The following is a 286,628-nucleotide window of genomic DNA, read 5'->3' on the forward strand; positions in this document are numbered from 1 at the left end:
GTGCAACAAATCAGACACACAATTATTAAGAATATGCTCTCTCAGGATTAAGTTATACAGGCTGTCATAATCAGTAACTTTACTGCCATGTAACCACCCCTCCAAGGCCTTCACTGAATGGTCAATGAAATCAACCCAGTCTTGTGAAGACTCCTTTTTGGTCTCTCTGAACTTTATCCTGTACTGTTCAGTGGTTAAGCCATAACCATCCAGGAGTGCATTCTTAAGAACTTGGAAATTATTGGCATCATTTTCTTTCACAGTAAGGAGCCTATCCCTACCTTTTCCACTAAATGATAGCCATAGGATAGCAGCCCACTGCCTTTGAGGGACATCCTGTACAACACAGGCCCTCTCAAGTGCAGCAAACCACTTGTTAATGTCATCCCCCTCCTTATAAGGGGGAACTATCTTGTGCAGATTCCTGGAATCATCCTCTTTTGCAGGATGACTATGGGGAATACTGCTGCTGCCACCATGGGTATCTAAACCCAACTTCTGTCTTTCCTTCTCTAATTCAAAAGACTGTCTATCCAAATCCAGCTGTTGCTTTTTAAGCTTCAGTCTGGTTTGTTCCACCCTCAACTTATTGAGTTCCCTCTCTAACATTCTGTCATCAGGGTTGGTGGGAGGGACATTTCTAGAAACAGAGCTATGATGGGAATGAACAGAAGGAGACCTGTCCCTTACAGAAGCCAACTTAACAGCTTGGTTTACAGAAACATTACTACCAGTATGGTGAGAATAAATGCTTTTGCTATGATGTGAGACAACACTATTTCTTTGGTGTGGCTGATCATCATTACCATCTATGCTAGATTGTCTAGTAATGGGCAGGCTAGGAAGTTTCTTTCCTGAATCTTTTCCTGGGGGAGTCCCTGAATCCGATTGGGAACTATTAGGTACTTTTTCAACAGATGGGCCACCTCTGGCCTTATCCTGTTCTCTAAGCATGTTAATTAACAGTTCCAAGGCAGGATTCTTCCCTACACTCAAACCTCTCTCTATACAGAGACTCCTTGCTCTTTTCCAGCTAAGGTTGTCATATGCAAGTTTGGACAGATCAACACTTTGGCCTGTGCCAGACATTTTTTAGAGAGAGTTAAAGTGATAGAGAATGAGACAAAAGTTTTCAGAACTTTTTGGAAAGACAGAAAAAAACTTTTTAACTTTTAAGAACTTTTTGAAAGTTTAGAAGTACTTTTCAGCACTTAGAAAAGAGTGAAAAGAGGAAATGCAAAACTTTTTGGCTATGTGTATATACACTGACCTTGTTTTGTATATTTTTCTCTTATGAAAAGTACAATGACAAGAGTGGTAAGTAGTCTCAAGCACTTATCCCACCACTGCACAACCAATGTAGGAGGCTGGACTGGCTTGTAGTGAGTACCAAGGGGTACTTGCACCTTTCACCAGGCCCAGTTATCCCTTATTAGTGTATAGGGTGTCTAGAAGCTTAGGCTGATAGATAATGGTAGCTTAGCAGAGCAGCTTAGGCTGAACTAGGAGACGTGTGAAGCTACTACAGTACCACTTAGTGTCATATGCACAATATCATAAGAAAACACAATACAGAGTTATACTAAAAATAAAGGTACTTTATTTTTATGACAATATGCCAAAGTATCTTAGAGTGTACCCTCAGTGAGAGGATAGGAAATATACACAAGATATATATACACAATAGCAAAAATATGCAGTATAGTCTTAGAAAACAGTGCAAACAATGTATAGTTACAATAGGATGCAATGGGGAAACATAGGGATAGGGGCAACACAAACCATATACTCCAGAAGTGGAATGCGAACCACGAATGGACCCCAAACCTATGTGACCTTGTAGAGGGTCGCTGGGACTATTAGAAAATAGTGAGAGTTAGAAAAATAACCCTCCCCAAGACCCGGAAAAGTGAGTGCAAAGTGCACTAAAGTTCCCCTAAGGACAAAATAGTCGTGTTAGAGGAATAATGCAGGAAAGACACAAACCAGCAATGCAACAACTATGGATTTCCAATCTAGGGTACCTGTGGAACAAGGGGACCAAGTCCAAAAGTCACAAGCAAGTCGGAGATGGGCAGATGTCCAGGAAATGCCAGCTGCGGGTGCAAAGAAGCTTCGACTGGACAGAAGAAGCTGAGGTTTCTGCAGGAACGAAAAGGGCTAGAGACTTCCCCTTTGGTGGAAGGATCTCTCTTGCCTTGGAGAGTCGTGCAGAAGTGTTTTTCCGCCAGAAGGACGCCAACAAGCCTTGCTACACACAAATCGTGCGTTTGGCGTTTTTGGACGCTGCTGGGGCCCAGGAGGGACCAGGAGGTCGCAAATTGGACCGGAAGATAGAGGGGACGTCGAGCAAGACAAAGAGCCCTCACTGAAGCAGGTAGCACCCGGAGAAGTGCCAGAAACAGGCACTACGAGGATGCGTGAAACGGTGCTCGCCGAAGTTGCACAAAGGAGTCCCACGTCGCCGGAGACCAACTTAGAAAGTCGTGCAATGCAGGTTAGAGTGCCGTGGACCCAGGCTTGGCTGTGCACAAAGGATTTCCGCCGGAAGTGCACAGGGGCCGGAGTAGCTTGCAAAGTCGCGGTTCCCAGCAATGCAGCCCAGCGAGGTGAGGCAAGGACTTACCTCCACCAAACTTGGGCTAAAGAGTCACTGGACTGTGGGGGTCACTTGGACAGCATCGCTGGATTCGAGGGACCTCGCTCGTCATGCTGAGAGGAGACCCAAGGGACCGGTAATGCAGCTTTTTGGTGCCTGCGGTTGCAGGGGGAAGATTCCGTCGACCCACGGGAGATTTCTTTGGAGCTTCTGGTGCAGAGAGGAGGCAGGCTACCCCCACAGCATGCACAAGCAGGAAAACAGTCAAGAAGGCGGCAGGATCAGCGTTACAGAGTTGCAGTAGTCGTCTTTGCTACTATGTTGCAGGTTTGCAGGCTTCCAGCGCGGTCAGCGGTCGTTTCCTTATCAGAAGGTGAAGAGAGAGATGCAGAGGAACTCGGCTGAGCTCATGCATTCGTTATCTAAAGTTTCCCCAGAGACAGAGACCCTAAATAGCCAGAAAAGAGGGTTTGGCTACCTAGGAGAGAGGAAAGGCTACTAACACCTGAAGGAGCCTATCAGCAGGAGTCTCTGACGTCACCTGGTGGCACTGGCCACTCAGAGCAGTCCAGTGTGCCAGCAGCACCTCTGTTTCCAAGATGGCAGAGGTCTGGAGCACACTGGAGGAGCTCTGGACACCTCCCAGGGGAGGTGCAGGTCAGGGGAGTGGTCACTCCCCTTTCCTTTGTCCAGTTTCGTGCCAGAGCAGGGGCTAAGGGGTCCCTGAACCGGTGTAGACTGGCTTATGCAGAATTGGGCACATCTGTGCCCAACAAAGCATTTCCAGAGGCTGGGGGAGGCTACTCCTCCCCTGCCTTCACACCATTTTCCAAAGGGAGAGGGTGTCACACCCTCTCTCAGAGGAAGTTCTTTGTTCTGCCATCCTGGGCCAGGCCTGGCTGGACCCCAGGAGGGCAGCTGCCTGTCTGAGGGGTTGGCAGCAGCAGCAGCTGCAGTGAAACCCCAGGAAGGGCAGTTTGGCAGTATCAGGGTCTGTGCTACAGACCACTGGGATCATGGGATTGTGCCAACTATGCCAGGATGGTATAGAGGGGGCAATTCCATGATCATAGACATGTTACATGGCCATATTCGGAGTTACCATGGTGAAGCTACATATAGGTAGTGACCTATATGTAGTGCACGCGTGTAATGGTGTCCCCGCACTCACAAAGTTCAGGGAATTGGCTCTGAACAATGTGGGGGCACCTTGGCTAGTGCCAGGGTGCCCTCACACTAAGTAACTTTGCACCTAACCTTTACCAGGTAAAGGTTAGACATATAGGTGACTTATAAGTTACTTAAGTGCAGTGTAAAATGGCTGTGAAATAACGTGGACGTTATTTCACTCAGGCTGCAGTGGCAGGCCTGTGTAAGAATTGTCAGAGCTCCCTATGGGTGGCAAAAGAAATGCTGCAGCCCATAGGGATCTCCTGGAACCCCAATACCCTGGGTACCTCAGTACCATATACTAGGGAATTATAAGGGTGTTCCAGTAAGCCAATGTAAATTGGTAAAAATGGTCACTAGCCTGTCAGTGACAATTTGGAAAGAAATGAGAGAGCATAACCACTGAGGTTCTGATTAGCAGAGCCTCAGTGAGACAGTTAGTCACTACACAGGTAACACATTCAGGCACACTTATGAGCACTGGGGCCCTGGGTTACCAGGGTCCCAGTGACACATACAACTAAAACAACATATATACAGTGGAAAATGGGGGTAACATGCCAGGCAAGATGGTACTTTCCTACAAGATCCCACTGTTTCCCTGAGCAGGAAGGTCTGGAATTGAAAATACAGAGGACATTAAACAACATTCACTCAGTACATGGCACTCATTTTGGTTTATACGCTCGAAATTGAGCCATGAGGGAAGTGTGAAGAGTGTCAGGATGGCTGAGTGGTCTAAGGGGCTGTGTTCCGGTCGCAGCCTTCGTTGGAGGTGTGGGTTCAAATCCCACTTCTGACAAGTGTATTTTGCGAGGTGGATACATTTTTGGACTTTTTTTTCCCAAGCACCGTATCAAAAACAATGTCAACAGTTTCTGTAAATTATCAATAAGATCTATTTTCCGTTGCTTGCACTAATTGCCTGAAGTTGGCTAAATCGCAGTAAATCGGTAAAGCAGGAAATCACAGCATCTTCAACAAATCGTGATAGAGGGGCCGAGATAAAGGTTTCGACCCTACATATCAAAAGCGCAGCTGTCAATAGTTCAGCAGGTTCACAGTGCAGAAGGTTCAGTGGCACCAGGGTCCCCTGCATCCCAATCACAGCTGGTTTTTAACTTCTGTATCTCCTGATCTGAATCTTGAACTGGCTCCAAATTCTGCATGCCCACACCCCCTGTAGTAGATGATTGAGAATTAGTAGCAGTCACCACCGGCCATGTGCACTGGCTCAAAATTCAGCATGTCCACACCCCATGTAGTAGATGATTGAGAATTAGTAGCAGTCACCACCGGATCCACTGTCAGGATGATCCATCCTCTCTCCTTCATCAGCTACAGATCCCACTGTTTCCCTGAGCAGGAAGGTCTGGAATTGAAAATACAGAGGACATTAAACAACATTCCCTCAGTACATGGCACTCATTTTGGTTTATAAGCTGGAAATTGAGCCATCAGTGCAGTGTCACGAGTGTCAGGATGGCCGAGTGGTCTAAGGCGATGTGTTCAGGTCGCAGTCTCCTTTGGAGGCATGGGTTCGAATCCCCCTTCTGACAAGTGTCTTTTGCGAGGTGGATACATTTTTTGACTTTTTTTTTCCAAGCACCCGTATCAAAAACAATGTCAACAGTTTCTGTAAATTATCGATAAGATCTATTGTCCGTTGCTTGCACTAATTTCCTGAAGTTGGCTAAATCGCAGTAAATCGGTAAAGCGGGAAATCACAGCATCTTCAACAAATCGTGATAGAGGGGCAGAAATAAAGGTTTCGACCCTACATATCAAGAGCGCAGCTGTCAATAGTTCAGCAGGTTCACAGTGCAGAAGGTTCAGTGGCACCAGGGTCCCCTGCGTCCCAATCACAGCTGGTTTTTAACTTCTGTATTCAGGGCATGGGAGGGGTGTGTTGCATCGTGCACACACGGTGCCTGTTTCGCAGATAAGTTTTAATAAATACACAGAGAATAATATAGAGTCATTGGCCACGAGGAACACCTTCCCTGACCATTTATTCTCTCCGGTTCCACGTCACCGCGCCTTCCATCCAACTCCAAAACTCAGGGGAGACTAACACTCCCTACCTCCCTTGGTGTGCATCATAGGCGTGCCCATGACGAACACAACATTTCTCCTTAACCAATACAAAACAAACATAGCTGCTCAAAAAAAAGATACAATACTAATTGTGAGAAAACAGGGCTGATTGCAGAGGCCACCTAACTTTTTGCCCCCATTTTCCACTTTATGCTGGTGTTTTCCTGACTCTGATGGTGCCCTGGGTACTGCTAACCAGTCCCAGGGCCTGTGCTCTGTGTAAAATGGATATGCAAATTAGGCTAATTATAATTGGCTAAGTTAACCTACCTATAAGTCCCTAGTATATGGTAGGGCATGTAGGTTAAGGGACCACAGCATAGGTGGTGCACACCTAGGTGCACTGCTGAGGTGCCCAGTGTCATTTTAAAAGCAAGCCTGCCTTGCTGGCTGCTTTTAAATTAAAGTTATATGCAAATTCGACTTTGGAATTAAAGGTACTTCCAAAGTCTTAAACTTCCTTATTTTTACATATAAGTCACCCCTAAGGTGTGCCCTATGTGCCCCTAGGGCTGGGTGCCATGTAACTATAAGCAGGGACTTTATAAAAATAGATTTATAAGCCCTGGTGAGGTAAAAACAGCCAAATTCGTTTTTTCCTCATTGAAGTAAATGGCCTTCATAGGCTAGAATGGGCAGACTTTATTTTAAATTGTAAAGTCTCCTTAAATGTTACATACCAATAATGTGGTTTCAAATTAATTGTTGTATTAAATCCCACAACTTCCAGTTGTTGGATTTAATATAACTTGTTCAGGTAAAAAGTTTAGACTTTACCTAAAAAGTTGCCAATTTCAGCTCTGCATTGTTTTTGCTGCTGTGCTCTGATTGGCCAGCCTGCAGCAGCTTCTGCCAGGCTACCTTGATGAGGTGTGAAGTGGCCTGACTTCACACAAAGGAATGTGCTTGGGGGAGAGAATCTCCCCTCAGCAGATGGTGAGGCAGGAAGGGGGAGGGCGGCCAAACTGGTCTTCAAAGGCAGAGAAGGACATTTGGAGCACCCAGCAACACCCCCACATCCTGCAACCCCAGACAACTAGGTGCCCCCTTGATTAGATTAGGAGAGGGCAGGAGAGGGGTGTGTTTATGATTTTTAGCCACACCAGTGGGTGGGCTCAGCCAGATGTAACCTCCAAAAATCAGATTCATCCATGTTGGATTTTTAGAGACTGTTGCCTTCTGGGATGGATTTGTGCCACACTTCCCAGGAAGTGGTCATCACAGGGGGACGACCCTGTCCCTGATTGGAGAACCAGGACCCCCCTGCTTTTCACCCAGGAGCAAGGATAAAACTGGCAGACCTGCACCCACACCTCAGATCCCCACCAAATTTCAAGAAGAAGGAACTACAAGGAGAAGAAGGACTGCCCTGCTGGACCCCTGGCCTGCACCTGGACCCTGCACTCAGAAGGACTGCACCAGCTGCACACTTGGGCTTCACCACAAGAAGGACTTTGCCTGGCTTCAACTGGTTCAAGGAGGGACTCCCTGTTTGCTACAGGTGAAAATTTGCTAACCAGAGTCCCCTGCACCAACTCCTGAAGAAAGCGACCAGCTGACCACTGTCCAGTGGCCAAAAAGGAGTTTGCGCCAGGTGCATTCTGGGAGTTGAAGTCCGCACCCCCCAAGGACCATCACAGAACTTCTGGACCCTTGGGGTGAGCTGTGGACCCCAAAAGAACCTTAAAAGAACATCTGGGTGAAGCCCCAGAAGTTTGGAAAAGATTTGAGAATTTTTGGAAAAAAGCTCCAGAGAGGGACCGACCCGCCGCGGAAATTCTAGCCGGCTTGCCTCAACCGCGACCCGGCCTGACTTCGTGGTTCGTCCCGGTAAAGAAAAACATCCAAAAAAGAGACTAAGTCCGAAGGTAAAAAGTTGACCGGGACCTCCCAGCCATCGTATCCGAGAAGGGCTCCATGGACGTCGGATCAAGATCCAGGTTTACCCCGGTCAAAGGATTTTCACCTCGAAAAAACGACTAAGTCCGAAGGTAAAAATCACCACAGAGGAAACCGACTTCGCGTATCCGGACAAGGGCTCCAGGAGGTCGGATTCAACTGGCAGGTTCGTCCCGGTGAAGAAAAACTTCAAAAAAGAGACTAAGTCAGAAGGTAACTTTTTAACCGAGGCCTCCCGCGACTTGTAGCCGAGCAGGGCTCCATCGCGGTCGGCCTGAAACTTTGACTTTGCCCCGGTCCTGGTGCAACCAGATGACCCGATTGGCGCTTTTTGTTTCTAAGCGCTAGAAAAATAATAATACTTTAAAAATTCATATCTCCGGTTCCCCTGAACCAATTTTATTCGTTTTTGTGTCATTTTAAAGATAAAAATATAAACTATTTTTATCAATTGGTTTTGGATTTTTAAACTGTTTCCTGTGTTTTATTTAATTACTGTTTTGTGATATTTGAATGCTTTACACTTTGTCTCCTAAGTTAAGCCTTGACGCTCGTTGCCAAGCTACCAAGGGTTGAGCTGGGATTAATTTACTGAGACCTAACTGTACCTAATTGGAGGTTAGTGGCTTGTTGCTAGGTGTAGGTACCTACCTGCCCTTACCAATAACCCATTTTCCAACACTAATCCAGTATACAAGAATAGTACACAACAAGAAATGCCACATTCAGTCAATCCACCCCGAATCCTTGCAGCCGCGTTGAGCATGGCGGTCAAGGACTCAAACTGTACAGTTCAAATCCTTGTCTCAGAGGCACTGAGTTGATTGGTATGGAGCCAGGCACCTCCTGATCTGAATCTTGAACTGGTTCCAAATTCTGCATGTCCACACCCCTTGTAGTAGATGATTGAGAATTAGTAGCAGTCACCACCGGCCATGTGCACTGGCTCAAACTTCTGCATGTCCACACCCCATGTAGTCGATGATTGAGAATTAGTAGCAGTCACCACCGGATTCACTGTCAGGATGATCCATCCTCTCTCCTTCATCAGCTTCAGATCCCACTGTTTCCCTGAGCAGGAAGTTCTGGAATTGAAAATACAGAGGACATTAAACAACATTCACTCAGTACATGGCACTCATTTTGGTTTATATGCTCGAAATTGAGCCATGAGGTAGGTGTGAAGAGTGTCAGGATGGCCGAGTGGTCTAAGGCGCTGCGTTCAGGTCGCAGCCTCCCTTGGAGGTATGGGTTCAAATCCCACTTCTGACAAGTGTATTTTGCGAGGTGGATACATTTTTGGACTTTTTTTTCCCAAGCACCGTATCAAAAACAATGTCAACAGTTTCTGTAAATTATCGATAAGATCTATTTTCCGTTGCTTGCACTAATTGCCTGAAGTTGGCTAAATCGCAGTAAATCGGTAAAGCAGGAAATCACAGCATCTTCAACAAATCGTGATAGAGGGGCCGAGATAAAGGTTTCGACCCTACATATCAAAAGCGCAGCTGTCAATAGTTCAGCAGGTTCACAGTGCAGAAGGTTCAGTGGCACCAGGGTCCCCTGCGTCCCAATCACAGCTGGTTTTTAACTTCTGTATTCAGGGGATGGGAGGGGTGGGGGTGTTGCGTCGTGCACACACAGTGCCTGTTTTGCAAAGAAGTTTGAATAAATACACAAAGAATAATATGGAGTCTTTAGCCACGAGGAACACCTTCCCCTACCTTTTATTCTCTCCGATTCCACATCACCGCACCTACCATCCAACTCCAAAACTCGGAGGAGACTAACACTCCCTACCTCCCTTGGTGTGCATCATGGGCGTGCCCATGACGAACACAACATTTCTCCTTAACCAATACAAAACAAACATAGCTGCTCAAAAAAAAGATACTATACTAATCCAGTATACAAGAATAGTACACAACAATAAATACCACATTCAGTCAATCCACCCCGAATCCTTGCAGCCGCGTTGAGCATGGCGGTCGAGGACTCAAACTGTACCGTTCAAGTCCTTGTCTCAGAGGCACTGAGTTGATTGGTATGGAGCCAGGCACCTCCTGATCTGAATCTTGAACTGGCTCCAAATTCTGCATGTCCACACCTCCTGTAGTAGATGATTGAGAATTAGTAGCAGTCACCACCGGCCATATGCACTGGCTCAAAATTCTGCAAGTCCACACCCCATGTAGTAGATGATTGAGAATTAGTAGCAGTCACCACAGGGTCCACTGTCAGGATGATCCATCCTCTCTCCTTCATCAGCTTCAGATCCCACTGTTTCCCTGAGCAGGAAGGTCTGGAATTGAAAATACAGAGGACATTAAATAACATTCACTCAGTACATGGCACTCATTTTGGTTTATAAGCTGGAAATTGAGCCATCAGTCTGGTGTCAAGAGTGTCAGGATGGCCGGGTGGTCTAAGGTGCTGCATTCAGATCACAGTCTCCCTTGGAGACGTGGGTTCAAACCCTCTTCTGACAAGTGTCTTTTGCGAGGTGGATACATTTTTGGACTTTTTTTTTCCAAGCACCCTTATCAAAAACAATGTCAACAGTTTCTGTAAATTATCGATAAGATCTATTGTCTGTTGCTTGCACTAATTGCCTGAAGTTGGCTAAATCGCAGTAAATCGGTAAAGCAGGAAATCACAGCATCTTCAACAAATCGTGATAGAGGGGCCGAGATAAAGTTTTCGACCCTACATATCAAAAGCACAGCTGTCAATAGTTCAGCAGGTTCACAGTGCAGAAGGTTCAGTGGCACCAGGGTCCCCTGCATCCCAATCACAGCTGGTTTTTAACTTCTGTATTCAGGGCATGGGAGGGGTGTGTTGCATCGTGCACACACAGTGCCTGTTTCACAGATAAGTTTTAATAAATACACAGAGAATAATATAGAGTCATTGGCCACGAGGAACACCTTCCCTGACCTTTTATTCTCTCCGGTTCCACGTCACCGCGCCTACCATCCAAATCCAAAACTCGGGGGAGACTAACACTCCCTACCTCCCTTGGTGTGCATCATAGGCGTGCCCATGACGAACACAACATTTCTCCTTAACCCCTTCGCTGCCAGGCCTTTTCCCCCTCCTGTGCCAGGCCTTTTTTTGCCTATTTGGGGCAGTTCGCGCTTAGGCCCTCATAACTTTTTGTCCACATAAGCTAACCAAGCCAAATTTGCGTCCTTTTTTTCCAACATCCTAGGGATTCTATAGGTACCCAGACTTTGTGGGTTCCCCTGAAGGAGGCCAAGAAATTGGCCAAAATACAGTGAAAATTTCGTTTTTTTCAAAAAAATTTGAAAAAGGGGCTGCAGAAGAAGGCTTGTGGTTTTTCCCCTGAAAATGGCATCAACAAAGGGTTTGCGGTGCTAAACTCAGCAGCTTCCCAGCTTTCAGGAACAGGCAGACTTGAATCCGAAAACCCAATTTTTCAACACAATTTTGGCATTTTACTGGGGCATACCCCATTTGTGCAATTTTTTGTGCTTTCAGCCTCCTTCCAGTCGGTGACAGGAATGGTCATGAAACCAATGCTGGATCCCAGAAACCTAAACATTTCTGAAAAGTAGACAAAATTCTGAATTCAGCAAGGGGTCATTTGTGTAGATCCTACAAGGGTTTCCTACAGAAAATAACAGCTGAAAAAGAAAAATATTGAAATTGAGGTGAAAAAAACATCAATTTTTCTCTACTTTTTACTCTGTAACTTTTCCCTGCAATGTCAGATTATCAAAAGCAAAATACCGTTACGTCTGCTGGACTCCTCTGGTTGCGGGGATATATAGGGTTTGTAGGTTCATCAAGAACCCGAGGAACCCAGAGCCAATAAATGAGCTGCACCCTGCAGTGCGTTTTCATTCTATACCGGGTATACAGTAATTCATTTGCTGAAATATAAGGAGTAAAAAATAGCTATCAAGAAAACCTTTGCATTTCCAAAAAGGGCACAAGATAAGGTGTTGAGGAGCAGTGGTTATTTGCACATCTCTGAATTCCGGGGTGACCATAGTAGCACGTGAATTACATGGAATTTCTCAAATAGATGTCTTTTTTACACACACCCCTATATTTGGAAGGAATAAATGTAGAGAAAGACAAGGGGCAATAACACTTGTTTTGCTATTCTATGTTCCCCCAAGTCTCCCGATAAAAATGATACCTCACTTGTTTGGGTAGGCCTAGCGCCCGCGACAGGATATGCCCCAAAACACAACGTGGACACATCACAGAAAACAGAGCTGTTTTTAGCAAAGTGACTACCTGTAGATTTTGGCCTCTAGCTCAGCCGCCACCTAGGGAAACCTACCAAACCTGTGCATTTCTGAAAACTAGAGACCTAGGGGAATCCAAGGAGGGGTGACTTGTGTGGCTCGGACCAGGTTCTGTTACCCAGAATCCTTTGCAAACCTCAAAATTTGGCTAAAAAAACACATGTTCCTCACATTTCTGTGGCAGAAAGTTCTGGAATCTGAGAGGAGCCACAAATTTCCTTCCACCCAGCGTTCCCCCACATCTCCCGATAAAAATGATACCTCACTTGTGTGGGTAGGCCTAGCGCCCGCGACAGGATATGCCCCAAAACACAACGTGGACATATCACAGAAAACAGAGCTGTTTTTAGCAAAGTGACTACCTGTAGATTTTGGCCTCTAGCTCAGCCGCCACCTAGGGAAACCTACCAAACCTGTGCATTTCTGTAAACTAGAGACCTAGGGGAATCCAAGGAGGGGTGACTTGTGTGGCTCGGACCAGGTTCTGTTACCCAGAATCCTTTGCAAACCTCAAAATTTGGCTAAAAAACACATGTTCCTCACATTTCTGTGGCAGAAAGTTCTGGAATCTGAGAGGAGACACAAATTTCCTTCCACCCAGCGTTCCCCCACGTCTCCCGATAAAAATGATACCTCACTTGTGTGGGTAGGCCTAGCGCCCGCGACAGGATATGCCCCAAAACACAACGTGGACATATCACAGAAAACAGAGATGTTTTTAGCAAAGTGACTACCTGTAGATTTTGGCCTCTAGCTCAGCCGCCACCTAGGGAAACCTACCAAACCTATGCATTTCTGAAAACTAGAGACCTAGGGGAATCCAAGGAGGGGTGACTTGTGTGGCTCGGACCAGGTTCTGTTACCCAGAATCCTTTGCAAACCTCAAAATTTGGCTAAAAAAACACATGTTCCTCACATTTCTGTGGCAGAAAGTTCTGGAATCTGAGAGGAGCCACAAATTTCCTTCCACCCAGCGTTCCCCCACGTCTCCCGATAAAAATGATACCTCACTTGTGTGGGTAGGCCTAGCGCCTGCGACAGGATATGCCCCAAAACACAACGTGGACATATCACAGAAAACAGAGCTGTTTTTAGCAAAGTGACTACCTGTAGATTTTGGCCTCTAGCTCAGCCGCCACCTAGGGAAACCTACCAAACCTGTGCATTTCTGAAAACTAGAGACCTAGGGGAATCCAAGGAGGGGTGAGTTGTGTGGCTCGGACCAGGTTCTGTTACCCAGAATCCTTTGCAAACCTCAAAATTTGGCTAAAAAACACATTTTCCTCACATTTCTGTGGCAGAAAGTTCTGGAATCTGAGAGGAGACACTAATTTCCTTCCACCCAGCGTTCCCCCACGTCTCCCGATAAAAATGATACCTCACTTGTGTGGGTAGGCCTAGCGCCCGCGACAGGATATGCCCCAAAACACAACGTGGACATATCACAGAAAACAGAGCTGTTTTTAGCAAAGTGACTACCTGTAGATTTTGGCCTCTAGCTCAGCCGCCACCTAGGGAAACCTACCAAACCTGTGCATTTCTGAAAACTAGAGACCTAGGGGAATCCAAGGAGGGGTGACTTGTGTGGCTCGGACCAGGTTCTGTTACCCAGAATCCTTTGCAAACCTCAAAATTTGGCTAAAAAAACACATGTTCCTCACATTTCTGTGGCAGAAAGTTCTGGAATCTGAGAGGAGCCACAAATTTCCTTCCACCCAGCGTTCCCCCACGTCTCCCGATAAAAATGATACCTCACTTGTGTGGGTAGGCCTAGCGCCCGCGACAGGATATGCCCCAAAACACAACGTGGACACATCACAGAAAACAGAGCTGTTTTTAGCAAAGTGACTACCTGTAGATTTTGGCCTCTAGCTCAGCCGCCACCTAGGGAAACCTACCAAACCTATGCATTTCTGAAAACTAGAGACCTAGGGGAATCCAAGGAGGGGTGACTTGTGTGGCTCGGACCAGGTTCTGTTACCCAGAATCCTTTGCAAACCTCAAAATTTGGCTAAAAAAACACATGTTCCTCACATTTCTGTGGCAGAAAGTTCTGGAATCTGAGAGGAGCCACAAATTTCCTTCCACCCAGCGTTCCCCCACGTCTCCCGATAAAAATGATACCTCACTTGTGTGGGTAGGCCTAGCGCCCGCGACAGGATATGCCCCAAAACACAACGTGGACATATCACAGAAAACAGAGCTGTTTTTAGCAAAGTGACTACCTGTAGATTTTGGCCTCTAGCTCAGCCGCCACCTAGGGAAACCTACCAAACCTATGCATTTCTGAAAACTAGAGACCTAGGGGAATCCAAGGAGGGGTGACTTGCGGGGCTCGGACCAGGTTCTGTTACCCAGAATCCTTTGCAAACCTCAACATTTGGCTAAAAAAACACATGTCCCTCACATTTCTGTGGCAGAAAGTTCTGGAATCTGAGAGGAGCTACAAATTTCCTTCCACCCAGCGTTCCCCCAAGTCTCCCAATAAAAATGATACCTCACTTGCGTGGGTAGGCCTAGCGCCGGCGACAGGAAACACCCCAAAGCGCAACGTGGACACATCCTAAATTTTGGAAAAAAACAGAGGTGTTTTTTGCGAAGTGCCTACCTGTAGATTTTGGCCTCTAGCTCAGCCGGCACCTAGGGAAACCTACCAAACCTGTGCATTTCTGAAAACTAGAGACCTAGGGGAATCCAAGGAGGGGTGACTTGCGGGGCTCGGACCAGGTTCTGTTACCCAGAATCCTTTGCAAACCTCAAAATTTGGCTAAAAATACACATGTTACTCACATTTCTGTGGCAGAAAGTTCTGGAATCTGAGAGGAGCCACAAATTTCCTTCTACCCAGCGTTCCCCCAAGTCTCCCGATAAAAATGATACCTCACTTGTGTGGGTAGGACTAGCGCCCACGAAAGGAAAGGGCCCAAAACACAACGTGGACACATCAAATTTTTTTATAAAAAGCAGTGCCTACCTGTGGATTTTGGCCTGTAGCTCAGCCGACACCTGAGGAAACCTAGCAAACCAGTGCATTTTTGAAAACTAGAAACCCAGGGGAATCCAAGATGGGGTGACTTGCGGGGCTCTGACCAGGTTATGTTACCCAGAATCCTTTGCAAACATCAAAATTTGGCCCAAAAAACACTTTTTCCTCTCATTTCGGTGACAGAAAGTTCTGGAATCTGAGAGGAGCCACAAATTTCCTTCCACCCAGCGTTCCCCTAAGTCTCTCGATAAAAATGGTACATCACTTCTGTGGGTAGGCCTAGCGCCCACAAAAGTAAATGGCCCAAAACACAACGTGGACACAACATATTTTTTCACAGAAAACAGAGGTGTTTTTTGCAAGGTGCCTACCTGTGGTGTTTGGCCTGTAGCTCAGCCGGCCCCGGGGGGGGGGGGGGGCAGAAATGCCCTAAAATAAATTTGCCCCCCCAACCCCCACCCTCCCCCGCCGGGAGCGACCCTTGCCTACGGGGTCGCTCCCCCTGCGTGACATTGGCACCAAAAAACAAATCCCCGGTGCCTAGTGGTTTCTGCCCCCCTGGGGGCAGGTTGACCTAAACTCAGCCAATCTGCCCCCAAGGGGGGCAGAAATGGCCTAAATACAATTTGTCCCCCAGGGGAGCGACTTTTGCCTGATGGGTCGCTCCCCATCTCTAAAAAAAAAAACAAAGAAAAATTCCCCTGGCGCCTAGAGGTTTCTGCCCCCCCCCCCGGGGGCAGATCGGCCTAATAATAGGCCGATCTGCCCCCCGGGGGGGCAGAAATGGCCTAAAATAAATTTGCCCCCCCAACACCCACCCCCCCCGGGAGCGACCCTTGCCTACGGGGTCGCTCCCCCTGCGTGACATTGGCGCCAAAAAACAAATCCCCGGTGCCTAGTGGTTTCTGCCCCCTTGGGGGCAGATTGACCTAAAATTGGCCAATCTGCCCCCAGGGGGGCAGAAATGGTCTAAATACAATTTGCCCCCCCAGGGGAGCGACCCTTGCCTGATGGGTCGCTCCCCATCTCTAAAAAAAGAAACAACAAAAAAAAAAAAACACAAAAAAAAAAATTGCCCTGGTGCCTAGAGTGTTCTGCCCCCCCCCCCCGGGGGCAGTTCGGCCTAATAATAGGACGATCTGCCCCCCGGGGGGGCAGAAATGGCCTAAAATAAATTTGCCCCCCCAACCCCCACCCCCCCCCCGGGAGCGACCCTTGCCTACGGGGTCACTCCCCCTGCGTGACATTGGCGCCAAAAAACAAATCCCCGGTGCCTAGTGATTTCTGCCCCCTTGGGGGCAGATTGACCTAAAATTGGCCAATCTGCCCCCAGGGGGGCAGAAATGGTCTAAATACAATTTGCCCCCCCAGGGGAGCGACCCTTGCCTGATGGGTCGCTCCCCATCTCTAAAAAAAGAAACAACAAAAAAAAAAAACACAAAAAAAAAATTGCCCTGGCGCCTAGAGTGTTCTGCCCCCCCCCCCCCCGGGGGCAGTTCGGCCTAATAATAGGCCGATCTGTCCCCCGGGGGGGCAGAAATGGCCTAAAATAAATTTGCCCCCCCCAACCACCCCCCCCCCCCCGGGAGCGACCCTTGCCTACGGGGTCGCTCCCCCTGCGTGACATTGGCGCCAAAAAACAAATCCCCGGTGCCTAGTGGTTTCTGCCCCCTTGGGGGCAGATTGACCTAAAATTGGCCAATCTGCCCCCAGGGGGGCAGAAATGGTCTACATACAATTTGCCCCCCCAGGGGAGCGACCCTTGCCTGATGGGTCGCTCCCCATCTCTAAAAAAAGAAACAACAAAAAAAAAAAAACACAAAAAAAAAATTGCCCTGGCGCCTAGAGTGTTCTGCCCCCCCCCCCGGGGGCAGTTCGGCATAATAATAGGCCGATCTGTCCCCCGGGGGGGCAGAAATGGCCTAAAATAAATTTGCCCCCCCAACCCCCACCCCCCCCCCCGGGAGCGACCCTTGCCTACGGGGTCGCTCCCCCTGCGTGACATTGGCGCCAAAAAACAAATCCCCGGTGCCTAGTGGTTTCTGCCCCCTTGGGGGCAGATTGACCTAAAATTGGCCAATCTGCTCCCAGGGGGGCAGAAATGGTCTAAATACAATTTGCCCCCCCAGGGGAGCGACCCTTGCCTGATGGGTCGCTCCCCATCTCTAAAAAAAGAAACAACAAAAAAAAAAACACCAAAAAAAAATTGCTCTGGCGCCTAGAGTGTTCTGCCCCCCCCCCGGGGGCAGTTCGGCCTAATAATAGGCCGATCTGTCCCCCTGGGGGGCAGAAATGGCCTAAAATAAATTTGCCCCCCCAACCCCCACCCCCCCCCCCGGGAGCGACCCTTGCCTACGGGGTCGCTCCCCCTGCGTGACATTGGCGCCAAAAAACAAATCCCCGGTGCCTAGTGGTTTCTGCCCCCTTGGGGGCAGATTGACCTAAAATCGGCCAATCTGCCCCCAGGGGGGCAGAAATGGTCTAAATACAATTTGCCCCCCAGGGGAGCGACCCTTGCCTGATGGGTCGCTCCCTATCTCTAAAAAAAAAAAAAAGAAACAAAAAAAAAAACACACAAAAAAAATTTGCCCTGGCGCCTAGAGGTTTCTTCCCCCCCTGGGGGCAGATCGGCCTAATAATAGGCCGATCTGCCCCCAGGGGGGGCAGAAATGGCCTAAAATAAATTCCCCTCCCCCCCAGGGAGCGACCCTTGCCTAAGTGGTCGCTCCCTTTGCGTGAAATTCACGCAAAGAAAAAACTCCCTGGTGTCTAGTGGTTTCTACCCCCCTTGGGGGCAATTGGCCTCATCAAAATAGGCCAATCTGCCCCCAAGGGGGGCAGAAATGGGCAAATTATAATTTTCCCCCAAGGGGAGCGACCCTTGCCTAAGGGGTCGCTCCCCACCAAAAAAAAAAACAAATGAAAAAAAAAAAAAAAAAATGGTCCCTGGTGCCTAGAGGTTTCTGCCCCCCCTGGGGGCAGAAAAGGCCTTTTCAAAAAAATGCCCCCCCTGGGAGCGACCCTTGCCCAAGGGGTCGCTCCCTTTTGTCAATTTCTAAGAAAAAAAAAAAAATCCTTGGTGTCTAGTGGGGTTTCAAAAGCCGGATTGCAAGCAATCCGGCTTTTGAAACCCTCGGAGGGACTTCAAAGGGAAGGAAATACTTTTCCTTCCCTTTGAAGCCCCTCCGGGCCTCCCAAGTGATTGAAAAAGAAATGCTTTTGCATTTCTTTTTCAATCGCGCTGGAAGCAGAGCTTCCAGCGCGACGAGGGAGGCCCCTGTGACACATCAGCGCGCGCGCGCGCGCGCTGACGTCACAGGGGGGGGTGGGGGGGGGGTCGGGGTGTAAGGGGAAGGTCTTCCCCTTCCATCCCCGACTTGGGGGGGGAAGGGGGGTGCAGAGGGTCCATCCTCTCTCCTTCATCAGCTTCAGATCCCACTGTTTCCCTGAGCAGGAAGGTCTGGAATTGAAAATACAGAAGACATTAAACAACATTCACTCAGTACATGGCACTCATTTTGGTTTATAAGCTGGAAATTGAGCCATCAGTGCAGTGTCAAGAGTGTCAGGATGGCCGAGTGGTCTAAGGCGCTGCGTTCATGTCGCAGTCTCCTTTGGAGGCGTGGGTTCGAATCCCACTTCTGACAAGTGTCTTTTGCGAGGTGGATACATTTTTTGACTTTTTTTTTCCAAGCTCCCGTATCAAAAACAATGTCAACAGTTTCTGTAAATTATCGATAAGATCTATTGTCCGTTGCTTGCACTAATTTCCTGAAGTTGGCTAAATGGCAGTAAATCGGTAAAGCGGATAATCACAGCATCTTCAACAAATCGTGATAGAGGGGCAGAGATAAAGGTTTCGACCCTACATATCAAGAGCGCAGCTGTCAATAGTTCAGCAGGTTCACAGTGCAGAAGGTTCAGTGGCACCAGGGTCCCCTGCGTCCCAATCACAGCTGGTTTTTAACTTCTGTATTCAGGGCATGGGAGGGGTGTGTTGCATCGTGCACACACAGTGCCTGTTTCACAGATAAGTTTTAATAAATACACAGAGAATAATATAGAGTCATTGGCCACGAGGAACACCTTCCCTGACCTTTTATCCTCTCCGGTTCCACGTCACCGCGCCTACCATCCAACTCCAAAACTCGGGGGAGACTAACACTCCCTACCTCCCTTGGTGTGCATCATAGGCGTGCCCATGACGAACACAACATTTCTCCTTAACCAATACAAAACAAACATAGCTGCTCAAAAAAAAGATACTATACTAATCCAGTATACAAGAATAGTACACAACAAGAAATGCCACATTCAGTCAATCCACCCCGAATCCTTGCAGCCGTGTTGAGCATGGCGGTCGAGGACTCAAACTGTACCGTTCAAGTCCTTGTCTCAGAGGCACTGAGTTGATTGGTATGGAGCCAGGCACCTCCTGATCTGAATCTTGAACTGGCTCCAAATTCTGCATGTCCACACCCCTTGTAGTAGATGATTGAGAATTAGTAGCAGTCACCACCGGCCATGTGCACTGGCTCAAACTTCTGCATGTTTACACCCCATGTAGTCGATGATTGAGAATTAGTAGCAGTCACCACCGGATTCACTGTCAGGATGATCCATCCTCTCTCCTTCATCAGCTTCAGATCCCACTGTTTCCCTGAGCAGGAAGGTCTGGAATTGAAAATACAGAGGACATTAAACAACTTTCACTCAGTACATGGCACTCATTTTGGTTTATACGCTCGAAATTGTGCCATGAGGGAGGTTTGAAGAGTGTCAGAATGGCCGAGTGGTCTAAGGCGCTGTGTTCAGGTCGCAGCCTCCCTTGGAGGTGTGGGTTCAAATCCCACTTCTGACAAGTGTATTTTGCGAGGTGGATACATTTTTGGACTTTTTTTTCCCAAGCACCGTATCAAAAACAATGTCAACAGTTTCTGTAAATTATCGATAAGATCTATTTTCCGTTGCTTGCACTAATTGCCTGAAGTTGGCTAAATCGCAGTAAATCGGTAAAGCAGGAAATCACAGCATCTTAAACAAATCGTGATAGAGGGGCCGAGATAAAGGATTCGACCCTACATATCAAAAGCACAGCTGTCAATAGTTCAGCAGGTTCACAGTGCAGAAGGTTCAGTGGCACCAGGGTCCCCTGCGTCCCAATCACAGCTGTTTTTTAACTTCTGTATTCAGGGCATGGGAGGGGTGTGTTGCATCGTGCACACACAGTGCCTGTTTCGCAAGTAAGTTTTAATAAATACACAGAGAATAATATAGAGTCATTGGCCACGAGGAACACCTTCCCTGACCTTTTATTCTCTCCGGTTCCACGTCACCGCGCCTACCATCCAACTCCAAAACTCGGGGGAGACTAACACTCCCTACCTCCCTTGGTGTGCATCATAGGCGTGCCAATGACGAACACAACATTTCTCCTTAACCAATACAAAACAAACATAGCTGCTCAAAAAAAAGATACTATACTAAACCAGTATACAAGAATAGTACACAACAAGAAATGCCACATTCAGTCAATCCACCCCGAATCCTTGCAGCCGCGTTGAGCATGGCGGTCGAGGACTCAAACTGTACCGTTCAAGTCCTTGTCTCAGAGGCACTGAGTTGATTGGTATGGAGCCAGGCACCTCCTGATCTGAATCTTGAACTGGCTCCAAATTCTGCATGTCCACACCCCCTGTAGTAGATGATTGAGAATTAGTAGCAGTCACCACCGGCCATGTGCACTGGCTCAAAATTCAGCATGTCCACACCCCATGTAGTAGATGATTGAGAATTAGTAGCAGTCACCATCGGATCCACTGTCAGGATGATCCATCCTCTCTCCTTCATCAGCTTCAGATCCCACTGTTTCCCTGAGCAGGAAGGTCTGGAATTGAAAATACAGAGGACATTAAACAACATTCACTCAGTACATGGCACTCATTTTGGTTTATAAGCTGGAAATTGAGCCATCAGTGCAGTGTCAAGAGTGTCAGGATGGCCGAGTGGTCTAAGGCGCTGCGTTCAGGTCGCAGTCTCCTTTGGAGGCGTGTGTTCGAATCCCACTTCTGACAAGTGTCTTTTGCGAGGTGGATACATTTTTGGACTTTTTTTTTCCAAGCACCTGTATCAAAAACAATGTCAACAGTTTCTGTAAATTATCGATAAGATCTATTGTCCGTTGCTTGCACTAATTTCCTGAAGTTGGCTAAATCGCAGTAAATCGGTATAGCGGGAAATCACAGCATCTTCAACAAATCGTGATAGAGGGGCAGAGATAAAGGTTTCAACCCTAGATATCAAGAGCGCAGCTGTCAATAGTTCAGCAGGTTCACAGTGCAGAAGGTTCAGTGGCACCAGGGTCCCCTGCGTCCCAATCACAGCTGGTTTTTAACTTCTGTATTCAGGGCATGGGAGGGGTGTGTTGCATCGTGCACACACGGTGCCTGTTTCGCAGATAAGTTTTAATAAATACACAGAGAATAATATAGAGTCATTGGCCACGAGGAACACCTTCCCTGACCTTTTATTCTCTCCGGTTCCACGTCACCGTGCCTACCATCCAACTCCAAAACTCGTGGGAGACTAACACTCCCTACCTCCCTTGGTGTGCATCATAGGCGTGCCCATGACGAACACAACATTTCTCCTTAACCAATACAAAACAAACATAGCTGCTCAAAAAAAAGACACTATACTAATCCAGTATACAAGAATAGTACACAACAAGAAATGCCACATTCAGTCAATCCACCCCGAATCCTTGCAGCCGCGTTGAGCATGGCGGTCGAGGACTCAAACTATACCGTTCTAGTCCTTGTCTCAGAGGCACTGAGTTGATTGGTATGGAGCCAGGCACCTCCTGATCTGAATCTTGAACTGGCTCCAAATTCTGGATGTCTACACCCCTTGTAGTAGATGATTGAGAATTAGTAGCAGTCACCACCGGCCATGTCCACTGGCTCAAACTTCTGCATGTCCACACCCCATGTAGTCGATGATTGAGAATTAGTAGCAGTCACCACCGGATTCACTGTCAGGATGATCCATCCTCTCTCCTTCATCAGCTTCAGATCCCACTGTTTCCCTGAGCAGGAAGGTCTGGAATTGAAAATACAGAGGACATTAAACAACATTCACTCAGTACATGGCACTCATTTTGGTTTATACGCTCGAAATTGAGCCATGAGGGAGGTGTGAAGAGTGTCAGGATGGCCGAGTGGTCTAAGGTGCTGTGTTCAGGTCGCAGCCTCCCTTGGAGGTGTGGGTTCAAATCCCACTTCTGACAAGTGAATTTTGCGAGGTGGATACATTTTTGGACTTTTTTTTCCCAAGCACCGTATCAAAAACAATGTCAACAGTTTCTGTAAATTATCGATAAGATCTATTTTCCGTTGCTTGCACTAATTGCCTGAAGTTGGCTAAATCGCAGTAAATCGGTAAAGCAGGAAATCACAGCATCTTCAACAAATCGTGATAGAGGGGCCGAGATAAAGGTTTCGACCCTACATATCAAAAGCGCAGCTGTCAATAGTTCAGCAGGTTCACAGTGCAGAAGGTTCAGTGGCACCAGGGTCCCCTGCGTCCCAATCACAGCTGGTTTTTAACTTCTGTATTCAGGGCATGGGAGGGGTGTGTTGCATCGTGCACACACAGTGCCTGTTTCGCAAGTAAGTTTTAATAAATACACAGAGAATAATATAGAGTCACTGACCACGAGGAACACCTTCCCTGACCTTTTATTCTCTCCGGTTCCACGTCACCGCGCCTACCATCCAACTCCAAAACTCGGGGGAGACTAACACTCCCTACCTCCCTTGGTGTGCATCATAGGCGTGCCCATGACGAACACAACATTTCTCCTTAACCAATACAAAACAAACATAGGTGCTCAAAAAAAAGATACTATACTAAACCAGTATACAAGAATAGTACACAACAAGAAATGCCACATTCAGTCAATCGACCCCGAATCCTTGCAGCCGCGTTGAGCATGGCGGTCGAGGACTCAAACTGTACCGTTCAAGTCCTTATCTCAGAGGCACTGAGTTGATTGGTATGGAGCCAGGCACCTCCTGATCTGAATCTTGAACTGGCTCCAAATTCTGCATGTCCACACCCCCTGTAGTAGATGATTGAGAATTAGTAGCAGTCACCACCGGCCATGTGCACTGGCTCAAAATTCAGCATGTCCACACCCCATGTAGTAGATGATTGAGAATTAGTAGCAGTCACCATCGGATCCACTGTCAGGATGATCCATTCTCTCTCCTTCATCAGCTTCAGATCCCACTGTTTCCCTGAGCAGGAAGGTCTGGAATTGAAAATACAGAGGACATTAAACAACATTCACTCAGTACATGGCACTCATTTTGGTTTATAAGCTGGAAATTGAGCCATCAGTGCAGTGTCAGGAGTGTCAGGATGGCCGAGTGGTCTAAGGCGCTGCGATCAGGTTGCAGTCTCCTTTGGAGGCGTGGGTTTGAATCCCACTTCTGACAAGTGTCTTTTGCGAGGTGGATACATTTTTGGACTTTTTTTTCCAAGCACCGGTATCAAAAACAATGTCAACAGTTTCTGTAAATTATCGATAAGATCTATTGTCCGTTGCTTGCACTAATTTCCTGAAGTTGGCTAAATCGCAGTAAATCGGTAAAGCGGGAAATCACAGCATCTTCAACAAATCGTGATAGAGGGGCAGAGATAAAGGTTTCGACCCTACATATCAAGAGCGCAGCTGTCAATAGTTCAGCAGGTTCACAGTGCAGAAGGTTCAGTGGCACCAGGGTCCCCTGCGTCCCAATCACAGCTGGTTTTTAACTTCTGTATTCAGGGCATGGGAGGGGTGTGTTGAATCGTGCACACACGGTGCCTGTTTCGCAGATAAGTTTTAATAAATACACAGAGAATAATATAGAGTCATTGGCCACGAGGAACACCTTCCCTGACCTTTTATTCTCTCCGGTTCCACGTCACTGTGCCTACCATCCAACTCCAAAACTCGGGGGAGACTAACACTCCCTACCTCCCTTGGTGTGCATCATAGGCGTGCCCATGACGAACACAACATTTCTCCTTAACCAATACAAAACAAACATAGCTGCTCAAAAAAAAGATACTATACTAATCCAGTATACAAGAATAGTACACAACAAGAAATGCCACATTCAGTCAATCCACCCCGAATCCTTGCAGCCGCGTTGAGCATGGCGGTCGAGGACTCAAACTGTACCGTTCAAGTCCTTGTCTCAGAGGCACTAAGTTGATTGGTATGGAGCCAGGCACCTCCTGATCTGAATCTTGAACTGGCTCCAAATTCTGCATGTCCACACCCCTTGTAGTAGATGATTGAGAATTAGTAGCAGTCACCACCGGCCATGTGCACTGGCTCAAACTTCTGCATGTCCACACCCCATGTAGTCGATGATTGAGAATTAGTAGCAGTCACCACCGGATTCACTGTCAGGATGATCTATCCTCTCTCCTTCATCAGCTTCAGATCCCACTGTTTCCCTGAGCAGGAAGGTCTGGAATTGAAAATACAGAGGACATTAAACAACATTCACTCATTACATGGCACTCATTTTGGTTTATACGCTCGAAATTGAGCCATGAGGGAGGTGTGAAGAGTGTCAGGATGGCCGAGTGGTCTAAGGTGCTGTGTTCAGGTCGCAGCCTCCCTTGGAGGTGTGGGTTCAAATCCCACTTCTGACAAGTGTATATTGCGAGGTGGATACATTTTTTGACTTTTTTTTCCCAAGCACCGTATCAAAAACAATGTCAACAGTTTCTGTAAATTATCGATAAGATCTATTTTCCGTTGCTTGCCCTAATTGCCTGAAGTTGGCTAAATCGCAGTAAATCGGTAAAGCAGGAAATCACAGCATCTTCAACAAATCGTGATAGAGGGGCCGAGATAAAGGTTTCGACCCTACATATCAAAAGCGCAGCTGTCAATAGTTCAGCAGGTTCACAGTGCAGAAGGTTCAGTAGCACCAGGGTCCCCTGCGTCCCAATCACAGCTGGTTTTTAACTTCTGTATTCAGGGCATGGGAGGGGTGTGTTGCATCGTGCACACACAGTGCCTGTTTCTCAAATAAGTTTTAATAAATATACAGAGAATAATATAGGGTCATTGGCCACGAGGAACACCTTCCCTGACCTTTTATTCTCTCCGGTTCCACGTCACCGCGCCTACCATCCAACTCCAAAACTCGGGGGAGACTAACACTCCCTACCTCCCTTGGTGTGCATCATAGGCGTGCCCATGACGAACACAACATTTCTCCTTAACCAATACAAAACAAACATAGCTGCTCAAAAAAAAGATACTATACTAAACCAGTATACAAGAATAGTACACAACAAGAAATGCCACATTCAGTCAATCTACCCCGAATCCTTGCAGCCGCGTTGAGCATGGCGGTCGAGGACTCAAACTGTACCGTTCAAGTCCTTGTCTCAGAGGCACTGAGTTGATTGGTATGGAGCCAGGAACCTCCTGATCTGAATCTTGAACTGGCTCCAAATTCTGCATGTCCACACCCCCTGTAGTAGATGATTGAGAATTAGTAGCAGTCACCACCGGCCATGTGCACTGGCTCAAAATTCAGCATGTCCACACCCCATGTAGTAGATGATTGAGAATTAGTAGCAGTCACCACCGGATCCACTGTCAGGATGATCCATCCTCTCTCCTTCATCAGCTTCAGATCCCACTGTTTCCCTGAGCAGGAAGGTCCGGAATTGAAAATACAGAGGACATTAAACAACATTCACTCAGTACATGGCACTCATTTTGGTTTATAAGCTGGAAATTGAGCCATCAGTGCAGTGTCAAGAGTGTCAGGATGGCCGAGTGGTCTAAGGCGCTGCGTTCAGGTTGCAGTCTCCTTTGGAGGCATGGATTCAAATCCCACTTCTGACAAGTGTCTTTTGCGAGGTGGATACATTTTTGGACTTTTTTTTTCCAAGCACCCGTATCAAAAACAATGTCAACAGTTTCTGCAAATTATCGATAAGATCTATTGTCCGTTGCTTGCACTAATTTCCTGAAGTTGGCTAAATCGCAGTAAATCGGTAAAGCGGGAAATCACAGCATCTTCAACAAATCGTGATAGAGGGGCAGAGATAAAGGTTTCGACCCTACATATCAAGAGCGCAGCTGTCAATAGTTCAGCAGGTTCACAGTGCAGAAGGTTCAGTGGCACCAGGGTCCCCTGCATCCCAATCACAGCTGGTTTTTAACTTCTGTATTCAGGGCATGGGAGGGGTGTGTTGCATCGTGCACACACGTTGCCTGTTTCGCAGATAAGTTTTAATAAATACACAGAGAATAATATAGAGTCATTGGCCACGAGGAACACCTTCCCTGACCTTTTATTCTCTCCAGTTCCACGTCACCGCGCCTACCATCCAACTCCAAAACTCGGGGGAGACTAACACTCCCTACCTCCCTTGGTGTGCATCATAGGCGTGCCCATGACGAACACAACATTTCTCCTTAACCAATACAAAACAAACATAGCTGCTCAAAAAAAAAGATACTATACTAATCCAGTATACAAGAATAGTACACAACAAGAAATGCCACATTCAGTCAATCCACCCCGAATCCTTGCAGCCGCGTTGAGCATGGCGGTCGAGGACTCAAACTGTACTGTTCAAGTCCTTGTCTCAGAGGCACTGAGTTGATTGGTATGGAGCCAGGCACCTCCTGATCTGAATCTTGAACTGGCTCCAAATTCTGCATGTCCACACCCCTTGTAGTAGATGATTGAGAATTAGTAGCAGTCACCACCGGCCATGTGCACTGGCTCAAACTTCTGCATGTCCACACCCCATGTAGTCGATGATTGAGAATTAGTAGCAGTCACCACCGGATTCACTGTCAGGATGATCCATCCTCTCTCCTTCATCAGCTTCAGATCCCACTGTTTCCCTGAGCAGGAAGGTCTGGAATTGAAAATACAGAGGACATTAAACAACATTCACTCAGTACATGGCACTCATTTTGGTTTATACGCTCGAAATTGAGCCATGAGGGAGATGTGAAGAGTGTCAGGATGGCCGAGTGGTCTAAGGCGCTGCGTTGAGGTCGCAGCCTCACTTGGAGGTGTGGGTTCAAATCCCACTTCTGACAAGTGTATTTTGCAAGGTGGATACATTTTTGGACTTTTTTTTCCCAAGCACCGTATCAAAAACAATGTCAACAGTTTCTGTAAATTATCGATAAGATCTATTTTCCGTTGCTTGCACTAATTGCCTGAAGTTGGCTAAATCGCAGTAAATCGGTAAAGCAGGAAATCACAGCATCTTCAACAAATCGTGATAGAGGGGCCGAGATAAAGGTTTCGACCCTACATATCAAAAGCGCAGCTGTCAATAGTTCAGCAGGTTCACAGTGCAGAAGGTTCAGTGGCACCAGGGTCCCCTGCGTCCCAATCACAGCTGGTTTTTAACTTCTGTATTCAGGGCATGGGAGGGGTGTGTTGCATCGTGCACACACAGTGCCTGTTTCGCAAATAAGTTTTAATAAATATACAGAGAATAATATAGAGTCATTGGCCACGAGGAACACCTTCCCTGACCTTTTATTCTCTCCGGTTCCACGTCACCACGCCTACCATCCAACTCCAAAACTCGGGGGAGACTAACACTCCCTACCTCCCTTGGTGTGCATCATAGGCGTGCCCATGACGAACACAACATTTCTCCTTAACCAATACAAAACAAACATAGCTGCTCAAAAAAAAGATACTATACTAAACCAGTATACAAGAATAGTACACAACAAGAAATGCCACATTCAGTCAATCCACCCCGAATCCTTGCAGCCGCGTTGAGCATGGCGGTCGAGGACTCAAACTGTACCGTTCAAGTCCTTGTCTCAGAGGCACTGAGTTGATTGGTATGGAGCCAGGCACCTCCTGATCTGAATCTTGAACTGGCTCCAAATTCTGCATGTCCACACCCCCTGTAGTAGATGATTGAGAATTAGTAGCAGTCACCACCGGCCATGTGCACTGGCTTAAAATTCAGCATGTCCACACCCCATGTAGTCGATGATTGAGAATTAGTAGCAGTCACCACCGGATCCACTGTCAGGATGATCCATCCTCTCTCCTTCATCAGCTTCAGATCCCACTTTTTCCCTGAGGAGGAAGGTCTGGAATTGAAAATACAGAGGACATTAAACAACATTCACTCAGTACATGGCACTCATTTTGGTTTATAAGCTGAAAATTGAGCCATCAATGCAATGTCAAGAGTGTCAGGATGGCCGAGTGGTCTAAGGCGCTGCGTTCAGGTCGCAGTCTCCTTTGGAGGCATGGGTTCGAATCCCACTTCTGACAAGTGTCTTTTGCGAGGTGGATACATTTTTGGACTTTTTTTTTCCAAGCACCCGTATCAAAAACAATGTCAACAGTTTCTGTAAATTATCGATAAGATCTATTGTCCGTTGCTTGCACTAATTTCCTGAAGTTGGCTACATCGCAGTAAATCGGTAAAGCGGGAAATCACAGCATCTTCAACAAATCATGATAGAGGGGCAGAGATAAAGGTTTCGACCCTACATATCAAGAGCGCAGCTGTCAATAGTTCAGCAGGTTCACAGTGCAGAAGGTTCAGTGGCACCAGGGTCCCCTGCGTCCCAATCACAGCCGGTTTTTAACTTCTGTATTCAGGGCATGGGAGGGGTGTGTTGCATCGTGCACACACGGTGCCTGTTTCGCAGATAAGTTTGAATAAATACCCAGAGAATAATATAGAGTCATTGGCCACGAGGAACACCTTCCCTGACCTTTTATTCTCTCCGGTTCCACATCACCGCACCTACCATCCAACTCCAAAACTCGGGGGAGACTAACACTCCCTACCTCCCTTGGTGTGCATCATAGGCGTGCCCATGACGAACACAACATTTCTCCTTAACCAATACAAAACAAACATAGCTGCTCAAAAAAAAGATACTATACTAATCCAGTATACAAGAATAGTACACAACAAGAAATGCCACATTCAGTCAATCCACCCCGAATCCTTGCAGCCGCGTTGAGCATGGCGGTCGAGGACTCAAACTGTACCGTTCAAGTCCTTGTCTCAGAGGCACTGAGTTGATTTGTATGGAGCCAGGCACCTCCTGATCTGAATCTTGAACTGGCTCCAAATTCTGCATGTCCACACCCCTTGTAGTAGATGATTGAGAATTAGTAGCAGTCACCACCGGCCATGTGCACTGGCTCAAACTTCTGCATGTCCACACCCCATGTAGTCGATGATTGAGAATTAGTAGCAGTCACCACTGGATTCACTGTCAGGATCATCCATCCTCTCTCCTTCATCAGCTTCAGATCCCACTGTTTCCCTGAGGAGGAAGGTCTGGAATTGAAAATACAGAGGACATTAAACAACATTCACTCAGTACATGGCACTCATTTTGGTTTATACGCTCGAAATTGAGCCATGAGGGAAGTGTGAAGAGTGTCAGGATGGCTGAGTGGTCTAAGGCGCTGCGTTCAGGTCGCAGCCTCCCTTGGAGGTGTGGGTTCAAATCCCACTTCTGACAAGTGTATTTTGCGAGGTGGATACATTTTTTGACTTTTTTTCCCCAAGCACCGTATCAAAAACAATGTCAACAGTTTCTGTAAATTATCGATAAGATCTATTTTCCGTTGCTTGCACTAATTGCCTTAAGTTGGCTAAATCGCAGTAAATCGGTAAAGCAGGAAATCACAGCATCTTCAACAAATCGTGATAGAGGGGCCGAGATAAAGGTTTCGACCCTACATATCAAAAGCGCAGCTGTCAATAGTTCAGCAGGTTCACAGTGCAGAAGGTTCAGTGGCACCAGGGTCCCCTGCGTCCCAATCACAGCTGATTTTTAACTTCTGTATTCAGGGGATGGTAGGGGTGGGGGTGTTGCGTCGTGCACACACAGTGCCTGTTTTGCAGAGAAGTTTTAATAAATACACAAAGAATAATATGGAGTCTTTAGCCACGAGGAACACCTTCCCCTACCTTTTATTCTCTCCGATTCCACATCACCGCACCTACCATCCAACTCCAAAACTCGGGGGAGACTAACACTCCCTACCTCCCTTGGTGTGCATCATGGGCGTGCCCATGACGAACACAACATTTCTCCTTAACCAATACAAAACAAACATAGCTGCTCAAAAAAAAGATACTATACTAAACCAGTATACAAGAATAGTACACAACAATAAATACCACATTCAGTCAATCCACCCCGAATCCTTGCAGCCGCGTTGAGCATGGCGGTCGAGGACTCAAATTGTACCCTTCAAGTCCTTGTCTCAGAGGCACTGAGTTGATTGGTATGGAGCCAGGCACCTCCTGATCTGAATCTTGAACTGGCTCCAAATTCTGCATGTCCACACCCCCTGTAGTAGATGATTGAGAATTAGTAGCAGTCACCACCAGCCATATGCACTAGTTCAAAATTCTGCAAGTCCACACCCCATGTAGTAGATGATTGAGAATTAGTAGCAGTCACCACAGGGTCCACTGTCAGGATGATCCATCCTCTCTCCTTCATCAGCTTCAGATCCCACTGTTTCCCTGAGCAGGAAGGTCTGGAATTGAAAATACAGAGGACATTAAATAACATTCACTCAGTACATGGCACTCATTTTGGTTTATAAGCTGGAAATTGAGCCATCAATATGGTGTCAAGAGTGTCAGGATGGCCGGGTGGTCTAAGGTGCTGCATTCAAGTCACAGTCTCCCTTGGAGACGTGGGTTCAAACCCCTCTTCTGACAAGTGTCTTTTGCGAGGTGGATACATTTTTGGACTTTTTTTTTCCAAGCACCCTTATCAAAAACAATGTCAAAAGTTTCTGTAAATTATCGATAAGATCTATTGTCCGTTGCTTGCACTAATTGCCTGAAGTTGGCTAAATCGCAGTAAATCGGTAAAGCAGGAAATCACAGCATCTTCAACAAATCGTGATAGAGGGGCCGAGATAAAGGTTTCGACCCTACATATCAAAAGCACAGCTGTCAATAGTTCAGCAGGTTCACAGTGCAGAAGGTTCAGTGGCACCAGGGTCCCCTGCGTCCCAATCACAGCTGGTTTTTAACTTCTGTATTCAGGGCATGGGAGGGGTGTGTTGCATCGTGCACACACAGTGCCTGTTTCGCAAATAAGTTTTAATAAATACACAGAGAATAATATAGAGTCATTGGCCACGAGGAACACCTTCCCTGACCTTTTATTCTCTCCGGTTCCACGTCACCGCGCCTACCATCCAACTCCAAAACTCGGGGGAGACTAACACTCCCTACCTCCCTTGGTTTGCCTCATAGGCGTGCCCATGACGAACACAACATTTCTCCTTAACCAATACAAAACAAACATAGCTGCTCAAAAAAAAGATACTATACTAAACCAGTATACAAGAATAGTACACAACAAGAAATGCCACATTCAGTCAATCCACCCCGAATCCTTGCAGCCGCGTTGAGCATGGCGGTCGAGGACTCAAACTGTACCGTTCAAGTCCTTGTCTCAGAGGCACTGAGTTGATTGGTATGGAGCCAGGCACCTCCTGATCTGAATCTTGAACTGGCTCCAAATTCTGCATGTCCACACCCCCTGTAGTAGATGATTGAGAATTAGTAGCAGTCACCACCGGCCATGTGCACTGGCTCAAAATTCAGCATGTCCACACCCCATGTAGTAGATGATTGAGAATTAGTAGCAGTCACCACCGGATCCACTGTCAGGATGATCCATCCTCTCTCCTTCATCAGCTTCAGATCCCACTGTTTCCCTGAGCAGGAAGGTCTGGAATTGAAAATACAGAGGACATTAAACAACATTCACTTAGTACATGGCACTCATTTTGGTTTATAAGCTGGAAATTGAGCCATCAGTGCAGTGTCAAGAGTGTCAGGATGGCCGAGTGGTCTAAGACACTGAGTTCAGGTCGCAGTCTCCTTTGGAGGCGTGGGTTTGAATCCCACTTCTGACAAGTGTCTTTTGCGAGGTGGATACATTTTTGGACTTTTTTTTTCCAAGCACCCGTATCAAAAACAATGTCAACAGTTTCTGTAAATTATCGATAAGATCTATTGTCCTTTGCTTGCACTAATTTCCTGAAGTTGGCTAAATCGCAGTAAATCGGTAAAGCGGGAAATCACAGCATCTTCAACAAATCGTGATAGAGTGGCAGAGATAAAGATTTCGACCCTACATATCAAGAGCGCAGCTGTCAATAGTTCAGCAGGTTCACAGTGCAGAAGGTTCAGTGGCACCAGGGTCCCCTGCGTCCCAATCACAGCTGGTTTTTAACTTCTGTATTCAGGGCATGGGAGGGGTGTGTTGCATCGTGCACACACGGTGCCTGTTTCGCAGATAAGTTTTAATAAATACACAGAGAATAATATAGAGTCATTGGCCACGAGGAACACCTTCCCTGACCATTTATTCTCTCCGGTTCCACGTTACCGCGCCTACCATCCAACTCCAAAACTCAGGGGAGACTAACACTCCCTACCTCCCTTGGTGTGCATCATAGGCGTGCCCATGACGAACACAACATTTCTCCTTAACCAATACAAAACAAACATAGCTGCTCAAAAAAAAGATACTATACTAATCCAGTATACAAGAATAGTACACACCAAGAAATGCCACATTCAGTCAATCCACCCCGAATCCTTGCAGCCGCGTTGAGCATGGCGTTCGAGGACTCAAACTGTACCGTTCAAGTCCTTGTCTCAGAGGCACTGAGTTGATTGGTATGGAGCCAGGCACCTCCTGATCTGAATCTTGAACTGGCTCCAAATTCTGCATGTCCACACCCCTTGTAGTAGATGATTGAGAATTAGTAGCAGTCACCACCGGCCATGTGCACTGGCTCAAACTTCTGCATGTCCACACCCCAAGTAGTCGATGATTGAGAATTAGTAGCAGTCACCACCGGATTTACTGTCAGGATGATCCATCCTCTCTCCTTCATCAGCTTCAGATCCCACTGTTTCCCTGAGCAGGAAGGTCTGGAATTGAAAATACAGAGGACATTAAACAACATTCACTCAATACATGGCACTCATTTTGGTTTATAAGCTGGAAATTGAGCCATCAGTGTAGTGTCAAGAGTGTCAGGATGGCTGAGTGGTCTAAGGCGCTGCGTTCAGGTTGCAGTCTCCTTTGGAGGCGTGGGTTCGAATCCCACTTCTGACAAGTGTCTTTTGCGAGGTGGATACATTTTTTGTCTTTTTTTTTCCAAGCACCCGTATCAAAAACAATGTCAACAGTTTCTGTAAATTATCGATAAGATCTATTGTCCGTTGCTTGCACTAATTTCCTGAAGTTGGCTAAATCGCAGTAAATCGGTAAAGCGGGAAATCACAGCATCTTCAACAAATCGTGATAGAGGGGCAGAGATAAAGGTTTTGACCCTACATATCAAGAGCGCAGCTGTCAATAGTTCAGCAGGTTCACAGTGCAGAAGGTTCAGTGGCACCAGGGTCCCCTGCGTCCCAATCACAGCTGATTTTTAACTTCTGTATTCAGGGGATGGGAGGGGTGGGGGTGTTGCGTCGTGCACACACAGTGCCTGTTTTGCAGAGAAGTTTTAATAAATACACAAAGAATAATATGGAGTCTTTAGCCACGAGGAACACCTTCCCCTACCTTTTATTCTCTCCGATTCCACATCACCGCACCTACCATCCAACTCCAAAACTCGGGGGAGACTAACACTCCCTACCTCCCTTGGTGTGCATCATGGGCGTGCCCATGACGAACACAACATTTCTCCTTAACCAATACAAAACAAACATAGCTGCTCAAAAAAAAGATACTATACTAAACCAGTATACAAGAATAGTACACAACAATAAATACCACATTCAGTCAATCCACCCCGAATCCTTGCAGCCGCGTTGAGCATGGCGGTCGAGGACTCAAATTGTACCCTTCAAGTCCTTGTCTCAGAGGCACTGAGTTGATTGGTATGGAGCCAGGCACCTCCTGATCTGAATCTTGAACTGGCTCCAAATTCTGCATGTCCACACCCCTTGTAGTAGATGATTGAGAATTAGTAGCAGTCACCACCGGCCATGTGCACTGGCTCAAACTTCTGCATGTCCAAACCCCATGTAGTCGATGATTGAGAATTAGTAGCAGTCACCACCGGATTCACTGTCAGGATGATCCATCCTCTCTCCTTCATCAGCTTCAGATCCCACTGTTTCCCTGAGCAGGAAGGTCTGGAATTGAAAATACAGAGGACATTAACCAACATTCACTCAGTACATGGCACTCATTTTGGTTTATACGCTCAAAATTGTGCCATGAGGGAGGTTTGAAGAGTGTCAGAATGGCCGAGTGGTCTAAGGCGCTGTGTTCAGGTCGCAGCCTCCCTTGGAGGTGTGGGTTCAAATCCCACTTCTGACAAGTGTATTTTGCGAGGTGGATACATTTTTGGACTTTTTTTTCCCAAGCACCGTATCAAAAACAATGTCAACAGTTTCTGTAAATTATCGATAAGATCTATTTTCCGTTGCTTGCACTAATTGCCTGAAGTTGGCTAAATCGCAGTAAATCGGTAAAGCAGGAAATCACAGCATCTTAAACAAATCGTGATAGAGGGGCCGAGATAAAGGATTCGACCCTACATATCAAAAGCACAGCTGTCAATAGTTCAGCAGGTTCACGGTGCAGAAGGTTCAGTGGCACCAGGGTCCCCTGCGTCCCAATCACAGCTGTTTTTTAACTTCTGTATTCAGGGCATGGGAGGGGTGTGTTGCATCGTGCACACACAGTGCCTGTTTCGCAAGTAAGTTTTAATAAATACACAGAGAATAATATAGAGTCATTGGCCACGAGGAACACCTTCCCTGACCTTTTATTCTCTCCGGTTCCACGTCACCGCGCCTACCATCCAACTCCAAAACTCGGGGGAGACTAACACTCCCTACCTCCCTTGGTGTGCATCATAGGCGTGCCCATGACGAACACAACATTTCTCCTTAACCAATACAAAACAAACATAGCTGCTCAAAAAAAAGATACTATACTAAACCAGTATACAAGAATAGTACACAACAAGAAATGCCACATTCAGTCAATCCACCCCGAATCCTTGCAGCCGCGTTGAGCATGGCGGTCGAGGACTCAAACTGTACCGTTCAAGTCCTTGTCTCAGAGGCACTGAGTTGATTGGTATGGAGCCAGGCACCTCCTGATCTGAATCTTGAACTGGCTCCAAATTCTGCATGTCCACACCCCCTGTAGTAGATGATTGAGAATTAGTAGCAGTCACCACCGGCCATGTGCACTGGCTCAAAATTCAGCATGTCCACACCCCATGTAGTAGATGATTGAGAATTAGTAGCAGTCACCATCGGATCCACTGTCAGGATGATCCATCCTCTCTCCTTCATCAGCTTCAGATCCCACTGTTTCCCTGAGCAGGAAGGTCTGGAATTGAAAATACAGAGGACATTAAACAACATTCACTCAGTACATGGCACTCATTTTGGTTTATAAGCTGGAAATTGAGCCATCAGTGCAGTGTCAAGAGTGTCAGGATGGCCGAGTGGTCTAAGGCGCTGCGTTCAGGTCGCAGTCTCCTTTGGAGGCGTGGGTTCGAATCCCACTTCTGACAAGTGTCTTTTGCGAGGTGGATACATTTTTGGACTTTTTTTTTCCAAGCACCCGTATCAAAAACAATGTCAACAGTTTCTGTAAATTATCGATAAGATCTATTGTCCGTTGCTTGCACTAATTTCCTGAAGTTGGCTAAATCGCAGTAAATCGGTATAGCGGGAAATCACAGCATCTTCAACAAATCGTGATAGAGGGGCAGAGATAAAGGTTTCAACCCTAGATATCAAGAGCGCAGCTGTCAATAGTTCAGCAGGTTCACAGTGCAGAAGGTTCAGTGGCACCAGGGTCCCCTGCGTCCCAATCACAGCTGGTTTTTAACTTCTGTATTCAGGGCATGGGAGGGGTGTGTTGCATCGTGCACACACGGTGCCTGTTTCGCAGATAAGTTTTAATAAATACACAGAGAATAATATAGAGTCATTGGCCACGAGGAACACCTTCCCTGACCTTTTATTCTCTCCGGTTCCACGTCACCGTGCCTACCATCCAACTCCAAAACTCGTGGGAGACTAACACTCCCTACCTCCCTTGGTGTGCATCATAGGCGTGCCCATGACGAACACAACATTTCTCCTTAACCAATACAAAACAAACATAGCTGCTCAAAAAAAAGATACTATACTAATCCAGTATACAAGAATAGTACACAACAAGAAATGCCACATTCAGTCAATCCACCCCGAATCCTTGCAGCCGCGTTGAGCATGGCGGTCGAGGACTCAAACTATACCGTTCTAGTCCTTGTCTCAGAGGCACTGAGTTGATTGGTATGGAGCCAGGCACCTCCTGATCTGAATCTTGAACTGGCTCCAAATTCTGGATGTCTACACCCCTTGTAGTAGATGATTGAGAATTAGTAGCAGTCACCACCGGCCATGTCCACTGGCTCAAACTTCTGCATGTCCACACCCCATGTAGTCGATGATTGAGAATTAGTAGCAGTCACCACCGGATTCACTATCAGGATGATCCATCCTCTCTCCTTCATCAGCTTCAGATCCCACTGTTTCCCTGAGCAGGAAGGTCTGGAATTGAAAATACAGAGGACATTAAACAACATTCACTCAGTACATGGCACTCATTTTGGTTTATATGCTCGAAATTGAGCCATGAGGGAGGTGTGAAGAGTGTCAGGATGGCCGAGTGGTCTAAGGCGCTGTGTTCAGGTCACAGCCTTCCTTGGAGGTGTGGGTTCAAATCCCACTTCTGACAAGTGAATTTTGCGAGGTGGATACATTTTTGGACTTTTTTTTCCCAAGCACCGTATCAAAAACAATGTCAACAGTTTCTGTAAATTATCGATAAGATCTATTTTCCGTTGCTTGCACTAATTGCCTGAAGTTGGCTAAATCGCAGTAAATCGGTAAAGCAGGAAATCACAGCATCTTCAACAAATCGTGATAGAGGGGCCGAGATAAAGGTTTCGACCCTACATATCAAAAGCGCAGCTGTCAATAGTTCAGCAGGTTCACAGTGCAGAAGGTTCAGTGGCACCAGGGTCCCCTGCGTCCCAATCACAGCTGGTTTTTAACTTCTGTATTCAGGGCATGGGAGGGGTGTGTTGCATCGTGCACACACAGTGCCTGTTTTGCAATTAAGTTTTAATAAATACACAGAGAATAATATAGAGTCACTGGCCACGAGGAACACCTTCCCTGACCTTTTATTCTCTCCGGTTCCACGTCACCGCGCCTACCATCCAACTCCAAAACTCGGGGGAGACTAACACTCCCTACCTCCCTTGGTGTGCATCATAGGCGTGCCCATGACGAACACAACATTTCTCCTTAACCAATACAAAACAAACATAGGTGCTCAAAAAAAAGATACTATACTAAACCAGTATACAAGAATAGTACACAACAAGAAATGCCACATTCAGTCAATCGACCCCGAATCCTTGCAGCCGCGTTGAGCATGGCGGTCGAGGACTCAAACTGTACCGTTCAAGTCCTTGTCTCAGAGGCACTGAGTTGATTGGTATGGAGCCAGGCACCTCCTGATCTGAATCTTGAACTGGCTCCAAATTCTGCATGTCCACACCCCCTGTAGTAGATGATTGAGAATTAGTAGCAGTCACCACCGGCCATGTGCACTGGCTCAAAATTCAGCATGTCCACACCCCATGTAGTAGATGATTGAGAATTAGTAGCAGTCACCATCGGATCCACTGTCAGGATGATCCATCCTCTCTCCTTCATCAGCTTCAGATCCCACTGTTTCCCTGAGCAGGAAGGTCTGGAATTGAAAATACAGAGGACATTAAACAACATTCACTCAGTACATGGCACTCATTTTGGTTTATAAGCTGGAAATTGAGCCATCAGTGCAGTGTCAAGAGTGTCAGGATGGCCGAGTGGTCTAAGGTGCTGCGTTCAGGTTGCAGTCTCCTTTGGAGGCGTGTGTTCGAATCCCACTTCTGACAAGTGTATTTTGCGAGGTGGATACATTTTTGGACTTTTTTTTCCAAGCACCGGTATCAAAAACAATGTCAACAGTTTCTGTAAATTATCGATAAGATCTATTGTCCGTTGCTTGCACTAATTTCCTCAAGTTGGCTAAATCGCAGTAAATCGGTAAAGCGGGAAATCACAGCATCTTCAACAAATCGTGATAGAGGGGCAGAGATAAAGGTTTCGACCCTACATATCAAGAGCGCAGCTGTCAATAGTTCAGCAGGTTCACAGTGCAGAAGGTTCAGTGGCACCAGGGTCCCCTGCGTCCCAATCACAGCTGGTTTTTAACTTCTGTATTCAGGGCATGGGAGGGGTGTGTTGAATCGTGCACACACGGTGCCTGTTTCGCAGATAAGTTTTAATAAATACACAGAGAATAATATAGAGTCATTGGCCACGAGGAACACCTTCCCTGACCTTTTATTCTCTCCGGTTCCACGTCACTGTGCCTACCATCCAACTCCAAAACTCGGGGGAGACTAACACTCCCTACCTCCCTTGGTGTGCATCATAGGCGTGCCCATGACGAACACAACATTTCTCCTTAACCAATACAAAACAAACATAGCTGCTCAAAAAAAAGATACTATACTAATCCAGTATACAAGAATAGTACACAACAAGAAATGCCACATTCAGTCAATCCACCCCGAATCCTTGCAGCCGCGTTGAGCATGGCGGTCGAGGACTCAAACTGTACCGTTCAAGTCCTTGTCTCAGAGGCACTAAGTTGATTGGTATGGAGCCAGGCACCTCCTGATCTGAATCTTGAACTGGCTCCAAATTCTGCATGTCCACACCCCTTGTAGTAGATGATTGAGAATTAGTAGCAGTCACCACCGGCCATGTGCACTGGCTCAAACTTCTGCATGTCCACACCCCATGTAGTCGATGATTGAGAATTAGTAGCAGTCACCACCGGATTCACTGTCAGGATGATCTATCCTCTCTCCTTCATCAGCTTCAGATCCCACTGTTTCCCTGAGCAGGAAGGTCTGGAATTGAAAATACAGAGGACATTAAACAACATTCACTCATTACATGGCACTCATTTTGGTTTATACGCTCGAAATTGAGCCATGAGGGAGGTGTGAAGAGTGTCAGGATGGCCGAGTGGTCTAAGGTGCTGTGTTCAGGTTGCAGCCTCCCTTGGAGGTGTGGGTTCAAATCCCACTTCTGACAAGTGTATTTTGCGAGGTGGATACATTTTTTGACTTTTTTTTCCCAAGCACCGTATCAAAAACAATGTCAACAGTTTCTGTAAATTATCGATAAGATCTATTTTCCGTTGCTTGCACTAATTGCCTGAAGTTGGCTAAATCGCAGTAAATCGGTAAAGCAGGAAATCACAGCATCTTCAACAAATCGTGATAGAGGGGCCGAGACAAAGGTTTCGACCCTACATATCAAAAGCGCAGCTGTCAATAGTTCAGCAGGTTCACAGTGCAGAAGGTTCAGTGGCACCAGGGTCCCCTGCGTCCCAATCACAGCTGGTTTTTAACTTCTGTATTCAGGGCATGGGAGGGGTGTGTTGCATCGTGCACACACAGTGCCTGTTTTGCAAATAAGTTTTAATAAATATACAGAGAATAATATAGAGTCATTGGCCACGAGGAACACCTTCCCTGACCTTTTATTCTCTCCGGTTCCACGTCACCGCGCCTACCATCCAACTCCAAAACTCGGGGGAGACTAACACTCCCTACCTCCCTTGGTGTGCATCATAGGCGTGCCCATGACGAACACAACATTTCTCCTTAACCAATACAAAACAAACATAGCTGCTCAAAAAAAAGATACTATACTAAACCAGTATACAAGAATAGTACACAACAAGAAATGCCACATTCAGTCAATCTACCCCGAATCCTTGCAGCCGCGTTGAGCATGGCGGTCGAGGACTCAAACTGTACCGTTCAAGTCCTTGTCTCAGAGGCACTGAGTTGATTGGTATGGAGCCAGGCACCTCCTGATCTGAATCTTGAACTGGCTCCAAATTCTGCATGTCCACACCCCCTGTAGTAGATGATTGAGAATTAGTAGCAGTCACCACCGGCCATGTGCACTGGCTCAAAATTCAGCATGTCCACACCCCATGTAGTAGATGATTGAGAATTAGTAGCAGTCACCACCGGATCCACTGTCAGGATGATCCATCCTCTCTCCTTCATCAGCTTCAGATCCCACTGTTTCCCTGAGCAGGAAGGTCCGGAATTGAAAATACAGAGGACATTAAACAACATTCACTCAGTACATGGCACTCATTTTGGTTTATAAGCTGGAAATTGAGCCATCAGTGCAGTGTCAAGAGTGTCAGGATGGCCGAGTGGTCTAAGGCGCTGCGTTCAGGTTGCAGTCTCCTTTGGAGGCATGGATTCAAATCCCACTTCTGACAAGTGTCTTTTGCGAGGTGGATACATTTTTGGACTTTTTTTTTCCAAGCACCTGTATCAAAAACAATGTCAACAGTTTCTGTAAATTATCGATAAGATCTATTGTCCGTTGCTTGCACTAATTTCCTGAAGTTGGCTAAATCGCAGTAAATAGGTAAAGCGGGAAATCACAGCATCTTCAACAAATCGTGATAGAGGGGCAGAGATAAAGGTTTCGACCCTACATATCAAGAGCGCAGCTGTCAATAGTTCAGCAGGTTCACAGTGCAGAAGGTTCAGTGGCACCAGGGTCCCCTGCGTCCCAATCACAGCTGGTTTTTAACTTCTGTATTCAGGGCATGGGAGGGGTGTGTTGCATCGTGCACACACGGTGCCTGTTTCGCAGATAAGTTTGAATAAATACCCAGAGAATAATATAGAGTCATTGGCCACGAGGAACACCTTCCCTGACCTTTTATTCTCTCCGGTTCCACATCACCGCACCTACCATCCAACTCCAAAACTCGGGGGAGACTAACACTCCCTACCTCCCTTGGTGTGCATCATAGGCGTGCCCATGACGAACACAACATTTCTCCTTAACCAATACAAAACAAACATAGCTGCTCAAAAAAAAGATACTATACTAATCCAGTATACAAGAATAGTACACAACAAGAAATGCCACATTCAGTCAATCCACCCAGAATCCTTGCAGCCGCGTTGAGCATGGCGGTCGAGGACTCAAACTGTACCGTTCAAGTCCTTGTCTCAGAGGCACTGAGTTGATTTGTATGGAGCCAGGCACCTCCTGATCTGAATCTTGAACTGGCTCCAAATTCTGCATGTCCACACCCCTTGTAGTAGATGATTGAGAATTAGTAGCAGTCACCACCGGCCATGTGCACTGGCTCAAACTTCTGCATGTCCACACCCCATGTAGTCGATGATTGAGAATTAGTAGCAGTCACCACCGGATTCACTGTCAGGATGATCCATCCTCTCTCCTTCATCAGCTTCAGATCCCACTGTTTCCCTGAGCAGGAAGGTCTGGAATTGAAAATACAGAGGACATTAAACAACATTCACTCAGTACATGGCACTCATTTTGGTTTATACGCTCGAAATTGAGCCATGAGGGAAGTGTGAAGAGTGTCAGGATGGCTGAGTGGTCTAAGGCGCTGCCTTCAGGTCGCAGCCTCCCTTGGAGGTGTGGGTTCAAATCCCACTTCTGACAAGTGTATTTTGCGAGGTGGATACATTTTTTGACTTTTTTTTCCCAAGCACCGTATCAAAAACAATGTCAACAGTTTCTGTAAATTATCGATAAGATCTATTTTCCGTTGCTTGCACTAATTGCCTGAAGTTGGCTAAATCGCAGTAAATCGGTAAAGCAGGAAATCACAGCATCTTCAACAAATCGTGATAGAGGGGCCGAGATAAAGGTTTCGACCCTACATATCAAAAGCGCAGCTGTCAATAGTTCAGCAGGTTCACAGTGCAGAAGGTTCAGTGGTACCAGGGTCCCCTGCGTCCCAATCACAGCTGATTTTTAACTTCTGTATTCAGGGGATGGGAGGGGTGGGGGTGTTGCGTCGTGCACACACAGTGCCTGTTTTGCAGAGAAGTTTTAATAAATACACAAAGAATAATATGGAGTCTTTAGCCACGAGGAACAACTTCCCCTACCTTTTATTCTCTCCGATTCCACATCACCGCACCTACCATCCAACTCCAAAACTCGGGGGAGACTAACACTCCCTACCTCCCTTGGTGTGCATCATGGGCGTGCCCATGACGAACACAACATTTCTCCTTAACCAATACAAAACAAACATAGCTGCTCAAAAAAAAGATACTATACTAAACCAGTATACAAGAATAGTACACAACAATAAATACCACATTCAGTCAATCCACCCCGAATCCTTGCAGCCGCGTTGAGCATGGCGGTCGAGGACTCAAATTGTACCCTTCAAGTCCTTGTCTCAGAGGCACTGAGTTGATTGGTATGGAGCCAGGCACCTCCTGATCTGAATCTTGAACTGGCTCCAAATTCTGCATGTCCACACCCCCTGTAGTAGATGATTGAGAATTAGTAGCAGTCACCACCAGCCATATGCACTGGCTCAAAATTCTGCAAGTCCACACCCCATGTAGTAGATGATTGAGAATTAGTAGCAGTCACCACAGGGTCCACTGTCAGGATGATCCATCCTCTCTCCTTCATCAGCTTCAGATCCCACTGTTTCCCTGAGCAGGAAGGTCTGGAATTGAAAATACAGAGGACATTAAATAACATTCACTCAGTACATGGCACTCATTTTGGTTTATAAGCTGGAAATTGAGCCATCAATATGGTGCCAAGAGTGTCAGGATGGCCGGGTGGTCTAAGGTGCTGCATTCAGGTCACAGTCTCCCTTGGAGACGTGGGTTCAAACCCCTCTTCTGACAAGTGTCTTTTGCGAGGTGGATAAATTTTTGGACTTTTGTTTTCCAAGCACCCTTATCAAAAACAATGTCAAAAGTTTCTGTAAATTATCGATAAGATCTATTGTCCGTTGCTTGCACTAATTGCCTGAAGTTGGCTAAATCGCAGTAAATCGGTAAAGCAGGAAATCACAGCATCTTCAACAAATCGTGATAGAGGGGCCGAGATAAAGGTTTCGACCCTACATATCAAAAGCACAGCTGTCAATAGTTCAGCAGGTTCACAGTGCAGAAGGTTCAGTGGCACCAGGGTCCCCTGCGTCCCAATCACAGCTGGTTTTTAACTTCTGTATTCAGGGCATGGGAGGGGTGTGTTGCATCGTGCACACACAGTGCCTGTTTCGCAAATAAGTTTTAATAAATACACAGAGAATAATATAGAGTCATTGGCCACGAGGAACACCTTCCCTGACCTTTTATTCTCTCCGGTTCCACGTCACCGCGCCTACCATCCAACTCCAAAACTCGGGGGAGACTAACACTCCCTACCTCCCTTGGTGTGCCTCATAGGCGTGCCCATGACGAACACAACATTTCTCCTTAACCAATACAAAACAAACATAGCTGCTCAAAAAAAAGATACTATACTAAACCAGTATACAAGAATAGTACACAACAAGAAATGCCACATTCAGTCAATCCACCCCGAATCCTTGCAGCCGCGTTGAGCATGGCGGTCGAGGACTCAAACTGTACCGTTCAAGTCCTTGTCTCAGAGGCACTGAGTTGATTGGTATGGAGCCAGGCACCTCCTGATCTGAATCTTGAACTGGCTCCAAATTCTGCATGTCCACACCCCTTGTAGTAGATGATTGAGAATTAGTAGCAGTCACCACCGGCCATGTGCACTGGCTCAAACTTCTGCATGTCCACACCCCAAGTAGTCGATGATTGAGAATTAGTAGCAGTCACCACCGGATTTACTGTCAGTATGATCCATCCTCTCTCCTTCATCAGCTTCAGATCCCACTGTTTCCCTGAGCAGGAAGGTCTGGAATTGAAAATACAGAGGACATTAAACAACATTCACTCAATACATGGCACTCATTTTGGTTTATAAGCTGGAAATTGAGCCATCAGTGCAGTGTCAAGAGTGTCAGGATGGCTGAGTGGTCTAAGGCGCTGCGTTCAGGTTGCAGTCTCCTTTGGAGGCGTGGGTTCAAATCCCACTTCTGACAAGTGTCTTTTGCGAGGTGGATACATTTTTTGTCTTTTTTTTTCCAAGCACCCGTATCAAAAACAATGTCAACAGTTTCTGTAAATTATCGATAAGATCTATTGTCCGTTGCTTGCACTAATTTCCTGAAGTTGGCTAAATCGCAGTAAATCGGTAAAGCGGGAAATCACAGCATCTTCAACAAATCGTGATAGAGGGGCAGAGATAAAGGTTTTGACCCTACATATCAAGAGCGCAGCTGTCAATAGTTCAGCAGGTTCACAGTGCAGAAGGTTCAGTGGCACCAGGGTCCCCTGCGTCCCAATCACAGCTGGTTTTTAACTTCTGTATTCAGGGCATGGGAGGGGTGTGTTGCATCGTGCACACATGGTGCCTGTTTCGCAGATAAGTTTTAATAAATACACAGAGAATAATATAGAGTCATTGGCCACGAGGAACACCTTCCCTGGCCTTTTATTCTCTCCAGTTCCACGTCACCGCGCCTACCATCCAAGTCCAAAACTCGGGGGAGACTAACACTCCCTACCTCCCTTGGTGTGCATCATAGGCGTGCCCATGACGAACACAAAATTTCTCCTTAACCAATACAAAACAAACATAGCTGCTCAAAAAAAAGATACTATACTAATCCAGTATACAAGAATAGTACACAACAAGAAATGCCACATTCAGTCAATCCACCCCGAATCCTTGCAGCCGCGTTGAGCATGGCGGTCGAGGACTCAAACTGTACCGTTCAAGTCCTTGTCTCAGAGGCACTGAGTTGATTGGTATGGAGCCAGGCACCTCCTGATCTGAATCTTGAACTGGCTCCAAATTCTGCATGTCCACACCCCTTGTAGTAGATGATTGAGAATTAGTAGCAGTCACCACCGGCCATGTGCACTGGCTCAAACTTCTGCATGTCCACACCCCAAGTAGTCGATGATTGAGAATTAGTAGCAGTCACCACCGGATTTACTGTCAGGATGATCCATCCTCTCTCCTTCATCAGCTTCAGATCCCACTGTTTCCCTGAGCAGGAAGGTCTGGAATTGAAAATACAGAGGACATTAAACAACATCCACTCAGTACATGGCACTCATTTTGGTTTATAAGCTGGAAATTGAGCCATCAGTGCAGTGTCAAGAGTGTCAGGATGGCCGAGTGGTCTAAGGCGCTGCGTTCAGGTCGCAGTCTCCTTTGGAGGCGTGGGTTCGAATCCCACTTCTGACAAGTGTATTTTGCGAGGTGGATACATTTTTTGACTTTTTTTCCCCAAGCACCGTATCAAAAACAATGTCAACAGTTTCTGTAAATTATCGATAAGATCTATTTTCCGTTGCTTGCACTAATTGCCTGAAGTTGGCTAAATCGCAGTAAATCGGTAAAGCAGGAAATCACAGCATCTTCAACAAATCGTGATAGAGGGGCCGAGATAAAGGTTTCGACCCTACATATCAAAAGCGCAGCTGTCAATAGTTCAGCAGGTTCACAGTGCAGAAGGTTCAGTGGCACCAGGGTCCCCTGCGTCCCAATCACAGCTGGTTTTTAACTTCTGTATTCAGGGGATGGGAGGGGTGGGGGTGTTGCGTCGTGCACACACAGTGCCTGTTTTGCAGAGAAGTTTTAATAAATACACAAAGAATAATATGGAGTCTTTAGCCACGAGGAACACCTTCCCCTACCTTTTATTCTCTCCGATTCCACATCACCGCACCTACCATCCAACTCCAAAACTCGGGGGAGACTAACACTCCCTACCTCCCTTGGTGTGCATCATTGGCGTGCCCATGACGAACACAACATTTCTCCTTAACCAATACAAAACAAACATAGCTGCTCAAAAAAAAGATACTATACTAAACCAGTATACAAGAATAGTACACAACAATAAATACCACATTCAGTCAATCCACCCCGAATCCTTGCAGCCGCGTTGAGCATGGCGGTCGAGGACTCAAATTGTACCCTTCAAGTCCTTGTCTCAGAGGCACTGAGTTGATTGGTATGGAGCCAGGCACCTCCTGATCTGAATCTTGAACTGGCTCCAAATTCTGCATGTCCACACCCCCTGTAGTAGATGATTGAGAATTAGTAGCAGTCACCACCGGCCATATGCACTGGCTCAAAATTCTGCATGTCCACACCCCATGTAGTAGATGATTGAGAATTAGTAGCAGTCACCACAGGGTCCACTGTCAGGATGATCCATCCTCTCTCCTTCATCAGCTTCAGATCCCACTGTTTCCCTGAGCAGGAAGGTCTGGAATTGAAAATACAGAGGACATTAAATAACATTCACTCAGTACATGGCACTCATTTTGGTTTATAAGCTGAAAATTGAGCCATCAGTCTGGTGTCAAGAGTGTCAGGATGGCCAGGTGGTCTAAGGTGCTGCATTCAGGTCACAGTCTCACTTGGAGACATGGGTTCAAACCCCGCTTCTGGCAAGTGTCTTTGCGTGGTGGATACATTTTTGGACTTTTTTTTCCAAGCACCCTTATCAAAAACAATGGCAATAGTTTCTGTAAATTATCTATAAGATCTATTGTCCGTTGCTTGCACTAATTGCCTGAAGTTGGCTAAATCGCAGTAAATCGGTAAAGCAGGAAATCACAGCATCTTCAACAAATGGTGATAGAGGGGCCGAGGTAAAGGTTTCGACCCTACATATCAAAAGCACAGCTGTCCATAGTTCAGCAGGTTCACAGTGCAGAAGGTTCAGTGGCACCAGGGTCCCCTGTGTCCCAATCACAGCTGGTTTTTAACTTCTGTATTCTGGGCATGGGAGGGGTGTGTTGCATCGTGCACACACAGTGCCTGTTTCGCAAATAAGTTTTAATAAATACACAGAGAATAATATAGAGTCATTGGCCACGAGGAACACCTTCCCTGACCTTTTATTCTCTCCGGTTCCACGTCACCGCGCCTACCATCCAACTCCAAAACTCGGGGGAGACTAACACTCCCTACCTCCCTTGGTATGCATCATAGGCGTGCCCATGACGAACACAACATTTCTCCTAAACCAATACAAAACAAACATAGCTGCTAAAAAAAAAGATACTATACTAAACCAGTATACAAGAATAGTACACAACAAGAAATGCCACATTCAGTCAATCCACCCCGAATCCTTGCAGCCGCGTTGAGCATGGCAGTCGAGGACTCAAACTGTACCGTTCAAGTCCTTGTCTCAGAGGCACTGAGTTGATTGGTATGGAGCCAGGCACCTCCTGATCTGAATCTTGAACTGGCTCCAAATTCTGCATGTCCACACCCCCTGTAGTAGATGATTGAGAATTAGTAGCAGTCACCACCGGCCATGTGCACTGGCTCAAAATTCAGCATGTCCACACCCCATGTAGTAGATGATTGAGAATTAGTAGCAGTCACCACCGGATCCACTGTCAGGATGATCCATCCTCTCTCCTTCATCAGCTTCAGATCCCACTGTTTCCCTGAGCAGGAAGGTCTGGAATTGAAAATACAGAGGACATTAAACAACATTCACTCAGTACATGGCACTCATTTTGGTTTATAAGCTGGAAATTGAGCCATCAGTCTAGTGTCGCGAGTGTCAGGATGGCCGAGTGGTCTAAGGCGCTGCGTTCAGGTTGCAGTCTTCTTTGAAGGCGTGGGTTTGAATCCCACTTCTGACAAGTGTCGTTTGCGAGGTGGATAAATTTTTTGTCTTTTTTTTTCCAAGCACCCGTATCAAAAACAATGTCAACAGTTTCTGTAAATTATCGATAAGATCTATTGTCCGTTGCTTGCACTAATTTCCTGAAGTTGGCTAAATCGCAGTAAATCGGTAAAGCGGGAAATCACAGCATCTTCAACAAATCGTGATAGAGGGGCAGAGATAAAGGTTTTGACCCTACATATCAAGAGCGCAGCTGTCAATAGTTCAGCAGGTTCACAGTGCAGAAGGTTCAGTGGCACCAGGGTCCCCTGCGTCCCAATCACAGCTGGTTTTTAACTTCTGTATTCAGGGCATGGGAGGGGTGTGTTGCATCGTGCACACACAGTGCCTGTTTCGCAGATAAGTTTTAATAAATACACAGAGAATAATATAGAGTCATTGGCCACGAGGAACACCTTCCCTGGCCTTTTATTATCTCCGGTTCCACGTCACCGCGCCTACCATCCAACTCCAAAACTCGGGGGAGACTAACACTCCCTACCTCCCTTGGTGTGCATCATAGGCGTGCCCATGACGAACACAACATTTCTCCTTAACCAATACAAAACAAACATAGCTGCTCAAAAAGAAAGATACTATACTAATCCAGTATACAAGAATAGTACACAACAAGAAATGCCACATTCAGTCAATCCACCCCGAATCCTTGCAGCCGCGTTGAGCATGGCGGTCGAGGACTCAAACTGTACAGTTCAAGTCCTTGTCTCAGAGGCACTGAGTTGATTGGTATGGAGCCAGGCACCTCCTGATCTGAATCTTGAACTGGCTCCAAATTCTGCATGTCCACACCCCTTGTAGTAGATGATTGAGAATTAGTAGCAGTCACCACCGGCCATGTGCACTGGCTCAAACTTCTGCATGTCCACACCCCATGTAGTCGATGATTGAGAATTAGTAGCAGTCACCACCGGATTCACTGTCAGGATGATCCATCCTCTCTCCTTCATCAGCTTCAGATCCCACTGTTTCCCTGAGCAGGAAGGTCTGGAATTGAAAATACAGAGGACATTAAACAACATTCACTCAGTACATGGCATTTATTTTGGTTTATACGCTCGAAATTGAGCCATGAGGGAGGTGTGAAGAGTGTCAGGATGGCCGAGTGGTCTAAGGTGCTACGTTCAGGTCGCAGCCTCCCTCGGAGGTGTGGGTTCAAATCCCACTTCTGACAAGTGTATTTTGCGAGGTGGATACATTTTTGGACTTTTTTTTCCCAAGCACTGTATCAAAAACATTGTCAACAGTTTCTGTAAATTATCGATAAGATCTATTTTCCGTTGCTTGCACTAATTGCCTGAAGTTGGCTAAATCGCAGTAAATCGGTAAAGCAGGAAATCACAGCATCTTCAACAAATCGTGATAGAGGGGCCGAGATAAAGGTTTCGACCCTACATATCAAAAGCACAGCTGTCAATAGTTCAGCAGGTTCACAGTGCAGAAGGTTCAGTGGCACCAGGGTCCCCTGCGTCCCAATCACAGCTGGTTTTTAACTTCTGTATTCAGGGCATGGGAGGGGTGTGTTGCATCGTGCACACACAGTGCCTGTTTCGCAAATAAGTTTTAATTTTAATAAATACACAGAGAATAATATAGAGTCATTGGCCACGAGGAACACCTTCCCTGACCTTTTATTCTCTCCGGTTCCACGTCATCGCGCCTACCATCCAACTCCAAAACTCGGGGGAGACTAACACTCCCTACCTCCCTTGGTGTGCATCATAGGCGTGCCCATGACGAACACAACATTTCTCCTTAACCAATACAAAACAAACATAGCTGCTCAAAAAAAAGATACTATACTAAACCAGTATACAAGAATAGTACACAACAAGAAATGCCACATTCAGTCAATCCACCCCGAATCCTTGCAGCCGCGTTGAGCATGGCGGTCGAGGACTCAAACTGTACCGTTCAAGTCCTTGTCTCAGAGGCACTGAGTTGATTGGTATGGAGCCAGGCACCTCCTGATCTGAATCTTGAACTGGCTCCAAATTCTGCATGTCCACACCCCCTGTAGTAGATGATTGAGAATTAGTAGCAGTCACCACCGGCCATGTGCACTGGCTCAAAATTCAGCATGTCCACACCCCATGTAGTAGATGATTGAGAATTAGTAGCAGTCACCACCGGATCCACTGTCAGGATGATCCATCCTCTCTCCTTCATCAGCTTCAGATCCCACTGTTTCCCTGAGCAGGAAGGTCTGGAATTGAAAATACAGAGGACATTAAACAACATTCACTCAGTACATGGCACTCATTTTGGTTTATAAGCTGGAAATTGAGCCATCAGTGCAGTGTTAAGAGTGTCAGGATGGCCGAGTGGTCTAAGGCGCTGCATTCAGGTCGCAGTCTCCTCTGGAGGCGTGGGATCGAATCCCACTTCTCACAAGTGTCTTTTGCGAGGTGGATACATTTTTTGTCTTTTTTTTTTCCAAGCACCCGTATCAAAAACAATGTCAACAGTTTCTGTAAATTATCGATAAGATCTATTGTCCGTTGCTTGCACTAATTTCCTGAAGTTGGCTAAATCGCAGTAAATCGGTAAAGCGGGAAATCACAGCATCTTCAACAAATCGTGATAGAGGGGCAGAGATAAAGGTTTTGACCCTACATATCAAGAGCGCAGCTGTCAATAGTTCAGCAGGTTCACAGTGCAGAAGGTTCAGTGGCACCAGGGTCCCCTGCGTCCCAATCACAGCTGGTTTTTAACTTCTGTATTCAGGGCATGGGAGGGGTGTGTTGCATCGTGCACACATGGTGCCTGTTTCGCAGATAAGTTTTAATAAATACACAGAGAATAATATAGAGTCATTGGCCACGAGGAACACCTTCCCTGGCCTTTTATTCTCTCCAGTTCCACGTCACCGCGCCTACCATCCAACTCCAAAACTGGGGGGAGACTAACACTCCCCTACCTCCCTTGGTGTGCATCATAGGCGTGCCCATGACGAACACAACATTTCTCCTTAACCAATACAAAACAAACATAGCTGCTCAAAAAAAAGATACTATACTAATCCAGTATACAAGAATAGTACACAACAAGAAATGCCACATTCAGTCAATCCACCCCGAATCCTTGCAGCCGCGTTGAGCATGGCGGTCAAGGACTCAAACTGTACCGTTCAAGTCCTTGTCTCAGAGGCACTGAGTTGATTGGTATGGAGCCAGGCACCTCCTGATCTGAATCTTGAACTGGCTCCAAATTCTGCATGTCCACACCCCTTGTAGTAGATGATTGAGAATTAGTAGCAGTCACCACCGGCCATGTGCACTGGCTCAAACTTCTGCATGTCCACACCCCAAGTAGTCGATGATTGAGAATTAGTAGCAGTCACCACCGGATTTACTGTCAGGATGATCCATCCTCTCTCCTTCATCAGCTTCAGATCCCACTGTTTCCCTGAGCAGGAAGGTCTGGAATTGAAAATACAGAGGACATTAAACAACATTCACTCAGTACATGGCACTCATTTTGGTTTATAAGCTGGAAATTGAGCCATCAGTGCAGTGTTAAGAGTGTCAGGGTGGCCGAGTGGTTTAAGGCTCTGCATTCAGGTCGCAGTCTCCTTTGGAGGCGTGGGTTCGAATCCCACTTCTGACAAGTGTCTTTTGCGAGGTGGATACATTTTTTGACTTTTTTTTTCCAAGCACCCGTATCAAAAACAATGTCAACAGTTTCTGTAAATTATCGATAAGATCTATTGTCCTTTGCTTGCACTAATTTCCTGAAGTTGGCTAAATCGCAGTAAATCGGTAAAGCGGGAAATCACAGCATCTTCAACAAATCGTGATAGAGGGGCAGAGATAAAGGTTTCGACCCTACATATCAAGAGCGCAGCTGTCAATAGTTCAGCAGGTTCACAGTGCAGAAGGTTCAGTGGCACCAGGGTCCCCTGCGTCCCAATCACAGCTGGTTTTTAACTTCTGTATTCAGGGCATGGGAGGGGTGTGTTGCATCGTGCACACACGGTGCCTGTTTCGCAGATAAGTTTTAATAAATACACAGAGAATAATATAGAGTCATTGGCCACGAGGAACACCTTCCCTGACCTTTTATTCTCTCCGGTTCCACGTCACCGCGCCTACCACCCAACTCCAAAACTCGGGGGAGACTAACACTCCCTACCTCCCTTGGTGTGCATCATAGGCGTGCCCATGACGAACACAACATTTCTCCTTAACCAATACAAAACAAACATAGCTGCTCAAAAAAAAGATACTATACTAATCCAGTATACAAGAATAGTACACAACAAGAAATGCCACATTCAGTCAATCCACCCCGAATCCTTGCAGCCGCGTTGAGAATGGCGGTCGAGGACTCAAACTGTACCGTTCAAGTCCTTGTCTCAGAGGCACTGAGTTGATTGGTATGGAGCCAGGCACCTCCTGATCTGAATCTTGAACTAGCTCCAAATTCTGCATGTCCACACCCCTTGTAGTAGATGATTGAGAATTAGTAGCAGTCACCACCGACCATGTGCACTGGCTCAAACTTCTGCATGTCCACACCCCAAGTAGTCGATGATTGAGAATTAGTAGCAGTCACCACCGGATTCACTGTCAGGATGATCCATCCTCTCTCCTTCATCAGCTTCAGATCCCACTGTTTCCCTGAGCAGGAAGGTCTGGAATTGAAAATACAGAGGACATTAAACAACATTCACTCAGTACATGGCACTCATTTTGATTTATACGTTCGAAATTGAGCCATGAGTGAAGTTTGAAGAGTGTCAGGATGGCTGAGTGGTCTAAGGCGCTGCGTTCCTGTCGCAGCCTCCCTTGCATGTGTGGGTTCAAATCCCACTTCTGACAAGTGTATTTTGCGAGGTGGATACATTTTTGGACTTTTTTTTCCCAAGCACCGTATCAAAAACAATGTCAACAGTTTCTGTAAATTATCGATAAGATCTATTTTCTGTTGCTTGCACTAATTGCCTGAAGTTGGCTAAATCGCAGTAAATCGGTAAAGCAGGAAATCACAGCATCTGCAACAAATCGTGATAGAGGGGCCGAGATAAAGGTTTCGACCCTACATATCAAAAGCGCAGCTGTCAATAGTTCAGCAGGTTCATAGTGCAGAAGGTTCAGTGGCACCAGGGTCCCCTGCGTCCCAATCAGAGCTGGTTTTTAACTTCTGTATTCAGGGGATGGGAGGGGTGGGGGTGTTGCGTCGTGCACACACAGTGCCTGTTTTGCAGAGAAGTTTTAATAAATACACAAAGAATAATATGGAGTCTTTGGCCACGAGGAACACCTTCCCCTACCTTTTATTCTCTCCGATTCCACATCACCGCACCTACCATCCAACTCCAAAACTCGGGGGAGACTAACACTCCCTACCTCCCTTGGTGTGCATCATGGGCGTGCCCATGACGAACACAACATTTCTCCTTAACCAATACAAAACAAACATAGGTGCTCAAAAAAAAGATACTATACTAATCCAGTATACAAGAATAGTACACAACAATAAATACCACATTCAGTCAATCCACCCCGAATCCTTGCAGCCGCGTTGAGAATGGCGGTCGAGGACTCAAACTGTACCGTTCAAGTCCTTGTCTCAGAGGCACTGAGTTGATTGGTATGGAGCCAGGCACCTCCTGATCTGAATCTTGAACTAGCTCTAAATTCTGCATGTCCACACCCCTTGTAGTAGATGATTGAGAATTAGTAGCAGTCACCACCGGCCATGTGCACTGGCTCAAACTTCTGCATGTCCACACCCCAAGTAGTCGATGATTGAGAATTAGTAGCAGTCACCACCGGATTCACTGTCAGGATGATCCATCCTCTCTCCTTCATCAGCTTCAGATCCCACTGTTTCCCTGAGCAGGAAGGTCTGGAATTGAAAATACAGAGGACATTAAACAACATTCACTCAGTACATGGCAGTCATTTTGGTTTATACGCTCGAAATTGAGCCATGAGCGTGGTGTGAAGAGTGTCAGGATGGCCGAGTGGTCTAAGGCGCTGCATTCAGGTTGCAGCCTCCCTTGGAGACGTGGGTTCAAACCCCTCTTTAGCGAGGTGGATACATTTTTGGACTTTTTTTTTTCAAGCACCCTTATCAAAAACAATGTCAACAGTTTCTGTAAATTATCGATAAGATCTATTTTCCGTGGCTTGCACTAATTGCCTGAAGTTGGCTAAATCGCAGTAAATCGGTAAAGCAGGAAATCACAGCATCTTCAACAAATCGTGATAGAGGGGCCGAGATAAAGGTTTCGACCCTACATATCAAAAGCGCAGCTGTCAATAGTTCAGCAGGTTCACAGTGCAGAAGGTTCAGTGGCACCAGGGTCCCCTGCGTCCCAATCACAGCTGGTTTTTAACTTCTGTATTCAGGGGATGGGAGGGGTGGGGGTGTTGTGTCGTGCACACACAGTGCCTGTTTTGCAGAGAAGTTTTAATAAATACACAAAGAATAATATGGAGTCTTTGGCCACGAGGAACACCTTCCCCTACCTTTTATTCTCTCCGATTCCACATCACCGCACCTACCATCCAACTCCAAAACTCGGGGGAGACTAACACTCCCTACCTCCCTTGGTGTGCATCATGGGCGTGCCCATGACGAACACAACATTTCTCCTTAACCAATACAAAACAAACATAGCTGCTCAAAAAAAAGATACTATACTAATCCAGTATACAAGAATAGTACACAACAATAAATACCACATTCAGTCAATCCACCCCGAATCCTTGCAGCCGCGTTGAGCATGGCGGTCGAGGACTCAAACTGTACCGTTCAAGTCCTTTTCTCAGAGGCACTGAGTTGATTGGTATGGAGCCAGGCACCTCCTGATCTGAATCTTGAACTGGCTCCAAATTCTGCATGTCCACACCCCCTGTAGTAGATGATTGAGAATTAGTAGCAGTCACCACCGGCCATATGCACTGGCTCAAAATTCTGCAAGTCCACACCCCATGTAGTAGATGATTGAGAATTAGTAGCAGTCACCACAGGGTCCAATGTCAGGATGGTCCATCCTCTCTCCTTCATCAGCTTCAGATCCCACTGTTTCCCTGAGCAGGAAGGTCTGGAATTGAAAATACAGAGGACATTAAATAACATTCACTCAGTACATGGCACTCATTTTGGTTTATAAGCTGGAAATTGAGCCATCAGTCTGGTGTCAAGAGTGTCAGGATGGCTGGGTGGTCTAAGGTGCTGCATTCAGGTCACAGTCTCCCTTGGAGACATGGGTTCAAACCCATCTTCTGACAAGTGTTTTTGCGTGGTGGATACATTTTTGGACTTTTTCTTCCAAGCACCCTTATCAAAAACAATGGCAACAGTTTCTGTAAATTATCGATAAGATCTATTGTCCGTTGCTTGCACTAATTGCCTGAAGTTGGCTAAATCGCAGTAAATCGGTAAAGCAGGAAATCACAGCATCTTCAACAAATGGTGATAGAGGGGCCGAGGTAAAGGTTTCGACCCTACATATCAAAAGCACAGCTGTCCATAGTTCAGCAGGTTCACAGTGCAGAAGGTTCAGTGGCACCAGGGTCCCCTGCGTCCCAATCACAGCTGCTGTTTAACTTCTGTATTCTGGGCATGGGAGGGGTGTGTTGCATCGTGCACACACAGTGCCTGTTTCGCAAATAAGTTTTAATAAATACACAGAGAATAATATAGAGTCATTGGCCATGAGGAACACCTTCCCTGACCTTTTATTCTCTCCGGTTCCACGTCACCGCGCCTACCATCCAACTCCAAAACTCGGGGGAGACTAACACTCCCTACCTCCCTTGGTGTGCATCATAGGCGTGCCCATGACGAACACAACATTTCTCCTAAACCAATACAAAACAAACATAGCTGCTAAAAAAAAAGATACTATACTAAACCAGTATACAAGAATAGTACACAACAAGAAATGCCACATTCAGTCAATCCACCCCGAATCCTTGCAGCCGCGTTGAGCATGGCGGTCGAGGACTCAAACTGTACCGTTCAAGTCCTTGTCTCAGAGGCACTGAGTTGATTGGTATGGAGCCAGGCACCTCCTGATCTGAATCTTGAACTGGCTCCAAATTCTGCATGTCCACACCCCCTGTAGTAGATGATTGAGAATTAGTAGCAGTCACCACCGGCCATGTGCACTGGCTCAAAATTCAGCATGTCCACACCCCATGTAGTAGATGATTGAGAATTAGTAGCAGTCACCACCGGATCCACTGTCAGGATGATCCATCCTCTCTCCTTCATCAGCTTCAGATCCCACTGTTTCCCTGAGCGGGAAGGTCTGGAATTGAAAATACAGAGGACCTTAAACAACATTCACTCAGTACATGGCACTCATTTTGGTTTATAAGCTGGAAATTGAGCCATCAGTGCAGTGTCAAGAGTGTCAGGATGGCCGAGTGTTCTAAGGCGCTGCGTTCAGGTTTCAGTCTCCTTTGGAGGCGTGGGTTCGAATCCCCCTTCTGACAAGTGTCGTTTGCGAGGTGGATACATTTTTTGTCTTTTTTTTTCCAAGCACCCGTATCAAAAACAATGTCAACAGTTTCTGTAAATTATCGATAAGATCTATTGTCCGTTGCTTGCACTAATTTCCTGAAGTTGGCTAAATCGCAGTAAATCGGTAAAGCTGGAAATCACAGCATCTTCAACAAATCGTGATAGAGGGGCAGAGATAAAGGTTTTGACCCTACATATCAAGAGCGCAGCTGTCAATAGTTCAGCAGGTTCACAGTGCAGAAGGTTCAGTGGCACCAGGGTCCCCTGCGTCCCAATCACAGCTGGTTTTTAACTTCTGTATTCAGGGCATGGGAGGGGTGTGTTGCATCGTGCACACACAGTGCCTGTTTCGCAGATAAGTTTTAATAAATACACAGAGAATAATATAGAGTCATTGGCCACGAGGAACACCTTCCCTGGCCTTTTATTCTCTCCGGTTCCACGTCACCGCGCCTACCATCCAACTCCAAAACTCGGGGGAGACTAACACTCCCTACCTCCCTTGGTGTGCATCATAGGCGTGCCCATGACGAACACAACATTTCTCCTTAACCAATACAAAACAAACATAGCTGCTCAAAAAGAAAGATACTATACTAATCCAGTATACAAGAATAGTACACAACAAGAAATGCCACATTCAGTCAATCCACCCCGAATCCTTGCAGCCGCGTTGAGCATGGCGGTCGAGGACTCAAACTGTACCGTTCAAGTCCTTGTCTCAGAGGCACTGAGTTGATTGGTATGGAGCCAGGCACCTCCTGATCTGAATATTGAACTGGCTCCAAATTCTGCATGTCCACACCCCTTGTAGTAGATGATTGAGAATTAGTAGCAGTCACCACCGGCCATGTGCACTGGCTCAAACTTCTGCATGTCCACACCCCATGTAGTCGATGATTGAGAATTAGTAGCAGTCACCACCGGATTCACTGTCAGGATGATCCATCCTCTCTCCTTCATCAGCTTCAGATCCCACTGTTTCCCTGAGCAGGAAGGTCTGGAATTGAAAAAACAGAGGACATTAAACAACATTCACTCAGTACATGGCATTCATTTTGGTTTATACGCTCGAAATTGAGCCATGAGGGAGGTGTGAAGAGTGTCAGGATGGCCGAGTGGTCTAAGGCGCTACGTTCAGGTTGCAGTCTCCCTTGGAGGTGTGGGTTCAAATCCCACGTCTGACAAGTGTATTTTGCGAGGTGGATACATTTTTGGACTTTTTTTTCCCAAGCACTGTATCAAAAACATTGTCAACAGTTTCTGTAAATTATCGATAAGATCTATTTTCCGTTGCTTGCACTAATTGCCTGAAGTTGGCTAAATCGCAGTAAATCGGTAAAGCAGGAAATCACAGCATCTTCAACAAATGGTGATAGAGGGGCCGAGGTAAAGGTTTCAACCCTACATATCAAAAGCACAGCTGTCCATAGTTCAGCAGGTTCACAGTGCAGAAGGTTCAGTGGCACCAGGGTCCCCTGCGTCCCAATCACAGCTGGTTTTTAACTTCTGTATTCTGGGCATGGGAGGGGTGTGTTGCATCGTGCACACACAGTGCCTGTTTCGCAAATAAGTTTTAATAAATACACAGAGAATAATATAGAGTCATTGGCCACGAGGAACACCTTCCCTGACCTTTTATTCTCTCCGGTTCCACGTCACCGCGCCTACCATCCAACTCCAAAACTCGGGGGAGACTAACACTCCCTACCTCCCTTGGTGTGCATCATAGGCGTGCCCATGACGAACACAACATTTCTCCTAAACCAATACAAAACAAACATAGCTGCTAAAAAAAAAGATACTATACTAAACCAGTATACAAGAATAGTACACAACAAGAAATGCCACATTCAGTCAATCAACCCCGAATCCTTGCAGCCGCGTTGAGCATGGCAGTCGAGGACTCAAACTGTACCGTTCAAGTCCTTGTCTCAGAGGCACTGAGTTGATTGGTATGGAGCCAGGCACCTCCTGATCTGAATCTTGAACTGGCTCCAAATTCTGCATGTCCACACCCCCTGTAGTAGATGATTGAGAATTAGTAGCAGTCACCACCGGCCATGTGCACTGGCTCAAAATTCAGCATGTCCACACCCCATGTAGTAGATGATTGAGAATTAGTAGCAGTCACCACCGGATCCACTGTCAGGATGATCCATCCTCTCTCCTTCATCAGCTTCAGATCCCACTGTTTCCCTGAGCAGGAAGGTCTGGAATTGAAAATACAGAGGACATTAAACAACATTCACTCAGTACATGGCACTCATTTTGGTTTATAAGCTGGAAATTGAGCCATCAGTCTAGTGTCGCGAGTGTCAGGATGGCCGAGTGGTCTAAGGCGCTGCGTTCAGGTTGCAGTCTTCTTTGGAGGCGTGGGTTTGAATCCCACTTCTGACAAGTGTTGTTTGCGAGGTGGATACATTGTTTGTCTTTTTTTTTCCAAGCACCCGTATCAAAAACAATGTCAACAGTTTCTGTAAATTATCGATAAGATCTATTGTCCGTTGCTTGCACTAATTTCCTGAAGTTGGCTAAATCGCAGTAAATCGGTAAAGCGGGAAATCACAGCATCTTCAACAAATCGTGATAGAGGGGCAGAGATAAAGGTTTTGACCCTACATATCAAGAGCGCAGCTGTCAATAGTTCAGCAGGTTCACAGTGCAGAAGGTTCAGTGGCACCAGGGTCCCCTGCGTTCCAATCACAGCTGGTTTTTAACTTCTGTATTCAGGGCATGGGAGGGGTGTGTTGCATCGTGCACACACAGTGCCTGCTTCGCAGATAAGTTTTAATAAATACACAGAGAATAATATAGAATCATTGGCCACGAGGAACACCTTCCCTGGCCTTTTATTATCTCCGGTTCCACGTCACCGCGCCTAGCATCCAACTCCAAAACTCGGGGGAGACTAACACTCCCTACCTCCCTTGGTGTGCATCATAGGCGTGCCCATGACGAACACAACATTTCTCCTTAACCAATACAAAACAAACATAGCTGCTCAAAAAGAAAGATACTATACTAATCCAGTATACAAGAATAGTACACAACAAGAAATGCCACATTCAGTCAATCTACCCCGAATCCTTACAGCCGCGTTGAGCATGGCGGTCGAGGACTCAAACTGTACCGTTCAAGTCCTTGTCTCAGAGGCACTGAGTTGATTGGTATGGAGCCAGGCACCTCCTGATCTGAATCTTGAACTGGCTCCAAATTCTGCATGTCCACACCCCTTGTAGTAGATGATTGAGAATTAGTAGCAGTCACCACCGGCCATGTGCACTGGCTCAAACTTCTGCATGTCCACACCCCATGTAGTCGATGATTGAGAATTAGTAGCAGTCACCACCGGATTCACTGTCAGGATGATCCATCCTCTCTCCTTCATCAGCTTCAGATCCCACTGTTTCCCTGAGCAGGAAGGTCTGGAATTGAAAATACAGAGGACATTAAACAACATTCACTCAGTACATGGCATTTATTTTGGTTTATACGCTCAAAATTGAGCCATGAGGGAGGTGTGAAGAGTGTCAGGATGGCCGAGTGGTCTAAGGTGCTACGTTCAGGTCGCAGCCTCCCTTGGAGGTGTGGGTTCAAATCCCACTTCTGACAAGTGTATTTTGCGAGGTGGATACATTTTTGGACTTTTTTTTTCCCAAGCACTGTATCAAAAACATTGTCAACAGTTTCTGTAAATTATCGATAAGATCTATTTTCCGTTGCTTGCACTAATTGCCTGAAGTTGGCTAAATCGCAGTAAATCGGTAAAGCAGGAAATCACAGCATCTTCAACAAATCGTGATAGAGGGGCCGAGATAAAGGTTTCGACCCTACATATCAAAAGCACAGCTGTCAATAGTTCAGCAGGTTCACAGTGCAGAAGGTTCAGTGGCACCAGGGTCCCCTGCGTCCCAATCACAGCTGGTTTTTAACTTCTGTATTCAGGGCATGGGAGGGGTGTGTTGCATCGTGCACACACAGTGCCTGTTTCGCAAATAAGTTTTAATAAATACACAGAGAATAATATAGAGTCATTGGCCACGAGGAACACCTTCCCTGACCTTTTATTCTCTCCGGTTCCACGTCATCGCGCCTACCATCCAACTCCAAAACTCGGGGGAGACTAACACTCCCTACCTCCCTTGGTGTATCATAGGCGTGCCCATGACGAACACAACATTTCTCCTTAACCAATACAAAACAAACATAGCTGCTCAAAAAAAGATACTATACTAAACCAGTATACAAGAATAGTACACAACAAGAAATGCCACATTCAGTCAATCCACCCCTAATCCTTGCAGCCGCGTTGAGCATGGCGGTCGAGGACTCAAACTGTACCGTTCAAGTCCTTGTCTCAGAGGCACTGAGTTGATTGGTATGGAGCCAGGCACCTCCTGATCTGAATCTTGAACTGGCTCCAAATTCTGCATGTCCACACCCCCTGTAGTAGATGATTGAGAATTAGTAGCAGTCACCACCGGCCATGTGCACTGGCTCAAAATTCAGCATGTCCACACCCCATGTAGTAGATGATTGAGAATTAGTAGCAGTCACCACCGGATCCACTGTCAGGATGATCCATCCTCTCTCCTTCATCAGCTTCAGATCCCACTGTTTCCCTGAGCAGGAAGGTCTGGAATTGAAAATACAGAGGACATTAAACAACATTCACTCAGTACATGGCACTCATTTTGGTTTATAAGCTGGAAATTGAGCCATCAGTGCAGTGTTAAGAGTGTCAGGATGGCCGAGTGGTCTAAGGCGCTGCATTCAGGTCGCAGTCTCCTCTGGAGGCGTGGGTTCGAATCCCACTTCTCACAAGTGTCTTTTGCGAGGTGGATACATTTTTTGTCTTTTTTTTTTCAAGCACCCGTATCAAAAACAATGTCAACAGTTTCTGTAAATTATCGATAAGATCTATTGTCCGTTGCTTGCACTAATTTCCTGAAGTTGGCTAAATCGCAGTAAATCGGTAAAGCGGGAAATCACAGCATCTTCAACAAATCGTGATAGAGGGGCAGAGATAAAGGTTTTGACCCTACATATCAAGAGCGCAGCTGTCAATAGTTCAGCAGGTTCACAGTGCAGAAGGTTCAGTGGCACCATGGTCCCCTGCGTCCCAATCACAGCTGGTTTTTAACTTCTGTATTCAGGGCATGGGAGGGGTGTGTTGCATCGTGCACACATGGTGCCTGTTTCGCAGATAAGTTTTAATAAATACACAGAGAATAATATAGAGTCATTGGCCACGAGGAACACCTTCCCTGGCCTTTTATTCTCTCCAGTTCCACGTCACCGCGCCTACCATCCAACTCCAAAACTCGGGTTAGACTAACACTCCCCTACCTCCCTTGGTGTGCATCATAGGCGTGCCCATGACGAACACAATATTTCTCCTTAACCAATACAAAACAAACATAGCTGCTCAAAAAAAAGATACTATACTAATCCAGTATACAAGAATAGTACACAACAAGAAATGCCACATTCAGTCAATCCACCCCGAATCCTTGCAGCCGCGTTGAGCATGGCGGTCGAGGACTCAAACTGTACCGTTCAAGTCCTTGTCTCAGAGGCACTGAGTTGATTGGTATGGAGCCAGGCACCTCCTGATCTGAATCTTGAACTGGCTCCAAATTCTGCATGTCCACACCCCTTGTAGTAGATGATTGAGAATTAGTAGCAGTCACCACCGGCCATGTGCACTGGCTCAAACTTCTGCATGTCCACACCCCAAGTAGTCGATGATTGAGAATTAGTAGCAGTCACCACCGGATTTACTGTCAGGATGATCCATCCTCTCTCCTTCATCAGCTTCAGATCCCACTGTTTCCCTGAGCAGGAAGGTCTGGAATTGAAAATACAGAGGACATTAAACAACATTCACTCAGTACATGGCACTCATTTTGGTTTATAAGCTGGAAATGGAGCCATCAGTGCAGTGTCAAGAGTGTCAGGGTGGCCGAGTGGTTTAAGGTGCTGCATTCAGGTCGCAGTCTCCTTTGGAGGCGTGGGTTCGAATCCCACTTCTGACAAGTGTCTTTTGCGAGGTGGATACATTTTTTGACTTTTTTTTTCCAAGCACCCGTATCAAAAACAATGTCAACAGTTTCTGTAAATTATCGATAAGATCTATTGTCCGTTGCTTGCACTAATTTCCTGAAGTTGGCTAAATCGCAGTAAATCGGTAAAGCGGGAAATCACAGCATCTTCAACAAATCGTGATAGAGGGGCAGAGATAAAGGTTTCGACCCTACATATCAAGAGCGCAGCTGTCAATAGTTCAGCAGGTTCACAGTGCAGAAGGTTCAGTGGCACCAGGGTCCCCTGCGTCCCAATCACAGCTGGTTTTTAACTTCTGTATTCAGGGCATGGGAGGGGTGTGTTGCATCGTGCACACACGGTGCCTGTTTCGCAGATAAGTTTTAATAAATACACAGAGAATAATATAGAGTCATTGGCCACGAGGAACACCTTCCCTGACCTTTTATTCTCTCCGGTTCCACGTCACCGCGCCTACCACCCAACTCCAAAACTCGGGGGAGACTAACACTCCCTACCTCCCTTGGTGTGCATCATAGGCGTGCCCATGACGAACAAAACATTTCTCCTTAACCAATACAAAACAAACATAGCTGCTCAAAAAAAAGATACTATACTAATCCAGTATACAAGAATAGTACACAACAAGAAATGCCACATTCAGTCAATCCACCCCGAATCCTTGCAGCCGCGTTGAGAATGGCGGTCGAGGACTCAAACTGTACCGTTCAAGTCCTTGTCTCAGAGGCACTGAGTTGATTGGTATGGAGCCAGGCACCTCCTGATCTGAATCTTGAACTAGCTCCAAATTCTGCATGTCCACACCCCTTGTAGTAGATGATTGAGAATTAGTAGCAGTCACCACCGGCCATGTGCACTGGCTCAAACTTCTGCATGTCCACACCCCAAGTAGTCGATGATTGAGAATTAGTAGCAGTCACCACCGGATTCACTGTCAGGATGATCCATCCTCTCTCCTTCATCAGCTTCAGATCCCACTGTTTCCCTGAGCAGGAAGGTCTGGAATTGAAAATACAGAGGACATTAAACAACATTCACTCAGTACATGGCACTCATTTTGATTTATACGTTCGAAATTGAGCCATGAGGGAAGTTTGAAGAGTGTCAGGATGGCTGAGTGGTCTAAGGCGCTGCGTTCCGGTTGCAGCCTCCCTTGCAGGTGTGGGTTCAAATCCCACTTCTGACAAGTGTATTTTGCGAGGTGGATACATTTTTGGACTTTTTTTTCCCAAGCACCGTATCAAAAACAATGTCAACAGTTTCTGTAAATTATCGATAAGATCTATTTTCCGTTGCTTGCACTAATTGCCTGAAGTTGGCTAAATCGCAGTAAATCGGTAAAGCAGGAAATCACAGCATCTGCAACAAATCGTGATAGAGGGCCGAGATAAAGGTTTCGACCCTACATATCAAAAGCGCAGCTGTCAATAGTTCAGCAGGTTCACAGTGCAGAAGGTTCAGTGGCACCAGGGTCCCCTGCGTCCCAATCAGAGCTGGTTTTTAACTTCTGTATTCAGGGGATGGGAGGGGTGGGGGTGTTGCGTCGTGCACACACAGTGCCTGTTTTGCAGAGAAGTTTTAATAAATACACAAAGAATAATATGGAGTCTTTGGCCACGAGGAACACCTTCCCCTACCTTTTATTCTCTCCGATTCCACATCACCGCACCTACCATCCAACTCCAAAACTCGGGGGAGACTAACACTCCCTACCTCCCTTGGTGTGCATCATGGGCGTGCCCATGACGAACACAACATTTCTCCTTAACCAATACAAAACAAACATAGCTGCTCAAAAAAAAGATACTATACTAATCCAGTATACAAGAATAGTACACAACAATAAATACCACATTCAGTCAATCCACCCCGAATCCTTGCAGCCGCGTTGAGCATGGCGGTCGAGGACTCAAACTGTACCATTCAAGTCCTTGTCTCAGAGGCACTGAGTTGATTGGTATGGAGCCAGGCACCTCCTGATCTGAATCTTGAACTGGCTCCAAATTCTGCATGTCCATACCCCATGTAGTCGATGATTGAGAATTAGCAGCAGTCACCACCGGATTCACTGTCAGGATGATCCATCCTCTCTCCTTCATCAGCTTCAGATCCCACTGTTTCCCTGAGCAGGAAGGTCTGGAATTGAAAATACAGAGGACATTAAACAACATTCACTCAGTACATGGCACTCATTTTGGTTTATACACTCGAAATTGAGCCATGAGGGAGGTGTGAAGAATGTCAGGATGGCCGAGTGGTCTAAGGCGCTGCGTTCAGGTCGCAACCTCCCTTGGAGGTGTGGGTTCAAATCCCACTTCTGACAAGTGTATTTTGCGAGGTGGATACATTTTTGGACTTTTTTTTCCCAAGCACTGTATCAAAAACGTTGTCAACAGTTTCTGTAAATTATCGATAAGATCTATTTTCCGTTGCTTGCACTAATTGCCTGAAGTTGGCTAAATCGCAGTAAATCGGTAAAGCAGGAAATCACAGCATCTTCAACAAATCGTGATAGAGGGGCCGAGATAAAGGTTTCGACCCTACATATCAAAAGCGCAGCTGTCAATATTTCAGCAGGTTCACAGTGCAGAAGGTTCAGTGGCACCAGGGTCCCCTGCGTCCCAATCACAGCTGGTTTTTAACTTCTGTATTCAGGGGATGGGAGGGGTGGGGGTGTTGTGTCGTGCACACACAGTGCCTGTTTTGCAGAGAAGTTTTAATAAATACACAAAGAATAATATGGAGTCTTTAGCCACGAGGAACACCTTCCCCTACCTTTTATTCTCTCAGATTCCACATCACCGCACCTACCATCCAACTCCAAAACTCGGGGGAGACTAACACTCCCTACCTCCCTTGGTGTGCATCATGGGCGTGCCCATGACGAACACAACATTTCTCCTTAACCAATACAAAACAAACATAGCTGCTCAAAAAAAAGATACTATACTAATCCAGTATACAAGAATAGTACACAACAAGAAATACCACATTCAGTCAATCCACCCCGAATCCTTGCAGCCGCGTTGAGCATGGCGGTCGAGGACTCAAACTGTACCGTTCAGGTCCTTGTCTCAGAGGCACTGAGTTGATTGGTATGGAGCCAGGAGCCTCCTGATCTGAATCTTGAACTGGCTCCAAATTCTGCATGTCCACACCCCCTGTAGTAGACGATTGAGAATTAGTAGCAGTCACCACCGGCCATATGCACTGGCTCAAAATTCTGCAAGTCCACACCCCATGTAGTAGATGATTGAGAATTAGTAGCAGTCACCACAGGGTCCACTGTCAGGATGATCCATCCTCTCTCCTTCATCAGCTTCAGATCCCACTGTTTCCCTGAGCAGGAAGGTCTGGAATTGAAAATACAGAGGACATTAAATAACATTCACTCAGTACATGGCACTCATTTTGGTTTATAAGCTGGATATTGAGCCATCAGTCTCGTGTCAAGAGTGTCAGGATGGCTGGGTGGTCTAAGGTGCTGCATTCAGGTCACAGTCTCCCTTGGAGACGTGGGTTCAAACCCCTCTTCTGACAAGAGTCTTTTGCGAGGTAGATACATTTTTGGACTTTTTTTTTCCAAGCACCCTTATCAAAAACAATGTCAACAGTTTCTGTAAATTATCGATAAGATCTATTGTCCGTTGCTTGCACTAATTGCCTGAAGTTGGCTAAATCGCAGTAAATCGGTAAAGCAGGAAATCACAGCATCTTCAACAAATCGTGATAGAGGGGCCGAGATAAAGGTTTCGACCCTACATTCAAAAGCACAGCTGTCAATAGTTCAGCAGGTTCACAGTGCAGAAGGTTCAGTGGCACCAGGGTCCCCTGCGTCCCAATCACAGCTGGTTTTTAACTTCTGTATTCAGGGCATGGGAGGGGTGTGTTGCATCGTGCACACACAGTGCCTGTTTCGCAAATAAGTTTTAATAAATACACAGAGAATAATATAGAGTCATTGGCCACGAGGAACACCTTCCCTGACCTTTTATTCTCTCCGGTTCCACGTCACCGCGCCTACCATCCAACTCCAAAACTCGGGGGAGACTAACACTCCCTACCTCCCTTAGTGTTCATCATAGGCGTGCCCATGACGAACACAACATTTCTCCTTAACCAATACAAAACAAACATAGCTTCTCAAAAAAAAGATACTATACTAAACCAGTATACAAAAATAGTACATAACAAGAAATGCCACATTCAGTCAATCCACCCCGAATCCTTGCAGCCGCGTTGAGCATGGCGGTCGAGGACTCAAACTGTACCGTTCAAGTCCTTGTCTCAGAGGCACTGAGTTGATTGGTATGGAGCCAGGCACCTCCTGATCTGAATCTTGAACTGGCTCCAAATTCTGCATGTCCACACCCCCTGTAGTAGATGATTGAGAATTAGTAGCAGTCACCACCGGCCATGTGCACTGGCTCAAAATTCAGCATGTCCACACCCCATGTAGTAGATGATTGAGAATTAGTAGCAGTCACCACCGAATCCACTGTCAGGATGATCCATCCTCTCTCCTTCATCAGCTTTAGATCCCACTGTTTCCCTGAGCAGGAAGGTCTGGAATTGAAAATACAGAGGACATTAAACAACATTCACTCAGTACATGGCACTCTTTTTGGTTTATAAGCTGGAAATTGAGCCATCAGTGCAGTGTCGCGAGTGTCAGGATGGCCGAGTGGTCTAAGGCGCTGCGTTCAGATCGTAGTCTTTTTTGGAGGCGTGGGCTCGAATCCCACTTATGACAAGTGTCTTTTGCGAGGTGGATACATTTTTTGTCTTTTTTTTATCAAGCACCCGTATCAAAAACAATGTCAGCAGTTTCTGTAAATTATCGATAAGATCTATTGTCCGTTGCTTGCACTAATTTCCTGAAGTTGGCTAAATCGCAGTAAATCGGTAAAGCGGGAAATCACAGCATCTTCAACAAATCGTGATAGAGGGGCAGAGATAAAGGATTTGACCCTACATATCAAGAGCGCAGCTGTCAATAGTTCAGCAGGTTCACAGTGCAGAAGGTTCAGTGGCACCAGGGTCCCCTGCGTCCCAATCACAGCTGGTTTTTAACTTCTGTATTCAGGGCATGGGAGGGGTGTGTTGCATCGTGCACACATGGTGCCTGTTTCGCAGATAAGTTTTAATAAATACACAGAGAATAATATAGAGTCATTGGCCACGAGGAACACCTTCCCTGGCCTTTTATTCTCTCCGGTTCCACGTCACCGCGCCTACCATCCAACTCCAAAACTCGGGGGAGACTAACACTCCCTACCTCCCTTGGTGTGCATCATAGGCGTGCCCATGACGAACACAACATTTCGCCTTAACCAATACAAAACAAACATAGCTGCTCAAAAAAAAGATACTATACTAATCCAGTATACAAGAATAGTACACAACAAGAAATGCCACATTCAGTCAATCCACCCCGAATCCTTGCAGTTGAGCACGGCGGTCGAGGACTCAAACTGTACCGTTCAAGTCCTTGTCTCAGAGGCACTGAGTTGATTGGTATGGAGCCAGGCACCTCCTGATCTGAATCTTGAACTGGCTCCAAATTCTGCATGTCCACACCCCTTGTAGTAGATGATTGAGAATTAGTAGCAGTCACCACCGGCCATGTGCACTGGCTCAAACTTCTGCATGTCCACACCCCAAGTAGTCGATGATTGAGAATTAGTAGCAGTCACCACCGGATTCACTGTCATGATGATCCATCCTCTCTCCTTCATCAGCTTCAGATCCCACTGTTTCCCTGAGCAGGAAGGTCTGGAATTGAAAATACAGAGGACATTAAACAACATTCACTCAGTACATGGCACTCATTTTGGTTTATAAGCTGGAAATTGAGCCATCAGTACAGTGTCAAGAGTGTCAGAATGGCCGAGTGGTCTAAGGCGCTGCGTTCAGGTCGCAGTCTCCTTTGGAGGCGTGGGTTCGAATCCCACTTCTGACAAGTGTCTTTTGCGAGGTGGATACATTTTTTGACTTTTTTTTTCCAAGCACCCGTATCAAAAACAATGTCAACAGTTTCTGTAAATTATCGATAAGATCTATTGTCCGTTGCTTGCACTAATTTCCTGAAGTTGGCTAAATCGCAGTAAATCGGTAAAGCAGGAAATCACAGCATCTTCAACAAATCGTGATAGAGGGGCAGAGATAAAGGTTTCGACCCTACATATCAAGAGCGCAGCTGTCAATAGTTCAGCAGGTTCACAGTGCAGAAGGTTCAGTGGCACCAGGGTCCCCTGCGTCCCAATCACAGCTGGTTTTTAACTTCTGTATTCAGGGCATGGGAGGGGTGTGTTGCATCGTGCACACACGGTGCCTGTTTCGCAGATAAGTTTTAATAAATACACAGAGAATAATATAGAGTCATTGGCCACGAGGAACACCTTCCCTGACCTTTTATTCTCTCCGGTTCCACGTCACTGCGCCTACCATCCAACTCCAAAACTCGGGGGAGACTAACACTCCCTACCTCCCTTGGTGTACATCATAGGCGTGCCCATGAAGAACACAACATTTCTCCTTAACCAATACAAAACAAACATAGCTGCTCAAAAAAAAGATACTATACTAATCCAGTATACAAGAATAGTACACAACAAGAAATGCCACATTCAGTTAATCCACCCCGAATCCTTGCAGCCGCGTTGAGCATGGCGGTCGAGGACTCAAACTGTACCGTTCAAGTCCTTGTCTCAGAGGCACTGAGTTGATTGGTATGGAGCCAGGCACCTCCTGATCTGAATCTTGAACTGGCTCCAAATTCTGCATGTCCACACCCCTTGTAGTAGATGATTGAGAATTAGTAGCAGTCACCACCGGCCATGTGCACTGGCTCAAACTTCTGCATGTCCACACCCCAAGTAGTCGATGATTGAGAATTAGTAGCAGTCACCACCGGATTCACTGTCAGGATGATCCATCCTCTCTCCTTCATCAGCTTCCGATCCCACTGTTTCCCTGAGCAGGAAGGTCTGGAATTGAAAATACAGAGGACATTAAACAACATTCACTCAGTACATGGCACTCATTTTGATTTATAAGCTGGAAATTGAGCCATCAGGGCAGTGTCAAGAGTGTCAGGATGGCCGAGTGGTCTAAGGCGCTGCGTTCAGGTCGCAGTCTACTTTGGAGGCGTGGGTTTGAATCCCACTTCTGACAAGTGTCTTTTGCGAGGTGGATACATTTTTGGACTTTTTTTTTCCAAGCACCTGTATCAAAAACAATGTCAACAGTTTCTGTAAATTATCGATAAGATCTATTGTCCGTTGCTTGCACTAATTTCCTGAAGTTGGCTAAATCGCAGTAAATCGGTAAAGCGGGAAATCACAGCATCTTCAACAAATCGTGATAGAGGGGCTGAGATAAAGGTTTCGACCCTACATATCAAGAGCGCAGCTGTCAATAGTTCAGCAGGTTCACAGTGCAGAAGGTTCAGTGGCACCAGGGTCCCCTGCGTCCCAATAACAGCTGGTTTTTAACTTCTGTATTCAGGGCATGGGAGGGGTGTGTTGCATCGTGCACACACGGTGCCTGTTTCGCAGATAAGTTTTAATAAATACACAGAGAATAATATAGAGTCATTGGCCACGAGGAACACCTTCCCTGACCTTTTATTCTCTCCGGTTCCACGTCACCGCGCCTACCATCCAACTCCAAAACTCAGGGGAGACTAACACTCCCTACCGCCCTTGGTGTGCATAATAGGCGTGCCCATGACGAACACAACATTTCTCCTTAACCAATACAAAACAAACATAGCTGCTCAAAAAAAAGATACTATACTAATCCAGTATACAAGAATAGTACACAACAAGAAATGCCACATTCAGTTAATCCACCCCGAATCCTTGCAGCCGCGTTGAGCATGGCGGTCGAGGACTCAAACTGTACCGTTCAAGTCCTTGTCTCAGAGGCACTGAGTTGATTGGTATGGAGACAGGCACCTCCTGATCTGAATCTTGAACTGGCTCCAAATTCTGCATGTCCACACCCCTTGTAGTAGATGATTGAGAATTAGTAGCAGTCACCACCGGCCATGTGCACTGGCTCAAACTTCTGCATGTCCACACCCCATGTAGTCGATGATTAAGAATTAGTAGCAGTCACCACCGGATTCACTGTCAGGATGATCCATCCTCTCTCCTTCATCAGCTTCAGATCCCACTGTTTCCCTGAGCAGGAAGGTCTGGAATTGAAAATACAGAGTACATTAAATAACATTCACTCAGTACATGGCACTCATTTTGGTTTATATGCTGGAAATTGAGCCATCAGTCTGGTGTCAAGAGTGTCAGGATGGCCGGGTGGTCTAAGGTGCTGCATTCAGGTCACAGTCTCCCTTGGAGACGTGGGTTCAAACCCCTTTTCTGACAAGTGTCTTTTGCGAGGTGGATACATTTTTGGACTTTTGTTTTCCAAGCACCCTTATCAAAAACAATGTCAACAGTTTCTGTAAATTATCGATAAGATCTATTGTCCGTTGCTTGCACTAATTGCCTGAAGTTGGCTAAATCGCAGTAAATCGGTAAAGCAGGAAATCACAGCATCTTCAACAAATCGTGATAGAGGGGCCGAGATAAAGGTTTCGACCCTACATATCAAAAGCACAGCTGTCAATAGTTCAGCAGGTTCACAGTGCAGAAGGTTCAGTGGCACCAGGGTCCCCTGCGTCCCAATCACAGCTGGTTTTTAACTTCTGTATTCAGGGCATGGGAGGGGTGTGTTGCATCGTGCACACACAGTGCCTGTTTCGCAAATAAGTTTTAATAAATACACAGAGAATAATATAGAGTCATTGGCCACGAGGAACACCTTCCCTGACCTTTTATTCTCTCCGGTTCCACGTCACCGCGCCTACCATCCAACTCCAAAACTCGGGGGAGACTAACACTCCCTACCTCCCTTGGTGTGCATCATAGGCGTGACCATGACGAACACAACATTTCTCCTTAACCAATACAAAACAAACATAGCTGCTCAAAAAAAAGATACTATACTAATCCAGTATACAAGAATAGTACACAACAAGAAATGCCACATTCAGTCAATCCACCCCGAATCCTTGCAGCCGCGTTGAGCATGGCGGTCGAGGACTCAAACTGTACCATTCAAGTCCTTGTCTCAGAGGCACTGAGTTGATTGGTATGGAGCCAGGCACCTCCTGATCTGAATCTTGAACTGGCTCCAAATTCTGCATGTCCACACCCCTTGTAGTAGATGATTGAGAATTAGTAGCAGTCACCACCGGCCATGTGCACTGGCTCAAACTTCTGCATGTCCACACCCCATGTAGTCGATGATTGAGAATTAGTAGCAGTCACCACCGGATTCACTGTCAGGATGATCCATCCTCTCTCCTTCATCAGCTTCAGATCCCACTGTTTCCCTGAGCAGGAAGGTCTGGAATTGAAAATACAGAGGACATTAAACAACATTCACTCAGTACATGGCACTCATTTTGGTTTATACGCTCGAAATTGAGCCATGAGGGAGGTGTGAAGAGTGTCAGGATGGCCGAGTGGTCTAAGGCGCTGCGTTCAGGTTACAGCCTCCCTTGGAGGTGTGGGTTCAAATCCCACTTCTGACAAGTGTATTTTGCGAGGTGGATACATTTTTTGACTTTTTTTTCCCAAGCACCGTATCAAAAACAATGTCAACAGTTTCTGTAAATTATCAATAAGATCTATTTTCCGTTGCTTGCACTAATTGCCTGAAGTTGGCTAAATCGCAGTAAATCGGTAAAGCAGGAAATCACAGCATCTTCAACAAATCGTGATAGAGGGGCCGAGATAAAGGTTTCGACCCTACATATCAAAAGCGCAGCTGTCAATAGTTCAGCAGGTTTACAGTGCAGAAGGTTCAGTGGCACCAGGGTCCCCTGCGTCCCAATCACAGCTGTTTTTTAACTTCTGTATTCAGGGGATGGGAGGGGTGGGGGTGTTGCGTCGTGCACACACAGTGCCTGTTTTGCAGAGAAGTTTTAATAAATACACAAAGAATAATATGGAGTCTTTAGCCACGAGGAACACCTTCCCCTACCTTTTATTCTCTCCGATTCCACATCACCGCACCTACCATCCAACTCCAAAACTCGGGGGAGACTAACACTCCCTACCTCCCTTGGTGTGCATCATGGGCGTGCCCATGACGAACACAACATTTCTCCTTAACCAATACAAAACAAACATAGCTGCTCAAAAAAAACATACTATACTAATCCAGTATACAAGAATAGTACACAACAATAAATACCACATTCAGTCAATCCACCCCGAATCCTTGCAGCCGCGTTGAGCATGGCGGTCGAGGACTCAAACTGTACCGTTCAAGTCCTTGTCTCAGAGGCACTGAGTTGATTGGTATGGAGCCAGGCACCTCCTGATCTGAATCTTGAACTGGCTCCAAATTCTGCATGTCCACACCCCCTGTAGTAGATGATTGAGAATTAGTAGCAGTCACCACAGGGTCCACTGTCAGGATGATCCATCATCTCTCCTTCATCAGCTTCAGATCCCACTGTTTCCCTGAGCAGGAAGGTCTGGAATTGAAAATACAGAGGACATTAAATAACATTCACTCAGTACATGGCACTCATTTTGGTTTATAAGCTGGAAATTGAGCCATCAGTCTGGTGTCAAGAGTGTCAGGATGGCCGGGTCGTCTAAGGTGCTGCATTCAGGTCACAGTCTCCCTTGGAGACGCGGGTTCAAACCCCTCTTCTGACAAGTGTCTTTTGCGAGGTGGATACATTTTTGGACTTTTTTTTTCCAAGCACCCTTATCAAAAACAATGTCAACAGTTTCTGTAAATTATCGATAAGATCTATTGTCCGTTGCTTGCACTAATTGCCTGAAGTTGGCTAAATCGCAGTAAATCGGTAAAGCAGGAAATCACAGCATCTTCAACAAATCGTGATAGAGGGGCCGAGATAAAGGATTCGACCCTACATATCAAAAGCACAGCTGTCAATAGTTCAGCAGGTTAACAGTGCAGAAGGCTCAGTGGCACCAGGGTCCCCTGCATCCCAATCACAGCTGGTTTTTAACTTCTGTATTCAGGGCATGGGAGGGGTGTGTTGCATCGTGCACACACAGTGCCTGTTTCACAGATAAGTTTTAATAAATACACAGAGAATAATATAGAGTCATTGGCCACGAGGAACACCTTCCCTGACCTTTTATTCTCTCCGGTTCCACGTCACCGCGCCTACCATCCAACTCCAAAACTCGGGGGAGACTAACACTCCCTACCTCCCTTGGTATGCATCATAGGCGTGCCCATGACGAACACAACATTTCTCCTTAACCAATACAAAACAAACATAGCTGTGCAAAAAAAAGATACTATACTAAACCAGTATACAAGAATAGTACACAACAAGAAATGCCACATTCAGTCAATCCACCCCGAATCCTTGCAGCCGCGTTGAGCATGGCGGTCGAGGACTCAAACTGTACCGTTCAAGTCCTTGTCTCAGAGGCACTGAGTTGATTGGTATGGAGCCAGGCACCTCCTGATCTGAATCTTGAACTGGCTGCAAATTCTGCATGTCCACACCCCCGGTAGTAGATGATTGAGAATTAGTAGCAGTCACCACCCACCATGTGCACTGGCTCAAAATTCAGCATGTCCACACCCCATGTAGTAGATGATTGAGAATTAGTAGCAGTCACCACCGGATCCACTGTCAGGATGATCCATCCTCTCTCCTTCATCAGCTTCAGATCCCACTGTTTCCCTGAGCAGGAAGGTCTGGAATTGAAAATACAGAGGACATTAAACAACATTCACTCAGTACATGGCACTCATTTTGGTTTATAAGCTGGAATTTGAGCCATCAGTGCAGTGTCAAGAGTGTCAGGATGGCAGAGTGGTCTAAGGCGCTGCGTTCAGGTCGCAGTCTCCTTTGGAGGCGTGGGTTCGAATCCAGCTTCTGACAAGTGTATTTTGCGAGGTGTTTACATTTTTGGACTTTTTTTTCCCAAGCACCGTATCAAAAACAATGTCAACAGTTTCTGTAAATTATCGATAAGATCTATTTTCCGTTGCTTGCACTAATTGCCTGAAGTTGGCTAAATCGCAGTAAATCGGTAAAGCAGGAAATCACAGCATCTTCAACAAATCGTGATAGAGGGGCCGAGATAAAGGTTTCGACCCTACATATCAAAAGCGCAGCTGTCAATAGTTCAGCAGGTTCACAGTGCAGAAGGTTCAGTGGCACCAGGGTCCCCTGCGTCCCAATCACAGCTGGTTTTTAACTTCTGTATTCAGGGGATGGGAGGGGTGGGGGTGTTGCGTCGTGCACACACAGTGCCTGTTTTGCAGAGAAGTTTTAATAAATACACAAAGAATAATATGGAGTCTTTAGCCACGAGGAACACCTTCCCCTACCTTTTATTCTCTCCGATTCCATATCACCGCACCTACCATCCAACTCCAAAACTCGGGGGAGACTAACACTCACTACCTCCCTTGGTGCATCATGGGCGTGCCCATGACAAACACAACATTTCTCCTTAACCAATACAAAACAAACATAGCTGCTCAAAAAAAAGATACTATACTAATCCAGTATACAAGAATAGTACACAACAATAAATACCACATTCAGTCAATCCACCCCGAATCCTTGCAGCCGCGTTGAGCATGGCGGTCGAGGACTCAAACTGTACCGTTCAAGTCCTTGTCTCAGAGGCACTGAGTTGATTGGTATGGAGCCAGGCACCTCCTGATCTGAATCTTGAACTGGCTCCAAATTCTGCATGTCCACACCCCCTGTAGTAGAGGATTGAGAATTAGTAGCAGTCACCACCGCCATATGCACTGGCTCAAAATTCTGCAAGTCCACACCCCATGTAGTAGATGATTGAGAATTAGTAGCAGTCACCACAGGGTCCACTGTCAGGATGATCCATCCTCTCTCCTTCATCAGCTTCAGATCCCACTGTTTCCCTGAGCAGGAAGGTCTGGAATTGAAAATACAGAGGACATTAAATAACATTCACTCAGTACATGGCACTCATTTTGGTTTATAAGCTGGAAATTGAGCCATCAGTGTGGTGTCAAGAGTGTCAGGATGGCCGGGTGGTCTAAGGTGCTGCATTCAGGTCACAGTCTCCCTTGGAGACGTGGGTTCAAACCCCTCTTCTGACAAGTGTCTTTTGCGAGGTGGATACATTTTTGGACTTTTTTTTTTCCCAAGCACCCTTATCAAAAACAATGTCAACAGTTTCTGTAAATTATCGATAAGATCTATTGTCCGTTGCTTGCACTAATTGCCTGAAGTTGGCTAAATCGCAGTAAATCGGTAAAGCGGGAAATCACAGCATCTTCAACAAATCGTGATAGAGGGGCAGAGATAAAGGTTTCGACCCTACATATCAAAAGCACAGCTGTCAATAGTTCAGCAGGTTCACAGTGCAAAAGGTTTAGTGGCACCAGGGTCCCCTGCATCCCAATCACAGCTGGTTTTTAACTTCTGTATTCAGGGCATGGGAGGGGTGTGTTGCATCGTGCACACACGATGCCTGTTTCGCAGATATGTTTTAATAAATACACAGAGAATAATATAGAGTCATTGGCCACGAGGAACACCTTCCCTGACCTTTTATTCTCTCCGGTTCCACGTCACCGCGCCTACCATCCAACTCCAAAACTCGGGGGAGACTAACACTCCCTACCTCCCTTGGTGTGCATCATAGGCGTGCCCATGACGAACACAACATTTCTCCTTAACCAATACAAAACAAACATAGCTGCTCAAAAAAAAGATACTATACTAATCCAGTATACAAGAATAGTACACAACAAGAAATGCCACATTCAGTCAATCCACCCCGAATCCTTGCAGCCGCGTTGAGCATGGCGGTCGAGGACTCAAACTGTACCGTTCAAGTCCTTGTCTCAGAGGCACTGAGTTGATTGGTATGGAGCCAGGCACCTCCTGATCTGAATCTTGAACTGGCTCCAAATTCTGCATGTCCACACCCCTTGTAGTAGATTATTGAGAATTAGTAGCAGTCACCACCGGCCATGTGCACTGGCTCAAACTTCTGCATGTCCACACCCCATGTAGTCGATGATTGAGAATTAGTAGCAGTCACCACCGGATTCACTGTCAGGATGATCCATCCTCTCTCCTTCATCAGCTTCAGATCCCACTGTTTCCCTGAGCAGGAAGGTCTGGAATTGAAAATACAGAGGACATTAAACAACATTCACTCAGTACATGGCACTCATTTTGGTTTATACGCTCGAAATTGAGCCATGAGGGAGGTGTGAAGAGTGTCAGGATGGCCGAGTGGTCTAAGGCGCTGCGTTCAGGTTGCAGCCTCCCTTGGAGGTGTGGGTTCAAATCCCACTTCTGACAAGTGTATTTTGCGAGGTGGATTCATTTTTGGATTTTTTTTCCCAAGCACCGTATCAAAAACAATGTCAACAGTTTCTGTAAATTATCAATAAGATCTATTTTCCGTTGCTTGCACTAATTGCCTGAAGTTGGCTAAATCGCAGTAAATCGGTAAAGCAGGAAATCACAGCATCTTCAACAAATCGTGATAGAGGGGCCGAGATAAAGGTTTCGACCCTACATATCAAAAGCGCAGCTGTCAATAGTTCAGCAGGTTCACAGTGCAGAAGGTTCAGTGGCACCAGGGTCCCCTGCGTCCCAATCACAGCTGGTTTTTAACTTCTGTATTCAGGGGATGGAGGGGTGGGGGTGTTGCGTCGTGCACACACAGTGCCTGTTTTGCAGAGAAGTTTTAATAAATACACAAAGAATAATATGGAGTCTTTAGCCACGAGGAACACCTTCCCCTACCTTTTATTCTCTCCGATTCCACATCACCGCACCTACCATCCAACTCCAAAACTCGGGGGAGACTAACACTCCCTACCTCCCTTGGTGTGCATCATGGGCGTGCCCATGACGAACACAACATTTCTCCTTAACCAATACAAAACAAACATAGCTGCTCAAAAAAAACATACTATACTAATCCAGTATACAAGAATAGTACACAACAATAAATATCACATTCAGTCAATCCACCCCGAATCCTTGCAGCCGCGTTGAGCATGGCGGTCGAGGACTCAAACTGTACCGTTCAAGTCCTTGTCTCAGAGGCACTGAGTTGATTGGTATGGAGCCAGGCACCTCCTGATCTGAATCTTGAACTGGCTCCAAATTCTGCATGTCCACACCCCCTGTAGTAGATGATTGAGAATTAGTAGCAGTCACCACCGGCCATATGCACTGGCTCAAAATTCTGCAAGTCCACACCCCATGTAGTAGATGATTGAGAATTAGTAGCAGTCACCACAGGGTCCACTGTCAGGATGATCCATCCTCTCTCCTTCATCAGCTTCAGATCCCACTGTTTCCCTGAGCAGGAAGGTCTGGAATTGAAAATACAGAGGACATTAAATAACATTCACTGAGTACATGGCACTCATTTTGGTTTATAAGCTGGAAATTGAGCCATCAGTCTCGTGTCAAGAGTGTCAGGATGGCCGGGTCGTCTTAGGTGCTGCATTCAGGTCACAGTCTCCCTTGGAGACGTGGGTTCAAACCCCTCTTCTGACAAGTGTCTTTTGCGAGGTGGATACATTTTTGGACTTTTTTTTTCCAAGCACCCTTATCAAAAACAATGTCAACAGTTTCTGTAAATTATCGATAAGATCTATTGTCCGTTGCTTGCACTAATTGCCTGAAGTTGGCTAAATCGCAGTAAATCGGTAAAGCAGGAAATCACAGCATCTTCAACAAATCGTGATAGAGGGGCCGAGATAAAGGTTTCGACCCTACATATCAAAAGCACAGCTGTCAATAGTTCAGCAGGTTCACAGTGCAGAAGGCTCAGTGGCACCAGGGTCCCCTGCATCCCAATCACAGCTGGTTTTTAACTTCTGTATTCAGGGCATGGGAGGGGTGTGTTGCATCGTGCACACACAGTGCCTGTTTCACAGATAAGTTTTAATAAATACACAGAGAATAATATAGAGTCATTGGCCACGAGGAACACCTTCCCTGACCTTTTATTCTCTCCGGTTCCACGTCACCGCGCCTACCATCCAACTCCAAAACTCGGGGGAGACTAACACTCCCTACCTCCCTTGGTATGCATCATAGGCGTGCCCATGACGAACACAACATTTCTCCTTAACCAATACAAAACAAACATATCTGTGCAAAAAAAAGATACTATACTAAACCAGTATACAAGAATAGTACACAACAAGAAATGCCACATTCAGTCAATCCACCCCGAATCCTTGCAGCCGCGTTGAGCATGGCGGTCGAGGACTCAAACTGTACCGTTCAAGTCCTTGTCTCAGAGGCACTGAGTTGATTGGTATGGAGCCAGGCACCTCCTGATCTGAATCTTGAACTGGCTGCAAATTCTGCATGTCCACACCCCCGGTAGTAGATGATTGAGGATTAGTAGCAGTCACCACCGGCCATGTGCACTGGCTCAAAATTCAGCATGTCCACACCCCATGTAGTAGATGATTGAGAATTAGTAGCAGTCACCACCGGATCCACTGTCAGGATGATCCATCCTCTCTCCTTCATCAGCTTCAGATCCCACTGTTTCCCTGAGCAGGAAGGTCTGGAATTGAAAATACAGAGGACATTAAACAACATTCACTCAGTACATGGCACTCATTTTGGTTTATAAGCTGGAATTTGAGCCATCAGTGCAGTGTCAAGAGTGTCAGGATGGCAGAGTGGTCTAAGGCGCTGTGTTCAGGTCGCAGTCTCCTTTGGAGGCGTGGGTTCGAATCCAGCTTCTGACAAGTGTATTTTGCGAGGTGGATACATTTTTTGACTTTTTTTTCCCAAGCACCGTATCAAAAACAATGTCAACAGTTTCTGTAAATTATCGATAAGATCTATTTTCCGTTGCTTGCACTAATTGCCTGAAGTTGGCTAAATCGCAGTAAATCGGTAAAGCAGGAAATCACAGCATCTTCAACAAATCGTGATAGAGGGGCCGAGATAAAGGTTTCGACCCTACATATCAAAAGCGCAGCTGTCAATAGTTCAGCAGGTTCACAGTGCAGAAGGTTCAGTGGCACCAGGGTCCCCTGCGTCCCAATCACAGCTGGTTTTTAACTTCTGTATTCAGGGGATGGGAGGGGTGGGGGTGTTGCGTCGTGCACACACAGTGCCTGTTTTGCAGAGAAGTTTTAATAAATACACAAAGAATAATATGGAGTCTTTAGCCACGAGGAACACCTTCCCCTACCTTTTATTCTCTCCGATTCCACATCACCGCACCTACCATCCAACTCCAAAACTCGGGGGAGACTAACACTCCCTACCTCCCTTGGTGTGCATCATGGGCGTGCCCATGACAAACACAACATTTCTCCTTAACCAATACAAAACAAACATAGCTGCTCAAAAAAAAGATACTATACTAATCCAGTATACAAGAATAGTACACAACAATAAATACCACATTCAGTCAATCCACCCCGAATCCTTGCAGCCGCGTTGAGCATGGCGGTCGAGGACTCAAACTGTACCGTTCAAGTCCTTGTCTCAGAGGCACTGAGTTGATTGGTATGGAGCCAGGCACCTCCTGATCTGAATCTTGAACTGGCTCCAAATTCTGCATGTCCACACCCCCTGTAGTAGAGGATTGAGAATTAGTAGCAGTCACCACCGGCCATATGCACTGGCTCAAAATTCTGCAAGTCCACACCCCATGTAGTAGATGATTGAGAATTAGTAGCAGTCACCACAGGGTCCACTGTCAGGATGATCCATCCTCTCTCCTTCATCAGCTTCAGATCCCACTGTTTCCCTGAGCAGGAAGGTCTGGAATTGAAAATACAGAGGACATTAAATAACATTCACTCAGTACATGGCACTCATTTTGGTTTATAAGCTGGAAATTGAGCCATCAGTCTGGTGTCAAGAGTGTCAGGATGGCCGGGTGGTCTAAGGTGCTGCGTTCAGGTCACAGTCTCCCTTGGAGATGTGGGTTCAAACCCCTCTTCTGACAAGTGTCTTTTGCGAGGTGGATACATTTTTGGACTTTTTTTTTTTCAAGCACACTTATCAAAAACAATGTCAACAGTTTCTGTAAATTATCGATAAGATCTATTGTCCGTTGCTTGCACTAATTGCCTGAAGTTGGCTAAATCGCAGTAAATCGGTAAAGCGGGAAATCACAGCATCTTCAACAAATCGTGATAGAGGGGCAGAGATAAAGGTTTCGACCCTACATATCAAAAGCACAGCTGTCAATAGTTCAGCAGGTTCACAGTGCAGAAGGTTTAGTGGCACCAGGGTCCCCTGCGTCCCAATCACAGCTGGTTTTTAACTTCTGTATTCAGGCCATGGGAGGGGTGTGTTGCATCGTGCACACACAATGCCTGTTTCGCAGATAAGTTTTAATAAATACACAGAGAATAATATAGAGTCATTGGCCACGAGGAACACCTTCCCTGACCTTTTATTCTCTCTGGTTCTACGTCACCGCGCCTACCATCCAACTCCAAAACTCGGGGGAGACTAACACTCCCTACCTCCCTTGGTGTGCATCATAGGCGTGCCCATGACGAACACAACATTTCTCCTTAACCAATACAAAACAAACATAGCTGCTCAAAAAAAAGATACTATACTAATCCAGTATACAAGAATAGTACACAACAAGAAATGCCACATTCAGTCAATCCACCTTGAATACTTGCAGCCGCGTTGAGCATGGCGGTCGAGGACTCAAACTGTACCGTTCAAGTCCTTGTCTCAGAGGCACTGAGTTGATTGGTATGGAGCCAGGCACCTCCTGATCTGAATCTTGAACTGGCTCCAAATTCTGCATGTCCACACCCCTTGTAGTAGATGATTGAGAATTAGTAGCAGTCACCACCGGCCATGTGCACTGGCTCAAACTTCTGCATGTCCACACCCCATGTAGTCGATGATTGAGAATTAGTAGCAGTCACCACCGGATTCACTGTCAGGATGATCCATCCTCTCTCCTTCATCAGCTTCAGATCCCACTGTTTCCCTGAGCAGGAAGGTCTGGAATTGAAAATACAGAGGTCATTAAACAACATTCACTCAGTACATGGCACTCATTTTGGTTTATACGCTCGAAATTGAGCCATGAGGAAGGTGTGAAGAGTGTCAGGATGGCCGAGTGGTCTAAGGTGCTGCGTTCAGGTTGCAGCCTCCCTTGGAGGTGTGGGTTCAAATCCCACTTCTGACAAGTGTATTTTGCGAGGTGGATACATTTTTGGACTTTTTTTTCCCAAGCACCGTATCAAAAACAATGTCAACAGTTTCTGTAAATTATCGATAAGATCTATTTTCCGTTGCTTGCACTAATTGCCTGAAGTTGGCTAAATCGCAGTAAATCGGTAAAGCAGGAAATCACAGCATCTTCAACAAATCGTGATAGAGGGGCCGAGATAAAGGTTTCGACCCTACATATCAAAAGCGCAGCTGTCAATAGTTCAGCAGGTTCACAGTGCAGAAGGTTCAGTGGCACCAGGGTCCCCTGCGTCCCAATCACAGCTGGTTTTTAACTTCTGTATTCAGGGGATGGGAGGGGTGGGGGTGTTGCGTCGTGCACACACAGTGCCTGTTTTGCAGAGAAGTTTTAATAAATACACAAAGAATAATATGGAGTCTTTAGCCACGAGGAACACCTTCCCCTACCTTTTATTCTCTCCGATTCCACATCACCGCACCTACCATCCAACTCCAAAACTCGGGGGAGACTAACACTCCCTACCTCCCTTGGTGTGCATCATGGGCGTGCCCATGACGAACACAACATTTCTCCTTAACCAATACAAAACAAACATAGCTGCTCAAAAAAAAGATACTATACTAATCCAGTATACAAGAATAGTACACAACAATAAATACCACATTCAGTCAATCCACCCCGAATCCTTGCAGCCGCGTTGAGCATGGCGGTCGAGGACTCAAACTGTACCGTTCAAGTCCTTGTCTCAGAGGCACTGAGTTGATTGGTATGGAGACAGGCACCTCCTGATCTGAATCTTGAACTGGCTCCAAATTCTGCATGTCCACACCCCCTGTAGTAGATGATTGAGAATTAGTAGCAGTCACCACCGGCCATATGCACTGGCTCAAAATTCTGCAAGTCCACACCCCATGTAGTAGATGATTGAGAATTAGTAGCAGTCACCTCAGGGTCCACTGTCAGGATGATCCATCCTCTCTCCTTCATCAGCTTCAGATCCCACTGTTTCCCTGAGCAGGAAGGTCTGGAATTGAAAATACAGAGGACATTAAATAACATTCACTCAGTACATGGCACTCATTTTGGTTTATAAGCTGGAAATTGAGCCATCAGTCTGGTGTCAAGAGTGTCAGGATGGCCGGGTGGTCTAAGGTGCTGCATTCAGGTCACAGTCTCCCTTGGAGACGTGGGTTCAAACCCATCTTCTGACAAGTGTCTTTTGCGAGGTGGATACATTTTTGGACTTTTTTTTTTCAAGCACCCTTATCAAAAACAATGTCAACAGTTTCTGTAAATTATCGATAAGATCTATTGTCCGTTGCTTGCACTAATTGCCTGAAGTTGGCTAAATCGCGGTAAATCGGTAAAGCAGGAAATCACAGCATCTTCAACAAATCGTGATAGAGGGGCCGAGATAAAGGTTTCGACCCTACATATCAAAAGCACAGCTGTCAATAGTTCAGCAGGTTCACAGTGCAGAAGGTTCAGTGGCACCAGGGTCCCCTGCGTCCCAATCACAGCTGGTTTTTAACTTCTGTATTCATGGCATGGGAGGGGTGTGTTGCATCGTGCACACACAGTGCCTGTTTCGCAAATAAGTTTTAATAAATACACAGAGAATAATATAGAGTCATTGGCCACGAGGAACACCTTCCCTGACCTTTTATTCTCTCCGGTTCCACGTCACTGCGCCTACCATCCAACTCCAAAACTCGGGGGAGACTAACACTCCCTACCTCCCTTGGTGTGCATCATAGGCGTGCCCATGACGAACACAACATTTCTCCTAAACCAATACAAAACAAACATAGCTGCTAAAAAAAAAGATACTATACTAAACCAGTATACAAGAATAGTACACAACAAGAAATGCCACATTCAGTCAATCCACCCCGAATCCTTGCAGCCACGTTGAGCATGGCGGTCGAGGACTCAAACTGTACCGTTCAAGTCCTTGTCTCAGGGGCACTGATTGGTTGGTATGGAGCCAGGCACCTCCTGATCTGAATCTTGAACTGGCTCCAAATTCTGCATGTCCACACCCCCTGTAGTAGATGATTGAGAATTAGTAGCAGTCACCACCGGCCATGTGCACTGGCTCAAAATTCAGCATGTCCACACCCCATGTAGTAGATGATTGAGAATTAGTAGCATTCACCACAGGATCCACTGTCAGGATGATCCATCCTCTCTCCTTCATCAGCTTCAGATCCCACTGTTTCCCTGAGCAGGAAGGTCTGGAATTGAAAATACAGAGGACATTAAACAACATTCACTCAGTACATGGCACTCATTTTGGTTTATAAGCTGGAAATTGAGCCATCAGTCTAGTGTCAAGAGTGTCAGGATGGCCGAGTGGTCTAAGGCGCTGCGTTCAGGTCGCGGTCTCCTTTGGAGGCGTGGGTTCGAATCCCACTTCTGACAAGTGTCTTCTGCGAGGTGGATACATTTTTGGACTTTTTTTTTCCAAGCACCCGTATCAAAAACGATGTCAACAGTTTCTGTAAATTATCGATAAGATCTATTGTCCGTTGCATGCTCTAATTTCCTAAAGTTGGCTAAATCGCAGTAAATCGGTAAAGCGGGAAATCACAGCATCTTCAACAAATCGTGATAGAGGGGCAGAGATAAAGGTTTCGACCCTACATATCAAGAGCGCAGCTGTCGATAGTTCAGCAGGTTCACAGTGCAGAAGGTTCAGTGGCACCAGGGTCCCCTGCGTCCCAATCACAGCTGGTTTTTAACTTCTGTATTCAGGGCATGGGAGGGGTGTGTTGCATCGTGCACACACGGTGCCTGTTTCGCAGATAAGTTTTAATAAATACACAGAGAATAATATTGAGTCATTGGCCACGAGGAACACCTTCCCTGACCTTTTATTCTCTCCGGTTCCACGTCACCGCGCCTACCATCCAACTCCAAAACTCGGGGGAGACTAACACTCCCTACCTCCCTTGGTGTGCATCATAGGCGTGCCCATGACGAACACAACATTTCTCCTTAACCAATACAAAACAAACATAGCTGCTCAAAAAAAAGATACTATACTAATCCAGTATACAAGAATAGTACACAACAAGAAATGCCACATTCAGTCAATCCACCCCGAATCCTTGCAGATGCGTTGAGCATGGCGGTCGAGGACTCAAACTGTACCGTTCAAGTCCTTGTCTCAGAGGCACTGAGTTGATTGGTATGGAGCCAGGCACCTCCTGATCTGAATCTTGAACTGGCTCCAAATTCTGCATGTCCACACCCCTTGTAGTAGATGATTGAGAATTAGTAGCAGTCACCACCGGCCATGTGCACTGGCTCAAACTTCTGCATGTCCACACCCCATGTAGTCGATGATTGAGAATTAGTAGCAGTCACCACCGGAATCACTGTCAGGATGATCCATCCTCTCTCCTTCATCAGCTTCAGATCCCACTGTTTCCCTGAGCAGGAAGGTCTGGAATTGAAAATACAGAGGACATTAAACAACATTCTCTCAGTACATGGCACTCATTTTGGTTTATACGCTCGAAATTGAGCCATGAGCGAGGTGTGAAGAGTGTCAGGATGGCCGAGTGGTCTAAGGCACTATGTTCAGGTTGCAGCCTCCCTTGGAGGTGTGGGTTCAAATCCCACTTCTGACAAGTGTATTTTGCGAGGTGGATACATTTTTGTACTTTTTTTCCCAAGCACCGTATCAAAAACAATGTCAACAGTTTCTGTAAATTATCGATAAGATCTATTTTCCGTTGCTTGCACTAATTGCCTGAAGTTGGCTAAATCGCAGTAAATCGGTAAAGCAGGAAATCACAGCATCTTCAACAAATCGTGATAGAGGGGCCGAGATAAAGGTTTCGACCCTACATATCAAAAGCGCAGCTGTCAATAGTTCAGCAGGTTCACAGTGCAGAAGGTTCAGTGGCACAAGGGTCCCCTGCGTCCCAATCACAGCTGGTTTTTAACTTCTATATTCAGGGGATGGGAGGGGTGGGGGTGTTGCGTCGTGCACACACAGTGCCTGTTTTGCAGAGAAGTTTTAATAAATACACAAAGAATAATATGGAGTCTTTAGCCACGAGGAACACCTTCCCCTACCTTTTATTCTCTCCGATTCCACATCACCGCACCTACCATCCAACTCCAAAACTCGGGGGAGACTAACACTCCCTACCTCCCTTGGTGTGCATCATGGGCGTGCCCATGACGAACACAACATTTCTCCTTAACCAATACAAAACAAACATAGCTGCTCAAAAAAAAGATACTATACTAATCCAGTATACAAGAATAGTACACAACAATAAATACCACATTCAGTCAATCCACCCCGAATCCTTGCAGCCGCGTTGAGCATGGCGGTCGAAGACTCAAACTGTACCGTTCAAGTCCTTGTCTCAGAGGCACTGAGTTGATTGGTATGGAGCCAGGCACCTCCTGATCTGAATCTTGAACTGGCTCCTAATTCTGCATGTCCACACCCCCTGTAGTAGATGATTGAGAATTAGTAGCAGTCACCACCGGCCATATGCACAGGCTCAAAATTCTGCAAGTCCACACCCCATGTAGTAGATGATTGAGAATTAGTAGCAGTCACCACAAGGTCCACTGTCAGGATGATCCATCGTCTCTCTTTCATCAGCTTCAGATCCCACTGTTTCCCTGAGCAGGAAGGTCTGGAATTGAAAATACAGAGGACATTAAACAACATTCACTCAGTACATGGCACTCATTTTGGTTTATAAGCTGGAAATTGAGCCATCAGTGCAGTGTTAAGAGTGTCAGGGTGGCCGAGTGGTTTAAGGCTCTGCATTCAGGTCGCAGTCTCCTTTGGAGGCGTGGGTTCGAATCCCACTTCTGACAAGTGTCTTTTGCGAGGTGGATACATTTTTTGACTTTTTTTTTCCAAGCACCCGTATCAAAAACAATGTCAACAGTTTCTGTAAATTATCGATAAGATCTATTGTCCGTTGCTTGCACTAATTTCCTGAAGTTGGCTAAATCGCAGTAAATCGGTAAAGCGGGAAATCACAGCATCTTCAACAAATCGTGATAGAGGGGCAGAGATAGAGGTTTCGACCCTACATATCAAGAGCGCAGCTGTCAATAGTTCAGCAGGTTCACAGTGCAGAAGGTTCAGTGGCACCAGGGTCCCCTGCGTCCCAATCACAGCTGGTTTTTAACTTCTGTATTCAGGGCATGGGAGGGGTGTGTTGCATCGTGCACACACGGTGCCTGTTTCGCAGATAAGTTTTAATAAATACACAGAGAATAATATAGAGTCATTGGCCACGAGGAACACCTTCCCTGACCTTTTATTCTCTCCGGTTCCACGTCACCGCGCCTACCACCCAACTCCAAAACTCGGGGGAGACTAACACTCCCTACCTCCCTTGGTGTGCATCATAGGCGTGCCCATGACGAACACAACATTTCTCCTTAACCAATACAAAACAAACATAGCTGCTCAAAAAAAAGATACTATACTAATCCAGTATACAAGAATAGTACACAACAAGAAATGCCACATTCAGTCAATCCACCCCGAATCCTTGCAGCCGCGTTGAGCATGGCGGTCGAGGACTCAAACTGTACCGTTCAAGTCCTTGTCTCAGAGGCACTGAGTTGATTGGTATGGAGCCAGGCACCTCCTGATCTGAATCTTGAACTGGCTCCAAATTCTGCATGTCCACACCCCTTGTAGTAGATGATTGAGAATTAGTAGCAGTCACCACCGGCCATGTGCACTGGCTCCAACATCTGCATGTCCACACCCCATGTAGTCGATGATTTAGAATTAGTAGCAGTCACCACCGGATTCACTGTCAGGATGATCCATCCTCTCTCCTTCATCAGCTTCAGATCCCACTGTTTCCCTGAGCAGGAAGGTCTGGAATTGAAAATACAGAGGACATTAAACAACATTCACTCAGTACATGGCACTCATTTTGGTTTATACGCTCGAAATTGAGCCATGAGCTAGGTGTGAAAAGTGTCAGGATGGCCGAGTGGTTTAAGGTGCTACGTTCAGATCGCAGCCTCCCTTGGAGGTGTGGGTTCAAATCCCACTTCTGACAAGTTTATTTTGCGAGGTGGATACATTTTTGTACTTTTTTTCCCAAGCACCGTATCAAAAACAATGTCAACAGTTTCTGTAAATTATCGATAAGATCTATTTTCCGTTGCTTGCACTAATTGCCTGAAGTTGGCTAAATCGCAGTAAATCGGTAAAGCAGGAAATCACAGCATCTTCAACAAATCGTGATAGAGGGGCCGAGATAAAGGTTTCGACCCTACATATCAAAAGCGCAGCTGTCAATAGTTCAGCAGGTTCACAGTGCAGTAGGTTCAGTGGCACAAGGGTCCCCTGCGTCCCAATCACAGCTGGTTTTTAACTTCTGTATACAGGGGATGGGAGGGGTGGGGGTGTTGCGTCGTGCACACACAGTGCCTGTTTTGCAGAGAAGTTTTAATAAATACACAAAGAATAATATGGAGTCTTTAGCCACGAGGAACACCTTCCCCTACCTTTTATTCTCTCCGATTCCACATCACCGCACCTACCATCCAACTCCAAAACTCGGGGGAGACTAACACTCCCTACCTCCCTTGGTGTGCATCCTGGGCGTGCCCATGACGAACACAACATTTCTCCTTAACCAATACAAAACAAACATAGCTGCTCAAAAAAAAGATACTATACTAATCCAGTATACAAGAATAGTACACAACAAGAAATACCACATTCAGTCAATCCACCCCGAATCCTTGCAGCCGCGTTGAGCATGGCGGTCGAGGACTCAAACTGTACCGTTCAAGTCCTTGTCTCAGGGGCACTGATTGGTTGGTATGGAGCCAGGCACCTCCTGATCTGAATCTTGAACTGGCTCCAAATTCTGCATGTCCACACCCCCTGTAGTAGATGATTGAGAATTAGTAGCAGTCACCACCGGCCATGTGCACTGGCTCAAAATTCAGCATGTCCACACCCCATGTAGTAGATGATTGAGAATTAGTAGCATTCACCACCGGATCCACTGTCAGGATGATCCATCCTCTCTCCTTCATCAGCTTCAGATCCCACTGTTTCCCTGAGCAGGAAGGTCTGGAATTGAAAATACAGAGGACATTAAACAACATTCACTCAGTACATGGCACTCATTTTGGTTTATAAGCTGGAAATTGAGCCATCAGTCTAGTGTCAAGAGTGTCAGGATGGCCGAGTGGTCTAAGGCGCTGCGTTCAGGTCGCGGTCTCCTTTGGAGGCGTGGGTTCGAATCCCACTTCTGACAAGTGTCTTTTGCGAGGTGGATACATTTTTGGACTTTTTTTTTCCAAGCACCCGTATCAAAAACAATGTCAACAGTTTCTGTAAATTATCGATAAGATCTATTGTCCGTTGCTTGCACTAATTTCCTAAAGTTGGCTAAATCGCAGTAAATCGGTAAAGCGGGAAATCACAGCATCTTCAACAAATCGTGATAGAGGGGCCGAGATAAAGGTTTCAACCCTACATATCAAGAGCGCAGCTGTCGATAGTTCAGCAGGTTCACAGTGCAGAAGGTTCAGTGGCACCAGGGTCCCCTGCGTCCCAATCACAGCTGGTTTTTAACTTCTGTATTCAGGGCATGGGAGGGGTGTGTTGCATCGTGCACACACGGTGCCTGTTTCGCAGAAAAGTTTTAATAAATACACAGAGAATAATATAGAGTCATTGGCCACGAGGAACACCTTCCCTGACCTTTTATTCTCTCCGGTTCCACGTCACCGCGCCTACCATCCAACTCCAAAACTCGGGGGAGACTAACACTCCCTACCTCCCTTGGTGTGCATCATGGGCGTGCCCATGACGAACACAACATTTCTCCTTAACCAATACAAAACAAACATAGCTGCTCAAAAAAAAGATACTATACTAATCCAGTATACAAGAATAGTACACAACAATAAATACCACATTCAGTCAATCCACCCCGAATCCTTGCAGCCGCGTTGAGCATGGCGGTCGAAGACTCAAACTGTACCGTTCAAGTCCTTGTCTCAGAGGCACTGAGTTGATTGGTATGGCGCCAGGCACCTCCTGATCTGAATCTTGAACTGGCTCCAAATTCTGCATGTCCACACCCCCTGTAGTAGATGATTGAGAATTAGTAGCAGTCACCACCGGCCATATGCACAGGCTAAAAATTCTGCAAGTCCACACCCCATGTAGTAGATGATTGAGAATTAGTAGCAGTCACCACAAGGTCCACTGTCAGGATGATCCATCCTCTCTCCTTCATCAGCTTCAGATCCCACTGTTTCCCTGAGCAGGATGGTCTGGAATTTAAAATACAGAGGACATTAAATAACATTCACTCAGTACATGGCACTCATTTTGGTTTATAAGCTGTAAATTGAGCCATCAGTCTGGTGTCAAGAGTATTAGGATGGCCGGGTGGTCTAAGGTACTGCATTCATGTCACAGTCTCCCTCGGAGACGTGGGTTCAAACCCCTCTTCTGACAAGTGTCTTTTGCGAGGTGGATACGTTTTTGGACTTTTTTTTTTCAAGCACCCTTATCAAAAACAATGTCAACAGTTTCTGTAAATTATCGATAAGATCTATTGTCCGTTGCTTGCACTAATTGCCTGAAGTTGGCTAAATCGCAGTAAATCGGTAAAGCGGGAAATCACAGCATCTTCAACAAATCGTGATAGAGGGGCAGAGATAAAGGTTTCGACCCTACATATCAAAAGCGCAGCTGTCAATAGTTCAGCAGGTTCACAGTGCAGAAGGTTCAGTGGCACCAGGGTCCCCTGCATCCCAATCACAGCTGGTTTTTAACTTCTGTATTCAGGGCATGGGAGGGGTGTGTTGCATCGTGCACACACAGTGCCTGTTTCACAGATAAGTTTTAATAAATACACAGAGAATAATATAGAGTCATTGGCCACGAGGAACACCTTCCCTGACCTTTTATTCTCTCCGGTTCCACGTCACCGCGCCTACCATCCAACTCCAAATCTCGGGGGAGACTAAAACTCCCTACCTCCCTTGGTGTGCATCATAGGCGTGCCCATGACGAACACAACATTTCTCCTTAACAAATACAAAACAAACATAGCTGCTCAAAAAAAGATACTATACTAAACCAGTATACAAGAATAGTACACAACAAGAAATGCCACATTCAGTCAATCCACCCCGAATCCTTGCAGCCGCGTTGATCATGGCGGTCGAGGACTCAAACTGTACCGTTCAAGTCCTTGTCTCAGAGGCACTGAGTTGATTGGTATGGAGCCAGGCACCTCCTGATCTGAATCTTGAACTGGCTCCAAATTCTGCATGTCCACACCCCCTGTAGTAGATGATTGAGAATTAGTAGCAGTCACCACCGGCCATGTGCACTGGCTCAAAATTCAGCATGTCCACACCCCATGTAGTAGATGATTGAGAATTAGTAGCAGTCACCACCGAATCCACTGTCAGGATGATCCATCCTCTCTCCTTCATCAGCTTCAGATCCCACTGTTTCCCTGAGCAGGAAGGTCTGGAATTGAAAATACAGAGGACATTAAACAACATTCACTCAATACATGGCACTCATTTTGGTTTATAAGCTGGAAATTGAGCCATCAGTACAGTGTCACGAGTGTCAGGATGGCCGAGTGGTCTAAGGTGCTGCGTTCAGGTCTCAGTTTCCTTTGAAGGCGTGGGTTCGAATCCCACTTCTGATAATTGTTTTTTGCGAGGTGGATACATTTTTTGTCTTTTTTTTTCCAAGCACCCGTATCAAAAACAATGTCAGCAGTTTCTGTAAATTATCGATAAGATCTATTGTCCGTTGCTTGCACTAATTTCCTGAAGTTGGCTAAATCGCAGTAAATCGGTAAAGCGGGAAATCACAGCATCTTCAACAAATCGTGATAGAGGGGCAGAGATAAAGATTTTGACCCTACATATCAAGAGCGCAGCTGTCAATAGTTCAGCAGGTTCACAGTGCAGAAGGTTCAGTGGCACCAGGGTCCCCTGCGTCCCAATCACAGCTGTTTTTTAACTTCTGTATTCAGGGCATGGGAGGGGTGTGTTGCATCGTGCACACATGGTGCCTGTTTCGCAGATAAGTTTTAATAAATACAGAGAGAATAATATAGAGTCATTGGCCACGAGGAACACCTTCCCTGGCCTTTTATTCTCTCCGGTTCCACGTCACCGCGCCTACCATCCAACTCCAAAACTCGGGGGAGACTAACACTCCCTACCTCCCTTGGTGTGCATCATAGGCGTGCTCATGACGAACACAACATTTCTCCTTAACCAATACAAAACAAACATAGCTGCTCAAAAAAAAGATACTATACTAATCCAGTATACGAGAATAGTACACAACAAGAAATCCCACATTCAGTCAATCCACCCCGAATCCTTGCAGCCGCGTTAAGCATGGCGGTCGAGGACTCAAACTGTACCATTCAAGTCCTTGTCTCAGAGGCACTGAGTTGATTGGTATGGAGCCAGGCACCTCCTGATCAGAATCTTGAACTGGCTCCAAATTCTGCATGTCCACACCCCCTGTAGTAGATGATTGAGAATTAGTAGCAGTCACCACCGGCCATGTGCACTGGCTCAAAATTCAGCATGTCCACACCCCATGTAGTAGATGATTGAGAATTAGTAGCAGTCACCACCGGATCCACTGTCAGGATGATCCATCCTCTCTCCTTCATCAGCTTCAGATCCCACTGTTTCCCTGAGCAGGAAGGTCTGGAATTGAAAATACAGAGGACATTAAACAACATTCACTCAGTACATGGCACTCATTTTGGTTTATAAGCTGGAAATTGGGCCATCAGTTCAGTGTCAAGAGTGTCAGGATGGACGGGTGGTCAAAGGTGCTGTATTCAGGTCACAGTCTCCCTTGGAGATGTGGGTTCAAACCCCTCTTCTCACAAGTGTCTTTTGCGAGGTGGATAAATTTTTGGACTTTTTTTTTCCAAGCACCCTTATCAAAAACAATGTCAACAGTTTCTGTAAATTATCGATAAGATCTATTGTCCGTTGCTTGCACTAATTGCCTGAAGTTGGCTAAATCGCAGTAAATCGGTAAAGCAGGAAATCACAGCATCTTCAACAAATCGTAATAGAGGGGCCGAGATAAAGGTTTCGACCCTACATATCAAAAGCACAGCTGTCAATAGTTCAGCAGGTTCACAGTGCAGAAGGTTCAGTGGCACCAGGGTCCCCTGCGTCCCAATCACAGCTGGTTTTTAACTTCTGTATTCATGGCATGGGAGGGGTGTGTTGCATCGTGCACACACAGTGCCTGTTTCGCAAATAAGTTTTAATAAATACACAGAGAATAATATAGAGTCATTGGCCACGAGGAACACCCTCCCTGACCTTTTATTCTCTCCGGTTCCACGTCACTGCGCCTACCATCCAACTCCAAAACTCGGGGGAGACTAACACTCCCTATCTCCCTTGGTGTGCATCATAGGCGTGCCCATGACGAACACAACATTTCTCCTTAACCAATACAAAACAAACATAGCTGCTCAAAAAAAAGATACTATACTAAACCAGTATACAAGAATAGTACACAATAAGAAATGCCACATTCAGTCAATCCTCCCAGAATCCTTGCAGCCACGTTGAGCATGGCGGTCGAAGACTCAAACTGTACCGTTCAAGTCCTTGTCTCAGAGGCACTGAGTTGATTGGTATGCAGCCAGGTACCTCCTGATCTGAATCTTGAACTGGCTCCGAATTCTGCATGTCCACACCCCCTGTAGTAGATGATTGAGAATTAGTAGCAGTCACCACCGGCCATGTGCACTGGCTCAAAATTCAGCATGTCCACACCCCATGTAGTAGATGATTGAGAATTAGTAGCAGTCACCACCGGATCCACTGTCAGGATGATCAATCCTCTCTCCTTCATCAGCTTCAGATCCCACTGTTTCCCTGAGCAGGAAGGTCTGGAATTGAAAATACAGAGGACATTAAACAACATTCACTCAGTACATGGCACTCATTTTGGTTTATAAGCTGGAAATTGAGCCATCAGTGCAGTGTCACAAGTGTCAGGATGGCCGAGTGGTCCAAGGCGCTGCGTTCAGGTCACAGTCTCTTTTGGAGGTGTGGGTTCGAATCCCACTTCTTACAAGTGTCTTTTGCGAGGTGGATACATTTGTTGTCTTTTTTTTTTTGAAACACCCGTATCAAAAACAATGTCAACAGTTTCTGTAAATTATCGATAAGATCTATTGTCCGTTGCTTGCACTAATTTCCTGAAGTTGGCTAAATCGCAGTAAATCGGTAAAGTGGGAAATCACAGCATCTTCAACAAATCGTGATAGAGGGGCAGAGATAAAGGTTTTGACCCTACATATCAAGAGCGCAGCTGTCAATAGTTCAGCAGGTTCACAGTGCAGAAGGTTCAGTGGCACCAGGGTCCCCTGCGTCCCAATCACAGCTGGTTTTTAACTTCTGTATTCAGGGCATGGGAGGGATGTGTTGCATCGTGCACACACAGTGCCTGTTTCGCCGATAAGTTTTAATAAATACACAGAGAATAATATAGAGTCATTGGCCACGAGGAACACCTTCCCTGGCCTTTTATTCTCTCCGGTTCCACGTCACTGCGCCTACCATCCAACTCCAAAACTCGGGGGAGACTAACACTCCCTACCTCCCTTGGTGTGCATCATAGGCGTGCCCATGACGAACACAACATTTCTCTTTAACCAATACAAAACAAACATAGCTGCTCAAAAAAAAAGATACTATACTAATCCAGTATACAAGAATAGTACACAACAAGAAATGCCACATTCAGTCAATCCACCCCGAATCCTTGCAGCCGCGTTGAGCATGGCGGTCGAGGACTCAAACTGTACCGTTCAAGTCCTTGTCTCAGAGGCACTGAGTTGATTGGTATGGAGCCAGGCACCTCCTGATCTGAATCTTGAACTGGCTCCAAATTCTGCATGTCCACACCCCTTGTGGTAGATGATTGAGAATTAGTAGCAGTCACCACCGGCCATGTGCACTGGCTCAAACTTCTGCATGTCCACACCCCATGTAGTCGATGATTGAGAATTAGTAGCAGTCACCACCGGATTCACTGTCAGGATGATCCATCCTCTCTCCTTCATCAGCTTCAGATCCCACTGTTTCCCTGAGCAGGAAGGTCTGGAATTGAAAATACAGAGGACATTAAACAACATTCACTCAGTACATGGCACTCATTTTGGTTTATTAGCTGGAAATTGAGCCATCAGTGCAGTGTCAAGAGTGTCAGGATGGCAGAGTGGTCTAAGGCGGTGCGTTCAGGTCGCAGTCTCCTTTGGAGGCGTGGGTTCGAATCCCATTTCGGACAAGTGTCTTTTGCGAGGTGGATACATTTTTGGACTTTTTTTTTCCAAGCACCCGTATCAAAAACAATGTCAACAGTTTCTGTAAATTATCGATAAGATCTATTGTCCGTTGCTTGCACTAATTTCCTGAAGTTGGCTAAATCGCAGTAAATCGGTAAAGCGGGAAATCACAGCATCTTCATCAAATCGTGATAGAGGGGCAGAGATAAAGGTTTCGACCCTACATATCAAGAGCGCAGCTGTCAATAGTTCAGCAGGTTCACAGTGCACAAGGTTCAGTGGCACCAGGGTCCCCTGCGTCCCAATCACAGCTGGTTTTTAACTTCTGTATTCATGGCATGGGAGGGGTGTGTTGCATCGTGCACACACAGTGCCTGTTTCGCAAATAAGTTTTAATAAATACACAGAGAATAATATAGAGTCATTGGCCACGAGGAACACCTTCCCTGACCTTTTATTCTCTCCGGTTCCACGTCACTGCGCCTACCATCCAACTCCAAAACTCGGGGGAGACTAACACTCCCTACCTCCCTTGGTGTGCATCATAGGCGTGCCCATGACGAACACAACATTTCTCCTAAACCAATACAAAACAAACATAGCTGCTAAAAAAAAAGATACTATACTAAACCAGTATACAAGAATAGTACACAACAAGAAATGCCACATTCAGTCAATCCACCCCGAATCCTTGCAGCCACGTTGAGCATGGCGGTCGAGGACTCAAACTGTACCGTTCAAGTCCTTGTCTCAGGGGCACTGATTGGTTGGTATGGAGCCAGGCACCTCCTGATCTGAATCTTGAACTGGCTCCAAATTCTGCATGTCCACACCCCTTGTAGTAGATGATTGAGAATTAGTAGCAGTCACCACCGGCCATGTGCACTGGCTCAAACTTCTGCATGTCCACACCCCATGTAGTCGATGATTGAGAATTAGTAGCAGTCACCACAGGGTCCACTGTCAGGATGATCCATCCTCTCTCCTTCATCAGCTTCAGATCTCACTGTTTCCCTGAGCAGGAAGGTCTGGAATTGAAAATACAGAGGACATTAAACAAAATTTACTCAGTACATGGCACTCATTTTGGTTTATAAGCTGGAAATTGAGCCATCAGTGCAGTGTCAAGAGTGTCAGGATGGCAGAGTGGTCTAAGGCGCTGCGTTCAGGTCGCAGTCTCCTTTGGAGGCGTGGGTTCGAATCCCACATCTGACAAGTGTCTTTTGCGAGGTGGATACATTTTTGGACTTTTTTTTTCCAAGCACCCGTATCAAAAACAATGTCAACAGTTTCTGTAAATTATCGATAAGATCTATTGTCCGTTGCTTGCACTAATTTCCTGAAGTTGGCTAAATCGCAGTAAATCGGTAAAGCGGGAAATCACAGCATCTTCAACAAATCGTGATAGAGGGGCAGAGATAAAGGTTTCGACCCTACATATCAAGAGCGCAGCTGTCAATAGTTCAGCAAGTTCACAGTGCAGAAGGTTCAGTGGCACCAGGGTCCCCTGCGTCCCAATCACAGCTGTTTTTTAACTTCTGTATTCAGGGCATGGGAGGGGTGTGTTGCATCGTGCACACATGGTGCCTGTTTCGCAGATAAGTTTTAATAAATACACAGAGAACAATATAGAGTCATTGGCCACGAGGAACACCTTCCCTGGCCTTTTATTCTCTCCGGTTCCACGTCACCGCGCCTACCATCCAACTCCAAAACTCGGGGAGACTAACACTCCCTACCTCCCTTGGTGTGCATCATAGGCGTGCCCATGACGAACACAACATTTCTCCTTAACCAATACAAAACAAACATAGCTGCTCAAAAAAAAGATACTATACTAATCCAGTATACAAGAATAGTACACAACAAGAAATGCCACATTCAGTCAATCCACCCCGAATCCTTGCAGCCGCGTTGAGCATGGCGGTCGAGGACACAAACTGTACTGTTCAAGTCCTTGTCTCAGAGGCACTGAGTTGATTGGTATGGAGCCAGGCACCTCCTGATCTGAATCTTGAACTGGCTCCAAATTCTGCATGTCCACACCCCTTGTAGTAGATGATTGAGAATTAGTAGCAGTCACCACCGGCCATGTGCACTGGCTCAAACTTCTGCATGTCCACACCCCATGTAGTCGATGATTGAGAATTAGTAGCAGTCACCACCGGATTCACTGTCAGGATGATCCATCCTCTCTCCTTCATCAGCTTCAGATCCCACTGTCTCCCTGAGCAGGAAGGTCTGGAATTGAAAATACAGAGGACATTAAACAACATTCACTCAGTACATGGCACTCATTTTGGTTTATACGCTCGAAATTGAGCCATGAGCAAGGTGTGAAGAGTGTCAGGATGGCCGAGTGGTCTAAGGCGCTGCATTCAGGTCGCGGCCTCCCTTGGAGGTGTGGGTTCAAATCCCACTTCTGACAAGTGTATTTTGCGAGGTGGATACATTTTTGGACTTTTTTTTCCCAAGCACCGTATCAAAAACAATGTGAACAGTTTCTGTAAATTATCGATAAGATCTATTTTCCGTTGCTTGCACTAATTGCCTGAAGTTGGCTAAATCGCAGTAAATCGATAAAGCAGGAAATCACAGCATCTTCAACAAATCGTGATAGAGGGGCCGAGATAAAGGTTTCGACCCTACATATCAAAAGCGCAGCTGTCAACAGTTCAGCAGGTTCACAGTGCAGAAGGTTCAGTGACACCAGGGTCCCCTGCGTCCCAATCACAGCTGGTTTTTAACTTCTGTATTCAGGGGATGGGAGGGGTGGGGGTGTTGCGTCGTGCACACACAGTGCCTGTTTTGCAGAGAAGTTTTAATAAATACACAAAGAATAATATGGAGTCTTTAGCCACGAGGAACACCTTCCCCTACCTTTTATTCTCTCCGATTCCACATCACCGCACCTACCATCCAACTCCAAAACTCTGGGGAGACTAACACTCCCTACCTCCCTTGGTGTGCATCATGGGCGTGCCCATGACGAACACAACATTTCTCCTTAACCAATTCAAAACAAACATAGCTGCTCAAAAAAAAGATACTATACTAATCCAGTATACAAGAATAGTACACAACAATAAATACCACATTCAGTCAATCCACCCCGAATCCTTGCAGCCGCGTTGAGCATGGCGGTCGAGGACTCAAACTGTACCGTTCAATTCCTTGTCTCAGAGGCACTGAGTTGATTGGTATGGAGCCAGGCACCTCCTGATCTGAATCTTGAACTGGCTCCAAATTCTGCATGTCCACACCCCCTGTAGTAGATGATTGAGAATTAGTAACAGTCACCACCGGCCATATGCACTGGCTCAAAATTCTGCAAGTCCACACCCCATGTAGTAGATGATTGAGAATTAGTGGCAGTCACCACAGGGTCCACTGTCAGGATGATCCATCCTCTCTCCTTCATCAGCTTCAGATCCCACTGTTTCCCTGAGCAGGAAGGTCTGGAATTGAAAATACAGAGGACATTAAATAACATTCACTCAGTACATGGCACTCATTTTGGTTTATAAGCTGGAAATTGAGCCATCAGTCTGGTGTCAAGAGTGTCAGGATGGCCGGGTGGTCTAAGGTGCTGCATTCAGGTCACAGTCTCCCTTGGAGACGTGGATTCAAACCTCTCTTCTGACAAGTGTCTTTGTGAGGTGGATACATTTTTGGACTTTTTTTTCCAAGCACCCTTATCAAAAACAATGTCAACAGTTTCTGTAAATTATTGATAAGATCTATTGTCCGTTGCTTGCACTATTTGCCTGAAGTTGGCTAAATCGCAGTAAATCGGTAAAGCAGGAAATCACAGCATCTTCAACAAATCGTGATAGAGGGGCCAAGATAAAGGTTTCGACCCTACATATCAAAAGCACAGCTGTCCATAGTTCAGCAGGTTCACAGTGCAGAAGGTTCAGTGGCACCAGGGTCCCCTGCGTCCCAATCACAGCTGGTTTTTAACTTCTGTATTCTGGGCATGGGAGGGGTGTGTTGCATCGTGCACACACAGTGCCTGTTTCGCAAATAAGTTTTAATAAATACACAGAGAATAATATAGAGTCATTGGCCACGAGGAACACCTTCCCTGACCTTTTATTCTCTCCGGTTCCACGTCACCGCCCCTACCATCCAACTCCAAAACTCGGGGGAGACTAACACTCCCATCCTCCCTTGGTGTGCATTATAGGCGTGCCCATGACGAACACAACATTTCTCCTTAACCAATACAAAACAAACATAGCTGCTCAAAAAAAAGATACTATACTAAACCAGTATACAAGAATAGTACACAACAAGAAATGCCACATTCAGTCAATCCACCCCGAATCCTTGCAGCCGCGTTGAGCATGGCGGTCGAGTACTCAAACTGTACCGTTCAAGTCCTTGTCTCAGAGGCACTGAGTTGATTGGTATGGAGCCAGGCACCTCCTGATCTGAATCTTGAACTGGCTCCAAATTCTGCATGTCCACACCCACTGTAGTAGATGATTGAGAATTAGTAGCAGTCACCACCGGCCATGTGCACTGGCTCAAAATTCAGCATGTCCACACCCCATGTAGTAGATGATTGAGAATTAGTAGCAGTCACCACCGGATCCACTGTCAGGATGATCCATCCTCTCTCCTTCATCAGCTTCAGATCCCACTGTTTCCCTGAGCAGGAAGGTCTGGAATTGAAAATACAGAGGACATTAAACAACATTCACTCAGTACATGGCACTCATTTTGGTTTATAAGCTGGAAATTGAGCCATCAGTGCAGTGTCACAAGTGTCAGGTTGGCCGAGTGGTCTAAGGTGCTGCGTTCAGGTCGCAGTCTCCTTTGGAGGCGTGGGTTTGAATCCCACTTCTGACAAGTGTCTTTTGTGAGGTGGATACATTTTTTGACTTTTTTTTTCCAAGCACCCGTATCAAAAACAATGTCAACAGTTTCTGTAAATTATCGATAAGATCTATTGTCTGTTGCTTGCACTAATTGCCTAAAGTTGGCTAAATCGCAGTAAATCGCTAAAGCAGGAAATCACAACATCTTCAACAAATCGTGATAGAGGGGCCGAGATAAAGGTTTCGACCCACCATATCAAAAGCACAGCTGTTAATAGTTCAGCAGGTTCACAGTGCAGAAGGTTCAGTGGCACCAGGGTCCCCTGCGTCCCAATCACAGCTGGTTTTTAACTTCTGTATTCAGGGCATGGGAGGGGTGTGTTGCATCGTGCACACACAGTGCCTGTTTCGCAGATAAGTTTTAATAAATACACAGAGAATAATATAGAGTCATTAGCCACGAGGAACACCTTCCCTGGCCTTTTATTCTCTCCGGTTCCACGCACCGCGCCTACCATCCAACTCCAAAACTCGGGGGAGACTAACACTCCCTACCTCCCTTGTTGTGCATCATAGGCGTGCCCATGACGAACACAAAATTTCTCCTTAGCTAATACAAAACAAACATAGCTGCCCCAAAAAAAGATACTATACTAATCCAGTATACAAGAATAGTACACAACAAGAAATGCCACATTCAGTCAATCCACCCCGAATCCTTGCAGCCGCGTTGAGCATGGCAGTCAAGGACTCAAACTGTACCGTTCAAGTCCTTGTCTCAGAGGCACTGAGTTGATTGGTATGGAGCCAGGCACCTCCTGATCTGAATCTTGAACTGGCTCCAAATTCTGCATGTCCACACCCCTTGTAGTAGATGATTGAGAATTAGTAGCAGTCACCACCGGCCATGTGCACTGGCTCAAACTTCTGCATGTCCACACCCCAAGTAGTCGATGATTGAGAATTAGTAGCAGTCACCACCGGATTCACTGTCAGGATGATCCATCCTCTCTCCTTCATCAGCTTCAGATCCCACTGTTTCCCTGAGCAGGAAGGTCTGGAATTGAAAATACAGAGGACATTAAACAACATTCACTCAGTACATGGCACTCATTTTGGTTTATAAGCTGGAAATTGAGCCATCAGTGCAGTGTCAAGAGTGTCAGGATGGCCGAGTGGTCTAAGGCGCTGCGTTCAGATCGCAGTCTGCTTTGGAGGCGTGGGTTCGAATCCCACTTCTGACAAGTGTCTTTTGCGAGGTGGATACGTTTTTGGACTTTTTTTTTCCAAGCACCCGTATCAAAAACAATGTCAACAGTTTCTGTAAATTATCGATAAGATCTATTGTCCGTTGCTTGCACTAATTTCCTGAAGTTGGCTAAATCGCAGTAAATCGGTAAAGCGGGAAATCACAGCATCTTCAACAAATCGTGATAGAGGGGCAGAGATAAAGGTTTCGACCCTACATATCAAGAGCGCAGCTGTCAATAGTTCAGCAGGTTCACAGTGCAGAAGGTTCAGTGGCACCAGGGTCCCCTGCGTCCCAATCACAGCTGGTTTTTAACTTCTGTATTCAGGGCATGGGAGGGGTGTGTTGCATCGTGCACACACGGTGCCTGTTTCGCAGATAAGTTTTAATAAATACACAGAGAATAATATAGAGTCATTGGCCACGAGGAACACCTTCCCTGACCTTTTATTGTCTCCGGTTCCACGTCACCGCGCCTACCATCCAACTCCAAAACTCGGGGGAGACTAACACTCCCTACCTCCCTTGGTGTGCATCATAGGCGTGCCCATGACGAACACAACATTTCTCCTTAACCAATACAAAACAAACATAGCTGCTCAAAAAAAAGATACTATACTAATCCAGTATACAAGAATAACACACAACAAGAAATGCCACATTCAGTCAATCCACCCCGAATCCTTGCAGCCGCGTTGAGCATGGAGGTCGAGGACTCAAACTGTACCGTTCAAGTCCTTGTCTCAGAGGCACTGAGTTGATTGGTATGGAGCCAGGCAACTCCTGATCTGAATCTTGAACTGGCTCCAAATTCTGCATGTCCACACCCCCTGTAGTAGATGATTGAGAATTAGTAGCAGTCACCACCGGCCATATGCACTGGCTCAAAATTCTGCAAGTCCACACCCCATGTAGTAGATGATTGAGAATTAGTAGCAGTCACCACAGGGTCCACTGTCAGGATGATCCATCCTCTCTCCTTCATCAGCTTCAGATCCCACTGTTTCCCTGAGCAGGAAGGTCTGGAATTGAAAATACAGAGGACATTAAATAACATTCACTCAGTACATGGCACTCATTTTGGTTTATAAGCTGGAAATTGAGCCATCAGTCTGGTGTCAAGAGTGTCAGGATGGCCGGGTGGTCTAAGGTGCTGCATTCAGGTCACAGTCTCCCTTAGAGACGTGGGTTCAAACCCCACTTCTGACAAGTGTCTTTTGCGAGGTGGATACATTTTTGGACTTTTTTTTTCCAAGCACCCTTATCAAAAACAATGTAAACAGTTTCTGTAAATTATCGATAGGATCTATTGTCCGTTGCTTGCACTAATTGCCTGAAGTTGGCTAAATCGCAGTAAATCGGTAAAGCAGGAAATCACAGCATCTTCAACAAATCGTGATAGAGGGGCCGACATAAAGGTTTCGACCCTACATATCAAAAGCACAGCTGTCAATAGTTCAGCAGGTTCACAGTGCAGAAGGTTCAGTGGCACCAGGGTCCCCTGCATCCCAATCACAGCTGGTTTTTAACTTCTGTATTCAGGGCATGGGAGGGGTGTGTTGCATTGTGCACACACAGTGCCTGTTTCACAGATAAGTTTTAATAAATACACAGAGAATAATATAGAGTCATTGGCCACGAGGAACACCTTCCCTGACCTTTTATTCTCTCCGGTTCCACGTCACCGCACCTACCATCCAACTCCAAAACTCGGGGGAGACTAACACTCCCTACCTCCCTTGGTGTGCATCATAGGCGTGCCCATGACGAACACAACATTTCTCCTTAACCAATACAAAACAAACATAGCTGCTCAAAAAAAAAGATACTATACTAAACCAGTATACAAGAATAGTACACAACAAGAAATGCCACATTCAGTCAATCCACCCCGAATCCTTGCAGCCGCGTTGAGCATGGCGGTCGAGGACTCAAACTGTACCGTTCAAGTCCTTGTCTCAGAGGCACTGAGTTGATTGGTATGGAGCCAGGCACCTCCTGATCTGAATCTTGAACTGGCTCCAAATTCTGCATGTCCACACCCCCTGTAGTAGATGATTGAGAATTAGTAGCAGTCACCACCGGCCATGTGCACTGGCTCAAAATTCAGCATGTCCACACCCCATGTAGTATATGATTGAGAATTAGTAGCAGTGACCACCGGATCCACTGTCAGGATGATCCATCCTCTCTCCTTCATCAGCTTCAGATCCCACTGTTTCCCTGAGCAGGAAGGTCTGGAATTGAAAATACAGAGGACATTAAACAACATTCACTCGGTACATGGCACTCATTTTGGTTTATAAGCTGGAAATTGAGCCATCAGTGCAGTGTCAAGCGTGTCAGGATGGCCGAGTGGTCTAAGGCGCTGCGTTCAGGTCGCAGTCTCCTTTGGAGGCGTGGGTTCGAATCCCACTTCTGACAAGTATCTTTCGCGAGGTGGATACATTTTTGGACTTTTTTTTTCCAAGCACCCGTATCAAAAACAATGTCAACAGTTTCTGTAAATTATCGATAAGATCTATTGTCCGTTGCTTGCACTAATTTCCTGAAGTTGGCTAAATCGCATAAATCGGTAAAGCGGGAAATCACAGCATCTTCAACAAATCGTGATAGAGGGGCAGAGATAAAGGTTTCGACCCTACATATCAAGAGCGCAGCTGACAATAGTTCAGCAGGTTCACAGTGCAGAAGGTTCAGTGGCACCAGGGTCCCCTGCGTCCCAATCACAGCTGGTTTTTAACTTCTGTATTCAGGGCATGGGAGGGGTGTGTTGCATCGTGCACACACAGTGCCTGTTTCGCAGATAAGTTTTAATAAATACACAGAGAATAATATAGAGTCATTGGCCACGAGGAACACCTTCCCTGACCTTTTATTCTCTCCGGTTCCAAGTCACGCGCCTACCATCCAACTCCAAAACTCGGGGGAGACTAACACTCCCTACCTCCCTTGGTGTGCATCATAGGCGTGCCCATGACGAACACAACATTTCTCCTTGACCAATACAAAACAAACATAGCTGCTCAAAAAAAAGATACTATACTAATCCAGTATACAAGAATAGTACACAACAAGAAATGCCACATTCAGTCAATCCACCCCGAATCCTTGCAGCCGCGTTGAGCATGGCGGTCGGGGACTCAAACTGTACCGTTCAAGTCCTTGTCTCAGAGGCACTGAGTTGATTGGTATGGAGCCAGGCACCTCCTGATCTGAATCTTGAACTGGCTCCAAATTCTGCATGTCCACACCCCTTGTAGTAGATGATTGAGAATTAGTAGCAGTCACCACCGGCCATGTGCACTGGCTCAAACTTCTGCATGTCCACACCCCATGTAGTCGATGATTGAGAATTAGTAGCAGTCACCACCGGATTCACTGTCAGGATGATCCATCCTCTCTCCTTCATCAGCTTCAGATCCCACTGTTTCCCTGAGCAGGAAGGTCTGGAATTGAAAATACAGAGGACATTAAACAACATTCACTCAGTACATGGCACTCATTTTGGTTTATACGCTCGAAATTGAGCCATGAGGGAGGTGTGAAGAGTGTCAGGATGGCCGAGTGGTCTAAGGCGCTGCGTTCAGGTAGCAGTCTCCCTGGGAGGTGTGGTTTCAAATCCCACTTCTGACAAGTGTATTTTGCGAGGTGGATACATTTTTGGACTTTTTTTTCCCAAGCACCGTATCAAAAACAATGTCAACAGTTTCTGTAAATTATCGATAAGATCTATTTTCCGTTGCTTGCACTAATTGCCTGAAGTTGGCTAAATCGCAGTAAATCGGTAAAGCAGGAAATCACAGCATCTTCAACAAATCGTGATAGAGGGGCTGAGATAAAGGTTTCGACCCTACATATCAAAAGCGCAGCTGTCAATAGTTCAGCAGGTTCACAGTGCAGAAGGTTCAGTGGCACCAGGGTCCCCTGCGTCCCAATCACAGCTGGTTTTTAACTTCTGTATTCAGGGGATGGCAGGGGTGGGGGTGTTGCGTCGTGCACACACAGTGCCTGTTTTGCAGAGAAGTTTTAATAAATACACAAAGAATAATATGGAGTCTTTAGCCACGAGGAACACCTTCCCCTACCTTTTATTCTCTCCGATTCCACATCACCGCACCTACCATCCAACTCCAAAACTCGGGGGAGACTAACACTCACTACCTCCCTTGGTGTGCATCATGGGCGTGCCCATGACGAACACAACATTTCTCCTTAACCAATACAAAACAAACATAGCTGCTCAAAAAAAAGATACTATACTAATCCAGTATACAAGAATAGTACACAACAACAAATACCACATTCAGTCAATCCACCCCGAATCCTTGCAGCCGCGTTGAGCATGGCGGTTGAGGACTCAAACTGTACCGTTCAAGTCCTTGTCTCAGAGGCACTGAGTTGATTGGTATGGAGCCAGGCACCTCCTGATCTGAATCTTGAACTGGCTCCAAATTCTGCATGTCCACACCCCCTGTAGTAGATGATTGAGAATTAGTAGCAGTCACCACCGGCCATATGCACTGGCTCAAAATTCTGCAAGTCCACACCCCATGTAGTAGATGATTGAGAATTAGTAGCAGTCACCACAGGGTCCACTGTCAGGATGTTCCATCCTCTCTCCTTCATCAGCTTCAGATCCCACTGTTTCCCTGAGCAGGAAGGTCTGGAATTGAAAATACAGAGAACATTAAATAACATTCACTCAGTACTTGGCACTCATTTTGGTTTATAAGCTGGAAATTGAGCCATCAGTCTGGTGTCAAGAGTGTCAGGATGGCCGGGTGGTCTAAGGTGCTGCATTCAGGTCACAGTCTCCCTTGGAGACATGGGTTCAAACCCCTCTTCTCACAAGTGTCTTTTGCGAGGTGGATACAATTTTGGACTTTTTTTTTTCCAAGCACCCGTATCAAAAACAATGTCAACAGTTTCTGTAAATTATCGATAAGATCTATTGTCCGTTGCTTGCACTAATTTCCTGAAGTTGGCTAAATCGCAGTAAATCAGTAAAGCGGGAAATCACAGCATCTTCAACAAATCGTGATAGAGGGGCAGAGATAAAGGTTTCGACCCTACATATCAAGAGCGCAGCTGTCAATAGTTCAGCAGGTTCACAGTGCAGAAGGTTCAGTGGCACCAGGGTCCCCTGCGTCCCAATCACAGCTGGTTTTTAACTTCTGTATTCAGGGCATGGGAGGGGTGTGTTGCATCGTGCACACACGGTGCCTGTTTCGCAGATAAGTTTTAATAAATACACAGAGAATAATATAGAGTCATTGGCCACGAGGAACACCTTCCCATACCTTTTATTCTCTCTGGTTCCACGTCACCGCGCCTACCATCCAACTCCAAAACTCAGGGGAGACTAACACTCCCTTCCTCCCTTGGTGTGCATCATAGGCGTGCCCATGACGAACACAACATTTCTCCTTAACCAATACAAAACAAACATAGCTGCTCAAAAAAAAGATACTATACTAATCCAGTATACAAGAATAGTACACAACAAGAAATGCCACATTCAGTCAATCCACCCCGAATCCTTGCAGCCGCGTTGAGCATGGCGGTCGGGGACTCAAACTGTACCGTTCAAGTCCTTGTCTCAGAGGCACTGAGTTGATTGGTATGGAGCCAGGCACCTCCTGATCTGAATCTTGAACTGGCTCCAAATTCTGCATGTCCACACCCCTTGTAGTAGATGATTGAGAACTAGTAGCAGTCACCACCGGATTCACTTTCAGGATGATCCATCATCTCTCCTTCATCAGCTTCAGATCCCACTGTTTCCCTGAGCAGGAAGGTCTGGAATTGAAAATACAGAGGACATTAAACAACATTCACTCAGTACATGGCACTCATTTTGGTTTATACGCTCGAAATTGAGCCATGAGCGAGGTGTGAAGAGTGTCAAGATGGCCGAGTGGTCTAAGGTGCTGCGTTCAGGTCGTAGCCTACCTTGGAGGTGTGGGTTCAAATCCCACTTCTGACAAGTGTGTTTTGCGAGGTGGATATATTTTTGGATTTTTTTTCCCAAGCACCGTATCAAAAACAATGTCAATAGTTTCTGTAAATTATCGATAAGATCTATTTTCCGTTGCTTGCACTAATTGCCTGAAGTTGGCTAAATCGCAGTAAATCGGTAAAGCAGGAAATCACAGCATCTTCAACAAATCGTGATAGAGGGGCCGAGATAAAGGTTTCGACCCTACATATCAAAAGCGCAGCTGTCAATAGTTCAGCAGGTTCACAGTGCAGAAGGTTCAGTGGCACCAGGGTCCCCTGCGTCCCAATCAGAGCTGGTTTTTATCTTCTGTATTCTGGGCATGGGAGGGGTGTGTTGCATCGTGCACACACAGTGCCTGTTTCGCAAATAAGTTTTAATAAATTCACAGAGAATAATATAGAGTCATTGGCCACGAGGAACACCTTCCCTGACCTTTTATTCTCTCCGGTTCCACGTCACCGCGCCTACCATCCAACTCCAAAACTCGAGGGAGACTAACACTCCCTACCTCCCTTGGTGTGCATCATAGGCGTGCCCATGACGAACACAACATTTCTCCTTAACCAATACAAAACAAACATAGCTGCTAAAAAAAAAGATACTATACTAATCCAGTATACAAGAATAGTACACAACAATAAATACCACATTCAGTCAATCCACCCCGAATCCTTGCAGCCGCGTTGAGCATGGCGGTCGAGGACTCAAACTGTACCGTTCAAGTCCTTGTCTCAGAGGCACTGAGTTGATTGGTATGGAGCCAGGCACCTCCTGATCTGAATCTTGAACTGGCTCCAAATTCTGCATGTCCACACCCCCTGTAGTAGATGATTGAGAATTAGTAGCAGTCACCACCGGCCATATGCACTGGCTCAAAATTCTGCAAGTCCACACCCCATGTAGTAGATGATTGAGAATTAGTAGCAGTCACCACAGGGTCCACTGTCAGGAAGATCCATCCTCTCTCCTTCATCAGCTTCAGATCCCACTGTTTCCCTCAGCAGGAAGGTCTGGAATTGAAAATACAGAGGACATTAAACAAAATTCACTCAGTACATGGCACTCATTTTGGTTTATAAGCTGGAAATTGAGCCATTAGTGCAGTGTCAAGAGTGTCAGGATGGCCGAGTGGTCTAAGGCGCTGCGTTCAGGTCGCAGTTTCCTTTGGAGGTGTGGGTTCGAATCCCACTTCTGACAAGTGTCTTTTGCGAGGTGGATACATTTTTGGACTTTTTTTTTCCAAGCACCCGTATCAAAAACAATGTCAACAGTTTCTGTAAATTATCGATAAGATCTATTGTCCATTGCTTGCACTAATTTCCTGAAGTTGGCTAAATCGCAGTAAATCAGTAAAGCGGGAAATCACAGCATCTTCAACAAATCGTGATAGAGGGGCAGAGATAAAGGTTTCGACCCTACATATCAAGAGTGCAGCTGTCAATAGTTCAGCAGGTTCACAGTGCAGAAGGTTCAGTGGCACCAGGGTCCCCTGCGTCCCAATCACAGCTGGTTTTTAACTTCTGTATTCAGGGCATGGGAGGGCTGTGTTGCATTGTGCACACACGGTGCCTGTTTCGCAGATAAGTTTTAATAAATACACATAGAATAATATAGAGTCATTGGCCACGAGAAACACCTTCCCTGCCCTTTTATTCTCTCCGGTTCCACGTCACCGCGCCTACCATCCAACTCCAAAACTCGGGGGAGACTAACACTCCCTACCTTCCTTGGTGTGCATCATAGGCGTGCCCATGACGAACACAACATTTCTCCTTAACCAATACAAAACAAACATAGCTGCTCAAAAAAAAGATACTATACTAATCCAGTATACAAGAATAGTACACAACAAGAAATGCCACATTCAGTCAATCCACCCCGAATCCTTGCAGCCACGTTGAGCATGGCGGTCGATGACTCAAACTGTACTGTTCAAGTCCTTGTCTCAGAGGCACTGAGTTGATTGGTATGGAGCCAGGCACCTCCTGATCTGAATCTTGAACTGGCTCCAAATTCTGCATGTCCACTCCCCTCGTAGTAGATGATTGAGAATTAGTAGCAGTCACCACCGGCCATGTGCACTGGCTCAAACTTCTGCATGTCCACACCCCATGTAGTCGATGATTGAGAATTAGTAGCAGTCACCACCGGATTCACTGTCAGGATGATCCATCCTCTCTCCTTCATCAGCTTCAGATCCCACTGTTTCCCTGAGCAGGAAGGTCTGGAATTGAAAATACAGAGGACATTAAACAACATTCACTCAGTACATGGCACTCATTTTGGTTTATACGCCCGAAATTGAGCCATGAGCGAGGTGTGAAGAGTGTCAGGATGGCCGAGTGGTCTAAGGCGCTGCGTTGAAGTCGCAGCCTCCCTTGGAGGTGTGGATTCAAATCCCACTTCTGACAAGTGTATTTTGCGAGGTGGATACATTTTTGGACTTTTTTTTCCCAAGCACCGTATCAAAAACAATGTCAACAGTTTCCGTAAATTATCGATAAGATCTATTTTCCGTTGCTTGCACTAATTGCCTGAAGTTGGCTAAATCGCAGTAAATCGGTAAAGCAGGAAATTACAGCATCTTCAACAAATCGCAATAGAGGGGCCGAGATAAAGGTTTCGACCCTACATATCAAAAGCGCAGCTGTCAATAGTTCAGCAGGTTCACAGTGCAGAAGGTTCAGTGGCACCAGGGTCCCCTGCGTCCCAATCAGAGCTGGTTTTTAACTTCTGTATTCAGGGGATGGTAGGGGTGGGGGTGTTGCGTCGTGCACACACAGTGCCTGTTTCGCAGAGAAGTTTTAATACATACACAAAGAATAATATGGAGTCTTTGGCCACGAGGAACACCTTCCCCTACCTTTTATCTCTCCGATTCCACATCACCGCACCTAACATCCAACTCCAAAACTCGGGGGAGACTAACACTCCCTACCTCCCTTGGTGTGCATCATGGGCGTGCCCATGACAAACACAACATTTCTCCTTAACCAATACAAAACAAACATAGCTGCTCAAAAAAAAGATACTATACTAATACAGTATACAAGAATAGTACACAACAATAAATACCACATTCAGTCAATCCACCCCGAATCCTTGCAGCCGCGTTGAGCATGGCGGTCGAGGACTCAAACTGTACTGTTCAAGTCCTTGTCTCAGAGGCAGAGTTGATTGGTATGGAGCCAGGCACCTCCTGATCTGAATCTTGAACTGGCTTCACATTCTGCATGTCCACACCCCCTGTAGTAGATGATTGAGAATTAGTAGCAGTCACCACCGGCCATATACACTGGCTCAAAATTCTGCAAATCCACACCCCATGTAGTAGATGATTGAGAATTAGTAGCAGTCACCACAGGGTCCACTGTCAGGATGATCCATCCTCTCTCCTTCATCAGCTTCAGATCCCACTGTTTCCCTGAGCAGGAAGGTCTGGAATTGAAAATACAGAGGACATTAAATAACATTCACTCAGTACATGGCACTCATTTTGGTTTATAAGCTGGAAATTGAGCCATCAGTCTGGTGTCAAGAGTGTCAGGATGGCCAGGTGGTCTAAGGTGCTAAATTCAGGTCACAGTCTCCCTTGGAGACATGGGTTCAAACCCCTCTTCTGATAAGTGTCTTTACGAGGTGGATACATTTTTGGACTTTTTTTTCCAAGCACCCTTATCAAAAACAATGTCAAAAGTTTCTGTAAATTATCGATAAGATCTATTGTCCGTTGCTTGCACTAATTGCCTGAAGTTGGCTAAATCGCAGTAAATCTGTAAAGCAGGAAATCACAGCATCTTCAACAAATCGTGATAGAGGGGCCGAGATAAAGGTTTCGACCCTACATATCAAAAGCACAGCAGTCAATAGTTCAGCAGGTTCACAGTGCAGAAGGTTCAGTGGCACCAGGGTCCCCTGCATCCCAATCACAGCTGGTTTTTAACTTCTGTATTCTGGGCATGGGAGGGGTGTGTTGCATCGTGCACACACAGTGCCTGTTTCGCAAATAAGTTTTAATAAATACACAGAGAATAATATAGAGTCATTGGCCACGAGGAACACCTTCCCTGACCTTTTATTCTCTCCAGTTCCACGTCACCGCGCCTACCATCCAACTCCAAAACTCGGGGGAGACTAACACTCCCTACCTCCCTTGGTGTGCATCATAGGCGTGCCCATGACGAACACAACATTTCTCCTTAACCAATACAAAACAAACATAACTGCTAAAAAAAAAGATACTATACTAAACCAGTATACAAGAATTGTACACAGCAAGAAATGCCACATTCAGTCAATCCACCCCGAATCCTTGCAGCCGCGTTGAGCATGGCGGTCGAGGACTCAAACTGTACCGTTCAAGTCCTTGTCTCAGAGGCACTGAGTTGATTGGTATGGAGCCAGGCACCTCCTGATCTGAATCTTGAACTGGCTCCAAATTCTGCATGTCCACACCCCCTGTAGTAGATGATTGAGAATTAGTAGCAGTCACCACCGGCCATATGCACTGGCTCAAAATTCTGCAAGTCCACACCCCATGTAGTAGATGATTGAGAATTAGTAGCAGTCACCACAGGGTCCACTGTCAGGATGATCCATCCTCTCTCCTTCATCAGCTTCAGATCCCACTGTTTCCCTGAGCAGGAAGGTCTGGAATTGAAAATACAGAGGACATTAAACAAAATTCACTCAGTACATGGCACTCATTTTGGTTTATAAGCTGGAAATTGAGCCATTAGTGCAGTGTCAAGAGTGTCAGGATGGCCGAGTGGTCTAAGGCGCTGCGTTCAGGTCGCAGTCTCCTTTGGAGGTGTGGGTTCGAATCCCACTTCTGACAAGTGTCTTTTGCGAGGTGGATACATTTTTTGACTTTTTTTTTCCAAGCACCTGTATCAAAAACATTGTCAACAGTTTCTGTAAATTATCGATAAGATCTATTGTCCGTTGCTTGCACTAATTTCCTGAAGTTGGCTAAATCCCAATAAATCGGTAAAGCGGGAAATCACAGCATCTTCAACAAATCGTGATAGAGGGGCAGAGATAAAGGTTTTGACCCTACATATCAAGAGCGCAGCTGTCAATAGTTCAGCAGGTTCACAGTGCAGAAGGTTCAGTGGCACCAGGGTCCCCTGCGTCCCAATCACAGCTGGTTTTTAACTTCTGTATTCAGGGCATGGGAGGGGTGTGTTGTATCGTGCACACATGGTGCCTGTTTCGCAGATAAGTTTTAATAAATACACAGAGAATAATATAGAGTCATTGACCCCGAGGAACACCTTCCCTGGCCTTTTATTCTCTCCGGTTCCACGTCACCGCGCCTACCATCCAACTCCAAAACTCGGGGGAGACTAACACTCCCTACCTCCCTTGGTGTGCATCATAGGCGTGCCCATGACGAACACAACATTTCTCCTTAACCAATACAAAACAAACATAGCTGCTAAAAAAAAAGATACTATACTAATCCAGTATACAAGAATAGTACACAACAAGAAATGCCAAATTCAGTCAATCCACCCCGAATCCTTGCAGCCGTGTTGAGCATGGCGGTCGAGGACTCAAACTGTACCGTTCAAGTCCTTGTCTCAGAGGCACTGAGTTGATTGGTATGGAGCCAGGCACCTCCTGATCTGAATCTTGAACTGGCTCCAAATTCTGCATGTCCACACCCCCTGTAGTAGATGATTGAGAATTAGTAGCAGTCACCACCGGCCATGTGCACTGGCTCAAAATTCAGCATGTCCACACCCCATGTAGTAGATGATTGAGAATTAGTAGCAGTCACCACCGGATCCACTGTCAGGATGATCCATCCTCTCTCCTTCATCAGCTTCAGATCCCACTGTTTCCCTGAGCAGGAAGGTCTGGAATTGAAAATACAGAGGACATTAAACAACATTCACTCAGTACATGGCACTCATTTTGGTTTATAAGCTGGAAATTGAGCCATCAGAGCACTGTCAAGAGTGTCAGGATGGCCGAGTGGTCTAAGGCGCTGCGTTCAGGTCAAAGTCTCCTTTGGAGGCGTGGGTTCGAATCCCACTTCTGACAAGTGTCTTTTGCGAGGTGGATACATTTTTTGACTTTTTTTTTCCAAGCACCCGTATCAAAAACAATGTCAACAGTTTCTGTAAATTATCGATAAGATCTATTGTCTGTTGCTTGCACTAATTGCCTGAAGTTGGCTAAATCGCAGTAAATCGGTAAAGCAGGAAATCACAGCATCTTCAATGTGAAAAAACAGGGCTGATTGCAGAGGCCCCATAACTTTTTGCCCCCATTTTCCTCTTTTTGCTGGTGTTTTCCTGACTTTGATGGTGCCCTGGGTACTGCTAACCAGTCCAAGGGCCTGTGCTCTGTGTAAAATGGATATGCAAATTAGGCTAATTATAATTGGCTAAGTTAACCTACCTATAAGTCCCTAGTATATGGTAGGGCATGTAGGTTTAGGGACCACAGCATAGGTGGTGCACACCTAGGTGCACTGCTGAGGTGCCCAGTGTCATTTTAAAGGCAGGCCTGCCTTGCTGGCTGCTTTTAAATTAAAGTTATATGCAAATTCGACTTTGGAATTAAAGGTACTTCCAAAGTCTTAAACTACCTTATTTTTAAATATAAGTCACCCCTAAGGTGTGCCCTATGTGCCCCTAGGGCTGGGTGCCATGTAACTATAAGCAGGGACTTTATAAAAATAGATTTATAAGCCCTGGTGAGGTAAAAACAGCCAAATTCGTTTTTCCCTCATTGAAGTAAATGGCCTTCATAGGCTAGAATGGGCAGACTTTATTTTAAATTTTAAAGTCTCCTTAAATGTTACATACCAAGAATTTGGTATCAAATTGATTGTTGTAATAAATCCCACAACTTCCAGTTGTTGGATTTAATATAACTTGTTCAGGTAAAAAGTTTAGACTTTACCTAAAAAGTTGCCAATTTCAGCTCTGCATTGTTTTTGCTGCTGTGCTCTGATTGGCCAGCCTGCAGCAGCTTCTGCCAGGCTGCCTTGATGAGGTGTGAAGTGGCCTGACTTCACACAAAGGAATGTGCTTGGGGGAGAGAATCTCCCCTCAGCAGATGGTGAGGCAGGAAGGGGGAGGGCGGCCAAACTGGTCTTCAAAGGCAGAGAAGGACATTTGGAGCATCCAGCAACACCCCCACATCCTGCAACCCCAGACAACTAGGTGCCCCCTTGATTAGATTAGGAGAGGGCAGGAGAGGGGTGTGTTTATGATTTTTAGCCACACCAGTGGGTGGGCTCAGCCAGATGTAACCTCCAAAAATCAGATTCAGCCATGTTGGATTTTTGGAGACTGTTGCCTTTTGGGATGGATTTTTGCCACACTTCCCAGGAAGTGGTCATCACAGGGGGACGACCCTGTACCTGATTGGAGGATCAGGACCCCCCTGCTTTTCACCCAGGAGCAAGGATAAAACTGGCAGACCTGACCCCACACCTCAGATCCCCTCCAGAATTCAACAAGAAAGGAACTAAAGAAGAAGAAGGACTGCCCTGCTGGACCCCTGGCCTGCACCTGGACCCTGCACTCAGAAGGACTGCACCAGCTGCACACTTGGGCTTCACCACAAGAAGGACTTTGCCTGGCTTCAACTGGTTCAAGGAGGGACTCCCTGTTTGCTACAGGTGAAAAATTGCTAAACCAGAGTCCCCTGCACCAACTCCTGAAGAAAGCGACCAGCTGACCACTGTCCAGTGGCCAAAAAGGAGTTTGCGCCAGGTGCATTCTGGGAGTTGAAGTCCGCACCCCCCAAGGACCATCACAGAACTTCTGGACCCTTGGGGTGAGCTGTGGACCCCAAAAGAACCTTAAAAGAACATCTGGGTGAAGCCCCAGAAGTTTGGAAAAGATTTGAGAATTTTTGGAAAAAAGCTCCAGAGAGGGACCGACCCACCGCGGAAATTCTAGCCGGCTTGCCTCAACCGCGACCCGGCCTGACTTCGTGGTTCGTCCCGGTAAAGAAAAACATCCAAAAAAGAGACTAAGTCCGAACGTAAAAAGTTGACCGGGACCTCCCAGCCATTGAATCCGAGAAGGGCTCCACGGACGTCGGATCAAGATCCAGGTTTACCCCGGTCGAAGGATTTTCATCTCGAAAAAACGACTAAGTCCGAAGGTAAAAATCACCACCGAGGAAACCGACTTCGCGTATCCGGACAAGGGCTCCAGGAGGTCGGATTCAACTGGCAGGTTCGTCCCGGGGAAGAAAAACATCAAAAAAAGAGACTAAGTCAGAAGGTAACTTTTTAACCGAGTCCTCCCGCGACTTGTAGCCGAGCAGGGCTCCATCGCGGTCGGCCTCAAAGTTTGACTTTGCCCCGGTCCTGGTGCAACCAGATGACCCGATTGGCGCTTTTTGTTTCTAAGCGCTAGAAAATAATAATACTTTAAAAATTCATATCTCCGGTTCCCCTGAACCGATTTTAATCGTTTTTGTGTCATTTTAAAGATAAAAATATAAGCTATTTTTATAAATTGGTTTTGGATTTTTAAACTGTTTCCTGTGTTTTATTTAATTACTGTTTTGTGATATTTGAATGCTTTACACTTTGTCTCCTAAGTTAAGCCTTGACGCTCGTTGCCAAGCTACCAAGGGTTGAACTGGGATTAATTTACTGAGACCTAACTGTACCTAGGTGGAGGTTAGTGGCTTGTTGCTAGGTGTAGGTACCTACCTGCCCTACCAATAACCCATTTTCCAACATAATTGGAAGCAGCGACGGGATCCTGTACTTGTGTTCAATATCACGTTACAGTTTTAGGTAAAACAAATTAAAAATCCTTTAAATTGTCCTAGTGCAAAAATTGTTTTTAATTTTTAATTTGGATTAATTTCAATTATTGAATTTTTGTAATTTTTCTAAATTCTTGTTTCCAATTTTTGCAAAAAGTTTTTGTTGACACAAAACTAGGGAACCATGGAGCTTGATCTGGCTAGCCTACCCACACTGACAGTAGTCCAGCTTAGGGGGTTGTGTATTGAAAGAGGGTTGCCTGCAACCACTGATCTCAGGAAGCAAATCCTGATCACATCCCTGACAGCATGGGCTGAGGCCCAAGAGGTAGAGTCAGAAGAAGCTCCAGAGGAGGGAGAAAGAAGGGAGGATGCAAGCTCTAACCACTCAGGGGAGGGAAGGCATCTGAGCCCAAATGAGGATGAGGAAGAACGGTCCTCAGTAAACACAGTCACTAGGGGCAGATCCAAAGCTAGTGGTGGGAAGGGGGTCCTTTCAGGAGGAGAGAACCCATCCATCAGAGAAAGAGAGCTGGAGGCCCAGCTAGCATACATAGCTTTGGAAGCAGAGAAGCTGGCCCTAGAAAAGAAAAAGTTGGCATACAAAGAGAAAAGAGATGGAAGCAGCGATAAAGAAGCTGAGGTGTCCATGGGTGGGGGAGTTTGCCCCAGATTACCCAAGGGGGTAGTTCCTGCTTATGTAGAGGGGGATGACATAGATAAGTGGCTGGGGGCCTTTGAGAGGGCACTCCAAATGAGAAGGGTTAGGCCTCAATACTGGGGTTCCCTTTTGTGGGAGTTGGTCCCCAACTCAGGGAGGGATAGGCTTCTGACCTTAAGGGGGGAGGAGGCAGATTCATACCCTAGTATGAAGAGGTGCTTAGCCAAGAAGTTTGGTCTGACCCCAGAGCAATATAGAATGAAGTTCAGGGACACCCAGAAGGTCAGTACCCAGTCTTGGGTTGACTTTGTGGACATTTCACTAAGGGCACTAGAGGGCTGGATTATTGGTAACAAAGTAGATACTTATGAGGGGTTATACAATCTGATCATGAGAGAGCACATCTTGACCAATTGTACCCAAGAAAGGTTACGCCAGCATCTAGTGGACTCTAAGCAGACCAACCCTAGAGAGCTAGGGGAGGCAGCTGATGAGTGGTTGAGAACCAGGGTGGTTGTCAAGTCCCAGGGGGGAGACTCCAAGAAGGGGGGGACAGGTCCCCAAAAACCTAAGGAGGGAGGTGGTAAGCCCACCACAGAGACTCCCTCTGTACCCCAGAACCCTAAGAAGGAGGAGAGTAAATCCCACTCCCACTCTGACAAGCAGAGACAGGGAGACCCAGGGTTAAAAAAACTCTTGGACAGTAGGGCTTGCTTTGACTGTCAGCAGACAGGTCACTTCAGAGGAGATGCAGCCTGTCCAAAGAAGGTGGTTAGCACTGGGCTGTCCAGTGTAGCCATAGAGGAGGATTCCTCAGATGATGAAGTCCTCCTAGCATTGTGCTGGGAGACAGGACCAGATGGTAAGCTGTTGATCCCTGAGGGTGGGAGTAGGCACTTCCACCACATTCAAGTGAATGGGATCCCTACCACTGGCCTGAGAGACACCTGTGCCAGTCACACTATAGTGAGTGACCGGTTAGTGACCCCAGACATGTATGTCCCAGGAAAGACAAAGAAAGTCAGGATAGCCACAGGGGAGGTCACCTCCAAACCTGTAGCCATAGTGCCCCTAGAGAGGGAGGGTATCCTTGACTGGATTAGGGTGGTAGTCAGTGCTGACCTTCCCCTAGATTGTATCCTGGGCAATGACCTCCCAGAGGTGAGTCTGGTCACAGATGGGGTGGTCGCCCAGGGCGCCCCCCCAACCCAAAGTCCTGGGGAGTCAGTCCCTACAGTTAGGAGACAGGGGTCCCCAAGAAAAGGAAAGAAGAAAAGGAAGGGTAGGCCACTATTAAAGAGAGTTCCAGGGAGCCAAAGGCCTTCTGCCCCAGTAGGGGGGGAGCCCAGAGTTGGCACTGGTGAGGCCTCACCTGACCCCAAGGAAGTCCTGAGTAGTCAGGCAGCTGTCCAGATGCAGGGTGTTGCCCCTGCACTGACAGAAGGGAGAGTGGAAGGAGGGTGCCTGCCACAGGAGGTGGTAGCCCCCCACTCTAGACAGCAAGAGGGGTGCCAGGACCCCAAAGTTGCCCCTAAAGCAGCTCAGCCACCTGTCAGTGGAGAGCTCAGGGTGTGGTTCTGGGTACTGACAGCTGTCAGTAGCCTCTGCTGGGTGCTAGCCTTCCTGGCAGCACTGTACTTGGCCTGGGAGGCAGACCCCAGGGCCAATAGCAAAGTAGGCCCCCTGACCCTATTGGTCATGGTGGGGTTGCTCAAGTGTTGGGTGACCTCTTTGGGTAAGCTAGGTGTTGCCCTAGCAAAGTTTGGAGTAGGGGAGGTGGGCACCTCACTACCCAAGTTGGCAGAGAGAAAGGAGGAAGACCCCCCTAGAGGAAAGTTTCAGATTGAGTTGGGTCCTTTTACTGTTGGGATGGCTTCACTACCCATAGGGAGTGACCCTGACAGGAGGATATAAGGCAGAGTAGGCCCTGCAAAGGGACAGACAGTTTTCTTTACTGTCTTCCTCGCCTAACAAGCCAGGAAGACTCTCCCAGGGTTGGGCTGAGTCTCCTGGGCGTGTGGGCTGGGGGGGGGGGGGTTGTGTGAGAAAACAGGGCTGATTGCAGAGGCCCCATAACTTTTTGCCCCCATTTTCCTCTTTTTGCTGGTGTTTTCCTGACTTTGATAGTGCCCTGGGTACTGCTAACCAGTCCCAGGGCATGTGCTCTGTGTAAAATGGATATGCAAATTAGGCTAATTATAATTGGCTAAGTTAACCTACCTATAAGTCCCTAGTATATGGTAGGGCATGTAGGTTTAGGGACCACAGCATAGGTGGTGCACACCTAGGTGCACTGCTGAGGTGCCCAGTGTCATTTTAAAGGCAGGCCTGCCTTGCTGGCTGCTTTTAAATTAAAGTTATATGCAAATTCGAATTTGGAATTAAAGGTACTTCCAAAGTCTTAAACTACCTTATTTTTACATATAAGTCACCCCTAAGGTGTGCCCTATGTGCCCCTAGGGCTGGGTGCCATGTAACTATAAGCAGGGACTTTATAAAAATAGATTTATAAGCCCTGGTGAGGTAAAAACAGCCAAATTCGTTTTTCCCTCATTGAAGTAAATGGCCTTCATAGGCTAGAATGGGCAGACTTTATTTTAAATTTTAAAGTCTCCTTAAATGTTACATACCAAGAATTTGGTATCAAATTGATTGTTGTAATAAATCCCACAACTTCCAGTTGTTGGATTTAATATAACTTGTTCAGGTAAAAAGTTTAGACTTTACCTAAAAAGTTGCCAATTTCAGCTCTGCATTGTTTTTGCTGCTGTGCTCTGATTGGCCAGCCTGCAGCAGCTTCTGCCAGGCTGCCTTGATGAGGTGTGAAGTGGCCTGACTTCACACAAAGGAATGTGCTTGGGGGAGAGAATCTCCCCTCAGCAGATGGTGAGGCAGGAAGGGGGAGGGCGGCCAAACTGGTCTTCAAAGGCAGAGAAGGACATTTGGAGCATCCAGCAACACCCCCACATCCTGCAACCCCAGACAACTAGGTGCCCCCTTGATTAGATTAGGAGAGGGCAGGAGAGGGGTGTGTTTATGATTTTTAGCCACACCAGTGGGTGGGCTCAGCCAGATGTAACCTCCAAAAATCAGATTCAGCCATGTTGGATTTTTGGAGACTGTTGCCTTTTGGGATGGATTTTTGCCACACTTCCCAGGAAGTGGTCATCACAGGGGGACGACCCTGTACCTGATTGGAGGATCAGGACCCCCCTGCTTTTCACCCAGGAGCAAGGATAAAACTGGCAGACCTGACCCCACACCTCAGATTCCCTCCAGAATTCAACAAGAAAGGAACTAAGGAAGAAGAAGGACTGCCCTGCTGGACCCCTGGCCTGCACCTGGACCCTGCACTCAGAAGGACTGCACCAGCTGCACACTTGGGCTTCACCACAAGAAGGACTTTGCCTGGCTTCAACTGGTTCAAGGAGGGACTCCCTGTTTGCTACAGGTGAAAAATTGCTAAACCAGAGTCCCCTGCACGAACTCCTGAAGAAAGCGAACAGCTGACCACTGTCCAGTGGCCAAAAAGGAGTTTGCGCCAGATGCATTCTGGGAGTTGAAGTCCGCACCCCCCAAGGACCATCACAGAACTTCTGGACCCTTGGGGTGAGCTGTGGACCCCAAAAGAACCTTAAAAGAACATCTGGGTGAAGCCCCAGAAGTTTGGAAAAGATTTGAGAATTTTTGGAAAAAAGCTCCAGAGAGGGACCGACCCGCCGCGGAAATTCTAGCCGGCTTGCCTCAACCGCGACGCGGCCTGACTTCGTGGTTCGTCCCGGTAAAGAAAAACATCCAAAAAAGAGACTAAGTCCGAACGTAAAAAGTTGACCGGGACCTCCCAGCCATCGAATCCGAGAAGGGCTCCACGGACGTCGGATCAAGATCCAGGTTTACCCCGGTCGAAGGATTTTCATCTCGAAAAAACGACTAAGTCCGAAGGTAAAAATCACCACCCAGGAAACCGACTTCGCGTATCCGGATAAGGGCTCCAGGAGGTCGGATTCAACTGGCAGGTTCGTCCCGGGGAAGAAAAACATCAAAAAAGAGACTAAGTCAGAAGGTAACTTTTTAACCGAGGCCTCCCGCGACTTGTAGCCGAGCAGGGCTCCATCGCGGTCGGCCTGAAAGTTTGACTTTGCCCCGGTCCTGGTGCAACCAGATGACCCGATTGGCGCTTTTTGTTTCTAAGCGCTAGAAAATAATAATACTTTAAAAATTCATATCTCCGGTTCCCCTGAACCGATTTTAATCGTTTTTGTGTCATTTTAAAGATAAAAATATAAGCTATTTTTATAAATTGGTTTTGGATTTTTAAACTGTTTCCTGTGTTTTATTTAATTACTGTTTTGTGATATTTGAATGCTTTACACTTTGTCTCCTAAGTTAAGCCTTGACGCTCGTTGCCAAGCTACCAAGGGTTGAGCTGGGATTAATTTACTGAGACCTAACTGTACCTAGGTAGAGGTTAGTGGCTTGTTGCTAGGTGTAGGTACCTACCTGCCCTACCAATAACCCATTTTCCAACATTCAACAAATCGTGATAGAGGGGCAGAGATAAAGGTTTCGACCCTACATATCAAAAGCGCAGCTGTCAATAGTTCAGCAGGTTCACAGTGCAGAAGGTTCAGTGGCACCAGGGTCCCCTGCGTCCCAATCAGAGCTGGTTTTTAACTTCTGTATTCTGGGCATGGGAGGGGTGTGTTGCATCGTGCACACACAGTGCCTGTTTCGCAAATACGTTTTAATAAATACATAGAGAATAATATAGAGTCATTGGCCACGAGGAACACCTTCCCTGACCTTTTATTCTCTCCGGTTCCACGTCACCGCGCCTACCATCCAACTCCAAAACTCGGGGGAGACTAACACTCCCTACCTCCCTTGGTGTGCATCATAGGCATGCCCATGACGAACACAACATTTCTCCTTAACCAATACAAAACAAACATAGCTGCTCAAAAAAAAGATACTATACTAATCCAGTATACAAGAATAGTACACAACAAGAAATGCCACATTCAGTCAATCCACCCCGAATCCTTGCAGCCGCGTTGAGCATGGCGGTCGAGGACTCAAACTGTACCGTTCAAGTCCTTGTCTCAGAGGCACTGAGTTGATTGGTATGGAGCCAGGCACCTCCTGATCTGAATCTTGAACTGGCTCCAAATTCTGCATGTCCACACCGCCTGTAGTAGATGATTGAGAATTAGTAGCAGTCACCACCGGCCATGTGCACTGGCTCAAAATTCTGCATGTCCACACCCCATGTAGTCGATGATTGAGAATTAGTAGCAGTCACCACCGGATTCACTGTCAGGATGATCCATCCTCTCTCCTTCATCAGCTTCAAATCCCACTGTTTCCCTGAGCAGGAAGGTCTGGAATTGAAAATACAGAGGACATTAAACAACATTCACTCAGTACATGGCACTCATTTTGGTTTATACGCTCGAAATTGAGCCATGAGCGAGGTGTGAAGAGTGTCAGGATGGCCGAGTGGTCTAAGGTGCTGCGTTCAGGTCGCAGCCTCCCTTGGAGGTGTGGATTCAAATCCCACTTCTGACAAGTGTATTTTGCGAGGTGGATACATTTTTGGACTTTTTTTTCCCAAGCACCGTATCAAAAACAATGTCAACAGTTTCTGTAAATTATCGATAAGATCTATTTTCCGTTGCTTGCACTAATTGCCTGAAGTTGGCTAAATCGCAGTAAATCAGTAAAGCAGGAAATCACAGCATCTTCAACAAATCGTGATAGTTGGGCCGAGATAAAGGTTTCGACCCTACATATCAAAAGCGCAGCTGTCAATAGTTCAGCAGGTTCACAGTGCAGAAGGTTCAGTGGCACCAGGGTCCCCTGCGTCCCAATCAGAGCTGGTTTTTAACTTCTGTATTCAGGGGATGGGAGGGGTGGGGGTGTTGCGTCGTGCACACACAGTGCCTGTTTTGCAGAGAAGTTTTAATAAATACACAAAGAATAATATGGAGTCTTTGGCCACGAGGAACACCTTCCCCAACCTTTTATTCTCTCCGATTCCACATCACCGCACCTGACATCTAACTCCAAAACTCAAGGGAGATTAACACTCCCTACCTCGCCTGGTGTGCATCATGGGCGTGCCCATGACGAACACAACATTTCTCCTTAACCAATACAAAACAAACATAGCTGCTCAAAAAAAAGATACTATACTAATCCAGTATACAAGAATAGTACACAACAATAAATACCACATTCAGTCAATCCACCCCGAATCCTTGCAGCCGCGTTGAGCATGGCGGTCGAGGACTCAAACTGTACCGTTCAAGTCCTTGTCTCAGAGGCACTGAGTTGATTGGTATGGAGCCAGGCACCTCCTAATCTGAATCTTGAACTGGCTTCAAATTCTGCATGTCCACACCCCCTGTAGTAGATGATTGAGAATTAGAAGCAGTCACCACCGGCCATATGCACTGGCTCAAAATTCTGCAAGTCCACACCCCATGTAGTAGATGATTGAGAATTAGTAGCAGTCACCACAGGGTCCTCTGTCAGGATGATCCATCCTCTCTCCTTCATCAGCTTCAGATCCCACTGTTTCCCTGAGCAGGAAGGTCTGGAATTGAAAATACAGAGGACATTAAATAACATTCACTCAGTACATGGCACTCATTTTGGTTTATAAGCTGGAAATTGAGCCATCACTACACTGTCAAGAGTGTCAGGATGGCCGAGTGGTCTAAGGTGCTGCGTTCAGGTCGCAGTCTCCTTTGGAGGCGTGGGTTCGAATCCCACTTCTGACAAGTGTATTTTGCGAGGTGGATACATTTTTGGACTTTTTTTTCCCAAGCTCCGTATCAAAAACAATGTCAACAGTTTCTGTAAATTATCGATAAGATCTATTTTCCGTTGCTTGCACTAATTGCCTGAAGTTGGCTAAATCGCAGTAAATCGGTAAAGCAGGAAATCACAGCATCTTCAACAAATCGTGATAGAGGGGCCGAGATAAAGGTTTCGACCCTACATATCAAAAGCGCAGCTGTCAATAGTTCAGCAGGTTCACAGTGCAGAAGGTTCAGTGGCACCAGGGTCCCCTGCGTCCCAATCAGAGCTGGTTTTTAACTTCTGTATTCAGGGGATGGGAGGGGTGGGGGAGTTGCGTCGTGCACACACAGTGCCTGTTTTGCAGAGAAGTTTTAATAAATACACAAAGAATAATATGGAGTCTTTGCCCACGAGGAACACCTTCCCCTACCTTTTATTCTCTCCGATTCCACATCACCGCACCTGACATCTAACTCCAAAACTCGGGGGAGACTAACACTCCCTACCTCGCCTGGTGTGCATCATGGGCGTGCCCATGACGAACACAACATTTCTCCTTAACCAATACAAAACAAACATAGCTGCTAAAAAAAAAGATACTATACTAATCCAGTATACAAGAATAGTACACAACAATAAACACCACATTCAGTCAATCCACCCCGAATCCTTGCAGCCGCGTTGAGCATGGCGGTCGAGGACTCAAACTGTACCGTTCAAGTCCTTGTCTCAGAGGCACTGAGTTGATTGGTATGGAGCCAGGCACCTCCTGATCTGAATCTTGAACTGGCTTCAAATCCTGCATGTCCACACCCCCTGTAGTAGATGATTGAGAATTAGTAGCAGTCACCACCGGCCATGTGCACTGGCTCAAAATTCAGCATGTCCACACCCCATGTAGTAGATGATTGAGAATTAGTAGCAGTCACCACCGGATCCACTGTCAGGATGATCCATCCTCTCTCCTTCATCAGCTTCAGATCCCACTGTTTCCCTGAGCAGGAAGGTCTGGAATTGAAAATACAGAGGACATTAAACAACATTCACTCAGTACATGGCACTCATTTTGGTTTAAAAGCTGGAAATTGAGCCATCAGTGCACTATCAAGAGTGTCAGGATGGCCGAGTGGTCTAAGGTGCTGCGTTCAGGTCGCAGTCTCCTTTGGAGGCGTGGGTTCGAATCCCACTTCTGACAAGTGTCTTCTGCGAGGTGGATACATTTTTTGACTATTTTTTTCCAAGCACCCGTATCAAAAACAATGTCAACAGTTTCTGTAAATTATCGATAAGATCTATTGTCCGTTGCTTGCACTAATTTCCTGAAGTTGGCTAAATCGCAGTAAATCCGTAAAGCAGGAAATCACAGCATCTTCAACAAATCGTGATAGAGGGGCAGAGATAAAGGTTTCGACCCTACATATCAAGAGCGCAGCTGTCAATAGTTCAGCAGGTTCACAGTGCAGAATGTTCAGTGGCACCAGGGTCCCCTGCGTCCCAATCACAGCTGGTTTTTAACTTCTGTATTCAGGGCATGAGAGGGGTGTGTTGCATCGTGCACACACGGTGCCTGTTTCGCAGATAAGTTTTAATAAATACACAGAGAATAATATAGAGTCATTGGCCACGAGGAACACCTTCCCTGACCTTTTATTCTCTCCGGTTCCACTTCACCACGCCTACCATCCAACTCCAAAACTCAGGGGAGACTAACACTCCCTACCTCCCTTGGTGTGCATCATAGGCGTGCCCATGACGAACACAACATTTCTCCTTAACCAATACAAAACAAACATAGCTGCTCAAAAAAAAGATACTATACTAATCCAGTATACAAGAATAGTACACAACAAGAATTGCCACATTCAGTCAATCCACCCCGAATCCTTGCAGCCGCGTTGAGCATGGCGGTCGAGGACTCAAACTGTACCGTTCAAGTCCTTGTCTCAGAGGCAGTGAGTTGATTGGTATGGAGCCAGGCACCTCCTGATCTGAATCTTGAACTGGCTCCAAATTCTGCATGTCCACACCCCTTGTAGTAGATGATTGAGAATTAGTAGCAGTCACCACCGGCCATGTGCACTGGCTCAAACTTCTGCATGTCCACACCCCATGTAGTCGATGATTGAGAACTAGTAGCAGTCACCACCGGATTCACTGTCAGGATGATCCATCCTCTCTCCTTCATCAGCTTCAGATCCCACTGTTTCCCTGAGCAGGAAGGTCTGGAATTCAAAATACAGAGGACATTAAACAACATTCACTCAGTACATCTCACTCATTTTGGTTTATACGCTCAAAATTGAGCCATGAGCGAGGGGTGAAGAGTGTCAGGATGGCCGAGTGGTCTAAGGTGCTGCGTTCAGGTGGCAGCCTCCCTTGGAGGTGTGGGTTCAAATCCCACTTCTGACAAGTGTATTTTGCGAGGTGGATACATTTTTGGACTTTTTTTTCCCAAGCACCGTATCAAAAACAATGTCAACATTTTCTGTAAATTATCGATAAGATCTATTTTCCGTTGCTTGCACTAATTGCCTGAAGTTGGCTAAATCGCAGTAAATCGTTAAAGCAGGAAATCACAGCATCTTCAACAAATCGTGATAGAGGGGCCGAGATAAAGGTTTCGACCCTACATATCAAAAGCGCAGCTGTCAATAGTTCAGCAGGTTCACAGTGCAGAAGGTTCAGTGGCACCAGGGTCCCCTGCGTCCCAATCAGAGCTGGTTTTTAACTTCTGTATTCAGGGGATGGGAGGGGTGGGGGTGTTGCGTCGTGCACACACAGTGCCTGTTTTGCAGAGAAGTTTTAATAAATACACAAAGAATAATATGGAGTCTTTGGCCACGAGGAACACCTTCCCCTACCTTTTATTCTCTCCGATTCCACATCACCGCACCTACCATCCAACTCCAAAACTCGGGGGAGACTAACACTCCCTACCTCCCTTGGTGTGCATCATGGGCGTGCCCATGACCAACAGAACATTTCTCCTTAACCAATACAAAACAAACATAGCTGCTCAAAAAAAAGATACTATACTAATCCAGTATACAAGAATAGTACACAACAATAAATACCACATTCAGTCAATCCACCCCGAATCCTTGCAGCCGCGTTGAGCATGGCGGTCGAGGACTCAAACTGTACCGTTCAAGTCCTTGTCTCAGAGGCACTGAGTTGATTGGTATGGAGCCAGGCACCTCCTGATCTGAATCTTGAACTGGCTCCAAATTCTGCATGTCCACACCCCCTGTAGTAGATGATTGAGAATTAGTAGCAGTCACCACCGGCCATGTGCACTGGCTCAAAATTCAGCATGTCCACACCCCATGTATTAGATGATTGAGAATTATTAGCAGTCACCACCGGATCCACTGTCAGGATGATCCATCCTCTCTCCTTCATCAGCTTCAGATCCCACTGTTTCCCTGAGCAGGAAGGTCTGGAATTGAAAATACAGAGGACATTAAACAACATTCACTCAGTACATGGCACCCATTTTGGTTTATAAGCTGGAAATTGAGCCATCAGTCTGGTGTCAAGAGTGTCAGGATGGCCGGGTGGTCTAAAGTGCTGCGTTCAGGTCACAGTCTCCCTTGGAGACGAGGGTTCAAACCCCTCTTCTGACAAGTGTCTTTGCGAGGTGGATACATTTTTGGCCTTTTTTTTCCAAGCACCCTTATCAAAAACAATGTCAACAGTTTCTGTAAATTATCGATAAGATCTATTGTCCGTTGCTTGCACTAATTGCCTGAAGTTGGCTAAATCGCAGTAAATCGGTAAAGCAGGAAATCACAGCATCTTCAACAAATCCTGATAGAGGGGCCGAGATAAAGGTTTCGACCCTACATATCAAAAGCACAGCTGTCCATAGTTCAGCAGGTTCACAGTGCAGAAGGTTCAGTGGCACCAGGGTCCCCTGCGTCCCAATCACAGCTAGTTTTTAACTTCTGTATTCTGGGCATGGGAGGGGTATGTTGCATCGTGCACACACAGTGCCTGTTTTGCAAATAAGTTTTAATAAATACACAGAGAATAATATAGAGTCATTGGCCACGAGGAACACCTTCCCTGACCTTTTATTCTCTCCGGTTCCACGTCACCGCGCCTACCATCCAACTCCAAAACTCGGGGGAGACTAACACTCCCTACCTCCCTTGGTGTGCATCATAGGCGTGCCCATGACGAACACAACATTTCTCCTTAACCAATACAAAACAAACATAGCTGCTAAAAAAAAATATACTATACTAAACCAGTATACAAGAATAGTACACAACAAGAAATGCCACATTCAGTCAATCCACCCCGAATTCTTGCACCCCGCCTTGAGCATGGCGGTCGAGGACTCAAACTGTACCGTTCAAGTCCTTGTCTCAGAGGCACTGAGTTGATTGGTATGGAGCCAGGCACCTCCTGATCTGAATCTTGAACTGGCTCCAAATTCTGCATGTCCACACCCCCTGTAGTAGATGATTGAGAATTAGTAGCAGTCACCACCGGCCATGTGCACTGGCTCAAAATTCAGCATGTCCACACCCCATGTAGTAGATGATTGAGAATTAGTAGCAGTTACCACCGGATCCACTGTCAGGATGATCCATCCTCTCTCCTTCATCAGCTTCAGATCCCACTGTTTCCCTGAGCAGGAAGGTCTGGAATTGAAAATACAGAGGACATTAAACAACATTCACTCAGTACATGGCACTCATTTTGATTTATAAGCTGGAAATTGAGCCATCAGTGCAGTGTCAAGAGTGTCAGGATGGCCGAGTGGTCTAAGGCGCTGCGTTCAGGTCGCAGTCTCCTTTGGAGGCGTGGGTTCGAATCCCACTTCTGTCAAGTGTCTTTTGCGAGGTGGATACATTTTTTGACTTTTTTTTTCCAAGCACCCGTATCAAAAACAATGTCAACAGTTTCTGTAAATTATCGATAAGATCTATTGTCCGTTGCTTGCACTAATTTCCTGAAGTTGGCTAAATCGCAGTAAATCGGTAAAGTGGGAAATCACAGCATCTTCAACAAATCGTGATAGAGGGGCAGAGATAAAGGTTTTGACCCTACATATCAAGAGCGCAGCTGTCAATAGTTCAGCAGGTTCACAGTGCAGAAGGTTCAGTGGCACCAGGGTCCCCTGCGTCCCAATCACAGCTGGTTTTTAACTTCTGTATTCAGGGCATGGGAGGGGTGTGTTGCATCGTGCACATGGTGCCTGTTTCGCAGATAAGTTTTAATAAATACACAGAGAATAATATAGAGTCATTGGCCCCGAGGAACACCTTCCCTGGCCTTTTATTCTCTCCGGTTCCACGTCACCGCGCCTACCATCCAACTCCAAACCTCGGGGGAGACTAACACTCCCTACCTCCCTTGGTGTGCATCATAGGCGTGCCCATGACGAACACAACATTTCTCCTTAACCAATACAAAACAAACATAGCTGCTAAAAAAAAAGATACTATACTAATCCAGTATACAAGAATAGTACACAACAAGAAATGCCACATTCAGTCAATCCACCCCGAATCCTTGCAGCCGTGTTGAGCATGGCGGTCGAGGACTCAAACTGTACCGTTCAAGTCCTTGTCTCAGAGGCACTGAGTTGATTGGTATGGAGCCAGGCACCTCCTGATCTGAATCTTGAACTGGCTCCAAATTCTGCATGTCCACACCCCCTGTAGTAGATGATTGAGAATTAGTAGCAGTCACCACCGGCCATGTGCACTGGCTCAAAATTCAGCATGTCCACACCCCATGTAGTAGATGATTGAGAATTAGTAGCAGTCACCACCGGATCCACTGTCAGGATGATCCATCCTCTCTCCTTCATCAGCTTCAGATCCCACTGTTTCCCTGAGCAGGAAGGTCTGGAATTGAAAATACAGAGGACATTAAACAACATTCACTCAGTACATGGCACTCATTTTGGTTTATAAGCTGGAAATTGAGCCATCAGTGCAGAGTCAAGAGTGTCAGGATGGCCGAGTGGTCTAAGGCGCTGCGTTCAGGTCACAGTCTCCTTTGGAGGCTTGGGTTCGAATCCCACTTCTGACAAGTGTCTTTTGCGAGGTGGAAAATTTTTTTTACTTTTTTTTTCCAAGCACCCGTATCAAAAACAATGTCAACAGTTTTTGTAAATTATCGATAAGATCTATTGTCCGTTGCTTGCACTAATTTCCTGAAGTTGGCTAAATCGCAGTAAATCGGTAAAGCGGGAAATCACAGCATCTTCAACAAATTGTGATAGAGGGGCAGAGATAAAGGTTTTGACCCTACATATCAAGAGCGCAGCTGTCAATAGTTCAGCAGGTTCACAGTGCAGAAGGTTCAGTGGCACCAGGGTCCCCTGCGTCCCAATCACAGCTGGTTTTTAACTTCTGTATTCAGAGCATGGGAGGGGTGTGTTGCATCGTGCACACATGGTGCCTGTTTCGCAGATAAGTTTTAATAAATACACAGAGAATAATATAGAGTCATTGGCCACGAGGAACACCTTCCCTGGCCTTTTATTCTCTCCGGTTCCACGTCACTGCGCCTACCATCCAACTCCAAAACTCGGGGGAGACTAACACTCCCTACCTCCCTTGGTGTGCATCATAGGCGTGCCCATGACAAACACAACATTTCTCCTTAACCAATACAAAACAAACATAGCTGCTAAAAAAAAAAGATACTATACTAATCCAGTATAAAAGAATAGTACACAACAAGAAATGCCACATTCAGTCAATCCACCCCGAATCCTTGCAGCCGTGTTGAGCATGGCGGTCGAGGACTCAAACTGTACCGTTCAAGTCCTTGTCTCAGAGGCACTGAGTTGATTGGTATGGAGCCAGGCACCTCCTGATCTGAATCTTGAACTGGCTCCAAATTCTGCATGTCCACACCCCCTGTAGTAGATGATTGAGAATTAGTAGCAGTCACCACCGGCCATGTGCACTGGCTCAAAATTCAGCATGTCCACACCCCATGTAGTAGATGATTGAGAATTAGTAGCAGTCACCACCGGATCCACTGTCAGGATGATCCATCCTCTCTCCTTCATCAGCTTCAGATCCCACTGTTTCCCTGAGCAGGAAGGTCAGGAATTGAAAATACAGAGGACATTAAACAACATTCACTCAGTACATGGCACTCATTTTGGTTTATAAGCTGGAAATTGAGCCATCAGTGCACTGTCAAGAGTGTTATGATGGCCGAGTGGTCTAAGGCGCTGCGTTCAGGTCGCAGTCTCCTTTGGAGATGTGGGTTCGAATCCTACTTCTGACAAGTGTCTTTTGCGAGGTGGATACATTTTTTGACTTTTTTTTTCCAAGCACCCTTATCAAAAACAATGTCAACAGTTTCTGTAAATTATTGATAAGATCTATTGTCCGTTGCTTGCACTAATTTCCTGAAGTTGGCTAAATCGCAGTAAATCGGTAAAGCGGGAAATCACAGCATCTTCAACAAATCGTGATAGAGGGGCAGAGATTAAGGTTTCGACCCTACATATCAAGAGCGCAGCTGTCAATAGTTCAGCAGGTTCACAGTGCAGAAGGTTCAGTGGCACCAGGGTCCCCTGCATCCCAATCACAGCTGGTTTTTAACTTCTGTATTCAGGGCATGGGAGGGGTGTGTTGCATCGTGCACACACAGTGCCTGTTTTGCAGATAAGTTTTAATAAATACACAGAGAATAATATAGAGTCTTTGGCCACGAGGAACACCTTCCCCTACCTTTTATTCTCTCCGATTCCACATCACCGCACCTACCATCCAACTCCAAAACTCGGGGGAGACTAACACTCCCTACCTCCCTTGGTGTGCATCATGGGCGTGCCCATGACGAACACAACATTTCTCCTTAACCAATACAAAACAAACATAGCTGCTCAAAAAAAAGATACTATACTAATCCAGTATACAAGAATAGTACACAACAATAAATACCACATTCAGTCATTCCACCCCGAATCCTTGCAGCCGTGTTGAGCATGGCGGTCGAGGACTCAAACTGTACCGTTCAAGTCCTTGTCTCAGAGGCACTGAGTTGATTGGTATGGAGCCAGGCACCTCCTGATCTGAATCTTGAACTGGCTCCAAATTCTGCATGTCCACACCCCTTGTAGTAGATGATTGAGAATTAGTAGCAGTCCCCACCGGCCATATGCACTGGCTCAAAATTCTGCAAGTCCACACCCCATGTAGTAGATGATTGAGAATTAGTAGCAGTCACCACAGGGTCCACTGTCAGGATGATCCATCCTCTCTCCTTCATCAGCTTCAGATCCCACTGTTTCCCTGAGCAGGAAGGTCTGGAATTGAAAATACAGAGGACATTAAATAACATTCACTCAGTGCATGGCACTCATTTTGGTTTATAAGCTGGAAATTGAGCCATCAGTCTGGTGTCAAGAGTGTCAGGATGGCCGGGTGGTCTAAGGTGCTGTATTCAGGTCACAGTCTCCCTTGGAGACATGGGTTCAAACCCCTCATCTGACAAGTGTCTTTGCAAGGTGGATACATTTTTGGACTTTTTTTTCCAAGCACCCTTACCAAAAACAATGTCAACAGTTTCTGTAAATTATCGATAAGATCTATTGTCCGTTGCTTGCACTAATTGCCTGAAGTTGGCTAAATCGCAGTAAATCGGTAAAGCAGGAAATCACAGCATCTTCAACAAATCATGATAGAGGGGCCGAGATAAAGGTTTCGACCCTACATATCAAAAGCACAGCTGTCCATAGTTCAGCAGCTTCACAGTGCAGAAGGTTCAGTGGCACCAGGGTCCCCTGCGTCCCAATCACAGCTGGTTTTTAACTTCTGTATTCTGGGCATGGGAGGGGTATGTTGCATCATGCACACACAGTGCCTGTTTCGCATATAAGTTTTAATAAATACACAGAGAATAATATAGAGTCATTGGCCACGAGGAACACCTTCCCTGACCTTTTATTCTCTCCGGTTCCACGTCACTGCGCCTACCATCCAACTCCAAAACTCGGGGGAGACTAACACTCCCTACCTCCCTTGGTGTGCATCATAGGCGTGCCCATGACGAACACAACATTTCTCCTTAACCAATACAAAACAAACATAGGTGCTAAAAAAAAAGATACTATACTAAACCAGTATACAAGAATAGTACACAACAAGAAATGCCACATTCAGTCAATCCACCCCGAATCCTTGCAGCCGCGTTGAGCATGGCGGTCGAGGACTCAAACTGTACCGTTCAAGTCCTTGTCTCAGAGGCACTGAGTTGATTGGTATAGAGCCAGGCACCTCCTGATCTGAATCTTGAACTGGCTCCAAATTCTGCATGTCCACACCCCCTGTAGTAGATGATTGAGAATTAGTAGCAGTCACCACCGGCCATGTCCACTGGCTCAAAATTCAGCATGTCCACACCCCATGTAGTAGATGATTGAGAATTAGTAGCAGTCACCACCGGATCCACTGTCAGGATGATCCATCCTCTCTCCTTCATCAGCTTCAGATCCCACTGTTTCCCTGAGCAGGAAGGTCTGGAATTGAAAATACAGAGGACATTAAACAACATTCACTCAGTACATGGCACTCATTTTGGTTTATAAGCTGGAAATTGAGCCATCAGTCCAGAGTCAAGAGTGTCAGGATGGCCGAGTGTTCTAAGGCACTGCGTTCAGGTCGCAGTCTCCTTTGAAGGCGTGGGTTTGAATCCCACTTCTGACAAGTGTCTTTTGCGAGGTGGATACATTTTTTGACTTTTTTTTTCCAAGCACCCGTATCAAAAACAATGTCAACAGTTTTTGTAAATTATCAATAAGATCTATTTTCCGTTGCTTGCACTAATTTCCTGAAGTTGGCTAAATCGCAGTAAATCGGTAAAGCGGGAAATCACAGCATCTTCAACAAATCGTGATAGAGGGGCAGAGATAAAGGTTTTGACCCTACATATCAAGAGCGCAGCTGTCAATAGTTCAGCAGGTTCACAGTGCAGAAGGTTCAGTGGCACCAGGGTCCCCTGCGTCTCAATCACAGCTGGTTTTTAACTTCTGTATTCAGAGCATGGGAGGGGTGTGTTGCATCGTGCACACATGGTGCCTGTTTCGCAGATAAGTTTTAATAAATACACAGAGAATAATATAGAGTCATTGGCCACGAGGAACACCTTCCCTGGCCTTTTATTCTCTCCGGTTCCACGTCACCGCGCCTACCATCCAACTCCAAAACTCGGGGGAGACTAACACTCCCTACCTCCCTTGGTGTGCATCATAGGCGTGCCCATGACGAACACAACATTTCTCCTTAACCAATACAAAACAAACATAGCTGCTAAAAAAAAAGATACTATACTAATCCAGTATACAAGAATAGTACACAACAAGAAATGCCACATTCAGTCAATCCACCCCGAATCCTTGCAACCGTGTTGAGCATGGCGGTCGAGGACTCAAACTGTACCGTTCAAGTCCTTGTCTCAGAGGCACTGAGTTGATTGGTATGGAGCCAGGCACCTCCTGATCTGAATCTTGAACTGGCTCCAAATTCTGCATGTCTACACCCCCTGTAGTAGATGATTGAGAATTAGTAGCAGTCACCACCGGCCATATGCACTGGCTCAAAATTCTGCATGTCCACACCCCATGTAGTAGATGATTGAGAATTAGAAGCAGTCACCACAGGGTCCACAGTCAGGATGATCCATCCTCTCTCCTTCATCAGCTTCAGATCCCACTGTTTCCCTGAGCAGGAAGGTCTGGAATTGAAAATACAGAGGACATTAAATAACATTCACTCAGTACATGGCACTCATTTTGGTTTATAAGCTGGAAATTGAGCCATCAGTCTGGTGTCAAGAGTGTCAGGATGGCCAGGTGGTCTAAGGTGCTGCGTTCAAGTCACATTCTCCCTTGGAGACGTGGGTTCGAATCCCACTTCTGACAAGTGTCTTTTGCGAGGTGGATACATTTTTGGACTTTTTTTTCCCATGCACCCGTATCAAAAACAATGTCAACAGTTTCTGTAAATTATCGATAAGATCTATTGTCCGTTGCTTGCACTAATTTCCTGAAGTTGGCTAAATCGCAGTAAATCGGTAAAGCGGGAAATCACAGCATCTTCATCAAATCGTGATAGAGGGGCAGAGATGAAGGTTTCGACCCTACATATCAAGAGCGCAGCTGTCAATAGTTCAGCAGGTTCACAGTGCAGAAGGTTCAGTGGCACCAGGGTCCCCTGCGTCCCAATCACAGCTGGTTTTTAACTTCTGTATTCAGGGGATGGGAGGGGTGGGGGTGTTGCATCGTGCACACACAGTGCCTGTTTTGCAGATAAGTTTTAATAAATACACAAAGAATAATATGGAGTCTTTGGCCACGAGTAACACCTTCCCCTACCTTTTATTTTCTCTGATTCCACATCACCGCACCTACCATCCAACTCCAAAACTCGGGGGAGACTAACACTCCCTACCTCCCTTGGTGTGCATCATGGGCTTCCCCATGACGAACACAACATTTCTCCTTAACCAATACAAAACAAACATAGCTGCTCCAAAAAAAGATACTATACTAATCCAGTATACAAGAATAGTACACAACAATAAATACCACATTCAGTCAATCCACCCCGAATCCTTGCAGCCGCGTTGAGCATGGCGGTCGAGGACTCAAACTGTACCGTTCAAGTCCTTGTCTCAGAGGCACTGAGTTGATTGGTATGGAGCCAGGCACCTCCTGATCTGAATCTTGAACTGGCTCCAAATTCTGCATGTCTACACCCCCTGTAGTAGATGATTGAGAATTAGTAGCAGTCACCACCGGCCATATGCACTGGCTCAAAATTCTGCATGTCCACACCCCATGTAGTAGATGATTGAGAATTAGAAGCAGTCACCACAGGGTCCACAGTCAGGATGATCCATCCTCTCTCCTTCATCAGCTTCAGATCCCACTGTTTCCCTCAGCAGGAAGGTCTGGAATTGAAAATACAGAGGACATTAAATAACATTCACTCAGTACATGGCACTCATTTTGGTTTATAAGCTGGAAATTGAGCCATCAGTCTGGTGTCAAGAGTGTCAGGATGGCCAGGTGGTCTAAGGTGCTGCGTTCAGGTCACAGTCTCCCTTGGAGACGTGGGTTCGAATCCCACTTCTGACAAGTGTCTTTTGCGAGGTGGATACATTTTTGGACTTTTTTTTTCTAAGCACCCGTATAAAAAACAATGTCAACAGTTTCTGTAAATTATCGATAAGATCTATTGTCCGTTGCTTGCACTAATTTCCTGAATTTGGCTAAATCGCAGTAAATCGGTAAAGCGGGAAATCACAGCATCTTCAACAAATCGTGATAGAGGGGCAGAGATGAAGGTTTGGACCCTACATATCAAGAGCGCAGCTGTCAATAGTTCAGCAGGTTCACAGTGCAGAAGGTTCAGTGGCACCAGGGTCCCCTGCGTCCCAATCACAGCTGGATTTTAACTTCTATATTCAGGGCATGGGAGGGGTGTGTTGCATCGTGCACACACGGTGCCTGTTTCGCAGATACATTTTAATAAATACACAGAGAATAATATAGAGTCATTGGCCACGAGGAACACCTTCCCTGACCTTTCATTCTCTCCGGTTCCACTTCACCGCGCCTACCATCCAACTCCAAAACTCGGGGGAGACTAACACTCCCTACCTCCCTTGGTGTGCATCAGAGGCGTGCCCATGACGAACACAACATTTCTCCTTAACCAATACAAAACAAACATAGCTGCTCAAAAAAAAGATACTATACTAATCCAGTATACAAGAATAGTAGACAACAAGAAATGCCACATTCAGTCAATCCACCCCGAATCCTTGCAGCCGCGTTGAGCATGGCGGTCGAGGACTCAAACTGTACCGTTCAAGTCCTTGTCTCAGAGGCACTGAGTTGATTGGTATGGAGCCAGGCACCTCCTGATCTGAATCTTGAACTGGCTCCAAATTCTGCATGTCCACACCCCCTGTAGTAGATGATTGAGAATTTGTAGCAGTCACCACCGGCCATGTGCACTGGCTCAAAATTCAGCATGTCCACACCCCATGTAGTAGATGATTGAGAATTAGTAGCAGTCACCACCGGATCCACTGTCAGGATGATCCATCCTCTCTCCTTCATCAGCTTCAGATCCCACTGTTTCCCTGAGCAGGAAGGTCTGGAATTGAAAATACAGAGGACATTAAACAACATTCACTCAGTACATGGCACTCATTTTGGTTTATAAGCTGGAAATTGAGCTATCAGTGCAGTGTCAAGAGTGTTAGGATGGCCGAGTGGTCTAAGGCGCTGCGTTCAGCTAGCAGTCTCCTTTGGAGGCGTGGGTTCGAATCCCACTTCTGACAAGTGTCTTTTGCGAGGTGGATACATTTTTGGACTTTTTTTTTCCAAGCACCCGTATCAAAAACAGTGTCAACAGTTTCTGTAAATTATCGATAAGATCTATTGTCCGTTGCTTGCACTAATTGCCTGAAGTTGGCTAAATCGCAGTAAATCAGTAAAGCAGGAAATCACAGCATCTTCAACAAATCTTGATAGAGGGGCCGAGATAAAGGTTTCGACCCTACATATCAAAAGCACAGCTGTCAATAGTTCAGCAGGTTCACAGTGCAGAAGGTTCAATGGCACCAGGGTCCCCTGCGTCCCAATCACAGCTGGTTTTTAACTTCTGTATTCAGGGCATGGGAGGGGTGTGTTGCATCGTGCACACACAGTGCCTGTTTCGCAAATACGTTTTAATAAATACACAGAGAATAATATAGAGTCATTGGCCACGAGGAACACCTTCCCTGACCTTTTATTCTCTCCGGTTCCACGTCACCGCGCCTACCATCCAACTCCAAAACTCGGGGGAGACTAACACTCCCTACCTCCCTTGGTGTGCATCATAGGCGTGCCCATGACGAACACAACATTTCTCCTTAACCAATACAAAACAAACATAGCTGCTCAAAAAAAAGATACTATACTAAACCAGTATACAAGAATAGTACACAACAAGAAATGCCACATTAAGTCAATCCACCCCGAATCCTTGCAGCCGCGTTGAGCATGGCGGTCAAGGACTCAAACTGTACCGTTCAAGTCCTTGTCTCAGAGGCACTGAGTTGATTGGTATGGAGCCAGGCACCTCCTGATCTGAATCTTGAACTGGCTCCAAATTCTGCATGTCCACACCCCCTGTAGTAGATGACTGAGAATTAGTAGCAGTCACCACCGGACATGTGCACTGGCTCAAAATTTAGCATGTCCACACCCCATGTAGTAGATGATTGAGAATTAGTAGCAGTCACCACCGGATCCACTGTCAGGATGATCCATCCTCTCTCCTTCATCAGCTTCAGATCCCACTGTTTCCCTGAGCAGGAAGGTCTGGAATTGAAAATACAGAGGACATTAAACAAGATTCACTCAGTACATGGCACTCATTTTGGTTTATAAGCTGGAAATTGAGCCATCAGTGCATTGTCAGGATGGCAGAGTGGTCTAAGGCGCTGCGTTCAGGTCGCAGTCTCCCTTGGAGGCGTGGGTTCGAATCCCACTTCTGACAAGTGTCTTTTGCGAGGTGGATTCATTTTTTGACTTTTTTTTTCCAAGCATCCGTATCAAAAACAATGTCAACAGTTGCTGTAAATTATCGATAAGATCTATTGTCCGTTGCTTGCACTAATTTCCTAAAGTTGGCTAAATCGCAGTAAATCGGTAAAGCGGGAAATCACAGCATCTTCAACAAATCGTGATAGAGGGGCAGAGATAAAGGTTTCGACCCTACATATCAAGAGCGCAGCTGTCAATAGTTCAGCAGGTTCACAGTGCAGAAGGTTCAGTGGCACCAGGGTCCCCTGCGTCCCAATCACAGCTGGTTTTTAACTTCTGTATTCAGGACATGGGAGGGGTGTGTTGCATCGTGCACACACAGTGCCTGTTTCGCAGATAAGTTTTAATAAATACACAGAGAATAATATAGAGTCATTGGCCACGAGGAACACCTTCCCTGACCTTTTATTCTCTCCGGTTCCACATCACCGCGCCTACCATCCAACTCCAAAACTCGGGGGAGACTAACACTCCCTACCTCCCTTGGTGTGCATCATAGGCGTGCCCATGACGAACACAACATTTCTCCTTAACCAATACAAAACAAACATAGCTGCTCAAAAAAAAGATACTATACTAATCCAGTATACAAGAATAGTACACAACAAGAAATGCCACATTCAGTCAATCCACCCCGAATCCTTGCAGCCGCGTTGAGCATGGCGGTCGAGGACTCAAACTGTACCGTTCAAGTCCTTGTCTCAGAGGCACTGAGTTGATTGGTATGGAGCCAGGCACCTCCTGATCTGAATCTTGAACTGGCTCCAAATTCTGCATGTCCACACCCCTTGTAGTAGATGATTGAGAATTAGTAGCAGTCACCACCGGCCATGTGCACTGGCTCAAACTTCTGCATGTCCACACCCCATGTAGTCGATGATTGAGAATTAGTAGCAGTCACCACCGGATTCACTGTCAGGATGATCCATCCTCTCTCCTTCATCAGCTTCAGATCCCACTGTTTCCCTGAGCAGGAAGGTCTGGACTTGAAAATACAGAGGACATTAAACAACATTCACTCAGTACATGGCACTCATTTTGGTTTATACGCTCGAAATTGAGCCATGAGCGAGGTGCGAAGAGTGTCAGGATGGCCTAGTGGTCTAAGGTGCTGCGTTCAGGTCGCATCCTCCCTTGGAAGTGTGGGTTCAAATCCCACTTCTGACAAGTGTATTTTGCGAGGTGGATACATTTTTGGACTTTTTTTCCCAAGCACCGTATCAAAAACAATGTCAACAGTTTCTGTAAATTATCGATAAGATCTACTTTCCGTTGCTTGCACTAATTGCCTGAAGTTGGCTAAATCGCAGTAAATCGGTAAAGCAGGAAATCACAGCATCTTCAACAAATCGTGATAGAGGGGCCGAGATAAAGGTTTCGACCCTACATATCAAAAGGGCAGCTGTCAATAGTTCAGCAGGTTAACAGTGCAGAAGGTTCAGTGGCACCAGGGTCTCCTGCGTTCCAATCATAGCTGGTTTTTTACTTCTGTATTCAGGGGATGGGAGGGTTGGGGGTGTTGCGTCGTGCACACACAGTGCCTGTTTTGCAGAGAAGTTTTAATAAATACACAAAGAATAATATGGAGTCTTTGGCCACGAGGAACACCTTCCCCTACCTTTTATTCTCTCCGATTCCACATCACCGCACCTACCATCCAACTCCAAATCTCGGGGGAGACTAACACTCCCTACCTCCCTTGGTGTGCATCATGGGCGTGCCCAGGACGAACACAACATTTCTCCTTAACCAATACAAAACAAACATAGCTGCTCAAAAAAAAGATACTATACTAATCCAGTTTACAAGAATAGTACACAACAATAAATACCACATTCAGTCAATCCACCCCGAATCCTTGCAGCCGCGTTGAGCATGGCGGTCGAGGACTCAAACTGTACCGTTCAAGTTCTTGTCTCAGAGGCACTGAGTTGATTGGTATGGAGCCAGGCACCTCCTGGTCTGAATCATGAACTGGCTCCAAATTCTGCATGTCCACACCCCCTGTAGTAGATGATTGAGAATTAGTAGCAGTCACCACCGGCCATATGCACTGGCTCAAAATTCTGCAAGTCCACACCCCATGTAGTAGATGATTGAGAATTAGTAGCAGTCACCACAGGGTCCACTGTCAGGATGATCCATCCTCTCTCCTTCATCAGCTTCAGATCCCACTGTTTCCCTGAGCAGGAAGGTCTGGAATTCAAAATACAGAGGACATTACATAACATTCACTCAGTACATGTCACTCATTTTGGTTTATAAGCTGGAAATTGAGCCATCAGTGTGGTGCTAAGAGTGTCAGGATGGCTGGGTGGTCTAAGGCGCTGCTTTCAGGTCGCAGTCTCCTTTGGAGGCGTGGGTTCGAATCCCACTTCTGACAAGTGTCTTTTGCGAGGTGGATACATTTTTTGACTTTTTTTTTCCAAGCACCCGTATCAAAAACAATGGCAACAGTTTCTGTAAATTATCGATAAGATCTATTGTCCGTTGCTTGCACTAATTTCCTGAAGTTGGCTAAATCGCAGTAAATCGGTAAAGCGGGAAATCACAGCATCTTCAACAAATCGTGATAGAGGGGCAGAGATAAAGGTTTTGACCCTACATATCAAGAGCGCAGCTGTCAATAGTTCAGTAGGTTCACAGTGCAGAAGGTTCAGTGGCACCAGGGTCCCCTGCGTCCCAATCACAGCTGGTTTTAACTTCTGTATTCAGGGCATGGGAGGGGTGTGTTGCATCGTGCACACATGGTGCCTGTTTCGCAGATAAGTTTTAATAAATACACAGAGAATAATATAGAGTCATTGGCCACGAGGAACACCTTCCCTGGCCTTTTATTCTCTCCGGTTCCACGTCACCGCGCCTACCATCCAACTCCAAAACTCGGGGGAGACTAACACTCCCTACCTCCCTTGGTGTGCATCATAGGCGTGCCCATGACGAACACAACATTTCTCCTTAACCAATACAAAACAAACATAGCTGCTCAAAAAAAAGATACTATACTAATCCAGTATACAAGAATAGTACACAACAAGAAATGCCACATTCAGTCAATCCACCCCGAATCCTTGCAGCCGCGTTGAGCATGGCGGTCGAGGACTCAAACTGTACCGTTCAAGTCCTTGTCTCAGAGGCACTGAGTTGATTGGTATGGAGCCAGGCACCTCCTGATCTGAATCTTGAACTGGCTCCAAATTCTGCATGTCCACACCCCTTGTAGTAGATGATTGAGAATTAGTAGCAGTCACCACCGGCCATATGCACTGGCTCAAACTTCTGCATGTCCACACCCCAAGTAGTGGATGATTGAGAATTAGTAGCAGTCACCACCGGATTCACTGTCAGGATGATCCATCCTCTCTCCTTCATCAGCTTCAGATCCCACTGTTTCCCTGAGCAGGAAGGTCTGGAATTGAAAATACAGGAGGACATTAAAACACATTCACTCAGTACATGGCACTCATTTTGGTTTATACGCTCGAAATTGAGCCATGTGCAAGGTGTGAAGAGTGTCAGTATGGCCGAGTGGTCTAAGGCGCTGTGTTCAGGTCGCATTCTCCCTTGGAGGCGTGGGTTCAAATCCCACTTCTGACAAGTGCATTTTGCGAGGTGGATACATTTTTGGACTTTTTTTTCCCAAGCACCGTATCAAAAACAATGTCAACAGTTTCTGTAAATTATCGATAAGATCTATTTTCCGTTGCTTGCACTAATTGCCTGAAGTTGGCTAAATCGCAGTAAATCGGTAAAGCAGGAAATCACAGCATCTTCAACAAATCGTGATAGAGGGGCAGAGATAAAGGTTTTGACCCTACATATCAAGAGCGCAGCTGTCAATAGTTCAGCAGGTTCACAGTGCAGAAGGTTCAGTGGCACCAGGGTCCCCTGCGTCACAATCACAGCTGGTTTTTAACTTCTGTATTCAGGGCATGGGAGGGGTGTGTTGCATCGTGCACACATGGTGTCTGTTTCGCAGATAAGTTTGAATAAATACACAGAGAATAATATAGAGTCATTGGCCACGAGGAACACCTTCCCTGGCCTTTTATTCTCTCCGGTTGCACGTCACCGCACCTACCATCCAACTCCAAAACTCGGGGAGACTAACACTCCCTACCTCCCTTGGTGTGCATCATAGGCGTGCCCATGACGAACACAACATTTCTCCTTAACCAATACAAAACAAACATAGATGCTCAAAAAAAAGATACTATACTAATCCAGTATACAAGAATAGTACACAACAAGAAATGCCACATTCAGTCAATCCACCCCGAATCCTTGCAGCCGCGTTGAGCATGGCGGTCGAGGACTCAAACTGTACCGTTCAAGTCCTTGTCTCAGAGGCACTGAGTTGATTGGTATGGAGCCAGGCAACTCCTGATCTGAATCTTGAACTGGCTCCAAATTCTGCATGTCCACACCCCCTGTAGTAGATGATTGAGAATTAGTAGCAGTCACCACCGGCCATGTGCACTGGCTCAAAATTCAGCATGTCCACACCCCATGTAGTAGATGATTGAGAATTAGTAGCAGTCACCACCGGATCCACTGTCAGGATGATCCATCCTCTCTCCTTCATCAGCTTCAGATTCCACTGTTTCCCTGAGCAGAAAGGTCTGGAATTGAAAATGCAGAGGACATTTAACAACATTCACTCAGTACATGGCACTCATTTTGGTTTATAAGCTGGAAATTGAGCCATCAGTGCAGTGTCAGGATGGCCGAGTGGTCTAAGGCGCTGTGTTTAGGTCGCAGTCTCCTTTGGAGGCGTGGGTTCGAATCCCACTTCTGACAAGTGTCTTTTGCGAGGTGGATACATTTTTGGACTTTTTTTTTCCAAGCATCCGTATCAAAAACAATGTCAACAGTTTCTGTAAATTATCAATAAGATCTATTGTCCGTTGCTTGCACTAATTTCCTAAAGTTGGCTAAATCGCAGTAAATCGGTAAAGCGGGAAATCACAGCATCTTCAACAAATCGTGAAAGAGGGGCAGAGATAAAGGTTTCGACCCTATATATCAAGAGCGCAACTGTCAATAGTTCAGCAGGTTCACAGTGCAGAAGGTTCAGTGGCACCAGGGTCCCCTGCGTCCCAATCACAGCTGGTTTTTAACTTCTGTATTCAGGGCATGGGAGGGGTGTGTTGCATCGTGCACACACGGTGCCTGTTTCGCAGATAAGTTTTAATAAATACACAGAGAATAATATAGAGTCATTGGCCACGAGGAACACCTTCCCTGACCTTTTATTCTCTCCGGTTCCACATCACCGCGCCTACCATCCAACTCCAAAACTGGGGGGAGACTAACACTCCCTACCTCCCTTGGTGTGCATCATAGGCGTGCCCATGACGAACACAACATTTCTCCTTAACCAATACAAAACAAACATAGCTTCTCAAAAAAAAGATACTATACTAATCCAGTATACAAGAATAGTACACAACAAGAAATGCCACATTCAGTCAATCCACCCCGAATCCTTGCAGCCGCGTTGAGCATGGCGGTCGAGGACTCAAACTGTACCGTTCAAGTCCTTGTCTCAGAGGCTCTGAGTTGATTGGTATGGAGCCAGGCACCTCCTGATCTGAATCTTGAACTGGCTCCAAATTCTGCATGTCCACACCCCTTGTAGTAGATGATTGAGAATTAGTAGCAGTCACCACCGGCCATGTGCACTGGCTCAAACTTCTGCATGTCCACACTCCATGTAGTCGATGATTGAGAATTAGTAGCAGTCACCACCGGATTCACTGTCAGGATGATCCATCCTCTCTCCTTCATCAGCTTCAGATCCCACTGTTTCCCTGAGCAGGAAGGTCTGGACTTGAAAATACAGAGGACATTAAACAACATTCACTCAGTACATGGCACTCATTTTGGTTTATACGATCAAAATTGAGCCATGAGCGAGGTGTGAATAGTGTCAGGATGGCCTAGTGGTCTAAGGCGCTGCGTTCAGGTCGCAGCCTCCCTTGGAGGTGTGGGTTCAAATCCCACTTCTGACAAGTGTATTTTGCGAGGTGGATACATTTTTGGACTTTTTTTCCCAAGCACCGTATCAAAAACAATGTCAACAGTTTCTGTAAATTATCGATAAGATCTATTTTCCGTTGCGTGCACTAATTGCCTGAAGTTGGCTAAATCGCAGTAAATCGGTAAAGCAGGAAATCACAGCATCTTCAACAAATCGTGATAGAGGGGCCGAGATAAAGGTTTCGACCCTACATATCAAAAGCGCAGCTGTCAATAGTTCAGCAGGTTAACAGTGCAGAAGGTTCAGTGGCACCAGGGTCCCCTGCGTCCCAATCACAGCTGGTTTTTAACTTCTGTATTAAGGGGATGGGAGGGGTGGGGGTTTTGCGTCGTGCACACACAGTGCCTGTTTTGCAGAGAAGTTTGAATAAATACACAAAGAATAATATGGAGTCTTTGGCCACGAGGAACACATTCCCCTACCTTTTAATCTCTCCGATTCCACATCACCGCACCTACCATCCAACTCCAAATCTCGGGGGAGACTAACACTCCCTACCTCCCTTGGTGTGCATCATGGGCGTGCCCATGACGAACACAACATTTCTCCTTAACCAATACAAAACAAACATAGCTGCTCAAAAAAAAGATACTATACTAATCCAGTATACAAGAATAGTACACAACAATAAATACCACATTCAGTCAATCTACCCCGAATCCTTGCAGCCGCGTTGAGCATGGTGGTCGAGGACTCAAACTGTACCGTTCAAGTTCTTGTCTCAAAGGCACTGAGTTGATTGGTATGGAGCCAGGCACCTCCTGATCTGAATCTTGAACTGGCTCCAAATTCTGCATGTCCACACCCCCTGTAGTAGATGATTGAGAATTAGTAGCAGTCACCACCGGCCATATGCACTGGCTCAAAATTCTGCAAGTCCACACCCCATGTAGTAGATGATTGAGAATTAGTAGCAGTCACCACAGGGTCCACTGTCAGGATGATCCATCCTCTCTCCTTCATCAGCTTCAGATCCCACTGTTTCCCTGAGCAGGAAGGTATGGAATTGAAAATACAGAGGACATTAAATAACATTCACTCAGTACATGGCACTCATTTTGGTTTATAAGCTGGAAATTGAGCCATCAGTCTGGTGTCAAGAGTGTCAGGATGGCCGGGTGGTCTAAGGCGCCGCGTTCAGGTCGCAGTCTCCTTTGGAGGCATGGGTTCAAATCCCACTTCTGAGAAGTGTCTTTTGCTAGGTGGATACATTTTTTGACTTTTTTATTCCAAGCACCCGTATCAAAAACAATGTCCACAGTTTCTGTAAATTATCGATAAGATCTATTGTCCGTTGCTTGCACTAATTTCCTGAAGTTGGCTAAATCGCAGTAAATCGGTAAAGCGGGAAATCACAGCATCTTCAACAAATCGTGATAGAGGGGCAGAGATAAAGGTTTTGACCCTACATACCAAGAGCGCAGCTGTCAATAGTTCAGTAGGTTCACAGTGCAGAAGGTTCAGTGGCACCAGGGTCCCCTGCGTCCCAATCACAGCTGGTTTTTAACTTCTGTATTCAGGGCATGGGAGGGGTGTGTTGCATCGTGCACACATGGTGCCTGTTTCGCAGATAAGTTTTAATAAATACACAGAGAATAATATAGAGTCATTGGCCACGAGGAACACCTTCCCTGGCCTTTTATTCTCTCCGGTTCCACGTCACCGCGCCTACCATCCAACTCCAAAACTCGGGGGAGACTAACACTCCCTACCTCCCTTGGTGTGCATCATAGGCGTGCCCATGACGAACACAACATTTCTCCTTAACCAATACAAAACAAACATAGCTGCTCAAAAAAAAGATACTATACTAATCCAGTATACAAGAATAGTACACAACAATAAATAGCACATTCAGTCAATCCACCCCGAATCCTTGCAGCCGCGTTGAGCATGGCGGTCGATGACTCAAACTGTACCGTTCAAGTCCTTGTCTCAGAGGCACTGAGTTGATTGGTATGGAGCCAGGCACCTCCTGATCTGAATCTTGAACTTTCTCCAAATTCTGCATGTCCACACCCCCTGTAGTAGATGATTGAGAATTAGTAGCAGTCACCACCGGCCATATGCACTGGCTCAAAATTCTGCAAGTCCACACCCCATGTAGTAGATGATTGAGAATTAGTAGCAGTCACCACAGGGTCCCCTGTCAGGATGATCCATCCTCTCTCCTTCATCAGCTTCAGATCCCACTGTTTCCCTGAGCAGGAAGGTCTGGAATTGAAAATACAGAGGACATTAAATAACATTCACTCAGTACATGGCACTCATTTTGGTTTATAAGCTGGAAATTGAGCCATCAGTCTGGTGTCAAGAGTGTCAGGATGGCCGGGTGGTCTAAGGTGCTGCATTCAGGTCACAGTCTTCCTTGGAGACGTGGGTTCAAACCCCTCTTCTGACTAGTGTCTTTGTGAGGTGCATACATTTTTGGACTTTTTGTTTCCAAGCACCCTTATCAAAAACAATGTCAACAGTTTCTGTAAATTATCGATAAGATCTATTGTCCGTTGCTTGCACTAATTGCCTGAAGTTGGCTAAATCGCAGTAAATCGGTAAAGCAGGAAATCACAGCATCTTCAACAAACCTTGATAGAAGGGCCGAGATAAAGGTTTCGACTCTACATATCAAGAGCGCAGCTGTCAATAGTTCAGCAGGTTCACAGTGCAGAAGGTTCAGTGGCACCAGGGTCCCCTGCGTCCCAATCACAGCTGGTTTTTAACTTCTGTATTCAGGGCATGGGAGGGGTGTGTTGCATCGTGCACACACGGTGCCTGTTTCGCAGATAAGTTTTAATAAATACACAGAGAATAATATAGAGTCATTGGCCACGAGGAACACCTTCCCTGACCTTTTATTCTCTCCGGTTCCACATCACCGCGCCTACCATCCAACTCCAAAACTGGGGGGAGACTAACACTCCCTACCTCCCTTGGTGTGCATCATAGGCGTGCCCATGACGAACACAACATTTCTCCTTAACCAATACAAAACAAACATAGCTTCTCAAAAAAAAGATACTATACTAATCCAGTATACAAGAATACTACACAACAAGAAATGCCACATTCAGTCAATCCACCCCGAATCCTTGCAGCCGCGTTGAGCATGGCGGTCGAGGACTCAAACTGTACCGTTCAAGTCCTTGTCTCAGAGGCTCTGAGTTGATTGGTATGGAGCCAGGCACCTCCTGATCTGAATCTTGAACTGGCTCCAAATTCTGCATGTCCACACCCCTTGTAGTAGATGATTGAGAATTAGTAGCAGTCACCACCGGCCATGTGCACTGGCTCAAACTTCTGCATGTCCACACTCCATGTAGTCGATGATTGAGAATTAGTAGCAGTCACCACCGGATTCACTGTCAGGATGATCCATCCTCTCTCCTTCATCAGCTTCAGATCCCACTGTTTCCCTGAGCAGGAAGGTCTGGACTTGAAAATACAGAGGACATTAAACAACATTCACTCAGTACATGGCACTCATTTTGGTTTATACGCTCGAAATTGAGAAATGAGGAAGGTGTGAATAGTGTCAGGATGGCCGAGTGGTCTAAGGCGCTGCGTTCAGGTCGCAGCCTCCCTTGGAGGTGTGGGTTCAAATCCCACTTCTGACAGGTGTATTTTGTGAGGTGGATACATTTTTGGACTTTTTTTCCCAAGCACCGTATCAAAAACAATGTCAACAGTTTCTGTAAATTATCGATAAGATCTATTTTCCGTTGCGTGCACTAATTGTCTGAAGTTGGCTAAATCGCAGTAAATCGGTAAAGCAGGAAATCACAGCATCTTCAACAAATCGTGATAGAGGGGCCGAGATAAAGGTTTCGACCCTACATATCAAAAGCGCAGCTGTCAATAGTTCAGCAGGTTAACAGTGCAGAAGGTTCAGTGGCACCAGGGTCCCCTGCGTCCCAATCACAGCTGGTTTTTAACTTCTGTATTAAGGGGATGGGAGGGGTGGGGGTTTTTCGTTGTGCACACACAGTGCCTGTTTTGCAGAGAAGTTTGAATAAATACACAAAGAATAATATGGAGTCTTTGGCCACGAGGAACACCTTCCCCTACCTTTTAATCTCTCCGATTCCACATCATCGCACCTACCATCCAACTCCAAATCTCGGGGGAGACTAACACTCCCTACCTCCCTTGGTGTGCATCATGGGCGTGCCCATGACGAACACAACATTTCTCCTTAACCAATACAAAACAAACATAGCTGCTCAAAAAAAAGATACTATACTAATCCAGTATACAAGAATAGTACACAACAATAAATACCACATTCAGTCAATCTACCCCGAATCCTTGCAGCCGCGTTGAGCATGGCGGTCGAGGACTCAAACTGTACCATTCAAGTTCTTGTCTCAAAGGCACTGAGTTGATTGGTATGGAGCCAGGCACCTCCTGATCTGAATCTTGAACTGGCTCCAAATTCTGCATGTCCACACCCCCTGTAGTAGATGATTGAGAATTAGTAGCAGTCACCACCGGCCATGTGCACTGGCTCAAAATTCAGCATGTCCACACCCCATGTAGTAGATGATTGAGAATTAGTAGCAATCACCACCGGATCCACTGTCAGGATGATCCATCCTCTCTCCTTCATCAGCTTCAGATCCCACTGTTTCCCTGAGCAGGAAGGTCTGGAATTGAAAATACAGAGGATATTAAACAACATTCACTCAGTACATGGCACTCATTTTGGTTTATAAGTTGGAAATTGAGCCATCAGTTCACTGTCAAGAGTGTCAGGATGGCCGAGTGGTCTTAGGCGCTGTGCTCAAGTCACAGTCTCCTTTGGAGACGTGGGTTTGAATCCCGCTTCTGATAAGTGTCTTTTGCGAGGTGGATACATTGTTGGACTTTTTTTTTCCAAGCACCTGTATCAAAAACAATGTCAACAGTTTCTGTAAATTATCGATAAGATCTATTGTCCGTTGCTTGCACTAATTTCCTGAAGTTGGCTAAATCGCAGTAAATCGGTAAATCGGGATATCACAGCATCTTCAACAAATCGTGATAGAGGGGCAGAGATAAAGGTTTCGACCCTACATATCAAGAGCGCAGCTGTCAATAGTTCAGCAGGTTCACAGTGCAGAAGGTTCAGTGGCACCAGGGTCCCCTGCGTCCCAATCACAGCTGGTTTTTAACTTCTGTATTCAGGGCATGGGAGGGGTGTGTTGCATCGTGCACACACGGTGCCTGTTTCGCAGATAAGTTTTAATAAATACACAGAGAATAATATAGAGTCATTGGCCACGAGGAACACCTTCCCTGACCTTTTATTCTCCCCGGTTCCACGTCACCGCGCCTACCATCCAACTCCAAAACTCGGGGGAGACTAACACTCCCTACCTCCCTTGGTGTGCATCATAGGCGTGCCCATGACAAACACAACATTTCTCCTTAACCAATAGAAAACAAACATAGCTGCTCAAAAAAAAGATACTATACTAATCCAGTATACAAGAATAGTACACAACAAGAAATGCCACATTCAGTTAATCCACCCCGTATCCTTGCAGCCGCGTTGAGCATGGCGATCGAGGACTCAAACTGTACCGTTCAAGTCCTTGTCTCAGAGGCACTGAGTTGATTGGTTTGGAGCCAGGCACCTCCTGATCTGAATCTTGGACTGGCTCCAAATTCTGCATGTCCACACCCCTTGTAGTAGATGATTGAGAATTAGTAGCAGTCACCACCGGCCATGTGCACTGGCTCAAACTTCTGCATGTCCACACCCCATGTAGTCGATGATTGAGAATTAGTAGCAGTCACCACCGGATCCACTGTCATGATGATCCATCCTCTCTCCTTCATCAGCTTCAGATCCCACTGTTTCCCGGAGCAGGAAGGTCTGGAATTGAAAATACAGAGGACATTAAATAACATTCACTCAGTACATGGCACTCATTTTGGTTTATAAGCTGAAATTTGAGCCATCTGTCTGGTGTCAAGAGTGTCAGGATGGCCAGGTGGTCTAAGGTGCTGGGTTCAGGTTGCAGTCTCCTTTGGAGACGTGGGTTTGAATCCCACTTCTGACAAGTGTCTTTTGCGAGGTGGATACATTTTTTGACTTTTTTTTTCCAAGCACCCGTATCAAAAACAATGTCAACAGTTTCTGTAAATTATCGATAAGATCTATTGTCCGTTGCTTGCACTAATTTCCTGAAGTTGGCTAAATCGCAGTAAATCGGTAAAGCGGGAAATCACAGCATCTTCAACAAATCGTGATAGAGGGGCAGAGATAAAGGTTTTGACCCTACATATCAAGAGCGCAGCTGTCAATAGTTCAGTAGGTTCACAGTGCAGAAGGTTCAGTGGCACCAGGGTCCCCTGCGTCCCAATCACAGCTGGTTTTTAACTTCTGTATTCAGGGCATGGGAGGGGTGTGTTGCATCGTGCACACATGGTGCCTGTTTCGCAGATAAGTTTTAATAAATACACAGAGAATAATATAGAGTCATTGGCCACTAGGAACACCTTCCCTGGCCTTTTATTCTCTCCGGTTCCACGTCACCGCGCCTACCATCCAACTCCAAAACTCGGGGGAGACTAACACTCCCTACCTCCCTTGGTGTGCATCATAGGCGTGCCCATGACGAACACAACATTTCTCCTTAACCAATACAAAACAAACATAGCTGCTCAAAAAAAAGATACTATACTAATCCAGTATACAAGAATAGTACACAACAAGAAATGCCACATTCAGTCAATCCACCCCGAATCCTTGCAGCCGCGTTGAGCATGGCGGTCGAGGACTCAAACTGTACCGTTCAAGTCCTTGTCTCAGAGGCACTGAGTTGATTGGTATGGAACCAGGCACCTCCTGATCTGAATATTGAACTGGCTCCAAATTCTGCATGTCCACACCCCTTGTAGTAGATGATTGAGAATTAGTAGCAGTCACCACCGGCCATGTGCACCGGCTCAAACTTCTGCATGTCCACACCCCAAGTAGTCGATGATTGAGAATTAGTAGCAGTCACCACCGGATTCACTGTCAGGATGATCCATCCTCTCTCCTTCATCAGCTTCAGATCTCACTGTTTCCCTGAGCAGGAAGGTCTGGAATTGAAAATACAGAGGACATTAAACAACATTCACTCAGTACATGGCACTCATTTTGGTTTATAAGCTGGAAATTGAGCCATCAGTGCAGTGTCAAGAGTGTCAGGATGGCCGAGTGGTCTAAGGCGCTGCGTTCAGGTCGCAGTCTCCCTTGGAGGCGTGGGTTCGAATCCCACTTCTAACAAGTGTCTTTTGCGAGGTGGATACATTTTTGGACTTTTTTTTTCCAAGCACCCTTATCAAAAACAATGTCAACAGTTTCTGTGAATTATCGATAAGATCTATTGTCCGTTGCTTGCACTAATTTCCTGAAGTTGGCTAAATCGCAGTAAATCGGTAAAGCGGGAAATCACAGCATCTTCAACAAATCGTGATAGAGGGGCCGAGATAAAGGTTTCGACCCTACATATCAAAAGCGCAGCTGTCAATAGTTCAGCAGGTTCACAGTGCAGAAGGTTCAGTGGCACCAGGGTCCCCTGCGTCCCAATCACAGCTGGTTTTTAACTTCTGTATTCAGGGGATGGGAGGGGTGGGGGTGTTGCGTTGTGCACACACAGTGCCTGTTTTGCAGAGAAGTTTTAATAAATACACAAAGAATAATATGGAGTCTTTAGCCACGAGGAACACCTTCCCCTACCTTTTATTCTCTCCGATTCCACATCACCGCACCTACCATCCAACTCCAAAACTCGGGGGAGACTAACACTCCCTACCTCCCTTGGTGTGCATCATGGGCGTGCCCATGACGAACACAACATTTCTCCTTAACCAATACAAAACAAACATAGCTGCTCAAAAAAAATATACTATACTAATCCAGTATACAAGAATAGTACACAACAATAAATACCACATTCAGTCAATCCACCCCGAATCCTTGCAGCCGCGTTGAGCATGGCGGTCGAGGACTCAAACTGTACCGTTCAAGTCCTTGTCTCAGAGGCACTGAGTTGATTGGTATGGAGCCAGGCACCTCCTGATCTGAATCTTGAACTGGCTCCAAATTCTGCATGTCCACACCCCCTGTAGTAGATGATTGAGAATTAGTAGCAGTCACCACCGGCCATATGCACTGGCTCAAAATTCTGCAAGTCCACACCCCATGTAGTAGATGATTGAGAATTAGTAGCAGTCACCACAGGGTCCACTGTCAGGATGATCCATCCTCTCTCCTTCATCAGCTTCAGATCCCACTGTTTCCCTGAGCAGGAAGTTCTGGAATTGAAAATACAGAGGACATTAAACAACATTCACTCAGTACATGGCACTCATTTAGGTTTATAAGCTGTAATTTGAGCCATCAGTGCAGTGTCAAGAGTGTCAGGATGGCCAAGTGGTCTAAGGTGCTGCGTTCAGGTCGCAGTCTCCTTTCGAGGCGTGGGTTCGAATCCCACTTCTGACAAGTGTCTTTTGCGAGGTGGATACATTTTTGGACTCTTTTTTTTCCAAGCACCCGTATCAAAAACAATGTCAACAGTTTCTGTAAATTATCGATAAGATCTATTGTCCGTTGCTTGCACTAATTTCCTGAAGTTGGCTAAATCGCAGTAAATCGGTAAAGCGGGAAATCACAGCATCTTCAACAAATCGTGATAGAGGGGCAGAGATAAAGGTTTCGACCCTACATATCAAGAGCGCAGCTGTCAATAGTTCAGCAGGATCACAGTGCAGAAGGTTCAGTGGCACCAGGGTCCCCTGCGTCCCAATCACAGCTGGTTTTTAACTTCTGTATTCAGGGCATGGGAGGGGTGTGTTGCATCGTGCACACACGGTGCCTGTTTCGCAGATAAGTTTTAATAAATACACAGAGAATAATATAGAGTCATTGGCCACGAGGAACACCTTCCCTGACCTTTTATTCTCTCCGGTTCCACGTCACCGTACCTACCATCCAACTCCAAAACTCGGGGGAGACTAGCACTCCCTACCTCCCTGGGTGTGCATCATAGGCGTGCCCATGACGAACACAACATTTCTCCTTAACCAATACAAAACAAACATAGCTGCTCAAAAAAAAGATACTATACTAATCCAGTATACAAGAATAGTACACAACAAGAAATGCCACATTCAGTCAATCCACCCCGAATCCTTGCAGCCGCGTTGAGCATGGCGGTCGAGGACTCAAACTGTACCGTTCAAGTCCTTGTCTCAGAGGCACTGAGTTGATTGGTATGGAGCCAGGCACCTCCTGATCTGAATCTTGAACTGGCTCCAAATTCTGCATGTCCACACCCCTTGTAGTAGATGATTGAGAATTAGTAGCAGTCACCACCGGCCATGTGCACTGGCTCAAACTTCTGCATGTCCACACCCCAAGTAGTCGATGACTGCGAATTAGTAGCAGTCACCACCGGATTCACTGTCAGGATGATCCATCCTCTCTCCTTCATCAGCTTCAGATCCCACTGTTTCCCTGAGCAGGAAGGTCTGGAATTGAAAATACAGAGGACATTAAACAACATTCACTCAGTACATGGCACTCATTTTGGTTTATAACCTGGAAATTGAGCCATCAGTGCAGTGTCAAGAGTGTCAGGATGGCCGAGTGGTCTAAGGCGCTGCGTTCAGGTTGCAGTCTCCTTTGGAGGCGTGGGTTCGAATCCCTCTTCTGACAAGTGTCTTTTGCGAGGTGGATACATTTTTGGACTTTTTTTTTTCCAAGCACCCGTATCAAAAACAATGTCAACAGTTTCTGTAAATTATCGATAAGATCTATTGTCCGTTGCTTGCACTAATTTCCTGAAGTTGGCTAAATCGCAGTAAATCGGTAAAGCGGGAAATCACAGCATCTTTAACAAATCGTGATAGAGGGGCAGAGATAAAGATTTCGACCCTACATATCAAGAGCGCAGCTGTCAATAGTTCAGCAGGTTCACAGTGCAGAAGGTTCAGTGGCACCTGGGTTCTCTGCGTCCCAATCACAGTTGGTTTTTAACTACTGTATTCAGGGCATGGGAGGGGTGTGTTGCATCGTGCACACACGGTGCCTGTTTCGCAGATAAGTTTTAATAAATACACAGAGAATAATATAGAGTCATTGGCCACGAGGAACACCTTCCCTGACCTTTTATTCTCTCCGGTTCCACGTCACCACGCCTACCATCCAACTCCAAAACTCAGGGGAGACTAACACTCCCTACCTCCCTTGGTGTGCATCATAGGCGTGCCCATGACGAACACAACATTTCTCCTTAACCAATACAAAACAAACATAGCTGCTCAAAAAAAAGATACTATACTAATCCAGTATACAAGAATAGTACACAACAAGAAATGCCACATTCAGTCAATCCACCCCGAATCCTTGCAGCCGCGTTGAGCATGGCGGTCGAGGACTCAAACTGTACCGTTCAAGTCCTTGTCTCAGAGGCACTGAGTTGATTGGTATGGAGCCAGGCACCTCCTGATCTGAATCTTGAACTGGCTCCAAATTCTGCATGTCCACACCCCTTGTAGTAGATGATTGAGAATTAGTAGCAGTCACCACCGGCCATGTGCACTGGCTCAAACTTCTGCATGTCCACACCCCAAGTAGTCGATGACTGCGAATTAGTAGCAGTCACCACCGGATTCACTGTCAGGATGATCCATCCTCTCTCCTTCATCAGCTTCAGATCCCACTGTTTCCCTGAGCAGGAAGGTCTGGAATTGAAAATACAGAGGACATTAAACAACATTCACTCAGTACATGGCACTCATTTTGGTTAATAAGCTGGAAATTGAGCCATCAATGCAGTGTCAAGAGTGTCAGGATGGCCGAGTGGTCTAAGGCGCTGCGTTCAGATAGCAGTCTCCTTTGGAGGTGTGGGTTCGAATCCCACTTCTGACAAGTGTCTTTTGCGAGGTGGATACATTTTTGGACTTTTTTTTTTCCAAGCACCCGTATCAAAAACAATGTCAACAGTTTCTGTAAATTATCGATAAGATCTATTGTCCGTTGCTTGCACTAATTTCCTGAAGTTGGCTAAATCGCAGTAAATCGGTAAAGCGGGAAATCACAGCATCTTCAACAAATCGTGATAGAGGGGCAGAGATAAAGGTTTCGACCCTACATATCAAGAGCGCAGCTGTCAATAGTTCAGCAGGTTCACAGTGCAGAAGTTTCAGTGGCACCAGGGTCCCCTGCGTCCCAATCACAGTTGGTTTTTAACTTCTGTATTCAGGGCATGGGAGGGGTGTGTTGCATCGTGCACACACGGTGCCTGTTTCGCAGATAAGTTTTAATAAATACACAGAGAATAATATAGAGTCATTGGCCACGAGGAACACCTTCCCTGACCTTTTATTCTCTCCGGTTCCACGTCACCGCGCCTACCATCCAACTCCAAAACTCAGGGGAGACTAACACTCCCTACCTCCCTTGGTGTGCATCATAGGCGTGCCCATGACGAACACAACATTTCTCCTTAACCAATACAAAACAAACATAGCTGCTCAAAAAAAAGATACTATACTAATCCAGTATACAAGAATAGTACACAACAATAAATACCACATTCAGTCAATCCACCCCGAATCCTTGCAGCCGCGTTGAGCATGGCGGTCGAGGACTCAAACTGTACCGTTCAAGTCCTTGTCTCAGAGGCACTGAGTTGATTGGTATGGAGCCAGGCACCTCCTGATCTGAATCTTGAACTGGCTGCAAATTCTGCATGTCCACACCCCCTGTAGTAGATGATTGAGAATTAGTAGCAGTCACCACCGGCCATATGCACTGGCTCAAAATTCTGCAAGTCCACACCCCATGTAGTAGATGATTGAGAATTAGTAGCAGTCACCACAGGGTCCACTGTCAGGATGATCCATCCTCTCTCCTTCATCAGCTTCAGATCCCACTGTTTCCCTGAGCAGGAAGTTCTGGAATTGAAAATACAGAGGACATTAAACAACATTCACTCAGTACATGGCACTCATTTTGGTTTATAAGCTGTAATTTGAGCCATCAGTGCAGTGTCAAGAGTGTCAGGATGGCCAAGTGGTCTAAGGTGCTGCTTTCAGGTCGCAGTCTCCTTTCGAGGCGTGGGTTCGAATCCCACTTCTGACAAGTGTCTTTTGCGAGGTGGATACATTTTTGGACTCTTTTTTTTCCAAGCACCCGTATCAAAAACAATGTCAACAGTTTCTGTAAATTATCGATAAGATCTATTGTCCGTTGCTTGCACTAATTTCCTGAAGTTGGCTAAATCGCAGTAAATCGGTAAAGCGGGAAATCACAGCATCTTCAACAAATCGTGATAGAGGGGCAGAGATAAAGGTTTCGACCCTACATATCAAGAGCGCAGCTGTCAATAGTTCAGCAGGATCACAGTGCAGAAGGTTCAGTGGCACCAGGGTCCCCTGCGTCCCAATCACAGCTGGTTTTTAACTTCTGTATTCAGGGCATGGGAGGGGTGTGTTGCATCGTGCACACACGGTGCCTGTTTCGCAGATAAGTTTTAATAAATACACAGAGAATAATATAGAGTCATTGGCCACGAGGAACACCTTCCCTGACCTTTTATTCTCTCCGGTTCCACGTCACCGTACCTACCATCCAACTCCAAAACTCGGGGGAGACTAGCACTCCCTACCTCCCTGGGTGTGCATCATAGGCGTGCCCATGACGAACACAACATTTCTCCTTAACCAATACAAAACAAACATAGCTGCTCAAAAAAAAGATACTATACTAATCCAGTATACAAGAATAGTACACAACAAGAAATGCCACATTCAGTCAATCCACCCCGAATCCTTGCAGCCGCGTTGAGCATGGCGGTCGAGGACTCAAACTGTACCGTTCAAGTCCTTGTCTCAGAGGCACTGAGTTGATTGGTATGGAGCCAGGCACCTCCTGATCTGAATCTTGAACTGGCTCCAAATTCTGCATGTCCACACCCCTTGTAGTAGATGATTGAGAATTAGTAGCAGTCACCACCGGCCATGTGCACTGGCTCAAACTTCTGCATGTCCACACCCCAAGTAGTCGATGACTGCGAATTAGTAGCAGTCACCACCGGATTCACTGTCAGGATGATCCATCCTCTCTCCTTCATCAGCTTCAGATCCCACTGTTTCCCTGAGCAGGAAGGTCTGGAATTGAAAATACAGAGGACATTAAACAACATTCACTCAGTACATGGCACTCATTTTGGTTTATAACCTGGAAATTGAGCCATCAGTGCAGTGTCAAGAGTGTCAGGATGGCCGAGTGGTCTAAGGCGCTGCGTTCAGGTAGCAGTCTCCTTTGGAGGCGTGGGTTCGAATCCCACTTCTGACAAGTGTCTTTTGCGAGGTGGATACATTTTTGGACTTTTTTTTTTCCAAGCACCCGTATCAAAAACAATGTCAACAGTTTCTGTAAATTATCGATAAGATCTATTGTCCGTTGCTTGCACTAATTTCCTGAAGTTGGCTAAATCGCAGTAAATCGGTAAAGCGGGAAATCACAGCATCTTCAACAAATCGTGATAGAGGGGCAGAGATAAAGGTTTCGACCCTACATATCAAGAGCGCAGCTGTCAATAGTTCAGCAGGTTCACAGTGCAGAAGTTTCAGTGGCACCAGGGTCCCCTGCGTCCCAATCACAGTTGGTTTTTAACTTCTGTATTCAGGGCATGGGAGGGGTGTGTTGCATCGTGCACACACGGTGCCTGTTTCGCAGATAAGTTTTAATAAATACACAGAGAATAATATAGAGTCATTGGCCACGAGGAACACCTTCCCTGACCTTTTATTCTCTCCGGTTCCACGTCACCGCGCCTACCATCCAACTCCAAAACTCAGGGGAGACTAACACTCCCTACCTCCCTTGGTGTGCATCATAGGCGTGCCCATGACGAACACAACATTTCTCCTTAACCAATACAAAACAAACATAGCTGCTCAAAAAAAAGATACTATACTAATCCAGTATACAAGAATAGTACACAACAATAAATACCACAATCAGTCAATCCACCCCGAATCCTTGCAGCCGCGTTGAGCATGGCGGTCGAGGACTCAAACTGTACCGTTCAAGTCCTTGTCTCAGAGGCACTGAGTTGATTGGTATGGAGCCAGGCACCTCCTGATCTGAATCTTGAACTGGCTCCAAATTCTGCATGTCCACACCCCCTGTAGTAGATGATTGAGAATTAGTAGCAGTCACCACCGGCCATATGCACTGGCTCAAAATTCTGCAAGTCCACACCCCATGTAGTAGATGATTGAGAATTAGTAGCAGTCACCACAGGGTCCACTGTCAGGATGATCCATCCTCTCTCCTTCATCAGCTTCAGATCCCACTGTTTCCCTGAGCAGGAAGGTCTGGAATTGAAAATACAGAGTACATTAAATAACATTCACTCAGTACATGGCACTCATTTTGGTTTATAAGCTGGAAATTGAGCCATCAGTCTGGTGTCAAGAGTGTCAGGATGGCCGGGTGGTCCAAGGTGCTCCATTCAGGTCACAGTCTCCCTTGGAGATGTGGGTTCAAACCCCTCTTCTGACAAGTGTCTTTTGCGAGCTGGATACATTTTTGGACTTTTTTTTTCCAAGCACCCTTATCAAAAACAATGTCAACAGTTTCTGTAAATTATCGATAAGATCTATTGTCCGTTGCTTGCACTAATTGCCTGAAGTTGGCTAAATCGCAGTAAATCGGTAAAGCAGGAAATCACAGCATCTTCAACAAATCGTGATAGAGGGGCCGAGATAAAGGTTTCGACCCTACATATCAAAAGCACAGCTGTCAATAGTTCAGCAGGTTCACAGTGCAGAAGGTTCAGTGGCACCAGGGTCCCCTGCGTCCCAATCACAGCTGGTTTTTAACTTCTGTATTCAGGGCACGGCAGGGGTGTGTTGCATCGTGCACACACAGTGCCTGTTTCGCAAATAAGTTTTAATAAATACACAGAGAATAATATAGAGTCATTGGCCACGAGGAACACCTTCCATGACCTTTTATTCTCTCCGGTTCCACGTCACCGCGCCTACCATCCAACTCCAAAACTTGGGGGAGACTAACACTCCCTACCTCCCTTGGTGTGCATCATAGGCGTGCCCATGACAAACACAACATTTCTCCTTAACCAATACAAAACAAACATAGCTGCTCAAAAAAAAGATACTATACTAAACCAGTATACAAGAATAGTACACAACAAGAAATGCCACATTCAGTCAATCCACCCTGAATCCTTGCAGCCGCGTTGAGCATGGCAGTCGAGGACTCAATCTGTACCGTTCAAGTCCTTGTCTCAGAGGCACTGAGTTGATTGGTATGGAGCCAGGCACCTCCTGATCTGAATCTTGAACTGGCTCCAAATTCTGCATGTCCACACCCCCTGTAGTAGATGATTGAGAATTAGTAGCAGTCACCACCGGCCATGTGCACTGGCTCAAAATTCAGCATGTCCCACCCCATGTAGTAGATGATTGAGAATTAGTAGCAGTCACCACCGGATCCACTGTCAGGATGATCCATCCTCTCTCCTTCATCAGCTTCAGATCCCACTGTTTCCCTGAGCAGGAAGGTCTGGAATTGAAAATACAGAGGACATTAAACAACATTCACTCAGTGCATGGCACTCATTTTGGTTTATAAGCTGGAAATTGAGCCATCAGTGCAGTGTCACAAGTGTCAGGATGGCCGAGTGGTCTAAGGCACTGCGTTCAGGTTGCAGTCTCATTTGGAGGCGTGGGTTCGAATCCCGCTTCTGACAAGTGTCTTTTGCGAGGTGGATACATTTTTTGACTTTTTTTTTCCAAGCACCCGTATCAAAAACAATGTCAATAGTTTCTGTAAATTATCGATAAGATCTATTGTCCGTTGCTTGCACTAATTTCCTGAAGTTGGCTAAATCGCAGTAAATCGGTAAAGCGGGAAATCACAGCATCTTCAACAAATCGTGATAGAGGAGGAGAGATAAAGGTTTTGACCCTACATATCAAGAGCGCAGCTGTCAATAGTTCAGCAGGTTCACAGTGCAGAAGGTTCAGTGGCACCAGGGTCCCCTGCGTCCCAATCACAGCTGGTTTTTAACTTCTGTATTCAGGGGATGGGAGGGGTGGGGGTGTTGCGTTGAACACACACAGTGCCTGTTTTACAGAAGGGTTTTAATAAATACACAAAGAATAATATGGAGTCGTTAGCCATGAGGAACACCTTCCCCTACCTTTTATTCTCTCCGATTCCACATCACCGCACCTACCATCCAACTCCAAAACTCGTGGGAGACTAACACTCCCTACCTCCCTTGGTGTGCATCATGGGCGTGCCCATGACGAACACAACATTTCTCCTTAACCAATACAAAACAAACATAGCTGCTCAAAAAAAAGATAATATACTAATCCAGTATACAAGAATAGTACACAACAATAAATACCACATTCAGTCAATCCACCCCGAATCCTTGCAGCCGCGTTGAGCATGGCGGTCGAGGACTCAAACTGTACCGTTCAAGTCCTTGTCTCAGAGGCACTGAGTTGATTGGTATGGAGCCAGGCACCTCCTGATCTGAATCTTGAACTGGCTCCAAATTCTGCATGTCCACACCCCCTGTAGTAGATGATTGAGAATTAGTAGCAGTCACCACCGGCCATATGCACTGGCTCAAAATTCTGCAAGTCCACACCCCATGTAGTAGATGATTGAGAATTAGTAGCAGTCACCACAGGGTCCACTGTCAGGATGATCCATCCTCTCTCCTTCATCAGCTTCAGATCCCACTGTTTCCCTGAGCAGGAAGGTCTGGAAATGAAAATACAGAGGACATTAAATAACATTCACTCAGTACATGGCACTCAGTTTGGTTTATAAGCTGGAAATTGAGCCGTCAGTCTAGTGTCAGGATGGCCGGGTGGTCTAAGGTGCTGCATTCAGGTCACAGTCTCCCTTGGAGACGTGGGTTCAAACCCCTCTTCTGACAAGTGTCTTTGCGAGGTGGATACATTTTTTGACTTTTTTTTCCAAGCACCCTTATCAAAAACAATGTCAACAGTTTCTGTAAATTATCGATAAGATCTATTGTCCGTTGGTTGCACTAATTGCCTGAAGTTGGCTAAATCGCAGTAAATCGGTAAAGCAGGAAATCACAGCATCTTCAACACATCGTGATAGAGGGGCCGAGATAAAGGTTTCGACCCTACATATCAAAAGCACAGCTGTCCATAGTTCAGCAGGTTCACAGTGCAGAAGGTTCAGTGGCACCAGGGTCGCCTGCGTCCCAATCACAGCTGGTTTTTAACTTCTGTATTCTGGGCTTGGGAGGGGTGTGTTGCATCGTGCACACACAGTGCCTGTTTCGCAAATAAGTTTTAATAAATACACAGAGAATAATATAGAGTCATTGGCCACGAGGAACACCTTCCCTGACCTTTTATTCTCTCCAGTTCCACGTCACCGCGCCTACCATCCAACTCCAAAACTCGGGGGAGACTAACACTCCCTACCTCCCTTGGTGTGCATCATAGGCGTGCCCATGACGAACACAACATTTCTCCTTAACCAATACAAAACAAACATAGCTGCTAAAAAAAAAGATACTATACTAAACCAGTATACAAGAATAGTACACAACAAGAAATGCCACATTCAGTCAATACACCCCGAATCCTTGCAGCCGCGTTGAGCATGGCGGTCGAGGACTCAAACTGTACCGTTCAAGTCCTTGTCTCAGAGGCACTGAGTTGATTGGTATGGAGCCAGGCACCTCCTGATCTGAATCTTGAACTGGCTCCAAATTCTGCATGTCCACACCCCCTGTAGTAGATGATTGAGAATTAGTAGCAGTCACCACCGGCCATGTGCACTGGCTCAAAATTCAGCATGTCCACACCCCATGTAGTAGATGATTGAGAATTAGTAGCAGTCACCACCGGATCCACTGTCAGGATGATCCATCCTCTCCTTCATCAGCTTCAGATCCCACTGTTTCCCTGAGCAGGAAGGTCTGGAATTGAAAATACAGAGGACATTAAATAACATTCACTCAGTACATGGCACTCATTTTGGTTTATACGCTCGAAATTGAGCCATGAGCAAAGTGTGAAGAGTGTCAGGATGGCCGAGTGGTCTAAGGTGCTGCGTTCAGGTCGCGGCCTCCCTTGGAGGTGTGGGTTCAAATCCCACTTCTGACAAGTGTATTTTGCGAGGTGGATACATTTTTGGACTTTTTTTTCCCAAGCACCGTATCAAAAACAATGTCAACAGTTTCTGGAAATTATCGATAAGATCTATTTTCCGTTGCTTGCACTAATTGCCTGAAGTTGGCTAAATCGCAGTAAATCGGTAAAGCAGGAAATCACAGCATCTTCAACAAATCGTGATAGAGGGGCCGAGATAAAGGTTTCGACCCTACATATCAAAAGCACAGCTGTCCATAGTTCAGCAGGTTCACAGTGCAGAAGGTTCAGTGGCACCAGGGTCCCCTGCGTCCCAATCACAGCTGGTTTTTAACTTCTGTATTCTGGGCATGGGAGGGGTGTGTTGCATCGTGCACACACAGTGCCTGTTTCGCAAATAAGTTTTAATAAATACACAGAGAATAATATAGAGTCATTGGCCACGAGGAACACCTTCCCTGACCTTTTATTCTCTCCGGTTCCACGTCACCGCGCCTACCATCCAACTCCAAAACTCGGGGGAGACTAACACTCCCTACCTCCCTTGGTGTGCATCATAGGCGTGCCCATGACGAACACAACATTTCTCCTTAACCAATACAAAACAAACATAGCTGCTAAAAAAAAAGATACTATACTAAACCAGTATACAAGAATAGTACACAACAAGAAATGCCACATTCAGTCAATACACCCCGAATCCTTGCAGCCGCGTTGAGCATGGCGGTCGAGGACTCAAACTGTACCGTTCAAGTCCTTGTCTCAGAGGCACTGAGTTGATTGGTATGGAGCCAGGCACCTCCTGATCTGAATCTTGAACTGGCTCCAAATTCTGCATGTCCACACCCCTTTTAGTAGATGATTGAGAATTAGTAGCAGTCACCACCGGCCATGTGCACTGGCTCAAAATTCAGCATGTCCACACCCCATGTAGTAGATGATTGAGAATTAGTAGCAGTCACCACCGGATCCACTGTCAGGATGATCCATCCTCTCTCCTTCATCAGCTTCAGATCCCACTGTTTCCCTGAGCAGGAAGGTCTGGAATTGAAAATACAGAGGACATTAAACAACATTCACTCAGTACATGGCACTCATTTTGGTTTATAAGCTGGAAATTGAGCCATCAGTGCAGTGTCACAAGTGTCAGGATGGCCGAGTGGTCTAAGGCGCTGCGTTCAGGTCGCAGTCTCCCTTGGAGGCGTGGGTTCGAATCCCACTTCTAACAAGTGTCTTTTGCGAGGTGGATACATTTTTGGACTTTTTTTTTCCAAGCACCCTTATCAAAAACAATGTCAACAGTTTCTGTGAATTATCGATAAGATCTATTGTCCGTTGCTTGCACTAATTTCCTGAAGTTGGCTAAATCGCAGTAAATCGGTAAAGCGGGAAATCACAGCATCTTCAACAAATCGTGATAGAGGGGCCGAGATAAAGGTTTCGACCCTACATATCAAAAGCGCAGCTGTCAATAGTTCAGCAGGTTCACAGTGCAGAAGGTTCAGTGGCACCAGGGTCCCCTGCGTCCCAATCACAGCTGGTTTTTAACTTCTGTATTCAGGGGATGGGAGGGGTGGGGGTGTTGCGTTGTGCACACACAGTGCCTGTTTTGCAGAGAAGTTTTAATAAATACACAAAGAATAATATGGAGTCTTTAGCCACGAGGAACACCTTCCCCTACCTTTTATTCTCTCCGATTCCACATCACCGCACCTACCATCCAACTCCAAAACTCGGGGGAGACTAACACTCCCTACCTCCCTTGGTGTGCATCATGGGCGTGCCCATGACGAACACAACATTTCTCCTTAACCAATACAAAACAAACATAGCTGCTCAAAAAAAATATACTATACTAATCCAGTATACAAGAATAGTACACAACAATAAATACCACATTCAGTCAATCCACCCCGAATCCTTGCAGCCGCGTTTAGCATGGCGGTCGAGGACTCAAACTGTACCGTTCAAGTCCTTGTCTCAGAGGCACTGAGTTGATTGGTATGGAGCCAGGCACCTCCTGATCTGAATCTTGAACTGGCTCCAAATTCTGCATGTCCACACCCCCTGTAGTAGATGATTGAGAATTAGTAGCAGTCACCACCGGCCATATGCACTGGCTCAAAATTCTGCAAGTCCACACCCCATGTAGTAGATGATTGAGAATTAGTAGCAGTCACCACAGGGTCCACTGTCAGGATGATCCATCCTCTCTCCTTCATCAGCTTCAGATCCCACTGTTTCCCTGAGCAGGAAGTTCTGGAATTGAAAATACAGAGGACATTAAACAACATTCACTCAGTACATGGCACTCATTTTGGTTTATAAGCTGTAATTTGAGCCATCAGTGCAGTGTCAAGAGTGTCAGGATGGCCAAGTGGTCTAAGGTGCTGCGTTCAGGTCGCAGTCTCCTTTCGAGGCGTGGGTTCGAATCCCACTTCTGACAAGTGTCTTTTGCGAGGTGGATACATTTTTGGACTCTTTTTTTTCCAAGCACCCGTATCAAAAACAATGTCAACAGTTTCTGTAAATTATCGATAAGATCTATTCTCCGTTGCTTGCACTAATTTCCTGAAGTTGGCTAAATCGCAGTAAATCGGTAAAGCGGGAAATCACAGCATCTTCAACAAATCGTGATAGAGGGGCAGAGATAAAGGTTTCGACCCTACATATCAAGAGCGCAGCTGTCAATAGTTCAGCAGGATCACAGTGCAGAAGGTTCAGTGGCACCAGGGTCCCCTGCGTCCCAATCACAGCTGGTTTTTAACTTCTGTATTCAGGGCATGGGAGGGGTGTGTTGCATCGTGCACACACGGTGCCTGTTTCGCAGATAAGTTTTAATAAATACACAGAGAATAATATAGAGTCATTGGCCACGAGGAACACCTTCCCTGACCTTTTATTCTCTCCGGTTCCACGTCACCGTACCTACCATCCAACTCCAAAACTCGGGGGAGACTAGCACTCCCTACCTCCCTGGGTGTGCATCATAGGCGTGCCCATGACGAACACAACATTTCTCCTTAACCAATACAAAACAAACATAGCTGCTCAAAAAAAAGATACTATACTAATCCAGTATACAAGAATAGTACACAACAAGAAATGCCACATTCAGTCAATCCACCCCGAATCCTTGCAGCCGCGTTGAGCATGGCGGTCGAGGACTCAAACTGTACCGTTCAAGTCCTTGTCTCAGAGGCACTGAGTTGATTGGTATGGAGCCAGGCACCTCCTGATCTGAATCTTGAACTGGCTCCAAATTCTGCATGTCCACACCCCTTGTAGTAGATGATTGAGAATTAGTAGCAGTCACCACCGGCCATGTGCACTGGCTCAAACTTCTGCATGTCCACACCCCAAGTAGTCGATGACTGCGAATTAGTAGCAGTCACCACCGGATTCACTGTCAGGATGATCCATCCTCTCTCCTTCATCAGCTTCAGATCCCACTGTTTCCCTGAGCAGGAAGGTCTGGAATTGAAAATACAGAGGACATTAAACAACATTCACTCAGTACATGGCACTCATTTTGGTTTATAACCTGGAAATTGAGCCATCAGTGCAGTGTCAAGAGTGTCAGGATGGCCGAGTGGTCTAAGGCGCTGCGTTCAGGTTGCAGTCTCCTTTGGAGGTGTGGGTTCGAATCCCTCTTCTGACAAGTGTCTTTTGCGAGGTGGATACATTTTTGGACTTTTTTTTTTCCAAGCACCCGTATCAAAAACAATGTCAACAGTTTCTGTAAATTATCGATAAGATCTATTGTCCGTTGCTTGCACTAATTTCCTGAAGTTGGCTAAATCGCAGTAAATCGGTAAAGCGGGAAATCACAGCATCTTTAACAAATCATGATAGAGGGGCAGAGATAAAGATTTCGACCCTACATATCAAGAGCGCAGCTGTCAATAGTTCAGCAGGTTCACAGTGCAGAAGGTTCAGTGGCACCTGGGTTCTCTGCGTCCCAATCACAGTTGGTTTTTAACTACTGTATTCAGGGCATGGGAGGGGTTTGTTGCATCGTGCACACACGGTGCCTGTTTCGCAGATAAGTTTTAATAAATACACAGAGAATAATATAGAGTCATTGGCCACGAGGAACACCTTCCCTGACCTTTTATTCTCTCCGGTTCCACGTCACCACGCCTACCATCCAACTCCAAAACTCAGGGGAGACTAACACTCCCTACCTCCCTTGGTGTGCATCATAGGCGTGCCCATGACGAACACAACATTTCTCCTTAACCAATACAAAACAAACATAGCTGCTCAAAAAAAAGATACTATACTAATCCAGTATACAAGAATAGTACACAACAAGAAATGCCACATTCAGTCAATCCACCCCGAATCCTTGCAGCCGCGTTGAGCATGGCGGTCGAGGACTCAAACTGTACCGTTCAAGTCCTTCTCTCAGAGGCACTGAGTTGATTGGTATGGAGCCAGGCACCTCCTGATCTGAATCTTGAACTGGCTCCAAATTCTGCATGTCCACACCCCTTGTAGTAGATGATTGAGAATTAGTAGCAGTCACCACCGGCCATGTGCACTGGCTCAAACTTCTGCATGTCCACACCCCAAGTAGTCGATGACTGCGAATTAGTAGCAGTCACCACCGGATTCACTGTCAGGATGATCCATCCTCTCTCCTTCATCAGCTTCAGATCCCACTGTTTCCCTGAGCAGGAAGGTCTGGAATTGAAAATACAGAGGACATTAAACAACATTCACTCAGTACATGGCACTCATTTTGGTTAATAAGCTGGAAATTGAGCCATCAGTGCAGTGTCAAGAGTGTCAGGATGGCCGAGTGGTCTAAGGCGCTGCGTTCAGATAGCAGTCTCCTTTGGAGGCGTGGGTTCGAATCCCTCTTCTGACAAGTGTCTTTTGCGAGGTGGATACATTTTTGGACTTTTTTTTTTCCAAGCACCCGTATCAAAAACAATGTCAACAGTTTCTGTAAATTATCGATAAGATCTATTGTCCGTTGCTTGCACTAATTTCCTGAAGTTGGCTAAATCGCAGTAAATCGGTAAAGCGGGAAATCACAGCATCTTCAACAAATCGTGATAGAGGGGCAGAGATAAAGGTTTCGACCCTACATATCAAGAGCGCAGCTGTCAATAGTTCAGCAGGTTCACAGTGCAGAAGTTTCAGTGGCACCAGGGTCCCCTGCGTCCCAATCACAGTTGGTTTTTAACTTCTGTATTCAGGGCATGGGAGGGGTGTGTTGCATCGTGCACACACGGTGCCTGTTTCGCAGATACGTTTTAATAAATACACAGAGAATAATATAGAGTCATTGGCCACGAGGAACACCTTCCCTGACCTTTTATTCTCTCCGGTTCCACGTCACCGCGCCTACCATCCAACTCCAAAACTCAGGGGAGACTAACACTCCCTACCTCCCTTGGTGTGCATCATAGGCGTGCCCATGACGAACACAACATTTCTCCTTAACCAATACAAAACAAACATAGCTGCTCAAAAAAAAGATACTATACTAATCCAGTATACAAGAATAGTACACAACAATAAATACCACATTCAGTCAATCCACCCCGAATCCTTGCAGCCGCGTTGAGCATGGCGGTCGAGGACTCAAACTGTACCGTTCAAGTCCTTGTCTCAGAGGCACTGAGTTGATTGGTATGGAGCCAGGCACCTCCTGATCTGAATCTTGAACTGGCTCCAAATTCTGCATGTCCACACCCCCTGTAGTAGATGATTGAGAATTAGTAGCAGTCACCACCGGCCATATGCACTGGCTCAAAATTCTGCAAGTCCACACCCCATGTAGTGGATGATTGAGAATTAGTAGCAGTCACCACAGGGTCCACTGTCAGGATGATCCATCCTCTCTCCTTCATCAGCTTCAGATCCCACTGTTTCCCTGAGCAGGAAGGTCTGGAATTGAAATACAGAGGACATTAAACAACATTCACTCAGTACATGGCACTCATTTTGGTTTATACGCTCGAAATTGAGCCATGAGGGAGGTGTGAAGAGTGTCAGGATGGCCGAGTGGTCTAAGGCGCAGCGTTCAATTCGCAGCCTCCCTTGGAGGTGTGGGTTCAAATCCCTCTTCTGACAAGTGTCTTTTGCGAGCTGGATACATTTTTGGACTTTTTTTTCCCAAACACTGTATCAAAAACATTGTCAACAGTTTCTGTAAATTATCGATAAGATCTATTGTCCGTTGCTTGCACTAATTGCCTGAAGTTGGCTAAATCGCAGTAAATCGGTAAAGCAGGAAATCACAGCATCTTCAACAAATCGTGATAGAGGGGCCGAGATAAAGGTTTCGACCCTACATATTAAAAGCACAGCTGTCAATAGTTCAGCAGGTTCACAGTGCAGAAGGTTCAGTGGCACCAGGGTCCCCTGCGTCCCAATCACAGCTGGTTTTTAACTTCTGTATTCAGGGCACGGCAGGGGTGTGTTGCATCGTGCACACACAGTGCCTGTTTCGCAAATAAGTTTTAATAAATACACAGAGAATAATATAGAGTCATTGGCCACGAGGAACACCTTCCATGACCTTTTATTCTCTCCGGTTCCACGTCACCGCGCCTACCATCCAACTCCAAAACTTGGGGGAGACTAACACTCCCTACCTCCCTTGGTGTGCATCATAGGCGTGCCCATGACGAACACAACATTTCTCCTTAACCAATACAAAACAAACATAGCTGCTCAAAAAAAAGATACTATACTAAACCAGTATACAAGAATAGTACACAACAAGAAATGCCACATTCAGTCAATCCACCCTGAATCCTTGCAGCCGCGTAGAGCATGGCAGTCGAGGACTCAATCTGTACCGTTCAAGTCCTTGTCTCAGAGGCACTGAGTTGATTGGTATGGAGCCAGGCACCTCCTGATCTGAATCTTGAACTGGCTCCAAATTCTGCATGTCCACACCCCCTGTAGTAGATGATTGAGAATTAGTAGCAGTCACCACCGGCCATGTGCACTGGCTCAAAATTCAGCATGTCCCACCCCATGTAGTAGATGATTGAGAATTAGTAGCAGTCACCACCGGATCCACTGTCAGGATGATCCATCCTCTCTCCTTCATCAGCTTCAGATCTCACTGTTTCCCTGAGCAGGAAGGTCTGGAATTGAAAATACAGAGGACATTAAACAACATTCACTCAGTGCATGGCACTCATTTTGGTTTATAAGCTGGAAATTGAGCCATCAGTGCAGTGTCACAAGTGTCAGGATGGCCGAGTGGTCTAAGGCACTGCGTTCAGGTTGCAGTCTCATTTGGAGGCGTGGGTTAGAATCCCGCTTCTGACAAGTGTCTTTTGCGAGGTGGATACATTTTTGGACTTTTTTTTTCCAAGCACCCGTATCAAAAACAATGTCAATAGTTTCTGTAAATTATCGATAAGATCTATTGTCCGTTGCTTGCACTAATTTCCTGAAGTTGGCTAAATCGCAGTAAATCGGTAAAGCGGGAAATCACAGCATCTTCAACAAATCGTGATAGAGGAGCAGAGATAAAGGTTTTGACCCTACATATCAAGAGCGCAGCTGTCAATAGTTCAGCAGGTTCACAGTGCAGAAGGTTCAGTGGCACCAGGGTCCCCTGCGTCCCAATCACAGCTGGTTTTTAACTTCTGTATTCAGGGGATGGGAGGGGTGGGGGTGTTGCGTTGTGCACACACAGTGCCTGTTTTGCAGAAGGGTTTTAATAAATACACAAAGAATAATATGGAGTCTTTAGCCATGAGGAACACCTTCCCCTACCTTTTATTCTCTCCGATTCCACATCACCGCACCTACCATCCAACTCCAAAACTCGTGGGAGACTAACACTCCCTACCTCCCTTGGTGTGCATCATGGGCGTGCCCATGACGAACACAACATTTCTCCTTAACCAATACAAAACAAACATAGCTGCTCAAAAAAAAGATACTATACTAATCCAGTATACAAGAATAGTACACAACAATAAATACCACATTCAGTCAATCCACCCCGAATCCTTGCAGCCGCGTTGAGCATGGCGGTCGAGGACTCAAACTGTACCGTTCAAGTCCTTGTCTCAGAGGCACTGAGTTGATTGGTATGGAGCCAGGCACCTCCTGATCTGAATCTTGAACTGGCTCCAAATTCTGCATGTCCACACCCCCTGTAGTAGATGATTGAGAATTAGTAGCAGTCACCACCGGCCATATGCACTGGCTCAAAATTCTGCAAGTCCACACCCCATGTAGTAGATGATTGAGAATTAGTAGCAGTCACCACAGGGTCCACTGTCAGGATGATCCATCCTCTCTCCTTCATCAGCTTCAGATCCCACTGTTTCCCTGAGCAGGAAGGTCTGGAAATGAAAATACAGAGGACATTAAATAACATTCACTCAGTACATGGCACTCAGTTTGGTTTATAAGCTGGAAATTGAGCCGTCAGTCTAGTGTCAGGATGGCCGGGTGGTCTAAGGTGCTGCATTCAGGTCACAGTCTCCCTTGGAGACGTGGGTTCAAACCCCTCTTCTGACAAGTGTCTTTGCGAGGTGGATACATTTTTTGACTTTTTTTTCCAAGCACCCTTATCAAAAACAATGTCAACAGTTTCTGTAAATTATCGATAAGATCTATTGTCCGTTGGTTGCACTAATTGCCTGAAGTTGGCTAAATCGCAGTAAATCGGTAAAGCAGGAAATCACAGCATCTTCAACACATCGTGATAGAGGGGCCGAGATAAAGGTTTCGACCCTACATATCAAAAGCACAGCTGTCCATAGTTCAGCAGGTTCACAGTGCAGAAGGTTCAGTGGCACCAGGGTCGCCTGCGTCCCAATCACAGCTGGTTTTTAACTTCTGTATTCTGGGCTTGGGAGGGGTGTGTTGCATCGTGCACACACAGTGCCTGTTTCGCAAATAAGTTTTAATAAATACACAGAGAATAATATAGAGTCATTGGCCACGAGGAACACCTTCCCTGACCTTTTATTCTCTCCGGTTCCACGTCACAGCGCCTACCATCCAACTCCAAAACTCGGGGGAGACTAACACTCCCTACCTCCCTTGGTGTGCATCATAGGCGTGCCCATGACGAACACAACATTTCTCCTTAACCAATACAAAACAAACATAGCTGCTAAAAAAAAAGATACTATACTAAACCAGTATACAAGAATAGTACACAACAAGAAATGCCACATTCAGTCAATACACCCCGAATCCTTGCAGCCGCGTTGAGCATGGCGGTCGAGGACTCAAACTGTACCGTTCAAGTCCTTGTCTCAGAGGCACTGAGTTGATTGGTATGGAGCCAGGCACCTCCTGATCTGAATCTTGAACTGGCTCCAAATTCTGCATGTCCACACCCCCTGTAGTAGATGATTGAGAATTAGTAGCAGTCACCACCGGCCATGTGCACTGGCTCAAAATTCAGCATGTCCACACCCCATGTAGTAGATGATTGAGAATTAGTATCAGTCACCACCGGATCCACTGTCAGGATGATCCATCCTCTCCTTCATCAGCTTCAGATCCCACTGTTTCCCTGAGCAGGAAGGTCTGGAATTGAAAATACAGAGGACATTAAATAACATTCACTCAGTACATGGCACTCATTTTGGTTTATACGCTCGAAATTGAGCCATGAGCAAAGTGTGAAGAGTGTCAGGATGGCCGAGTGGTCTAAGGTGCTGCGTTCAGGTCGCGGCCTCCCTTGGAGGTGTGGGTTCAAATCCCACTTCTGACAAGTGTATTTTGCGAGGTGGATACATTTTTGGACTTTTTTTTCCCAAGCACCGTATCAAAAACAATGTCAACAGTTTCTGGAAATTATCGATAAGATCTATTTTCCGTTGCTTGCACTAATTGCCTGAAGTTGGCTAAATCGCAGTAAATCGGTAAAGCAGGAAATCACAGCATCTTCAACAAATCGTGATAGAGGGGCCGAGATAAAGGTTTCGACCCTACATATCAAAAGCGCAGCTGTCAATAGTTCAGCAGGTTCACAGTGCAGAAGGTTCAGTGGCACCAGGGTCCCCTGCGTCCCAATCAGACCTGGTTTTTAACTTCTGTATTCAGGGGATGGGAGGGGTGGGGGTGTTGCGTCGTGCACACACAGTGCCTGTTTTGCAGAGAAGTTTTAATAAATACACAAAGAATAATATGGAGTCTTTGGCCACGAGGAACACCTTCCCCTACCTTTTATTCTCTCCGATTCCACATCACCGCACCTACCATCCAACTCCAAAACTCGGGGGAGACTAACACTCCCTACCTCCCTTGGTGTGCATCATGGGCGTGCCCATGACGAACACAACATTTCTCCTTAACCAATACAAAACAAACATAGCTGCTAAAAAAAAAGATACTATACTAAACCAGTATACAAGAATAGTACACAACAAGAAATGCCACATTCAGTCAATCCACCCCGAATCCTTGCAGCCGCGTTGAGCATGGCGGTCGAGGACTCAAACTGTACCATTCAAGTCATTGTCTCAGAGGCACTGAGTTGATTGGTATGGAGCCAGGCACCTCCTGATCTGAATCTTGAACTGGCTCCAAATTCTGCATGTCCACACCCCCTGTAGTAGATGATTGAGAATTAGTAGCAGTCACCACCGGCCATGTGCACTGGCTCAAAATTCAGCATGTCCACACCCCATGTAATAGATGATTGAGAATTAGTAGCAGTCACCACCGGATCCACTGTCAGGATGATCCATCCTCTCTCCTTCATCAGCTTCAGATCCCACTGTTTCCCTGAGCAGGAAGGTCTGGAATTGAAAATACAGAGGACATTAAACAACATTCACTCAGTACATGGCACTCATTTTGGTTTATAAGCTGGAAATTGAGCCATCAGTGCAGTGTCAAGAGTGTCAGGATGTCCAAGTGGTCTAAGGTGCTGCGTTCAGGTCACAGTCTCCTTTCGAGGCGTGGGTTCGAATCCCACTTCTGACAAGTGTCTTTTGCGAGGTGGATACATTTTTGGACTTTTTTTTTCCAAGCACCCGTATCAAAAACAATGTCAACAGTGTCTGTAAATTATCGATAAGATCTATTGTCCGTTGCTTGCACTAATTTCCTGAAGTTGGCTAAATCGCAGTAAATCGGTAAAGCGGGAAATCACAGCATCTTCAACAAATCGTGATAGAGGGGCAGAGATAAAGGTTTCGACCCTACATATCAAGAGCGCAGCTGTCAATAGTTCAGCAGGATCACAGTGCAGAAGGTTCAGTGGCACCAGGGTCCCCTGCGTCCCAATCACAGCTGGTTTTTAACTTCTGTATTCAGGGCATGGGAGGGGTGTGTTGCATCGTGCACACACGGTGCCTGTTTCGCAGATAAGTTTTAATAAATACACAGAGAATAATATAGAGTCATTGGCCACGAGGAACACCTTCCCTGACCTTTTATTCTCTCCGGTTCCACGTCACCGCGCCTACCATCCAACTCCAAAACTCGGGGGAGACTAACACTCCCTACCTCCCTTGGTGTGCATCATAGGCGTGCCCATGACGAACACAACATTTCTCCTTAACCAATACAAAACAAACATAGCTGCTAAAAAAAAAGATACTATACTAATCCAGTATACAAGAATAGTACACAACAAGAAATGCCACATTCAGTCAATCCACCCCGAATCCTTGCAGCCGCGTTGAGCATGGCGGTCGAGGACTCAAACTGTACCGTTCAAGTCCTTGTCTCAGAGGCACTGAGTTGATTGGTATGGAGCCAGGCACCTCCTGATCTGAATCTTGAACTGGCTCCAAATTCTTCATGTCCACACCCCTTGTAGTAGATGATTGAGAATTAGTAGCAGTCACCACCGGCCATGTGCACTGGCTCAAAATTCAGCATGTCCACACCCCATGTAGTCGATGATTGCGAATTAGTAGCAGTCACCACCGGATTCACTGTCAGGAAGATCCATCCTCTCTCCTTCATCAGCTTCAGATCCCACTGTTTCCCTGAGCAGGAAGGTCTGGAATTGAAAATACAGAGGACATTAAACAACATTCACTCAGTACATGGCACTCCTTTTGGTTTATAAGCTGGTAATTGAGCCATCAGTGCAGTGTCAAGAGTGTCAGGATGGCCGAGTGTTCTAAGGTGCTGCGTTCAGGTCGCAGCCTGCCTTGGAGGTGTGGGTTCAAATCCCACTTCTGACAAGTGTATTTTGCGAGGTGGATACATTTTTGGAATTTTTTTTTCCAAGCACCCGTATCAAAAACAATGTCAACAGTTTCTGTAAATTATCGATAAGATCTATTGTCCGTTGCTTGCACTAATTTCCTGAAGTTGGCTAAATCGCAGTAAATCGGTAAAGCGGGAAATCACAGCATATTCAACAAATCGTGATAGAGGGGCAGAGATAAAGGTTTCGACCCTACATATCAATAGTTCAGCAGGTTCACAGTGCAGAAGGTTCAGTGGCACCAGGGTCCCCTGCGTCCCAATCACAGTTGGTTTTTAACTTCTGTATTCAGGGCATGGGAGGGGTGTGTTGCATCGTGCACACACGTTGCCTGTTTCGCAGATAAGTTTCAATAAATACACAGAGAATAATATAGAGTCATTGGCCACGAGGAACACCTTCCCTGACCTTTTATTCTCTCCGGTTCCACGTCACCGCGCCTACCATCCAACTCCAAAACTCAGGGGAGACTAACACTCCCTACCTCCCTTGGTGTGCATCATAGGCGTGCCCATTACGAACACAACATTTCTCCTTAACCAATACAAAACAAACATAGCTGCTCAAAAAAAAGATACTATACTAATCCAGTATACAAGAACAGTACACAACAAGAAATGCCACATTCAGTCAATCCACCCTGAATCCTTGCAGCCGCGTTGAGCATGGCGGTCGAGGACTCAAACTCTACCGTTCAAGTCCTTGTCTCAGAGGCACTGAGTTGATTGGTATGGAGCCAGGCACCTCTTGATCTGAATCTTGAACTGGCTCCAAATTCTTCATGTCCACACCCCTTGTAGTAGATGATTGAGAATTAGTAGCAGTCACCACCGGCCATGTGCACTGGCTCAAAATTCAGCATGTCCACACCCCATGTAGTCGATGATTGAGAATTAGTAGCAGTCACCACCGGATCCACTGTCAGGATGATCCATCCTCTCTCCTTCATCAGCTTCAGATCCCACTGTTTCCCTGAGCAGGAAGGTCTGGAATTGAAAATACAGAGGACATTAAACAACATTCACTCAGTACATGGCACTCCTTTTGGTTTATAAGCTGGAAATTGAGCCATCAGTGCAGTGTCAAGAGTGTCAGGATGGCCGTGTGGTCTAAGGCGCTGCGTTCAGGTCGCAGTCTCCTTTGGAGGCGTGGGTTCGAATCCCACTTCTGACAAGTGTCTTTTGCGAGGTGGATACATTTTTGGTCTTTTTTTTCCCAAGCACCGTATCAAAAACAATGTCAACAGTTTCTGTAAATTATCGATAAGATCTATTTTCCGTTGCTTGCACTAATTGCCTGAAGTTGGCTAAATCGCAGTAAATCGGTAAAGCAGGAAATCACAGCATCTTCAACAAATCGTGATAGAGGGGCCGAGATAAAAGTTTCGACCCTACATATCAAAAGCGCAGCTGTCAATAGTTCAGCAGGTTCACAGTGCAGAAGGTTCAGTGGCACCAGGGTCCCCTGCGTCCCAATCACAGCTGGTTTTTAACTTCTGTATTCAGGGGATGGGAGGGGTGGGGGTGTTGCGTCGTGCACACACAGTGCCTGTTTTGCAGAGAAGTTTTAATAAATACACAAAGAATAATATGGAGTCTTTAGCCACGAGGAACACCTTCCCCTACCTTTTATTCTCTCCGATTCCACATCACCGCACCTACCATCCAACTCCAAAACTCGGGGGAGACTAACACTCCCTACCTCCCTTGGTGTGCATCATGGGCGTGCCCATGACGAACACAACATTTCTCCTTAACCAATACAAAACAAACATAGCTGCTCAAAAAAAAGATACTATACTAATCCAGTATACAAGAATAGTACACAACAATAAATACCACATTCAGTCAATCCACCCCGAATCCTTGCAGCCGCGTTGAGCATGGCGGTCGAGGACTCAAACTGTACCGTTCAAGTCCTTGTCTCAGAGGCACTGAGTTGCTTGGTATGGAGCCAGGCACCTCCTGATCTGAATCTTGAACTGGCTCCAAATTCTGCATGTCCACACCCCCTGTAGTAGATGATTGAGAATTAGTAGCAGTCACCACCGGCCATATGCACTGGCTCAAAATTCTGCAAGTCCACACCCCATGTAGTAGATGATTGAGAATTAGTAGCAGTCACCACAGGGTCCACTGTCAGGATGATCCATCCTCTCTCCTTCATCAGCTTCAGATCCCACTGTTTCCCTGAGCAGGAAGGTCTGGAATTGAAAATACAGAGGACATTAAATAACATTCACTCAGTACATGGCACTCATTTTGGTTTATAAGCTGAAAATTGAGCCATCAGTCTGGTGTCAAGAGTGTCAGGATGGCCGGGTGGTCCAAGGTGCTCCATTCAGGTCACAGTCTCCCTTGGAGATGTGGGTTCAAACCCCTCTTCTGACAAGTGTCTTTTGCGAGCTGGATACATTTTTGGACTTTTTTTTTCCAAGCACCCTTATCAAAAACAATGTCAACAGTTTCTGTAAATTATCGATAAGATCTATTGTCCGTTGCTTGCACTAATTGCCTGAAGTTGGCTACATCGCAGTAAATCGGTAAAGCAGGAAATCACAGCATCTTCAACAAATCGTGATAGAGGGGCCGAGATAAAGGTTTCGACCCTACATATCAAAAGCACAGCTGTCAATAGTTCAGCAGGTTCACAGTGCAGAAGGTTCAGTGGCACCAGGGTCCCCTGCGTCCCAATCACAGCTGGTTTTTAACTTCTGTATTCAGGGCACGGGAGGGGTGTGTTGCATCGTGCACACACAGTGCCTGTTTCGCAAATAAGTTTTAATAAATACACAGAGAATAATATAGAGTCATTGGCCACGAGGAACACCTTCCATGACCTTTTATTCTCTCCGGTTCCACGTCACCGCGCCTACCATCCAACTCCAAAACTTGGGGGAGACTAACACTCCCTACCTCCCTTGGTGTGCATCATAGGCGTGCCCATGACGAACACAACATTTCTCCTTAACCAATACAAAACAAACATAGCTGCTCAAAAAAAAGATACTATACTAAACCAGTATACAAGAATAGTACACAACAAGAAATGCCACATTCAGTCAATCCACCCTGAATCCTTGCAGCCGCGTTGAGAATGGCAGTCGAGGACTCAATCTGTACCGTTCAAGTCCTTGTCTCAGAGACACTGAGTTGATTGGTATGGAGCCAGGCACCTCCTGATCTGAATCTTGAACTGGCTCCAAATTCTGCATGTCCACACCCCCTGTAGTAGATGATTGAGAATTAGTAGCAGTCACCACCGGCCATGTGCACTGGCTCAAAATTCAGCATGTCCACACCCCATGTAGTAGATGATTGAGAATTAGTAGCAGTCACCACCGGATCCACTGTCAGGATGATCCATCCTCTCTCCTTCATCAGCTTCAGATCCCACTGTTTCCCTGAGCAGGAAGGTCTGGAATTGAAAATACAGAGGACATTAAACAACATTCACTCAGTACATGGCACTCATTTTGGTTTATAAGCTGGAAATTGAGCCATCAGTGCAGTGTCACGAGTGTCAGGATGGCCGAGAGGTCTAAGGCACTGCGTTCAGGTTGCAGTCTCATTTGGAGGCGTGGGTTCGAATCCCACTTCTGACAAGTGTCTTTTGCGAGGTGGATACATTTTTTGACTTTTTTTTCCAAGCACCCGTATCAAAAACAATGTCAACAGTTTCTGTAAATTATCGATAAGATCTATTGTCCGTTGCTTGCACTAATTTCCTGAAGTTGGCTAAATCGCAGTAAATCGGTAAAGCGGGAAATCACAGCATCTTCAACAAATCGTGATAGAGGAGCAGAGATAAAGGTTTTGACCCTACATATCAAGAGCGCAGCTGTCAATAGTTCAGCAGGTTCACAGTGCAGAAGGTTCAGTTTCACCAGGGTCCCCTGCGTCCCAATCACAGCTGGTTTTTAACTTCTGTATTCAGGGCATGGGAGGGGTGTGTTGCATCGTGCACACATGGTGCCTTTTTCGCAGATAAGTATTAATAAATACACAGAGAATAATATAGAGTCATTGGCCACGAGGAACACCTTCCCTGGCCTTTTATTCTCTCCGGTTCCACGTCACCGCGCCTACCATCCAACTCCAAAACTCGGGGGAGACTAACACTCCCTACCTCCCTTGGTGTGCATCATAGGCGTGCCCATGACGAACACAACATTTCTCCTTAACCAATACAAAACAAACATAGCTGCTCCAAAAAAAGATACTATACTAATCCAGTATACAAGAATAGTACACAACAAGAAATGCCACATTCAGTCAATCCACCCCGAATCCTTGCAGCCGCGTTGAGCATGGCGGTCGAGGACTCAAACTGTACCGTTCAAGTCCTTGTCTCAGAGGCACTGAGTTGATTGGTATGGAGCCAGGCACCTCCTGATCTGAATCTTGAACTGGCTCCAAATTCTGCATGTCCACACCCCCTGTAGTAGATGATTGAGAATTAGTAGCAGTCACCACCGGCCATGTGCACTGGCTCAAAATTCAGCATGTCCACACCCCATGTAGTAGATGATTGAGAATTAGTAGCAATCACCACCGGATCCACTGTCAGGATGATCCATCCTCTCTCCTTCATCAGCTTCAGATCCCACTGTTTCCCTGAGCAGGAAGGTCTGGAATTGAAAATACAGAGGACATTAAACAACATTCACTCAGTACATGGCACTCATTTTGGTTTATAAGCTGGAAATTGAGCCATCAGTGCAGTGTCAAGAGTGTCAGGATGGCCAAGTGGTCTAAGGCGCTGCGTTCAGGTTGCAGTTTCCTTTCGAGGTGTGGGTTCGAATCCCACTTCTGACGAGTGTCTTTTGCGAGGTGGATACATTTTTGGACTTTTTTTTTCCAAGCACCCGTATCAAAAACAATGTCAACAGTTTCTGTAAATTATCGATAAGATCTATTGTCCGTTGCTTGCACTAATTTCCTGAAGTTGGCTAAATCGCAGTAAATCGGTAAAGCGGGAAATCACAGCATCTTCAACAAATCGTGATAGAGGGGCAGAGATAAAGGTTTCGACCCTATATATCAAGAGCTCAGCTGTCAATAGTTCAGCAGGATCACAGTGCAGAAGGTTCAGTGGCACCAGGGTCCCCTGCGTCCCAATCACAGCTGGTTTTTAACTTCTGTATTCAGGGCATGGGAGGGGTGTGTTGCATCGTGCACACACGGTGCCTGTTTCGCAGATAAGGTTTAATAAATGCACAGAGAATAATATAGAGTCATTGGCCACGAGGAACACCTTCCGTGACCTTTTATTCTCTCCGGTTCCACGTCACCGCGCCTACCATCCAACTCCAAAACTCGGGGGAGACTAGCACTCCCTACCTCCCTTGGTGTGCATCATAGGCGTGCCCATGACAAACACAACATTTCTCCTTAACCAATACAAAACAAACATAGCTGCTCAAAAAAAAGATACTATACTAATCCAGTATACAAGAATAGTACACAACAAGAAATGCCACATTCAGTCAATCCACCCCGAATCCTTGCAGCCGCGTTGAGCATGGCGGTCGAGGACTCAAACTGTACCGTTCAAGTCCTTGTCTCAGAGGCACTGAGTTGATTGGTATGGAGCCAGGCACCTCCTGATCTGAATCTTGAACTGGCTCCAAATTCTGCATGTCCACACCCCCTGTAGTAGATGATTGAGAATTAGTAGCAGTCACCACCGGCCATGTGCACTGGCTCAAAATTCAGCATGTCCACACCCCATGTAGTAGATGATTGAGAATTAGTAGCAATCACCACCGGATCCACTGTCAGGATGATCCATCTTCTCTCCTTCATCAGCTTCAGATCCCACTGTTTCCCTGAGCAGGAAGGTCTGGAATTGAAAATACAGAGGACATTAAACAACATTCACTCAGTACATGGCACTCATTTTGGTTTATAAGCTGGAAATTGAGCCATCAGTGCAGTGCCAAGAGTGTCAGGATGGCCAAGTGGTCTAAGGCTCTGCGTTCAGGTCACAGTCTTCTTTTGAAGTGTGGGTTCGAATCCCACTTCTGACGAGTGTCTTTTGCGAGGTGGATACATTTTTGGACTTTTTTTTTCCAAGCACCCGTATCAAAAACAATGTCAACAGTTTCTGTAAATTATCGATAAGATCTATTGTCCGTTGCTTGCACTAATTTCCTGAAGTTGGCTAAATCGCAGTAAATCGGTAAAGCGGGAAATCACAGCATATTCAACAAATCGTGATAGAGGGGCAGAGATAAAGGTTTCGACCCTACATATCAAGAGCGCAGCTGTCAATAGTTCAGCAGGTTCACAGTGCAGAAGGTTCAGTGGCACCAGGGTCCCCTGCGTCCCAATCACAGTTGGTTTTTAACTTCTGTATTCAGGGCATGGGAGGGGTGTGTTGCATCGTGCACACACGTTGCCTGTTTCGCAGATAAGTTTCAATAAATACACAGAGAATAATATAGAGTCATTGGCCACGAGGAACACCTTCCCTGACCTTTTATTCTCTCCGGTTCCACGTCACCGCGCCTACCATCCAACTCCAAAACTCAGGGGAGACTAACACTCCCTACCTCCCTTGGTGTGCATCATAGGCGTGCCCATTACGAACACAACATTTCTCCTTAACCAATACAAAACAAACATAGCTGCTCAAAAAAAAGATACTATACTAATCCAGTATACAAGAACAGTACACAACAAGAAATGCCACATTCAGTCAATCCACCCTGAATCCTTGCAGCCGCGTTGAGCATGGCGGTCGAGGACTCAAACTCTACCGTTCAAGTCCTTCTCTCAGAGGCACTGAGTTGATTGGTATGGAGCCAGGCACCTCTTGATCTGAATCTTGAACTGGCTCCAAATTCTTCATGTCCACACCCCTTGTAGTAGATGATTGAGAATTAGTAGCAGTCACCACCGGCCATGTGCACTGGCTCAAAATTCAGCATGTCCACACCCCATGTAGTCGATGATTGAGAATTAGTAGCAGTCACCACCGGATCCACTGTCAGGATGATCCATCCTCTCTCCTTCATCAGCTTCAGATCCCACTGTTTCCCTGAGCAGGAAGGTCTGGAATTGAAAATACAGAGGACATTAAACAACATTCACTCAGTACATGGCACTCCTTTTGGTTTATAAGCTGGAAATTGAGCCATCAGTGCAGTGTCAAGAGTGTCAGGATGGCCGAGTGGTCTAAGGCGCTGCGTTCAGGTCGCAGTCTCCTTTGGAGGCGTGGGTTCGAATCCCACTTCTGACAAGTGTCTTTTGCGAGGTGGATACATTTTTGGTCTTTTTTTTCCCAAGCACCGTATCAAAAACAATGTCAACAGTTTCTGTAAATTATCGATAAGATCTATTTTCCGTTGCTTGCACTAATTGCCTGAAGTTGGCTAAATCGCAGTAAATCGGTAAAGCAGGAAATCACAGCATCTTCAACAAATCGTGATAGAGGGGCCGAGATAAAAGTTTCGACCCTACATATCAAAAGCGCAGCTGTCAATAGTTCAGCAGGTTCACAGTGCAGAAGGTTCAGTGGCACCAGGGTTCCCTGCGTCCCAATCACAGCTGGTTTTTAACTTCTGTATTCAGGGGATGGGAGGGGTGGGGGTGTTGCGTCGTGCACACACAGTGCCTGTTTTGCAGAGAAGTTTTAATAAATACACAAAGAATAATATGGAGTCTTTAGCCACGAGGAACACCTTCCCCTACCTTTTATTCTCTCCGATTCCACATCACCGCACCTACCATCCAACTCCAAAACTCGGGGGAGACTAACACTCCCTACCTCCCTTGGTGTGCATCATGGGCGTGCCCATGACGAACACAACATTTCTCCTTAACCAATACAAAACAAACATAGCTGCTCAAAAAAAAGATACTATACTAATCCAGTATACAAGAATAGTACACAACAATAAATACCACATTCAGTCAATCCACCCCGAATCCTTGCAGCCGCGTTGAGCATGGCGGTCGAGGACTCAAACTGTACCGTTCAAGTCCTTGTCTCAGAGGCACTGAGTTGCTTGGTATGGAGCCAGGCACCTCCTGATCTGAATCTTGAACTGGCTCCAAATTCTGCATGTCCACACCCCCTGTAGTAGATGATTGAGAATTAGTAGCAGTCACCACCGGCCATATGCACTGGCTCAAAATTCTGCAAGTCCACACCCCATGTAGTAGATGATTGAGAATTAGTAGCAGTCACCACAGGGTCCACTGTCAGGATGATCCATCCTCTCTCCTTCATCAGCTTCAGATCCCACTGTTTCCCTGAGCAGGAAGGTCTGGAATTGAAAAAACAGAGGACATTAAATAACATTCACTCAGTACATGGCACTCATTTTGGTTTATAAGCTGAAAATTGAGCCATCAGTCTGGTGTCAAGAGTGTCAGGATGGCCGGGTGGTCCAAGGTGCTCCATTCAGGTCACAGTCTCCCTTGGAGATGTGGGTTCAAACCCCTCTTCTGACAAGTGTCTTTTGCGAGCTGGATACATTTTTGGACTTTTTTTTTCCAAGCACCCTTATCAAAAACAATGTCAACAGTTTCTGTAAATTATCGATAAGATCTATTGTCCGTTGCTTGCACTAATTGCCTGAAGTTGGCTACATCGCAGTAAATCGGTAAAGCAGGAAATCACAGCATCTTCAACAAATCGTGATAGAGGGGCCGAGATAAAGGTTTCGACCCTACATATCAAAAGCACAGCTGTCAATAGTTCAGCAGGTTCACAGTGCAGAAGGTTCAGTGGCACCAGGGTCCCCTGCGTCCCAATCACAGCTGGTTTTTAACTTCTGTATTCAGGGCACGGGAGGGGTGTGTTGCATCGTGCACACACAGTGCCTGTTTCGCAAATAAGTTTTAATAAATACACAGAGAATAATATAGAGTCATTGGCCACGAGGAACACCTTCCATGACCTTTTATTCTCTCCGGTTCCACGTCACCGCGCCTACCATCCAACTCCAAAACTTGGGGGAGACTAACACTCCCTACCTCCCTTGGTGTGCATCATAGGCGTGCCCATGACGAACACAACATTTCTCCTTAACCAATACAAAACAAACATAGCTGCTCAAAAAAAAGATACTATACTAAACCAGTATACAAGAATAGTACACAACAAGAAATGCCACATTCAGTCAATCCACCCTGAATCCTTGCAGCCGCGTTGAGAATGGCAGTCGAGGACTCAATCTGTACCGTTCAAGTCCTTGTCTCAGAGACACTGAGTTGATTGGTATGGAGCCAGGCACCTCCTGATCTGAATCTTGAACTGGCTCCAAATTCTGCATGTCCACACCCCCTGTAGTAGATGATTGAGAATTAGTAGCAGTCACCACCGGCCATGTGCACTGGCTCAAAATTCAGCATGTCCACACCCCATGTAGTAGATGATTGAGAATTAGTAGCAGTCACCACCGGATCCACTGTCAGGATGATCCATCCTCTCTCCTTCATCAGCTTCAGATCCCACTGTTTCCCTGAGCAGGAAGGTCTGGAATTGAAAATACAGAGGACATTAAACAACATTCACTCAGTACATGGCACTCATTTTGGTTTATAAGCTGGAAATTGAGCCATCAGTGCAGTGTCACGAGTGTCAGGATGGCCGAGTGGTCTAAGGCACTGCGTTCAGGTTGCAGTCTCATTTGGAGGCGTGGGTTCGAATCCCACTTCTGACGAGTGTCTTTTGCGAGGTGGATACATTTTTGGACTTTTTTTTTCCAAGCACCCGTATCAAAAACAATGTCAACAGTTTCTGTAAATTATCGATAAGATCTATTGTCCGTTGCTTGCACTAATTTCCTGAAGTTGGCTAAATCGCAGTAAATCGGTAAAGCGGGAAATCACAGCATCTTCAACAAATCGTGATAGAGGGGCAGAGATAAAGGTTTCGACCCTACATATCAAGAGCTCACCTGTCAATAGTTCAGCAGGATCACAGTGCAGAAGGTTCAGTGGCACCAGGGTCCCCTGCGTCCCAATCACAGCTGGTTTTTAACTTCTGTATTCAGGGCATGGGAGGGGTGTGTTGCATCGTGCACACACGGTGCCTGTTTCGCAGATAAGGTTTAATAAATGCACAGAGAATAATATAGAGTCATTGGCCACGAGGAACACCTTCCCTGACCTTTTATTCTCTCCGGTTCCACGTCACCGCGCCTACCATCCAACTCCAAAACTCGGGGGAGACTAGCACTCCCTACCTCCCTTGGTGTGCATCATAGGCGTGCCCATGACAAACACAACATTTCTCCTTAACCAATACAAAACAAACATAGCTGCTCAAAAAAAAGATACTATACTAATCCAGTATACAAGAATAGTACACAACAAGAAATGCCACATTCAGTCAATCCACCCCGAATCCTTGCAGCCGCGTTGAGCATGGCGGTCGAGGACTCAAACTGTACCGTTCAAGTCCTTGTCTCAGAGGCACTGAGTTGATTGGTATGGAGCCAGGCACCTCCTGATCTGAATCTTGAACTGGCTCCAAATTCTGCATGTCCACACCCCCTGTAGTAGATGATTGAGAATTAGTAGCAGTCACCACCGGCCATGTGCACTGGCTCAAAATTCAGCATGTCCACACCCCATGTAGTAGATGATTGAGAATTAGTAGCAATCACCACCGGATCCACTGTCAGGATGATCCATCTTCTCTCCTTCATCAGCTTCAGATCCCACTGTTTCCCTGAGCAGGAAGGTCTGGAATTGAAAATACAGAGGACATTAAACAACATTCACTCAGTACATGGCACTCATTTTGGTTTATAAGCTGGAAATTGAGCCATCAGTGCAGTGCCAAGAGTGTCAGGATGGCCAAGTGGTCTAAGGCTCTGCGTTCAGGTCACAGTCTTCTTTTGAGGTGTGGGTTCGAATCCCACTTCTGACGAGTGTCTTTTGCGAGGTGGATACATTTTTGGACTTTTTTTTTCCAAGCACCCGTATCAAAAACAATGTCAACAGTTTCTGTAAATTATCGATAAGATCTATTGTCCGTTGCTTGCACTAATTTCCTGAAGTTGGCTAAATCGCAGTAAATCGGTAAAGCGGGAAATCACAGCATCTTCAACAAATCGTGATAGAGGGGCAGAGATAAAGGTTTCGACCCTACATATCAAGAGCGCAGCTGTCAATAGTTCAGCAGGATCACAGTGCAGAAGGTTCAGTGGCACCAGGGTCCCCTGCGTCCCAATCACAGCTGGTTTTTAACTTCTGTATTCAGGGCATGGGAGGGGTGTGTTGCATCGTGCACACACGGTGCCTGTTTCGCAGATAAGTTTTAATAAATACACAGAGAATAATATAGAGTCATTGGCCACGAGGAACACCTTCCCTGACCTTTTATTCTCTACGGTTCCACGTCACCGCGCCTACCATCCAACTCCAAAACTCGGGGGAGAATAACACTCCCTACCTCCCTTGGTGTGCATCATAGGCGTGCCCATGACGAATACAACATTTCTCCTTAACCAATACAAAACAAACATAGCTGCTCAAAAAAAAGATACTATACTAATCCAGTATACAAGAATAATACACAACAAGAAATGCCACATTCAGTCAATCCACCCCGAATCCTTGCAGCCGCGTTGAGCATGGCGGTCGAGGACTCAAACTGTACCGTTCAAGTCCTTGTCTCAGAGGCATTGAGTTGATTGGTATGGAGCCAGGCACCTCCTGATCTGAATCTTGAACTGGCTCCAAATTCTGCATGTCCACACCCCCTGTAGTAGATGATTGAGAATTAGTAGCAGTCACCACCGGCCATGTGCACTGGCTCAAAATTCAGCATGTCCACACCCCATGTAGTCGATGATTGAGAATTAGTAGCAGTCACCACCGGATTCACTGTCAGGATGATCCATCCTCTCTCCTTCATCAGCTTCAGATCCCACTGTTTCCCTGAGCAGGAAGTGCTGGAATTGAAAATACAGAGGACATTAAACAACATTCACTCAGTACATGGCTCTCATTTTGGTTTATACGCTCGAAATTGAGCCATGAGGGAGCTGTGAAGAGTGTGAGGATGGCCGAGTGGTCTAAGTCGCTGCGTTCAGGTTGCAGCTTCCCTTGGAGGTGTGGGTTCAAATCCCACTTCTGACAAGTGTATTTTGCGAGGTGGATACATTTTTGGACTTTTTTTTCCCAAGCACCGTATCAAAAACAATGTCAACAGTTTCTGTAAATTATCGATAAGATCTATTTTCCGTTGCTTGCACTAATTGCCTGAAGTTGGCTAAATCGCAGTAAATCGGTAAAGCAGGAAATCACAGCATCTTCAACAAATCGTGATAGAGGGGCCGAGATAAAGGTTTCGACCCCACATATCAAAAGCGCAGCTGTCAATAGTTCAGCAGGTTCACAGTGCAGAAGGTTCAGTGGCACCAGGGTCCCCTGCGTCCCAATCACAGCTGGTTTTTAACTTCTGTATTCAGGGGATGCGAGGGGTGGGGGTGTTGCGTCGTGCACACACAGTGCCTGTTTTGCAGAGAAGTTTTAATAAATACACAGAGAATAATATGGAGTCATTTTCCACGAGGAACACCTTCCCTGGCCTTTTATTCTCTCCGGTTCCACGTCACCGCGCCTACCATCCAACTCCAAAACTCGGGGGAGACTAACACTCCCTACCTCCCTTGGTGTGCATCATAGGCGTGCCCATGACGAACACAACATTTCTCCTTAACCAATACAAAACAAACATAGCTGCTCAAAAAAAAGATACTATACTAATCCAGTATACAAGAATAGTACACAACAAGAAATGCCACGTTCAGTCAATCCACCCCGAATCCTTGCAGCCGCGTTGAACATGGCGGTCGAGGACTCAAACTGTACCGTTCAAGTCCTTGCTCAGAGGCACTGAGTTGATTGGTATGGAGCCAGGCACCTCCTGATCTGAATCTTGAACTGGCTCCAAATTCTGCATGTCCACACCCCCTGTAGTAGATGATTGAGAATTAGTAGCAGTCACCACCGGCCATGTGCACTGGTTCAAACTTCTGCATGTCCACACCCCAAGTAGTCGATGATTGAGAATTAGTAGCAGTCACCACCGGATTCACTGTCAGGATGATCCATCCTCTCTCCTTCATCAGCTTCAGATCCCACTGTTTCCCTGAGCAGGAAGGTCTGGAATTGAAAATACAGAGGACATTAAACAACATTCACTCAGTACATGGCACTCATTTTGGTTTATAAGCTGGAAATTGAGCCATCAGTGCAGTGTCAAGAGTGTCAGGATGGCCGAGTGGTCTAAGGTGCCGCGTTCAGGTCGCAGTCTCCTTTGGAGGCGTGGGTTCGAATCCCACTTCTGACAAGTGTCTTTTGCGAGGTGGATACATTTTTGGACTTTTTTTTTCCAAGCACCCGTATCAAAAACAATGTCAACAGTTTCTGTAAATTATCGATAAGATCTATTGTCCGTTGCTTGCACTAATTTCCTGAAGTTGGCTAAATCGCAGTAAATCGGTAAAGCGGTAAATCACAGCATCTTCAACAAATCGTGATAGTGTGGCAGAGATAAAAGTTTCGACCCTACATATCAAGAGCGCAGCTGTCAATAGTTCAGCAGGTTCACAGTGCCGAAGGTTCAGTGGCACCAGGGTCCCCTGCGTCCCAATCACAGCTGGTTTTTAACTTCTGTATTCAGGGCATGGGAGGGGTGTTTTGCATCGTGCACACACGGTGCCTGTTTCGCAGATAAGTTTTAATAAATACACAAAGAATAATATAGAGTCATTGGCCACGAGGAACACCTTCCCTGACCTTTTATTCTCTCCGGTTCCACGTCACCGCGCCTACCATCCAACTCCAAAACTCGGGGAGACTAACACTCCCTACCTCCCTTGGTGTGCATCATAGGCGTGCCCATGACGAACACAACATTTCTCCTTAACCAATACAAAACAAACATAGCTGCTCAAAAAAAAGATACTATACTAAACCAGTATACAACAATAGTACACAACAATAAATACCACATTCAGTCAATCCACCCCGAATCCTTGCAGCCGCGTTGAGCATGGCGGTCGAGGACTCAAACTGTACCGTTCAAGTCCTTGTCTCAGAGGCACTGAGTTGATTGGTATGGAGCCAGGCACCTCCTGATCTGAATCTTGAACTGGCTCCAAATTCTGCATGTCCACACCCCCTGTAGTAGATGATTGAGAATTAGTAGCAGTCACCACCGGATCCACTGTCAGGATGATCCATCCTCTCTCCTTCATCAGCTTCAGATCCCACTGTTTCCCTGAGCAGGAAGGTCTGGAATTGAAAATACAGAGGACATTAAATAACATTCACTCAGTACATGGCACTCATTTTGGTTTATAAGCTGGAAATTGAGCATCAGTGCAGTGTTACAAGTGTCAGGATGGCCGAGTGGTCTAAGGTGCTGTGTTCAGGTTGCAGTCTCCTTTGAAGGCGTGGGTTCGAATCCCACTTCTGACAAGTGTCTTTTGCGAGGTGGATACATTTTTTGACTTTTTTTTTCCAAGCACCCGTATCAAAAACAATGTCAACAGTTTCTGTAAATTATCGATAAGATCTATTGTCCGTTGCTTGCACTAATTTCCTGAAGTTGGCTAAATCGCAGTAAATCGGTAAAGCGGGAAATCACAGCATCTTCAACAAATAGTGATAGAGGGGCAGAGATAAAGAATTTGACCCTACATATCAAGAGCGCAGCTGTCAATAGTTCAGCAGGTTCACAGTGCAGAAGGTTCAGTGGCACCAGGGTCCCCTGCGTCCCAATCACAGCTGGTTTTTAACTTCTGTATTCAGGGCATGGGAGGGGTGTGTTGCATCGTGCACACATGGTGCCTGTTTCGCAGATAAGTTTTAATAAATACACAGAGAATAATATGGAGTCATTTTCCACGAGGAACACCTTCCCTGGCCTTTTATTCTCTCCGGTTCCACGTCACCGCGCCTACCATCCAACTCCAAAACTCAGGGGAGACTAACACTCCCTACCTCCCTTGGTGTGCATCATAGGCGTGCCCATGACGAACACAACATTTCTCCTTAACCAATACAAAACAAACATAGCTGCTCAAAAAAAAGATACTATACTAATCCAGTATACAAGAATAGTACACAACAAGAAATGCCACATTCAGTCAATCCACCCCGAATCCTTGCAGCCGCGTTGAACATGGCGGTAGAGGACTCAAACTGTACCGTTCAAGTCCTTGCTCAGAGGCACTGAGTTGATTGGTATGGAGCCAGGCACCTCCTGATCTGAATCTTGAACTGGCTCCAAATTCTGCATGTCCACACCCCTTGTAGTAGATGATTGAGAATTAGTAGCAGTCACCACCGGCCATGTGCACTGGTTCAAACTTCTGCATGTCCACACCCCAAGTAGTCGATGATTGAGAATTAGTAGCAGTCACCACCGGATTCACTGTCAGGATGGTCCATCCTCTCTCCTTCATCAGCTTCAGATCCCACTGTTTCCCTGAGCAGGAGGGTCTGGAATTGAAAATACAGAGGACATTAAACAACATTCACTCAGTACATGGCACTCATTTTGGTTTATAAGCTGGAAATTGAGCCATCAGTGCAGTGTCAATAGTGTCAGGATGGCCGAGTGGTCTAAGGTGCTGCATTCAGATCACAGTCTCCCTCGGAGACGTGGGTTCAAACCCCTCTTCTCACAAGTGTCTTTTGCGAGGTGGATACATTTTTGGACTTTTTTTTTCTCCAAGCACCCTTATCAAAAACAATGTCAACAGTTTCTGTAAATTATCGATAAGATCTATTGTCCGTTGCTTGCACTAATTGCCTGAAGTTTGCTAAATCGCAGTAAATCGGTAAAGCAGGAAATCACAGCATCTTCAACAAATCGTGATAGAGGGGCCGAGATAAAGGTTTCGACCCTACATATCAAAAGCACAGCTGTCACTAGTTCAGCAGGTTCACAGTGCAGAAGGTTCAGTGGCACCAGGGTCCCCTGCGTCCCAATAACAGCTGGTTTTTAACTTCTGTATTCAGGGCATGGGAGGGGTGTGTTGCATTGTGCACACAAAGAGCCTGTTTCGCAAATAAGTTTGAATAAATACACAGAGAATAATATAGAGTCATTGGCCACGAGGAACACCTTCCCTGACCTTTTATTCTCTCCGGTTCCACGTCACCGCGCCTACCATCCAACTCCAAAACTCGGGGGAGACTAACACTCCCTACCTCCCTTGGTGTGCATCATAGGCGTGCCCATGACGAACACAACATTTCTCCTTAACCAATACAAAACAAACATAGCTGCTCAAAAAAAAGATACTATACTAATCCAGTATACAAGAATAGTACACAACAAGAAATGCCACATTCAGTCAATCCACCCCGAATCCTTGCAGCCGCGTTGAGCATGGCGGTCGAGGACTCAAACTGTACCGTTCAAGTCCTTGTCTCAGAGGCACTGAGTTGATTGGTATGGAGCCAGGCACCTCCTGATCTGAATCTTGAACTGGCTCCAAATTCTGCATGTCCACACCCCTTGTAGTAGATGATTGAGAATTAGTAGCAGTCACCACCGGCAATGTGCACTGGCTCAAACTTCTGCATGTCCACACCCCAAGTAGTCGATGATTGCGAATTAGTAGCAGTCACCACCGGATTCACTGTCAGGATGATCCATCCTCTCTCCTTCATCAGCTTCAGATCCCACTGTTTCCCTGAGCAGGAAGGTCTGGAATTGAAAATACAGAGGACATTAAACAACATTCACTCAGTACATGGCACTCATTTTGGTTTATAAGCTGGAAATTGAGCCATCAGTGCAGTGTCAAAAGTGTCAGGATGGCCGAGTGGTCTAAGGCGCTGCGTTCAGGTTGCAGTCTCCTTTGGAGACGTGGGTTTGAATCCTGCTTCTGACAAGTGTCTTTTGCGAGGTGGATACATTTTTGGACTTTTTTTTTCCAAGCACCCGTATCAAAAACAATGTCAACAGTTTCTGTAAATTATCGATAAGATCTATTGTCCGTTGCTTGCACTAATTTCCTGAAGTTGGCTAAATCGCAGTAAATCGGTAAAGCGGGAAATCACAGCATCTTCAACAAATCGTGATAGAGGGGCAGAGATAAAGGTTTCGACCCTACATATCAAGAGCGCAGCTGTCAATAGTTCAGCAGGTTCACAGTGCAGAAGGTTCAGTGGCACCAGGGTCCCCTGCGTCCCAATCACAGCTGGTTTTTAACTTCTGTATTCAGGGCATGGGAGGGGTGTGTTGCATCGTGCACACACGGTGCCTCTTTCGCAGATAAGTTTTAATAAATACACAGAGAATAATATAGAGTCATTGGCCACGAGGAACACCTTCCCTGACCTTTTATTCTCTCCGGTTCCACGTCACCGCGCCTACCATCCAACTCCAAAACTCGGGGGAGACTAACACTCCCTACCACCCTTGGTGTGCATCATAGGCGTGCCCATGACGAACACAACATTTCTCCTTAACCAATACAAAACAAACATAGCTGCTCAAAAAAAAGATACTATACTAATCCAGTATACAAGAATAGTACACAACAAGAAATGCCACATTCAGTCAATCCACCCCGAATCCTTGCAGCCGCGTTGAGCATGGCGGTCGAGGACTCAAACTGTACCGTTCAAGTCCTTGTCTCAGAGGCACTGAGTTGATTGGTATGGAGCCAGGCACCTCCTGATCTGAATCTTGAACTGGCTCCAAATTCTGCATGTCCACACCCCTTGTAGTAGATGATTGAGAATTAGTAGCAGTCACCACCGGCCATGTGCACTGGCTCAAACTTCTGCATGTCCACATCCCAAGTAGTTGATGATTGAGAATTAGTAGCAGTCACCACCGGATTCACTGTCAGAATGATCCATCCTCTCTCCTTCATCAGCTTCAGATCCCACTGTTTCCCTGAGCAGGAAGGTCTGGAATTGAAAATACAGAGGACATTAAACAACATTCACTCAGTACATGGCACTCATTTTGGTTTATAAGCTGGAAATTGAGCCATCAGTGGAGTGTCTAGAGTGTCAGGGTGGCCGAGTGGTCTAAGGTGCTGCGTTCAGGTCGCAGTCTCCTTTGGAGGCGTGGGTTTGAATCCCCCTTCTGACGAGTGTCTTTGGCGAGGTGGATACATTTTTGGACTTTTTTTTTCCAAGCACCCATATCAAAAACAATGTCAACAGTTTCTGTAAATTATCGATAAGATCTATTGTCCGTTGCTTGCACTAATTTCCTGAAGTTGGCTAAATCGCAGTAAATCGGTAAAGCGGGAAATCACAGCATCTTCAACAAATCGAGATAGAGGGGCAGAGATAAAGGTTTCGACCCTACATATCAAGAGCGCAGCTGTCAATAGTTCAGCAGGTTCACAGTGCAGAAGGTTCAGTGGCACCAGGGTCCCCTGCGTCCCAATCACAGCTGGTTTTTAACTTCTGTATTCAGGGCATGGGAGGGGTGTGTTGCATCGTGCACACACGGTGCCTGTTTCGCAGATAAGTTTTAATAAATACACAGAGAATAATATAGAGTCATTGGCCACGAGGAACACCTTCCCTGACCTTTTATTCTCTCCGGTTCCACGTCACCGCGCCTACCATCCAACTCCAAAACTCGGGGGAGACTAACACTCCCTACCTCCCTTGGTGTGCATCATAGGCGTGCCCATGACGAACACAACATTTCTCCTTAACCAATACAACACAAACATAGCTGCTCAAAAAAAAGATACTATACTAAACCAGTATACAAGAATAGTACACAACAAGAAATGCCACATTCAGTCAATCCACCCCGAATCCTTGCAGCCGCGTTGAGCATGGCGGTCGAGGACTCAAACTGTACCGTTCAAGTCCTTGTCTCAGAGGCACTGAGTTGATTGGTATGGAGCCAGGCACCTCCTGATCTGAATCTTGAACTGGCTCCAAATTCTGCATGTCCACACCCCCTGTAGTAGATGATTGAGAATTAGTAGCAGTCACCACCGGCCATGTGCACTGGCTCAAAATTCAGCATGTCCACACCCCATGTAGTAGATGATTGAGAATTAGTAGCAGTCACCACCGGATCCACTGTCAGGATTATCCATCCTCTCTCCTTCATCAGCTTCAGATCCCACTGTTTTCCTGAGCAGGAAGGTCTGGAATTGAAAATACAGAGGACATTAAACAACATTCACTCAGTACATGGCACTCATTTTGGTTTATAAGCTGGAAATTGAGCTATCAGAGCAATGTCAAGAGTGTCAGGATGGCCGAGTGGTCTAAGGCGCTGCGTTCAGGTCGCAGTCTCCTTTGGAGGCGTGGGTTCGAGTCCTCCTTCTGACAAGTGTCTTTTGCGAGGTGGATACATTTTTGGACTTTTTTTTTCCAAGCACCCGTATCAAAAACAATGTCAACAGTTTCTGTAAATTATCGATAAGATCTATTGTCCGTTGCTTGCACTAATTTCCTGAAGTTGGCTAAATCGCAGTAAATCGGTAAAGCGGGAAATCACAGCATCTTCAACAAATCGTGATAGAGGGGCAGAGATAAAGGTTTCGACCCTACATATCAAGAGCGCAGCTGTCAATAGTTCAGCAGGTTCACAGTGCAGAAGGTTCAGTGGCACCAGGCTCCCCTGCGTCCCAATCACAGCTGGTTTTTAACTTCTGTATTCAGGGCATGGGAGGGGTGTGTTGCATCGTGCACACACAGTGCCTGTTTCGCAAATACGTTTTAATAAATACACAGAGAATAATATAGAGTCATTGGCCACGAGGAACACCTTCCCTGACCTTTTATTCTCTCCGGTTCCACGTCACCGCGCCTACCATCCAACTCCAAAACTCGGGGGAGACTAACACTCCCTACCTCCCTTGGTGTGCATCATAGGCGTGCCCATGACGAACACAACATTTCTCCTTAACCAATACAAAACAAACATAGCTGCTCAAAAAAAAGATACTATACTAAACCAGTATACAAGAATAGTACACAACTAGAAATGCCACATTCAGTCAATCCACCCCGAATCCTTGCAGCCGCGTTGAGCATGGCGGTCGAGGACTCAAACTGTACCGTTCAAGTCCTTGTCTCAGAGGCACTGAGTTGATTGGTATGGAGCCAGGCACCTCCTGATCTGAATCTTGAACTGGCTCCAAATTCTGCATGTCCACACCCCCTGTAGTAGATGATTGAGAATTAGTAGCAGTCACCACCGGCCATGTGCACTGGCTCAAAATTCAGCATGTCCACACCCCATGTAGTAGATGATTGAGAATTAGTAGCAGTCACCACCGGATCCACTGTCAGGATGATCCATCCTCTCTCCTTCATCAGCTTCAGATCCCACTGTTTTCCTGAGCAGGAAGGTCTGGAATTGAAAATACAGAGGACATTAAACAACATTCACTCAGTACATGGCACTCATTTTGGTTTATAAGCTGGAAATTGACCCATCAGTGCAATGTCAAGAGTGTCCGGATGGCCGAGTGGTCTAAGGCGCTGTGTTCAGGTCGCAGCCTCCCTTGGAGGTGTGGATTCATATCCCACTTCTGACAAGTGTATTTTGCGAGGTGGATGCATTTTTGGACTTTTTTTTCCCAAGCACCGTATCAAAAACAATGTCAACAGTTTCTGTAAATTATCGATAAGATCTATTTTCCGTTGCTTGCACTAGTTGCCTGAAGTTGGCTAAATCGCAGTAAATCGGTAAAGCAGGAAATCACAGCATCTTCAACAAATCGTGATAGAGGGGCCGAGATAAAGGTTTCGACCCTACATATCAAAAGCGCAGCTGTCAATAGTTCAGCAGGTTCACAGTGCAGAAGGTTCAGTGGAACGAGGGTCCCCTGCGTCCCAATCAGAGCTGGTTTTTAACTTCTGTATTCAGGGGATGGGAGGGGTGGGGGTGTTGCGTCGTGCACACACAGTGCCTGTTTTGCAGAGAAGTTTTAATAAATACACAAAGAATAATATGGAGTCTTTGGCCACTAGGAACACCTTCCTCTACCTTTTATTCTCTCCGATTCCACATCACCGCACCTAACATCCAACTCCAAAACTCAGGGGAGACTAACACTCCCTACCTCCCTTGGTGTGCATCATGGGCGTGCCCATGACGAATACAACATTTCTCCTTAACCAATACAAAACAAACATAGCTGCTCAAAAAAAAGATACTATACTAATCCAGTATACAAGAATAGTACACAACAATAAATACCACATTCAGTCAATCCACCCCGAATCCTTGCAGCCGCGTTGAGCATGGCGGTCGAGGACTCAAACTGTACCGTTCAAGTCCTTGTCTTAGAGGCACTGAGTTGATTGGTATGGAGCCAGCCACCTCCTGATCTGAATCTTGAACTGGCTTCAAATTCTGCATGTCCACACCCCCTGTAGTAGATGATTGAGAATTAGTAGCAGTCACCACCGGCCATATGCACTGGCTCAAAATTCTGCAAGTCCACACCCCATGTAGTAGATGATTGAGAATTAGTAGCAGTCACCACAGGGTCCACTGTCAGGATGATCCATCCTCTCTCCTTCATCAGCTTCAGATCCCACTGTTTCCCTGAGCAGGAAGGTCTGGAATTGAAAATACAGAGGACATTAAATAACATTCACTCAGTACATGGCACTCATTTTGGTTTATAAGCTGGAAATTGAGCCATCAGTGCAGTGTTAAGAGTGTCAGGATGGCCGAGTGGTCTATGGCACTGCGTTCAGGTCGCAGTCTCCTTTGGAGGCGTTGGTTCGAATCCCACTTCTGACAAGTGTCTTTTGCGAGGTGGATACATTTTTTGACTTTTTTTTTCCAAGCACCCGTATCAAAAACAATGTCAACAGTTTCTGTAAATTATCGATAAGATCTATTGTCCGTTGCTTGCACTAATTTCCTGAAGTTGGCTAAATCGCAGTAAATCGGTAAAGCGGGAAATCACAGCATCTTCAACAAATCGTGATAGAGGGGCAGAGATAAAGGTTTCGACCCTACATATCAAGAGCGCAGCTGTCAATAGTTCAGCAGGTTCACAGTGCAGAAGGTTCAGTGGCACCAGGGTCCCCTGCGTCCCAATCACAGCTGGTTTTTAACTTCTGTATTCAGGGCATGGGAGGGGTGTGTTGCATCGTGCACACACGGTGCCTGTTTCGCAGATAAGTTTTAATAAATACACAGAGAATAATATAGAGTCATTGGCCTCGAGGAACACCTTCCCTGACCTTTTATTCTCTCCCGTTCCACGTCACCACGCCTACCATCCAACTCCAAAAGTTGGGGGAGACTAACACTCCCTACCTCCCTTGGTGTGCATCATAGGCGTGCCCATGACGACACAACATTTCTCCTTAACCAATACAAAACAAACATAGCTGCTCAAAAAAAAGATACTATACTAATCCAGTATACAAGAATAGTACACAACAAGAAATGCCACATTCAGTCAATCCACCCCGAATCCTTGCAGCCGCGTTGAGCATGGCGGTCGAGGACTCAAACTGTACCGTTCAAGTCCTTGTCTCAGAGGCACTGAGTTGATTGGTATGGAGCCAGGCACCTCCTGATCTGAATCTTGAACTGGCTCCAAATTCTGCATGTCCACACCCCTTGTAGTAGATGATTGAGAATTAGTAGCAGTCACCACCGGCCATGTGCACTGGCTCAAACTTCTGCATGTCCACACCGCAAGTAGTCGATGATTGCGAATTAGTAGCAGTCACCACCGGATTCACTGTCATGATGATCCATCCTCTCTCCTTCATCAGCTTCAGATCCCACTGTTTCCCTGAGCAGGAAGGTCTGGAATTGAAAATACAGAGGACATTAAACAACATTCACTCAGTACATGGCACTCATTTTGGTTTATAAGCTGGAAATTGAGCCATCAGTGCAGTGTTAAGAGTGTCAGGATGGCCGAGTGGTCTAAGGCACTGTGTTCAGGTTGCAGTCTCCTTTGGAGGCGTGGGTTCGAATCCCACTTCTGACAAGTGTCTTTTGCGAGGTGGATACATTTTTTGACTTTTTTTTTCCAAGCACCCGTATCAAAAACAATGTCAACAGTTTCTGTAAATTATCGATAAGATCTATTGTCCGTTGCTTGCACTAATTTCCTGAAGTTGGCTAAATCGCAGTAAATCGGTAAAGCGGGAAATCACAGCATCTTCAACAAATCGTGATAGAGGGGCAGAGATAAAGGTTTCGACCCTACATATCAAGAGCGCAGCTGTCAATAGTTCAGCAGGTTCACAGTGCAGAAGGTTCAGTGGCACCAGGGTCCCCTGCGTCCCAATCACAGCTGGTTTTTAACTTCTGTATTCAGGGCATGGGAGGGGTGTGTTGCATCGTGCACACACGGTGCCTGTTTCGCAGATAAGTTTTAATAAATACACAGTGAATAATATAGAGTCATTGGCCTCGAGGAACACCTTCCCTGACCTTTTATTCTCTCCGGTTCCACGTCACCGCGCCTACCATCCAACTCCAAAAGTTGGGGGAGACTAACACTCCCTACCTCCCTTGGTGTGCATCATAGGCGTGCCCATGACGAACACAACATTTCTCCTTAACCAATACAAAACAAACATAGCTGCTCAAAAAAAAGATACTATACTAATCCAGTATACAAGAATAGTACACAACAAGAAATGCCACATTCAGTCAATCCACCCCGAATCCTTGCAGCCGCGTTGAGGATGGCGGTCGAGGACTCAAACTGTACCGTTCAAGTCCTTGTCTCAGAGGCACTGAGTTGATTGGTATGGAGCCAGGCACCTCCTGATCTGAATCTTGAACTGGCTCCAAATTCTGCATGTCCACACCCCTTGTAGTAGATGATTGAGAATTAGTAGCAGTCACCACCGGCCATGTGCACTGGCTCAAACTTCTGCATGTCCACACCCCAAGTAGTCGATGATTGCGAATTAGTAGCAGTCACCACCGGATTCACTGTCATGATGATCCATCCTCTCTCCTTCATCAGCTTCAGATCCCACTGTTTCCCTGAGCAGGAAGGTCTGGAATTGAAAATACAGAGGACATTAAACAAAATTCACTCAGTACATGGCACTCATTTTGGTTTATAAGCTGGAAATTGAGCCATCAGTGCAGTGTTAAGAGTGTCAGGATGGCCGAGTGGTCTAAGGCGCTGCGTTCACGTCGCAGTCTCCTTTGGAGGCGTGGGTTCGAATACCACTTCTGACAAGTGTCTTTTGCGAGGTGGATACATTTTTGGACTTTTTTTTTCCAAGCACCCGTATCAAAAACAATGTCAACAGTTTCTGTAAATTATTGATAAGATCTATTGTCCGTTGCTTGCACTAATTTCCTGAAGTTGGCTAAATCGCAGTAAATCGGTAAAGCGGGAAATCACAGCATCTTCAACAAATCGTGATAGAGGGGCAGAGATAAAGGTTTCGACACTACATATCAAGAGCGCAGCTGTCAATAGTTCAGCAGGTTCACAGTGCAGAAGGTTCAGTGGCACCAGGGTCCCCTGCGTCCCAATCACAGCTGGTTTTTAACTTCTGTATTCAGGGCATGGGAGGGGTGTGTTGCATCGTGCACACAAGGTGCCTCTTTCGCAGATAAGTTTTAATAACTACACAGAGAATAATATAGAGTCATTGGCCACGAGGAACACCTTCCCTGACCTTTTATTCTCTCCGGTTCCACGTCACCGCGCCTACCATCCAACTCCAAAAGTTGGGGGAGACTAACACTCCCTACCTCCCTTGGTGTGCATCATAGGCGTGCCCATGACGAACACAACATTTCTCCTTAACCAATACAAAACAAACATAGCTGCTCAAAAAAAAGATACTATACTAATCCAGTATACAAGAATAGTACACAACAAGAAATGCCACATTCAGTCAATCCACCCCGAATCCTTGCAGCCGCGTTGAGCATGGCGGTCGAGGACTCAAACTGTACCGTTCAAGTCCTTGTCTCAGAGGCACTGAGTTGATTGGTATGGAGCCAGGCACCTCCTGATCTGAATCTTGAACTGGCTCCAAATTCTGCATGTCCACACCCTTTGTAGTAGATGATTGAGAATTAGTAGCAGTCACCACCGGCCATGTGCACTGGCTCAAACTTCTGCATGTCCACACCCCAAGTAGTCGATGATTGCGAATTAGTAGCAGTCACCACCGGATTCACTGTCATGATGATCCATCCTCTCTCCTTCATCAGCTTCAGATCCCACTGTTTCCCTGAGCAGGAAGGTCTGGAATTGAAAATATGGAGGACATTAAACAAAATTCACTCAGTACATGGCACTCATTTTGGTTTATAAGCTGGAAATTGAGCCATCAGTGCAGTGTTAAGAGTGTCAGGATGGCCGAGTGGTCTAAGGTGCTGCGTTCACGTCACAGTCTCCTTTGGAGGCGTGGGTTCGAATACCACTTCTGACAAGTGTCTTTTGCGAGGTGGATACATTTTTGGACTTTTTTTTTCCAAGCACCCGTATCAAAAACAATGTCAACAGTTTCTGTAAATTATCGATAAGATCTATTGTCCGTTGCTTGCACTAATTTCCTGAAGTTGGCTAAATCGCAGTAAATCGGTAAAGCGGGAAATCACAGCATCTTCAACAAATCGTGATAGAGGGGCAGAGATAAAGGTTTCGACCCTACATATCAAGAGCGCAGCTGTCAATAGTTCAGCAGGTTCACAGTGCAGAAGGTTCAGTGGCACCAGGGTCCCCTGCGTCCCAATCACAGCTGGTTTTTAACTTCTGTATTCAGGGCATGGGAGGGGTGTGTTGCATCGTGCACACACGGTGCCTCTTTCGCAGATAAGTTTTAATAAATACACAGAGAATAATATAGAGTCATTGGCCACGAGGAACACCTTCCCTGACCTTTTATTCTCTCCGGTTCCACGTCACCGCGCCTACCATCCAACTCCAAAACTCGGGGAGACTAACAGTCCCTACCTCCCTTGGTGTACATCATAGGCGTGCCCATGACGAACACAACATTTCTCCTTAACCAATACAAAACAAACATAGCTGCTCAAAAAAAAGATACTATACTAATCCAGTATACAAGAATAGTACACAACAAGAAATGCCACATTCAGTCAATCCACCCCGAATCCTTGCAGCCGCGTTGAGCATGGCGGTCGAGGACTCAAACTGTACCGTTCAAGTCCTTGTCTCAGAGGCACTGAGTTGATTGGTATGGAGCCAGGCACCTCCTGATCTGAATCTTGAACTGGCTCCAAATTCTGCATGTCCACACCCCTTGTAGTAGATGATTGAGAATTAGTAGCAGTCACCACCGGCCATGTGCACTGGCTCAAACTTCTGCATGTCCACACCCCAAGTAGTCGATGATTGCGAATTAGTAGCAGTCACCACCGGATTCACTGTCATGATGATCCATCCTCTCTCCTTCATCAGCTTCAGATCCCACTGTTTCCCTGAGCAGGAAGGTCTGGAATTGAAAATACAGAGGACATTAAACAAAATTCACTCAGTACATGGCACTCATTTTGGTTTATAAGCTGGAAATTGAGCCATCAGTGCAGTGTTAAGAGTGTCAGGATGGCCGAGTGGTCTAAGGCGCTGCGTTCACGTCGCAGTCTCCTTTGGAGGCGTGGGTTCGAATACCACTTCTGACAAGTGTCTTTTGCGAGGTGGATACATTTTTGGACTTTTTTTTTCCAAGCACCCGTATCAAAAACAATGTCAACAGTTTCTGTAAATTATTGATAAGATCTATTGTCCGTTGCTTGCACTAATTTCCTGAAGTTGGCTAAATCGCAGTAAATCGGTAAAGCGGGAAATCACAGCATCTTCAACAAATCGTGATAGAGGGGCAGAGATAAAGGTTTCGACACTACATATCAAGAGCGCAGCTGTCAATAGTTCAGCAGGTTCACAGTGCAGAAGGTTCAGTGGCACCAGGGTCCCCTGCGTCCCAATCACAGCTGGTTTTTAACTTCTGTATTCAGGGCATGGGAGGGGTGTGTTGCATCGTGCACACACGGTGCCTCTTTCGCAGATAAGTTTTAATAACTACACAGAGAATAATATAGAGTCATTGGCCACGAGGAACACCTTCCCTGACCTTTTATTCTCTCCGGTTCCACGTCACCGCGCCTACCATCCAACTCCAAAAGTTGGGGGAGACTAACACTCCCTACCTCCCTTGGTGTGCATCATAGGCGTGCCCATGACGAACACAACATTTCTCCTTAACCAATACAAAACAAACATAGCTGCTCAAAAAAAAGATACTATACTAATCCAGTATACAAGAATAGTACACAACAAGAAATGCCACATTCAGTCAATCCACCCCGAATCCTTGCAGCCGCGTTGAGCATGGCGGTCGAGGACTCAAACTGTACCGTTCAAGTCCTTGTCTCAGAGGCACTGAGTTGATTGGTATGGAGCCAGGCACCTCCTGATCTGAATCTTGAACTGGCTCCAAATTCTGCATGTCCACACCCCTTGTAGTAGATGATTGAGAATTAGTAGCAGTCACCACCGGCCATGTGCACTGGCTCAAACTTCTGCATGTCCACACCCCAAGTAGTCGATGATTGCGAATTAGTAGCAGTCACCACCGGATTCACTGTCATGATGATCCATCCTCTCTCCTTCATCAGCTTCAGATCCCACTGTTTCCCTGAGCAGGAAGGTCTGGAATTGAAAATATGGAGGACATTAAACAAAATTCACTCAGTACATGGCACTCATTTTGGTTTATAAGCTGGAAATTGAGCCATCAGTGCAGTGTTAAGAGTGTCAGGATGGCCGAGTGGTCTAAGGCACTGTGTTCAGGTTGCAGTCTCCTTTGGAGGCGTGGGTTCGAATCCCACTTCTGACAAGTGTCTTTTGCGAGGTGGATACATTTTTTGACTTTTTTTTTCCAAGCACCCGTATCAAAAACAATGTCAACAGTTTCTGTAAATTATCGATAAGATCTATTGTCCGTTGCTTGCACTAATTTCCTGAAGTTGGCTAAATCGCAGTAAATCGGTAAAGCGGGAAATCACAGCATCTTCAACAAATCGTGATAGAGGGGCAGAGATAAAGGTTTCGACCCTACATATCAAGAGCGCAGCTGTCAATAGTTCAGCAGGTTCACAGTGCAGAAGGTTCAGTGGCACAAGGGTCCCCTGCGTCCCAATCACAGCTGGTTTTTAACTTCTGTATTCAGGGCATGGGAGGGGTGTGTTGCATCGTGCACACACGGTGCCTGTTTCGCAGATAAGTTTTAATAAATACACAGTGAATAATATAGAGTCATTGGCCTCGAGGAACACCTTCCCTGACCTTTTATTCTCTCCGGTTCCACGTCACCGCGCCTACCATCCAACTCCAAAAGTTGGGGGAGACTAACACTCCCTACCTCCCTTGGTGTGCATCATAGGCGTGCCCATGACGAACACAACATTTCTCCTTAACCAATACAAAACAAACATAGCTGCTCAAAAAAAAGATACTATACTAATCCAGTATACAAGAATAGTACACAACAAGAAATGCCACATTCAGTCAATCCACCCCGAATCCTTGCAGCCGCGTTGAGGATGGCGGTCGAGGACTCAAACTGTACCGTTCAAGTCCTTGTCTCAGAGGCACTGAGTTGATTGGTATGGAGCCAGGCACCTCCTGATCTGAATCTTGAACTGGCTCCAAATTCTGCATGTCCACACCCCTTGTAGTAGATGATTGAGAATTAGTAGCAGTCACCACCGGCCATGTGCACTGGCTCAAACTTCTGCATGTCCACACCCCAAGTAGTCGATGATTGCGAATTAGTAGCAGTCACCACCGGATTCACTGTCATGATGATCCATCCTCTCTCCTTCATCAGCTTCAGATCCCACTGTTTCCCTGAGCAGGAAGGTCTGGAATTGAAAATACAGAGGACATTAAACAAAATTCACTCAGTACATGGCACTCATTTTGGTTTATAAGCTGGAAATTGAGCCATCAGTGCAGTGTTAAGAGTGTCAGGATGGCCGAGTGGTCTAAGGCGCTGCGTTCACGTCGCAGTCTCCTTTGGAGGCGTGGGTTCGAATACCACTTCTGACAAGTGTCTTTTGCGAGGTGGATACATTTTTGGACTTTTTTTTTCCAAGCACCCGTATCAAAAACAATGTCAACAGTTTCTGTAAATTATTGATAAGATCTATTGTCCGTTGCTTGCACTAATTTCCTGAAGTTGGCTAAATCGCAGTAAATCGGTAAAGCGGGAAATCACAGCATCTTCAACAAATCGTGATAGAGGGGCAGAGATAAAGGTTTCGACACTACATATCAAGAGCGCAGCTGTCAATAGTTCAGCAGGTTCACAGTGCAGAAGGTTCAGTGGCACCAGGGTCCCCTGCGTCCCAATCACAGCTGGTTTTTAACTTCTGTATTCAGGGCATGGGAGGGGTGTGTTGCATCGTGCACACACTGTGCCTCTTTCGCAGATAAGTTTTAATAACTACACAGAGAATAATATAGAGTCATTGGCCACGAGGAACACCTTCCCTGACCTTTTATTCTCTCCGGTTCCACGTCACCGCGCCTACCATCCAACTCCAAAAGTTGGGGGAGACTAACACTCCCTACCTCCCTTGGTGTGCATCATAGGCGTGCCCATGACGAACACAACATTTCTCCTTAACCAATACAAAACAAACATAGCTGCTCAAAAAAAAGATACTATACTAATCCAGTATACAAGAATAGTACACAACAAGAAATGCCACATTCAGTCAATCCACCCCGAATCCTTGCAGCCGCGTTGAGCATGGCGGTCGAGGACTCAAACTGTACCGTTCAAGTCCTTGTCTCAGAGGCACTGAGTTGATTGGTATGGAGCCAGGCACCTCCTGATCTGAATCTTGAACTGGCTCCAAATTCTGCATGTCCACACCCCTTGTAGTAGATGATTGAGAATTAGTAGCAGTCACCACCGGCCATGTGCACTGGCTCAAACTTCTGCATGTCCACACCCCAAGTAGTCGATGATTGCGAATTAGTAGCAGTCACCACCGGATTCACTGTCATGATGATCCATCCTCTCTCCTTCATCAGCTTCAGATCCCACTGTTTCCCTGAGCAGGAAGGTCTGGAATTGAAAATATGGAGGACATTAAACAAAATTCACTCAGTACATGGCACTCATTTTGGTTTATAAGCTGGAAATTGAGCCATCAGTGCAGTGTTAAGAGTGTCAGGATGGCCGAGTGGTCTAAGGTGCTGCGTTCACGTCACAGTCTCCTTTGGAGGCGTGGGTTCGAATACCACTTCTGACAAGTGTCTTTTGCGAGGTGGATACATTTTTGGACTTTTTTTTTCCAAGCACCCGTATCAAAAACAATGTCAACAGTTTCTGTAAATTATCGATAAGATCTATTGTCCGTTGCTTGCACTAATTTCCTGAAGTTGGCTAAATCGCAGTAAATCGGTAAAGCGGGAAATCACAGCATCTTCAACAAATCGTGATAGAGGGGCAGAGATAAAGGTTTCGACCCTACATATCAAGAGCGCAGCTGTCAATAGTTCAGCAGGTTCACAGTGCAGAAGGTTCAGTGGCACCAGGGTCCCCTGCGTCCCAATCACAGCTGGTTTTTAACTTCTGTATTCAGGGCATGGGAGGGGTGTGTTGCATCGTGCACACACGGTGCCTCTTTCGCAGATAAGTTTTAATAAATACACAGAGAATAATATAGAGTCATTGGCCACGAGGAACACCTTCCCTGACCTTTTATTCTCTCCGGTTCCACGTCACCGCGCCTACCATCCAACTCCAAAACTCGGGGAGACTAACAGTCCCTACCTCCCTTGGTGTGCATCATAGGCGTGCCCATGACGAACACAACATTTCTCCTTAACCAATACAAAACAAACATAGCTGCTCAAAAAAAAGATACTATACTAATCCAGTATACAAGAATAGTACACAACAAGAAATGCCACATTCAGTCAATCCACCCCGAATCCTTGCAGCCGCGTTGAGCATGGCGGTCGAGGACTCAAACTGTACCGTTCAAGTCCTTGTCTCAGAGGCACTGAGTTGATTGGTATGGAGCCAGGCACCTCCTGATCTGAATCTTGAACTGGCTCCAAATTCTGCATGTCCACACCCCTTGTAGTAGATGATTGAGAATTAGTAGCAGTCACCACCGGCCATGTGCACTGGCTCAAACTTCTGCATGTCCGCACCCCAAGTAGTCGATGATTGCGAATTAGTAGCAGTCACCACCGGATTCACTGTCAGGATGATCCATCCTCTCTCCTTCATCAGCTTCAGATCCCACTGTTTCCCTGAGCAGGAAGGTCTGGAATTGAAAATACAGAGGACATTAAACAAAATTCACTCAGTACATGGCACTCATTTTGGTTTATAAGCTGAAAATTGAGGCATCAGTGCAGTGTTAAGAGTGTCAGGATGGCGAGTGGTCTAAGGCGCTGTGTTCAGGTCGCAGTCTCCTTTGGAGGCATGGGTTCAAATCCCACTTCTGACAAGTGTCTTTTGCGAGGTGGATACATTTTTGGACTTTTTTTTTCCAAGCACCCGTATCAAAAACAATATCAACAGTTTCTGTAAATTATCGATAAGATCTATTGTCCGTTGCTTGCACTAATTTCCTGAAGTTGGCTAAATCGCAGTAAATCGGTAAAGCGGGAAATCACAGCATCTTCAACAAATCGTGATAGAGGGGCAGAGATAAAGGTTTCGACCCTACATATCAAGAGCGCAGCTGTCAATAGTTCAGCAGGTTCACAGTGCAGAAGGTTCAGTGGCACCAGGGTCCCCTGCGTCCCAATCACAGCTGGTTTTTAACTTCTGTATTCAGGGCATGGGAGGGATGTTTTGCATTGTGCACACACGGTGCCTGTTTCGCAGATAAGTTTTAATAAATACACAGAGAATAATATAGAGTCATTGGCCTCGAGGAACACCTTCCCTGACCTTTTATTCTCTCCGGTTCCACGTCACCACGCCTACCATCCAACTCCAAAAGTTGGGGGAGACTAACACTCCCTACCTCCCTTGGTGTGCATCAGAGGCGTGCCCATGACGACACAACATTTCTCCTTAACCAATACAAAACAAACATAGCTGCTCAAAAAAAAGATACTATACTAATCCAGTATACAAGAATAGTACACAACAAGAAATGCCACATTCAGTCAATCCACCCCGAATCCTTGCAGCCGCGTTGAGCATGGCGGTCGAGGACTCAAACTGTACCGTTCAAGTCCTTGTCTCAGAGGCACTGAGTTGATTGGTATGGAGCCAGGCACCTCCTGATCTGAATCTTGAACTGGCTCCAAATTCTGCATGTCCACACCCCTTGTAGTAGATGATTGAGAATTAGTAGCAGTCACCACCGGCCATGTGCACTGGCTCAAACTTCTGCATGTCCACACCGCAAGTAGTCGATGATTGCGAATTAGTAGCAGTCACCACCGGATTCACTGTCATGATGATCCATCCTCTCTCCTTCATCAACTTCAGATCCCACTGTTTCCCTGAGCAGGAAGGTCTGGAATTGAAAATACAGAGGACATTAAACAAAATTCACTCAGTACATGGCACTCATTTTGGTTTATAAGCTGGAAATTGAGCCATCAGTGCAGTGTTAAGAGTGTCAGGATGGCCGAGTGGTCTAAGGCGCTGCGTTCAGATCGCAGTCTCCTTTGGAGGCGTGGGTTCGAATACCACTTCTGACAAGTGTCTTTTGCGAGGTGGATACATTTTTGGACTTTTTTTTTCCAAGCACCCGTATCAAAAACAATGTCAACAGTTTCTGTAAATTATCGATAAGATCTATTGTCCGTTGCTTGCACTAATTTCCTGAAGTTGGCTAAATCGCAGTAAATCGGTAAAGCGGGAAATCACAGCATCTTCAACAAATCGTGATAGAGGGGCAGAGATAAAGGTTTCGACCCTACATATCAAGAGCGCAGCTGTCAATAGTTCAGCAGGTTCACAGTGCAGAAGGTTCAGTGGCACCAGGGTCCCCTGCGTCCCAATCACAGCTGGTTTTTAACTTCTGTATTCAGGGCATGGGAGGGGTGTGTTGCATCGTGCACACACGGTGCAACAACATTTCTCCTTAACCAATACAAAACAAACATAGCTGCTCAAAAAAAAGATACTATACTAATCCAGTATACAAGAATAGTACACAACAAGAAATGCCACATTCAGTCAATCCACCCCGAATCCTTGCAGCCGCGTTGAGCATGGCGGTCGAGGACTCAAACTGTACCGTTCAAGTCCTTGTCTCAGAGGCACTGAGTTGATTGGTATGGAGCCAGGCACCTCCAGATCTGAATCTTGAACTGGCTCCAAATTCTGCATGTCCACACCCCTTGTAGTAGATGATTGAGAATTAGTAGAAGTCACCACCGGCCATGTGCACTGGCTCAAACTTCTGCATGTCCACACCCCAAGTAGTCGATGATTGCGAATTAGTAGCAGTCACCACCGGATTCACTGTCAGGATGATCCATCCTCTCTCCTTCATCAGCTTCAGATCCCACTGTTTCCCTGAGCAGGAAGGTCTGGAATTGAAAATACAGAGGACATTAAACAAAATTCACTCAGTACATGGCACTTTTGGTTTATAAGCTGGAAATTGAGCCATCAGTGCAGTGTTAAGAGTGTCAGGATGGCAAGTGGTCTAAGGCGCTGCGTTCAGATCGCAGTTTCCTTTGGAGGCGTGGGTTCGAATCCCACTTCTGACAAGTGTCTTTTGCGAGGTGGATACATTTTTGGACTTTTTTTTTCCAAGCACCCGTATCAAAAACAATGTCAACAGTTTCTGTAAATTATCGATAAGATCTATTGTCCGTTGCTTGCACTAATTTCCTGAAGTTGGCTAAATCGCAGTAAATCGGTAAAGCGGGAAATCACAGCATCTTCAACAAATCGTGATAGAGGGTCAGAGATAAAGGTTTCGACCCTACATATCAAGAGCGCAGCTGTCAATAGTTCAGCAGGTTCACAGTGCAGAAGGTTCAGTGGCACCAGGGTCCCCTGCGTCCCAATCACAGCTGGTTTTTAACTTCTGTATTCAGGGCATGGGATCGGTGTGTTGCATCGTGCACACACGGTGCCTGTTTCGCAGATAAGTTTTAATAAATACACAGAGAATAATATAGAGTCATTGGCCACGAGGAACACCTTCCCTGACCTTTTATTCTCTCCGGTTCCACGTCACCGCGCCTACCATCCAACTCCAAAACTCGGGGGAGACTAACACTCCCTACCTACCTTGGTGTGCATCATAGGCGTGCCCATGACGAACACAAGATTTCTCCTTAACCAATACACAACAAACATAGCTGCTCAAAAAAAAGATACTATACTAATCCAGTATACAAGAATAGTACACAACAAGAAATGCCACATTCAGTCAATCCACCCCGAATCCTTGCAGCCGCGTTGAGCATGGCCGTCGAGGACTCAAACTGTACTGTTCAAGTCCTTGTCTCAGAGGCACTGAGTTGATTGGTATGGAGCCAGGCACCTCCTGATCTGAATCTTGAACTGGCTCCAAATTCTGCATGTCCACACCCCTTGTAGTAGATGATTGAGAATTAGTAGCAGTTTCCACCGGCCATGTGCACTGGCTCAAACTTCTGCATGTCCACACCCCAAGTAGTCGATGATTGAGAATTAGTAGCAGTCACCACCGGATTCACTGTCAGAATGATCCATCCTCTCTCCTTCATCAGCTTCAGATCCCACTGTTTCCCTGAGCAGGAAGGTCTGGAATTGAAAATACAGAGGACATTAAACAACATTCGCTCAGTACATGGCACTCATTTTGGTTTATAAGCTGGAAATTGAGCCATCAGTGCAGTGACAAGAGTGTCAGGATGGCCGAGTGGTCTAAGGTGCTGCGTTCAGGTCGCAGTCTCCGTTGGAGGCGTGGGTTTGAATCCCCCATCTGACAAGTGTCTTTTGCGAGGTGGATACATTTTTGGACTTTTTTTTTCCAAGCACCCGTATCAAAAACAATGTCAACAGTTTCTGTAAATTATCGATAAGATCTATTGTCCGTTGCTTGCACTAATTTCCTGAAGTTGGCTAAATCGCAGTAATTCGGTAAAGCGGGAAATCACAGCATCTTCAACAAATCGTGATAGAGGGGCAGAGATAAAGGTTTCGACCCTACATATCAAGAGCGCAGCTGTCAATAGTTCAGCAGGTTCACAGTGCAGAAGGTTCAGTGGCACCAGGGTCCCCTGCGTCCCAATCACAGCTGGTTTTTAACTTCTGTATTCAGGGCATGGGAGGGGTGTGTTGCATCGTGCACACACGGTGCCTCTTTCGCAGATAAGTTTTAATAACTACACAGAGAATAATATAGAGTCATTGGCCACGAGGAACACCTTCCCTGACCTTTTATTCTCTCTTGTTCCACGTCACCGCGCCTACCATCCAACTCCAAAAGTTGGGGGAGACTAACACTCCCTACCTCCCTTGGTGTGCATCATAGGCGTGCCCATGACGAACACAACATTTCTCCTTAACCAATACAAAACAAACATAGCTGCTCAAAAAAAAGATACTATACTAATCCAGTATACAAGAATAGTACACAACAAGAAATGCCACATTCAGTCAATCCACCCCGAATCCTTGCAGCCGCGTTGAGCATGGCGGTCGAGGACTCAAACTGTACCGTTCAAGTCCTTGTCTCAGAGGCACTGAGTTGATTGGTATGGAGCCAGGCACCTCCTGATCTGAATCTTGAACTGGCTCCAAATTCTGCATGTCCACACCCCTTGTAGTAGATGATTGAGAATTAGTAGCAGTCACCACCGGCCATGTGCACTGGCTCAAACTTCTGCATGTCCACACCGCAAGTAGTCGATGATTGCGAATTAGTAGCAGTCACCACCGGATTCACTGTCAGGATGATCCATCCTCTCTCCTTCATCAGCTTCAGATTCCACTGTTTCCCTGAGCAGGAAGGTCTGGAATTGAAAAGACAGAGGACATTAAACAAAATTCACTCAGTACATGGCACTCATTTTGGTTTATAAGCTGGAAATTGAGCCATCAGTGCAGTGTTAAGAGTGTCAGGATGGCGAGTGGTCTAAGGCGCTGCGTTCAGGTCGCAGTCTCCTTTGGAGGCATGGGTTCGAATCCCACTTCTGACAAGTGTCTTTTGCGAGGTGGATACATTTTTGGACTTTTTTTTTCCAAGCACCCGTATCAAAAACAATGTCAACAGTTTCTGTAAATTATCGATAAGATCTATTGTCCGTTGCTTGCACTAATTTCCTGAAGTTGGCTAAATCGCAGTAAATCGGTAAAGCGGGAAATCACAGCATCTTCAACAAATCGTGATAGAGGGGCAGAGATAAAGGTTTCGACCCTACATATCAAGAGCGCAGCTGTCAATAGTTCAGCAGGTTCACAGTGCAGAAGGTTCAGTGGCACCAGGGTCCCCTGCGTCCCAATCACAGCTGGTTTTTAACTTCTGTATTCAGGGCATGGGAGGGGTATTTTGCATTGTGCACACACGGTGCCTGTTTCGCAGATAAGTTTTAATAAATACACAGAGAATAATATAGAGTCATTGGCCTCGAGGAACACCTTCCCTGACCTTTTATTCTCTCCGGTTCCACGTCACCACGCCTACCATCCAACTCCAAAAGTTGGGGGAGACTAACACTCCCTACCTCCCTTGGTGTGCATCATAGGCGTGCCCATGACGACACAACATTTCTCCTTAACCAATACAAAACAAACATAGCTGCTCAAAAAAAATATACTATACTAATCCAGTATACAAGAATAGTACACAACAAGAAATGCCACATTCAGTCAATCCACCCCGAATCCTTGCAGCCGCGTTGAGCATGGCGGTCGAGGTCTCAAACTGTACCGTTCAAGTCCTTGTCTCAGAGGCACTGAGTTGATTGGTATGGAGCCAGGCACCTCCTGATCTGAATCTTGAACTGGCTCCAAATTCTGCATGTCCACACCCCTTGTAGTAGATGATTGAGAATTAGTAGCAGTTTCCACCGGCCATGTGCACTGGCTCAAACTTCTGCATGTCCACACCCCAAGTAGTCGATGATTGAGAATTAGTAGCAGTCACCACCGGATTCACTGTCAGAATGATCCATCCTCTCTCCTTCATCAGCTTCAGATCCCACTGTTTCCCTGAGCAGGAAGGTATGGAATTGAAAATACAGAGGACATTAAACAACATTCGCTCAGTACATGGCACTCATTTTGGTTTATAAGCTGGAAATTGAGCCATCAGTGCAGTGACAAGAGTGTCAGGATGGCTGAGTGGTCTAAGGCGCTGCGTTCAGGTCGCAGTCTCCGTTGGAGACGTGGGTTTGAATCCCCCATCTGACAAGTGTCTTTTGCGAGGTGGATACATTTTTGGACTTTTTTTTTCCAAGCACCCGTATCAAAAACAATGTCAACAGTTTCTGTAAATTATCGATAAGATCTATTGTCCGTTGCTTGCACTAATTTCCTGAAGTTGGCTAAATCGCAGTAATTCGGTAAAGCGGGAAATCACAGCATCTTCAACAAATCGTGATAGAGGGGCAGAGATAAAGGTTTCGACCCTACATATCAAGAGCGCAGCTGTCAATAGTTCAGCAGGTTCACAGTGCAGAAGGTTCAGTGGCACCAGGGTCCCCTGCGTCCCAATCACAGCTGGTTTTTAACTTCTGTATTCAGGGCATGGGAGGGGTGTGTTGCATCGTGCACACACGGTGCCTCTTTCGCAGATAAGTTTTAATAACTACACAGAGAATAATATAGAGTCATTGGCCACGAGGAACACCTTCCCTGACCTTTTATTCTCTCTGGTTCCACGTCACCGCGCCTACCATCCAACTCCAAAAGTTGGGGGAGACTAACACTCCCTACCTCCCTTGGTGTGCATCATAGGCGTGCCCATGACGAACACAACATTTCTCCTTAACCAATACAAAACAAACATAGCTGCTCAAAAAAAAGATACTATACTAATCCAGTATACAAGAATAGTACACAACAAGAAATGCCACATTCAGTCAATCCACCCCGAATCCTTGCAGCCGCGTTGAGCATGGCGGTCGAGGACTCAAACTGTACCGTTCAAGTCCTTGTCTCAGAGGCACTGAGTTGATTGGTATGGAGCCAGGCACCTCCTGATCTGAATCTTGAACTGGCTCCAAATTCTGCATGTCCACACCCCTTGTAGTAGATGATTGAGAATTAGTAGCAGTCACCACCGGCCATGTGCACTGGCTCAAACTTCTGCATGTCCACACCCCAAGTAGTCGATGATTGCGAATTAGTAGCAGTCACCACCGGATTCACTGTCAGGATGATCCATCCTCTCTCCTTCATCAGCTTCAGATCCCACTGTTTCCCTGAGCAGGAAGGTCTGGAATTGAAAAGACAGAGGACATTAAACAAAATTCACTCAGTACATGGCACTCATTTTGGTTTATAAGCTGGAAATTGAGCCATCAGTGCAGTGTTAAGAGTGTCAGGATGGCGAGTGGTCTAAGGCGCTGCGTTCAGGTCGCAGTCTCCTTTGGAGGCATGGGTTCGAATCCCACTTCTGACAAGTGTCTTTTGCGAGGTGGATACATTTTTGGACTTTTTTTTTCCAAGCACCCGTATCAAAAACAATGTCAACAGTTTCTGTAAATTATCGATAAGATCTATTGTCCGTTGCTTGCACTAATTTCCTGAAGTTGGCTAAATCGCAGTAAATCGGTAAAGCGGGAAATCACAGCATCTTCAACAAATCGTGATAGAGGGGCAGAGATAAAGGTTTCGACCCTACATATCAAGAGCGCAGCTGTCAATAGTTCAGCAGGTTCACAGTGCAGAAGGTTCAGTGGCACCAGGGTCCCCTGCGTCCCAATCACAGCTGGTTTTTAACTTCTGTATTCAGGGCATGGGAGGGGTGTTTTGCATTGTGCACACACGGTGCCTGTTTCGCAGATAAGTTTTAATAAATACACAGAGAATAATATAGAGTCATTGGCCTCGAGGAACACCTTCCCTGACCTTTTATTCTCTCCGGTTCCACGTCACCATGCCTACCATCCAACTCCAAAAGTTGGGGGAGACTAACACTCCCTACCTCCCTTGGTGTGCATCATAGGCGTGCCCATGACGACACAACATTTCTCCTTAACCAATACAAAACAAACATAGCTGCTCAAAAAAAATATACTATACTAATCCAGTATACAAGAATAGTACACAACAAGAAATGCCACATTCAGTCAATCCACCCCGAATCCTTGCAGCCGCGTTGAGCATGGCGGTCGAGGACTCAAACTGTACCGTTCAAGCCCTTGTCTCAGAGGCACTGAGTTGATTGGTATGGAGCCAGGCACCTCCTGATCTGAATCTTGAACTGGCTCCAAATTCTGCATGTCCACACCCCTTGTAGTAGATGATTGAGAATTAGTAGCAGTCACCACCGGCCATGTGCACTGGCTCAAACTTCTGCATGTCCACACCCCAAGTAGTCGATGATTGCGAATTAGTAGCAGTCACCACCGGATTCACTGTCAGGATGATCCATCCTCTCTCCTTCATCAGCTTCAGATCCCACTGTTTCCCTGAGCAGGAAGGTCTGGAATTGAAAATACAGAGGACATTAAACAAAATTCACTCAGTACATGGCACTCATTTTGGTTTATAAGCTGGAAATTGAGCCATCAGTGCAGTGTTAAGAGTGTCAGGATGGCCGAGTGGTCTAAGGCGCTGCGTTCAGATCGCAGTTTCCTTTGGAGGCGTGGGTTTGAATCCCACTTCTGACAAGTGTCTTTTGCGAGGTGGATACATTTTGGGACTTTTTTTTTCCAAGCACCCGTATCAAAAACAATGTCAACAGTTTCTGTAAATTATCGATAAGATCTATTGTCCGTTGCTTGCACTAATTTCCTGAAGTTGGCTAAATCGCAGTAAATCGGTAAAGCGGGAAATCACAGCATCTTCAACAAATCGTGATAGAGGGGCAGAGATAAAGGTTTCGACCCTACATATCAAGAGCGCAGCTGTCAATAGTTCAGCAGGTTCACAGTGCAGAAGGTTCAGTGGCACCAGGGTCCCCTGCGTCCCAATCACAGCTGGTTTTTAACTTCTGTATTCAGGGCATGGGAGGGGTGTGTTGCATCGTGCACACACGGTGCCTCTTTCGCAGATAAGTTTTAATAAATACACAGAGAATAATATAGAGTCATTGGCCACAAGGAACACCTTCCCTGACCTTTTATTCTCTCCGGTTCCACGTCACCGCGCCTACCATCCAACTCCAAAAGTTGGGGGAGACTAACACTCCCTACCTCCCTTGGTGTGCATCATAGGCGTGCCCATGACGAACACAACATTTCTCCTTAACCAATACAAAACAAACATAGCTGCTCAAAAAAAAGATACTATACTAATCCAGTATACAAGAATAGTACACAACAAGAAATACCACATTCAGTCAATCCACCCCGAATCCTTGCAGCCGCGTTGAGCATGGCGGTCGAGGACTCAAACTGTACCGTTCAAGTCCTTGTCTCAGAGGCACTGAGTTGATTGGTATGGAGCCAGGCACCTCCTGATCTGAATCTTGAACTGGCTCCAAATTCTGCATGTCCACACCCCTTGTGGTAGATGATTGAGAATTAGTAGCAGTCACCACCGGCCATGTGCACTGGCTCAAACTTCTGCATGTCCACACCGCAAGTAGTCGATGATTGCGAATTAGTAGCAGTCACCACCGGATTCACTGTCATGATGATCCATCCTCTCTCCTTCATCAACTTCAGATCCCACTGTTTCCCTGAGCAGGAAGGTCTGGAATTGAAAATACAGAGGACATTAAACAAAATTCACTCAGTACATGGCACTCATTTTGGTTTATAAGCTGGAAATTGAGCCATCAGTGCAGTGTTAAGAGTGTCAGGATGGCCGAGTGGTCTAAGGCGCTGCGTTCAGGTCGCAGTCTCCCTTGGAGGCGTGGGTTCGAATCCCACTTCGGACAAGTGTCTTTTGCGAGGTGGATACATTTGTGGACTTTTTTTTCCCAAGCACCCGTATCAAAAACAATGTCAACAGTTTCTGTAAATTATCGATAAGATCTATTGTCCGTTGCTTGCACTAATTTCCTGAAGTTGGCTAAATCGCAGTAAATCGGTAAACCGGGAAATCACAGCATCTTCAACAAATCGTGATAGAGGGGCAGAGATAAAGGTTTCGACCCTACATATCAAGAGCGCATCTGTCAATAGTTCAGCAGGTTCACAGTGCAGAAGGTTCAGTGGCACCAGGGTCCCCTGCGTCCCAATCACAGCTGGTTTTTAACTTCTGTATTCAGGGCATGGGAGGGGTGTGTTGCATCGTGCACACACGGTGCCTGTTTCGCAGATACGTTTTAATAAATACACAGAGAATAATATAGAGTCATTGGCCACGAGGAACACCTTCCCTGACCTTTTATTCTCTCCGGTTCCACGTCACCGCGCCTACCATCCAACTCCAAAACTCGGGGGAGACTAACACTCCCTACCTCCCTTGGTGTGCATCATAGGCGTGCCCATGACGAACACAACATTTCTCCTTAACCAATACAAAACAAACATAGCTGCTCAAAAAAAACATACTATACTAATCCAGTATACAAGAATAGTACACAACAAGAAATGCCACATTCAGTCAATCCACCCCGAATCCTTGCAGCCGCGTTGAGCATGGCGGTCGAGGACTCAAACTGTACCATTCAAGTCCTTGTCTCAGAGGCACTGAGTTGATTGGTATGGAGCCAGGCACCTCCTGATCTGAATCTTGAACTGGCTCCAAATTCTGCATGTCCACACCCCTTGTAGTAGATGATTGAGAATTAGTAGCAGTCACCACCGGCCATGTGCACTGGCTCAAACTTCTGCATGTCCACAACCCAAGTAGTCGATGATTGAGAATTAGTAGCAGTCACCACCGGATTCACTGTCAGAATGATCCATCCTCTCTCCTTCATCAGCTTCAGATCCCACTGTTTCCCTGAGCAGGAAGGTCTGGAATTGAAAATACAGAGGACATTAAACAACATTCACTCAGTACATGGCACTCATTTTGGTTTATAAGCTGGAAATTGAGCCATCAGTGCAGTGTCAAAAGTGTCAGGATGGCCGAGTGGTCTAAGGCACTGCGTTCAGGTCGCAGTCTCCTTTGGAGGCGTGGGTTCGAATCCCACTTCTGACAAGTGTCTTTTGCGAGGTGGATAAATTTTTGGACTTTTTTTTTCCAAACACCCGTATCAAAAACAATGTCAACAGTTTCTGTAAATTATCGATAAGATCTATTGTCCGTTGCTTGCACTAATTTCCTGAAGTTGGCTAAATCGCAGTAAATCGGTAAAGCAGGAAATCACAGCATCTTCAACAAATCTTGATAGAGGGGCCGAGATAAAGGTTTCGACCCTACATATCAAAAGCACAGCTGTCAATAGTTCAGCAGGTTCACAGTGCAGAAGGTTCAGTGGCACCAGGGTCCCCTGCATCCCAATCACAGCTGGTTTTTAACTTCTGTATTCAGGGCATGGGAGGGGTGTGTTGCATCGTGCACACACGGTGCCTGTTTCGCAGATAAGTTTTAATAAATACACAGAGAATAATATAGAGTCATTGGCCACGAGGAACACCTTCCCTGACCTTTTATTCTCTCCGGTTCCACGTCACCGCGCCTACCATCCATCTCCAAAACTCGGGGGAGACTAACACTCCCTACCTCCCTTGGTGTGCATCATAGGAGTGCCCATGACGAACACAACATTTCTCCTTAACCAATACAAAACAAACATAGCTGCTCAAAAAAAAGATACCATACTAAACCAGTATACAAGAATAGTACACAACAAGAAATGCCACATTCAGTCAATCCACCCCAAATCCTTGCAGCCGCGTTGAGCATGGCGGTCGAGGACTCAAACTGTACCGTTCAAGTCCTTGTCTCAGAGGCACTGAGTTGATTGGTATGGAGCCAGGCTCCTCCTGATCTGAATCTTGAACTGGCTGCAAATTCTGCATGTCCACACCCCCTGTAGTAGATGATTGAGAATTAGTAGCAGTCACCACCGGCCATGTGCACTGCCTCAAAAAACAGCATGTCCACACCCCATGTAGTAGATGATTGAGAATTAGTAGCAGTCACCACCGGATCCACTGTCAGGATGATCCATCCTCTCTCCTTCATCAGCTTCAGATCCCACTGTTTCCCTGAGCAGGAAGGTCTGGAATTGAAAATACAGAGGACATTTAACAACATTCACTCAGTACATGGCACTCATTTTGGTTTATAAGCTGGAAATTGAGCCATCAGTGCAGTGTCAAGAGTGTCAGGATGGCCGAGTGGTCTAGGTGCTGCGTTCAGGTCGCAGTCTCCTTTGGAGGCGTTGGTTCGAATACCACTTCTGACAAGTGTCTTTTGCGAGGTGGATACATTTTTGGACTTTTTTTTTCCAAGCACCCGTATCAAAAACAATGTCAACAGTTTCTGTAAATTATCGATAAGATCTATTGTCCGTTGCTTGCACTAATTTCCTGAAGTTGGCTAAATCGCAGTAAATCGGTAAAGCGGGAAATCACAGCATCTTCAACAAATCGTGATAGAGGGGCAGAGATAAAGGTTTCGACCCTACATATCAAGAGCGCAGCTGTCAATAGTTCAGCAGGTTCACAGTGCAGAAGGTTCAGTGGCACCAGGGTCCCCTGCGTCGCAATCACAGCTGGTTTTTAACTTCTGTATTCAGGGCATGGGAGGGGTGTGTTGCATCGTGCACACACGGTGCCTCTTTCGCAGATACGTTTTAATAAATACACAGAGAATAATATAGAGTCATTGGCCACGAGGAACACCTTCCCTGACCTTTTATTCTCTCCGGTTCCACGTCACCGCGCCTACCATCCAACTCCAAAAGTTGGGGGAGACTAACACTCCCTACCTCCCTTGGTGTGCATCATAGGCGTGCCCATGACGAACACAACATTTCTCCTTAACCAATACAAAACAAACATAGCTGCTCAAAAAAAAGATACTATACTAATCCAGTATACAAGAATAGTACACAACAAGAAATGCCACATTCAGTCAATCCACCCCGAATCCTTGCAGCCGCGTTGAGCATGGCAGTCGAGGACTCAAACTGTACCATTCAAGTCCTTGTCTCAGAGGCACTGAGTTGATTGGTATGGAGCCAGGCACCTCCTGATCTGAATCTTGAACTGGCTCCAAATTCTGCATGTCCACACCCCTTGTAGTAGATGATTGAGAATTAGTAGCAGTCACCACCGGCCATGTGCACTGGCTCAAACTTCTGCATGTCCACACCCCAAGTAGTCGATGATTGCGAATTAGTAGCAGTCACCACCGGATTCCCTGTCAGGATGATCCATCCTCTCTCCTTCATCAGCTTCAGATCCCACTGTTTCCCTGAGCAGGAAGGTCTGGAATTGAAAATACAGAGGACATTAAACAAAATTCACTCAGTACATGGCACTCATTTTGGTTTATAAGCTGGAAATTGAGCCATCAGTGCAGTGTTAAGAGTGTCAGGATGGCAAGTGGTCTAAGGCGCTGCGTTCATGTCGCAGTCTCCTTTGGAGGCGTGGGTTCGAATCCCACTTCTGACAAGTGTCTTTTGCGAGGTGGATACATTTTTGGACTTTTTTTTTCCAAGCACCCGTATCAAAAACAATGTCAACAGTTTCTGTAAATTATTGATAAGATCTATTGTCCGTTGCTTGCACTAATTTCCTGAAGTTGGCTAAATCGCAGTAAATCGGTAAAGCGGGAAATCACAGCATCTTCAACAAATCGTGATAGAGGGGCAGAGATAAAGGTTTCGACCCTACATATCAAGAGCGCAGCTGTCAATAGTTCAGCAGGTTCACAGTGCAGAAGGTTCAGTGGCACCAGGGTCCCCTGCGTCCCAATCACAGCTGGTTTTTAACTTCTGTATTCAGGGCATGGGAGGGGTGTGTTGCATCGTGCACACACGGTGCCTGTTTCGCAGATAAGTTTTAATAAATACACAGAGAATAATATAGAGTCATTGGCCACGAGGAACACCTTCCCTGACCTTTTATTCTCTCCGGTTCCACGTCACCGCGCCTACCATCCAACTCCAAAACTCGGGGGAGACTAACACTCCCTACCTCCCTTGGTGTGCATCATAGGCGTGCCCATGACGAACACAACATTTCTCCTTAACCAATACAAAACAAACATAGCTGCTCAAAAAAAAGATACTATACTAATCCAGTATACAAGAATAGTACACAACAAGAAATACCACATTCAGTCAATCCACCCCGAATCCTTGCAGCCGCGTTGAGCATGGCGGTCGAGGACTCAAACTGTACCGTTCAAGTCCTTGTCTCAGAGGCACTGAGTTGATTGGTATGGAGCCAGGCACCTCCTGATCTGAATCTTGAACTGGCTCCAAATTCTGCATGTCCACACCCCTTGTAGTAGATGATTGAGAATTAGTAGCAGTCACCACGGGCCATGTGCACTGGCTCAAACTTCTGCATGTCCACACCCCAAGTAGTCGATGATTGAGAATTAGAAGCAGTCACCACCGGATTCACTGTCAGAATGATCCATCCTCTCTCCTTCATCAGCTTCAGATCCCACTGTTTTCCTGAGCAGGAAGGTCTGGAATTGAAAATACAGAGGACATTAAACAACATTCACTCAGTACATGGCACTCATTTTGGTTTATAAGCTGGAAATTGAGCCATCAGTGCAATGTCAAGAGTGTCAGGATGGCCGAGTGGTCTAAGGCGCTGCGTTCAGGTCGCAGTGTCCTTTGGAGGCGTGGGTTCGAATCCTCCTTCTGACAAGTGTCTTTTGCGAGGTGGATACATTTTTGGACTTTTTTTTTCCAAGCACCCATATCAAAAAAAATGTCAACAGTTTCTGTAAGTTATCGATAAGATCTATTGTCCGTTGCTATCACTAATTTCCTGAAGTTGGCTAAATCGCAGTAAATCGGTAAAGCGGGAAATCACAGCATCTTCAACAAATCGTGATAGAGGGGCAAAGATAAAGGTTTCGACCCTACATATCAAGAGCACAGCTGTCAATAGTTCAGCAGGTTCACAGTGCAGAAGGTTCAGTGGCACCAGGGTCCCCTGCGTCCCAATCACAGCTGGTTTTTAACTTCTGTATTCAGGGCATGGGAGGGGTGTGTTGCATCGTGCACACACGGTGCCTGTTTCGCAGATAAGTTTTAATAAATACACAGAGAATAATATAGAGTCATTGGCCACGAGGAACACCTTCCCTGACCTTTAATTCTCTCCGGTTCCACGTCACCGCGCCTACCATCCAACTCCAAAAGTTGGGGGAGACTAACACTCCCTACCTCCCTTGGTGTGCATCATAGGCGTGCCCATGACGAACACAACATTTCTCCTTAACCAATACAAAACAAACAGAGCTGCTCAAAAAAAAGATACTATACTAATCCAGTATACAAGAATAGTACACAACAAGAAATGCCACATTCAGTCAATCCACCCCGAATCCTTGCAGCCACGTTGAGCATGGCGGTCGAGGACTCAAACTGTACCGTTCAAGTCCTTGTCTCAGAGGCACTGAGTTGATTGGTATGGTGCCAGGCACCTCCTGATCTGAATCTTGAACTGGCTCCAAATTCTGCATGTCCACACCCCTTGTAGTAGATGATTGAGAATTAGTAGCAGTCACCACCGGCCATGTGCACTGGCTCAAACTTCTGCATGTCCACACCCCATGTAGTCGATGATTGAAAATTAGTAGCAGTCACCACCGGATTCACTGTCAGGATGATCCATCCTCTCTCCTTCATCAGCTTCAGATCCCACTGTTTCCCTGAGCAGGAAGGTCTGGAATTGAAAATACAGAGGACATTAAACAACATTCACTCAGTACATGGCACTCATTTTGGTTTATAAGCTGGAAATTGAGCCATCAGTGCAGTGTCAAGAGTGTCAGGATGGCCGAGTGGTCTAAGGCGCTGCGTTCAGGTCGCAGTCTGCTTTGGAGGCGTGGGTTCGAATCCCACTTCTGACAAGTATCTTTTGCGAGGTGGATACATTTTTTGACATTTTTTTTCCAAGCACCAGTATCAAAAACAATGTCAACAGTTTCTGTAAATTATCGATAAGATCTATTGTCCGTTGCTTGCACTAATTTCCTGAAGTTGGCTAAATCGCAGTAAATCGGTAAAGCGGGAAATCACAGCATCTTCAACAAATCGTGATAGAGGGGCAGAGATAAAGGTTTCGACCGTACATATCAAGAGCGCAGCTGTCAATAGTTCAGCAGGTTCACAGTGCAGAAGGTTCAGTGGCACCAGGGTCCCCTGCGTCCCAATCACAGCTGGTTTTTAACTTCTGTATTCAGGGCATGGGAGGGGTGTGTTGCATCGTGCACACACGGTGCCTGTTTCACAGATAAGTTTTAATAAATACACAGAGAATAATATAGAGTCATTGGCCACGAGGAACACCTTCCCTGACCTTTTATTCTCTCCGGTTCCACGTCACCGCGCCTACCATCCAACTCCAAAACTCGGGGGAGACTAACACTCCCTACCTCCCTTGGTGTGCATCATAGGCGTGCCCATGACGAACACAACATTTCTCCTTAACCAATACAAAACAAACATAGCTGCTCAAAAAAAAGATACTATACTAAACCAGTATACAAGAATAGTACACAACAAGAAATGCCACATTCAGTCAATCCACCCCGAATCCTTGCAGCCGCGTTGAGCATGGCGGTCGAGGACTCAAACTGTACCGTTCAAGTCCTTGTCTCAGAGTCACTGAGTTGATTGGTATGGAGCCAGGCACCTCCTGATCTGAATCTTGAACTGGCTCCAAATTCTGCATGTCCACACCCCCTGTAGTAGATGATTGAGAATTAGTAGCAGTCACCACCGGCCATGTGCACTGGCTCAAAATTCAGCATGTCCACACCCCATGTAGTAGATGATTGAGAATTAGTAGCAGTGACCACCGGATCCACTGTCAGGATGATCCATCCTCTCTCCTTCATCAGCTTCAGATCCCACTGTTTCCCTGAGCAGGAAGGTCTGGAATTGAAAATACAGAGGACATTAAACAACATTCACTCGGTACATGGCACTCATTTTGGTTTATAAGCTGGAAATTGAGCCATCAGTGCAGTGTCAAGTGTGTCAGGATGGCCGAGTGGTCTAAGGCGCTGCGTTCAGGTTGCAGTCTCCTTTGGAGGCGTGGGTTCGAATCCCACTTATGACAAGTGTCTTTTGCGAGGTGGATACATTTTTGGACTTTTTTTTTCCAAGCACCTCTATCAAAAACAATGTCAACAGTTTCTGTAAATTATCGATAAGATCTATTGTCCGTTGCTTGCACTAATTTCCTGAAGTTGGCTAAATCGCAGTAAATCGGTAAAGCGGGAAATCACAGCATCTTCAACAAATCATGATAGAGGGGCAGAGATAAAGGTTTCGACCCTACATATCAAGAGCGCAGCTGTCAATAGTTCAGCAGGTTCACAGTGCAGAAGGTTCAGTGGCACCAGGGTCCCCTGCGTCCCAATCACAGCTGGTTTTTAACTTCTGTATTCAGGGGATGGGAGGGGTGGGGGTGTTGCGTCGTGCACACACAGTGTCTGTTTTGCAGAGAAGTTTTAATAAATACACAAAGAATAATATGGAGTCTTTAGCCACGAGGAACACCTTCCCCTACCTTTTATTCTCTCGGATTCCACATCACCGCACCTACCATCCAACTCCAAAACTCGGGGGAGACTAACACTCCCTACCTCCCTTGGTGTGCATCATGGGCGTGCCCATGACGAACACAACATTTCTCCTTAACCAATACAAAACAAACATAGCTGCTCAAAAAAAAGATACTATACTAATCCAGTATACAAGAATAGTACACAACAATAAATACCACATTCAGTCAATCCACCCCGAATCCTTGCAGCCGCGTTGAGCATGGCGGTCGAGGACTCAAACTGTACCGTTCAAGTCCTTGTCTCAGAGGCACTGAGTTGATTGGTATGGAGCCAGGCACCTCCTGATCTGAATCTTGAACTGGCTCCAAATTCTGCATGTCCACACCCCCTGTAGTAGATGATTGAGAATTAGTAGCAGTCACCACCGGCCATATGCACTGGCTCAAAATTCTGCAAGTCCACACCCCATGTAGCAGATGATTGAGAATTAGTAGCAGTCACCACAGGTTCCACTGTCAGGATGATCCATCCTCTCTCCTTCATCAGCTTCAGATCCCACTGTTTCCCTGAGCAGGAAGGTCTGGAATTGAAAATACAGAGGACATTAAATAACATTCACTCAGTACATGGCACTCATTTTGGTTTATAAGCTGCAAATTGAGCCATCAGTCTGGTGTCAAGAGTGTCAGGATGGCCGGGTGGTCTAAGGTGCTGCATTCAGGTCACAGTCTCTCTTGGAGACGTGGGTTCAAACCTCTCTTCTGACAAGTGTCTTTGCGAGGTGGATACATTTTTGGACTTTTTTTTCCAAGCACCCTTATCAAAAACAATGTCAACAGTTTCTGTAAATTATCGATAAGATCTATTGTCCGTTGCTTGCACTAATTGCCTGAAGTTGGCTAAATCGCAGTAAATCGGTAAAGCAGGAAATCACAGCATCTTCAACAAATCGTGATAGAGGGGCCGAGATAAAGGTTTCGACCCTACATATCAAAAGCACAGATGTCCATAGTTCAGCAGGTTCACGGTGCAGAAGGTTCAGTGGCACCAGGATCCCCTGCGTCCCAATCACAGCTGGTTTTTAACTTCTGTATTCTGGGCATGGGAGGGGTATGTTGCATCGTGCACACACAGTGCCTGTTTCGCAAATAAGTTTTAATAAATACACAGAGAATAATATAGAGTCATTGGCCACGAGGAACACCTTCCCTGACCCTTTATTCTCTCCGGTTCCACGTCACCGCGCCTACCATCCAACTCCAAAACTCGGGGGAGACTAACACTCCCTACCTCCCTTGGTGTGCATCATAGGCGTGCCCATGACGAACACAACATTTCTCCTTAACCAATACAAAACAAAAATAGCTGCTCAAAAAAAAGATACAATACTAAACCAGTATACAAGAATAGTACACAACAAGAAATGCCACATTCAGTCAATCCACCCCGAATCCTTGCAGCCGCGTTGAGCATGGCGGTCGAGGACTCAAACTGTACCGTTCAAGTCCTTGTCTCAGAGGCACTGAGTTGATTGGTATGGAGCCAGGCACCTCCTGATCTGAATCTTGAACTGGCTCCAAATTCTGCATGTCCACACCCCCTGTAGTAGATGATTGAGAATTAGTAGCAGTCACCACCGGCCATGTGCACTGGCTCAAAATTCAGCGTGTCCACACCCCATGTAGTAGATGATTGAGAATTAGTAGCAGTCACCACCGGATCCACTGTCAGGATGATCCATCCTCTCTCCTTCATCAGCTTCAGATCCCACTGTTTCCCTGAGCAGGAAGGTCTGGAATTGAAAATACAGAGGACATTAAACAACATTCACTCAGTACATGGCACTCATTTTGGTTTATAAGCTGGAAATTGAGCCATCAGTGCAGTGTCACAAGTGTCAGGATGGCCGAGTGGTCTAAGGTGCTGCGTTTAGGTCGCAGTCTCCTTTGGAGGCGTGGGTTCGAATCCCACTTCTGACAAGTGTCTTTTGCGAGGTGGATACATTTTTTGACTTTTTTTTTCCAAGCACCCGTATCAAAAACAATGTCAACAGTTTCTGTAAATAATCGATAAGATCTATTGTCTGTTGCTTGCACTAATTTCCTGAAGTTGGCTAAATTGCAGTAAATCGGTAAAGCGGGAAATCACAGCATCTTCAACAAATCGTGATAGAGGGGCAGAGATAAAGGTTTTGACCCTACATATCAAGAGCGCAGCTGTCAATAGTTCAGCAGGTTCACAGTGCAGAAGGTTCAGTGGCAACAGGGTCCCCTGCGTCCCAATCACAGCTGGTTTTTAACTTCTGTATTCAGGGCATGGGAGGGGTGTGTTGCATCGTGCACACACGGTGCCTGTTTCGCAGATAAGTTTTAATAAATACACAGAGAATAATATAGAGTCATTGGCCACGAGGAACACCTTCCCTGACCTTTAATTCTCTCCGGTTCCACGTCACCGCGCCTACCATCCAACTCCAAAAGTTGGGGGAGACTAACACTCCCTACCTCCCTTGGTGTGCATCATAGGCGTGCCCATGACGAACACAACATTTCTCCTTAACCAATACAAAACAAACAGAGCTGCTCAAAAAAAAGATACTATACTAATCCAGTATACAAGAATAGTACACAACAAGAAATGCCACATTCAGTCAATCCACCCCGAATCCTTGCAGCCACGTTGAGCATGGCGGTCGAGGACTCAAACTGTACCGTTCAAGTCCTTGTCTCAGAGGCACTGAGTTGATTGGTATGGAGCCAGGCACCTCCTGATCTGAATCTTGAACTGGCTCCAAATTCTGCATGTCCACACCCCTTGTAGTAGATGATTGAGAATTAGTAGCAGTCACCACCGGCCATGTGCACTGGCTCAAACTTCTGCATGTCCACACCCCATGTAGTCGATGATTGAGAATTAGTAGCAGTCACCACCGGATTCACTGTCAGGATGATCCATCCTCTCTCCTTCATCAGCTTCAGATCCCACTGTTTCCCTGAGCAGGAAGGTCTGGAATTGAAAATACAGAGGACATTAAACAACATTCACTCAGTACATGGCACTCATTTTGGTTTATAAGCTGGAAATTGAGCCATCAGTGCAGTGTCAAGAGTGTCAGGATGGCCGAGTGGTCTAAGGCGCTGCGTTCAGGTCGCAGTTTGCTTTGGAGGCGTGGGTTCGAATCCCACTTTTGACAAGTATCTTTTGCGAGGTGGATACATTTTTTGACTTTTTTTTTCCAAGCACCCGTATCAAAAACAATGTCAACAGTTTCTGTAAATTATCGATAAGATCTATTGTCCGTTGCTTGCACTAATTTCCTGAAGTTGGCTAAATCGCAGTAAATCGGTAAAGCGGGAAATCACAGCATCTTCAACAAATCGTGATAGAGGGGCAGAGATAAAGGTTTCGACCGTACATATCAAGAGCGCAGCTGTCAATAGTTCAGCAGGTTCACAGTGCAGAAGGTTCAGTGGCACCAGGGTCCCCTGCGTCCCAATCACAGCTGGTTTTTAACTTCTGTATTCAGGGCATGGGAGGGGTGTGTTGCATCGTGCACACACGGTGCCTGTTTCACAGATAAGTTTTAATAAATACACAGAGAATAATATAGAGTCATTGGCCACGAGGAACACCTTCCCTGACCTTTTATTCTCTCCGGTTCCACGTCACCGCGCCTACCATCCAACTCCAAAACTCGGGGGAGACTAACACTCCCTACCTCCCTTGGTGTGCATCATAGGCGTGCCCATGACGAACACAACATTTCTCCTTAACCAATACAAAACAAACATAGCTGCTCAAAAAAAAGATACTATACTAAACCAGTATACAAGAATAGTACACAACAAGAAATGCCACATTCAGTCAATCCACCCCGAATCCTTGCAGCCGCGTTGAGCATGGCGGTCGAGGACTCAAACTGTACGTTCAAGTCCTTGTCTCAGAGTCACTGAGTTGATTGGTATGGAGCCAGGCACCTCCTGATCTGAATCTTGAACTGGCTCCAAATTCTGCATGTCCACACCCCCTGTAGTAGATGATTGAGAATTAGTAGCAGTCACCACCGGCCATGTGCACTGGCTCAAAATTCAGCATGTCCACACCCCATGTAGTAGATGATTGAGAATTAGTAGCAGTGACCACCGGATCCACTGTCAGGATGATCCATCCTCTCTCCTTCATCAGCTTCAGATCCCACTGTTTCCCTGAGCAGGAAGGTCTGGAATTGAAAATACAGAGGACATTAAACAACATTCACTCGGTACATGGCACTCATTTTGGTTTATAAGCTGGAAATTGAGCCATCAGTGCAGTGTCAAGTGTGTCAGGATGGCCGAGTGGTCTAAGGCGCTGCGTTCAGGTTGCAGTCTCCTTTGGAGGCGTGGGTTCGAATCCCACTTCTGACAAGTGTCTTTTGCGAGGTGGATACATTTTTGGACTTTTTTTTTCCAAGCACCTCTATCAAAAACAATGTCAACAGTTTCTGTAAATTATCGATAAGATCTATTGTCCGTTGCTTGCACTAATTTCCTGAAGTTGGCTAAATCGCAGTAAATCGGTAAAGCGGGAAATCACAGCATCTTCAACAAATCATGATAGAGGGGCAGAGATAAAGGTTTCGACCCTACATATCAAGAGCGCAGCTGTCAATAGTTCAGCAGGTTCACAGTGCAGAAGGTTCAGTGGCACCAGGGTCCCCTGCGTCCCAATCACAGCTGGTTTTTAACTTCTGTATTCAGGGGATGGGAGGGGTGGGGGTGTTGCGTCGTGCACACACAGTGTCTGTTTTGCAGAGAAGTTTTAATAAATACACAAAGAATAATATGGAGTCTTTAGCCACGAGGAACACCTTCCCCTACCTTTTATTCTCTCGGATTCCACATCACCGCACCTACCATCCAACTCCAAAACTCGGGGGAGACTAACACTCCCTACCTCCCTTGGTGTGCATCATGGGCGTGCCCATGACGAACACAACATTTCTCCTTAACCAATACAAAACAAACATAGCTGCTCAAAAAAAAGATACTATACTAATCCAGTATACAAGAATAGTACACAACAATAAATACCACATTCAGTCAATCCACCCCGAATCCTTGCAGCCGCGTTGAGCATGGCGGTCGAGGACTCAAACTGTACCGTTCAAGTCCTTGTCTCAGAGGCACTGAGTTGATTGGTATGGAGCCAGGCACCTCCTGATCTGAATCTTGAACTGGCTCCAAATTCTGCATGTCCACACCCCCTGTAGTAGATGATTGAGAATTAGTAGCAGTCACCACCGGCCATATGCACTGGCTCAAAATTCTGCAAGTCCACACCCCATGTAGCAGATGATTGAGAATTAGTAGCAGTCACCACAGGTTCCACTGTCAGGATGATCCATCCTCTCTCCTTCATCAGCTTCAGATCCCACTGTTTCCCTGAGCAGGAAGGTCTGGAATTGAAAATACAGAGGACATTAAATAACATTCACTCAGTACATGGCACTCATTTTGGTTTATAAGCTGCAAATTGAGCCATCAGTCTGGTGTCAAGAGTGTCAGGATGGCCGGGTGGTCTAAGGTGCTGCATTCAGGTCACAGTCTCTCTTGGAGACGTGGGTTCAAACCTCTCTTCTGACAAGTGTCTTTGCGAGGTGGATACATTTTTGGACTTTTTTTTCCAAGCACCCTTATCAAAAACAATGTCAACAGTTTCTGTAAATTATCGATAAGATCTATTGTCCGTTGCTTGCACTAATTGCCTGAAGTTGGCTAAATCGCAGTAAATCGGTAAAGCAGGAAATCACAGCATCTTCAACAAATCGTGATAGAGGGGCCGAGATAAAGGTTTCGACCCTACATATCAAAAGCACAGATGTCCATAGTTCAGCAGGTTCACGGTGCAGAAGGTTCAGTGGCACCAGGATCCCCTGCGTCCCAATCACAGCTGGTTTTTAACTTCTGTATTCTGGGCATGGGAGGGGTATGTTGCATCGTGCACACACAGTGCCTGTTTCGCAAATAAGTTTTAATAAATACACAGAGAATAATATAGAGTCATTGGCCACGAGGAACACCTTCCCTGACCCTTTATTCTCTCCGGTTCCACGTCACCGCGCCTACCATCCAACTCCAAAACTCGGGGGAGACTAACACTCCCTACCTCCCTTGGTGTGCATCATAGGCGTGCCCATGACGAACACAACATTTCTCCTTAACCAATACAAAACAAAAATAGCTGCTCAAAAAAAAGATACAATACTAAACCAGTATACAAGAATAGTACACAACAAGAAATGCCACATTCAGTCAATCCACCCCGAATCCTTGCAGCCGCGTTGAGCATGGCGGTCGAGGACTCAAACTGTACCGTTCAAGTCCTTGTCTCAGAGGCACTGAGTTGATTGGTATGGAGCCAGGCACCTCCTGATCTGAATCTTGAACTGGCTCCAAATTCTGCATGTCCACACCCCCTGTAGTAGATGATTGAGAATTAGTAGCAGTCACCACCGGCCATGTGCACTGGCTCAAAATTCAGCGTGTCCACACCCCATGTAGTAGATGATTGAGAATTAGTAGCAGTCACCACCGGATCCACTGTCAGGATGATCCATCCTCTCTCCTTCATCAGCTTCAGATCCCACTGTTTCCTGAGCAGGAAGGTCTGGAATTGAAAATACAGAGGACATTAAACAACATTCACTCAGTACATGGCACTCATTTTGGTTTATAAGCTGGAAATTGAGCCATCAGTGCAGTGTCACAAGTGTCAGGATGGCCGAGTGGTCTAAGGTGCTGCGTTTAGGTCGCAGTCTCCTTTGGAGGCGTGGGTTCGAATCCCACTTCTGACAAGTGTCTTTTGCGAGGTGGATACATTTTTTGACTTTTTTTTTCCAAGCACCCGTATCAAAAACAATGTCAACAGTTTCTGTAAATAATCGATAAGATCTATTGTCTGTTGCTTGCACTAATTTCCTGAAGTTGGCTAAATTGCAGTAAATCGGTAAAGCGGGAAATCACAGCATCTTCAACAAATCGTGATAGAGGGGCAGAGATAAAGGTTTTGACCCTACATATCAAGAGCGCAGCTGTCAATAGTTCAGCAGGTTCACAGTGCAGAAGGTTCAGTGGCAACAGGGTCCCCTGCGTCCCAATCACAGCTGGTTTTTAACTTCTGTATTCAGGGCATGGGAGGGGTGTGTTGCATCGTGCACACACGGTGCCTGTTTCGCAGATAAGTTTTAATAAATACACAGAGAATAATATAGAGTCATTGGCCACGAGGAACACCTTCCCTGACCTTTAATTCTCTCCGGTTCCACGTCACCGCGCCTACCATCCAACTCCAAAAGTTGGGGGAGACTAACACTCCCTACCTCCCTTGGTGTGCATCATAGGCGTGCCCATGACGAACACAACATTTCTCCTTAACCAATACAAAACAAACAGAGCTGCTCAAAAAAAAGATACTATACTAATCCAGTATACAAGAATAGTACACAACAAGAAATGCCACATTCAGTCAATCCACCCCGAATCCTTGCAGCCACGTTGAGCATGGCGGTCGAGGACTCAAACTGTACCGTTCAAGTCCTTGTCTCAGAGGCACTGAGTTGATTGGTATGGAGCCAGGCACCTCCTGATCTGAATCTTGAACTGGCTCCAAATTCTGCATGTCCACACCCCTTGTAGTAGATGATTGAGAATTAGTAGCAGTCACCACCGGCCATGTGCACTGGCTCAAACTTCTGCATGTCCACACCCCATGTAGTCGATGATTGAGAATTAGTAGCAGTCACCACCGGATTCACTGTCAGGATGATCCATCCTCTCTCCTTCATCAGCTTCAGATCCCACTGTTTCCCTGAGCAGGAAGGTCTGGAATTGAAAATACAGAGGACATTAAACAACATTCACTCAGTACATGGCACTCATTTTGGTTTATAAGCTGGAAATTGAGCCATCAGTGCAGTGTCAAGAGTGTCAGGATGGCCGAGTGGTCTAAGGCGCTGCGTTCAGGTCGCAGTTTGCTTTGGAGGCGTGGGTTCGAATCCCACTTCTGACAAGTATCTTTTGCGAGGTGGATACATTTTTTGACTTTTTTTTTCCAAGCACCCGTATCAAAAACAATGTCAACAGTTTCTGTAAATTATCGATAAGATCTATTGTCCGTTGCTTGCACTAATTTCCTGAAGTTGGCTAAATCGCAGTAAATTGGTAAAGCGGGAAATCACAGCATCTTCAACAAATCGTGATAGAGGGGCAGAGATAAAGGTTTCGACCGTACATATCAAGAGCGCAGCTGTCAATAGTTCAGCAGGTTCACAGTGCAGAAGGTTCAGTGGCACCAGGGTCCCCTGCGTCCCAATCACAGCTGGTTTTTAACTTCTGTATTCAGGGCATGGGAGGGGTGTGTTGCATCGTGCACACACGGTGCCTGTTTCACAGATAAGTTTTAATAAATACACAGAGAATAATATAGAGTCATTGGCCACGAGGAACACCTTCCCTGACCTTTTATTCTCTCCGGTTCCACGTCACCGCGCCTACCATCCAACTCCAAAACTCGGGGGAGACTAACACTCCCTACCTCCCTTGGTGTGCATCATAGGCGTGCCCATGACGAACACAACATTTCTCCTTAACCAATACAAAACAAACATAGCTGCTCAAAAAAAAGATACTATACTAAACCAGTATACAAGAATAGTACACAACAAGAAATGCCACATTCAGTCAATCCACCCCGAATCCTTGCAGCCGCGTTGAGCATGGCGGTCGAGGACTCAAACTGTACGTTCAAGTCCTTGTCTCAGAGTCACTGAGTTGATTGGTATGGAGCCAGGCACCTCCTGATCTGAATCTTGAACTGGCTCCAAATTCTGCATGTCCACACCCCCTGTAGTAGATGATTGAGAATTAGTAGCAGTCACCACCGGCCATGTGCACTGGCTCAAAATTCAGCATGTCCACACCCCATGTAGTAGATGATTGAGAATTAGTAGCAGTGACCACCGGATCCACTGTCAGGATGATCCATCCTCTCTCCTTCATCAGCTTCAGATCCCACTGTTTCCCTGAGCAGGAAGGTCTGGAATTGAAAATACAGAGGACATTAAACAACATTCACTCGGTACATGGCACTCATTTTGGTTTATAAGCTGGAAATTGAGCCATCAGTGCAGTGTCAAGTGTGTCAGGATGGCCGAGTGGTCTAAGGCGCTGCGTTCAGGTTGCAGTCTCCTTTGGAGGCGTGGGTTCGAATCCCACTTCTGACAAGTGTCTTTTGCGAGGTGGATACATTTTTGGACTTTTTTTTTCCAAGCACCTCTATCAAAAACAATGTCAACAGTTTCTGTAAATTATCGATAAGATCTATTGTCCGTTGCTTGCACTAATTTCCTGAAGTTGGCTAAATCGCAGTAAATCGGTAAAGCGGGAAATCACAGCATCTTCAACAAATCATGATAGAGGGGCAGAGATAAAGGTTTCGACCCTACATATCAAGAGCGCAGCTGTCAATAGTTCAGCAGGTTCACAGTGCAGAAGGTTCAGTGGCACCAGGGTCCCCTGCGTCCCAATCACAGCTGGTTTTTAACTTCTGTATTCAGGGGATGGGAGGGGTGGGGGTGTTGCGTCGTGCACACACAGTGTCTGTTTTGCAGAGAAGTTTTAATAAATACACAAAGAATAATATGGAGTCTTTAGCCACGAGGAACACCTTCCCCTACCTTTTATTCTCTCCGATTCCACATCACCGCACCTACCATCCAACTCCAAAACTCGGGGGAGACTAACACTCCCTACCTCCCTTGGTGTGCATCATGGGCGTGCCCATGACGAACACAACATTTCTCCTTAACCCCTTCTGTGCCGCGGACGTAGTGGTTACGTCCCGCGGCACAGTGCTGCTGTGCCGAGGACGTAACCACTACGTCCTCGGCACACAGCCCAGAGGGAGCGCTCTCGCTCCCTCTGTGTGCTTCCCCCCACCCCCCCAAAGTCAGGGATGGAAGGGGAAGCCCTTCCCCTTCCACCCCCGACCCCCCCACCCCCCCATAATGACGTCAGCGCGCGATCACGCGCTGACTTCATTATGGGGATTTCGCCGCACAGGAAGCCATTTGCTTCCTGTGCGGCGAACGGAGAAGAGGTGAGTTCCTCTTCCCGGTGGGTGGGGGGTTTGGGCTAAAGAGGCACCGGGGGAAAGGAAAGGCTTTTCCTTTCCCCCGGTGTCTCTTTGAGCATTCCTGCTGCCCGATCGCATTGCGATCGGGCAGCAGGAATGCCCACTAGACACCAGGGATTTTTTTTTTTTATTGTTGTTACCTGTTTTTGGCATGCGGGGAGCGGCCCCTTGGGCAAGGGTCGCTCCCCTTGTGGGGGCAATTTGTTACGGCCATTTCTGCCCCCCTTGGGGGCAGATTGGCCTACTTTTTAGGCGGGTCTGCCCCCAAGGGGGGCAGAAACCACTGGATCACCAGGGATTTTTATTTTCTGTGCATTTATGTTGGGGGGGGGGTGCCCCCTTAGGCAAGGGGCGCCCCCCCCAAGGGGGCAGAGAACTGTTGGCCTTTTCTGCCCCCCTTGGGGGCAGATCGGCCTATTTTTTTTAGGTCCATCTGCCCCCAAGGGGGGCAGAAGCCACTTAGGCACCAGGGATTGTGTGTGTAGTGAATGGGGGGGCGCCCCCTTGGGCAAGGGTCGCTCCCCTGTGGGGGGCATGTCCGTTAGGGCCATTTCTGCCCCCCTTGAGGGCAGATTGGCTACTTTTTAGCCAGATCTGCCCCCAAGGGGGGCAGAAAACACTAGATCACCAGGGTTTTTTATTTTTATGTGTATTTATGTGGGGGGGGGTGCCCCCTTGGGCAAGGGGCGCCCCCCCAAGGGGGCAGAGAACTGTTGGCCTTTTCTACCCCCCTTGGGGGCAAATCGGCCTATTTTTTTTAGGTCCATCTGCCCCCAAGGGGGGCAGAAGCCACTTAGGCACCAGGGATTGTGTGTGTAGTGGATGGGGGGGCGCCCCCTTGGGCAAGGGTCGCTCCCCTTTGGGGGGCATGTCTTTTAGGGCCATTTCTGCCCCCCTTGAGGGCAGATCAGCTTATTATTTTTAGGCTGATCTGCCCCCAAGGGGGGCAGAAACCACTAGAACGCCAGGGATGTTTTTTTATGTGTTTATTTTTGTGTGGGGGCGTCCCCTTGTGCACGGGCGCCCCCCCAAGGGGGGCATTGACCTGTTGGCCATTTCTGCCCCCCTTGGGGGCAGATGGGCCTATTTTTCTAGACCCACCTGCCCCCAAGGGGGGCAGAAGCCACGTAGACACCAGGGATAGTGTGTGTGTGTGTGTGTGTGTTAGTGGATGGGGGGGGGCTTGGGCAAGGGTCGCCCCCCACTTTGGGGGCACATGTACCCAGGCCATTTCTGCACCCCTTGGAGACAGATCAGCCTATTATTTTTAGGCTGATCTGCCCCCAAGGGGGGCAGAAACCACTAGAACGCCAGGGATTTTTTTTTATGTGTTTCTTTTTGTGTGGGGGCGTCCCCTTGGGCACGGGCGCCCCCCCAAGGGGGGCATTGACCTGTTGGCCATTTCTGCCCCCCCTGGGGGCAGATGGGCCTATTTTTCTAGAACCACCTGCCCCCAAGGGGGGCAGAAGCCACGTAGACACCAGGGATAGTGTGTGTGTGTGTGTGTGTGTTAGTGGATGGGGGGGGGCTTGGGCAAGGGTCGCCCCCCACTTTGGGGGCACATGTACCCAGGCCATTTCTGCACCCCTTGGAGACAGATCAGCCTATTATTTTTAGGCTGATCTGCCCCCAAGGGGGGCAGAAACCACTAGAACGCCAGGGAATTTTTTTTTATTTGTTTATTTTTGTGGGGGGGGCGTCCCCTTGGTCACGGGGCGCCCCCCCAAGGGGGGCATTGACCTGTTGGCCATTTCTACACCCCCTGGGGGCAGATGGGCCTATTTTCTTAGGCCCACCTGCCCCCAAGGGGGCAGAAGCCACTTAGGCACCAGGGATAGTGTTGTGTGTGTTTTTTTTGTTTGAGGGCTGTCCCCTTTGGCAAGGGTCGCTCTCCATGGGGACACAGTACTAAAGGTATTTTTTGGCTTCCTTGGGGCAGACAGGCCTATTTTTTTAGTAGGCCCATCTGCCCCTATGGCAGAATCCACTTAGGCACCAATTTCTAAAATGTTTGATGGTGGGGTGTTTGTCAACTGAAGAAGTCTTTGCATTTGTGATAAAAAATGTTTTCCTCCTTTTTGTTCTAGTTCAAAGCTTTTGCTTTATTTGCTGTGGCTCCTTGCGGTTTTGGCGGTGGTTGACCTGCAGTTTGCACAGTTGCATGTTTTAGGTAAGTAAAAACAATTTACTCCAAAGGAGTATTGTTGCCATGCATGAATGACATGTTTGTAGGGGGTGTACTAAATGCAGGATTGTGTGTGAAATTGTCCTTAGGTTTGTGCACAATGATATTTGTTTTGTCTTATTTCTAATTTGCCTTTCTTTCTTTCTTTTTAGTGGGATATCATTGGTGATTGCTGTGTAGTTGCTGGTGAATCAAGCTTTTTCAGGCAAGTGAGCGGTATATTTTTTGAGTTTGTAACTCTTACTAACAAAGCTACACTTTGTTACTTGTCTTACACAGTGCTGGTTGTTGGTGGTGAATTTGTCCAGTTAATTTTAGCAGGAGAGATCATGGCTAGCCGCAGGATGACCGCTCAGCAGGTGGTTGGTATGCTTTTTGAGTCACAGTCTGATCATGACTATGAGACGGACTCTGCATCTGAGGCAGAGGAGGAAGTCAGAGATTCTGGCAGTGATGTTTCTGTTGGAGGGGAATCTTCTGATGATGAAGCCACACTCAGTGCAGATGAAGGTTCTGTTTTAGAGGAGGACATTGATGTGCCAATAGTGCAGCAACCTGGGGCTGAAAGGTTTCCCGTTAGAAGACCTGATGTCTGGGTTGCCCCAAACATGGAGCAGCCAGAGTTGCCTGCCTTTACTGGTCTCCCGGGGTGTAACGCCAATACAGAGAACTTTATGCCTATCAATTTCTTTGAGTTATTCATGGATGATGTGTTTTTGGAAGAGATTGTTGAGCAGACTAATTTGTATGCGGAGCAGCATTTGAGGGACAACGCTGCTAGACTTAGGCCACACTCTAGAGCTGCCCAGTGGATTCCCACAAATTTGGAGGAGCTAAAAAAGTTTTTGGGTTTGACTTTTTTGATGGGGTTGATAAGGAAGCCGTCACTGGCTTCTTATTGGTCTACTAGTCCCTTGATGGCAACAGCTATATTTCCAGCTACCATGAGTCGTAATCGGTATTTGCTTCTTCTTAGGATGCTGCATTTTGTTGACAATGCATTAGCCTTGCCACGAGATCACCCAGATTCTGACCGTCTTTTTAAGATTAGGCCTGTCCTTGATCATTTTGTAGATCGGTTTTCGGAGGTCTATGTTCCAGGCAAAGAGATAAGTGTGGACGAGTCTTTGGTCCTCTTCAAGGGTCGTTTGTTTTTTAGGCAGTACATTCCTAGCAAAAGGGCACGATATGGAATTAAATTGTATATGCTGTCTGAAAGTAGGACAGGATATGTGTATAGTTTCCGTGTGTACACTGGTAGGGATTCCAATATTGACCCCCCTGGTTGTCCTCCCACTTTTGGAGTTACTGAGAAAATAGTGTGGGATCTTGGTAGACGACTGTTCAACAAAGGTCACCATTTGTATGTAGATAACTTCTACACTGGTGTGCAGTTGATCAAGGAATTGTTTAGAGTGGACACAGTTGCTTGTGGCACAATCCGTTCTAACTGGAAAGGCTATCCAAGGGAGCTTGTCTGTAAAAAACTTGAGAGGGGACAGTGCTGTGCCTTGCGGAACGAGGAGCTGCTAGCTTTGAAATTTTCAGACAAGAGGGATGTCTACATGCTAAGTACCATCCATGATGAGAGTACTTCCCCTGTGACTGTTTGGGGCCAGGTTGCTGAAGTGCGCAAACCTGTGTGCATTTTAGATTATAATAAGCACATGGGAGGTGTAGATAGAGTTGACCAGAGGTTGGAACCTTATACTGCTATTCGTAAGTCTTATGTTTGGTATAAGAAGTTAGCACTTCACCTCTTCCACTTAGCAACCTTCAATGCTTTTATTGTGTTTAGGGATAGGTCTCCAGACTCAAAGATGACATTTGTGAAATTTCAGGAGTCAGTGATAGAGAGCCTTATTGTGGTGGAACAGGCCAGAGTTCCTAGAGAAGCAGTGGTGGAGGATGTGGCTAGATTGAAAGATCGCCACTTTGCTGAGCACATTCCTCCCACACCCAAAAAAGACTTTCCAGCTAAGAAATGTAGAGTGTGTTTTCGAAGAGGTATCCGGAGGGAGTCTCGAATGTACTGCCCAGATTGTCCTTCAAAGCCTGGGCTGTGTTTCGGTGCTTGTTTTAAGAATTACCACACCCAGAAGAATTTCTGGGAACAACCATGAGTGTAAACTCATGTCTGTTTTGTATTTTCATGTGTTTAGTTTCATGGTTAGCATTTCTGTCATGTTGTTAGTTAGAGCTTTTGTGTTTGTTGTTTTGTAATTCTTTCTACTTAGTTAGGGGTTCCTCTGTTTAAAAAAATAAAATAAAATATGATGCCATTGTGTGTGGAGTGGAGCTTGGCTGAGACTGTACATATTGACTTGATGTTGGCTACTGCAACACACTGCCAGCCAAACACCAGTCCACACACTCCCATCAGCTGGTGTGATTGTTGTATCAGGCATGTGGGCGTATGTAAGTGATGGGCCCTTGAGTGGCGCTGTCTGTCGATGTGAGTGTTGTAATGTGCTGGGCCCGTGGCTGGCGGTGTGAATGGCCTTGTGTGTGTCATGTATGAAAGTTGTGTGAATGGACTGTAAAGCGGTTGGTGCCTTGTCGCGGCTTTACAGCTCACGAGCTGTGAGTCATTGGTTCAGTTTTTTGCCTTTCAGTTACTAACAGTGCTTTTCATTTTTGTGAAAGCTCTTGTTAGTAAAATTTGATCCACTGAACCATCACTCACCCTCGTGCCAAATCCAACCAGTATGTGTGGTAAAAATGACCAAACCTGCTCCGCTGTAATCAGGCGTCGCAGCACACCTATGACACGCTAGGTGCCTCAGGTGGGACCCCGATGATGAAGCATGCCACCAACTTGGTTGGTGGGTGAGGGGTCTTTTTCACATAACCTAAGTGTGTTTCTTTTCAAAATTTTAGTGTTTGGCACATCACGGACGTATGTGGGCACATCAAAACGATATATTACAAAACTACCTGTGTTTGGGGGGGGAGAGGGCACCTATGTTTTTGGTCCTGTGTGCGGCCTTCATCTAGGGAAACCTACCAAACCCAGACATTTTTTAAAACTAGACACCCCAAGGAGTCTAGGGAGGAGTGGCTTGCGTGGATCCCCCAACATTTTCTTACCCAGACTCCTCTGTAAACCTCAAAATGTGCTTAAAAAAAGCATATTTTCCTGACTTTTCTTCGTACGATCACCACTCCAGCACAAAATTCCTACTCCCCAGTGTTCCCCTCAGTCTCCCAAATAAAATGACACCTCACGTATGTGGGTCCCCAAAGCAGAGTCAGTCTAAAGATGTATAAAAGAATATGTCCTTATAAACTCGCAGTACTATCCCCTGGATCTCTACAAGTTTTGGGCCTTATTCTGTTGGAGGCACCTGGCCCACCCACACAACTGAGGTATCATTTTTATCAGGAGACTTGGGGGAACGCTGGGTGGAAGGAAATTTGTGGCTCCACTCAGATTCCAGAACTTTCTGTCACCGAAATGTGTGAAAAATGCGTTTTTTTTGCCAAAATTTGAGGTTTGGAAAGGATTCTGGGTAACAGAACCTGGTCAGAGCCCCTCAAGTCACCCCATCTTGGATTCCCCTAGGTCTCTAGTTTTCAGAAATGCACAGGTTTGGTAGGTTTCCCTAGGTGCTGGCTGAGCTACAGGACAAAAACTACAGGTAGGCACTGTTTTCAATGAAAAAATGTGATGTGTCCACGCTGCGCTTTGGGGCGTTTCCTGTCGCGGGCGCTAGGCCTACCCACACAAGTGAGGTATCATTTTTATCGGGAGACGTGGGGGAACGCTGGGTGGAAGGAAATTTGTGGCCCCTCTCAGATTCCAGAACTTTCTGCCACAGAAATGTGAGGAACATGTGTTTTTTTAGCCAAATTTTGAGGTTTGCAAAGGATTCTGGGTAACAGAACCTGGTCCGAGCCACACAAATCACCCCATCTTGGATTCCCCTAGGTCTCTAGTTTTCAGAAATGCACAGGTTTCGTAGGTTTCCCTAGGTGGCGGCTGAGCTACAGGCCAAAATCTACAGGTAGGCACTTTGCTAAAAACAGGTCTGTTTTCTGTGATGTGTCCACGTTGCGCTTTGGGGCGTTTCCTGTCGCGGGCGCTAGGCCTACCCACACAAGTGAGGTATCATTTTTATCGGGAGACGTGGGGGAACGCTGGGTGGAAGGAAATTTGTGGCTCCTCTCAGATTCCAGAACTTTCTGCCACAGAAATGTGTGGAACATGTGTTTTTTTAGCCAATTTTTGAGCTTTGCAAAGGATTCTGGGTAACAGAACCAGGTCCGAGCCCCGCCAGTCACCCCTCCTTGGATTCCCCTAGGTCTCTAGTTTTCAGAAATGTACAGGTTTGGTAGGTTTCCTTAGGTGCCGGCTGAGCTAGAGGCCAAAATCTACAGGTAGTCACTTCGCAAAAAACACCTCTGTTTTCTTCCAAAATTTTGGTGGTGTCCACGTTGCGCTTTGGGGTGTTTCCTGTCGCGGGCGCTAGGCCTACCCACGCAAGTGAGGTATCATTTTTATCGGGAGACTTGGGGGAACGCTGGGTGGAAGGAAATTTGTGGCTCCTCCCAGATTCCAGAACTTTCTGCCACAGAAATGTGAGGAACATGTGTTTTTTTAGCCAATTTTTTAGCTTTGCAAAGGATTCTGGGTAACAGAACCTGGTCCGAGCCCCGCCAGTCACCCCTCCTTGGATTCCCCTAGGTCTCTAGTTTTCAGAAATGTACAGGTTTGGTAGGTTTCCCTAGGTGCCGGCTGAGCTAGAGGCCAAAATCTACAGGTAGTCACTTCGCAAAAAACACCTCTGTTTTCTTCCAAAATTTTGGTGGTGTCCACGTTGCGCTTTGGGGCGTTTCCTGTCGCGGGCGCTATGCCTACCCACGCAAGTGAGGTATCATTTTTATCGGGAGACTTGGGGGAACGCTGGGTGGAAGGAAATTTGTGGCTCCTCCCAGATTCCAGAACTTTCTGCCACAGAAATGTGAGGAACATGTGTTTTTTTAGCCAATTTTTGAGGTTTGCAAAGGATTCTGGGTAACAGAACCTGGTCCGAGCCCCGCCAGTCACCCCTCCTTGGATTCCCCTAGGTCTCTAGTTTTCAGAAATGCACAGGTTTGGTAGGTTTCCCTAGGTGGCGGCTGAGCTAGAGGCCAAAATCTACAGGTATGCACTTTGCTAAAAACAGGTCTGTTTTCTGTGATGTGTCCACGTTGCGCTTTGGGGCGTTTCCTGTCGCGGGCGCTAGGCCTACCCACACAAGTGAGGTATCATTTTTATCGGGAGACGTGGGGGAACGCTGGGTGGAAGGAAATTTGTGGCTCCTCTTGGATTCCAGAACTTTCTGCCACAGAAATGTGAGGAACATGTGTTTTTTTAGCCAATTTTTGAGCTTTGCAAAGGATTCTGGGTAACAGAACCTGGTCCGAGCCCCGCCAGTCACCCCTCCTTGGATTCCCCTAGGTCTCTAGTTTTCAGAAATGTACAGGTTTGGTAGGTTTCCCTTGGTGCCGGCTGAGCTAGAGGCCAAAATCTACAGGTAGTCACTTCGCAAAAAAAACCTCTGTTTTCTTCCAAAATTTTGGTGGTGTCCACGTTGCGCTTTGGGGCGTTTCCTGTCGCGGGCGCTAGGCCTACCCACGCAAGTGAGGTATCATTTTTATCGGGAGACTTGGGGGAACGCTGGGTGGAAGGAAATTTGTGGCTCCTCCCAGATTCCAGAACTTTCTGCCACAGAAATGTGAGGAACATGTGTTTTTTTAGCCAATTTTTGAGCTTTGCAAAGGATTCTGGGTAACAGAACCTGGTCCGAGCCCCGCCAGTCACCCCTCCTTGGATTCCCCTAGGTCTCTAGTTTTCAGAAATGCACAGGTTTGGTAGGTTTCTCTAGGTGGCGGCTGAGCTAGAGGCCAAAATCTACAGGTAGGCACTTTGCTAAAAACAGGTCTGTTTTCTGTGATGTGTCCACGTTGCGCTTTGGGGCGTTTCCTGTCGCGGGCGCTAGGCCTACCCACACAAGTGAGGTATCATTTTTATCGGGAGACGTGGGGGAACGCTGGGTAGAAGGAAATTTGTGGCTCCTCTCGGATTCCAGAACTTTCTGCCACAGAAATGTGAGGAACATGTGTTTTTTTAGCCAATTTTTGAGCTTTGCAAAGGATTCTGGGTAACAGAACCTGGTCCGAGCCCCGCCAGTCACCCCTCCTTGGATTCCCCTAGGTCTCTAGTTTTCAGAAATGTACAGGTTTGGTAGGTTTCCCTAGGTGCCGGCTGAGCTAGAGGCCAAAATCTACAGGTAGTCACTTCGCAAAAAACACCTCTGTTTTCTTCCAAAATTTTGGTGGTGTCCACGTTGCGCTTTGGGGCGTTTCCTGTCGCGGGCGCTAGGCCTACCCACGCAAGTGAGGTATCATTTTTATCGGGAGACTTGGGGGAACGCTGGGTGGAAGGAAATTTGTGGCTCCTCCCAGATTCCAGAACTTTCTGCCACAGAAATGTGAGGAACATGTGTATTTTTAGCCAAATTTTGAGCTTTGCAAAGGATTCTGGGTAACAGAACCTGGTCCGAGCCCCGCCAGTCACCCCTCCTTGGATTCCCCTAGGTCTCTAGTTTTCAGAAATGCACAGGTTTGGTAGGTTTCCTTAGGTGGCGGCTGAGCTAGAGGCCAAAATCTACAGGTAGGCACTTTGCTAAAAACAGGTCTGTTTTCTGTGATGTGTCCACGTTGCGCTTTGGGGCGTTTCCTGTCGCGGGCGCTAGGCCTACCCACACAAGTGAGGTATCATTCTTATCGGGAGACATGGGGGAACGCTGGGTGGAAGGAAATTTGTGGCTCCTCTCGGATTCCAGAACTTTCTGCCACAGAAATGTGAGGAACATGTGTTTTTTTAGCCAATTTTTGAGCTTTGCAAAGGATTCTGGGTAACAGAACCTGGTCCGAGCCCCGCCAGTCACCCCTCCTTGGATTCCCCTAGGTCTCTAGTTTTCAGAAATGTACAGGTTTGGTAGGTTTCCCTAGGTGCCGGCTGAGCTAGAGGCCAAAATCTACAGGTAGTCACTTCGCAAAAAACACCTCTGTTTTCTTCCAAAATTTTGGTGGTGTCCACGTTGCGCTTTGGGGCGTTTCCTGTCGCGGGCGCTAGGCCTACCCACGCAAGTGAGGTATCATTTTTATCGGGAGACTTGGGGGAACGCTGGGTGGAAGGAAATTTGTGGTTCCTCCCAGATTCCAGAACTTTCTGCCACAGAAATGTGAGGAACATGTGTTTTTTTAGCCAATTTTTGAGCTTTGCAAAGGATTCTGGGTAACAGAACCTGGTCCGAGCCCCGCCAGTCACCCCTCCTTGGATTCCCCTAGGTCTCTAGTTTTCAGAAATGCACAGGTTTGGTAGGTTTCCCTAGGTGGCGGCTGAGCTAGAGGCCAAAATCTACAGGTAGGCACTTTGCTAAAAACAGGTCTGTTTTCTGTGATGTGTCCACGTTGCGCTTTGGGGCGTTTCCTGTCGCGGGCTCTAGGCCTACCCACACAAGTGAGGTATCATTTTTATCGGGAGACGTGGGGGAACGCTGGGTTGAAGGACATTTGTGGCTCCTCTCAGATTCCAGCACTTTCTGCCACAGAAATGTGAGGAACATGTGTTTTTTTAGCCAATTTGTGAGCTTTGCAAAGGATTCTGGGTAACAGAACCTGGTCCGAGCCCCGCCAGTCACCCCTCCTTGGATTCCCCTAGGTCTCTAGTTTTCAGAAATGCACAGGTTTGGTAGGTTTCCCTAGGTGGCGGCTGAGCTAGAGGCCAAAATCTACAGGTAGGCACTTTGCTAAAAACAGGTCTGTTTTCTGTGATGTGTCCACGTTGCGCTTTGGGGCGTTTCCTGTCGCGGGCGCTAGGCCTACCCACACAAGTGAGGTATCATTTTTATCGGGAGACATGGGGGAACGCTGGGTGGAAGGACATTTGTGGCTCCTCTCAGATTCCAGCACTTTCTGCCACAGAAATGTGAGGAACATGTGTTTTTTTAGCCAATTTTTGAGCTTTGCAAAGGATTCTGGGTAACAGAACCTGGTCCGAGCCCCGCCAGTCACCCCTCCTTGGATTCCCCTAGGTCTCTAGTTTTCAGAAATGTACAGGTTTGGTAGGTTTCCCTAGGTGCCGGCTCAGCTAGAGGCCAAAATCTACAGGTAGTCACTTCGCAAAAAACACCTCTGTTTTCTTCCAAAATTTTGGTGGTGTCCACGTTGCGCTTTGGGGCGTTTCCTGTCGCGGGCGCTAGGCCTACCCACGCAAGTGAGGTATCATTTTTATCGGGAGACTTGGGGGAACACTGGGTGGAAGGAAATTTGTGGCTCCTCCCAGATTCCAGAACTTTCTGCCACAGAAATGTGAGGAACATGTGTTTTTTTAGCCAATTTTTGAGCTTTGCAAAGGATTCTGGGTAACAGAACCTGGTCCGAGCCCCGCCAGTCACCCCTCCTTGGATTCCCCTAGGTCTCTAGTTTTCAGAAATGCACAGGTTTGGTAGGTTTCCCTAGGTGGCGGCTGAGCTAGAGGCCAAAATCTACAGGTAGGCACTTTGCTAAAAACAGGTCTGTTTTTTGTGATGTGTCCACGTTGCGCTTTGGGGCGTTTCCTGTCGCGGGCGCTAGGCCTACCCACACAAGTGAGGTACCATTTTTATCGGGAGACGTGGGGGAACGCTGGGTGGAAGGACATTTGTGGCTCCTCTCAGATTCCAGCACTTTCTGCCACAGAAATGTGAGGAACATGTGTTTTTTTAGCCAATTTTTGAGCTTTGCAAAGGATTCTGGGTAACAGAACCTGGTCCGAGCCACACAAATCACCCCATCTTGGATTCCCCTAGGTCTCTAGTTTTCAGAAATGCACAGGTTTGGTAGGTTTCCCTAGGTGGCGGCTGAGCTAGAGGCCAAAATCTACAGGTAGGCACTTTGCTAAAAACAGGTCTGTTTTCTGTGATGTGTCCACATTGCGCTTTGGGGTGTTTCCTGTCGCGGGCGCTAGGCCTACCCACACAAGTGAGGTATCATTTTTATCGGGAGACATGGGGGAACGCTGGGTGGAAGGAAATTTGTGGCTCCTCTCAGATTCCAGAACTTTCTGCCACAGAAATGTGAGGAACATGTGTTTTTTTAGCCAAATTTTGAGGTTTGCAAAGGATTCTGGGTAACAGAACCTGGTCCGAGCCACACAAATCACCCCATCTTGGATTCCCCTAGGTCTCTAGTTTTCAGAAATGCACAGGTTTGGTAGGTTTCCCTAGGTGGCGGCTGAGCTAGAGGCCAAAATCTACAGGTAGGCACTTTGCTAAAAACAGGTCTGTTTTCTGTGATGTGTCCACGTTGCGCTTTGGGGCGTTTCCTGTCGCGGGCGCTAGGCCTACCCCCACAAGTGAGGTATCATTTTTATCGGGAGACTTGGGGGAACATAGAATAGCAAAACAAGTGTTATTGCCCCTTGTCTTTCTCTACATTTTTCCCTTCCAAATGTAAGACAGTGTGTAAAAAAGACGTCTATTTGAGAAATGCCCTGTAATTCACATGCTAGTATGGGCACCCCGGAATTCAGAGATGTGCAAATAACCACTGCTTCTCAACACCTTATCTTGTGCCCATTTTGGAAATACAAAGGTTTTTTTGATAGCTATTTTTTACTCTTTATATTTCAGCAAATGAATTGCTGTATACCCGGTATAGAATGAAAACCCACTGCAGGGTGCAGGTCATTTATTGGCTCTGGGTACCTAGAGTTCTTGATGAACCTACAAGCCCTATATATCCCCGCAACCAGAAGAGTCCAGCAGACGTAACGGTATATTGCTTTCGAAAATCTGACATTGCAGGAAAAAGTTACAGAGTAAAACTTAGAGAAAAATTGATGTTTTTTTCACCTCAATTTCAATATTTTTCTTTTTCAGTTGCTATTTTCTGTAGGAAACCCTTGTAGGATCTACACAAATTACCCCTTGCTGAATTCAGAATTTTGTCTACTTTTCAGAAATGTTGCGGTTTATGGGATCCAGCGTTGGTTTCATGCCCATTTCTGTCACTGACTGGAAGGAGGCTGAAAGCACAAAAAATCGTAAAAATGGGGTATGTCCCAGTAAAATGCCAAAATTGGGTTGAAAAATTGGGTTTTCTGATTCAAGTCTGCCTGTTCCTGAAAGCTGGGAAGCTGGTGATTTTATCACCGCAAACCCTTTGTTGATGCCCTTTTCAGGGAAAAAACCACAAGCCTTCTTCTGCAGCCCATTTTTCCAATTTTTTTTAAAAAAATGAAATTTTCACTGTTTTTTGGCTAATTTCTTGGCCTCCTTCTGGGGAACCCACAAAGTCTGGGTACCTCTAGAATCCCTAGGATGTTGGAAAAAAAGGACGCAAATTTGGCATGGGTAGCTTATGTGAACAAAAAGTTATGAGGGCCTAAGCGCGAACTGCTCCAAATAGCCAAAAAAAGGCTCGGCACAGGAGGGGGAAAAGGCCTGGCAGCGAAGGGGTTAACCAATACAAAATAAACATAGCTGCCCAAAAAAAAGATACTATACTAATCCAATATACAAGAATAGTACACAACAAGAAATGCCACATTCAGTCAATGCACCCCGAATCCTTGCAGCCGCGTTGAGCATGGCGGTCGAGGACTCAAACTGTACCGTTCAAGTCCTTGTCTCAGAGGCACTGAGTTGATTGGTATGGAGCCAGGCACCTCCTGATCTGAATCTTGAACTGGCTCCAAATTCTGCATGTCCACACCCCTTGTAGTAGATGATTGAGAATTAGTAGCAGTCACCACCGGCCATGTGCACTGGCTCAAAATTCTGCATGTCCACACCCCATGTAGTCGATGATTGAGAATTAGTAGCAGTCACCACCGGATCCACTGTCAGGATGATCCATCCTCTCTCTTTCATCAGCTCCAGATCCCACTTTTTCCCTGAGCAGAAAGGTCTGGAATTGAAAATACAGAGGACATTAAACAACATTCACTCAGTACATGGCACTCATTTTGGTTGATAAGCTGGAAATTAAGCCATCAGTCTGGTGTCAAGAGTGTCAGGATGGCCGGGTGGTCTAAGGTGCTGTGCTCAGGTTGCAGTCTCCCTTGGAGACGTGGGTTCAAACCCCACTTCTGACAAGTGCCTTTTGCGAGGTGGATACATTTATCGACTTTTTTTTCCAAGCACCCTTATCAAAAACAATATCAACAGTTTCTGTAAATTATCGATAAGATCTATTGTCCGTTGCTTGCACTAATTGCTTGAAGTTGGCTAAATCGCAGTAAATCGGTAAAGCAGGAAATCACAGCATCTTCAACAAATCGTGATAGAGGGGCCGAGATAAAGGTTTCGACCCTACATATCAAAAGCGCAGCTGTCAATAGTTCAGCAGGTTCACAGTGCAGAAGGTTCAGTGGCACCAGGGTCCCCTGCGTCCCAATCACAGCTGGTTTTTAACTTCTGTATTCAGGGGATGGGAGGGGTGGGGGTGTTGCGTCGTGAACACACAGTGCCTGTTTTGCAGAGAAGTTTTAATAAATACACAAAGAATAATATGGAGTCTTTGGCCACGAGGAACACCTTCCCCTACCTTTTATTCTCTCCGATTCCACATCACCGCACCTACCATCCAACTCCAAAACTCGGGGGAGACTAACACTCCCTACCTCCCTTGGTGTGCATCATGGGCGTGCCCATGACGAACACAACATTTCTCCTTAACCAATACAAAACAAACATAGCTGCTCAAAAAAAAAGATACTATACTAATCCAGTATGCAAGAATAATACACAACAATAAATACCACATTCAGTCAATCCACCCCGAATCCTTGCAGCCGCGTTGAGCATGGCGGTCGAGGACTCAAACTGTACCGTTCAAGTCCTTGTCTCAGAGGCACTGAGTTGATTGGTATGGAGCCAGGCACCTCCTGATCTGAATCTTGAACTGGCTCCAAATTCTGCATGTCCACACCCCCTGTAGTAGATGATTGAGAATTAGTAGCAGTCACCACCGGCCATATGCACTGGCTCAAAATTCTGCAAGTCCACACCCCATGTAGTAGATGATTGAGAATTAGTAGCAGTCACCACAGGGTCCACTGTCAGGATGATCCATCCTCTCTGCTTCATCAGCTTCAGATCCCACTGTTTCCCTGAGCAGGAAGGTCTGGAATTGAAAATACAGAGGACATTAAATAACATTCACTCAGTACATGGCACTCATTTTGGTTTATAAGCTGGAAATTGAGCCATCAGTCTGGTGTCAAGAGTGTCAGGATAGCCGGGTGGTCTAAGGTGCTGCATTCAGGTCGCAGTCTCCCTTGGAGACGTGGGTTCAAACCCCACTTCTGACAAGTTTCTTTTGCGAGGTGGATACATTTTTGGACTTTTTTTTTCCAAGCACCCTTATCAAAAACAATGTCAACAGTTTCTGTAAATTATCGATAAGATCTATTGTCCGTTGCTTGCACTAATTGCCTGAAGTTGGCTAAATCGCAGTAAATCGGTAAAGCAGGAAATCACAGCATCTTCAACAAATCGTGATAGAGGGGCCGAGATAAAGGTTTCGACCCTACATATCAAAAGCACAGCTGTCAATAGTTCAGCAGGTTCACAGTGCAGAAGGTTCAGTGGCACCAGGTTTCCCTGCATCCCAATCACAGCTGGTTTTTAACTTCTGTATTCAGGGCATGGGAGGTGTGTGTTCCATCGTGCACACACGGTGCCTGTTTCGCAGATAAGTTTTAATAAATACACAGAGAATAATATAGAGTCATTGGCCACGAGGAACACCTTCCCTGACCTTTTATTCTCTCGGTTCCACGTCACCGCGCCTACCATCCAACTCCAATACTCGGGGGAGACTAACACTCCCTACCTCCCTTGGTGTGCATCATAGGCGTGCCCATGACGAACACAACATTTCTCCTTAACCTATACAAAACAAACATAGCTGCTCAAAAAAAAGATACTATACTAATCCAGTATACAAGAATGGTACACAACTAGAAATGCCACATTCAGTCAATCCACCCCGAATCCTTGCAGCGGCGTTGAGCATGGCGGTCGAGGACTCAAACTGTACCGTTCAAGTCCTTGTCTCAGAGGCACTGAGTTGATTGGTATGGAGCCAGGCACCTCCTGATCTGAATCGTGAACTGGCTCTAAATTCTGCAAGTCCACACCCCTTCTAGTAGATGATTGAGAATTAGTAGCAGTCACCACCCGCCATGCGCACTGGCTCAAACTTCTGCATGTCCACACCCCATGTAGTCGATGATTGAGAATTAGTAGCAGTCACCACCGGATTCACTTTCAGGATGATCCATCCTCTCTCCTTCATCAGCTTCAGATCCCACTGTTTCCCTGAGCAGGAAGGTCTGGAATTGAAAATACAGAGGACATTAAACAACATTTACTCAGTACATGGCACTCATTTTGGTTTATAAGCTGGAAATTGAGCCATCAGTACAGTGTCAGGATGGCCGAGTGGTCTAAGGCGCCTTGTTCAGGTCGTAGTCTCCTTTGGAGGCGTGGGTTCGAATCCCACTTCTGACAAGTGTCTTTTGCGAGGTGGATAAATTTTTGGACTTTTTTTTCCCAAGCACCCGTATCAAAAACAATGTCAACAGTTTCTGTAAATTATCGATAAGATCTATTGTCCGTTGCTTGCACTAATTTCCTGAAGTTGGCTAAATCGCAGTAAATTGGTAAAGCGGGAAATCACAGCATCTTCAACAAATCGTGATAGAGGGGCAGAGATAAAGGTTTCGACCCTACATATCAAGAGCGCAGCTGTCAATAGTTCAGCAGGTTCACAGTGCAGAAGGTTCAGTGGCACCAGGGTCCCCTGCGTCCCAATCACAGCTGGTTTTTAACTTCTGTATTCAGGGCATGGGAGGGGTGTTTTGCATCGTGCACTCACGCTGCCTGTTTCGCAGATAAGTTTAAATAAATACACAGAGAATAATATAGAGTCATTGGCCACGAGGAACACCTTCCCTGACCTTTAATTCGCTCCGGTTCCACGTCACCGCGCCTACAATCCAACTCCAAAACTCGGGGGAGACTAACACTCCCTACCTCCCTTGGTGTGCATCATATGCGTGCCCATGACGAACACAACATTTCTCCTTAACCAATACAAAACAAACATAGCTGCTAAAAAAAAACATACTATACTAATCCAGTATACAAGAATGGTACACAACAAGAAATGCCACATTCAGTCAATCCACCCCGAATCCTTGCAGCCGCGTTGAGCATGGGGGTCGAGGACTCAAACTGTACCGTTCAAGTCCTTGTCTCAGAGGCACTGAGTTGATTGGTATGGAGCCAGGCACCTCCTGATCTGAATCTTGAACTGGCTCCAAATTCTGCATGTACACACCCCCTGTAGTAGATGATTGAGAATTAGTAGCAGTCACCACCGGCCATGTGCACTGGCTCAAAATTCAGCATGTCCACACCCCATGTAGTAGATGATTGAGAATTAGTAGCAGTGACCACCGGCCATGTGCACTGGCTCAAAAGTCAGCATGTCCACACCCCATGTAGTAGATGATTGAGAATTAGTAGCAGTCACCACCGGATCCACTGTCAGGATGATCCATCCTCTCTCCTTCATCAGCTTCAGATCCCACTGTTTCCATGAGCAGTAAGGTCTGTAATTGAAAATACAGAGGACATTAAACAACATTCACTCAGTACATGGCACTCATTTTGGTTTATATGCTGGAAATTGAGCCATCAGTGCAGGGTCAAGAGTGTTAGGATGGCCGAGTGGTCTAAGGCGCTGCGTTCAGGTTGCAGTCTCCTTTGGAGGCGTGGGTTCGAATCCCACTTCTGACAAGTGTCTTTTGCGAGGTGGATACATTTTTGAACTTTTTTTTTCCAAGCACCCGTATCAAAAACAATGTCAACAGTTTCTGTAAATTATCGATAAGATCTATTGTCCGTTGCTTGCACTAATTTCCTGAAGTTGGCTAAATCGCAGTAAATCGGTAAAGCTGGAAATCACAGCATCTTCAACAAATCGTGATAGAGGGGCAGAGATAAAGGTTTCGACCCTACATATCAAGAGCGCAGCTGTCAATAGTTCAGCAGGTTCACAGTGCAGAAGGTTCAGTGGCACCAGGGTCCCCTGCGTCCCAATCACAGCTGGTTTTTAACTTCTGTATTCAGGGCATGGGAGGGGTGTGTTGCGTCGTGCACACACAGTGCCTGTTTTGCAGATAAGTTTTAATAAATACACAAAGAATAATATGGAGTCTTTGGCCACGAGGAACACCTTCCCCTACCTTTTATTCTCTCCGGTTCCACGTCACCGCGCCTACCATCCAACTCTAAAACTCGGGGGAGACTAACACTCCCTACCTCCCTTGGTGTGCATCATAGGCGTGCCCATGACGAACACAACATTTCTCCTTAACCAATACAAAACAAACATAGCTGCTCAAAAAAAAGATACTATACTAAACCAGTATACAAGAATAGTACGCAACAAGAAATGCCACATTCAGTCAATCCACCCCGAATCCTTGCAGCCGCGTTGAGCATGGCGGTCGAGGACTCAAACTGTACCGTTCAAGTCCTTGTCTCAGAGGCACTGAGTTGATTGGTATGGAGCCAGGCACCTCCTGATCTGAATCTTGAACTGGCTCCAAATTCTGCATGTCCACACCCCCTGTGGTAAATGATTGAGAATTAGTAGCAGTCACCACCGTCCATGTGCACTGGCTCAAAATTCAGCATGTCCACACCCCATGTAGTAGATGATTGAGAATTAGTAGCAGTCACCACCGGATCCACTGTCAGGATGATCCATCCTCTCTCCTTCATCAGCTTCAGATCCCACTGTTTCCCTGAGCAGGAAGGTCTGGAATTGAAAATACAGAGGACATTAAATAACATTCACTCAGTACATGGCACTCATTTTGGTTTATAAGCTGAAAATTGAGCCATCCGTCTGGTGTCAAGAGTGTCACGATGGCCAGGTGGTCTAAGGTGCGGGGTTCAGGTCGCAGTCTCCCTTGGAGACATGGGTTCAAACCCCACTCCTGACAAGTGTCTTTTGCGAGGTGGATACATTTTTGGACTTTTTTTTTCCAAGCACCCTTATCAAAAACAATGTCAACAGTTTCTGTAAATTATCAATAAGATCTATTGTCCGTTGCTTGCACTAATTGCCTGAAGTTGGCTAAATCGCAGTAAATCGGTAAAGCAGGAAATCACAGCATCTTCAACAAATCGTGATAGAGGGGCTGAGATAAAGGTTTCGACCCTACATATCAAAAGCACAGCTGTCAATAGTTCAGCAGGTTCACAGTGCAGAAGGTTCAGTGGCACCAGGTTCCCCTGCATCCCAATCACAGCTGGTTTTTAACTTCTGTATTCAGGGCATGGGAGGGGTGTGTTGCATCGTGCACACACAGTGCCTGTTTCGCAGATAAGTTTTAATAAATACACAGAGAATAATATAGAGTCATTGGCCACGAGGAACACCTTCCCTGACCTTTTATTCTCTCCGGTTCAACGTCACCGCGCCTACCATCCAACTCCAAAACTCGGGGGAGACTAACACTCCCTACCTCCCTTGGTGTGCATCATAGGCGTGCCCATGACGAACACAACATTTCTCCTTAACGAATACAAAACAAACATAGCTGCTCAAAAAAAAGATACTATACTAATCCAGTATACAAGAATGGTACACAACAAGAAATGCCACATTCAGTCAATCCACCCCGAATCCTTGCAGCCGCGTTGAGCATGGCGGTCGAGGACTCAAACTGTACCGTTCAAGTCCTTGTCTCAGAGGCACTGAGTTGATTGGTATGGAGCCAGGCACCTCCTGATCTAAATCGTGAACTGGCTCCAAATTCTGCAAGTCCACACCCCTTGTAGTAGATGATTGAGAATTAGTAGCAGTCACCACCCGCCATGCGCACTGGCTCAAACTTCTGCATGTCCACACCCCATGTAGTCGATGATTGAGAATTAGTAGCAGTCACCACCGGATTCACTGTCAGGATGATCCATCCTCTCTCCTTCATCAGCTTCAGATCCCACTGTTTCCCTGAGCAGGAAGGTCTGGAATTGAAAATACAGAGGACATTAAACAACATTCACTCAGTACATGGCACTCATTTTGGTTTATACGCTCGAAATTGAGCCATGAGCGAGGTGTGAAGAGTGTCAGGATGGCCGAGTGGTCTAAGGTGCTGCGTTCAGGTTGCAGTCTCCCTTGGAGGCGTGGGTTAAAATCCCACTTCTGACAAGTGTATTTTGCGAGGTGTATACATTTTTGGACTTTTTTTTCCCAAGCACCGTATCAAAAACAATGTCAACAGTTTCTGTAAATTATCGATAAGATCTATTTTCCGTTGCTTGCACTAATTGCCTGAAGTTGGCTAAATCGCAGTAAATCGGTAAAGCAGGAAATCACAGCATCTTCAACAAATCGTGATAGAGGGGCCGAGATAAAGGTTTCGACCCTACATATCAAAAGCGCAGCTGTCAATAGTTCAGCAGGTTCACAGTGCAGAAGGTTCAGTGGCACCAGGGTCCCCTGCGTCACAATCACAGCTGGTTTTTAACTTCTGTATTCAGGGGATGGGAGGGGTGGGGGTGTTGCGTCGTGCACACACAGTGCCTGTTTTGCAGAGAAGTTTTAATAAATACACAAAGAATAATATGGAGTCTTTGGCCACGAGGAACACCTTCCCCTACCTTTTATTCTCTCCGATTCCACATCACCGCACCTAACATCCAACTCCAAAACTCGGGGGAGACTAACACTCCCTACCTCCCTTGGTGTGCATCATGGGCGTGCCCATGACGAACACAACATTTCTCCTTAACCAATACAAAACAAACATAGCTGCTCAAAAAAAAGATACTATACTAATCCAGTATACAAGAATAGTACACAACAATAAATACCACAGTCAGTCAATCCACCCCAATCCTTGCAGCCGCGTTGAGCATGGTGGTCGAGGACTCAAACTGTACCGTTCAAGTCCTTGTCTCAGAGGCACTGAGTTGATTGGTATGGAGCCAGGCACCTCCTGATCTGAATCTTGAACTGGCTCCAAAATTCTGCAAGTGCACACCCCATGTAGTAGATGATTGAGAATTAGTAGCAGTCACCACAGGGTCCACTGTCAGGATGATCCATCCTCTCTCCTTCATCAGCTTCAGATCCCACTGTTTCCCTGAGCAGGAAGGTCTGGAATTGAAAATACAGAGGACATTAAATAACATTCACTCAGTTCATGGCACTCATTTTGGTTTATAAGCTGGAAATTGAGCCATCAGTCTGGTGTCAAGAGTGTCAGGATGGCCGGGTGGTCTAAGGTGCTGCATTCAGGTCGCAGTCTCCCTTGGAGACGTGGGTTCAACCCCACTTCTGACAAGTGTCTTTTGCGAGGTGGATACATTTTTGGACTTTTTTTTCCAAACACCCTTATCAAAAACAATGTCAACAGTTTCTGTAAATTATCGATAAGATCTATTGTCCGTTGCTTGCACTAATTGCCTGAAGTTGGCTAAATCGCAGTAAATCGGTAAAGCAGGAAATCACAGCATCTTTAACAAATCGTGATAGAGGGGCAGAGATAAAGGTTTCGACCCTACATATCAAAAGCACAGCTGTCAATAGTTCAGCAGGTTCACAGTGCAGAAGGTTCAGTGGCACCAGGGTCCCCTGCGTCCCAATCACAGCTGGTTGTTAACTTCTGTATTCAGGGCATGGGAGGGGTGTGTTGCATCGTGCACACACAGTGCCTGTTTCACAGATAAGTTTTAATAAATACTCAGAGAATAATATAGAGTCATTGGCCACGAGGAACACCTTCTCTGACCTTTTATTCTCTCCGGTTCCACGTCACCGCGCCTACCATCCAACTCCAAAACTTGGGGGAGACTAACACTCCCTACCTCCCTTGGTGTGCATCATAGGCGTGCCCATGACGAACACAACATTTCTCCTTAACCAATACAAAACAAACATAGCTGCTCAAAAAAAAGATACTATACTAAACCAGTATACAAGAATAGTACACAACAAGAAATGCCACATTCAGTCAATCCACCCCGAATCCTTGCAGCCGCGTTGAGCATGGCGGTCGAGGACTCAAACTGTACCGTTCAAGTCCTTGTCTCAGAGGCACTGAGTTGATTGGTATGGAGCCAGGCACCTCCTGATCTGAATCTTGAACTGGCTCCAAATTCTGCATGTCCACACCCCCTGTAGTAGATGATTGAGAATTAGTAGCAGTCACCACCGGCCATGTGCACTGGCTCAAAATTCAGCATGTCCACACCCCATGTAGTAGATGATTGAGAATTAGTAGCAGTCACCACCGGATCCACTGTCAGGATGATCCATCCTCTCTCCTTCATCAGCTTCAGATCCCACTGTTTCCCTGAGCAGTAAGATCTGGAATTGAAAATACAGAGGACATTAAACAACATTCACTCAGTACATGGCACTCATTTTGGTCTATAAGCTGGAAATTGAGCCATCAGTGCAGTGTCAAGAGTGTCAGGATGGCCGAGTGGTCTAAGGTGCTGCGTTCAGGTCGCAGTCTCCTTTGGAGGCGTGGGTTCGAATCCCACTTCTGACAAGTGTATTTTGCGAGGTGGATACATTTTTGGACTTTTTTTTTTCCAAGCACCCGTATCAAAAACAATGTCAACAGTTTCTGTAAATTATCAATAAGATCTATTGTCCGTTGCTTGCACTAATTTCCTGAAGTTGGCTAAATCGCAGTAAATCGGTAAAGCGGGAATTCACAGCATCTTCAACAAATCGTGATAGAGGGGCAGAGATAAAGGTTTCGACCCTACATATCAAGAGCGCAGCTGTCAATAGTTCAGCAGGTTCACAGTGCAGAAGGTTCAGTGGCACCAGGGTCCCCTGCGTCCCAATCACAGCTAGTTTTTAACTTCTGTATTCAGGGCATGGGAGGGGTGTGTTGCGTCGTGCACACACAGTGCCTGTTTTGCAGATAAGTTTTAATAAATACACAAAGAATAATATGGAGTCTTTGGCCACGAGGAACACCTTCCCCTACCTTTTATTCTCTCCGGTTCCACGTCACCGCGCCTACCATCCAACTCCAAAACTCGGGGGAGACTAACACTCCCTACCTCCCTTGGTGTGCATCATAGGCGTGCCCATGACGAACACAACATTTCTCCTTAACCAATACAAAACAAACATAGCTGCTCAAAAAAAAGATACTATATTAATCCAGTAAACAAGAATAGTACATAACAAGAAATGCCACATTCAGTCAATCCACCCCGAATCCTTGCAGCCGCGTTGAGCATGGCGGTGAAGGACTCAAACTGTACCGTTCAAGTCCTTGTCTCAGAGGCACTGAGTTGATTGGTATGGAGCCAGGCACCTCCTGATCTGAATCTTGAACTGGCTCCAAATTCTGCATGTCCACACCCCTTGTAGTAGATGATTGAGAATTAGTAGCAGTCACCACCGGCCATGTGCACTGGCTCAAACTTCTGCATGTCCACACCCCATGTAGTCGATGATTGAGAATTAGTAGCAGTCACCACCGGATTCACTGTCAGGATGATCCATCCTCTCTCCTTCATTAGCTTCAGATCCCACTGTTTCCCTGAGCAGGAAGGTCTGGAATTGAAAATACAGAGGACATTAAACAACATTCACTCAGTACATGGCACTCATTTTGGTTTATGCACTCGAAATTGAGCCATGAGAGAGGTGTGAAGAGTGTCAGGATGGCCGAGTGGTCTAAGGTGCTGTGTTCAGATCACAGTCTCCCTTGGAGGCGTGGGTTCAAATCCCACTTCTGACAAGTGTATTTTGCGCGGTGGATACATTTTTGGACTTTTTTTTCCCAAGCACCGTATCAAAAACAATGTCAACAGTTTCTGTAAATTATCGATAAGACCTATTTTCCGTTGCTTGCACTAATTGCCTGAAGTTGGCTAAATCGCAGTAAATCGGTAAAGCAGGAAATCACAGCATCTTCAACAAATCGTGATAGAGGGGCCGAGATAAAGGTTTCGACCCTACATATCAAAAGCGCAGCTGTCAATAGTTCAGCAGGTTCACAGTGCAGAAGATTCAGTGGCACCAGGGTCCCCTGCGTCACAATCACAGCTGGTTTTTAACTTCTGTATTCAGGGGATGGGAGGGGTGGGGGTGTTGCGTCGTGCACACACAGTGCCTGTTTTGTAGAGAAGTTTTAATAAATACACAAGGAATAATATGGAGTCTTTGGCCACGAGGAACACCTTCCCCTACCTTTTATTCTCTCCGATTCCACATCACCGCACCTACTATCCAACTCCAAAACTTGGGGGAGACTAACACTCCCTACCTCCCTTGTTGTGCATCATGGGCGTTCCCATGACAAACACAACATTTCTCCTTAACCAATACAAAACAAACATAGCTGCTCAAAAAAAAGATACTATACTAATCCAGTATACAAGAATAGTACACAACAATAAATACCACATTCAGTCAATCCAACCCGAATCCTTGCAGCCGCGTTGAGCATGGCGGTCGAGGACTCAAACTGTACCGTTCAAGTCCTTGTCTCAGAGGCACTGAGTTGATTGGTATGGAGCCAGGCCCCTTCTGATCTGAATCTTGAACTGGCTCCAAATTCTGCATGTCCACACCCCCTGTACTAGATGATTGAGAATTAGTAGCAGTCACCACCGGCCATATGCACTGGCTCAAAATTCTGCAAGTCCACACCCCATGTAGTAGATGATTGAGAATTAGTAGCAGTCACCACTGAGTCCACTGTCAGGATGATCCATCCTCTCTCCTTCATCAGCTTCAGATCCCACTGTTTCCCTGAGCAGGAAGGTCTGGAATTGAAAGTACAGAGGACATTAAACAACATTCACTCAGTACATGGCACTCATTTTGGTTTATACGCTCGAAATTGAGCCATGAGGGAGGTGTGAAGAGTGTCAGGATGGCCGAGTGGTCTAAGGCGCTGCGTTCAGGTCATAGTCTCCCTTGGAGACGTGGGTTCAAACCCCTCTTCTGACATGTGTCTTTTGCGAGGTGGATACATTTTTTGACTTTTTTTTTCCAAGCACCCTTATCAAAAACAATGTCAACAGTTTCTGTAAATTATCGATAAGATCTATTGTCCGTTGCTTGCACTAATTGCCTGAAGTTGGCAAAATCGCAGTAAATCGGTAAAGCAGGAAATCACAGCATCTTCAACAAATCGTGATAGAGGGGCCGAGATAAAGGTTTCGACCCTACATATCAAAAGCGCAGCTGTCAATAGTTCAGCAGGTTCACAGTGCAGAAGGTTCAGTGGCACCAGGGTCCCCTGCGTCCCAATCACAGCTGGTTTTTATCTTCTGTATTCAGGGCATGGGAGGGGTGTGTTGCATCGTGCACACACAGTGCCTGTTTCGCAAATAAGTTTTAATAAATACACAGAGAATAATATAGAGTCATTGGCAAGGAGGAACACCTTCCCTGACCTTTTATTCTCTCTGGTTCCACGTCACCGCGCCTACCATCCAACTCCAAAACTCGGGGGAGACTAACACTCCCTACCTCCCTTGGTGTGCATCATAGGCGTGCCCATGACGAACACAAAATTTCTCCTTAACCAATACAAAACAAACATAGCTGCTCAAAACAAATATACTATACTAAACCAGTATACAAGAATAGTACACAACAAGAAATGCCACATTCAGTCAATCCACCCAGAATCCTTGCAGCCGCGTTGAGCATGGCGGTCGAGGACTCAAACTGTACCGTTCAAGTCCTTGTCTCAGAGGCACTGAGTTGATTGGTATGGAGCCAGGCACCTGCTGATCTGAATCTTGAACTGGCTCCAAATTCTGCATGTCCACACCCCCTGTAGTAGATGATTGAGAATTAGTAGCAGTCACCACCGGCCATGTGCACTGGCTCAAAATTCAGCATGTCCACACCCCATGTAGTAGATGATTGAGAATTAGTAGCAGTCACCACCGGATCCACTGTCAGGATGATCCATCCTCTCTCCTTCATCAGCTTCAGATCCCACTGTTTCCCTGAGCAGGAAGGTCTGGAATTGAAAGTACAGAGGACATTAAACAACATTCACTCAGTACATGGCACTCATTTTGGTTTATAAACTGGAAATTGAGCCATCAATGCAGCGTCATGAGTGTCAGGATGGCCGAGTGGTCTAAGGTGCTGCGTTCAGGTCGCAGTCTTCTTTGGAGGCGTGGGTTCGAATCCCACTTCTGACAAGTGTCTTTTGCGAGGTGGATACATTTTTTGTCTTTTTTTTTCCAAGCACCCGTATCAAAAACAATGTCAACAGTTTCTGTAAATTATCGATAAGATCTATTGTCCGTTGCTTGCACTAATTTCCTGAAGTTGGCTAAATCGCAGTAAATCGGTAAAGCGGGAAATCACAGCATCTTCAACAAATCGTGATAGAGGGGCAGAGATAAAGGTTTTGACCCTACATAACAAGAGCGCAGCTGTCAATAGTTCAGCAGGTTCACAGTGGAGAAGGTTCAGTGGCACCAGGGTCCCCTGCGTCCCAATCACAGCTGGTTTTTAACTTCTGTATTCAGGGCATGGGAGGGGTGTGTTGCATCGTGCACACATGGTGCCTGTTTCGCAGATAAGTTTTAATAAATACACAGAGAATAATATAGAGTCATTGGCCACGAGGAACACCTTCCCTGGCCTTTTATTCTCTCCGGTTCCACATCACCGCACCTACCATCCAACTCCAAAACTCGGGGGAGACTAACACTCCCTACCTCCCTTGGTGTGCATCATGGGCGTGCCCATGACGAACACAACATTTCTCCTTAACCAATAAAAACAAACATAGCTGCTCAAAAAAAAGATACTATACTAATCCAGTGTACAAGAATAGTACACAACAAGAAATGCCACATTCAGTCAATCCACCCCGAATCCTTGCAGCCGCATTGAGCATGGCGGTCGAGGACTCAAACTGTACCGTTCAAGTCCTTGTCTCAGAGGCACTGAGTTGATTGGTATGGAGCCAGGCACCTCCTGATCTGAATCTTGAACTGGCTCCAAATTCTGCATGTCCACACCCCTTGTAGTAGATGATTGAGAATTAGTAGCAGTCACCACCGGCCATGTGCACTGGCTCAAACTTCTGCATGTCCACACCCCATGTAGTCGATGATTGAGAATTAGTAGCAGTCACCACCGGATTCACTGTCAGGATGATCCATCCTCTCTCCTTCATCAGCTTCAGATCCCACTGTTTCCCTGAGCAGGAAGGTCTGGAATTGAAATACAGAGGACATTAAACAACATTCACTCAGTACATGGCACTCATTTTGGTTTATACGCTCGAAATTGAGCCATGAGGGAGGTGTGAAGAGTGTGAGGATGGCTGAGTGGTCTAAGGCGCTGCGTTCAGGTCGAAGCCTCCCTTGGAGGTGTGGGTTCAAATCGCACTTCTGACAAGTGTATTTTGCGAGGTAGATACATTTTTGAACTTTTTTTTCCCAAGCACTGTATAAAAAACATTGTCAACAGTTTCTGTAAATTATCGATAAGATCTATTTTCCGTTGCTTGCACTAATTGCCTGAAGTTGGCTAAATCGCAGTAAATCGGTAAAGCAGGAAATCACAGCATCTTCAACAAATCGTGATAGAGGGGCCGAGATAAAGGTTTCGACCCTACATATCAAAAGCGCAGCTGTCAATAGTTCAGCAGGTTCACAGTGCAGAAGGTTCAGTGGCACCAGGGTCCCCTGCGTCCCAATCACAGCTGGTTTTTAACTTCTGTATTCAGAGGATGGGAGGGGTGGGGGTGTTGCGTCGTGCACACACAGTGCCTGTTTTGCAGAGAAGTTTTAATAAATACACAAAGAATAATATGGAGTCTTTAGCCACGAGGAACACCTTCCCCTACCTTTTATTCTCTCCGATTCCACATCACCACACCTACCATCCAACTCTAAAACTCGGGGGAGACTAACACTCCCTACCTCCCTTGGTGTGCATCATGGGCGTGCCCATGACGAACACAACATTTCTCCTTAACCAATACAAAACAAACATAGCTGCTCAAAAAAAATATACTATACTAATCCAGTATACAAGAATAGTACACAACAAGAAATACCACATTCAGTCAATCCACCCCGAATCCTTGCAGCCGCGTTGAGCATGGCGGTCGAGGACTCAAACTGTACCGTTCAAGTCCTTGTCTCAGAGGCACTGAGTTGATTGGTATGGAGCCAGGAGCCTCCTGATCTGAATCTTGAACTGGCTCCAAATTCTGCATGTCCACACCCCCTGTAGTAGATGATTGAGAATTAGTAGCAGTGACCACCGGCCATATGCACTGGCTCAAAATTCTGCAATTCCACACTCCATGTAGTAGATGATTGAGAATTAGTAGCAGTCACCACAGGGTCCACTGTCAGGATGATCCATCCTCTCTCCTTCATCAGCTTCAGATCCCACTGTTTCCCTGAGCAGGAAGGTCTGGAATTGAAAATACAGAGGACATTAAATAACATTCACTCAGTACATGGCACTCATTTTTGTTATATGGTGGAAGTTGAGCCATCAGTCTGGTGTCAAGAGTGTCAGGATGGCCGGGTGGTCTAAGGTGCTGTATTCAGGTCATAGTCTCCCTTGGGGACGTGGGTTCAAACCCCTGTTCTGACATGTGTCTTTTGCGAGGTGGATACATTTTTGGACTTTTTTTTTCCAAGCACCCTTATCAAAAACAATGTCAACAGTTTCTGTAAATTATCGATAAGATCTATTGTCCGTTGCTTGCACTAATTTCCTGAAGTTGGCTAAATCGCAGTAAATCGGTAAAGCAGGAAATCACAGCATCTTCAACAAATCGTGATAGAGGGGCCGAGATAAAGGTTTCGACCCTACATATCAAAAGCACAGCTGTCAATAGTTCAGCAGGTTCACAGTGCAGAAGGTTCAGTGGCACCAGGGTCCCCTGCGTCCCTATCACAGCTGGTTTTTAACTTCTGTATTCAGGGCATGGGAGGGGTGTGTTGCATCGTGCACACACAGTGCCTGTTTCGCAAATAAGTTTTAATAAATACACAGAGAATAATATAGAGTCATTGGCCACGAGGAACACCTTCCCTGACCTTTTATTCTCTCCGGTTCCACGTCACCGCACCTACCATCCAACTCCAAAACTCGGGGGAGACTAACACTCCCTACCTCCCTTGGTGTGCATCATAGGCGTGCCCATGACGAACACAACATTTCTCCTTAACCAATACAAAACAAACATAGCTGCTCAAAAAAAAGATACTATACTAAACCAGTATACAAGAATAGTACACAACAAGAAATGCCACATTCAGTCAATCCACCCCGAATCCTTGCAGCCGCGTTGAGCATGGCGGTCGAGGACTCAAACTGTACCGTTCAAGTCCTTGTCTCAGAGGCACTGAGTTGATTGGTATGGAGCCAGGCACCTCCTGAACTGAATCTTGAACTGGCTCCAAATTCTGCATGTCCACACCCCCTGTAGTAGATGATTGAGAATTAGTAGCAGTCACCACCGGCCATGTGCACTGGCTCAAAATTCAGCATGTCCACACCCCATGTAGTAGATGATTGAGAATTAGTAGTAGTCACTACCGGATCCACTGTCAGGATGATCCATCCTCTCTCCTTCATCAGCTTCAGATCCCACTGTTTCCCTGAGCAGGAAGGTCTGGAATTGAAAATACAGAGGACATTAAACAACATTCACTCAGTACATGGCACTCATTTTGGTTTATAAGCTGGAAATTGAGCCATCATTGCAGTGTCACGAGTGTCAGGATGGCCGAGTGGTCTAAGGCGCTGCGTTCAGGTCGCAGTCTCCTTTGGAGGCGTAGGTTCAAATCCCACTTCTGACAAGTGTCTTTTGCGAGGTGGATACATTTTTTGTCTTTTTTTTTCCAAGCACCCGTATCAAAAACAATGTCAACAGTTTCTGTAAATTATTGATAAGATCTATTGTCCGTTGCTTGCACTAATTTCCTGAAGTTGGCTAAATCGCGGTAAATCGGTAAAGCGGGAATTCACAGCATCTTCAACAAATCGTGATAGAGGGGCAGAGATAAAGGTTTTGACCCTACATATCAAGAGCGCAGCTGTCAATAGTTCAGCAGGTTCACAGTGCAGAAGGTTCGGTGGCACCAGGGTCCCCTGCGTCCCAATCACAGCTGGTTTTTAACTTCTGTATTCAGGGCATGGGAGGGGTGTGTTGCATCGTGCACACACAGTGCCTGTTTCGCAGATAAGTTTTAATAAATACACAGAGAATAATATAGAGTCATTGGCCACGAGGAACACCTTCCCTGACCTTTTATTCTCTCCGGTTCCACGTCACCGCGCCTACCATCCAACTCCAAAACTCGGGGAGACTAACACTCCCTACCTCCCTTGGTGTGCATCATAGGCGTGCCCATGACGAACACAACATTTCTCCTTAACCAATACAAAACAAACATAGCTGCTCAAAAAAAAGATACTATACTAATCCAGTATACAAGAATAGTACACAACAAGAAATGCCACATTCAGTCAATCCACCCCGAATCCTTGCAGCCGCGTTGAGCATGGCGGTCGAGGACTCAAACTGTACCGTTCAAGTCCTTGTCTCAGAGGCACTGAGTTGATTGGTATGGAGCCAGGCACCTCCTGATCTGAATCTTGATCTGGCTCCAAATTCTGCATGTCCACACCCCTTATAGTAGATGATTGAGAATTAGTAGCAGTCACCACCGGCCATGTGCACTGGCTCAAACTTCTGCATGTCCACACCCCATGTAGTCGATGATTGAGAATTAGTAGCAGTCACCACCGGATTCACTGTCAGGATGATCCATCCTCTCTCCTTCATCAGCTTCAGATCCCACTGTTTCCCTGAGCAGGAAGGTCTGGAATTGAAATACAGAGGACATTAAACAACATTCACTCAGTACATGGCACTCATTTTGGTTTATACGCTCGAAATTGAGCCATGAGGGAGGTGTGAAGAGTGTCAGGATGGCCGAGTGGTCTAAGGCACTGCGTTCAGGTCGCAGCCTCCCTTGGAGGTGTGGGTTCAAATCCCACTTCAGACAAGTGTATTTTGCGAGGTGGATACATTTTTTGACTTTTTTTTCCCAAGCACTGTATCAAAAACATTGTCAACAGTTTCTGTAAATTATCGATAAGATCTATTTTCCGTTGCTTGCACTAATTGCCTGAAGTTGGCTAAATCGCAGTAAATCGGTAAAGCAGGAAATCACAGCATCTTCAACAAATCGTGATAGAGTGGCCGAGATAAAGGTTTCGACCCTACATATCAAAAGCGCAGCTGTCAATAGTTCAGCAGGTTCACAGTGCAGAAGGTTCAGTGGCACCAGGGTCCCCTGCGTCCCAATCACAGCTGGTTTTTATCTTCTGTATTCAGGGCATGGGAGGGGTGTGTTGCATCGTGCACACACAGTGCCTGTTTCGCAAATAAGTTTTAATAAATACACAGAGAATAATATAGAGTCATTGGCCAGGAGGAACACCTTCCCTGACCTTTTATTCTCTCCGGTTCCACGTCACCGCGCCTACCATCCAACTCCAAAACTCGGGGGAGACTAACACTCCCTACCTCCCTTGGTGTGCATCATAGGCGTGCCCATGACGAACACAACATTTCTCCTTAACCAATACAAAACAAACATAGCTGCTCAAAAAAAAGATACTATACTAAACCAGTATACAAGAATAGTACACAACAAGAAATGCCACATTCAGTCAATCCACCCCGAATCCTTGCAGCCGCGTTGAGCATGGCGGTCGAGGACTCAAACTGTACCGTTCAAGTCCTTGTCTCAGAGGCACTGAGTTGATTGGTCTGGAGCCAGGCACCTCCTGATCTGAATCTTGAACTGGCTCCAAATTCTGCATGTCCACACCCCCTGTAGTAGATGATTGAGAATTAGTAGCAGTCACCACCGGCCATGTGCACTGGCTCAAAATTCAGCATGTCCACACCCCATGTAGTAGATGATTGAGAATTAGTAGCAGTCACCACCGGATCCACTGTCAGGATGATCCATCCTCTCTCCTTCATCAGCTTCAGATCCCACTGTTTCCCTGAGCAGGAAGGTCTGGAATTGAAAATACAGAGGACATTAAACAACATTCACTCAGTACATGGCACTCATTTTGGTTTATAAGCTGGAAATTGAGCCATCATTGCAGTGTCACGAGTGTCAGGATGGCTGAGTGGTCTAAGGTGCTGCGTTCAGCTCACAGTCTCCTTTGGAGGAGTAGGTTCGAATCCCACTTCTGACAAGTGTCTTTTGCGAGGTGGATACATTTTTTGTCTTTTTTTTTCCAAGCACCCGTATCAAAAACAATGTCAACAGTTTCTGTAAATTATCGATAAGATCTATTGTCCGTTGCTTGCACTAATTTCCTGAAGTTGGCTAAATCGCAGTAAATCGGTAAAGCAGGAAATCACAGCATCTTCAACAAATCGTGATAGAGGGGCCGAGATAAAGGGTTCGACCCTACATATCAAAAGCACAGCTGTCAATAGTTCAGCAGGTTCACAGTGCAGAAGGTTCAGTGGCACCAGGGTCCCCTGCGTCCCAATCACAGCTGGTTTTTAACTTCTGTATTCAGGGCATGGGAGGGGTGTGTTGCATTGTGCACACACAGTGCCTGTTTCGCAAATAAGTTTTAATAAATACACAGAGAATAATATAGAGTCATTGGCCACGAGGAACACCTTCCCTGACCTTTTATTCTCTCCGGTTCCACGTCACCGCGCCTACCATCCAACTCCAAAACTCAGGGGAGACTAAAACTCCCTACCTCCCTTGGTGTGCATCATAGGCGTGCCCATGACGAACACAAAATTTCTCCTTAGCCAATACAAAACAAACATAGCTGCTCAAAAAAAAGATACTATACTAAACCAGTATACAAGGATAGTACACAACAAGAAATGCCACATTCAGTCAATCCACCCCGAATCCTTGCAGCCGCGTTGAGCATGGCGGTCGAGGACTCAAACTGTACCGTTTAAGTCCTTGTCTCAGAGGCACTGAGTTGATTGGTATGGAGCCAGGCACCTCCTGATCTGAATCTTGAACTGGCTCCAAATTCTGCATGTCCACACCCCCTGTAGTAGATGATTGAGAATTAGTAGCAGTCACCACCGGCCATGTGCACTGGCTCAAAATTCAGCATGTCCACACCCCATGTAGTAGATGATTGAGAATTAGTAGCAGTCACCACCGGATCCACTGTCACGATGATCCATCCTCTCTCCTTCATCAGCTTCAGATCCCACTGTTTCCCTGAGCAGGAAGGTCTGGAATTGAAAATACAGAGGACATTAACCCCTTCGCTGCCATGCCTTTTCCCCCTCCTGTGCCAAGCCTTTTTTTGGCTATTTGGAGCAGTTCGCGCTTAGGCCCTCATAACTTTTTGTTCACATAAGCTACCCACGCCAAATTTGCGTCCTTTTTTTCCAACATCATAGGGATTCTAGTGGTACCCAGACTTTGTGGGTTCCCCAGAAGGAGGCCAAGAAATTAGCCAAAAAACAGTGAAAATTTCGTTTTTTTAAAAAAAATGGGAAAAATGGGCTGCAGAAGAAGGCTTGTGGTTTTTCCCCTGAAAAGAGCATCAACAAAGGGTTTGCGGTGCTGAAATCACCAGCTTCCCAGCTTTCAGGAACAGGCAGACTTGAATCAGAAAACCCAATTTTTCAACACAATTTTGGCATTTTACTGGGACATACCCTATTTTTATGATTTTTTGTGCTTTCAGCCTCCTTCCAGTCAGTGACAGAAATGGGCATGAAACCAACGCTGGATCCCAGAAACCGCAACATTTTTGAAAAGTAGACAAAAATCTGAATTCAGCAAGGGGTCATTTGTGTAGATCCTACAAGGGTTTCCTACAGAAAATAACAACTGAAAAAGAAAAATATTGAAATTGAGGTGAAAAAAACATCAATTTTTCTCTAGGTTTTACTCTGTAACTTTTTCCAGCAATGTCAGATTTTCGAAAGCAATATACCGTTACGTCTGCTGGACTCTTCTGGTTGGGGGGATATATAGGGCTTATAGGTTCATCAAGAACTCTAGGTACCCAGAGTCAATAAATGACCTGCACCCTGCAGTGGGTTTTCAATCTATGCCGGGTATACAGCAATTCATTTGCTGAAATATAAAGAGTAAGAAATAGCTATCAAGAAAACCTTTGTATTTCCAAAATGGGCACAAGATAAGGTGTTGAGAAGCAGTGGTTATTTGCACTTCTCTGGATTCCGGGGTGCCCATACTAGCATGTGAATTACAGGGCATTTCTCAAATAGATGTCTTTTTTACACACTGTCTTACATTTGGAAGGAAAAAATGTAGAGAAAAACAAGGGGCAATAACACTTGTTTTGCTATTCTATGTTCCCCCAAGTCTCCCGATAAAAATGATACCTCACTTGTGTGGGTAGGCCTAGCGCCCGCGACAGGATATGCCCCAAAACACAACGTGGACACATCACAGAAAACAGAGGTGTTTTTTGCAAAGTGCCTACCTGTAGATTTTGGCCTGTAGCTCAGCCGCCACCTAGGGAAACCTACCAAACCTGTGCATTTCAGAAAACTAGAGACCTAGGGGAATCCAAGATGGGGTGACTTGTGTGGCTCGGACCAGGTTCTGTTACCCAGAATCCTTTGCAAACCTCAAAATGTGGCTAAAAAAACACATGTTCCTCACATTTCTGTGGCAGAAAGTTCTGGAATCTGAGAGGAGCCACGAATTTCCTTCCTCCCAGCGTTCCCCCACGTCTCCCGATAAAAATGATACCTCACTTGTGTGGGTAGGCCTAGTGCCCGCGACAGGAAATGCCCCAAAGCGCAACGTGGACACAGCCAAATTGGTGAAGGAAAACAGAGGTGTTTTTTGCAAAGTGCCTACCTGTAGATTTTGGCCTGTAGCTCAGCCGCCACCTAGGGAAACCTACCAAACCTGTGCATTTCTGAAAACTAGAGACCTAGGGGAATCCAAGATGGGGTGACTTGTGTGGCTGGGACCAGGTTCTGTTACCCAGAATCCTTTGCAAACCTCAAAGTTTTGCTAAAAAAACACATGTTTCTCTCATTTCTGTGGCAGAACGTTCTGGAATCTGAGAGGAGCCACGAATTTCCTTCCACCCAGCGTTCCCCCTCATCTCCCGATAAAAATGATACCTCACTTGTGTGGGTAGGCCTAGCGCCCGCGACAGGAAATGCCCCAAAGCGCAACGTGGACACAGCCAAATTGGTGAAGGAAAACAGAGGTGTTTTTTGCAAAGTGCCTACCTGTAGATTTTGGCCTGTAGCTCAGCCGCCACCTAGGGAAACCTACCAAACCTGTGCATTTCTGAAAAGTAGAGACCTAGGGGAATCCAAGATGGGGTGACTTGTGTGGCTCGGACCAGGTTCTGTTACCCAGAATCCTTTGCAAACCTCAAAATTTGGCTAAAAAAACACATGTTCCTCACATTTCTGTGGCAGAAAGTTCTGGAATCTGAGAGGAGCCACGAATTTCCTTCCACCCACCGTTCCCCCACATCTCCCGATAAAAATGATACCTCACTTGTGTGGGTAGGCCTAGCGCCCGTGACAGGAAACGCCCCAAAGCGCAACGTGGACACAGCCAAATTGGTGAAGGAAAACAGAGGTGTTTTTTGCAAAGTGCCTACCTGTAGATTTTGGCCTGTAGCTCAGCCGCCACCTAGGGAAACCTACCAAACCTGTGCATTTCTGAAAACTAGAGACCTAGGGGAATCCAAGATGGGGTGACTTGTGTGGCCCGGACCAGGTTCTGTTACCCAGAATCCTTTGCAAACCTCAAAATTTGGCTAAAAATACACATGTTCCTCACATTTCTGTGGCAGAAAGTTCTGGAATCTGAGAGGAGCCACGAAGTTCCTTCCACCCAGCGTTCCCCCACGTCTCCCGATAAAAATGATACCTCACTTGTGTGGGTAGGCCTAGCGCCCGCGACAGAAAATGCCCCAAAGCGCAACGTGGACACAGCCAAATTGGTGAAGGAAAACAGAGGTGTTTTTTGCAAAGTGCCTACCTGTAGATTTTGGCCTGTAGCTCAGCCGCCACCTAGGGAAACCTACCAAACCTGTGCATTTCTGAAAACTAGAGACCTAGGGGAATCCAAGATGGGGTGACTTGTGTGGCCCGGACCAGGTTCTGTTACCCAGAATCCTTTGCAAACCTCAAAATTTGGCTAAAAAAACACATGTTCCTCACATTTCTGTGGCAGAAAGTTCTGGAATCTGAGAGGAGCCACGAATTTCCTTCCACCCAGCGTTCCCCCACGTCTCCCGATAAAAATGATACCTCACTTGTGTGGGTAGGCCTAGCGCCCGCGACAGGAAATGCCCCAAAGCGCAACGTGGACACAGCCAAATTGGTGAAGGAAAACAGAGGTGTTTTTTGCAAAGTGCCTACCTGTAGATTTTGGCCTGTAGCTCAGCCGCCATCTAGGGAAACCTACCAAACCTGTGCATTTCTGAAAACTAGAGACCTAGGGGAATCCAAGATGGGGTGACTTGTGTGGCTCGGACCAGGTTCTGTTACCCAGAATCCTTTGCAAACCTCAAAATTTGGCTAAAAATACACATGTTCCTCACATTTCTGTGGCAGAAAGTTCTGGAATCTGAGAGGAGCCACGAATTTCCTTCCACCCAGCGTTCCCCCACGTCTCCCGATAAAAATGATACCTCACTTGTGTGGGTAGGCCTAGCGACCGCGACAGGAAATGCCCCAAAGCGCAACGTGGACACAGCCAAATTGGTGAAGGAAAACAGAGGTGTTTTTTGCAAAGTGCCTACCTGTAGATTTTGGCCTGTAGCTCAGCCGCCACCTAGGGAAACCTACCAAACCTGTGCATTTCTGAAAACTAGAGACCTAGGGGAATCCAAGATGGGGTGACTTGTGTGGCTCGGACCAGGTTCTGTTACCCAGAATCCTTTGCAAACCTCAAAATTTGGCTAAAAATACACATGTTCCTCACATTTCTGTGGCAGAAAGTTCTGGAATCTGAGAGGAGCCATGAATTTCCTTCCACCCAGCGTTCCCCCACGTCTCCCGATAAAAATGATACCTCACTTGTGTGGGTAGGCCTAGCGCCCGCGACAGGAAATGCCCCAAAGCGCAACGTGGACACAGCCAAATTGGTGAAGGAAAACAGAGGTGTTTTTTGCAAAGTGCCTACCTGTAGATTTTGGCCTGTAGCTCAGCCGCCGCCTAGGGAAACCTACCAAACCTGTGCATTTCTGAAAACTAGAGACCTAGGGGAATCCAAGATGGGGTGAGTTGTGTGGCCCGGACCAGGTTCTGTTACCCAGAATCCTTTGCAAACCTCAAAATTTGGCTAAAAAAACACATGTTCCTCAAATTTCTGTGGCAGAAAGTTCTGGAATCTGAGAGGAGCCATGAATTTCCTTCCACCCAGCGTTCCCCCACGTCTCCCGATAAAAATGATACCTCACTTGTGTGGGTAGGCCTAGCGCCCGCGACAGGAAATGCCCCAAAGCGCAACGTGGACACAGCCAAATTGGTGAAGGAAAACAGAGGTGTTTTTTGCAAAGTGCCTACCTGTAGATTTTGGCCTGTAGCTCAGCCGCCACCTAGGGAAACCTACCAAACGTGTGCATTTCTGAAAAGTAGAGACCTAGGGGAATCCAAGATGGGGTGACTTGTGTGGCTCGGACCAGGTTCTGTTACCCAGAATCCTTTGCAAACCTCAAAATTTGGCTAAAAAAACACATGTTCCTCACATTTCTGTGGCAGAAAGTTCTGGAATCTGAGAGGAGCCACGAATTTCCTTCCACCCAGCGTTCCCCCACGTCTCCTGATAAAAATGATACCTCACTTGTGTGGGTAGGCCTAGCGCCCGCGACAGGAAACGCCCCAAAGCGCAACGTGGACACATCACATTTTTTCATTGAAAACAGTGCCTACCTGTAGATTTTGGCCTCTAGCTCAGCCGGCACCTAGGGAAACTTACCAAACCTGTGCATTTCTGAAAACTAGAGACCTAGGGGAATCCAAGATGGGGTGACTTGTGTGGCTCGGACCAGGTTCTGTTACCCAGAATCCTTTGCAAACCTCAAATTCTGTCTAAAAAAAAACATTCTCCACACATTTCGGTGACAGAAAGTTCTGGAATCTGAGTGGAGCCACAAATTTCCTTCCACCCAGCGTTCCCCCAAGTCTCCTGATAAAAATGATACCTCACTTGTGTGGGTGGGCCAGGTGCCTGCAACAGAATAAGGCCCAAAACTTGTAGAGATAGAGGGGATAGCACAGCAAGTTTAAAAGGACATATTATTTTATACATCTTTAGACTGACTCTGCTTTGGGGACCCACATAAGTGAGATGTCATTTTACTTGGGAGGCTGAGGGGAACACTGGGGAGTAGGAATTTTGTGCTGAAGTGGTGATCCTACGAAGAAAAGTCAGGAAAATATGCTTTTTTTAAGCACATTGAGGTTTACAGAGGAGTCTGGGTAAGAAAATGTTGGGGGATCCACGCAAGCCACACCTCCCTGGACTCCTTGGGGTGTCTAGTTTTATAAAATGCCGGGGTTTGGTAGGTTTCCCTAGATGAAGGCCGCACACAGGACCAAAAACATAGGTGCCCTCTCCCCCCCAAACACAGGTAGTTTTGTAATATATCGTTTTGATGTGCCCACATACGTCCGTGATGTGCCAAACACTAAAATTTTGAAAAGAAACAGTTAGGTTATGTGAAAAAGACCCCTCACCCACCAACCAAGTTGGTGGCATGCTTCATCATCGGGGTCCCACCTGAGGCACCTAGCGTGTCACAGGTGTGCTGCGACGCCTGATTACAGCGGAGCAGGTTTTGTCATTTTTACCACACATACTGGTTGGATTTGGCACGAGGGTGAGTGATGGTTCAGTGGATCAAATTTTACTAACAAGAGCTTTCACAAAAATGAAATGCACTATTTGTAACTGAAAGGCAAAAAACTGAACCAATGACTCACAGCTCGTGAGCTGTAAAGCCGCGACAAGGCACCAACCGCTTTACAGTCCATTCACACAACTTTCATACATGACACACACAAGGCCATTCACACCGCCAGCCACGGGCCCAGCACATTACAACACTCACATCGACAGACAGCGCCACTCAAGGGCCCATCACTTACATACGCCCACATGCCTGATACAACAATCACACCAGCTGATGGGAGTGTGTGGACTGGTGTTTGGCTGGCAGTGTGTTGCAGTAGCCAACAGCAAGTCAATATGTACACTCTCAGCCAAGCCCCACTCCACCCACAATTGCATCATTTTTTTTTTTTTTTTTTTAACAGAGGAACCCCTAACTAAGTAGAAAGAATTACAAAACTACAAACACAAAAGCTCTAACTAAGAACATGACAGAAATGCTAACCATGAAACTAAACACATGAAAATACAAAACAGACATGAGTTTACACTCATGGTTGTTCCCAGAAATTCTTCTGGGTGTGGTAATTCTTAAAACAAGCACCGACACACAGCCCAGGCTTTGAAGGACAATCTGGGCAGTACATTCGAGACTCCCTCCGGATACCTCTTCGAAAACACACTCTACATTTCTTAGCTGGAAAGTCTTTTTTGGGTGTGGGAGGAATGTGCTCAGCAAAGTGGCGATCTTTCAATCTTGCCACATCCTCCACCACTGCTTCTCTAGGAACTCTGGCCTGTTCCACCACAATAAGGCTCTCTATCACTGACTCCTGAAATTTCACAAATGTCATCTTTGACTCTGGAGACCTATCCCTAAACACAATAAAAGCATTGAAGGTTGCTAAGTGGAAGAGGTGAAGTGCTAACTTCTTATACCAAACGTAAGACTTACGAAGAGCAGTATAAGGTTCCAACCTCTGGTCAACTCTATCTACACCTCCCATGTGCTTATTATAATCTAAAATGCACACAGGTTTGCGCACTTCAGCAACCTGGCCCCAAACAGTCACAGGGGAAGTACTCTCATCATGGATGGTACTTAGCATGTAGACATCCCTCTTATCTGAAAATTTCAAAGCTAGCAGCTCCTCGTTCCGCAAGGCACAGCACTGTCCTCTCTCAAGTTTTTTACAGACAAGCTCCCTTGGATAGCCTTTCCGGTTAGAACGGATTGTGCCACAAGCAACTGTGTCCACTCTAAACAATTCCTTGAACAATTGCACACCAGTGTAGAAGTTATCTACATACAAATGGTGACCTTTGTTGAACAGTCGTCTACCAAGATCCCACACAATTTTCTCAGTAACTCCAAAAGTGGGAGGACAACCAGGGGGGGTCAATATTGGAATCCCTACCAGTGTACACACGGAAACTATACACATATCCTGTCCTACTTTCAGACAGCATATACAATTTAATTCCATATCGTGCCCTTTTGCTAGGAATGTACTGCCTAAAAACCAAACGACCCTTGAAGAGGACCAAAGACTCGTCCACACTTAACTCTTTGCCTGGAACATAGACCTCCGAAAACCGATCTACAAAATGATCAAGGACAGGCCTAATCTTAAAAAGACGGTCAGAATCTGGGTGATCTCGTGGCAAGGCTAATGCATTGTCAACAAAATGCAGCATCCTAAGAAGAAGCAAATACCGATTACGACTCATGGTCGCTGGAAATATAGCTGTTGCCATCAAGGGACTAGTAGACCAATAAGAAGCCAGTGACGGCTTCCTTATCAACCCCATCAAAAAAGTCAAACCCAAAAACTTTTTTAACTCCTCCAAATTTGTGGGAATCCACTGGGCAGCTCTAGAGTGTGGCCTAAGTCTAGCAGCGTTGTCCCTCAAATGCTGCTCCGCATACAAATTAGTCTGCTCAACAATCTCTTCCAAAAACACATCATCCATGAATAACTCAAAGAAATTGATAGGCATAAAGTTCTCTGTATTGCCGTTACACCCCGGGAGACCAGTAAAGGCAGGCAACTCTGGCTGCTCCATGTTTGGGGCAACCCAGACATCAGGTCTTATAACGGGAAACCTTTCAGCCCCAGGTTGCTGCACTATTGGCACATCAATGTCCTCCTCTAAAACAGGCCCTTCATCTGCACTGAGTGTGGCTTCATCATCAGAAGATTCCCCTCCAAGAGAAACATCACTGCCAGAATCTCTGACTTCCTCCTCTGCCTCAGATGCAGAGTCTGTCTCATAGTCATGATCAGACTGTGACTCAAAAAGCATACCAACCACCTGCTGAGCGGTCATCCTGCGGCTAGCCATGATCTCTCCTGCTAAAATTAACTGGACAAATTCACCACCAACAACCAGCACTGTGTAAGACAAGTGACAAAGTGTAGCTTTGTTAGTAAGAGTTATAAACTCAAAAACTATACCGCTCACTTGCCTGAAAAAGCTTGATTCACCAGCAACTACACAGCAATCACCAATGATATCCCACTAAAAATAAAGAAAGAAAGGCAAATTAGAAATAAGACAAAACAAATATCATTGTGCACAAACCTAAGGACAATTTCACACACAATCCTGCATTTAGTACACCCCCTACAAACATGTCATTCATGCATGGCAACAGTACTCCTTTGGAGTAAATTGTTTTTACTTACCTAAAACATGCAACTGTGCAAACTGCAGGTCAACCACCGCCAAAACCTCAAGGAGCCACAGCAAATAAAGCAAAAGCTTTGAACTAGAACAAAAAGGAGGAAAACATTTTTTATCACAAATGCAAAGACTTCTTCAGTTGACAAACACCGGACCATCAAACATTTAGAAATTGGTGCCTAAGTGGATTCTGCCATAGGGGCAGATGGGCCTACTAATAAAATAGACCTGTCTATCCCAAGGAAGCCAGAAAATACCTTTAGTAGTGTGTCCCCATGGAGAGCAACCCTTGCCAAAGGGGACAGCCCTCAAAAAGAAAAAAAAAAAAAAAACACACACAACTCTATCCCTGGTGCCTAAGTGGCTTCTGCCCCCCTTGGGGGCAGGTGGGCCTAAGAAAATAGGCCCATCTGCCCCCAGCGGGTGTAGAAATGGGCAACAGGTCAATGCCCCCCTTGGGGGGGCGCCCCGTGACCAAGGGGACGCCCCCCACAAAAATAAACAAATAAAAAAAAATCCCTGGCGTTCTAGTAGTTTCTGCCCCCCTTGGGGGCAGACCAGCCTAAAAATAATAGGCTGATCTGTCTCCAAGGGGTGCAGAATTGGCCTGGGTACATGTGCCCCCAAAGTGGGGGGCAACCCTTGCCCAAGGCCCCACCCATCCACTAACACACACACACACACACACACTATCCCTGGTGTCTAAGTGGCTTCTGCCCCCCTTGGGGACAGGTGGGCCTAAGAAAATAGGCCCATCTGTCCCCAGGGGGTGTAGAAATGGGCAACAGGTCAATGCCCCCCTTGGGGGGGCGCCCCGTGACCAAGGGGACGCCCCCCACAAAAATAAACAAATAAAAAAAAAACCCTGGCGTTCTAGTGGTTTCTGCCCCCCTTGGGGGCAGACCAGCCTAAAAATAATAGGCTGATCTGTCTCCAAGGGGTGCAGAAATGGCCTGGGTACATGTGCCCCAAAGTGGGGGGCGACCCTTGCCCAAGGCCCCCCCCCATCCACTAACACACACACACACACACACACACACACACACACACTATCCCTGGTGTCTAAGTGGCTTCTGCCCCCCTTGGGGACAGGTGGGCCTAAGAAAATAGGCCCATCTGCCCCCAGGGGGTGTAGAAATGGGCAACAGGTCAATGCCCCCCTTGGGGGGGCGCCCCGTGACCAAGGGGACGCCCCCCCACAAAAATAAACAAATAAAAAAAAATCCCTGGCGTTCTAGTAGTTTCTGCCCCCCTTGGGGGCAGACCAGCCTAAAAATAATAGGCTGATCTGTCTCCAAGGGGTGCAGAAATGGCCTGGGTACATGTGTCCCCAAAGTGGGGGGCAACCCTTGCCCAAGGCCCCACCCATCCACTAACACACACACACACACACACTATCCCTGGTGTCTAAGTGGCTTCTGCCCCCCTTGGGGACAGGTGGGCCTAAGAAAATAGGCCCATCTGCCCCCAGGGGGTGTAGAAATGGGCAACAGGTCAATGCCCCCCCCCCACAAAAATAAACAAATAAAAAAAAAACCCTGGCGTTCTAGTGGTTTCTGCCCCCCTTGGGGGCAGACCAGCCTAAAAATAATAGGCTGATCTGTCTCCAAGGGGTGCAGAAATGGCCTGGGTACATGTGCCCCAAAGTGGGGGGTGACCCTTGCCCAAGGCCCCCCCCCATCCACTAACACACACACACACACACACACTATCCCTGGTGTCTAAGTGGCTTCTGCCCCCCTTGGGGACAGGTGGGCCTAAGAAAATAGGCCCATCTGCCCCCAGGGGGTGTAGAAATGGGCAACAGGTCAATGCCCCCCTTGGGGGGGCGCCCCGTGACCAAGGGGACGCCCCCCCACAAAAATAAACAAATACAAAAAAATCCCTGGCGTTCTAGTAGTTTCTGCCCCCCTTGGGGGCAGACCAGCCTAAAAATAATAGGCTGATCTGTCTCCAAGGGGTGCAGAAATGGCCTGGGTACATGTGCCCCCAAAGTGGGGGGCGACCCTTGCCCAAGGCCCCCCCATCCACTAACACACACACACACACACACACACTATCCCTGGTGTCTAAGTGGCTTCTGCCCCCCTTGGGGGCAGGTGGGCCTAAGAAAATAGGCCCATCTGCCCCCAGGGGGTGTAGAAATGGGCAACAGGTCAATGCCCCCCTTGGGGGGACGCCCCATGACCAAGGGGACGCCCCCCCACAAAAATAAACACATAAAAAAAAATCCCTGGCGTTCTAGTGGTTTCTACCCCCCTTGGGGCAGATCAGCCTAAAAATAATAGGCTGATCTGCCCTCAAGGGGGGCAGAAATGGCCCGAAAAGACATGCCCCCCAAAGGGGAGCGACCCTTGCCCAAGGGGGCGCCCCCCCATCCACTACACACACAATCCCTGGTGCCTTAGTGGCTTCTGCCCCCCTTGGGGGCAGATGGACCTAAAAAAAATAGGCCGATCTGCCCCCAAGGGGGGCAGAAAAGGCCAACAGTTCTCTGCCCCCTTGGGGGGGGTGCCCCTTGCCCAAGGGGGCACCCCCCTCCACATAAATGCACATAAAAATATAAAACCCTGATGATCTAGTGTTTTCTGCCCCCCTTGGGGGCAGATCTGCCTAAAAAGTAGGCCAATCTGCCCCCAAGGGGGGCAGAAATGGCCGTAAGTAATTGCCCCCAAAAGGGGAGCGACCCTTGCCCAAAGGGCCGCTCCCCGCATGCCAGAAACACAGAAGTAAAACAAAAAAAACAAATCCCTGGTGTCTAGTGGGCATTCCTGCTGCCCGATCGCAATGCGATCGGGCAGCAGGAATGCTCAAAGAGACACCGGGGAAAAGGAAAAGCCTTTCCTTTTCCCCGGTGCCTCTTTAGCCCCAACCCCCCACCCACCGGGAAGAGGAACTCACCTCTTCTCTCGTCGCCGCACAGGAAGCAAATGGCTTCCTGTGCGGCGAGGAACCCATAATGAAGTCAGCGCGCGATCGCGCGCTGACGTCATTATGGGGGGGTGGGGGGGTCGGGGTGGAAGGGGAAGGGCTTCCCCTTCCATCCCCGACTTTGGGGGGTGGGAGGGAAGCACACAGAGGGAGCGAGAGCGCTCCTTCTGGGCTGTGTGCCGAGGACGTAGTGGTTACGTCCTCGGCACAGCAGCACTGTGCCGCGGGACGTAACCACTACGTCCGCGGCACAGAAGGGGTTAAACAACATTCACTCAGTACATGGCACTCATTTTGGTTTATAAGCTGGAAATTGAGCCATCAGTGCAGTGTCAAGAGTGTCAGGATGGCCGAGTGGTCTAAGGCGCTGCGTTCAGGTCGCAGTCTCCTTTGGAGGCGTGGATTCGAATCCCACTTCTGACAAGTGTCTTTTGCGAGGTGGATACATTTTTTGTCTTTTTTTTTCCAAGCACCCGTATCAAAAACAATGTCAACAGTTTCTGTAAATTATCGATAAGATCTATTTTCCGTTGCTTGCACTAATTGCCCGAAGTTGGCTAAATCGCAGTAAATTGGTAAAGCAGGAAATCACAGCATCTTCAACAAATCGTGATAGAGGGGCCGAGATAAAGGTTTCGACCCTACATATCAAAAGCGCAACCGTTCAAGTCCTTGTCTCAGAGGCACTGAGTTGATTGGTATGGAGCCAGGCACCTCCTGATCTGAATCTTGAACTGGCTCCAAATTCTGCATGTCCACACCCCTTGTATTAGATGATTGAGAATTAGTAGCAGTCACCACCGGCCACGTGCACTGGCTCAAACTTCTGCATGTCCACACCCCATGTAGTCGATGATTGAGAATTAGTAGCAGTCACCACCGGATTCACTGTCAGGATGATCCATCCTCTCTCCTTCATCAGCTTCAGATCCCACTGTTTCCCTGAGCAGGAAGGTCTGGAATTGAAAATACAGAGGACATTAAACAACATTCACTCAGTACATGGCACTCATTTTGGTTTATACGCTCGAAATTGAGCCATGAGCAAGGTGTGAAGAGTGTCAGGATGGCCGAGTGGTCTAAGGCGCTGCGTTCAGATTGCAGCCTCCCTTGGAGGTGTGGGTTCAAATCCCATTTCTGACAACTGTATTTTGCGAGGTGGATACATTTTTGGACTTTTTTTTCCCAAGCACCGTATCAAAAACAATGTCAACAGGTTCTGTAAATTATCGATAAGATCTATTTTCCGTTGCTTGCACTAATTGCCTGAAGTTGGCTAAATCGCAGTAAATCGGTAAAGCAGGAAATCACAGCATCTTCAACAAATCGTGATCGAGGGGCCGAGATAAAGGTTTCGACCCTACATATCAAAAGCGCAGCTGTCAATAGTTCAGCAGGTTCACAGTGCAGAAGGTTCAGTGGCACCAGGGTCCCCTGCGTCCCAATCACAGCTGGTTTTTAACTTCTGTATTCAGGGCATGGGAGGGGTGTGTTGCATCGTGCACACACAGTGCCTGTTTCACAGATAAGTTTTAATAAATACACAGAGAATAATATAGAGTCATTGGCCACGAGGAACACCTTCCCTGACCTTTTATTCTCTCCGGTTCCACGTCACCGCGCCTACCATCCAACTCCAAAACTCGGGGGAGACTAGCACTCCCTACCTCCCTTGGTGTGCATCATAGGCGTGCCCATGACGAACACAATATTTCTCCTTAACCAATACAAAACAAACATAGCTGCTCAAAAAAAAGATACTATACTAAACCAGTATACAAGAATAGTACACAACAAGAAATGCCACATTCAGTCAATCCACCCCGAATCCTTGCAGCTGCGTTGAGCATGGCGGTCGAGGCCTCAAACTGTACCGTTCAAGTCCTTGTCTCAGAGGCACTGAGTTGATTGGTATGGAGGCAGGCACCTCCTGATCTGAATCTTGAACTGGCTCCAAATTCTGCATGTCCACACCCCCTGTAGTAGATGATTAAGAATTAGTAGCAGTCACCACTGGCCATGTGCACTGGCTCAAAATTCAGCATGTCCACACCCCATATAGTAGATGATTGAGAATTAGTAGCAGTCTCCACCGGATCCACTGTAAGGATGATCCATCCTCTCTCCTTCATCAGCTTCAGATCCCACTGTTTCCCTGAGCAGGAAGGTCTGGAATTGAAAATACAGAGGACATTAAACAACATTCACTCAGTACATGGCACTCATTTTGGTTTATAAGCTGGAAATTGAGCCCTCAGTGCAGTGTCAAGAGTGTCAGGATGGCCGAGTGGTCTAAGGTGCTGGGTTCAGGTCGCAGTCTCCTTTGGAGGCGTGGGTTCGAATCCCACTTCTGACAAGTGTCTTTTGCGAGGTGGATACATTTTTGGACTTTTTTTTCCCAAGCACTGTATCAAAAACAATGTCAACAGTTTCTGTAAATTATCGATAAGATCTATTTTCCGTTGCTTGCACTAATTGCCTGAAGTTGGCTAAATCGCAGTAAATCGGTAAAGCGGGAAATCACAGCATCTTCAACAAATCGTGATAGAGGGGCCGAGATAAAGGTTTCGACCCTACATATGAAAAGCGCAGCTGTCAATAGTTGAGCAGGTTCACAGTGCAGAAGGTTCAGTGGCACCAGGGTCCCCTGCGTCCCAATCACAGCTGGTTTTTAACTTCTGTATTCAGGGCATGGGAGGGCTGTGTTGCATCGTGCACACACAGTGCCTGTTTCGCAGATAAGTTTTAATAAATACACAAAGAATAATATGGAGTCTTTGGCCACGAGGAACACCTTCCCCTACCTTTTAATCTCTCCGGTTCCACGTCACCGCGCCTACCATCCAACTCCAAAACTCGGGGGAGACTAACACTCCCTACCTCCCTTGGTGTGCATCAAAGGCGTGCCCATGACGAACACAAAATTTCTCCTTAACCAATACAAAACAAACATAGCTGCTCAAAAAAAAGATACTATACTAATCCAGTATACAAGAATAGTACACAACAAGAAATGCCACATTCAGTCAATCCACCCCGAATCCTTGCAGCCGCGTTGAGCATGGCGGTCGAGGACTCAAACTGTACCGTTCAAGTCCTTGTCTCAGAGGCACTGAGTTGATTGGTATGGAGCCAGGCACCTCCTGATCTGAATCTTGAACTGGCTCCAAATTCTGCATGTCCACACCCCCTGTAGTAGATGATTGAGAATTAGTAGCAGTCACCACCGGCCATGTGCACTGGCTCAAAATTCAGCATGTCCACACCCCATGTAGTAGATGATTGAGAATTAGTAGCAGTCACCACCGGATCCACTGTCAGGATGATCCATCCTCTCTCCTTCATCAGCTTCAGATCCCACTGTTTCCCTGAGCAGGAAGGTCTGGAATTGAAAATACAGAGGACATTAAACAACATTCACTCAGTACATGGCACTCATTTTGGTTTATAAGCTGGAAATTGAGCTATCAGTGCAGTGTCAAGAGTGTCAGGATGGCCGAGTGGTCTAAGGCGCTGCGTTCAGATCGCAGTCTCCTTTGGAGGCGTGGATTCGAATCCCACTTCTGACAAGTGTCTTTTGCGAGGTGGATACATCTTTTGACTTTTTTTTCTCCAAGCACCCGTATCAAAAACAATGTCAACAGTTTCTGTAAATTATCGATAAGATCTATTGTCCGTTGCTTGCACTAATTTCCTGAAGTTGGCTAAATCGCAGTAAATCGGTAAAGCGGGAAATCACAGCATCTTCAACAAATCGTGATAGAGGGGCAGAGATATAGATTTCGACCCTACATATCAAGAGCGCAGCTGTCAATAGTTCAGCAGGTTCACAGTGCAGAAGGTTCAGTGGCACCAGGGTCCCCTGCGTCCCAATCACAGCTGGTTTTTAACTTCTGTATTCAGGGGATGGGAGAGGTGGGGGTGTTGCGTCGTGCACACACAGTGCCTTTTTTGCAGAGAAGTTTTAATAAATACACAAAGAATAATATGGAGTCTTTAGCCACGAGGAACACCTTCCCCTACCTTTTATTCTCTCCGATTCCACATCACCGCACCTACCATCCAACTCTAAAACTCGGGGGAGACTAACACTCCCTACCTCCCTTGGTGTGCATCATAGGCGTGCCCATGACGAACACAACATTTCTCCTTTACCAATACAAAACAAACATAGCTGCTCAAAAAAAAGATACTATACTAATCCAGTATACAAGAATAGTACACAACAAGAAATGGCACATTCAGTCAATCCACCCCGAATCCTTGCAGCTGCGTTGAGCATGGCGGTCGAGGACTCAAACTGTACCGTTCAAGTCCTTGTCTCAGAGGCACTGAGTTGATTGGTATGGAGCCAGGCACCTCCTGATCTGAATCTTGAACTGGCTCCAAATTCTGCATGTCCACACCCCTTGTAGTAGATGATTGAGAATTAGTAGCAGTCACCACCGGCCATGTGCACTGGCTCAAACTTCTGCATGTCCACACCCCAAGTAGTCGATGATTGAGAATTAGTAGCAGTCACCACCGGATTCACTGTCAGGATGATCCATCCTCTCTCCTTCATCAGCTTCAGATCCCACTGTTTCCCTGAGCAGGAAGGTCTGGAATTGAAAATACAGAGGACATTAAATAACATTCACTCAGTACATGGCACTCATTTTGGTTTATATGCTGGAAATTGAGCCATCAGTCTGGTGTCAAGAGTGTCAGGATGGCCGGGTGGTCTAAGGTGCTGTATTCAGGTCACAGTCTCCCTTGGAGACGTGGGTTCAAACCCCTCTTCTGACATGTGTCTTTTGCGAGGTGGATACATTTTTGGACTTTTTTTTTCCAAGCACCCTTATCAAAAACAATGTCAACAGTTTCTGTAAATTATCGATAAGATCTATTGTCCGTTGCTTGCACTAATTGCCTGAAGTTGGCTAAATCGCAGTAAATCAGTAAAGTGGGAAATCACAGCATCTTCAACAAATCGTGATAGAGGGGCCGAGATAAAGGTTTCGACCCTACATATCAAAAGCACAGCTGTCAATAGTTCAGCAGGTTCACAGTGCAGAAGGTTCAGTGGCACCAGGGTCCCCTGCGTCCCAATCACAGCTGGTTTTTAACTTCTGTATTCAGGGCATGGGAGGGGTGTGTTGCATCGTGCACACATGGTGCCTGTTTCGCAAATAAGTTTTAATAAATACACAGAGAATAATATAGAGTCATTGGCCACGAGGAACACCTTCCCTGGCCTTTTATTCTCTCCGGTTCCACGTCACCGCGCCTACCATCCAACTCCAAAACTCGGGGGAGACTAACACTCCCTACCTCCCTTGGTGTGCATCATAGGCGTGCCCATGACGAACACAACATTTCTCCTTAACCAATACAAAACAAACATAGCTGCTAAAAAAAAAGATACTATACTAAACCAGTATACAAGAATAGTACACAACAAGAAATGCCACATTCAGTCAATCCACCCCGAATCCTTGCAGCCGCGTTGAGCATGGCGGTCGAGGACTCAAACTGTACCGTTCAAGTCCTTGTCTCAGAGGCACTGAGTTGATTGGTATGGAGCCAGGCACCTCCTGATCTGAATCTTGAACTGGCTCCAAATTCTGCATGTCCACACCCCCTGTAGTAGATGATTGAGAATTAGTAGCAGTCACCACCGGCCATATGCACTGGCTCAAAATTCTGCAAGTCCACACCCCATGTAGTAGATGATTGAGAATTAGTAGCAGTCACCACAGGGTCCACTGTCAGGATGATCCATCCTCTCTCCTTCATCAGCTTCAGATCCCACTGTTTCCCTGAGCAGGAAGGTCTGGAATTGAAATACAGAGGACATTAAACAACATTCACTCAGTACATGGCACTCATTTTGGTTTATAAGCTGGAAATTGAGCCATCATTGCAGTGTGACGAGTGTCAGGATGGCCGAGTGGTCTAAGGCGCTGCATTCAGGTTGCAGTCTCCTTTGGAGGCGTAGGTTCAAATCCCACTTCTGGCAAGTGTCTTTTGCGAGGTGGATACATTTTTTGTCTTTTTTTTTCCAAGCACCCGTATCAAAAACAATGTCAACAGTTTCTGTAAATTATCGATAAGATCTATTGTCCGTTGCTTGCACTAATTTCCTGAAGTTGGCTAAATCGCAGTAAATCGGTAAAGCGGGAAATCACAGCATCTTCAACAAATCGTGATAGAGGGGCAGAGATAAAGGTTTTGACCGTACATATCAAGAGCGCAGCTGTCAATAGTTCAGCAGGTTCACAGTGCAGAAGGTTCAGTGGCACCAGGGTCCCCTGCGTCCCAATCACAGCTGGTTTTTAACTTCTTTATTCAGGGCATGGGAGGGGTGTGTTGCATCGTGCACACATGGTGCCTGTTTCGCAGATAAGTTTTAATAAATACACAGAGAATAATATAGAGTCATTGGCCACGAGGAACACCTTCCCTGGCCTTTTATTCTCTCCGGTTCCACGTCACCGCGCCTACCATCCAACTCCAAAACTCGGGGGAGACTAACACTCCCTACCTCCCTTTGTGTGCATCATAGGCGTGCCCATGACGAACACAACATTTCTCCTTAACCAATACAAAACAAACATAGCTGCTCAAAAAAAAGATACTATACTAATCCAGTATACAAGAATAGTACACAACAAGAAATGCCACATTCAGTCAATCCACCCCGAATCCTTGCAGCTGCGTTGAGCATGGCGGTCGAGGACTCAAACTGTACCGTTCAAGTCCTTGTCTCAGAGGCACTGAGTTGATTGGTATGGAGCCAGGCACCTCCTGATCTGAATCTTGAACTGGCTCCAAATTCTGCATGTCCACACCCCTTGTAGTAGATGATTGAGAATTAGTAGCAGTCACCACCGGCCATGTGCACTGGCTCAAACTTCTGCATGTCCACACCCCAAGTAGTCGATGATTGAGAATTAGTAGCAGTCACCACCGGATTCACTGTCAGGATGATCCATCCTCTCTCCTTCATCAGCTTCAGATCCCACTGTTTCCCTGAGCAGGAAGGTCTGGAATTGAAAATACAGAGGACATTAAACAACATTCACTCAGTACATGGCACTCATTTTGGTTTATATGCTGGAAATTGAGCCATCAGTCTGGTGTCAAGAGTGTCAGGATGGCCGGGTGGTCTAAGGTGCTGTATTCAGGTCACAGTCTCCTTTGGAGGCGTGGGTTCGAATCCCACTTCTGACAAGTGTCTTTTGCGAGGTGGATACATTTTTTGTCTTTTTTTTTCCAAGCACCCGTATCAAAAACAATGTCAACAGTTTCTGTAAATTATCGATAAGATCTATTGTCCGTTGCTTGCACTAATTTCCTGAAGTTGGCTAAATCGCAGTAAATCGGTAAAGCGGGAAATCACAGCATCTTCAACAAATCGTGATAGAGGGGAAGAGATAAAGGTTTTGACCCTACATATCAAGAGCGCAGCTGTCAATAGTTCAGCAGGTTCACAGGGCAGAAGGTTCAGTGGCACCAGGGTCCCCTGCGTCCCAATCACAGCTGGTTTTTAACTTCTGTATTCAGGGCATGGGAGGGGTGTGTTGCATCGTGCACACATGGTGCCTGTTTCGCAGATAAGTTTTAATAAATACACAGAGAATAATATAGAGTCATTGGCCACGAGGAACACCTTCCCTGGCCTTTTATTCTCTCCGGTTCCACGTCACCGCGCCTACCATCCAACTCCAAAACTCGGGGGAGACTAACACTCCCTACCTCCCTTGGTGTGCATCATAGGCGTGCCCATGACGAACACAACATTTCTCCTTAACCAATACAAAACAAACATAGCTGCTCAAAAAAAAGATACTATACTAATCCAGTATACAAGAATAGTACACAACAAGAAATGCCACATTCAGTCAATCCACCCCGAATCCTTGCAGCCGCGTTGAGCATGGCGGTCGAGGACTCAAACTGTACCGTTCAAGTCCTTGTCTCAGAGGCACTGAGTTGATTGGTATGGAGCCAGGCACCTCCTGATCTGAATCTTGAACTGGCTCCAAATTCTGCATGTCCACACCCCCTGTAGTAGATGATTGAGAATTAGTAGCAGTCACCACCGGCCATGTGCACTGGCTCACACTTCTGCATGTCCACACCCCATGTAGTCGATGATTGAGAATTAGTAGCAGTCACCACCGGATTCACTGTCAGGATGATCCATCCTCTCTCCTTCATCAGCTTCAGATCCCACTGTTTCCCTGAGCAGGAAGGTCTGGAATTGAAATACAGAGGACATTAAACAACATTCACTCAGTACATGGCACTCATTTTGGTTTATACGCTCGAAATTGAGCCATGAGGGAGGTGTGAAGAGTGACAGGATGGCTGAGTGGTCTAAGGCGCTGCGTTCAGGTCGCAGCCTCCCTTGGAGGTGTGGGTTCAAATCCCACTTCTGACAAGTGTATTTTGCGAGGTGGATACATTTTTGGACTTTTTTTTCCCAAGGACTGTATCAAAAACATTGTCAACAGTTTCTGTAAATTATCGATAAGATCTATTTTCCGTTGCTTGCACTAATTGCCTGAAGTTGGCTAAATCGCAGTAAATCGGTAAAGCAGGAAATCACAGCATCTTCAACGAATCGTGATAGAGGGGCCGAGATAAAGGTTTCGACCCTACATATCAAAAGCGCAGCTGTCAATAGTTCAGCAGGTTCACAGTGCAGAAGGTTCAGTGGCACCAGGGTCCCCTGCGTCCCAATAACAGCTGGTTTTTAACTTCTGTATTCAGGGGATGGGAGAGGTGGGGGTGTTGCGTCGTGCACACACAGTGCCTGTTTTGCAGAGAAGTTTTAATAAATACACAAAGAATAATATGGAGTCTTTAGCCACGAGGAACACCTTCCCCTACCTTTTATTCTCTCCGATTCCACATCACCGCACCTACCATCCAACTCTAAAACTCGGGGTAGACTAACACTCCCTACCTCCCTTGGTGTGCATCATGGGCGTGCCCATGACGAACACAACATTTCTCCTTAACCAATACAAAACAAACATAGCTGCTCAAAAAAAAGATACTATACTAATCCAGTATACAAGAATAGTACACAACAAGAAATACCACATTCAGTCAATCCACCCCGAATCCTTGCAGCCGCGTTGAGCATGGCGGTCGAGGACTCAAACTGTACCGTTCAAGTCCTTGTCTCAGAGGCACTGAGTTGATTGGTATGGAGCCAGGAGCCTCCTGATCTGAATCTTGAACTGGCTCCAAATTCTGCATGTCCACACCCCCTGTAGTAGATGATTGAGAATTAGTAGCAGTCACCACCGGCCATATGCACTGGCTCAAAATTCTGCAAGTCCACACCCCATGTAGTAGATGATTGAGAATTAGTAGCAGTCACCACAGGGTCCACTGTCAGGATGATCCATCCTCTCTCCTTCATCAGCTTCAGATCCCACTGTTTCCCTGAGCAGGAAGGTCTGGAATTGAAAATACAGAGGACATTAAATAACATTCACTCAGTACATGGCACTCATTTAGGTTTATATGCTGGAAATTGAGCCATCAGTCTGGTGTCAAGAGTGTCAGGATGGCCGCGTGGTCTAAGGTGCTGTATTTAAGTCACAGTCTCCCTTGGAGACGTGGGTTCAAACCCCTCTTCTGACATGTGTCTTTTGCGAGGGGGATACATTTTTGGACTTTT

General features: G+C 46.3%; 64 non-coding genes across 64 annotated transcripts; all 64 read left to right on the top strand.

The window, feature by feature from the left end:
• The first annotated feature begins 4,488 nt into the window (after positions 1-4,488).
• TRNAR-CCG (transfer RNA arginine (anticodon CCG)) lies at positions 4,489-4,571 on the top strand. Its single transcript has one exon. It is a non-coding gene; the product is annotated as a tRNA-Arg (tRNA).
• Positions 4,572-18,595: 14,024 nt separating this feature from the next.
• Positions 18,596-18,678, top strand: TRNAM-CAU (transfer RNA methionine (anticodon CAU)). The gene has a single exon. It is a non-coding gene; the product is annotated as a tRNA-Met (tRNA).
• Positions 18,679-19,809: 1,131 nt separating this feature from the next.
• TRNAL-CAG (transfer RNA leucine (anticodon CAG)) lies at positions 19,810-19,892 on the top strand. Its single transcript has one exon. It is a non-coding gene; the product is annotated as a tRNA-Leu (tRNA).
• A 1,130-nt stretch (positions 19,893-21,022) lies between these two features.
• TRNAL-CAG (transfer RNA leucine (anticodon CAG)) lies at positions 21,023-21,105 on the top strand. The gene has a single exon. It is a non-coding gene; the product is annotated as a tRNA-Leu (tRNA).
• A 1,131-nt stretch (positions 21,106-22,236) lies between these two features.
• TRNAL-CAG (transfer RNA leucine (anticodon CAG)) lies at positions 22,237-22,319 on the top strand. The gene has a single exon. It is a non-coding gene; the product is annotated as a tRNA-Leu (tRNA).
• Positions 22,320-24,662: 2,343 nt separating this feature from the next.
• On the top strand, positions 24,663-24,745 carry TRNAL-CAG (transfer RNA leucine (anticodon CAG)). Its single transcript has one exon. It is a non-coding gene; the product is annotated as a tRNA-Leu (tRNA).
• A 2,345-nt stretch (positions 24,746-27,090) lies between these two features.
• TRNAL-GAG (transfer RNA leucine (anticodon GAG)) lies at positions 27,091-27,173 on the top strand. Its single transcript has one exon. It is a non-coding gene; the product is annotated as a tRNA-Leu (tRNA).
• A 1,130-nt stretch (positions 27,174-28,303) lies between these two features.
• On the top strand, positions 28,304-28,386 carry TRNAL-CAG (transfer RNA leucine (anticodon CAG)). Its single transcript has one exon. It is a non-coding gene; the product is annotated as a tRNA-Leu (tRNA).
• Positions 28,387-29,517: 1,131 nt separating this feature from the next.
• TRNAL-CAG (transfer RNA leucine (anticodon CAG)) lies at positions 29,518-29,600 on the top strand. Its single transcript has one exon. It is a non-coding gene; the product is annotated as a tRNA-Leu (tRNA).
• Positions 29,601-33,162: 3,562 nt separating this feature from the next.
• On the top strand, positions 33,163-33,245 carry TRNAL-CAG (transfer RNA leucine (anticodon CAG)). The gene has a single exon. It is a non-coding gene; the product is annotated as a tRNA-Leu (tRNA).
• A 1,135-nt stretch (positions 33,246-34,380) lies between these two features.
• TRNAL-CAG (transfer RNA leucine (anticodon CAG)) lies at positions 34,381-34,463 on the top strand. The gene has a single exon. It is a non-coding gene; the product is annotated as a tRNA-Leu (tRNA).
• A 1,130-nt stretch (positions 34,464-35,593) lies between these two features.
• TRNAL-CAG (transfer RNA leucine (anticodon CAG)) lies at positions 35,594-35,676 on the top strand. The gene has a single exon. It is a non-coding gene; the product is annotated as a tRNA-Leu (tRNA).
• Positions 35,677-44,091: 8,415 nt separating this feature from the next.
• On the top strand, positions 44,092-44,174 carry TRNAL-CAG (transfer RNA leucine (anticodon CAG)). The gene has a single exon. It is a non-coding gene; the product is annotated as a tRNA-Leu (tRNA).
• A 1,131-nt stretch (positions 44,175-45,305) lies between these two features.
• TRNAL-CAG (transfer RNA leucine (anticodon CAG)) lies at positions 45,306-45,388 on the top strand. The gene has a single exon. It is a non-coding gene; the product is annotated as a tRNA-Leu (tRNA).
• Positions 45,389-51,384: 5,996 nt separating this feature from the next.
• On the top strand, positions 51,385-51,467 carry TRNAL-CAG (transfer RNA leucine (anticodon CAG)). Its single transcript has one exon. It is a non-coding gene; the product is annotated as a tRNA-Leu (tRNA).
• A 1,131-nt stretch (positions 51,468-52,598) lies between these two features.
• On the top strand, positions 52,599-52,681 carry TRNAR-CCU (transfer RNA arginine (anticodon CCU)). The gene has a single exon. It is a non-coding gene; the product is annotated as a tRNA-Arg (tRNA).
• Positions 52,682-63,514: 10,833 nt separating this feature from the next.
• TRNAR-CCG (transfer RNA arginine (anticodon CCG)) lies at positions 63,515-63,597 on the top strand. Its single transcript has one exon. It is a non-coding gene; the product is annotated as a tRNA-Arg (tRNA).
• A 4,693-nt stretch (positions 63,598-68,290) lies between these two features.
• On the top strand, positions 68,291-68,373 carry TRNAL-CAG (transfer RNA leucine (anticodon CAG)). The gene has a single exon. It is a non-coding gene; the product is annotated as a tRNA-Leu (tRNA).
• Positions 68,374-84,005: 15,632 nt separating this feature from the next.
• On the top strand, positions 84,006-84,088 carry TRNAL-CAG (transfer RNA leucine (anticodon CAG)). Its single transcript has one exon. It is a non-coding gene; the product is annotated as a tRNA-Leu (tRNA).
• Positions 84,089-86,435: 2,347 nt separating this feature from the next.
• Positions 86,436-86,518, top strand: TRNAL-CAG (transfer RNA leucine (anticodon CAG)). The gene has a single exon. It is a non-coding gene; the product is annotated as a tRNA-Leu (tRNA).
• Positions 86,519-88,864: 2,346 nt separating this feature from the next.
• On the top strand, positions 88,865-88,947 carry TRNAL-CAG (transfer RNA leucine (anticodon CAG)). The gene has a single exon. It is a non-coding gene; the product is annotated as a tRNA-Leu (tRNA).
• A 12,056-nt stretch (positions 88,948-101,003) lies between these two features.
• Positions 101,004-101,086, top strand: TRNAL-CAG (transfer RNA leucine (anticodon CAG)). Its single transcript has one exon. It is a non-coding gene; the product is annotated as a tRNA-Leu (tRNA).
• Positions 101,087-103,432: 2,346 nt separating this feature from the next.
• On the top strand, positions 103,433-103,515 carry TRNAL-CAG (transfer RNA leucine (anticodon CAG)). Its single transcript has one exon. It is a non-coding gene; the product is annotated as a tRNA-Leu (tRNA).
• A 4,694-nt stretch (positions 103,516-108,209) lies between these two features.
• On the top strand, positions 108,210-108,292 carry TRNAL-CAG (transfer RNA leucine (anticodon CAG)). Its single transcript has one exon. It is a non-coding gene; the product is annotated as a tRNA-Leu (tRNA).
• Positions 108,293-111,849: 3,557 nt separating this feature from the next.
• On the top strand, positions 111,850-111,932 carry TRNAL-CAG (transfer RNA leucine (anticodon CAG)). The gene has a single exon. It is a non-coding gene; the product is annotated as a tRNA-Leu (tRNA).
• An 11,277-nt stretch (positions 111,933-123,209) lies between these two features.
• On the top strand, positions 123,210-123,292 carry TRNAL-CAG (transfer RNA leucine (anticodon CAG)). Its single transcript has one exon. It is a non-coding gene; the product is annotated as a tRNA-Leu (tRNA).
• A 1,134-nt stretch (positions 123,293-124,426) lies between these two features.
• Positions 124,427-124,509, top strand: TRNAL-CAG (transfer RNA leucine (anticodon CAG)). Its single transcript has one exon. It is a non-coding gene; the product is annotated as a tRNA-Leu (tRNA).
• A 3,561-nt stretch (positions 124,510-128,070) lies between these two features.
• Positions 128,071-128,153, top strand: TRNAL-CAG (transfer RNA leucine (anticodon CAG)). Its single transcript has one exon. It is a non-coding gene; the product is annotated as a tRNA-Leu (tRNA).
• Positions 128,154-137,774: 9,621 nt separating this feature from the next.
• TRNAL-CAG (transfer RNA leucine (anticodon CAG)) lies at positions 137,775-137,857 on the top strand. The gene has a single exon. It is a non-coding gene; the product is annotated as a tRNA-Leu (tRNA).
• A 4,764-nt stretch (positions 137,858-142,621) lies between these two features.
• Positions 142,622-142,704, top strand: TRNAL-UAG (transfer RNA leucine (anticodon UAG)). Its single transcript has one exon. It is a non-coding gene; the product is annotated as a tRNA-Leu (tRNA).
• Positions 142,705-143,835: 1,131 nt separating this feature from the next.
• On the top strand, positions 143,836-143,918 carry TRNAL-CAG (transfer RNA leucine (anticodon CAG)). The gene has a single exon. It is a non-coding gene; the product is annotated as a tRNA-Leu (tRNA).
• Positions 143,919-147,478: 3,560 nt separating this feature from the next.
• On the top strand, positions 147,479-147,561 carry TRNAL-CAG (transfer RNA leucine (anticodon CAG)). Its single transcript has one exon. It is a non-coding gene; the product is annotated as a tRNA-Leu (tRNA).
• Positions 147,562-151,122: 3,561 nt separating this feature from the next.
• Positions 151,123-151,205, top strand: TRNAL-CAG (transfer RNA leucine (anticodon CAG)). The gene has a single exon. It is a non-coding gene; the product is annotated as a tRNA-Leu (tRNA).
• Positions 151,206-154,770: 3,565 nt separating this feature from the next.
• Positions 154,771-154,853, top strand: TRNAL-CAG (transfer RNA leucine (anticodon CAG)). The gene has a single exon. It is a non-coding gene; the product is annotated as a tRNA-Leu (tRNA).
• A 2,347-nt stretch (positions 154,854-157,200) lies between these two features.
• TRNAL-CAG (transfer RNA leucine (anticodon CAG)) lies at positions 157,201-157,283 on the top strand. The gene has a single exon. It is a non-coding gene; the product is annotated as a tRNA-Leu (tRNA).
• A 5,977-nt stretch (positions 157,284-163,260) lies between these two features.
• Positions 163,261-163,343, top strand: TRNAL-CAG (transfer RNA leucine (anticodon CAG)). Its single transcript has one exon. It is a non-coding gene; the product is annotated as a tRNA-Leu (tRNA).
• Positions 163,344-175,383: 12,040 nt separating this feature from the next.
• Positions 175,384-175,466, top strand: TRNAL-CAG (transfer RNA leucine (anticodon CAG)). The gene has a single exon. It is a non-coding gene; the product is annotated as a tRNA-Leu (tRNA).
• A 5,989-nt stretch (positions 175,467-181,455) lies between these two features.
• On the top strand, positions 181,456-181,538 carry TRNAL-CAG (transfer RNA leucine (anticodon CAG)). The gene has a single exon. It is a non-coding gene; the product is annotated as a tRNA-Leu (tRNA).
• A 5,992-nt stretch (positions 181,539-187,530) lies between these two features.
• TRNAL-CAG (transfer RNA leucine (anticodon CAG)) lies at positions 187,531-187,613 on the top strand. Its single transcript has one exon. It is a non-coding gene; the product is annotated as a tRNA-Leu (tRNA).
• Positions 187,614-197,164: 9,551 nt separating this feature from the next.
• TRNAL-CAG (transfer RNA leucine (anticodon CAG)) lies at positions 197,165-197,247 on the top strand. Its single transcript has one exon. It is a non-coding gene; the product is annotated as a tRNA-Leu (tRNA).
• A 1,131-nt stretch (positions 197,248-198,378) lies between these two features.
• On the top strand, positions 198,379-198,461 carry TRNAV-CAC (transfer RNA valine (anticodon CAC)). The gene has a single exon. It is a non-coding gene; the product is annotated as a tRNA-Val (tRNA).
• Positions 198,462-200,805: 2,344 nt separating this feature from the next.
• TRNAV-CAC (transfer RNA valine (anticodon CAC)) lies at positions 200,806-200,888 on the top strand. The gene has a single exon. It is a non-coding gene; the product is annotated as a tRNA-Val (tRNA).
• Positions 200,889-202,019: 1,131 nt separating this feature from the next.
• On the top strand, positions 202,020-202,102 carry TRNAL-CAG (transfer RNA leucine (anticodon CAG)). Its single transcript has one exon. It is a non-coding gene; the product is annotated as a tRNA-Leu (tRNA).
• A 1,131-nt stretch (positions 202,103-203,233) lies between these two features.
• On the top strand, positions 203,234-203,316 carry TRNAV-CAC (transfer RNA valine (anticodon CAC)). The gene has a single exon. It is a non-coding gene; the product is annotated as a tRNA-Val (tRNA).
• Positions 203,317-206,872: 3,556 nt separating this feature from the next.
• On the top strand, positions 206,873-206,955 carry TRNAL-CAG (transfer RNA leucine (anticodon CAG)). Its single transcript has one exon. It is a non-coding gene; the product is annotated as a tRNA-Leu (tRNA).
• A 7,003-nt stretch (positions 206,956-213,958) lies between these two features.
• Positions 213,959-214,041, top strand: TRNAL-CAG (transfer RNA leucine (anticodon CAG)). The gene has a single exon. It is a non-coding gene; the product is annotated as a tRNA-Leu (tRNA).
• A 1,131-nt stretch (positions 214,042-215,172) lies between these two features.
• TRNAL-CAG (transfer RNA leucine (anticodon CAG)) lies at positions 215,173-215,255 on the top strand. Its single transcript has one exon. It is a non-coding gene; the product is annotated as a tRNA-Leu (tRNA).
• A 1,131-nt stretch (positions 215,256-216,386) lies between these two features.
• TRNAL-CAG (transfer RNA leucine (anticodon CAG)) lies at positions 216,387-216,469 on the top strand. The gene has a single exon. It is a non-coding gene; the product is annotated as a tRNA-Leu (tRNA).
• A 4,771-nt stretch (positions 216,470-221,240) lies between these two features.
• TRNAL-CAG (transfer RNA leucine (anticodon CAG)) lies at positions 221,241-221,323 on the top strand. Its single transcript has one exon. It is a non-coding gene; the product is annotated as a tRNA-Leu (tRNA).
• A 1,131-nt stretch (positions 221,324-222,454) lies between these two features.
• TRNAL-CAG (transfer RNA leucine (anticodon CAG)) lies at positions 222,455-222,537 on the top strand. Its single transcript has one exon. It is a non-coding gene; the product is annotated as a tRNA-Leu (tRNA).
• Positions 222,538-224,884: 2,347 nt separating this feature from the next.
• TRNAL-UAG (transfer RNA leucine (anticodon UAG)) lies at positions 224,885-224,967 on the top strand. Its single transcript has one exon. It is a non-coding gene; the product is annotated as a tRNA-Leu (tRNA).
• Positions 224,968-226,098: 1,131 nt separating this feature from the next.
• TRNAL-CAG (transfer RNA leucine (anticodon CAG)) lies at positions 226,099-226,181 on the top strand. The gene has a single exon. It is a non-coding gene; the product is annotated as a tRNA-Leu (tRNA).
• A 1,130-nt stretch (positions 226,182-227,311) lies between these two features.
• Positions 227,312-227,394, top strand: TRNAL-CAG (transfer RNA leucine (anticodon CAG)). Its single transcript has one exon. It is a non-coding gene; the product is annotated as a tRNA-Leu (tRNA).
• Positions 227,395-229,740: 2,346 nt separating this feature from the next.
• On the top strand, positions 229,741-229,823 carry TRNAL-UAG (transfer RNA leucine (anticodon UAG)). Its single transcript has one exon. It is a non-coding gene; the product is annotated as a tRNA-Leu (tRNA).
• Positions 229,824-230,954: 1,131 nt separating this feature from the next.
• On the top strand, positions 230,955-231,037 carry TRNAL-CAG (transfer RNA leucine (anticodon CAG)). The gene has a single exon. It is a non-coding gene; the product is annotated as a tRNA-Leu (tRNA).
• A 1,130-nt stretch (positions 231,038-232,167) lies between these two features.
• Positions 232,168-232,250, top strand: TRNAL-CAG (transfer RNA leucine (anticodon CAG)). Its single transcript has one exon. It is a non-coding gene; the product is annotated as a tRNA-Leu (tRNA).
• Positions 232,251-250,106: 17,856 nt separating this feature from the next.
• On the top strand, positions 250,107-250,189 carry TRNAL-CAG (transfer RNA leucine (anticodon CAG)). Its single transcript has one exon. It is a non-coding gene; the product is annotated as a tRNA-Leu (tRNA).
• Positions 250,190-254,884: 4,695 nt separating this feature from the next.
• Positions 254,885-254,967, top strand: TRNAL-CAG (transfer RNA leucine (anticodon CAG)). The gene has a single exon. It is a non-coding gene; the product is annotated as a tRNA-Leu (tRNA).
• Positions 254,968-256,099: 1,132 nt separating this feature from the next.
• On the top strand, positions 256,100-256,182 carry TRNAL-CAG (transfer RNA leucine (anticodon CAG)). Its single transcript has one exon. It is a non-coding gene; the product is annotated as a tRNA-Leu (tRNA).
• A 2,348-nt stretch (positions 256,183-258,530) lies between these two features.
• On the top strand, positions 258,531-258,613 carry TRNAL-CAG (transfer RNA leucine (anticodon CAG)). The gene has a single exon. It is a non-coding gene; the product is annotated as a tRNA-Leu (tRNA).
• Positions 258,614-262,172: 3,559 nt separating this feature from the next.
• TRNAL-CAG (transfer RNA leucine (anticodon CAG)) lies at positions 262,173-262,255 on the top strand. The gene has a single exon. It is a non-coding gene; the product is annotated as a tRNA-Leu (tRNA).
• A 15,031-nt stretch (positions 262,256-277,286) lies between these two features.
• Positions 277,287-277,369, top strand: TRNAL-CAG (transfer RNA leucine (anticodon CAG)). The gene has a single exon. It is a non-coding gene; the product is annotated as a tRNA-Leu (tRNA).
• Positions 277,370-279,219: 1,850 nt separating this feature from the next.
• TRNAL-CAG (transfer RNA leucine (anticodon CAG)) lies at positions 279,220-279,302 on the top strand. The gene has a single exon. It is a non-coding gene; the product is annotated as a tRNA-Leu (tRNA).
• A 1,130-nt stretch (positions 279,303-280,432) lies between these two features.
• TRNAL-CAG (transfer RNA leucine (anticodon CAG)) lies at positions 280,433-280,515 on the top strand. The gene has a single exon. It is a non-coding gene; the product is annotated as a tRNA-Leu (tRNA).
• Positions 280,516-286,628: the final 6,113 nt, after the last annotated feature.

Source organism: Pleurodeles waltl, unplaced genomic scaffold, assembly GCF_031143425.1.
Source record: "Pleurodeles waltl isolate 20211129_DDA unplaced genomic scaffold, aPleWal1.hap1.20221129 scaffold_39, whole genome shotgun sequence".
Classification (NCBI taxonomy): domain Eukaryota; kingdom Metazoa; phylum Chordata; class Amphibia; order Caudata; family Salamandridae; genus Pleurodeles; species Pleurodeles waltl.